At 39.3% G+C, this 284727-nt stretch overlaps 3 protein-coding genes, 74 non-coding genes and 2 pseudogenes across 78 annotated transcripts; 45 read left to right on the forward strand and 34 right to left on the reverse strand.

Moving 5' to 3' along the window:
• Nucleotides 1-8625: 8625 nt before the first annotated feature.
• Nucleotides 8626-9578, reverse strand: LOC121397984 (olfactory receptor 146-like). The gene has a single exon (XM_041576308.1). The coding sequence runs from the start codon at nt 9547-9549 to the stop codon at nt 8626-8628; it is 924 nt and encodes a 307-aa protein (XP_041432242.1). The 5' UTR covers nt 9550-9578.
• Nucleotides 9579-21616: 12038 nt separating this feature from the next.
• On the forward strand, nt 21617-21702 carry trnar-ucu. The gene is given in 2 exon segments: nt 21617-21653; nt 21667-21702. It is a non-coding gene; the product is annotated as a tRNA-Arg (tRNA).
• A 6153-nt stretch (nt 21703-27855) lies between these two features.
• Nucleotides 27856-27941, forward strand: trnar-ucu. The gene is given in 2 exon segments: nt 27856-27892; nt 27906-27941. It is a non-coding gene; the product is annotated as a tRNA-Arg (tRNA).
• A 1471-nt stretch (nt 27942-29412) lies between these two features.
• Nucleotides 29413-29498, forward strand: trnar-ucu. The gene is given in 2 exon segments: nt 29413-29449; nt 29463-29498. It is a non-coding gene; the product is annotated as a tRNA-Arg (tRNA).
• Nucleotides 29499-30594: 1096 nt separating this feature from the next.
• Nucleotides 30595-30680, forward strand: trnar-ucu. The gene is given in 2 exon segments: nt 30595-30631; nt 30645-30680. It is a non-coding gene; the product is annotated as a tRNA-Arg (tRNA).
• Nucleotides 30681-31511: 831 nt separating this feature from the next.
• trnar-ucu lies at nt 31512-31597 on the forward strand. Its single transcript is given in 2 exon segments — nt 31512-31548; nt 31562-31597. It is a non-coding gene; the product is annotated as a tRNA-Arg (tRNA).
• A 2749-nt stretch (nt 31598-34346) lies between these two features.
• Nucleotides 34347-34432, forward strand: trnar-ucu. Its single transcript is given in 2 exon segments — nt 34347-34383; nt 34397-34432. It is a non-coding gene; the product is annotated as a tRNA-Arg (tRNA).
• An 842-nt stretch (nt 34433-35274) lies between these two features.
• On the forward strand, nt 35275-35360 carry trnar-ucu. The gene is given in 2 exon segments: nt 35275-35311; nt 35325-35360. It is a non-coding gene; the product is annotated as a tRNA-Arg (tRNA).
• Nucleotides 35361-36199: 839 nt separating this feature from the next.
• trnar-ucu lies at nt 36200-36285 on the forward strand. Its single transcript is given in 2 exon segments — nt 36200-36236; nt 36250-36285. It is a non-coding gene; the product is annotated as a tRNA-Arg (tRNA).
• A 1489-nt stretch (nt 36286-37774) lies between these two features.
• trnar-ucu lies at nt 37775-37860 on the forward strand. The gene is given in 2 exon segments: nt 37775-37811; nt 37825-37860. It is a non-coding gene; the product is annotated as a tRNA-Arg (tRNA).
• A 2748-nt stretch (nt 37861-40608) lies between these two features.
• trnar-ucu lies at nt 40609-40694 on the forward strand. Its single transcript is given in 2 exon segments — nt 40609-40645; nt 40659-40694. It is a non-coding gene; the product is annotated as a tRNA-Arg (tRNA).
• An 842-nt stretch (nt 40695-41536) lies between these two features.
• Nucleotides 41537-41622, forward strand: trnar-ucu. The gene is given in 2 exon segments: nt 41537-41573; nt 41587-41622. It is a non-coding gene; the product is annotated as a tRNA-Arg (tRNA).
• A 545-nt stretch (nt 41623-42167) lies between these two features.
• Nucleotides 42168-42253, forward strand: trnar-ucu. Its single transcript is given in 2 exon segments — nt 42168-42204; nt 42218-42253. It is a non-coding gene; the product is annotated as a tRNA-Arg (tRNA).
• Nucleotides 42254-43481: 1228 nt separating this feature from the next.
• On the forward strand, nt 43482-43567 carry trnar-ucu. The gene is given in 2 exon segments: nt 43482-43518; nt 43532-43567. It is a non-coding gene; the product is annotated as a tRNA-Arg (tRNA).
• A 1176-nt stretch (nt 43568-44743) lies between these two features.
• On the forward strand, nt 44744-44829 carry trnar-ucu. The gene is given in 2 exon segments: nt 44744-44780; nt 44794-44829. It is a non-coding gene; the product is annotated as a tRNA-Arg (tRNA).
• A 1859-nt stretch (nt 44830-46688) lies between these two features.
• On the forward strand, nt 46689-46774 carry trnar-ucu. Its single transcript is given in 2 exon segments — nt 46689-46725; nt 46739-46774. It is a non-coding gene; the product is annotated as a tRNA-Arg (tRNA).
• Nucleotides 46775-48248: 1474 nt separating this feature from the next.
• On the forward strand, nt 48249-48334 carry trnar-ucu. The gene is given in 2 exon segments: nt 48249-48285; nt 48299-48334. It is a non-coding gene; the product is annotated as a tRNA-Arg (tRNA).
• A 1226-nt stretch (nt 48335-49560) lies between these two features.
• trnar-ucu lies at nt 49561-49646 on the forward strand. The gene is given in 2 exon segments: nt 49561-49597; nt 49611-49646. It is a non-coding gene; the product is annotated as a tRNA-Arg (tRNA).
• Nucleotides 49647-50191: 545 nt separating this feature from the next.
• trnar-ucu lies at nt 50192-50277 on the forward strand. Its single transcript is given in 2 exon segments — nt 50192-50228; nt 50242-50277. It is a non-coding gene; the product is annotated as a tRNA-Arg (tRNA).
• Nucleotides 50278-52137: 1860 nt separating this feature from the next.
• On the forward strand, nt 52138-52223 carry trnar-ucu. Its single transcript is given in 2 exon segments — nt 52138-52174; nt 52188-52223. It is a non-coding gene; the product is annotated as a tRNA-Arg (tRNA).
• A 1473-nt stretch (nt 52224-53696) lies between these two features.
• trnar-ucu lies at nt 53697-53782 on the forward strand. Its single transcript is given in 2 exon segments — nt 53697-53733; nt 53747-53782. It is a non-coding gene; the product is annotated as a tRNA-Arg (tRNA).
• A 1228-nt stretch (nt 53783-55010) lies between these two features.
• On the forward strand, nt 55011-55096 carry trnar-ucu. Its single transcript is given in 2 exon segments — nt 55011-55047; nt 55061-55096. It is a non-coding gene; the product is annotated as a tRNA-Arg (tRNA).
• A 1176-nt stretch (nt 55097-56272) lies between these two features.
• trnar-ucu lies at nt 56273-56358 on the forward strand. Its single transcript is given in 2 exon segments — nt 56273-56309; nt 56323-56358. It is a non-coding gene; the product is annotated as a tRNA-Arg (tRNA).
• A 3423-nt stretch (nt 56359-59781) lies between these two features.
• trnar-ucu lies at nt 59782-59867 on the forward strand. Its single transcript is given in 2 exon segments — nt 59782-59818; nt 59832-59867. It is a non-coding gene; the product is annotated as a tRNA-Arg (tRNA).
• An 842-nt stretch (nt 59868-60709) lies between these two features.
• On the forward strand, nt 60710-60795 carry trnar-ucu. Its single transcript is given in 2 exon segments — nt 60710-60746; nt 60760-60795. It is a non-coding gene; the product is annotated as a tRNA-Arg (tRNA).
• Nucleotides 60796-61625: 830 nt separating this feature from the next.
• trnar-ucu lies at nt 61626-61711 on the forward strand. The gene is given in 2 exon segments: nt 61626-61662; nt 61676-61711. It is a non-coding gene; the product is annotated as a tRNA-Arg (tRNA).
• A 1228-nt stretch (nt 61712-62939) lies between these two features.
• On the forward strand, nt 62940-63025 carry trnar-ucu. Its single transcript is given in 2 exon segments — nt 62940-62976; nt 62990-63025. It is a non-coding gene; the product is annotated as a tRNA-Arg (tRNA).
• A 1175-nt stretch (nt 63026-64200) lies between these two features.
• Nucleotides 64201-64286, forward strand: trnar-ucu. The gene is given in 2 exon segments: nt 64201-64237; nt 64251-64286. It is a non-coding gene; the product is annotated as a tRNA-Arg (tRNA).
• A 3423-nt stretch (nt 64287-67709) lies between these two features.
• On the forward strand, nt 67710-67795 carry trnar-ucu. The gene is given in 2 exon segments: nt 67710-67746; nt 67760-67795. It is a non-coding gene; the product is annotated as a tRNA-Arg (tRNA).
• Nucleotides 67796-68637: 842 nt separating this feature from the next.
• On the forward strand, nt 68638-68723 carry trnar-ucu. Its single transcript is given in 2 exon segments — nt 68638-68674; nt 68688-68723. It is a non-coding gene; the product is annotated as a tRNA-Arg (tRNA).
• Nucleotides 68724-70199: 1476 nt separating this feature from the next.
• Nucleotides 70200-70285, forward strand: trnak-uuu. The gene is given in 2 exon segments: nt 70200-70236; nt 70250-70285. It is a non-coding gene; the product is annotated as a tRNA-Lys (tRNA).
• A 545-nt stretch (nt 70286-70830) lies between these two features.
• On the forward strand, nt 70831-70916 carry trnar-ucu. The gene is given in 2 exon segments: nt 70831-70867; nt 70881-70916. It is a non-coding gene; the product is annotated as a tRNA-Arg (tRNA).
• A 4889-nt stretch (nt 70917-75805) lies between these two features.
• Nucleotides 75806-75891, forward strand: trnar-ucu. Its single transcript is given in 2 exon segments — nt 75806-75842; nt 75856-75891. It is a non-coding gene; the product is annotated as a tRNA-Arg (tRNA).
• Nucleotides 75892-77072: 1181 nt separating this feature from the next.
• trnar-ucu lies at nt 77073-77158 on the forward strand. Its single transcript is given in 2 exon segments — nt 77073-77109; nt 77123-77158. It is a non-coding gene; the product is annotated as a tRNA-Arg (tRNA).
• A 1488-nt stretch (nt 77159-78646) lies between these two features.
• trnar-ucu lies at nt 78647-78732 on the forward strand. The gene is given in 2 exon segments: nt 78647-78683; nt 78697-78732. It is a non-coding gene; the product is annotated as a tRNA-Arg (tRNA).
• Nucleotides 78733-81188: 2456 nt separating this feature from the next.
• Nucleotides 81189-81274, forward strand: trnar-ucu. The gene is given in 2 exon segments: nt 81189-81225; nt 81239-81274. It is a non-coding gene; the product is annotated as a tRNA-Arg (tRNA).
• Nucleotides 81275-83711: 2437 nt separating this feature from the next.
• Nucleotides 83712-83797, forward strand: trnar-ucu. The gene is given in 2 exon segments: nt 83712-83748; nt 83762-83797. It is a non-coding gene; the product is annotated as a tRNA-Arg (tRNA).
• A 2119-nt stretch (nt 83798-85916) lies between these two features.
• Nucleotides 85917-86002, forward strand: trnar-ucu. The gene is given in 2 exon segments: nt 85917-85953; nt 85967-86002. It is a non-coding gene; the product is annotated as a tRNA-Arg (tRNA).
• A 1473-nt stretch (nt 86003-87475) lies between these two features.
• Nucleotides 87476-87561, forward strand: trnar-ucu. The gene is given in 2 exon segments: nt 87476-87512; nt 87526-87561. It is a non-coding gene; the product is annotated as a tRNA-Arg (tRNA).
• A 2088-nt stretch (nt 87562-89649) lies between these two features.
• Nucleotides 89650-89735, forward strand: trnar-ucu. Its single transcript is given in 2 exon segments — nt 89650-89686; nt 89700-89735. It is a non-coding gene; the product is annotated as a tRNA-Arg (tRNA).
• An 842-nt stretch (nt 89736-90577) lies between these two features.
• On the forward strand, nt 90578-90663 carry trnar-ucu. Its single transcript is given in 2 exon segments — nt 90578-90614; nt 90628-90663. It is a non-coding gene; the product is annotated as a tRNA-Arg (tRNA).
• A 2213-nt stretch (nt 90664-92876) lies between these two features.
• On the forward strand, nt 92877-92962 carry trnar-ucu. The gene is given in 2 exon segments: nt 92877-92913; nt 92927-92962. It is a non-coding gene; the product is annotated as a tRNA-Arg (tRNA).
• Nucleotides 92963-93804: 842 nt separating this feature from the next.
• Nucleotides 93805-93890, forward strand: trnar-ucu. Its single transcript is given in 2 exon segments — nt 93805-93841; nt 93855-93890. It is a non-coding gene; the product is annotated as a tRNA-Arg (tRNA).
• Nucleotides 93891-109181: 15291 nt separating this feature from the next.
• Nucleotides 109182-109267, reverse strand: trnar-ucu. Its single transcript is given in 2 exon segments — nt 109182-109217; nt 109231-109267. It is a non-coding gene; the product is annotated as a tRNA-Arg (tRNA).
• Nucleotides 109268-110484: 1217 nt separating this feature from the next.
• On the reverse strand, nt 110485-110570 carry trnar-ucu. Its single transcript is given in 2 exon segments — nt 110485-110520; nt 110534-110570. It is a non-coding gene; the product is annotated as a tRNA-Arg (tRNA).
• A 569-nt stretch (nt 110571-111139) lies between these two features.
• On the reverse strand, nt 111140-111225 carry trnar-ucu. Its single transcript is given in 2 exon segments — nt 111140-111175; nt 111189-111225. It is a non-coding gene; the product is annotated as a tRNA-Arg (tRNA).
• Nucleotides 111226-111793: 568 nt separating this feature from the next.
• trnar-ucu lies at nt 111794-111879 on the reverse strand. The gene is given in 2 exon segments: nt 111794-111829; nt 111843-111879. It is a non-coding gene; the product is annotated as a tRNA-Arg (tRNA).
• Nucleotides 111880-112449: 570 nt separating this feature from the next.
• On the reverse strand, nt 112450-112535 carry trnar-ucu. The gene is given in 2 exon segments: nt 112450-112485; nt 112499-112535. It is a non-coding gene; the product is annotated as a tRNA-Arg (tRNA).
• A 563-nt stretch (nt 112536-113098) lies between these two features.
• On the reverse strand, nt 113099-113184 carry trnar-ucu. Its single transcript is given in 2 exon segments — nt 113099-113134; nt 113148-113184. It is a non-coding gene; the product is annotated as a tRNA-Arg (tRNA).
• A 570-nt stretch (nt 113185-113754) lies between these two features.
• Nucleotides 113755-113840, reverse strand: trnar-ucu. The gene is given in 2 exon segments: nt 113755-113790; nt 113804-113840. It is a non-coding gene; the product is annotated as a tRNA-Arg (tRNA).
• A 562-nt stretch (nt 113841-114402) lies between these two features.
• Nucleotides 114403-114488, reverse strand: trnar-ucu. The gene is given in 2 exon segments: nt 114403-114438; nt 114452-114488. It is a non-coding gene; the product is annotated as a tRNA-Arg (tRNA).
• A 564-nt stretch (nt 114489-115052) lies between these two features.
• trnar-ucu lies at nt 115053-115138 on the reverse strand. The gene is given in 2 exon segments: nt 115053-115088; nt 115102-115138. It is a non-coding gene; the product is annotated as a tRNA-Arg (tRNA).
• A 568-nt stretch (nt 115139-115706) lies between these two features.
• Nucleotides 115707-115792, reverse strand: trnar-ucu. The gene is given in 2 exon segments: nt 115707-115742; nt 115756-115792. It is a non-coding gene; the product is annotated as a tRNA-Arg (tRNA).
• Nucleotides 115793-116354: 562 nt separating this feature from the next.
• Nucleotides 116355-116440, reverse strand: trnar-ucu. The gene is given in 2 exon segments: nt 116355-116390; nt 116404-116440. It is a non-coding gene; the product is annotated as a tRNA-Arg (tRNA).
• A 569-nt stretch (nt 116441-117009) lies between these two features.
• trnar-ucu lies at nt 117010-117095 on the reverse strand. The gene is given in 2 exon segments: nt 117010-117045; nt 117059-117095. It is a non-coding gene; the product is annotated as a tRNA-Arg (tRNA).
• A 1218-nt stretch (nt 117096-118313) lies between these two features.
• trnar-ucu lies at nt 118314-118399 on the reverse strand. The gene is given in 2 exon segments: nt 118314-118349; nt 118363-118399. It is a non-coding gene; the product is annotated as a tRNA-Arg (tRNA).
• Nucleotides 118400-118961: 562 nt separating this feature from the next.
• Nucleotides 118962-119047, reverse strand: trnar-ucu. The gene is given in 2 exon segments: nt 118962-118997; nt 119011-119047. It is a non-coding gene; the product is annotated as a tRNA-Arg (tRNA).
• A 569-nt stretch (nt 119048-119616) lies between these two features.
• On the reverse strand, nt 119617-119702 carry trnar-ucu. Its single transcript is given in 2 exon segments — nt 119617-119652; nt 119666-119702. It is a non-coding gene; the product is annotated as a tRNA-Arg (tRNA).
• Nucleotides 119703-120271: 569 nt separating this feature from the next.
• On the reverse strand, nt 120272-120357 carry trnar-ucu. The gene is given in 2 exon segments: nt 120272-120307; nt 120321-120357. It is a non-coding gene; the product is annotated as a tRNA-Arg (tRNA).
• Nucleotides 120358-120919: 562 nt separating this feature from the next.
• On the reverse strand, nt 120920-121005 carry trnar-ucu. Its single transcript is given in 2 exon segments — nt 120920-120955; nt 120969-121005. It is a non-coding gene; the product is annotated as a tRNA-Arg (tRNA).
• Nucleotides 121006-121574: 569 nt separating this feature from the next.
• Nucleotides 121575-121660, reverse strand: trnar-ucu. The gene is given in 2 exon segments: nt 121575-121610; nt 121624-121660. It is a non-coding gene; the product is annotated as a tRNA-Arg (tRNA).
• Nucleotides 121661-122229: 569 nt separating this feature from the next.
• trnar-ucu lies at nt 122230-122315 on the reverse strand. The gene is given in 2 exon segments: nt 122230-122265; nt 122279-122315. It is a non-coding gene; the product is annotated as a tRNA-Arg (tRNA).
• A 1216-nt stretch (nt 122316-123531) lies between these two features.
• trnar-ucu lies at nt 123532-123617 on the reverse strand. Its single transcript is given in 2 exon segments — nt 123532-123567; nt 123581-123617. It is a non-coding gene; the product is annotated as a tRNA-Arg (tRNA).
• Nucleotides 123618-124180: 563 nt separating this feature from the next.
• On the reverse strand, nt 124181-124266 carry trnar-ucu. Its single transcript is given in 2 exon segments — nt 124181-124216; nt 124230-124266. It is a non-coding gene; the product is annotated as a tRNA-Arg (tRNA).
• Nucleotides 124267-124835: 569 nt separating this feature from the next.
• On the reverse strand, nt 124836-124921 carry trnar-ucu. Its single transcript is given in 2 exon segments — nt 124836-124871; nt 124885-124921. It is a non-coding gene; the product is annotated as a tRNA-Arg (tRNA).
• A 568-nt stretch (nt 124922-125489) lies between these two features.
• trnar-ucu lies at nt 125490-125575 on the reverse strand. The gene is given in 2 exon segments: nt 125490-125525; nt 125539-125575. It is a non-coding gene; the product is annotated as a tRNA-Arg (tRNA).
• A 563-nt stretch (nt 125576-126138) lies between these two features.
• trnar-ucu lies at nt 126139-126224 on the reverse strand. Its single transcript is given in 2 exon segments — nt 126139-126174; nt 126188-126224. It is a non-coding gene; the product is annotated as a tRNA-Arg (tRNA).
• Nucleotides 126225-127754: 1530 nt separating this feature from the next.
• trnar-ucu lies at nt 127755-127840 on the reverse strand. Its single transcript is given in 2 exon segments — nt 127755-127790; nt 127804-127840. It is a non-coding gene; the product is annotated as a tRNA-Arg (tRNA).
• A 3829-nt stretch (nt 127841-131669) lies between these two features.
• Nucleotides 131670-131755, reverse strand: trnar-ucu. Its single transcript is given in 2 exon segments — nt 131670-131705; nt 131719-131755. It is a non-coding gene; the product is annotated as a tRNA-Arg (tRNA).
• A 4802-nt stretch (nt 131756-136557) lies between these two features.
• trnar-ucu lies at nt 136558-136643 on the reverse strand. Its single transcript is given in 2 exon segments — nt 136558-136593; nt 136607-136643. It is a non-coding gene; the product is annotated as a tRNA-Arg (tRNA).
• A 1212-nt stretch (nt 136644-137855) lies between these two features.
• Nucleotides 137856-137941, reverse strand: trnar-ucu. Its single transcript is given in 2 exon segments — nt 137856-137891; nt 137905-137941. It is a non-coding gene; the product is annotated as a tRNA-Arg (tRNA).
• A 2236-nt stretch (nt 137942-140177) lies between these two features.
• On the reverse strand, nt 140178-140263 carry trnar-ucu. The gene is given in 2 exon segments: nt 140178-140213; nt 140227-140263. It is a non-coding gene; the product is annotated as a tRNA-Arg (tRNA).
• A 3533-nt stretch (nt 140264-143796) lies between these two features.
• trnar-ucu lies at nt 143797-143882 on the reverse strand. Its single transcript is given in 2 exon segments — nt 143797-143832; nt 143846-143882. It is a non-coding gene; the product is annotated as a tRNA-Arg (tRNA).
• A 3468-nt stretch (nt 143883-147350) lies between these two features.
• trnar-ucu lies at nt 147351-147436 on the reverse strand. The gene is given in 2 exon segments: nt 147351-147386; nt 147400-147436. It is a non-coding gene; the product is annotated as a tRNA-Arg (tRNA).
• Nucleotides 147437-148005: 569 nt separating this feature from the next.
• On the reverse strand, nt 148006-148091 carry trnai-uau. Its single transcript is given in 2 exon segments — nt 148006-148041; nt 148055-148091. It is a non-coding gene; the product is annotated as a tRNA-Ile (tRNA).
• Nucleotides 148092-192403: 44312 nt separating this feature from the next.
• Nucleotides 192404-193405, forward strand: LOC121397985 (olfactory receptor 146-like). Its single transcript, XM_041576309.1, has one exon. It carries the CDS (start codon nt 192404-192406, stop codon nt 193403-193405), a length of 1002 nt encoding a protein of 333 aa, XP_041432243.1.
• Nucleotides 193406-206632: 13227 nt separating this feature from the next.
• LOC121397986 lies at nt 206633-207634 on the forward strand (annotated as a pseudogene).
• Nucleotides 207635-218912: 11278 nt separating this feature from the next.
• LOC121397987 lies at nt 218913-219692 on the forward strand (annotated as a pseudogene).
• Nucleotides 219693-263562: 43870 nt separating this feature from the next.
• LOC121398199 lies at nt 263563-273811 on the reverse strand. 2 transcript variants are annotated; one of them, XM_041577046.1, is made up of 5 exons: nt 273646-273810; nt 271439-271555; nt 269792-269879; nt 266657-267027; nt 263563-263885 (listed from the first exon to the last, which is right to left on the reverse strand). In XM_041577046.1, the coding sequence occupies exons 1-4, from the start codon at nt 273692-273694 to the stop codon at nt 266658-266660; spliced, it is 624 nt and encodes a 207-aa protein (XP_041432980.1). In that variant the 5' UTR covers nt 273695-273810; the 3' UTR covers nt 263563-263885; nt 266657. The 2 variants fall into 2 exon arrangements, with proteins under 2 accessions (XP_041432980.1, XP_041432981.1); XM_041577047.1 differs by lacking the exon at nt 263563-263885 and having other exon boundaries at nt 266503-267027; nt 273646-273811.
• Between the last annotated feature and the right edge of the window lie 10916 nt (nt 273812-284727).

The raw sequence follows: 284727 nt of genomic DNA on the forward strand, positions 1-284727 counted from the left end.
GTTCGCGAACACCGGCAAAAAATGCGAACGTTCGTGAACAGTTCGCGAACTTCGAACACCCGCTAAAATCATTCGACCGAACGATCGAAGGATTTTAATCGTTCGATCGAAGGATTTTCATTCGAATCGAACGATCGAAGTCATTCGATCGAATGCTTTTCATTGGATCGAATGCTTACAATCGTTCGAACGAATGGAAATCGTTCGATTTTTTGCGGTCGAAGGAATTCGAATGGTCGAATGGTCGAACGATCGAGCGCGAACTCAAACTGCGAACGTTCCCAAACGTTCGCGAACATTCGGCGGACGCGAACGGTCGAAGTTCGCGCGGACTAGTTCGCGGGCGAACAGTTCGCTACATCCCTATTTATCAGTACAGCTGGACTATTTTTGTTTACTGCCTTCCCAAAGGGTATGAACTGTTATGTTGGTGTTTAAGCTGCTGTGTTAAATAAATGCACACGTGATATCAGCTGGAAACCTGTGTACTGTCTACTGTCTGTGTGAAAGGAGTTGCTGCTGCTACTACCTAAAGAGCCATTCCCCCACAATTGGTGCTTGGATGCGAGCAGCTCCTTAAAGAGACAGTCATATTAAAGGATTGTTATATCAAGCACAGTAGGGTGACTTTCACAGAACATTGCCAATATGGAGGAGATTCTAAAAGAACTTGTAAAATCCAATGCTCAGCAGCAGCAAGCCTATGCTCAGCAGCAGCAAGCCAATGCTCAGCAGCAGCAGCACACCAATGAGCATCTGCTGCAAGCTAATGCTCATCAGCAGCGGACTAATCAAATACTCACAGAGTCTGCTCAAACAGCTTTAAAGGAACAGCAGGCTATCAACAGTCAGCTCCTAAAACGGATCGACACTATGGAAAAGTTCTAAAGTGGATCAAGAGAGCCCGTCTCTGTGTATAAAAGAGTGCAAACCTCTTTACAAAAGATGACATCAGAGGATGATGTGGAGGCTTATCTCGCCATATTTGAAAGAGTGGCAGAGCGGGAAAAACTTTCACCTGACCAGTGGGCAGGGGTGCTTGCTCCCTTTTTGTCCGGAGAGTCGCAAAAGGCTTATTTTGATTTGATTCCTGAGGATGCCCATCAGTACCAAAAGTTAAAAGCGGAAATAGTGGCCCGGTTGGGAGTAACCCTGGCTATGAGGGCCCAGCGGGTACATGCCTGGACATTTGATGTGGTCAAACCTGTAAGGTCTCAGATGTATGATCTAATACATCTTGTCCAAAAGTGGCTACAACCAAAGGAATTAACTCCTGCACTAATAGTGGAAAGAGTGGTCCTGGATCGTTTTCTCCATGCTTTACCCATTCAGCTGCAACGTTTTGCAGGCCAAGCTGATGCAACTGATGCTAACCAGATGGTGGCCCTGGTGGAGCGGTTTCTTACCACAGAGGATTTTCTTCAAAGTTCAACAGCTAAAAGTGCTGGTCCTAAGAGTCAAAAGGCACCGGGTATAGGTAAAGACATACCAACCACTAAAGGGTGGAAAGAGGCCCCAAAAGGTGGAAATGATTCCATGACCAAGCCATTGAGAGGGCAAAGCCCTAAACCAGACCTGCAAGTTAGGGATAGAGGACAAGTAATTTGTTGGCGCTGTCATGAGCCAGGGCATATGGCAGCCAGTTGCCCACTTACCCTGGAACCCATGGATTGTAGCACTGCACAAACACATTTGTCCTTATTTGCTAAGCCTGTGTGTATTGCCCAACCTGGTGCAGAAGTGGAGCCACAAATGTGTACCGTCAAAGTAGACGGGCATGAAGTTTCTGGCCTTCTAGACTCTGGAAGTCTGGTAACTTTGGTTCATGTCAGCCTGGTAGACAAGCAGAAGCTACAGTCATGCCAGATGGGAGTTATTTGCATACATGGGGATGTTAAAAACTATCCCACAGCTTCCCTCTCTTTTGAAATGGCTGGTGGAATTTGCATTCATGAAGTGGGAGTGGTAACAAATTTAATGCATGATGTTATTTTGGGACGTGATTTTCCTGTGTTTTGGGACTTATGGGGTAAAGTAAAAGGGTGCGAGGAGGGAAGTGTGCCTCCAATGTCTATTTCCCCAGTATGTCCTGAATCTTTAGAGTCTAATCTTCCCATATGTCCTGAGCCTTTAGAGTGTTTTTCCCCAGGTGAGGCTGTAGGAGTGGCCCCAGATAAAAATTGCAATTTCCCTTTAGAGGTCTTGGTAGGAGAGGATGCGGAGCCTGAACTTGATCTGCCTGATCTACCCATTTCTCGGGATAATTTCGGCACTGCCCAACTAAGGGACCCCACCTTAAGTAAAGCTCGGGAACAAATAAAGTTTGTAAATGGGGTGCCCCAGGAACCAGGTGCTGATAAAATATTTCCTTATTTTGCAATGGAAAATGATTTACTGTATAGAGTAAATGAAGTACGGGGTGAGAGGATAGAGCAACTGATAGTTCCCCAAGCCCATAGACGTACAGTGCTGGATCTGGCACACGCCCAGGTGTTAGGGGACATTTGGGCTATGAGAAAACAAAAGACCGGGTGTTACAAAGGTTTTACTGGATTGGGGTACACCGAAAGGTAAAACAATATTGTAATTCCTGTCCCATTTGTCAGTTAACGGCCCCAATGCCACATTTCAAAAGTCCCCTTGTACCCTTGCCTATAATTGAGGTTCCTTTTGACAGGATTGCCATGGATCTGGTAGGCCCTCTAGTCAGATCTGCTAGGGGACACCAATATATCCTTGTTGTACTTGATTATGCCACGCGGTATCCCGAGGCAATTCCACTAAAGCATTGCCAAAGAGTTGGTTCTGATGTTTACACGTACAGGGATCCCAAAGGAGATCCTTACTGACCAGGGGACACCCTTTATGTCAAAGTTAACAAAAGAATTGTGTAAGTTACTGAAAATCACCCAACTGCGTACCTCAGTGTACCACCCCCAAACAGATGGGTTGGTAGAGAGGTTTAACAAAATGCTAAAAGTCATGTTAAAGAGGGTGGTAGCTTCGGATGGTAAGGACTGGGATGGCCTTTTACCTTACCTCATGTTTGCCATACGGGAGGTGCCCCAAGCTTCCACTGGGTTCTCTCCTTTTGAACTGGTGTATGGTAGACACCCAAGGGGTCTCCTGGATATTACTATGGAGACCTGGGAACAGGAAGCCACTCCCTTTAAGAGTGTAATCGAACATATCAGTCAAATGCAAGATAGAATCGAAAAGGTTATGCCTATTGTACGGCATTTGCAATAGGCTCAGGAGGCCCAGTCGAGGGTGTATAATCGCTTGGCTAGGGTGAGAACCTTTAATCCGGGGGATACAGTACTGGTTCTTGTTCCCACAGTAGAAAGTAAATTCTTAGCAAAATGGCAAGGTCCTTATGAGATTGTAGAAAAGGTAGGAGAAGTTAATTACAAGGTTCATCAACCTGGGAAAAGGAAACCCTACCAAGTGCATCATGTAAATTTGATTAAGCCCTGGAAGGATCGCGAGACCCTTGCGGCTGTAACCTTCCCTAGGGAAACAGCAGGTAGTTCGGTTCCAGAGGCAAAAATATCTGAGACCCTGTCGCCAAGTCAAACCCAAGAGGTAAAAGAGTTCTTACAAAGAAATAAGGATGTGTTTTCAGAGTTGCCAGGGTGAACCAAGGGGATTAACCATGACATTATGACAGAACCTGGGGTAAAAGTAAACTTGAAACCCTATAGTGTGCCTGAAGCTCACAGGCAGGCGATGAAGTTAAAAAGATGTTAGAGCTTGGGGTAATAGAAGAGTCATGCAGTGAGTGGTCTAACCCCATTGTCTTAATTCCTAAGCCAGATGGCAGTCTCCGTTTTTGTAATGATTTCAGAAAATTAAATGAAGTCTCTAAATTTGACGCATACCCCATGCCCAGAGTAGATGAGCTGATTGAGAGGTTTGGCCCAGCAAGGTATATAACCACCCTTGACCTTACAAAGGGTTACTGGCAAGTTCCCTTAACTGACAGGGCCAAAGAGAAAACTGCTTTTTCTACCCCTGAAGGGTTATTCCAGTACAAAGTACTGCCTTTTGGTTTACATGGGGCCCCAGCTACTTTTCAAAGGCTGATGGACCGTGTTCTTAAGCCCCATCAGAAATATGCCTCAGCCTGTCTTGATGACGTGGTCATCTTCAGCACAGATTGGCAAAGTCACTTACCCAGAGTCCAGGCTGTTCTGGATTCAATCAGAGCGGCTGGTTTAACAGCCAACCCAAAAAAATGTGCCCTTGGGTTAGAAGAGGCCCGTTACCTGGGATATGTAATTGGAAGGGGGGTAATTAAGCCCCAGATACACAAAATTGAGGCTATACAAAACTGGCCCCAGCCACTGTCAAAAAAACAAGTAAGAGCTTTTTTAGGAATGGTGGGCTACTACAGGAGATTTGTGCCCAATTTTGCCACTATCGCAGCCCCACTAACAGAGTTAACTAGAGGTAGAAAATCTGCCATGGTTACATGGAACCCAGAAGCAGAGACAGCATTCCAAAATCTAAAAACTGTTCTCTGTAAGTGCCCAGTTTTGATTACCCCTGATTTCAACCGTGAATTCATAGTTTAAACAGATGCCTCAGGTGTGGGACTAGGCGCTGTTTTTTCCCAGGTGATCAGGGGTGAAGAACACCCAGTGGCCTACCTTAGCAGGAAGCTAACGTCAGGGGAAAGAAATTATGCCATTGTGGAAAAGGAGTGTCTGGCCATTAAGTGGGCTCTAGAAGCCCTAAGGTACTATCTCTTAGGGCACCAGTTCAGGTTAGTGACTGATCACGCTCCTTTAACGTGGATGGCGCAAAACAAAGAGAAAAATGCCAGGGTCACCAGATGATTTCTGGCACTACAAAATTTCAAGTTTGTAGTAGAACACAGACCAGGGAGTCAACAGGGAAATGCTGATGCTCTCTCTAGGGTACACTGTCTGGTGGCCAAGTGTGCTCAACCCAACAAGTTTGAGCAGAGGGGGAGGATATGTAGCATGGTTGAGAAAATCATAGATGGAAAGTATATCCTTCCCAGAATTCTCTATGAAGCAGTGCAGAGGGATGTGAAAATGAGGCTCTGAGTAGCAGGGAGGTGATTAGCCTCACCTGGAGTAAAAATATGGGGTCTCAATTAAGGCTGCTCTCTGCCCTGGAGAGAGAGAGAAGGAGAGCTACTGGAGGGCTGTGTTAAAAGTTTGCTTAGTAACTGCATGTTACCTGTGTTTAAATAATAAGGACTTTTATTGCTGGGCACAAGTTTCCAGAAAGAGACAAGTTATCTGGTAGCAAGGACTGGCTACCAGCTACTGCCTTAAGTGTTTGGGGAGCGGCTGCTTCCAGGAGAAAAGCACAAGGAATCTCCAAAGGACTGTGAGTTAACAGTTAATTTTGTTTGCTGGACTTATATTGCCCCAGTGGGAGACTGTGGGACCTTTGGGAAAAGGACATTTTCATTTATCAGTACAGCTGGACTATTTTTGTTTACTGCCTTCCCAAAGGGTATGAACTGTTATGTTGGTGTTTAAGCTGCTGTGTTAAATAAATGCACACGTGAGATCAGCTGGAAACCTGTGTACTGTCTACTGTCTGTGTGAAAGGAGTTGCTGCTGCTACTACCTAAAGAGCCATTCCCCCACAATACGTAGAGACAATCGGCACTCACCATTCACTTAGTCAGTTGCTGGGTGCTAACCAATCAATACTTATTATTCACAGTCCATGAAAGCATTCACAGCGAACGCCATCCAGCGTGTATCAAAACATTATTTATTGGTGCATTGGTGTATCAACGCGTTGCGGCTCACCTGGAGCCGTCGTCAGGATAATGACAGGAAGTGTGGTACATCATTATATCATCCCCTCAACCAATCAAAATCAATCCCTCATTAAGAATTCACATATGTGTGAACCATTCATATACCAAAAAATGCATCTTAAAGTGACAGTGCTCATCTCAAATATATACTATGATAATAATTTCTAGGCCTCTATCCAAAATCTGTGTGTTCGGCCATCAAGTGGGAATCTATAAATACATATAATAATACATATAAAAGATGTGTAAAAAAATTTTTAAAAAAGATTTTATCTAGTGAACTTTTTTTAAAAACACACACATTGACATCCATAATATCTCATAGAAATGTATCAAAAAATGCTAATTTGCCTTTTGCTAATATGTCGGCACCTATATGTGCATATCGCAGAGGGAGGTCCTTAAGAGATCTGCTAATGGTGACAGATTTATATACTGACAAGGCTGATACATGGCTCAGATCAAATAGAACTGGTTGTTATAGATGCGTGGGTTGTAAGACATGTGGCTGTCTAATAACTGGTGAAAGCTTTGCCCATCCACAAAGCGGCAAACGCTATAAAATTCTGCATAGGTTGACTTGTACTTCGGACTTTGTCATATATTGTATAATATGCCCATGTGGCCTCTATTATGTAGGGAAATGTATAACCACATTTCGTATGCGCATGAATAACCATCGCTCTGTCATACGCACAGCCCTGGCCACTGGGAAGGCTGATACCCCCTTGGCTAGACATATTATGACATGCAAACACTCTCTGCCTTCCTTACGTGCGATACTGATTGACCATATTCCGCCACTACGGAGAGGTGGTGATAGGTCCAAACTTTTATTACAAAAGGAAGCTAAGTGGATGCGAACTCTGGACACAGTGGCCCCAAGAGGTTTAAATGAAATGTACTCTCTGGCAAGCTTTATTTAATCGGTAATTTACAGTAAATAATTGGTCTAATGGATGGTTAAACTGTAATGCCCTTTCAGCCCTGTATGATTGGCATACCTCTGATGGGGTGGTAGTAAATGCTATTAATGGGTATATATTGATTACCACAGTTTATATGGAGATTTTCTTAATCCTGCCAGTGTTTAGCTTTGAGGCTTTTTTCCCCCTATTTCCCCTCTTTTTTTACAATGTGTCTAGATATATTAACTTAGATGGTAACATTAAGAGTTGTATTTCATTACATTTTCTAAGATTTTGCTGGCAATGTTGATTGCTTAATAGATACGTTTTTGATACATTTCTATGAGACATTGTGGATGTCAATGTGTGTGTTTTTAAGAAAAGTTCACTAGGTAAAATCTTTTTTTAAATTTTTTTTACACATCTTATATATGTATTATTATATGTATTTATAGATTCCCACTTGATGGCCGAACACACAGATTTTGGATAGAGGCCTAGAAATTATTATCATAGTATATATTTGAGATGAGCACTGTCACTTTAAGATGCATTTTTGGGTATATGAATGGTTCACACATATGTGAATTCTTAATGAGGGATTGATTTTGATTGGTTGAGGGGATGATATAATGATGTACCACACTTCCTGTCATTATCCTGACGACGGCTCCAGGTGAGCCGCAACGCGTTGATACACCAATGCACCAATAAATAATGTTTTGATACACGCTGGATGGCGTTCGCTGTGAGTGCTTTCATGGACTGTGAATAACAAGTATTGATTGGTTAGCACCCAGCAACTGACTAAGTGAATGGTGAGTGCCGATTGTCTCTACGTATATATATATGATTAATTTGTGTCCTTTCCTTTATAAAGCTTTCTTTAGTCAATCACTCTGCACTCAACCCATTATCAATATATTTAAAGAAGAACTAAACCCTAAAAATGAATATGATTAAAAATGGCATATTTTATATAGTGAACTTATTGCACAAGGCTAAAGTTTCAGCTTGTCAATAGCAGCAATGATCCAGGACTTCAAACTTGTCACAGGGGGTCACCATCTTGGAAAGTGTCTGTGACACTCACATGCTCAGTGGGCTCTGATTGGCTGTTGAGAAGCTAAGCTTAGGGCTCGTCACTAATTATCCAGCAGAAAATGAGCTTCCCCTGTAATATAAGCTGATGCTACAGGTTTGCTGATTATTAGATTCTGATGATAATTGCACTGGTTTCTGTGCTGCCATGTAGTAATTATCTGTATTAATTACTAATCAGCCTTATATTGTGACATTTCTATTCTATGTGTACTGTATATTGTGAGTGGGTCCCTAAGCTCAGTAAGTGACAGCAGCACAGAGCATGTGCAGTGAATCAGCAGAAAAGAAGATGGGGAGCTACTGGGGCATCTTTGGAGACACAGATCTTTACTGCTAAAGGGCTGCGGTTGCCTTGGGCTGGTACAGAAGCACAAAACATAATGTACAACATTTCTAGCTACTTCTTTAGTTAGGTTTTAGTTCTCCTTTAATTACTCTGGTTATTAATCATGGTAAAAGCTAAAAATCCTGCAGTGATGTTGTGGGGTTTTTACACAGGATCTCTGACCACAATGACCAATAGAATAAAAGGGGAAGATATAGCCTAAGGTAGAAGACAGCAATGGCATTGAAAGGTATGAAAATGGCTCTAAGGTACTAAACCCCCGCATCCAATGCTTTTAGAAGTCTCTCCCTTGGTTGGCTTTATGGCACAGAATCTATTCTGGAGAGCAGACTATATCACAATGGGATAATACATCAGATCCCTAAGTAAAACATAAGTACTGTTAAAGCAAATATTTTCTTTTTTCTAATGCCAGAATAGCTATTTTACAACCCATTTTCTTTATTATTGTTGTGAAACTATTGTAGCCTATGTAAAGCTCTTCTTAGGCATAATTTGAGTTCCTGGTTCCTCAGACTGTAGATCACAGGATTGAGACAGGGAGTTAATATTGCAAAAAATACAGAAGCCAATTTGGCCTCAACTAAATGATCATTTGCATTTGGGCGAAAGTAGTTGAAGAAAATAGTAGTGTAAAATATAAAGACCACAGTTAGATGAGAGGAGCAGGTGGAGAATGTTTTGGATCTTGTGTGTTTAGAAGTAATTTTCAGTATAGTGTTGATTATTGAGATATATGGGTAAAAGGTGACTCCTAAAATTCCTACTCCAAACACTGTTCCAAGGAGAAATATAAGCAATACATTGATGAATGTGTCACTACAGGAGACCTCAAGCAACTGGGGAACATCACAAAAGAAACTTTGCAAAACATTTGGGAGGCAAAAGGTCAGTTTAGTTAGAAAAAGAGTGTGCAGCGAGGAATATATTGCACTGAAAAGCAACACACCTGATACAAGCTGAACACAAACATTCCGGTTTATTATCTGCATGTAGTAAAGAGGCCAACAAATGGCAATGTATCTGTCATAGGACATCACTGCCAGCACAGACATCTCTGATGCAATGAAAAATATGAAGAAGTAGATCTGAGTTATACAAGCTGCTACAGAAATGATTCTTCTTTCTCTGAGTAAATCAAATAGCATTCTTGGAACAGTGACTGAGGAGTAACTCATATCCAGACCTGCCAGAGTTCCAAGGAAGAAGTACATGGGGGTGTGGAGATGGGAATCAGTGAAGATCAGGAGAAGGATGAGAAGGTTCCCAGTCAGAGTTATGAGATAGACCTGGAGAAACACCAGGAACAGAGGAAGCTGAAGAATTGGAAGATCAAATAGTCCAGTGAGAACCAATTTATACACTGTTGTTTGGTTTTCCATCTCACTTTGATATTACCTGTTAATATTGACAATGCCATAAAAATGTAATACATTAGAACAGAAACTAAGTGAGACTTATCTGCCAGGAAATATCAAAATGAAGGTACAATCAGAGTTTGAATGAAGAATTCCCGGGATGTCTAGGAGAATAAATGTAGTATGTGTGTTCAATGTGTGACTTTTTCCATGTGGTGTGTTGGCAGGGATTTACTGTATCTGAAATTGTGTTCCTGGTGGATGAGCTTTTTGTGGTAAGTCATTGATGTGTATGTGTGTATGAACAGTATGTGAACACTGAATGCAGTTTGTATTTTTCATTAATTTTTGATTACATTCTTGTAGTAGCAGTATCATTTGTGACATCACTTATATTATATCATTAATAATAATAGACTCTAAACCAAGATTTAGGACACTAGTAGTGAAAAATTTGCATTTAACTGTAAAACAGATGCAGTATTTGCATTCAGTGCTTGCCCTGCTCACACACCTTAGTCAATAATGAAAACCATGCTCAGAACAACTGCCAGTGCTCTTCCTGCAGATTAATGGTTTATAGGCAAGTGGAGAATATCTTTTACAAAATCCATATAGAACAGTGGGAAACAAAAGCCACACAATGGAACTAGCAAAGTAGAGACCATGACTTGGCCACCAATGTGTGTGATATCAATAAGGCATTGGTGCTCACCAGGAGTACATAGAAGTACAACGAGCATGTATAGGTGCAAGTACCATTAATTAATGACGCACAGTTTTGTAGCTTGCCAATCTTGTGTTTTTGGCCGTAAAGCTACCTTTAGATTTTCCTCACAAGATGTAAGCTTGAGCGATGACTTTCTTCTTTAATGCAGTTTATTTACACACAGGGGTGACCATTTCAGGATACAAAACACAAATCATAAATATAAATCCTGCCCACTGGGCACAACCTTCACACATTTGGTGAGTTCCCTCACTAAACTGGGTCCTTTGTGGACTACCAGCAACCCCTGTCACCCCTGTAATCACGATCACTCTGCCACAAAGATGATAATGTTTCCCCCAAACCTTTTACCTTCATGTGCAGGGAAGGAGAAGATATCTTTTTAGACAGCAGCAAAGGGGTTTTTGCCATCAATGCATTAAATTCTTCTTTACGATATGAGGGCATATCATTCCAAATGAATTGGATTAAATGTATATAAAAATATAAAATGACTTTGTGTTCCTTTCCATCAAAAATATTTTTTTTCTAAACGAAAGCAATAGTAATTCCTTTATTTAGTATGTTATATTAAGGACCACATACTACATAAATGGTTTGGTTAAAAGAAAAAGCCCACAGATAATAAGTGATTCTGTAGTTTTTTTTTATTATTATTTGTCCAAAAATAGTGATATTAGCTTGTAAAGGTTCTGACTTTGCTCACAAATTGAGAAAATTAATATCTTCATCGGTAAACTACAAGTGGAGAATGTGAGACCATATGTGGAATTGTGACCACCCTTGATCATTTAATAAAACTGTGCAACAATGTTGTTTGTTGGTCACTTTATGGAAAGAATTCATTGATCTCCTTAACATCAAATAAAAATTTTCAAAAATACAAGCAAACAAGTCTTACCCGTAATGGAAAATGCTTCTGAGATCAATGAAGAAACTTCACACTTAAATACCATCCCTTCTAAGCGTTACAAACCTCCAGAGTCTAATTACATTTTAACAGTTCCCAGGGGATCACATACACACATCTAAATTATTTTTTACTCCTTTTATAGTTTCTTAAGGGGAATTTACATTCTCAGCATGAGCACATCACCACATATTTCTAGATACAAGAAACATAGGGGAGCTGATTTATTACTTCTCTTACCACAAGTGCAGGAACACTAAGGGGTACAAAACTAGACCTCTTATTGCTCATTAATTTCTCATTTCCAGCAGGGGCCATGTGAGGGATGTTGTACCTCTACTTATCCCATGTCAGATTTGAAATCTGGTGGATGGTGCACCTGTGGGTACAGGGCAACCCTGTTATTAGGGCAGGTAAAAAGTACAGGGCACCTTTGTAGACTGCTCCCACACCCCCCTATAACATATAAGTATAAATAATACACAAGTTAGGGGGAAGGTAAAGTCTGGTGAAGCATAAACCAATGTCCCTTTTGTAATGACCTCAAGCTCTGCACTTTGAGCTTTTCTCTCCACACTTAACCTTGAATCATAGTGCAAATAAGAGGGTTATGATGAAGATTAGCCTGTTGGGAACAATAGGGGTGAAGACAAAACCAATGAATAGATTTGAAATGTAAGAGTTATTATTCGGGGTTTATTTTACAGTGGGAATACTATTTCCTAACAAGTAGTGTTTTCTTATGTTTCACTACAAACATATAAGTTGTGATTTTCCAAGAGTTATATTTAATAAAAATGAAAGTTTACAAATATGTCACTTTACCAGAGTCAGGATGTTTTAACACCTTAAGTCTAATAACAGCGCTTTATTGTATAAACATGGATACTGCCTCTTACACCTGCTTACAACTGACCCTACTATTATAGAGTTTGTAGAGTGTTAAAAATAGTAGAGGAGGGTCTTGCCCAAAATAATATACAGTCTAAAAGGAAAAGGGCAGTGAGACATAATGTGGGGGACTTGTATGATATTAGGGGTCATGTTAGTTAGATAATGGCAACTAAAAAAATGGTAAAGCAATAATTGGGGGAGAAGAAGGTGTTATGATGGGTTGCAAGTAGCCATTACACTTGCATACAACATAATGGTAATATGGAAAGAAGCACAACAATGTATGGCTTACACTTTCCCGAAAATTTTGTTTGCGGGAAAAAATCGTGAAAAATCCAATTTTCATCTTTCATCTGATTTTCACGATTTTTTCAGATTTTTCACCCGAAAACCAAAAACCCAGCGCACATCAAAAAATAATTGGGACTTCTCCCATTGACTTATATGCAACCTCGACAGGTCTGAGATGCCGGATGTTCAGATTCAGACTTTTCCATCTTCTGGGTTTATTAAATTCTGAAAAGTATGCAATTTTTTTTAAAAGTCCGATTTTATAAAACAAAATCACGAATTTTTCGTGATTTTTGCATTCAGAGTTTAGTAAATAACCCCCTAAAACTATGAATTTAATGAGATGTATTGAAAAATCCAAATAAATAAGTATGAATGGACAATTACTCTGAATAATGGGCTAAAAAATATGAATACCTCACAATCCTCTAAAACTTCCCATTTTACAAAATTCAACAGGGAATTCTTGGTTTAGTTCCTAGCGGATTCATGTTTTCTCAATTTTTGTGTAATGTTTGCCAGAGAAAGAAAGTTAAGCTTATTGACTACAGGTTTAGCTATTTCAACGGAGAATTTTAAGAAAGTTGTTTAAATGGCTATGGTTTTAAATCTTGATGAATTAAGGGAAAAAAGAGGGTCCGCAGCGCACCTGGACTCTGTGGCATAATGGACTTCTAGGTAAATGAATGTACTTGAAGATTGTGGGTTTGAATCCCACCTGACTCTTTCTTATATGTTATTCGACTAAATAAAATGTTCAGCCATAATGAAATGTCTCTATCGAATGGGGATTTGATGAAGCTGCTAGTCTTCAAAGCTGTTGGATTTCAGCCTGACAGATTTGTTCCCAGGGCAATGACAGGTCGCCAGCAGGTGGGCTCCGTGGTGCAATTATAAGTCAAGATCACTAGGAAATATGACAGTAAAATGGACCCATCTTCAAAGATGTAGCGCTTAATCCCAGCAGGATATAGTTCCCCTTTGTCTTAAGCAACACATTGAAGAAGAACTAATTAAAAAACGAATTTGTGGTGCATAATTCAACAGGGAATTCTGTGTTTCTTTGTTTAGTTGTGAGCGGATTCATGTTTTCTCCATGTTTGTGTAATGTTTGCCAGAGAAAGTAAAGCTAATCGACAAAAGATTTGGCTATTTCAACTGAGAACCTTAAGAAAGGTTGTTAAATGGATATATTTATAAATCTTGGTGCAATAGGGAAAACAGGGGGCTCTTTGGATTTACAAATATAAATGGCCCTGGGATCCATGAGATGTTATGGTGCCGTCACTGCATAAAGATGGTTTATTGTTCTTATCTGTTTTGGTCACAGCATGGGGGCAAAAAATCCCATTATAGAGGAAGATTCTGGCTGGGGTTGGTCCTTCAGGGTTAAAGGGGTGGCTAATTCTATGCAACCTTTCAATTGGCCTTGATTTTTTCTTTTTTATAGTTTTTCAATTATCTGCCTTCTTCTTCTGACCCTTTCCAGCTTTGAAATGGGAGTCATTGACCCCATCTTAAAACAAATGATGTGTAAGGCTACAAATGTATTGTCCTTGCTACTTTGAATTACTCATCTTTCTATTCAGGCCTCTCATGTTTATATTCCAATTTTTTATTCAGGTTTCTAGGGTAATTTGGACCCTAACAACCAGTTTGCTGAAATCGTAAACTGGAGGGCTGCTGAATAAAAAGCAAAATAACATAAAAAAAACACAAATACTAAAAATGAAAACCAATTTCAAATTGTCTCAGAATGTCACTCTCTATATAATACTAAAAGTTAATTTAAAGGTCAACAATGTATTTAATCATGTTTATTGGACTGTAAGACCATATAATGGATTGAATTGGTGGCCCAGCTCTTTGTATTGGGGATACCTGATGATCCCAAGGTCCTTAGGATGCCAACCTCATAGAAACAAAGACACCAACCCAAATCTTTTCAGATGTGGATGTGTCTTGACCATGCCTACTGATTCCCCAGCCATGCCCCTATTTCATCTAGGCTCCATGTGGGTGTGGGGTATGAGAACCCACTGATGCTCACTGAGGACAGGGGATCTGTATAAAATAAAATAAAAAATTGATTATTAATGCTAAATGTAGAAGTACAAAGAAGGAAACATGTTTAAGAGACTGCAAATCTTTTTCTTGGTATCAAGATAAAGCATCATGCAGTGTCACTACAATCAGGCTCAGATCCACAATAAAAAAATGAAAATATCATTGAGTGTAAAGCAATATGAATGAAACATCAGCCAGGTATTGCTACTTTTAGCATCCTCAAATCATAAAAAATCACCATCCGCCTATGTTTCCACTGGGGAGATATGGTATATAAGCTGAGGAGAAGGACATCACTGGTATTAGGAGAACTCAGCAGGGAAGGTTGGGAGATAAGTCAGAGCAGAGGCAAGCAGTAGTCTTGAGAGTGTCCAGGGCTAACATCAAACAATTCCACCTCTCAAGGCTCTTACCCCCTACATAGAAAACATTGAGAGTTTAGTGTTTTAAAGTGATTCTGTCATAATTTTGATAGTTTTTTATTCTGATACTTTGATACTTTTTAATTCTAAATTACACTGTTTACATTGCAAATAATTCACTCTAAATAAAATTTTATTCCTGAAACAACAAATGTAACTTTTTTTTACTTGTAATATTAGTATAGCCAGCCATCTCAGGTCGTTGTGCCTGACCCTGTGCTTTCAGAAAGAGCCAGAATTCACAATGGAACTACTTTCAGATAAGCTATTGTTTGTCCTACTCAATATAACTGGATGAGTCACAGTGGAACTTGGATTTTTACTATTGAGCACTGTTCTCATATCTACCACTAGGCGGGCATGGCAGCATTTTAGCAATGCAGGTGTCAGTAAACTGTTTTGTTGTTTCCTTCCCATTGTACTGTTGATTGGCTGCTGGGGAAAAGGGAGGGGGTGATATAATTTCAACTTGCAATGCAGCAGTAAAGAGTGACTGAAGTTTATGAGAGCACAAGTCACATGGCTGAGGGCAACTGGAAAACTAAGAACATGTCAGATTTCAAAATTAAATATAAAAAAATCTGTTTTCTCTTTTGAAAAACAGATTTCAGTGTAGGATTCTGCTAGAGCAGCACTATTAACAGATGCATTTTGAAAAAAATATGCCAGACTCCCTTTAACATCTTTTCTCATTCTGTAGGTTCCCATATTTATCTTTCCCTGCAATGAAATAAACTACATTTTGTGTCCATGTGTTATCTGGAGAGATAATTCATCTCATAGTTCTCTGCACCTAAAGACCCATGGGTCCTAGTCGACAGGTGCTCCTCTTCTTACAGTCCTCATATCATCTAACTGTGCAGCTATGCAATTGATCTTAAACATCAGTTAAAAGTTTAACATTTGCATCATAGGCAGTGTCTGACCAGGCTCAACAGCAGTCTATGGATTTCCTGCGCATTCAGTTAACCATTGGGTTCTAGAGACAGTTGTTCAGCCAAAAGCTTGGTATTAGTAGTCTAAAACAGAGAATATTTCAGAAAGAGTTTTATAACATGAATTTATTTTATTGGCCATTTAAGGCTTAGTGTAAAGGGCACCTTATTATTGGCAAAAAAGCACATAAGACAATAAAAATCCCTGTTTTGGAATATGATTAATCCGAATTAAGCTGTTGCCATTCTCTTTTTGCATCTGCCTTTCTCTTTCTCTGTAAGGTCTGGAGTTAAATATATTCAGTTGCCATAGGGTCTTAATAAGTAGGCGATGACAGATCTTACGCTCTGAAAGCAAAATATTGAATGTGAGAGTTTAGGATTCAAGCACCTATTGTCTCCTCATTCTATAAGTTCCTATATCTATTGTTCTCTGCAATTAAATAAACTGCCACATGATATCCAGCAGTTCTTTATAGAATAACTGTAACAGATATTCTAAAATCTTCCCTTTTGCCTCTTTTGTCCTACAGATGGTATATTACAATTTACATTCCTGATTAGGTTTAAAGTAACAAGGACTCACACCTGGAATAGAGAGTTTCATCTGGGCAAATATTGGTAAAGTTCTTGGTCATTTGGGAGCCCTGGTAGTCTCCTTGACTTTAGAGTTACAGATGCATTCTATCTTTCTCCCATATCACCACAAGCTTTTTCTTTTCTTTGTAACGCAATAAAAATAATTGTAAAGAAGGGTGTATTCTGCAACTTGCTAAAAAGCCACCAAACCTCTTTTCGAAGCTATCTAATGTATCTGCCAATACAACCACTTTATGGAGAGAATTCCACAACTTCCCAGTTCTCACTAAAACCCTTTTTAATAAGAACCTCCTTTGTTCTAAGCTCATTGGCTGCCCCTGTGTCTGCTGAAAGAATCTACTGCCCATTAGACTCTGTTATGGACAAGAAGCACCTTATTTTTTATAATGATTCATGCAGATATTTACACATGCCATGCAATATTTTTTCCAATTTTTTTATGTGCCAATAATGGATGGATATTGCTTGTAGAAGCTGTTCAACTGCAAAATGAAGGTGAGCCAAAGACCTGGTGATTGAATGTTCCCAGAACCTGCCCAAAGTGTCAGAGTGGGAACTGATCTTTCCTTTCTTTGAACTACCATTTAGTGAACCTACAGGTTGTGAAAAAAGTATTGGTCGAAAACTACTTTTTTGTAAAATACCTTTTCCCCTGCCACTGGATATATTCCCATGACATCCAGCGCCAGAGGTGGAGAGGTAGGGAGTATCAGGTCTAGGTTGTGGCAAAAGTGATGTCACAAGCATGCACAGTATATTGTTACGCCACTTCCACTGATGTCATGCTGCCCCCTGCAGGCTGGAGGTGACCTTTGCACGATCCTAATTTGTCTGCCTATTACAATATGAATAAACCAAAACCTTGCTGTCTCTCCCTCCATTTTGGCTTGTGTTTGGCTCATGGTAAGGCAAATGGACTTACAGCATGAGCTTATAATACACAAATTGTATTTATTTATCAAAAAAAACTCCAAATTTATTCACTTGAAAGGGGATCAGATTAGCCCGAAGTGGATAAAAAGAAATTATACAGATCAGGAGCTAGATTTATAGGCAAAAGGTGTGAAATGCTGGGAATAGGGACACAACTAAGATTAGTAAGGTAGATAAATTTAGGAAATGGAGAATTGAGGAAATTTAATGGAAATCATTCCAAGGATCAGACTTTTCCTCACCTTCACTGCTGTGTCTCACAAGAAATCACCTCAAAATATTCCAGTGTTCAAGGCTCTCCCCTGCCTACAAGGAAAACATTGAGAGAGAAAACTGAAGCAGGGTCTCATCTTATAACCCCTCAAAGCAGTTCTGGAGCCTTGCCACTGTGCATTTGATTTAAACCATTAGTCCTCAATTGCTACAATTAGCAGTTGTAATGACATTATCAGTTTTAGACTGCTTGTACCAGACTTTCATCTCATCAGCTCTCTTTTGATGGTCACAGTATCCGCAACCCTAACTGTCTATGCACTTTCAATACACTTCCTTTTTAATCAGTTAACCCTTACTTTGCTGACTCTATGAGAGAGCTGTTGAGCCAAAAACCTGAGAAAGTATGATTTTAAAAGTTTTGGGTTTAGATCCTATTTAAAGGAGAAGGAAAGGTACTGAAGAAGTTTATGGTCAATAGATTAGCCACAATAGTACAAGCTATAACACTATATTTATTCAGTAGAATGCTTTACCATACCTGAGTTACAGCTGTAGAAACTCTCTGTGTTTGTTTAGGATAGAAACTTCCATATTCACTTGGTGTGACATCACTTCCTGCCTGCATTTCCCTGCTCAGTCATAGCTCTGGGCTCAGATTCCAGCATGGAGGGGAGGAGGGAGGGGGAGAGGAGCAAACTGAGCATGTTCAAGCCCTGCCCTGGAGGTATAAGATGAAAACAGGAAGTCTGATACAGAAGCCCATGAGTACACAATAGAAGGAAAGAAATGTGGTCTTTCATTTGACAGAGGACTCAGAGCAGAATTACTTTGAGAGGTTACTGGTGTATTTATATAGACCTTTCTGATAAAGCTTACTTAGTTTTAGCCTTCCCTTCTCCTTTAAAGCCTTGTCTAAAGGGCACCCTAGGATGAGCACATGATACAAAATAAAGACATTGGTTGGAATATGATCACTCTTAATTGAGCTTTCAACATTCTCTTTCTCTTCCTGCTTTTCTCTCTCTATCTCTGAGAGTCTTGGAGTTAAATATATTGATTAAAACTTACCGTCGCAAGAGACAGCGAAAACAAACCTCGCCCCTGCGAAAAAAGTTGAATGATAGAGTTTAGTATGTAACACCTAATATCTCCCCATTCTAAAGGTTCCTAAATTTATCTTCTCCTATTGTGCTGTGTGTCTGTGTTATCTAGAAGATTCTTTATAGAATTCCTTATACTTGCAACCCGTATCTTCTGTCTTTGCTTACTCCTTCTTCACCAATAAACAATATCTCCATAATGAAAGAAAATTTAGGTTAAAATCAATTTCCAATATTGTCTGGCTTTAGATCATTTTGTAAATGTAATTGCTATTGAAAGCAGTGTCTGTCTGTCTTGCAAACATTTTTTTTCCACTACGTGGTCTGACTCCTGAAACAGTGTTGCAAGCTAGCTGAATAAAGGGTGGTTTGGGGTGAAACCAGGCAGGGTCAGGGCAATGCACAGGGTACTACTATTGGTTATTCTGTCCCTGATGGGGTGGTGCTTTAGGTAGGAGTGAACATATGAGAGTAGATAATAGGATGAAATGGGAGGACATGGATGGCTGGAGGAGGAGTGAAAGCAGTGGGGTGGAGTAGGCCAAGAAAGAGGAAAAACTCATCAGAATATTACCGGTGGAGCAGGATGTTAGGAGTCCAGTTTCCTCAGGCTGCGCCAGAGTTTCATTTATCTCTGGACTTCATTTCAGTCTCAGCAAACAAATAAACCTCAGTGTAAAACCTTTTTGGCCCGGTACTAAGGGGCTTTTTTCCCTATATATTTAATTTTATCCAACTGACTCCTCCCAGATTCTAGAAGACTCTAGTGAGGTTTGGAGATAGTGACTTGCCAGTTTCCTTAAGATTGCACCAGAGCTTTACTTGTATCTGGAAAATAATAAAAAGAAATTTAAAGTCCCAACAGAAAATTAGTTTTCGAGTGGAGTTTCCTATTAGAAGACACTGCCCTTTCACAGCCAACAGTGAGAAGAAGCAAATTGATTAAAGGAAAGGTAAAGACCAGGAGTCCCTAACATTTTTTACCCATATATGGACTGGCAGCCTATGGGAGGCCCTGTTTGGCAGTACACCTGTTTTTTTTATGCAACCAAAACATGCCTATAAACCTGGAATTAAGCAGGAATTAAGCAAAATAAGCACCTGACAATAAATACAATATCTATACACAGCACACAGAGCTCATACAGCATAAGGAGACAGAGCCACAGTAGGAAGGAGGTCCCTGTCCCATAGAGCTTACAGTCTAGACTTACAGTTGCAGACTAGAGTCAAGCTCAACAGAGTAGTGCTTATGTGACATCATTTCACTAATTTAAAGGACGAAATAAAAACAGATACAAAGAAGGCAATGAAATGCCTTTATCAGGTGCACTGAATGAAGCTGTTAGTCTTCAAAGATGGGGGTTTTGAGATATTGGTTTTCCAGGACCGTTCCATCATGCCCCAAACTGGCCAGTCCGAGTGATAATGGAGCTAGTGGTACATAATTCAATATGGAATTCTTTTTATTTTTGCTTTAGTTCCTACTGGATTCATGTCTTCTAAATTCTTATGTAAAGTTTGCCAGAGAAAGAAAGTTAAGCTAATTGACATAAATTTTGTCTATTTCTACGGAGAATGTTAAGAAATGTTTTTAAATGGATATGGTTATCAATCATGGCAAATTAGGGAAAAAGGAGGGACCTGAGGAGCACCTGAGCACTGAGGTACACCTGAGTACTGAGGTACTCCTGAGCATTGAGGTATACCTGGACTCTGTGGCGCAATGGATAGCACATTGGACGTCTAGGTGTATGAAGATATTCAAAGGTTGTGGGTTCGAATCCCACCAGGGTCGTACTTATGTGACATCATTTCACTAATTTAAAGGATGAAATGAAAAAGAAACAAAGAAGGCAATGAAATGACTTTATCAGGTGCACCAAATGAAGCTGTTAGTATTCAAAGATGGGGTTTTTCTCCCAATGGAGTAAAGTTCCCTTCTATCTGTGGTGTTGCTACTTGATAGCTTCAGCCCAATGTTCCCACACAATGACAGTCTCATGATGTGAGAACTTGAAACAAGATATTGGTTTTCCAGGACAGTTCCATCATGCCCCAAATTGGCCAGTCCCAGTGATAATGGAGCTGGTGGTACATAATTCAACGGGGAATTCTTTTTATTTTTGCTTCAGTTCCTAGTGGATTCATGTCTTCTAATTCTTGTGTAATGTTTGCCAGAGAAAGAAATTTAAGCTAATTGACAAAAGTTTTGTCTTATTCTATGGAGAATGTTATAAAAAGTTTTTAAATGGATATGGTTATCAATCATGGCAAATTAGGGAAAAAAGAGGGCCCTGAGGAGCACCTGTGTACTGAGGTACAGCTAAACATTGAGGAATACCTGGCCTCTGTGGCGCAATGGATAGCGCATTGGACTTCTAGGTGTATGAAGACATTCAAAGGTTGTGGGTTCGAATCCCACCAGAGTCATAATTATGTGACATCATTTGAATAATTTAAAGGATGAAATGAAAATGAAACAAAAAAGGAGAGGAAATGCCTCTATCAGGTGAACTTGATGAAGCTGTTAGTCTTCAAAGATGGGGGTTTTGTCCTACTGGAGTAAAGTTCCCTTCTATCTGTGGTGTTGCTACTTGATAGCTTGATCCCAATGTTCCCACACAATGGCAGTCTCATGATGTGAGAACTTGAAACAAGATATTGGTTTTCCAGGACCGTTCCATCATGCCCCAAATTGGCCAGTCCCAGTGATAATGGAGTTAGTGGTACATAATTCAACGGGGAATTCTTTTTATTTTTGCTTCAGTTGCTAGTGGATTCATGTCTTCTAATTTCTTGTGTAATGTTTGCCAGAGAAAGAAATTTAAGCTAATTGACAAAAGTTTTGGCTAATTCTATGGAGAATGTTAAGAAATGTTTTTAAATGGATATGGTTATCAATCATGGCAAATTAGGGAAAAAAAAGAGTTCCCTGAGGAGCACCTGAGCACCTGAGTACTGAGCTACACCTGAGTATTGAGGAGTATCTGGGCTCTGTGGCGCAATGGATAGCGCATTGGACTTCTAGGTGTATGAAGACATTCAAAGGTTGTGGGTTCGAATCCCACCAGAGTCATACTTATGTGACATCATTTGACTAATTTAAAGGATGAAATGAAAATGAAACAAAAAAGTAAAGGAAATTCCTCTATCCGGTGAACTTGATGAAGTTAGTCTTCAAAAATGTGGGTTTTGTCCTACTGCAGTTAAGTTCCCTTCTATCTGTGGTGTTGCTACTTAAAAGCTTCATCCCAATGCTTCCACACAATGACAGTCTCATGATGTGAGAACTTGAAACAAGATATCTGTTTTTCCAAGACCGTTCCATCTCACCCCAAATTGGCCAGTCCAAGTGATAATGGAGCTAGTGGTACATAATTCAATTTGGAATTATTTTTGTTTTTGCTTTAGTTTCTAGTGGATTCATGTCTTCTAAATTCTTGTATAATGTTTGCCAGAGAAAGAAATTTAAGCTAATTGACAAAAGTTTTGGCTAATTCTATGGAGAATGTTATCAATCATGGCAAATTAGGGAAAAAAAGAGGGCCCTGAGGAGCACCTTCGTACTGAGCTACGCCTAAAACAAGATATTGGTTTTCCACTGGGACTGGCCCCAAATTGGCCAGTCCCAGTGATAATGGAGCTAGTGGTACATAATTCAATGGGGAATTCTTTTTATTTTTGCTTTAGTTTCTAGTGGATTCATGTCTTCTAAATTCTTGTGTAATGTTTGCCAGAGAAAGAAATTTAAGCTAATTGACAAAAGTTTTGGCTAATTCTATGGAGAATGTTAAGAAATGTTTTTAAATGGATATGGTTATCAATCATGGCAAATTAGGGGAAAAAAAGAGGGCCCTGAGGAGCACCTGAGCACCTGAGTACTGAGCTACACCTTAGTATAGAGGAGTATCTGGGCTCTGTGGCGCAATGGATAGCGCATTGGACTTCTAGGTGTATGAAGACATTCAAAGGTTGTGGGTTCGAGTCCCACCAGAGTCGTACTTATGTGACATCATTTGACTAATTTAAAGGATGAAATGAAACAAAAAAGGAAAGGAAATGCCTCTATCAGGTGAACTTGATGAAGCTGTTAGTCTTCAAAGATGGGGGTTTTGTCCTACTGGAGTAAAGTTCCCTTCTATCTGTGGTGTTGCTACTTAATAGCTTCATCCCAATGTTCTCACACAATGACAGTCTCATGATGTGAGAACTTGAAACAAGATATTGGTTTTCCAGGACCGTTTCATCATGCCCCAAATTGGCCAGTCCAATTTATAATGGAGTTAGTGGTACATAATTCAATGGGGAATTCTTTTTATTTTTGCTTCAGATCCTAGTGGATTCATGTCTTCTAATTTCTTGTGTAATGTTTGCCAGAGAAAGAAATTTAAGCTAATTGACAAAAGTTTTGGCTAATTCTATGGAGAATGTTAAGAAATGTTTTTAAATGGATATGGTTATCAATCATGGCAAATTAGGGAAAAAAAAGAGGACCCTGAGGAGCACCTGAGTACTGAGCTACTCCTGAGCATTGAGGAATATCTGGGCTCTGTGGCGCAATGGATAGCGCATTGGACTTCTAGGTGTATGAAGACATTCAAAGGTTGTGGGTTCGAGTCCCACCAGAGTCGTACTTATGTGACATCATTTGACTAATTTAAAGGATGAAATGAAACAAAAAAGGAAAGGAAATGCCTCTATCAGGTGAACTTGATGAAGCTGTTAGTCTTCAAAGATGGGGGTTTTGTCCTACTGGAGTAAAGTTCCCTTCTATCTGTGGTGTTGCTACTTAATAGCTTCATTCCAATGTTCCCACACAATGACAGTCTCATGATGTGAGAACTTGAAACAAGATATTGGTTTTCCAGGACCGTTTCATCATGCCCCAAATTGGCCAGTCCAAGTGATAATGGAGTTAGTGGTACATAATTCAATGGGGAATTCTTTTTATTTTTGCTTCAGATCCTAGTGGATTCATGTCTTCTAATTTTTTGTGTAATGTTTGCCAGAGAAAGAAATTTAAGCTAATTGACAAAAGTTTTGGCTAATTCTATGGAGAGTGTTAAGAAATGTTTTTAAATGGATATGGTTATCAATCATGGCAAATTAGGGAAAAAAAAGAGTTCCCTGAGGAGCACCTGAGCACCTGAGTACTGAGCTACACCTGAGTATTGAGGAGGATCTGGGCTCTGTGGCGCAATGGATAGCGCATTGGACTTCTAGGTGTATGAAGACATTCAAAGATTGTGGGTTCGAATCCCACCAGAGTCATACTTATGTGACATCATTTGACTAATTTAAAGGATGAAATGAAAATGAAACAAAAAAGTAAAGGAAATTCCTCTATCCGGTGAACTTGATGAAGTTAGTCTTCAAAAATGTGGGTTTTGTCCTACTGCAGTTAAGTTCCCTTCTATATGTGGTGTTGCTACTTAAAAGCTTCATCCCAATGTTTCCACACAATGACAGTCTCATGATGTGAGAACTTGAAATAAGATATTGTTTTTCCAAGACCGTTCCATCTCACCCCAAATTGGCCAGTCCAAGTGATAATGGAGCTAGTGGTACATAATTCAATTGGGAATTATTTTTGTTTTTGCTTTAGTTTCTAGTGGATTCATGTCTTCTAAATTCTTGTATAATGTTTGCCAGAGAAAGAAATTTAAGCTAATTGACAAAAGTTTTGGCTAATTCTATGGAGAATGTTATCAATCATGGCAAATTAGGGAAAAAAAGAGGGCCCTGAGGAGCACCTTCGTACTGAGCTACGCCTAAAACAAGATATTGGTTTTCCAGGACCGTTCCATCATGCCCCAAATTGGCCAGTCCCAGTGATAATGGAGCTAGTGGTACATAATTCAATGGGGAATTCTTTTAATTTTTGCTTTAGTTTCTAGTGGATTCATGTCTTCTAAATTCTTGTGTAATGTTTGCCAGAGAAAGAAATTTAAGCTAATTGACAAAAGTTTTGGCTAATTCTATGGAGAATGTTAAGAAATGTTTTTAAATGGATATGGTTATCAATCATGGCAAATTAGGGGAAAAAAAGAGGGCCCTGAGGAGCACCTGAGCACCTGAGTACTGAGCTACACCTGAGTATTGAGCAATATCAGGGCTCTGTGGCGCAATGGATAGCGCATTGGACTTCTAGGTGTATGAAGACATTCAAAGGTTGTGGGTTCGAGTCCCACCAGAGTCGTACTTATGTGACATCATTTGACTAATTTAAAGGATGAAATGAAACAAAAAAGGAAAGGAAATGCCTCTATCAGGTGAACTTGATGAAGCTGTTAGTCTTCAAAGATGGGGGTTTTGTCCTACTGGAGTTAAGTTCCCTTCTATCTGTGGTGTTGCTACTTAATAGCTTCATCCCAATGTTCTCACACAATGACAGTCTCATGATGTGAGAACTTGAAACAAGATATTGGTTTTCCAGGACCGTTTCATCATGCCCCAAATTGGCCAGTCCAAGTTATAATGGAGTTAGTGGTACATAATTCAATGGGGAATTATTTTTATTTTTGCTTTAGTTTCTAGTGGATTCATGTCTTCTAAATTCTTGTATAATGTTTGCCAGAGAAAGAAATTTAAGCTAATTGACAAAAGTTTTGGCTAATTCTATGGAGAATGTTATCAATCATGGCAAATTAGGGAAAAAAGAGGGCCCTGAGGAGCACCTTCGTACTGAGCTACACCTGAAACAAGATATTGGTTTTCCAGGACCGTTCCATCATGCCCCAAATTGGCCAGTCCCAGTGATAATGGAGCTAGTGGTACATAATTCAATGGGGAATTCTTTTTATTTTTGCTTTAGTTTCTAGTGGATTCATGTCTTCTAAATTCTTGTGTAATGTTTGCCAGAGAAAGAAATTTAAGCTAATTGACAAAAGTTTTGGCTAATTCTATGGAGAATGTTAAGAAATGTTTTTAAATGGATATGGTTATCAATCATGGCAAATTAGGGGAAAAAAAGAGGGCCCTGAGGAGCACCTGAGCACCTGAGTACTGAGCTACACCTGAGTATTAAGCAATATCAGGGCTCTGTGGCGCAATGGATAGCGCATTGGACTTCTAGGTGTATGAAGACATTCAAAGGTTGTGGGTTCGAGTCCCACCAGAGTCGTACTTATGTGACATCATTTGACTAATTTAAAGGATGAAATGAAACAAAAAAGGAAAGGAAATGCCTCTATCAGGTGAACTTGATGAAGCTGTTAGTCTTCAAAGATGGGGGTTTTGTCCTACTGGAGTTAAGTTCCCTTCTATCTGTGGTGTTGCTACTTAATAGCTTCATCCCAATGTTCTCACACAATGACAGTCTCATGATGTGAGAACTTGAAACAAGATATTGGTTTTCCAGGACCGTTTCATCATGCCCCAAATTGGCCAGTCCAAGTTATAATGGAGTTAGTGGTACATAATTCAATGGGGAATTCTTTTTATTTTTGCTTCAGATCCTAGTGGATTCATGTCTTCTAATTTCTTGTGTAATGTTTGCCAGAGAAAGAAATTTAAGCTAATTGACAAAAGTTTTGGCTAATTCTATGGAGAATGTTAAGAAATGTTTTTAAATGGATATGGTTATCAATCATGGCAAATTAGGGAAAAAAAGAGGACCCTGAGGAGCACCTGAGTACTGAGGTACTCCTGAGCATTGAGGAATATCAGGGCTCTGTGGCGCAATGGATAGCGCATTGGACTTCTAGGTGTATGAAGACATTCAAAGGTTGTGGGTTCGAGTCCCACCAGAGTCGTACTTATGTGACATCATTTGACTAATTTAAAGGATGAAATGAAAATGAAACAAAAAAGGAAAGGAAATTCCTCTATCAGGTGAACTTGATGAAGCTGTTAGTCTTCAAAGATGGGGGTTTTGTCCTACTGGAGTTAAGTTCCCTTCTATCTGTGGTGTTGCTACTTAAAAGCTTCATCCCAATGTTTCCACACAATGACAGTCTCATGATGTGAGAACTTGAAACAAGATATTGTTTTTCCAAGACCGTTCCATCTCACCCCAAATTGGCCAGTCCAAGTGATAATGGAGCTAGTGGTACATAATTCAATTGGGAATTATTTTTGTTTTTGCTTTAGTTTCTAGTGGATTCATGTCTTCTAAATTCTTGTATAATGTTTGCCAGAGAAAGAAATTTAAGCTAATTGACAAAAGTTTTGGCTAATTCTATGGAGAATGTTATCAATCATGGCAAATTAGGGAAAAAAAGAGGGCCCTGAGGAGCACCTTCGTACTGAGCTACACCTAAAACAAGATATTGGTTTTCCAGGACCGTTCCATCATGCCCCAAATTGGCCAGTCCCAGTGATAATGGAGCTAGTGGTACATAATTCAATGGGGAATTCTTTTTATTTTTGCTTTAGTTTCTAGTGGATTCATGTCTTCTAAATTCTTGTGTAATGTTTGCCAGAGAAAGAAATTTAAGCTAATTGACAAAAGTTTTGGCTAATTCTATGGAGAATGTTAAGAAATGTTTTTAAATGGATATGGTTATCAATCATGGCAAATTAGGGAAAAAAAAGAGGGCCCTGAGGAGCACCTGAGCACCTGAGTACTGAGCTACACCTGAGTATTGAGGTGTCTCTGGGCTCTGTGGCGCAATGGATAGCGCATTGGTCTTCTAGGTGTATGAAGACATTCAAAGGTTGTGGGTTCGAGTCCCACCAGAGTCGTACTTATGTGACATCATTTGACTAATTTAAAGGATGAAATGAAACAAAAAAGGAAAGGAAATGCCTCTATCAGGTGAACTTGATGAAGCTGTTAGTCTTCAAAGATGGGGGTTTTGTCCTACTGGAGTTAAGTTCCCTTCTATCTGTGGTGTTGCTTCTTAATAGCTTCATCCCAATGTTCTCACACAATGACAGTCTCATGATGTGAGAACTTGAAACAAGATATTGGTTTTCCAGGACCGTTTCATCATGCCCCAAATTGGCCAGTCCAAGTTATAATGGAGTTAGTGGTACATAATTCAATGGGGAATTCTTTTATTTTTGCTTCAGATCCTAGTGGATTCATGTCTTCTAATTTCTTGTGTAATGTTTGCCAGAGAAAGAAATTTAAGCTAATTGACAAAAGTTTTGGCTAATTCTATGGAGAATGTTAAGAAATGTTTTTAAATGGATATGGTTATCAATCATGGCAAATTAGGGAAAAAAAGAGGACCCTGAGGAGCACCTGAGTACTGAGCTACACCTGAGTATTGAGGAGTATCTGGGCTCTGTGGCGCAATGGATAGCGCATTGGACTTCTAAGTGTATGAAGACATTCAAAGGTTGTGGGTTCGAATCCCACCAGAGTCATACTTATGTGACATCATTTGACTAATTTAAAGGATGAAATGAAAATGAAACAAAAAAGTAAAGGAAATTCCTCTATCCGGTGAACTTGATGAAGTTAGTCTTCAAAATGTGGGTTTTGTCCTACTGCAGTTAAGTTCCCTTCTATCTGTGGTGTTGCTACTTAAAAGCTTCATCCCAATGTTTCCACACAATGACAGTCTCATGATGTGAGAACTTGAAACAAGATATTGTTTTTCCAAGACCGTTCCATCTCACCCCAAATTGGCCAGTCCAAGTGATAATGGAGCTAGTGGTACATAATTCAATTGGGAATTATTTTTGTTTTTGCTTTAGTTTCTAGTGGATTCATGTCTTCTAAATTCTTGTATAATGTTTGCCAGAGAAAGAAATTTAAGCTAATTGACAAAAGTTTTGGCTAATTCTATGGAGAATGTTATCAATCGTGGCAAATTAGGGAAAAAAAGAGGGCCCTGAGGAGCACCTTCGTACTGAGCTACACCTAAAACAAGATATTGGTTTTCCAGGACCGTTCCATCATGCCCCAAATTGGCCAGTCCCAGTGATAATGGAGCTAGTGGTACATAATTCAATGGGGAATTCTTTTTATTTTTGCTTTAGTTTCTAGTGGATTCATGTCTTCTAAATTCTTGTGTAATGTTTGCCAGAGAAAGAAATTTAAGCTAATTGACAAAAGTTTTGGCTAATTCTATGGAGAATGTTAAGAAATGTTTTTAAATGGATATGGTTATCAATCATGGCAAATTAGGGAAAAAAAGAGGGCCCTGCGGAGCACCTGAGCACCTGAGTACTGAGCTACACCTGAGTATTGAGGTGTCTCTGGGCTCTGTGGCGCAATGGATAGCGCATTGGTCTTCTAGGTGTATGAAGACAGTCAAAGGTTGTGGGTTCGAGTCCCACCAGAGTCGTACTTATGTGACATCATTTGACTAATTTAAAGGATGAAATGAAACAAAAAAGGAAAGGAAATGCCTCTATCAGGTGAACTTGATGAAGCTGTTAGTCTTCAAAGATGGGGGTTTTGTCCTACTGGAGTTAAGTTCCCTTCTATCTGTGGTGTTGCTTCTTAATAGCTTCATCCCAATGTTCTCACACAATGACAGTCTCATGATGTGAGAACTTGAAACAAGATATTGGTTTTCCAGGACCGTTTCATCATGCCCCAAATTGGCCAGTCCAAGTTATAATGGAGTTAGTGGTACATAATTCAATGGGGAATTCTTTTTATTTTTGCTTCAGATCCTAGTGGATTCATGTCTTCTAATTTCTTGTGTAATGTTTGCCAGAGAAAGAAATTTAAGCTAATTGACAAAAGTTTTGGCTAATTCTATGGAGAATGTTAAGAAATGTTTTTAAATGGATATGGTTATCAATCATGGCAAATTAGGGAAAAAAAGAGGACCCTGAGGAGCACCTGAGTACTGAGCTACACCTGAGTATTGAGGAGTATCTGGGCTCTGTGGCGCAATGGATAGCGCATTGGACTTCTAGGTGTATGAAGACATTCAAAGGTTGTGGGTTCGAATCCCACCAGAGTCATACTTATGTGACATCATTTGACTAATTTAAAGGATGAAATGAAAATGAAACAAAAAAGTAAAGGAAATTCCTCTATCCGGTGAACTTGATGAAGTTAGTCTTCAAAAATGTGGGTTTTGTCCTACTGCAGTTAAGTTCCCTTCTATCTGTGGTGTTGCTACTTAAAAGCTTCATCCCAATGTTTCCACACAATGACAGTCTCATGATGTGAGAACTTGAAACAAGATATTGTTTTTCCAAGACCGTTCCATCTCACCCCAAATTGGCCAGTCCAAGTGATAATGGAGCTAGTGGTACATAATTCAATTGGGAATTATTTTTATTTTTGCTTTAGTTTCTAGTGGATTCATGTCTTCTAAATTCTTGTATAATGTTTGCCAGAGAAAGAAATTTAAGCTAATTGACAAAAGTTTTGGCTAATTCTATGGAGAATGTTATCAATCATGGCAAATTAGGGAAAAAAAGAGGGCCCTGAGGAGCACCTTCGTACTGAGCTACACCTGAAACAAGATATTGGTTTTCCAGGACCGTTCCATCATGCCCCAAATTGGCCAGTCCCAGTGATAATGGAGCTAGTGGTACAGATGCAGCCACTTTGGTTTGTCTGTTTGACACAGAATAACTAAACACAGATATCCCATTTATCTCATTTAACACAGAAAACTGTGTCACAACATCCCATCTAATTAAAGCATTCACCATTGTGAACAATGGTGCTTTGGTATGCTAATGAAAAGGTTAAATGCATTAAATGAGATAAGATAACTTTAGATAACACAGTTTCTTCAATTAACTCTGAGTCATGACGCATTTAACTCACAAATCCAAGTGGCTTCATCTGTACATAATTCAATGGGGAATTCTTTTTATTTTTGCTTTAGTTTCTAGTGGATTCATGTCTTCTAAATTCTTGTGTAATGAGAAAGAAATTTAAGCTAATTGACAAAAGTTTTGGCTAATTCTATGGAGAATGTTAAGAAATGTTTTTAAATGGATATGGTTATCAATCATGGCAAATTAGGGGAAAAAAAGAGGGCCCTGAGGAGCACCTGAGCACCTGAGTACTGAGCTACACCTGAGTATTGAGCAATATCAGGGCTCTGTGGCGCAATGGATAGCGCATTGGACTTCTAGGAGTATGAAGACATTCAAAGGTTGTGGGTTCGAGTCCCACCAGAGTCGTACTTATGTGACATCATTTGACTAATTTAAAGGATGAAATGAAACAAAAAAGGAAAGGAAATGCCTCTATCAGGTGAACTTGATGAAGCTGTTAGTCTTCAAAGATGGGGGTTTTGTCCTACTGGAGTTAAGTTCCCTTCTATCTGTGGTGTTGCTACTTAATAGCTTCATCCCAATGTTCTCACACAATGACAGTCTCATGATGTGAGAACTTGAAACAAGATATTGGTTTTCCAGGACCGTTTCATCATGCCCCAAATTGGCCAGTCCAAGTTATAATGGAGTTAGTGGTACATAATTCAATGGGGAATTATTTTTATTTTTGCTTTAGTTTCTAGTGGATTCATGTCTTCTAAATTCTTGTATAATGTTTGCCAGAGAAAGAAATTTAAGCTAATTGACAAAAGTTTTGGCTAATTCTATGGAGAATGTTATCAATCATGGCAAATTAGGGAAAAAAAGAGGGCCCTGAGGAGCACCTTCGTACTGAGCTACACCTGAAACAAGATATTGGTTTTCCAGGACCGTTCCATCATGCCCCAAATTGGCCAGTCCCAGTGATAATGGAGCTAGTGGTACATAATTCAATGGGGAATTCTTTTTATTTTTGCTTTAGTTTCTAGTGGATTCATGTCTTCTAAATTCTTGTGTAATGTTTGCCAGAGAAAGAAATTTAAGCTAATTGACAAAAGTTTTGGCTAATTCTATGGAGAATGTTAAGAAATGTTTTTAAATGGATATGGTTATCAATCATGGCAAATTAGGGAAAAAAAAGAGGACCCTGAGGAGCACCTGAGTACTGAGCTACTCCTGAGCATTGAGGAATATCAGGGCTCTGTGGCGCAATGGATAGCGCATTGGACTTCTAGGTGTATGAAGACATTCAAAGGTTGTGGGTTCGAGTCCCACCAGAGTCGTACTTATGTGACATCATTTGACTAATTTAAAGGATGAAATGAAACAAAAAAGGAAAGGAAATGCCTCTATCAGGTGAACTTGATGAAGCTGTTAGTCTTCAAAGATGGGGGTTTTGTCCTACTGGAGTAAAGTTCCCTTCTATCTGTGGTGTTGCTACTTAATAGCTTCATTCCAATGTTCCCACACAATGACAGTCTCATGATGTGAGAACTTGAAACAAGATATTGGTTTTCCAGGACCGTTTCATCATGCCCCAAATTGGCCAGTCCAAGTGATAATGGAGTTAGTGGTACATAATTCAATGGGGAATTCTTTTTATTTTTGCTTCAGATCCTAGTGGATTCATGTCTTCTAATTTTTTGTGTAATGTTTGCCAGAGAAAGAAATTTAAGCTAATTGACAAAAGTTTTGGCTAATTCTATGGAGAGTGTTAAGAAATGTTTTTAAATGGATATGGTTATCAATCATGGCAAATTAGGGAAAAAAAAGAGTTCCCTGAGGAGCACCTGAGCACCTGAGTACTGAGCTACACCTGAGTATTGAGGAGGATCTGGGCTCTGTGGCGCAATGGATAGCGCATTGGACTTCTAGGTGTATGAAGACATTCAAAGATTGTGGGTTCGAATCCCACCAGAGTCATACTTATGTGACATCATTTGACTAATTTAAAGGATGAAATGAAAATGAAACAAAAAAGTAAAGGAAATTCCTCTATCCGGTGAACTTGATGAAGTTAGTCTTCAAAAATGTGGGTTTTGTCCTACTGCAGTTAAGTTCCCTTCTATATGTGGTGTTGCTACTTAAAAGCTTCATCCCAATGTTTCCACACAATGACAGTCTCATGATGTGAGAACTTGAAACAAGATATTGTTTTTCCAAGACCGTTCCATCTCACCCCAAATTGGCCAGTCCAAGTGATAATGGAGCTAGTGGTACATAATTCAATTGGGAATTATTTTTGTTTTTGCTTTAGTTTCTAGTGGATTCATGTCTTCTAAATTCTTGTATAATGTTTGCCAGAGAAAGAAATTTAAGCTAATTGACAAAAGTTTTGGCTAATTCTATGGAGAATGTTATCAATCATGGCAAATTAGGGAAAAAAAGAGGGCCCTGAGGAGCACCTTCGTACTGAGCTACGCCTAAAACAAGATATTGGTTTTCCAGGACCGTTCCATCATGCCCCAAATTGGCCAGTCCCAGTGATAATGGAGCTAGTGGTACATAATTCAATGGGGAATTCTTTTAATTTTTGCTTTAGTTTCTAGTGGATTCATGTCTTCTAAATTCTTGTGTAATGTTTGCCAGAGAAAGAAATTTAAGCTAATTGACAAAAGTTTTGGCTAATTCTATGGAGAATGTTAAGAAATGTTTTTAAATGGATATGGTTATCAATCATGGCAAATTAGGGGAAAAAAAGAGGGCCCTGAGGAGCACCTGAGCACCTGAGTACTGAGCTACACCTGAGTATTGCGTAGTATCTGGGCTCTGTGGCGCAATGCATAGCGCATTGGATTTCTAAGTGTATGAAGACATTCAAAGGTTGTGGGTTCGAGTCCCACCAGAGTCGTACTTATGTGACATCTTTGACTAATTTAAAGGATGAAATGAAACAAAAAAGGAAAGGAAATGCCTCTATCAGGTGAACTTGATTTAGCTGTTAGTCTTCAAAGATGGGGGTTTTGTCCTACTGGAGTTAAGTTCCCTTCTATCTGTGGTGTTGCTACTTAATAGCTTCATCCCAATGTTCTCACACAATGACAGTCTCATGATGTGAGAACTTGAAACAAGATATTGGTTTTCCAGGACCATTACATCATGCCCCAAATTGGCCAGTCCAAGTTATAATGGAGTTAGTGGTACATAATTCAATGGGGAATTCTTTTTATTTTTGCTTCAGATCCTAGTGGATTCATGTCTTCTAATTTCTTGTGTAATGTTTGCCAGAGAAAGAAATTTAAGCTAATTGACAAAAGTTTTGGCTAATTATATGGAGAATGTTAAGAAATGTTTTTAAATGGATATGGTTATCAATCATGGCAAATTAGGGAAAAAAAGAGGACCCTGAGGAGCACCTGAGTACTGAGGTACTCCTGAGCATTGAGGAATATCAGGGCTCTGTGGCGCAATGGATAGCGCATTGGCTTCTAGGTGTATGAAGACATTCAAAGGTTGTGGGTTCGAGTCCCACCAGAGTCGTACTTATGTGACATCATTTGACTAATTTAAAGGATGAAATGAAAATGAAACAAAAAAGGAAAGGAAATTCCTCTATCAGGTGAACTTGATGAAGCTGTTAGTCTTCAAAGATGGGGGTTTTGTCCTACTGGAGTTAAGTTCCCTTCTATCTGTGGTGTTGCTACTTAATAGCTTCATCCCAATGTTCCCACACAATGACAGTCTCATGATGTGAGAACTTGAAACAAGATATTGGTTTTCCAGGACCGTTTCATCATGCCCCAAATTGGCCAGTCCAAGTGATAATGGAGTTAGTGGTACATAATTCAATGGGGAATTCTTTTTATTTTTGCTTCAGATCCTAGTGGATTCATGTCTTCTAATTTCTTGTGTAATGTTTGCCAGAGAAAGAAATTTAAGCTAATTGACAAAAGTTTTGGCTAATTCTATGGAGAATGTTAAGAAATGTTTTTAAATGGATATGGTTATCAATCATGGCAAATTAGGGAAAAAAAAGAGTTCCCTGAGGAGCACCTGAGTACTGAGCTACACCTGAGTATTGAGGAGTATCTGGGCTCTGTGGCGCAATGGATAGCGCATTGGACTTCTAGGTGTATGAAGACATTCAAAGGTTGTGGGTTCGAATCCCACCAGAGTCATACTTATGTGACATCATTTGACTAATTTAAAGGATGAAATGAAAATGAAACAAAAAAGTAAAGGAAATTCCTCTATCCGGTGAACTTGATGAAGTTAGTCTTCAAAAATGTGGGTTTTGTCCTACTGCAGTTAAGTTCCCTTCTATCTGTGGTGTTGCTACTTAAAAGCTTCATCCCAATGTTTCCACACAATGACAGTCTCATGATGTGAGAACTTGAAACAAGATATTGTTTTTCCAAGACCGTTCCATCTCACCCCAAATTGGCCAGTCCAAGTGATAATGGAGCTATTAGTACATAATTCAATTGGGAATTATTGTTGTTTTTGCTTTAGTTTCTAGTGGATTCATGTCTTCTAAATTCTTGTATAATGTTTGCCAGAGAAAGAAATTTAATTTAATTGACAAAAGTTTTGGCTAATTCTATGGAGAATGTTATCAATCATGGCAAATTAGGGAAAAAAAGAGGGCCCTGAGGAGCACCTTCGTACTGAGCTACGCCTAAAACAAGATATTGGTTTTCCAGGACCGTTCCATCATGCCCCAAATTGGCCAGTCCCAGTGATAATGGAGTTAGTGGTACATAATTCAATGGGGAAATCTTTTTATTTTTGCTTTAGTTTCTAGTGGATTCATGCCTTCTAAATTCTTGTGTAATGTTTGCCAGAGAAAGAAATTTAAGCTAATTGACAAAAGTTTTGGCTAATTCTATGGAGAATGTTAAGAAATGTTTTTAAATGGATATGGTTATCAATCATGGCAAATTAGGGGAAAAAAAGAGGGCCCTGAGGAGCACCTGAGCACCTGAGTACTGAGCTACACCTGAGTATTGAGGAGTATCTGGGCTCTGTGGCGCAATGGATAGCGCATTGGACTTCTAGGTGTATGAAGACATTCAAAGGTTGTGGGTTCGAGTCCCACCAGAGTCGTACTTATGTGACATCATTTGACTAATTTAAAGGATGAAATGAAACAAAAAAGGAAAGGAAATGCCTCTATCAAGTGAACTTGATGAAGCTGTTAGTCTTCAAAGATGGGGGTTTTGTCCTACTGGAGTAAAGTTCCCTTCTATCTGTGGTGTTGCTACTTAATAGCTTCATCCCAATGTTCTCACACAATGACAGTCTCATGATGTGAGAACTTGAAACAAGATATTGGTTTTCCAGGACCGTTTCATCATGCCCCAAATTGGCCAGTCCAAGTTATAATGGAGTTAGTGGTACATAATTCAATGGGGAATTCTTTTTATTTTTGCTTCAGATCCTAGTGGATTCATGTCTTCTAATTTCTTGTGTAATGTTTGCCAGAGAAAGAAATTTAAGCTAATTGACAAAAGTTTTGGCTAATTCTATGGAGAATGTTATCAATCATGGCAAATTAGGGAAAAAAAGAGGGCCCTGAGGAGCACCTTCGTACTGAGCTACACCTGAAACAAGATATTGGTTTTCCAGGACCGTTCCATCATGCCCCAAATTGGCCAGTCCCAGTGATAATGGAGCTAGTGGTACATAATTCAATGGGGAATTCTTTTTATTTTTGCTTTAGTTTCTAGTGGATTCATGTCTTCTAAATTCTTGTGTAATGTTTGCCAGAGAAAGAAATTTAAGCTAATTGACAAAAGTTTTGGCTAATTCTATGGAGAATGTTAAGAAATGTTTTTAAATGGATATGGTTATCAATCATGGCAAATTAGGGGAAAAAAAGAGGGCCCTGAGGAGCACCTGAGCACCTGAGTACTGAGCTACACCTGAGTATTGAGCAATATCAGGGCTCTGTGGCGCAATGGATAGCGCATTGGACTTCTAGGTGTATGAAGACATTCAAAGGTTGTGGGTTCGAGTCCCACCAGAGTCGTACTTATGTGACATCATTTGACTAATTTAAAGGATGAAATGAAACAAAAAATGAAAGGAAATGCCTCTATCAGGTGAACTTGATGAAGCTGTTAGTCTTCAAAGATGGGGGTTTTGTCCTACTGGAGTTAAGTTCCCTTCTATCTGTGGTGTTGCTACTTAATAGCTTCATCCCAATGTTCTCACACAATGACAGTCTCATGATGTGAGAACTTGAAACAAGATATTGGTTTTCCAGGACCGTTTCATCATGCCCCAAATTGGCCAGTCCAAGTTATAATGGAGTTAGTGGTACATAATTCAATGGGGAATTCTTTTTATTTTTGCTTCAGATCCTAGTGGATTCATGTCTTCTAATTTCTTGTGTAATGTTTGCCAGAGAAAGAAATTTAAGCTAATTGACAAAAGTTTTGGCTAATTCTATGGAGAATGTTAAGAAATGTTTTTAAATGGATATGGTTATCAATCATGGCAAATTAGGGAAAAAAAGAGGACCCTGAGGAGCACCTGAGTACTGAGGTACTCCTGAGCATTGAGGAATATCAGGGCTCTGTGGCGCAATGGATAGCGCATTGGACTTCTCGGTGTATGAAGACATTCAATGGTTGTGGGTTCGAGTCCCACCAGAGTCGTACTTATATGACATCATTTGACTAATTTAAAGGATGAAATGAAACAAAAAAGGAAAGGAAATGCCTCTATCAGGTGAACTTGATGAAGCTGTTAGTCTTCAAAGATGGGGGTTTTGTCCTACTGGAGTTAAGTTCCCTTCTATCTGTGGTGTTGCTACTTAATAGCTTCATCCCAATGTTCTCACACAATGACAGTCTCATGATGTGAGAACTTGAAACAAGATATTGGTTTTCCAGGACCGTTTCATCATGCCCCAAATTGGCCAGTCCAAGTTATAATGGAGTTAGTGGTACATAATTCAATGGGGAATTCTTTTTATTTTTGCTTCAGATCCTAGTGGATTCATGTCTTCTAATTTCTTGTGTAATGTTTGCCAGAGAAAGAAATTTAAGCTAATTGACAAAAGTTTTGGCTAATTCTATGGAGAATGTTAAGAAATGTTTTTAAATGGATATGATTATCAATCATGGCAAATTAGGGAAAAAAAGAGGGCCCTGAGGAGCACCTTCGTACTGAGCTACACCTGAAACAAGATATTGGTTTTCCAGGACCGTTCCATCATGCCCCAAATTGGCCAGTCCCAGTGATAATGGAGCTAGTGGTACATAATTCAATGGGGAATTCTTTTTATTTTTGCTTTAGTTTCTAGTGGATTCATGTCTTCTAAATTCTTGTGTAATGTTTGCCAGAGAAAGAAATTTAAGCTAATTGACAAAAGTTTTGGCTAATTCTATGGAGAATGTTAAGAAATGTTTTTAAATGGATATGGTTATCAATCATGGCAAATTAGGGAAAAAAAAGAGGACCCTGAGGAGCACCTGAGTACTGAGCTACTCCTGAGCATTGAGGAATATCAGGGCTCTGTGGCGCAATGGATAGCGCATTGGACTTCTAGGTGTATGAAGACATTCAAAGGTTGTGGGTTCGAGTCCCACCAGAGTCGTACTTATGTGACATCATTTGACTAATTTAAAGGATGAAATGAAACAAAAAAGGAAAGGAAATGCCTCTATCAGGTGAACTTGATGAAGCTGTTAGTCTTCAAAGATGGGGGTTTTGTCCTACTGGAGTAAAGTTCCCTTCTATCTGTGGTGTTGCTACTTAATAGCTTCATTCCAATGTTCCCACACAATGACAGTCTCATGATGTGAGAACTTGAAACAAGATATTGGTTTTCCAGGACCGTTTCATCATGCCCCAAATTGGCCAGTCCAAGTGATAATGGAGTTAGTGGTACATAATTCAATGGGGAATTCTTTTTATTTTTGCTTCAGATCCTAGTGGATTCATGTCTTCTAATTTTTTGTGTAATGTTTGCCAGAGAAAGAAATTTAAGCTAATTGACAAAAGTTTTGGCTAATTCTATGGAGAGTGTTAAGAAATGTTTTTAAATGGATATGGTTATCAATCATGGCAAATTAGGGAAAAAAAGAGTTCCCTGAGGAGCACCTGAGCACCTGAGTACTGAGCTACACCTGAGTATTGAGGAGGATCTGGGCTCTGTGGCGCAATGGATAGCGCATTGGACTTCTAGGTGTATGAAGACATTCAAAGATTGTGGGTTCGAATCCCACCAGAGTCATACTTATGTGACATCATTTGACTAATTTAAAGGATGAAATGAAAATGAAACAAAAAAGTAAAGGAAATTCCTCTATCCGGTGAACTTGATGAAGTTAGTCTTCAAAAATGTGGGTTTTGTCCTACTGCAGTTAAGTTCCCTTCTATATGTGGTGTTGCTACTTAAAAGCTTCATCCCAATGTTTCCACACAATGACAGTCTCATGATGTGAGAACTTGAAACAAGATATTGTTTTTCCAAGACCGTTCCATCTCACCCCAAATTGGCCAGTCCAAGTGATAATGGAGCTAGTGGTACATAATTCAATTGGGAATTATTTTTGTTTTTGCTTTAGTTTCTAGTGGATTCATGTCTTCTAAATTCTTGTATAATGTTTGCCAGAGAAAGAAATTTAAGCTAATTGACAAAAGTTTTGGCTAATTCTATGGAGAATGTTATCAATCATGGCAAATTAGGGAAAAAAAGAGGGCCCTGAGGAGCACCTTCGTACTGAGCTACGCCTAAAACAAGATATTGGTTTTCCAGGACCGTTCCATCATGCCCCAAATTGGCCAGTCCCAGTGATAATGGAGCTAGTGGTACATAATTCAATGGGGAATTCTTTTAATTTTTGCTTTAGTTTCTAGTGGATTCATGTCTTCTAAATTCTTGTGTAATGTTTGCCAGAGAAAGAAATTTAAGCTAATTGACAAAAGTTTTGGCTAATTCTATGGAGAATGTTAAGAAATGTTTTTAAATGGATATGGTTATCAATCATGGCAAATTAGGGGAAAAAAAGAGGGCCCTGAGGAGCACCTGAGCACCTGAGTACTGAGCTACACCTGAGTATTGCGTAGTATCTGGGCTCTGTGGCGCAATGCATAGCGCATTGGATTTCTAAGTGTATGAAGACATTCAAAGGTTGTGGGTTCGAGTCCCACCAGAGTCGTACTTATGTGACATCTTTGACTAATTTAAAGGATGAAATGAAACAAAAAAGGAAAGGAAATGCCTCTATCAGGTGAACTTGATTTAGCTGTTAGTCTTCAAAGATGGGGGTTTTGTCCTACTGGAGTTAAGTTCCCTTCTATCTGTGGTGTTGCTACTTAATAGCTTCATCCCAATGTTCTCACACAATGACAGTCTCATGATGTGAGAACTTGAAACAAGATATTGGTTTTCCAGGACCATTACATCATGCCCCAAATTGGCCAGTCCAAGTTATAATGGAGTTAGTGGTACATAATTCAATGGGGAATTCTTTTTATTTTTGCTTCAGATCCTAGTGGATTCATGTCTTCTAATTTCTTGTGTAATGTTTGCCAGAGAAAGAAATTTAAGCTAATTGACAAAAGTTTTGGCTAATTATATGGAGAATGTTAAGAAATGTTTTTAAATGGATATGGTTATCAATCATGGCAAATTAGGGAAAAAAAGAGGACCCTGAGGAGCACCTGAGTACTGAGGTACTCCTGAGCATTGAGGAATATCAGGGCTCTGTGGCGCAATGGATAGCGCATTGGCTTCTAGGTGTATGAAGACATTCAAAGGTTGTGGGTTCGAGTCCCACCAGAGTCGTACTTATGTGACATCATTTGACTAATTTAAAGGATGAAATGAAAATGAAACAAAAAAGGAAAGGAAATTCCTCTATCAGGTGAACTTGATGAAGCTGTTAGTCTTCAAAGATGGGGGTTTTGTCCTACTGGAGTTAAGTTCCCTTCTATCTGTGGTGTTGCTACTTAATAGCTTCATCCCAATGTTCCCACACAATGACAGTCTCATGATGTGAGAACTTGAAACAAGATATTGGTTTTCCAGGACCGTTTCATCATGCCCCAAATTGGCCAGTCCAAGTGATAATGGAGTTAGTGGTACATAATTCAATGGGGAATTCTTTTTATTTTTGCTTCAGATCCTAGTGGATTCATGTCTTCTAATTTCTTGTGTAATGTTTGCCAGAGAAAGAAATTTAAGCTAATTGACAAAAGTTTTGGCTAATTCTATGGAGAATGTTAAGAAATGTTTTTAAATGGATATGGTTATCAATCATGGCAAATTAGGGAAAAAAAAGAGTTCCCTGAGGAGCACCTGAGTACTGAGCTACACCTGAGTATTGAGGAGTATCTGGGCTCTGTGGCGCAATGGATAGCGCATTGGACTTCTAGGTGTATGAAGACATTCAAAGGTTGTGGGTTCGAATCCCACCAGAGTCATACTTATGTGACATCATTTGACTAATTTAAAGGATGAAATGAAAATGAAACAAAAAAGTAAAGGAAATTCCTCTATCCGGTGAACTTGATGAAGTTAGTCTTCAAAAATGTGGGTTTTGTCCTACTGCAGTTAAGTTCCCTTCTATCTGTGGTGTTGCTACTTAAAAGCTTCATCCCAATGTTTCCACACAATGACAGTCTCATGATGTGAGAACTTGAAACAAGATATTGTTTTTCCAAGACCGTTCCATCTCACCCCAAATTGGCCAGTCCAAGTGATAATGGAGCTATTAGTACATAATTCAATTGGGAATTATTGTTGTTTTTGCTTTAGTTTCTAGTGGATTCATGTCTTCTAAATTCTTGTATAATGTTTGCCAGAGAAAGAAATTTAATTTAATTGACAAAAGTTTTGGCTAATTCTATGGAGAATGTTATCAATCATGGCAAATTAGGGAAAAAAAGAGGGCCCTGAGGAGCACCTTCGTACTGAGCTACGCCTAAAACAAGATATTGGTTTTCCAGGACCGTTCCATCATGCCCCAAATTGGCCAGTCCCAGTGATAATGGAGTTAGTGGTACATAATTCAATGGGGAAATCTTTTTATTTTTGCTTTAGTTTCTAGTGGATTCATGCCTTCTAAATTCTTGTGTAATGTTTGCCAGAGAAAGAAATTTAAGCTAATTGACAAAAGTTTTGGCTAATTCTATGGAGAATGTTAAGAAATGTTTTTAAATGGATATGGTTATCAATCATGGCAAATTAGGGGAAAAAAAGAGGGCCCTGAGGAGCACCTGAGCACCTGAGTACTGAGCTACACCTGAGTATTGAGGAGTATCTGGGCTCTGTGGCGCAATGGATAGCGCATTGGACTTCTAGGTGTATGAAGACATTCAAAGGTTGTGGGTTCGAGTCCCACCAGAGTCGTACTTATGTGACATCATTTGACTAATTTAAAGGATGAAATGAAACAAAAAAGGAAAGGAAATGCCTCTATCAAGTGAACTTGATGAAGCTGTTAGTCTTCAAAGATGGGGGTTTTGTCCTACTGGAGTAAAGTTCCCTTCTATCTGTGGTGTTGCTACTTAATAGCTTCATCCCAATGTTCTCACACAATGACAGTCTCATGATGTGAGAACTTGAAACAAGATATTGGTTTTCCAGGACCGTTTCATCATGCCCCAAATTGGCCAGTCCAAGTTATAATGGAGTTAGTGGTACATAATTCAATGGGGAATTCTTTTTATTTTTGCTTCAGATCCTAGTGGATTCATGTCTTCTAATTTCTTGTGTAATGTTTGCCAGAGAAAGAAATTTAAGCTAATTGACAAAAGTTTTGGCTAATTCTATGGAGAATGTTAAGAAATGTTTTTAAATGGATATGGTTATCAATCATGGCAAATTAGGGAAAAAAAGAGGACCCTGAGGAGCACCTGAGTACTGAGCTACTCCTGAGCCTTGAGGAATATCAGGGCTCTGTGGCGCAATGGATAGCGCATTGGACTTCTAGGTGTATGAAGACATTCAAAGGTTGTGGGTTCGAGTCCCACCAGAGTCGTACTTATGTGACATCATTTGACTAATTTAAAGGATGAAATGAAAATGAAACAAAAAAGGAAAGGAAATTCCTCTATCAGGTGAACTTGATGAAGCTGTTAGTCTTCAAAGATGGGGGTTTTGTCCTACTGGAGTAAAGTTCCCTTCTATCTGTGGTGTTGCTACTTAATAGCTTCATCCCAATGTTCCCACACAATGACAGTCTCATGATGTGAGAACTTGAAACAAGATATTGGTTTTCCAGGACCGTTTCATCATGCCCCAAATTGGCCAGCTACACCTGAGTATGGAGTAGTATCTGGGCTCTGTGGCGCAATGGATAGCGTGTTGGACTTCTAGGTGTATGAAGACTTTCAAAGGTTGTGGGTTCGAATCCCACCAGAGTCATACTTATGTGACATCATTTGACTAATTTAAAGGATGAAATGAAAATGAAACAAAAAAGTAAAGGAAATTCCTCTATCCGGTGAACTTGATGAAGTTAGTCTTCAAAAATGTGGGTTTTGTCCTACTGCAGTTAAGTTCCCTTCTATCTGTGGTGTTGCTACTTAAAAGCTTCATCCCAATGTTTCCACACAATGACAGTCTCATGATGTGAGAACTTGAAACAAGATATTGTTTTTCCAAGACCGTTCCATCTCACCCCAAATTGGCCAGTCCAAGTGATAATGGAGCTAGTGGTACATAATTCAATTGGGAATTATTTTTATTTTTGCTTTAGTTTCTAGTGGATTCATGTCTTCTAAATTCTTGTATAATGTTTGCCAGAGAAAGAAATTTAAGCTAATTGACAAAAGTTTTGGCTAATTCTATGGAGAATGTTATCAATCATGGCAAATTAGGGAAAAAAAGAGGGCCCTGAGGAGCACCTTCGTACTGAGCTACACCTGAAACAAGATATTGGTTTTCCAGGACCGTTCCATCATGCCCCAAATTGGCCAGTCCCAGTGATAATGGAGCTAGTGGTACATAATTCAATGGGGAATTCTTTTTATTTTTGCTTTAGTTTCTAGTGGATTCATGTCTTCTAAATTCTTGTGTAATGTTTGCCAGAGAAAGAAATTTAAGCTAATTGACAAAAGTTTTGGCTAATTCTATGGAGAATGTTAAGAAATGTTTTTAAATGGATATGGTTATCAATCATGGCAAATTAGGGGAAAAAAAGAGGGCCCTGAGGAGCACCTGAGCACCTGAGTACTGAGCTACACCTGAGTATTGAGCAATATCAGGGCTCTGTGGCGCAATGGATAGCGCATTGGACTTCTAGGTGTATGAAGACATTCAAAGGTTGTGGGTTCGAGTCCCACCAGAGTCGTACTTATGTGACATCATTTGACTAATTTAAAGGATGAAATGAAACAAAAAATGAAAGGAAATGCCTCTATCAGGTGAACTTGATGAAGCTGTTAGTCTTCAAAGATGGGGGTTTTGTCCTACTGGAGTTAAGTTCCCTTCTATCTGTGGTGTTGCTACTTAATAGCTTCATCCCAATGTTCTCACACAATGACAGTCTCATGATGTGAGAACTTGAAACAAGATATTGGTTTTCCAGGACCGTTTCATCATGCCCCAAATTGGCCAGTCCAAGTTATAATGGAGTTAGTGGTACATAATTCAATGGGGAATTCTTTTTATTTTTGCTTCAGATCCTAGTGGATTCATGTCTTCTAATTTCTTGTGTAATGTTTGCCAGAGAAAGAAATTTAAGCTAATTGACAAAAGTTTTGGCTAATTCTATGGAGAATGTTAAGAAATGTTTTTAAATGGATATGGTTATCAATCATGGCAAATTAGGGAAAAAAAGAGGACCCTGAGGAGCACCTGAGTACTGAGGTACTCCTGAGCATTGAGGAATATCAGGGCTCTGTGGCGCAATGGATAGCGCATTGGACTTCTCGGTGTATGAAGACATTCAATGGTTGTGGGTTCGAGTCCCACCAGAGTCGTACTTATATGACATCATTTGACTAATTTAAAGGATGAAATGAAACAAAAAAGGAAAGGAAATGCCTCTATCAGGTGAACTTGATGAAGCTGTTAGTCTTCAAAGATGGGGGTTTTGTCCTACTGGAGTTAAGTTCCCTTCTATCTGTGGTGTTGCTACTTAATAGCTTCATCCCAATGTTCTCACACAATGACAGTCTCATGATGTGAGAACTTGAAACAAGATATTGGTTTTCCAGGACCGTTTCATCATGCCCCAAATTGGCCAGTCCAAGTTATAATGGAGTTAGTGGTACATAATTCAATGGGGAATTCTTTTTATTTTTGCTTCAGATCCTAGTGGATTCATGTCTTCTAATTTCTTGTGTAATGTTTGCCAGAGAAAGAAATTTAAGCTAATTGACAAAAGTTTTGGCTAATTCTATGGAGAATGTTAAGAAATGTTTTTAAATGGATATGATTATCAATCATGGCAAATTAGGGAAAAAAAGAGGACCCTGAGGAGCACCTGAGTACAGAGGTACTCCTGAGCATTGAGGAATATCAGGGCTCTGTGGCGCAATGGATAGCGCATTGGACTTCTAGGTGTATGAAGACATTCAAAGGTTGTGGGTTCGAGTCCCACCAGAGTCGTACTTATGTGACATCATTTGACTAATTTAAAGGATGAAATGAAAATGAAACAAAAAAGGAAAGGAAATTCCTCTATCAGGTGTACTTGATGAAGCTGTTAGTCTTCAAAGATGGGGGTTTTGTCCTACTGGAGTTAAGTTCCCTTTTATCTGTGGTGTTGCTACTTAATAGCTTCATCCCAATGTTCCCACACAATGACAGTCTCATGATGTGAGAACTTGAAACAAGATATTGGTTTTCCAGGACCGTTTCATCATGCCCCAAATTGGCCAGTCCAAGTGATAATGGAGTTAGTGGTACATAATTATATGGGGAATTCTTTTTATTTTTGCTTCAGATCCTAGTGGATTCATGTCTTCTAATTTCTTGTGTAATGTTTGCCAGAGAAAGAAATTTAAGCTAATTGACAAAAGTTTTGGCTAATTCTATGGAGAATGTTAAGAAATGTTTTTAAATGGATATGGTTATCAATCATGGCAAATTAGGGAAAAAAAAGAGTTCCCTGAGGAGCACCTGAGTACTGAGCTACACCTGAGTATTGAGGAGTATCTGGGCTCAGTGGCGCAATGGATAGCGCATTGGACTTCTAGGTGTATGAAGACATTCAAAGGTTTTGGGTTCAAATCCCACCAGAGTTATACTTATGTGACATCATTTGACTAATTTAAAGGATGAAATGAAAATGAAACAAAAAAGTAAAGGAAATTCCTCTATCCGGTGAACTTGATGAAGTTAGTCTTCAAAAATGTGGGTTTTGTCCTACTGCAGTTAAGTTCCCTTCTATCTGTGGTGTTGCTACTTAAAAGCTTCATCCCAATGTTTCCACACAATGACAGTCTCATGATGTGAGAACTTGAAAGAAGATATTGTTTTTCCAAGACCGTTCCATCTCACCCCAAATTGGCCAGTCCAAGTGATAATGGAGCTAGTGGTACATAATTCAATTGGGAATTATTTTTATTTTTGCTTTCGTTTCTAGTGGATTCATGTCTTCTAAATTCTTGTATAATGTTTGCCAGAGAAAGAAATTTAAGCTAATTGACAAAAGTTTTGGCTAATTCTATGGAGAATGTTATCAATCATGGCAAATTAGGGAAAAAAAGAGGGCCCTGAGGAGCACCTTCGTACTGAGCTACACCTGAAACAAGATATTGGTTTTCCAGGACCGTTCCATCATGCCCCAAATTGGCCAGTCCCAGTGATAATGGAGCTAGTGGTACATAATTCAATGGGGAATTCTTTTTATTTTTGCTTTAGTTTCTAGTGGATTCATGTCTTCTAAATTCTTGTGTAATGTTTGCCAGAGAAAGAAATTTAAGCTAATTGACAAAAGTTTTGGCTAATTCTATGGAGAATGTTAAGAAATGTTTTTAAATGGATATGGTTATCAATCATGGCAAATTAGGGAAAAAAAGAGGGCCCTGAGGAGCACCTGAGCACCTGAGTACTGAGCTACACCTGAGTTTTGAGGAGTATCTGTTCTCTGTGGCGCAATGGATAGCGCATTGGACTTCTAGGTGTATGAAGACATTCAAAGGTTGTGGGTTCGAGTCCCACCAGAGTCGTACTTATGTGACATCATTTGACTAATTTAAAGGATGAAATGAAACAAAAAAGGAAAGGAAATGCCTCTATCAGGTGAACTTGATGAAGCTGTTAGTCTTCAAAGATGGGGGTTTTGTCCTACTGGAGTTAAGTTCCCTTCTATCTGTGGTGTTGCTACTTAATAGCTTCATCCCAATGTTCCCACACAATGACAGTCTCATGATGTGAGAACTTGAAATAAGATATTGGTTTTCCAGGACCGTTTCATCATGCCCCAAATTGGCCAGCTACACCTGAGTGTTGAGTAGTATCTGGGCTCTGTGGCGCAATGGATAGCGCGTTGGACTTCTAGGTGTATGAAGACTTTCAAAGGTTGTGGGTTCGAATCCCACCAGAGTCATACTTATGTGACATCATTTGACTAATTTAAAGGATGAAATGAAAATGAAACAAAAAAGTAAAGGAAATTCCTCTATCCGGTGAACTTGATGAAGTTAGTCTTCAAAAATGTGGGTTTTGTCCTACTGCAGTTAAGTTCCCTTCTATCTGTGGTGTTGCTACTTAAAAGCTTCATCCCAATGTTTCCACACAATGACAGTCTCATGATGTGAGAACTTGAAACAAGATATTGTTTTTCCAAGACCGTTCCATCTCACCCCAAATTGGCCAGTCCAAGTGATAATGGAGCTAGTGGTACATAATTCAATTGGGAATTATTTTTATTTTTGCTTTCGTTTCTAGTGGATTCATGTCTTCTAAATTCTTGTATAATGTTTGCCAGAGAAAGAAATTTAAGCTAATTGACAAAAGTTTTGGCTAATTCTATGGAGAATGTTATCAATCATGGCAAATTAGGGAAAAAAAGAGGGCCCTGAGGAGCACCTTCGTACTGAGCTACGCCTAAAACAAGATATTGGTTTTCCAGGACCGTTCCATCATGCCCCAAATTGGCCAGTCCCAGTGATAATGGAGTTAGTGGTACATAATTCAATGGGGAAATCTTTTTATTTTTGCTTTAGTTTCTAGTGGATTCATGCCTTCTAAATTCTTGTGTAATGTTTGCCAGAGAAAGAAATTTAAGCTAATTGACAAAAGTTTTGGCTAATTCTATGGAGAATGTTAAGAAATGTTTTTAAATGGATATGGTTATCAATCATGGCAAATTAGGGGAAAAAAAGAGGGCCCTGAGGAGCACCTGAGCACCTGAGTACTGAGCTACACCTGAGTATTGAGGAGTATCTGGGCTCTGTGGCGCAATGGATAGCGCATTGGACTTCTAGGTGTATGAAGATATTCAAAGATTGTGGGTTCGAGTCCGACCAGAGTCGTACTTATGTGACATCATTTGACTAATTTAAAGGATGAAATGAAACAAAAAAGGAAAGGAAATGCCTCTATCAAGTGAACTTGATGAAGCTGTTACTCTTCAAAGATGGGGGTTTTGTCCTACTGGAGTAAAGTTCCCTTCTATCTGTGGTGTTGCTACTTAATAGCTTCATCCCAATGTTCTCACACAATGACAGTCTCATGATGTGAGAACTTGAAACAAGATATTGGTTTTCCAGGACCGTTTCATCATGCCCCAAATTGGCCAGTCCAAGTTATAATGGAGTTAGTGGTACATAATTCAATGGGGAATTCTTTTTATTTTTGCTTCAGATCCTAGTGGATTCATGTCTTCTAATTTCTTGTGTAATGTTTGCCAGAGAAAGAAATTTAAGCTAATTGACAAAAGTTTTGGCTAATTCTATGGAGAATGTTAAGAAATGTTTTTAAATGGATATGGTTATCAATCATGGCAAATTAGGGAAAAAAAAGAGGACCCTGAGGAGCACCTGAGTACTGAGCTACTCCTGAGCCTTGAGGAATATCAGGGCTCTGTGGCGCAATGGATAGCGCATTGGACTTCTAGGTGTATGAAGACATTCAAAGGTTGTGGGTTCGAGTCCCACCAGAGTCGTACTTATGTGACATCATTTGACTAATTTAAAGGATGAAATGAAAATGAAACAAAAAGGAAAGGAAATTCCTCTATCAGGTGAACTTGATGAAGCTGTTAGTCTTCAAAGATGGGGGTTTTGTCCTACTGGAGTAAAGTTCCCTTCTATCTGTGGTGTTGCTACTTAATAGCTTCATCCCAATGTTCCCACACAATGACAGTCTCATGATGTGAGAACTTGAAACAAGATATTGGTTTTCCAGGACCGTTTCATCATGCCCCAAATTGGCCAGCTACACCTGAGTATGGAGTAGTATCTGGGCTCTGTGGCGCAATGGATAGCGTGTTGGACTTCTAGGTGTATGAAGACTTTCAAAGGTTGTGGGTTCGAATCCCACCAGAGTCATACTTATGTGACATCATTTGACTAATTTAAAGGATGAAATGAAAATGAAACAAAAAAGTAAAGGAAATTCCTCTATCCGGTGAACTTGATGAAGTTAGTCTTCAAAAATGTGGGTTTTGTCCTACTGCAGTTAAGTTCCCTTCTATCTGTGGTGTTGCTACTTAAAAGCTTCATCCCAATGTTTCCACACAATGACAGTCTCATGATGTGAGAACTTGAAACAAGATATTGTTTTTCCAAGACCGTTCCATCTCACCCCAAATTGGCCAGTCCAAGTGATAATGGAGCTAGTGGTACATAATTCAATTGGGAATTATTTTTATTTTTGCTTTAGTTTCTAGTGGATTCATGTCTTCTAAATTCTTGTATAATGTTTGCCAGAGAAAGAAATTTAAGCTAATTGACAAAAGTTTTGGCTAATTCTATGGAGAATGTTATCAATCATGGCAAATTAGGGAAAAAAGAGGGCCCTGAGGAGCACCTTCGTACTGAGCTACACCTGAAACAAGATATTGGTTTTCCAGGACCGTTCCATCATGCCCCAAATTGGCCAGTCCCAGTGATAATGGAGCTAGTGGTACATAATTCAATGGGGAATTCTTTTTATTTTTGCTTTAGTTTCTAGTGGATTCATGTCTTCTAAATTCTTGTGTAATGTTTGCCAGAGAAAGAAATTTAAGCTAATTGACAAAAGTTTTGGCTAATTCTATGGAGAATGTTAAGAAATGTTTTTAAATGGATATGGTTATCAATCATGGCAAATTAGGGGAAAAAAAGAGGGCCCTGAGGAGCACCTGAGCACCTGAGTACTGAGCTACACCTGAGTATTGAGCAATATCAGGGCTCTGTGGCGCAATGGATAGCGCATTGGACTTCTAGGTGTATGAAGACATTCAAAGGTTGTGGGTTCGAGTCCCACCAGAGTCGTACTTATGTGACATCATTTGACTAATTTAAAGGATGAAATGAAACAAAAAATGAAAGGAAATGCCTCTATCAGGTGAACTTGATGAAGCTGTTAGTCTTCAAAGATGGGGGTTTTGTCCTACTGGAGTTAAGTTCCCTTCTATCTGTGGTGTTGCTACTTAATAGCTTCATCCCAATGTTCTCACACAATGACAGTCTCATGATGTGAGAACTTGAAACAAGATATTGGTTTTCCAGGACCGTTTCATCATGCCCCAAATTGGCCAGTCCAAGTTATAATGGAGTTAGTGGTACATAATTCAATGGGGAATTCTTTTTATTTTTGCTTCAGATCCTAGTGGATTCATGTCTTCTAATTTCTTGTGTAATGTTTGCCAGAGAAAGAAATTTAAGCTAATTGACAAAAGTTTTGGCTAATTCTATGGAGAATGTTAAGAAATGTTTTTAAATGGATATGGTTATCAATCATGGCAAATTAGGGAAAAAAAGAGGACCCTGAGGAGCACCTGAGTACAGAGGTACTCCTGAGCATTGAGGTATATCAGGGCTCTGTGGCGCAATGGATAGCGCATTGGACTTCTAGGTGTATGAAGACATTCAAAGGTTGTGGGTTCGAGTCCCACCAGAGTCGTACTTATGTGACATCATTTGACTAATTTAAAGGATGAAATGAAAATGAAACAAAAAAGGAAAGGAAATTCCTCTATCAGGTGTACTTGATGAAGCTGTTAGTCTTCAAAGATGGGGGTTTTGTCCTACTGGAGTTAAGTTCCCTTTTATCTGTGGTGTTGCTACTTAATAGCTTCATCCCAATGTTCCCACACAATGACAGTCTCATGATGTGAGAACTTGAAACAAGATATTGGTTTTCCAGGACCGTTTCATCATGCCCCAAATTGGCCAGTCCAAGTGATAATGGAGTTAGTGGTACATAATTATATGGGGAATTCTTTTTATTTTTGCTTCAGATCCTAGTGGATTCATGTCTTCTAATTTCTTGTGTAATGTTTGCCAGAGAAAGAAATTTAAGCTAATTGACAAAAGTTTTGGCTAATTCTATGGAGAATGTTAAGAAATGTTTTTAAATGGATATGGTTATCAATCATGGCAAATTAGGGAAAAAAACAGAGTTCCCTGAGGAGCACCTGAGTACTGAGCTACACCTGAGTATTGAGGAGTATCTGGGCTCAGTGGCGCAATGGATAGCGCATTGGACTTCTAGGTGTATGAAGACATTCAAAGGTTTTGGGTTCAAATCCCACCAGAGTTATACTTATGTGACATCATTTGACTAATTTAAAGGATGAAATGAAAATGAAACAAAAAAGTAAAGGAAATTCCTCTATCCGGTGAACTTGATGATGTTAGTCTTCAAAAATGTGGGTTTTGTCCTACTGCAGTTAAGTTCCCTTCTATCTGTGGTGTTGCTACTTAAAAGCTTCATCCCAATGTTTCCACACAATGACAGTCTCATGATGTGAGAACTTGAAAGAAGATATTGTTTTTCCAAGACCGTTCCATCTCACCCCAAATTGGCCAGTCCAAGTGATAATGGAGCTAGTGGTACATAATTCAATTGGGAATTATTTTTATTTTTGCTTTAGTTTCTAGTGGATTCATGTCTTCTAAATTCTTGTATAATGTTTGCCAGAGAAAGAAATTTAAGCTAATTGACAAAAGTTTTGGCTAATTCTATGGAGAATGTTATCAATCATGGCAAATTAGGGAAAAAAAGAGGGCCCTGAGGAGCACCTTCGTACTGAGCTACACCTGAAACAAGATATTGGTTTTCCAGGACCGTTCCATCATGCCCCAAATTGGCCAGTCCCAGTGATAATGGAGCTAGTGGTACATAATTCAATGGGGAATTCTTTTTATTTTTGCTTTAGTTTCTAGTGGATTCATGTCTTCTAAATTCTTGTGTAATGTTTGCCAGAGAAAGAAATTTAAGCTAATTGACAAAAGTTTTGGCTAATTCTATGGAGAATGTTAAGAAATGTTTTTAAATGGATATGGTTATCAATCATGGCAAATTAGGGAAAAAAAGAGGGCCCTGAGGAGCACCTGAGCACCTGAGTACTGAGCTACACCTGAGTTTTGAGGAGTATCTGTTCTCTGTGGCGCAATGGATAGCGCATTGGACTTCTAGGTGTATGAAGACATTCAAAGGTTGTGGGTTCGAGTCCCACCAGAGTCGTACTTATGTGACATCATTTGACTAATTTAAAGGATGAAATGAAACAAAAAAGGAAAGGAAATGCCTCTATCAGGTGAACTTGATGAAGCTGTTAGTCTTCAAAGATGGGGGTTTTGTCCTACTGGAGTTAAGTTCCCTTCTATCTGTGGTGTTGCTACTTAATAGCTTCATCCCAATGTTCCCACACAATGACAGTCTCATGATGTGAGAACTTGAAATAAGATATTGGTTTTCCAGGACCGTTTCATCATGCCCCAAATTGGCCAGCTACACCTGAGTGTTGAGTAGTATCTGGGCTCTGTGGCGCAATGGATAGCGCGTTGGACTTCTAGGTGTATGAAGACTTTCAAAGGTTGTGGGTTCGAATCCCACCAGAGTCATACTTATGTGACATCATTTGACTAATTTAAAGGATGAAATGAAAATGAAACAAAAAAGTAAAGGAAATTCCTCTATCCGGTGAACTTGATGAAGTTAGTCTTCAAAAATGTGGGTTTTGTCCTACTGCAGTTAAGTTCCCTTCTATCTGTGGTGTTGCTACTTAAAAGCTTCATCCCAATGTTTCCACACAATGACAGTCTCATGATGTGAGAACTTGAAACAAGATATTGTTTTTCCAAGACCGTTCCATCTCACCCCAAATTGGCCAGTCCAAGTGATAATGGAGCTAGTGGTACATAATTCAATTGGGAATTATTTTTATTTTTGCTTTCGTTTCTAGTGGATTCATGTCTTCTAAATTCTTGTATAATGTTTGCCAGAGAAAGAAATTTAAGCTAATTGACAAAAGTTTTGGCTAATTCTATGGAGAATGTTATCAATCATGGCAAATTAGGGAAAAAAAGAGGGCCCTGAGGAGCACCTTCGTACTGAGCTACGCCTAAAACAAGATATTGGTTTTCCAGGACCGTTCCATCATGCCCCAAATTGGCCAGTCCCAGTGATAATGGAGTTAGTGGTACATAATTCAATGGGGAAATCTTTTTATTTTTGCTTTAGTTTCTAGTGGATTCATGCCTTCTAAATTCTTGTGTAATGTTTGCCAGAGAAAGAAATTTAAGCTAATTGACAAAAGTTTTGGCTAATTCTATGGAGAATGTTAAGAAATGTTTTTAAATGGATATGGTTATCAATCATGGCAAATTAGGGGAAAAAAAGAGGGCCCTGAGGAGCACCTGAGCACCTGACTACTGAGCTACACCTGAGTATTGAGGAGTATCTGGGCTCTGTGGCGCAATGGATAGCGCATTGGACTTCTAGGTGTATGAAGATATTCAAAGGTTGTGGGTTCGAGTCCGACCAGAGTCGTACTTATGTGACATCATTTGACTAATTTAAAGGATGAAATGAAACAAAAAAGGAAAGGAAATGCCTCTATCAAGTGAACTTGATGAAGCTGTTAGTCTTCAAAGATGGGGGTTTTGTCCTACTGGAGTAAAGTTCCCTTCTATCTGTGGTGTTGCTACTTAATAGCTTCATCCCAATGTTCTCACACAATGACAGTCTCATGATGTGAGAACTTGAAACAAGATATTGGTTTTCCAGGACCGTTTCATCATGCCCCAAATTGGCCAGTCCAAGTTATAATGGAGTTAGTGGTACATAATTCAATGGGGAATTCTTTTTATTTTTGCTTCAGATCCTAGTGGATTCATGTCTTCTAATTTCTTGTGTAATGTTTGCCAGAGAAAGAAATTTAAGCTAATTGACAAAAGTTTTGGCTAATTCTATGGAGAATGTTAAGAAATGTTTTTAAATGGATATGGTTATCAATCATGGCAAATTAGGGAAAAAAAGAGGACCCTGAGGAGCACCTGAGTACTGAGCTACTCCTGAGCCTTGAGGAATATCAGGGCTCTGTGGCGCAATGGATAGCGCATTGGACTTCTAGGTGTATGAAGACATTCAAAGGTTGTGGGTTCGAGTCCCACCAGAGTCGTACTTATGTGACATCATTTGACTAATTTAAAGGATGAAATGAAAATGAAACAAAAAAGGAAAGGAAATTCCTCTATCAGGTGAACTTGATGAAGCTGTTAGTCTTCAAAGATGGGGGTTTTGTCCTACTGGAGTAAAGTTCCCTTCTATCTGTGGTGTTGCTACTTAATAGCTTCATCCCAATGTTCCCACACAATGACAGTCTCATGATGTGAGAACTTGAAACAAGATATTGGTTTTCCAGGACCGTTTCATCATGCCCCAAATTGGCCAGCTACACCTGAGTATGGAGTAGTATCTGGGCTCTGTGGCGCAATGGATAGCGTGTTGGACTTCTAGGTGTATGAAGACTTTCAAAGGTTGTGGGTTCGAATCCCACCAGAGTCATACTTATGTGACATCATTTGACTAATTTAAAGGATGAAATGAAAATGAAACAAAAAAGTAAAGGAAATTCCTCTATCCGGTGAACTTGATGAAGTTAGTCTTCAAAAATGTGGGTTTTGTCCTACTGCAGTTAAGTTCCCTTCTATCTGTGGTGTTGCTACTTAAAAGCTTCATCCCAATGTTTCCACACAATGACAGTCTCATGATGTGAGAACTTGAAACAAGATATTGTTTTTCCAAGACCGTTCCATCTCACCCCAAATTGGCCAGTCCAAGTGATAATGGAGCTAGTGGTACATAATTCAATTGGGAATTATTTTTATTTTTGCTTTAGTTTCTAGTGGATTCATGTCTTCTAAATTCTTGTATAATGTTTGCCAGAGAAAGAAATTTAAGCTAATTGACAAAAGTTTTGGCTAATTCTATGGAGAATGTTATCAATCATGGCAAATTAGGGAAAAAAAGAGGGCCCTGAGGAGCACCTTCGTACTGAGCTACACCTGAAACAAGATATTGGTTTTCCAGGACCGTTCCATCATGCCCCAAATTGGCCAGTCCCAGTGATAATGGAGCTAGTGGTACATAATTCAATGGGGAATTCTTTTTATTTTTGCTTTAGTTTCTAGTGGATTCATGTCTTCTAAATTCTTGTGTAATGTTTGCCAGAGAAAGAAATTTAAGCTAATTGACAAAAGTTTTGGCTAATTCTATGGAGAATGTTAAGAAATGTTTTTAAATGGATATGGTTATCAATCATGGCAAATTAGGGGAAAAAAAGAGGGCCCTGAGGAGCACCTGAGCACCTGAGTACTGAGCTACACCTGAGTATTGAGCAATATCAGGGCTCTGTGGCGCAATGGATAGCGCATTGGACTTCTAGGTGTATGAAGACATTCAAAGGTTGTGGGTTCGAGTCCCACCAGAGTCGTACTTATGTGACATCATTTGACTAATTTAAAGGATGAAATGAAACAAAAAAGGAAAGGAAATGCCTCTATCAGGTGAACTTGATGAAGCTGTTAGTCTTCAAAGATGGGGGTTTTGTCCTACTGGAGTTAAGTTCCCTTCTATCTGTGGTGTTGCTACTTAATAGCTTCATCCCAATGTTCTCACACAATGACAGTCTCATGATGTGAGAACTTGAAACAAGATATTGGTTTTCCAGGACCGTTTCATCATGCCCCAAATTGGCCAGTCCAAGTTATAATGGAGTTAGTGGTACATAATTCAATGGGGAATTCTTTTTATTTTTGCTTCAGATCCTAGTGGATTCATGTCTTCTAATTTCTTGTGTAATGTTTGCCAGAGAAAGAAATTTAAGCTAATTGACAAAAGTTTTGGCTAATTCTATGGAGAATGTTAAGAAATGTTTTTAAATGGATATGGTTATCAATCATGGCAAATTAGGGAAAAAAAGAGGACCCTGAGGAGCACCTGAGTACTGAGGTACTCCTGAGCATTGAGGAATATCAGGGCTCTGTGGCGCAATGGATAGCGCATTGGACTTCTCGGTATATGAAGACATTCAAAGGTTGTGGGTTCGAGTCCCACCAGAGTCGTACTTATATGACATCATTTGACTAATTTAAAGGATGAAATGAAACAAAAAAGGAAAGGAAATGCCTCTATCAGGTGAACTTGATGAAGCTGTTAGTCTTCAAAGATGGGGGTTTTGTCCTACTGGAGTTAAGTTCCCTTCTATCTGTGGTGTTGCTACTTAATAGCTTCATCCCAATGTTCTCACACAATGACAGTCTCATGATGTGAGAACTTGAAACAAGATATTGGTTTTCCAGGACCGTTTCATCATGCCCCAAATTGGCCAGTCCAAGTTATAATGGAGTTAGTGGTACATAATTCAATGGGGAATTCTTTTTATTTTTGCTTCAGATCCTAGTGGATTCATGTCTTCTAATTTCTTGTGTAATGTTTGCCAGAGAAAGAAATTTAAGCTAATTGACAAAAGTTTTGGCTAATTCTATGGAGAATGTTAAGAAATGTTTTTAAATGGATATGGTTATCAATCATGGCAAATTAGGGAAAAAAAGAGGACCCTGAGGAGCACCTGAGTACAGAGGTACTCCTGAGCATTGAGGAATATCAGGGCTCTGTGGCGCAATGGATAGCGCATTGGACTTCTAGGTGTATGAAGACATTCAAAGGTTGTGGGTTCGAGTCCCACCAGAGTCGTACTTATGTGACATCATTTGACTAATTTAAAGGATGAAATGAAAATGAAACAAAAAAGGAAAGGAAATTCCTCTATCAGGTGTACTTGATGAAGCTGTTAGTCTTCAAAGATGGGGGTTTTGTCCTACTGGAGTTAAGTTCCCTTTTATCTGTGGTGTTGCTACTTAATAGCTTCATCCCAATGTTCCCACACAATGACAGTCTCATGATGTGAGAACTTGAAACAAGATATTGGTTTTCCAGGACCGTTTCATCATGCCCCAAATTGGCCAGTCCAAGTGATAATGGAGTTAGTGGTACATAATTATATGGGGAATTCTTTTTATTTTTGCTTCAGATCCTGGTGGATTCATGTCTTCTAATTTCTTGTGTAATGTTTGCCAGAGAAAGAAATTTAAGCTAATTGACAAAAGTTTTGGCTAATTCTATGGAGAATGTTAAGAAATGTTTTTAAATGGATATGGTTATCAATCATGGCAAATTAGGGAAAAAAAAGAGTTCCCTGAGGAGCACCTGAGTACTGAGCTACACCTGAGTATTGAGGAGTATCTGGGCTCAGTGGCGCAATGGATAGCGCATTGGACTTCTAGGTGTATGAAGACATTCAATGGTTTTGGGTTCAAATCCCACCAGAGTTATACTTATGTGACATCATTTGACTAATTTAAAGGATGAAATGAAAATGAAACAAAAAAGTAAAGGAAATTCCTCTATCCGGTGAACTTGATGAAGTTAGTCTTCAAAAATGTGGGTTTTGTCCTACTGCAGTTAAGTTCCCTTCTATCTGTGGTGTTGCTACTTAAAAGCTTCATCCCAATGTTTCCACACAATGACAGTCTCATGATGTGAGAACTTGAAACAAGATATTGTTTTTCCAAGACCGTTCCATCTCACCCCAAATTGGCCAGTCCAAGTGATAATGGAGCTAGTGGTACATAATTCAATTGGGAATTATTTTTATTTTTGCTTTCGTTTCTAGTGGATTCATGTCTTCTAAATTCTTGTATAATGTTTGCCAGAGAAAGAAATTTAAGCTAATTGACAAAAGTTTTGGCTAATTCTATGGAGAATGTTATCAATCATGGCAAATTAGGGAAAAAAAGAGGGCCCTGAGGAGCACCTTCGTACTGAGCTACACCTGAAACAAGATATTGGTTTTCCAGGACCGTTCCATCATGCCCCAAATTGGCCAGTCCCAGTGATAATGGAGCTAGTGGTACATAATTCAATGGGGAATTCTTTTTATTTTTGCTTTAGTTTCTAGTGGATTCATGTCTTCTAAATTCTTGTGTAATGTTTGCCAGAGAAAGAAATTTAAGCTAATTGACAAAAGTTTTGGCTAATTCTATGGAGAATGTTAAGAAATGTTTTTAAATGGATATGGTTATCAATCATGGCAAATTAGGGAAAAAAAGAGGGCCCTGAGGAGCACCTGAGCACCTGAGTACTGAGCTACACCTGAGTTTTGAGGAGTATCTGTTCTCTGTGGCGCAATGGATAGCGCATTGGACTTCTAGGTGTATGAAGACATTCAAAGGTTGTGGGTTCGAGTCCCACCAGAGTCGTACTTATGTGACATCATTTGACTAATTTAAAGGATGAAATGAAAATGAAACAAAAAAGGAAAGGAAATTCCTCTATCAGGTGTACTTGATGAAGCTGTTAGTCTTCAAAGATGGGGGTTTTGTCCTACTGGAGTTAAGTTCCCTTTTATCTGTGGTGTTGCTACTTAATAGCTTCATCCCAATGTTCCCACACAATGACAGTCTCATGATGTGAGAACTTGAAACAAGATATTGGTTTTCCAGGACCGTTTCATCATGCCCCAAATTGGCCAGTCCAAGTGATAATGGAGTTAGTGGTACATAATTATATGGGGAATTCTTTTTATTTTTGCTTCAGATCCTGGTGGATTCATGTCTTCTAATTTCTTGTGTAATGTTTGCCAGAGAAAGAAATTTAAGCTAATTGACAAAAGTTTTGGCTAATTCTATGGAGAATGTTAAGAAATGTTTTTAAATGGATATGGTTATCAATCATGGCAAATTAGGGAAAAAAAAGAGTTCCCTGAGGAGCACCTGAGTACTGAGCTACACCTGAGTAATGAGGAGTATCTGGGCTCAGTGGCGCAATGGATAGCGCATTGGACTTCTAGGTGTATGAAGACATTCAATGGTTTTGGGTTCAAATCCCACCAGAGTTATACTTATGTGACATCATTTGACTAATTTAAAGGATGAAATGAAAATGAAACAAAAAAGTAAAGGAAATTCCTCTATCCGGTGAACTTGATGAAGTTAGTCTTCAAAAATGTGGGTTTTGTCCTACTGCAGTTAAGTTCCCTTCTATCTGTGGTGTTGCTACTTAAAAGCTTCATCCCAATGTTTCCACACAATGACAGTCTCATGATGTGAGAACTTGAAAGAAGATATTGTTTTTCCAAGACCGTTCCATCTCACCCCAAATTGGCCAGTCCAAGTGATAATGGAGCTAGTGGTACATAATTCAATTGGGAATTATTTTTATTTTTGCTTTAGTTTCTAGTGGATTCATGTCTTCTAAATTCTTGTATAATGTTTGCCAGAGAAAGAAATTTAAGCTAATTGACAAAAGTTTTGGCTAATTCTATGGAGAATGTTATCAATCATGGCAAATTAGGGAAAAAAAGAGGGCCCTGAGGAGCACCTTCGTACTGAGCTACACCTGAAACAAGATATTGGTTTTCCAGGACCGTTCCATCATGCCCCAAATTGGCCAGTCCCAGTGATAATGGAGCTAGTGGTACATAATTCAATGGGGAATTCTTTTTATTTTTGCTTTAGTTTCTAGTGGATTCATGTCTTCTAAATTCTTGTGTAATGTTTGCCAGAGAAAGAAATTTAAGCTAATTGACAAAAGTTTTGGCTAATTCTATGGAGAATGTTAAGAAATGTTTTTAAATGGATATGGTTATCAATCATGGCAAATTAGGGAAAAAAGAGGGCCCTGAGGAGCACCTGAGCACCTGAGTACTGAGCTACACCTGAGTTTTGAGGAGTATCTGTTCTCTGTGGCGCAATGGATAGCGCATTGGACTTCTAGGTGTATGAAGACATTCAAAGGTTGTGGGTTCGAGTCCCACCAGAGTCGTACTTATGTGACATCATTTGACTAATTTAAAGGATGAAATGAAACAAAAAAGGAAAGGAAATGCCTCTATCAGGTGAACTTGATGAAGCTGTTAGTCTTCAAAGATGGGGGTTTTGTCCTACTGGAGTTAAGTTCCCTTCTATCTGTTATGTTGCTACTTAATAGCTTCATCCCAATGTTCCCACACAATGACAGTCTCATGATGTGAGAACTTGAAACAAGATATTGGTTTTCCAGGACCGTTTCATCATGCCCCAAATTGGCCAGCTACACCTGAGTGTTGAGTAGTATCTGGGCTCTGTGGCGCAATGGATAGCGCGTTGGACTTCTAGGTGTATGAAGACTTTCAAAGGTTGTGGGTTCGAATCCCACCAGAGTCATACTTATGTGACATCATTTGACTAATTTAAAGGATGAAATGAAAATGAAACAAAAAAGTAAAGGAAATTCCTCTATCCGGTGAACTTGATGAAGTTAGTCTTCAAAAATGTGGGTTTTGTCCTACTGCAGTTAAGTTCCCTTCTATCTGTGGTGTTGCTACTTAAAAGCTTCATCCCAATGTTTCCACACAATGACAGTCTCATGATGTGAGAACTTGAAACAAGATATTGTTTTTCCAAGACCGTTCCATCTCACCCCAAATTGGCCAGTCCAAGTGATAATGGAGCTAGTGGTACATAATTCAATTGGGAATTATTTTTATTTTTGCTTTAGTTTCTAGTGGATTCATGTCTTCTAAATTCTTGTATAATGTTTGCCAGAGAAAGAAATTTAAGCTAATTGACAAAAGTTTTGGCTAATTCTATGGAGAATGTTATCAATCATGGCAAATTAGGGAAAAAAAGAGGGCCCTGAGGAGCACCTTCGTACTGAGCTACACCTGAAACAAGATATTGGTTTTCCAGGACCGTTCCATCATGCCCCAAATTGGCCAGTCCCAGTGATAATGGAGCTAGTGGTACATAATTCAATGGGGAATTCTTTTTATTTTTGCTTTAGTTTCTAGTGGATTCATGTCTTCTAAATTCTTGTGTAATGTTTGCCAGAGAAAGAAATTTAAGCTAATTGACAAAAGTTTTGGCTAATTCTATGGAGAATGTTAAGAAATGTTTTTAAATGGATATGGTTATCAATCATGGCAAATTAGGGGAAAAAAAGAGGGCCCTGAGGAGCACCTGAGCACCTGAGTACTGAGCTACACCTGAGTATTGAGCAATATCAGGGCTCTGTGGCGCAATGGATAGCGCATTGGACTTCTAGGTGTATGAAGACATTCAAAGGTTGTGGGTTCGAGTCCCACCAGAGTCGTACTTATGTGACATCATTTGACTAATTTAAAGGATGAAATGAAACAAAAAAGGAAAGGAAATGCCTCTATCAGGTGAACTTGATGAAGCTGTTAGTCTTCAAAGATGGGGGTTTTGTCCTACTGGAGTTAAGTTCCCTTCTATCTGTGGTGTTGCTACTTAATAGCTTCATCCCAATGTTCTCACACAATGACAGTCTCATGATGTGAGAACTTGAAACAAGATATTGGTTTTCCAGGACCGTTTCATCATGCCCCAAATTGGCCAGTCCAAGTTATAATGGAGTTAGTGGTACATAATTCAATGGGGAATTATTTTTATTTTTGCTTTAGTTTCTAGTGGATTCATGTCTTCTAAATTCTTGTATAATGTTTGCCAGAGAAAGAAATTTAAGCTAATTGACAAAAGTTTTGGCTAATTCTATGGAGAATGTTATCAATCATGGCAAATTAGGGAAAAAAAGAGGGCCCTGAGGAGCACCTTCGTACTGAGCTACACCTGAAACAAGATATTGGTTTTCCAGGACCGTTCCATCATGCCCCAAATTGGCCAGTCCCAGTGATAATGGAGCTAGTGGTACATAATTCAATGGGGAATTCTTTTTATTTTTGCTTTAGTTTCTAGTGGATTCATGTCTTCTAAATTCTTGTGTAATGTTTGCCAGAGAAAGAAATTTAAGCTAATTGACAAAAGTTTTGGCTAATTCTATGGAGAATGTTAAGAAATGTTTTTAAATGGATATGGTTATCAATCATGGCAAATTAGGGAAAAAAAGAGGACCCTGAGGAGCACCTGAGTACTGAGGTACTCCTGAGCATTGAGGAATATCAGGGCTCTGTGGCGCAATGGATAGCGCATTGGACTTCTAGGTGTATGAAGACATTCAAAGGTTGTGGGTTCGAGTCCCACCAGAGTCGTACTTATGTGACATCATTTGACTAATTTAAAGGATGAAATGAAAATGAAACAAAAAAGGAAAGGAAATTCCTCTATCAGGTGAACTTGATGAAGCTGTTAGTCTTCAAAGATGGGGGTTTTGTCCTACTGGAGTAAAGTTCCCTTCTATCTGTGGTGTTGCTACTTAATAGCTTCATCCCAATGTTCCCACACAATGACAGTCTCATGATGTGAGAACTTGAAACAAGATATTGGTTTTCCAGGACCGTTTCATCATGCCCCAAATTGGCCAGCTACACCTGAGTATGGAGTAGTATCTGGGCTCTGTGGCGCAATGGATAGCGTGTTGGACTTCTAGGTGTATGAAGACTTTCAAAGGTTGTGGGTTCGAATCCCACCAGAGTCATACTTATGTGACATCATTTGACTAATTTAAAGGATGAAATGAAAATGAAACAAAAAAGTAAAGGAAATTCCTCTATCCGGTGAACTTGATGAAGTTAGTCTTCAAAAATGTGGGTTTTGTCCTACTGCAGTTAAGTTCCCTTCTATCTGTGGTGTTGCTACTTAAAAGCTTCATCCCAATGTTTCCACACAATGACAGTCTCATGATGTGAGAACTTGAAACAAGATATTGTTTTTCCAAGACCGTTCCATCTCACCCCAAATTGGCCAGTCCAAGTGATAATGGAGCTAGTGGTACATAATTCAATTGGGAATTATTTTTATTTTTGCTTTAGTTTCTAGTGGATTCATGTCTTCTAAATTCTTGTATAATGTTTGCCAGAGAAAGAAATTTAAGCTAATTGACAAAAGTTTTGGCTAATTCTATGGAGAATGTTATCAATCATGGCAAATTAGGGAAAAAAAGAGGGCCCTGAGGAGCACCTTCGTACTGAGCTACACCTGAAACAAGATATTGGTTTTCCAGGACCGTTCCATCATGCCCCAAATTGGCCAGTCCCAGTGATAATGGAGCTAGTGGTACATAATTCAATGGGGAATTCTTTTTATTTTTGCTTTAGTTTCTAGTGGATTCATGTCTTCTAAATTCTTGTGTAATGTTTGCCAGAGAAAGAAATTTAAGCTAATTGACAAAAGTTTTGGCTAATTCTATGGAGAATGTTAAGAAATGTTTTTAAATGGATATGGTTATCAATCATGGCAAATTAGGGGAAAAAAAGAGGGCCCTGAGGAGCACCTGAGCACCTGAGTACTGAGCTACACCTGAGTATTGAGCAATATCAGGGCTCTGTGGCGCAATGGATAGCGCATTGGACTTCTAGGTGTATGAAGACATTCAAAGGTTGTGGGTTCGAGTCCCACCAGAGTCGTACTTATGTGACATCATTTGACTAATTTAAAGGATGAAATGAAACAAAAAAGGAAAGGAAATGCCTCTATCAGGTGAACTTGATGAAGCTGTTAGTCTTCAAAGATGGGGGTTTTGTCCTACTGGAGTTAAGTTCCCTTCTATCTGTGGTGTTGCTACTTAATAGCTTCATCCCAATGTTCTCACACAATGACAGTCTCATGATGTGAGAACTTGAAACAAGATATTGGTTTTCCAGGACCGTTTCATCATGCCCCAAATTGGCCAGTCCAAGTTATAATGGAGTTAGTGGTACATAATTCAATGGGGAATTCTTTTTATTTTTGCTTCAGATCCTAGTGGATTCATGTCTTCTAATTTCTTGTGTAATGTTTGCCAGAGAAAGAAATTTAAGCTAATTGACAAAAGTTTTGGCTAATTCTATGGAGAATGTTAAGAAATGTTTTTAAATGGATATGGTTATCAATCATGGCAAATTAGGGAAAAAAGAGGACCCTGAGGAGCACCTGAGTACTGAGGTACTCCTGAGCATTGAGGAATATCAGGGCTCTGTGGCGCAATGGATAGCGCATTGGACTTCTCGGTATATGAAGACATTCAAAGGTTGTGGGTTCGAGTCCCACCAGAGTCGTACTTATATGACATCATTTGACTAATTTAAAGGATGAAATGAAACAAAAAAGGAAAGGAAATGCCTCTATCAGGTGAACTTGATGAAGCTGTTAGTCTTCAAAGATGGGGGTTTTGTCCTACTGGAGTTAAGTTCCCTTCTATCTGTGGTGTTGCTACTTAATAGCTTCATCCCAATGTTCTCACACAATGACAGTCTCATGATGTGAGAACTTGAAACAAGATATTGGTTTTCCAGGACCGTTTCATCATGCCCCAAATTGGCCAGTCCAAGTTATAATGGAGTTAGTGGTACATAATTCAATGGGGAATTCTTTTTATTTTTGCTTCAGATCCTAGTGGATTCATGTCTTCTAATTTCTTGTGTAATGTTTGCCAGAGAAAGAAATTTAAGCTAATTGACAAAAGTTTTGGCTAATTCTATGGAGAATGTTAAGAAATGTTTTTAAATGGATATGGTTATCAATCATGGCAAATTAGGGAAAAAAAGAGGACCCTGAGGAGCACCTGAGTACAGAGGTACTCCTGAGCATTGAGGAATATCAGGGCTCTGTGGCGCAATGGATAGCGCATTGGACTTCTAGGTGTATGAAGACATTCAAAGGTTGTGGGTTCGAGTCCCACCAGAGTCGTACTTATGTGACATCATTTGACTAATTTAAAGGATGAAATGAAAATGAAACAAAAAAGGAAAGGAAATTCCTCTATCAGGTGTACTTGATGAAGCTGTTAGTCTTCAAAGATGGGGGTTTTGTCCTACTGGAGTTAAGTTCCCTTTTATCTGTGGTGTTGCTACTTAATAGCTTCATCCCAATGTTCCCACACAATGACAGTCTCATGATGTGAGAACTTGAAACAAGATATTGGTTTTCCAGGACCGTTTCATCATGCCCCAAATTGGCCAGTCCAAGTGATAATGGAGTTAGTGGTACATAATTATATGGGGAATTCTTTTTATTTTTGCTTCAGATCCTGGTGGATTCATGTCTTCTAATTTCTTGTGTAATGTTTGCCAGAGAAAGAAATTTAAGCTAATTGACAAAAGTTTTGGCTAATTCTATGGAGAATGTTAAGAAATGTTTTTAAATGGATATGGTTATCAATCATGGCAAATTAGGGAAAAAAAAGAGTTCCCTGAGGAGCACCTGAGTACTGAGCTACACCTGAGTATTGAGGAGTATCTGGGCTCAGTGGCGCAATGGATAGCGCATTGGACTTCTAGGTGTATGAAGACATTCAATGGTTTTGGGTTCAAATCCCACCAGAGTTATACTTATGTGACATCATTTGACTAATTTAAAGGATGAAATGAAAATGAAACAAAAAAGTAAAGGAAATTCCTCTATCCGGTGAACTTGATGAAGTTAGTCTTCAAAAATGTGGGTTTTGTCCTACTGCAGTTAAGTTCCCTTCTATCTGTGGTGTTGCTACTTAAAAGCTTCATCCCAATGTTTCCACACAATGACAGTCTCATGATGTGAGAACTTGAAACAAGATATTGTTTTTCCAAGACCGTTCCATCTCACCCCAAATTGGCCAGTCCAAGTGATAATGGAGCTAGTGGTACATAATTCAATTGGGAATTATTTTTATTTTTGCTTTCGTTTCTAGTGGATTCATGTCTTCTAAATTCTTGTATAATGTTTGCCAGAGAAAGAAATTTAAGCTAATTGACAAAAGTTTTGGCTAATTCTATGGAGAATGTTATCAATCATGGCAAATTAGGGAAAAAAAGAGGGCCCTGAGGAGCACCTTCGTACTGAGCTACACCTGAAACAAGATATTGGTTTTCCAGGACCGTTCCATCATGCCCCAAATTGGCCAGTCCCAGTGATAATGGAGCTAGTGGTACATAATTCAATGGGGAATTCTTTTTATTTTTGCTTTAGTTTCTAGTGGATTCATGTCTTCTAAATTCTTGTGTAATGTTTGCCAGAGAAAGAAATTTAAGCTAATTGACAAAAGTTTTGGCTAATTCTATGGAGAATGTTAAGAAATGTTTTTAAATGGATATGGTTATCAATCATGGCAAATTAGGGAAAAAAAGAGGGCCCTGAGGAGCACCTGAGCACCTGAGTACTGAGCTACACCTGAGTTTTGAGGAGTATCTGTTCTCTGTGGCGCAATGGATAGCGCATTGGACTTCTAGGTGTATGAAGACATTCAAAGGTTGTGGGTTCGAGTCCCACCAGAGTCGTACTTATGTGACATCATTTGACTAATTTAAAGGATGAAATGAAAATGAAACAAAAAAGGAAAGGAAATTCCTCTATCAGGTGTACTTGATGAAGCTGTTAGTCTTCAAAGATGGGGGTTTTGTCCTACTGGAGTTAAGTTCCCTTTTATCTGTGGTGTTGCTACTTAATAGCTTCATCCCAATGTTCCCACACAATGACAGTCTCATGATGTGAGAACTTGAAACAAGATATTGGTTTTCCAGGACCGTTTCATCATGCCCCAAATTGGCCAGTCCAAGTGATAATGGAGTTAGTGGTACATAATTATATGGGGAATTCTTTTTATTTTTGCTTCAGATCCTGGTGGATTCATGTCTTCTAATTTCTTGTGTAATGTTTGCCAGAGAAAGAAATTTAAGCTAATTGACAAAAGTTTTGGCTAATTCTATGGAGAATGTTAAGAAATGTTTTTAAATGGATATGGTTATCAATCATGGCAAATTAGGGAAAAAAAAGAGTTCCCTGAGGAGCACCTGAGTACTGAGCTACACCTGAGTATTGAGGAGTATCTGGGCTCAGTGGCGCAATGGATAGCGCATTGGACTTCTAGGTGTATGAAGACATTCAATGGTTTTGGGTTCAAATCCCACCAGAGTTATACTTATGTGACATCATTTGACTAATTTAAAGGATGAAATGAAAATGAAACAAAAAAGTAAAGGAAATTCCTCTATCCGGTGAACTTGATGAAGTTAGTCTTCAAAAATGTGGGTTTTGTCCTACTGCAGTTAAGTTCCCTTCTATCTGTGGTGTTGCTACTTAAAAGCTTCATCCCAATGTTTCCACACAATGACAGTCTCATGATGTGAGAACTTGAAACAAGATATTGTTTTCCAAGACCGTTCCATCTCACCCCAAATTGGCCAGTCCAAGTGATAATGGAGCTAGTGGTACATAATTCAATTGGGAATTATTTTTATTTTTGCTTTAGTTTCTAGTGGATTCATGTCTTCTAAATTCTTGTATAATGTTTGCCAGAGAAAGAAATTTAAGCTAATTGACAAAAGTTTTGGCTAATTCTATGGAGAATGTTATCAATCATGGCAAATTAGGGAAAAAAAGAGGGCCCTGAGGAGCACCTTCGTACTGAGCTACACCTGAAACAAGATATTGGTTTTCCAGGACCGTTCCATCATGCCCCAAATTGGCCAGTCCCAGTGATAATGGAGCTAGTGGTACATAATTCAATGGGGAATTCTTTTTATTTTTGCTTTAGTTTCTAGTGGATTCATGTCTTCTAAATTCTTGTGTAATGTTTGCCAGAGAAAGAAATTTAAGCTAATTGACAAAAGTTTTGGCTAATTCTATGGAGAATGTTAAGAAATGTTTTTAAATGGATATGGTTATCAATCATGGCAAATTAGGGAAAAAAAGAGGGCCCTGAGGAGCACCTGAGCACCTGAGTACTGAGCTACACCTGAGTTTTGAGGAGTATCTGTTCTCTGTGGCGCAATGGATAGCGCATTGGACTTCTAGGTGTATGAAGACATTCAAAGGTTGTGGGTTCGAGTCCCACCAGAGTCGTACTTATGTGACATCATTTGACTAATTTAAAGGATGAAATGAAACAAAAAAGGAAAGGAAATGCCTCTATCAGGTGAACTTGATGAAGCTGTTAGTCTTCAAAGATGGGGGTTTTGTCCTACTGGAGTTAAGTTCCCTTCTATCTGTTATGTTGCTACTTAATAGCTTCATCCCAATGTTCCCACACAATGACAGTCTCATGATGTGAGAACTTGAAACAAGATATTGGTTTTCCAGGACCGTTTCATCATGCCCCAAATTGGCCAGCTACACCTGAGTGTTGAGTAGTATCTGGGCTCTGTGGCGCAATGGATAGCGCGTTGGACTTCTAGGTGTATGAAGACTTTCAAAGGTTGTGGGTTCGAATCCCACCAGAGTCATACTTATGTGACATCATTTGACTAATTTAAAGGATGAAATGAAAATGAAACAAAAAAGTAAAGGAAATTCCTCTATCCGGTGAACTTGATGAAGTTAGTCTTCAAAAATGTGGGTTTTGTCCTACTGCAGTTAAGTTCCCTTCTATCTGTGGTGTTGCTACTTAAAAGCTTCATCCCAATGTTTCCACACAATGACAGTCTCATGATGTGAGAACTTGAAACAAGATATTGTTTTTCCAAGACCGTTCCATCTCACCCCAAATTGGCCAGTCCAAGTGATAATGGAGCTAGTGGTACATAATTCAATTGGGAATTATTTTTATTTTTGCTTTAGTTTCTAGTGGATTCATGTCTTCTAAATTCTTGTATAATGTTTGCCAGAGAAAGAAATTTAAGCTAATTGACAAAAGTTTTGGCTAATTCTATGGAGAATGTTATCAATCATGGCAAATTAGGGAAAAAAAGAGGGCCCTGAGGAGCACCTTCGTACTGAGCTACACCTGAAACAAGATATTGGTTTTCCAGGACCGTTCCATCATGCCCCAAATTGGCCAGTCCCAGTGATAATGGAGCTAGTGGTACATAATTCAATGGGGAATTCTTTTTATTTTTGCTTTAGTTTCTAGTGGATTCATGTCTTCTAAATTCTTGTGTAATGTTTGCCAGAGAAAGAAATTTAAGCTAATTGACAAAAGTTTTGGCTAATTCTATGGAGAATGTTAAGAAATGTTTTTAAATGGATATGGTTATCAATCATGGCAAATTAGGGGAAAAAAAGAGGGCCCTGAGGAGCACCTGAGCACCTGAGTACTGAGCTACACCTGAGTATTGAGCAATATCAGGGCTCTGTGGCGCAATGGATAGCGCATTGGACTTCTAGGTGTATGAAGACATTCAAAGGTTGTGGGTTCGAGTCCCACCAGAGTCGTACTTATGTGACATCATTTGACTAATTTAAAGGATGAAATGAAACAAAAAAGGAAAGGAAATGCCTCTATCAGGTGAACTTGATGAAGCTGTTAGTCTTCAAAGATGGGGGTTTTGTCCTACTGGAGTTAAGTTCCCTTCTATCTGTGGTGTTGCTACTTAATAGCTTCATCCCAATGTTCTCACACAATGACAGTCTCATGATGTGAGAACTTGAAACAAGATATTGGTTTTCCAGGACCGTTTCATCATGCCCCAAATTGGCCAGTCCAAGTTATAATGGAGTTAGTGGTACATAATTCAATGGGGAATTATTTTTATTTTTGCTTTAGTTTCTAGTGGATTCATGTCTTCTAAATTCTTGTATAATGTTTGCCAGAGAAAGAAATTTAAGCTAATTGACAAAAGTTTTGGCTAATTCTATGGAGAATGTTATCAATCATGGCAAATTAGGGAAAAAAAGAGGGCCCTGAGGAGCACCTTCGTACTGAGCTACACCTGAAACAAGATATTGGTTTTCCAGGACCGTTCCATCATGCCCCAAATTGGCCAGTCCCAGTGATAATGGAGCTAGTGGTACATAATTCAATGGGGAATTCTTTTTATTTTTGCTTTAGTTTCTAGTGGATTCATGTCTTCTAAATTCTTGTGTAATGTTTGCCAGAGAAAGAAATTTAAGCTAATTGACAAAAGTTTTGGCTAATTCTATGGAGAATGTTAAGAAATGTTTTTAAATGGATATGGTTATCAATCATGGCAAATTAGGGAAAAAAAGAGGACCCTGAGGAGCACCTGAGTACTGAGGTACTCCTGAGCATTGAGGAATATCAGGGCTCTGTGGCGCAATGGATAGCGCATTGGACTTCTAGGTGTATGAAGACATTCAAAGGTTGTGTGTTCGAGTCCCACCAGAGTCGTACTTATGTGACATCATTTGACTAATTTAAAGGATGAAATGAAAATGAAACAAAAAAGGAAAGGAAATTCCTCTATCAGGTGAACTTGATGAAGCTGTTAGTCTTCAAAGATGGGGGTTTTGTCCTACTGGAGTTAAGTTCCCTTCTATCTGTGGTGTTGCAACTTAAAAGCTTCATCCCAATGTTTCCACACAATGACAGTCTCATGATGTGAGAACTTGAAACAAGATATTGTTTTTCCAAGACCGTTCCATCTCACCCCAAATTGGCCAGTCCAAGTGATAATGGAGCTAGTGGTACATAATTCAATTGGGAATTATTTTTGTTTTTGCTTTAGTTTCTAGTGGATTCATGTCTTCTAAATTCTTGTATAATGTTTGCCAGAGAAAGAAATTTAAGCTAATTGACAAAAGTTTTGGCTAATTCTATGGAGAATGTTAAGAAATGTTTTTAAATGGATATGGTTATCAATCATGGCAAATTAGGGAAAAAAAAGAGGGCCCTGAGGAGCACCTGAGCACCTGAGTACTGAGCTACACCTGAGTATTGAGGTGTCTCTGGGCTCTGTGGCACAATGGATAGCGCATTGGTCTTTTAGGTGTATGAAGACATTCAAAGGTTGTGGGTTCGAGTCCCACCAGAGTCGTACTTATGTGACATCATTTGACTAATTTAAAGGATGAAATGAAACAAAAAAGGAAAGGAAATGCCTCTATCAGGTGAACTTGATGAAGCTGTTAGTCTTCAAAGATGGGGGTTTTTGTCCTACTGGAGTTAAGTTCCCTTCTATCTGTGGTGTTGCTTCTTAATAGCTTCATCCCAATGTTCTCACACAATGACAGTCTCATGATGTGAGAACTTGAAACAAGATATTGGTTTTCCAGGACCGTTTCATCATGCCCCAAATTGGCCAGTCCAAGTTATAATGGAGTTAGTGGTACATAATTCAATGGGGAATTCTTTTTATTTTTGCTTCAGATCCTAGTGGATTCATGTCTTCTAATTTCTTGTGTAATGTTTGCCAGAGAAAGAAATTTAAGCTAATGACAAAAGTTTTGGCTAATTCTATGGAGAATGTTAAGAAATGTTTTTAAATGGATATGGTTATCAATCATGGCAAATTAGGGAAAAAAAGAGGACCCTGAGGAGCACCTGAGTACTGAGCTACACCTGAGTATTGAGGAGTATCTGGGCTCTGTGGCGCAATGGATAGCGCATTGGACTTCTAGGTGTATGAAGACATTCAAAGGTTGTGGGTTCGAATCCCACCAGAGTCATACTTATGTGACATCATTTGACTAATTTAAAGAATGAAAATGAAACAAAAAAGTAAAGGAAATTCCTCTATCCGGTGAACTTGATGAAGTTAGTCTTCAAAAATGTGGGTTTTGTCCTACTGCAGTTAAGTTCCCTTCTATCTGTGGTGTTGCTACTTAAAAGCTTCATCCCAATGTTTCCACACAATGACAGTCTCATGATGTGAGAACTTGAAACAAGATATTGTTTTTCCAAGACCGTTCCATCTCACCCCAAATTGGCCAGTCCAAGTGATAATGGAGCTAGTGGTACATAATTCAATTGGGAATTATTGTTGTTTTTGCTTTAGTTTCTAGTGGATTCATGTCTTCTAAATTCTTGTATAATGTTTGCCAGAGAAAGAAATTTAAGTTAATTGACAAAAGTTTTGGCTAATTCTATGGAGAATGTTATCAATCATGGCAAATTAGGGAAAAAAAGAGGGCCCTGAGGAGCACCTTCGTACTGAGCTACACCTGAAAACAAGATATTGGTTTTCCAGGACCGTTCCATCATGCCCCAAATTGGCCAGTCCCAGTGATAATGGAGCTAGTGGTACATAATTCAATGGGGAATTCTTTTTATTTTTGCTTTAGTTTCTAGTGGATTCATGTCTTCTAAATTCTTGTGTAATGTTTGCCAGAGAAAGAAATTTAAGCTAATTGACAAAAGTTTTGGCTAATTCTATGGAGAATGTTAAGAAATGTTTTTAAATGGATATGGTTATCAATCATGGCAAATTAGGGAAAAAAAGAGGGCCCTGAGGAGCACCTGAGCACCTGAGTACTGAGCTACTCCTGAGTATTGAGGAATATCTGGGCTCTTTGGGCGCAATGTATAGCGCATCGGACTTCTAGGTGTATGAAGACATTCAAAGGTGGTGGGTTCGAGTCCCACCAGAGTCGTACTTATGTGACATCATTTGACTAATTTAAAGGATGAAATGAAACAAAAAAGGAAAGGAAATGCCTCTATCAGGTGAACTTAATGAAGCTGTTAGTCTTCAAAGATGGGGGTTTTGTCCTACTGGAGTAAAGTTCCCTTCTATCTGTGGTGATGCTTCTTAATAGCTTCATCCCAATGTTCTCACACAATGACAGTCTCATTATGTGAGAACTTGAAACAAGATATTGGTTTTCCAGGACCGTTTCATCATGCCCCAAATTGGCCAGTCCAAGTTATAATGGATTTAGTGGTACATAATTCAATGGGGAATTCTTTTTATTTTTGCTTCAGATCCTAGTGGATTCATGTCTTCTAATTTCATCATCATCATCATCATCATTTATTTATATAGCGCTGTCAAGATACGCAGTGCTTTACTGCAGTTATAGCAAACAGGGAATAAATGGTGGCTAACAGACAAGGATTACAGAGTACAATAGGTTTACAAACTAAAAGGTTAGGGTACAATTGAGACATTAGGATTATATAAACACTTGTCATTTTTGATACAGCAATGATTAATTAAGGTACACCTGAGTATTGAGGAGTATCTGGGCTCTGTGGCGCAATGGATAGCGCATTGGACTTCTAGGTGTATGAAGACATTCAAAGGTTGTGGGTTCGAATCCACCAGAGTCATACTTATGTGACATCATTTGACTAATTTAAAGGATGAAATGAAATGAAACAAAAAAGTAAAGGAAATTCCTCTATCCGGTGAACTTGATGAAGTTAGTCTTCAAAAATGTGGGTTTTGTCCTACTGCAGTTAAGTTCCCTTCTATCTGTGGTGTTGCTACTTAAAAGCTTCATCCCAATGTTTCCACACAATGACAGTCTCATGATGTGAGAACTTGAAAAAGATATTGTTTTTCCAAGACCGTTCCATCTCACCCCAAATTGGCCAGTCCAAGTGATAATGGAGCTAGTGGTACATAATTCAGATTGGGGAATTATTTTTGTTTTTGCTTTAGTTTCTAGTGGATTCATGTCTTCTAAATTCTTGTATAATGTTTGCCAGAGAAAGAAATGAGAGTCTAAGATGACTCGCTAGGCAGCGTGCCTGTGTGGTGGAATGAAAGGTGGTGTTGTTTACGGTGAGTGATATCTGAGGGACAGGGGAAGATCTTGGAGGAAATATGATGAGTTCTGTTTAGAAAGGTTCAGTTTCAGGTGGCGCTGTGACATCCAGGAGGAGACAGCAGAGAGACAGTCTGTGACTTGGGAAAGGACAGAATTAGAAAGATCAGGAGTAGACAAGTAGAGTTGGGTGTCATCAGCATAAAGGTGATACTGAAGTCCAAATGACTGAATGAGTTTTCCTAGTGAAGTTGTATAGAGCGAGAACAGCAGGGGGCCAAGAACAGAGCCTTGAGGAACTCCAACAGAGAGTGGGAAAGTAGTAGAAGTAGAGTCAGAGAAGGAAACTTTAAAGGAACGGTCAGACAGATAAGATGTAAACCATGAAAGAGCAGTGTCCCGAATGCCAGATGAGTGTAGAATGTCAAGGAGGAGTGTGTGGTCAACTGTGTCAAAGGCTGCAGAGAGATCTAGAAGGATTAGAATGGAATAATGACCTTTAGACTTTGCCAATAGAAGATCATTGGTTACTTTGGTGAGGGCAGTTTCAGTCGAGTGTGATGGGCGGAAGCCAGATTGCAAGGGGTCGAGGAGGGAGTTGTGAGTGAGATGCTGGATCAGGCGTTTATAAACAAGCCTTTCTAGTAATTTGGAGGCGAATGGAAGAAGGGAGACCGGTCGATAGTTAGTGGGAGAGCTGGGATCAAGGGAAGGTTTTTTGAGGATAGGAGTGATTAGTGCTTGTTTGTATAATGATGGAAAGGTACCAGTAGAGAGTGAAAGATTGAATAGGTGGGTAAGTGCAGGAGAGAGTGTATCAGAGATTGGGTGGAGAAGGCGAGAGGGTATGGGGTCAAGGGAGCAGGTGGTGGGTTTTGAGCTGGCTAGAAGTTTGCTGACTTCATCTAGAGTTGCAGGGGTGAAGGAGTGCAAAGTAGATGTGAGTGGACTGCACGTTGGTCTGAGATTGTTGTCGGACGGTATGCTCAGCCTAATGAGATCGATTTTTTCATTAAAGAAATGAGCAAGGTCTTGGGCAGTAACATTAATAGGTGGAGGAGGTGGAGGGGGGCATAGGAGTGATTTCTTGTGTAATGTTTGCCAGAGAAAGAAATTTAAGCTAATTGACAAAAGTTTTGGCTAATTCTATGGAGAATGTTAAGAAATGTTTTTAAATGGATATGGTTATCAATCATGGCAAATTAGGGAAAAAAAAGAGGACCCTGAGGAGCACCTGAGTACTGAGGTACTCCTGAGCATTGAGGAATATCAGGGCTCTGTGGCGCAATGGATAGCGCATTGGACTTCTAGGTGTATGAAGACATTCAAAGGTTGTGGATTCGAGTCCCACCAGAGTCGTACTTATGTGACATCATTTGACTAATTTAAAGGATGAAATGAAAATGAAACAAAAAAGGAAAGGAAATTCCTCTATCAGGTGAACTTGATGAAGCTGTTAGTCTTCAAAGATGGGGGTTTTGTCCTACTGGAGTTAAGTTCCCTTCTATCTGTGGTGTTGCTACTTAATAGCTTCATCCCAATGTTCCCACACAATGACAGTCTCATGATGTGAGAACTTGAAACAAGATATTGGTTTTCCAGGACCGTTTCATCATGCCCCAAATTGGCCAGTCCAAGTGATAATGGAGTTAGTGGTACATAATTCAATGGGGAATTCTTTTTATTTTTGCTTCAGATCCTAGTGGATTCATGTCTTCTAATTTCTTGTGTAATGTTTGCCAGAGAAAGAAATTTAAGCTAATTGACAAAAGTTTTGGCTAATTCTATGGAGAATGTTAATAAATGTTTTTAAATGGATATGGTTATCAATCATGGCAAATTAGGGAAAAAAAGAGGGCCCTGAGGAGCACCTGAGCACCTGAGTACTGAGCTACACCTGAGTATTAAGGAGTATCTGTTCTCTGTGGCGCAATGGATAGCGCATTGGACTTCTAGGTCTATGAAGACATTCAAAGGTTGTGGGTTCGAGTCCCACCAGAGTCGTACTTATGTGACATCATTTGACTAATTTAAAGGATGAAATGAAAATGAAACAAAAAAGTAAAGGAAATTCCTCTATCCGGTGAACTTGATGAAGTTAGTCTTCAAAAATGTGTGTTTTGTCCTACTGCAGTTAAGTTCCCTTCTATCTGTGGTGTTGCTACTTAAAAGCTTCATCCCAATGTTTCCACACAATGACAGTCTCATGATGTGAGAACTTGAAACAAGATATTGTTTTTCCAAGACCGTTCCATCTCACCCCAAATTGGCCAGTCCAAGTGATAATGGAGCTAGTGGTACATAATTCAATTGGGAATTATTTTTATTTTTGCTTTAGTTTCTAGTGGATTCATGTCTTCTAAATTCTTGTATAATGTTTGCCAGAGAAAGAAATTTAAGCTAATTGACAAAAGTTTTGGCTAATTCTATGGAGAATGTTATCAATCATGGCAAATTAGGGAAAAAAAGAGGGCCCTGAGGAGCAACTTCGTACTGAGCTACACCTGAAACAAGATATTGGTTTTCCAGGACCATTCCATCATGCCCCAAATTGGCCAGTCCCAGTGATAATGGAGCTAGTGGTACATAATTCAATGGGGAATTCTTTTTATTTTTGCTTTAGTTTCTAGTGGATTCATGTCTTCTAAATTCTTGTGTAATGTTTGCCAGAGAAAGAAATTTAAGCTAATTGACAAAAGTTTTGGCTAATTCTATGGAGAATGTTAAGAAATGTTTTTAAATGGATATGGTTATCAATCATGGCAAATTAGGGGAAAAAAAGAGGGCCCTGAGGAGCACCTGAGCACCTGAGTACTGAGCTACACCTGAGTATTGAGCAATATCAGGGCTCTGTGGCGCAATGGATAGCGCATTGGACTTCTAGGTGTATGAAGACATTCAAAGGTTGTGGGTTCGAGTCCCACCAGAGTCGTACTTATGTGACATCATTTGACTAATTTAAAGGATGAAATGAAAATGAAACAAAAAAGGAAAGGAAATTCCTCTATCAGGTGAACTTGATGAAGCTGTTAGTCTTCAAAGATGGGGGTTTTGTCCTACTGGAGTTAAGTTCCCTTCTATCTGTGGTGTTGCTACTTAATAGCTTCATCCCAATGTTCTCACACAATGACAGTCTCATGATGTGAGAACTTGAAACAAGATATTGGTTTTCCAGGACCGTTTCATCATGCCCCAAATTGGCCAGTCCAAGTTATAATGGAGTTAGTGGTACATAATTCAATGGGGAATTCTTTTTATTTTTGCTTCAGATCCTAGTGGATTCATGTCTTCTAATTTCTTGTGTAATGTTTGCCAGAGAAAGAAATTTAAGCTAATTGACAAAAGTTTTGGCTAATTCTATGAAGAATGTTAAGAAATGTTTTTAAATGGATATGGTTATCAATCATGGCAAATTAGGGAAAAAAAGAGGACCCTGAGGAGCACCTGAGTACTGAAGTACTCCTGAGCATTGAGGAATATCAGGGCTCTGTGGCGCAATGGATAGCGCATTGGACTTCTAAGTGTATGAAGACATTCAAAGGTTGTGGGTTCGAGTCCCACCAGAGTTGTACTTATGTGACATCATTTGACTAATTTAAAGGATGAAATGAAAATGAAACAAAAAAGGAAAGGAAATTCCTCTATCAGGTGAACTTGATGAAGCTGTTAGTCTTCAAAGATGGGGGTTTTGTCCTACTGGAGTTAAGTTCCCTTCTATCTGTAGCTTTATCCCAATGTTCCCACACAATGACAGTCTCATGATGTGAGAACTTGAAACAAGATATTGGTTTTCCAGGACCGTTTCATCATGCCCCAAATTGGCCAGTCCAAGTGATAATGGAGTTAGTGGTACATAATTCAATGGGGAATTCTTTTTATTTTTGCTTCAGATCCTAGTGGATTCATGTCTTCTAATTTTTTGTGTAATGTTTGCCAGAGAAAGAAATTTAAGCTAATTGACAAAAGTTTTGGCTAATTCTATGGAGAGTGTTAAGAAATGTTTTTAAATGGATATGGTTATCAATCATGGCAAATTAGGGAAAAAAAAGAGTTCCCTGAGGAGCACCTGAGCACCTGAGTACTGAGCTACACCTGAGTATTGAGGAGTATCTGGGCTCTGTGGCGCAATGGATAGCGCATTGGACTTCTAGGTGTATGAAGACATTCAAAGGTTGTGGGTTCGAGTCCCACCAGAGTCGTACTTATGTGACATCATTTGACTAATTTAAAGGATGAAATGAAAATGAAACAAAAAAGGAAAGGAAATTCCTCTATCAGGTGAACTTGATGAAGCTGTTAGTCTTCAAAGATGGGGGTTTTGTCCTACTGGAGTTAAGTTCCCTTCTATCTGTGGTGTTGCTACTTAATAGCTTCATCCCAATGTTCCCACACAATGACAGTCTCATGATGTGAGAACTTGAAACAAGATATTGGTTTTCCAGGACCGTTTCATCATGCCCCAAATTGGCCAGTCCAAGTGATAATGGAGTTAGTGGTACATAATTCAATGGGGAATTCTTTTTATTTTTGCTTCAGATCCTAGTGGATTCATGTCTTCTAATTTCTTGTGTAATGTTTGCCAGAGAAAGAAATTTAAGCTAATTGACAAAAGTTTTGGCTAATTCTATGGAGAATGTTAATAAATGTTTTTAAATGGATATGGTTATCAATCATGGCAAATTAGGGAAAAAAAAGAGGGCCCTGAGGAGCACCTGAGCACCTGAGTACTGAGCTACACCTGAGTATTAAGGAGTATCTGTTCTCTGTGGCGCAATGGATAGCGCATTGGACTTCTAGGTCTATGAAGACATTCAAAGGTTGTGGGTTCGAGTCCCACCAGAGTCGTACTTATGTGACATCATTTGACTAATTTAAAGGATGAAATGAAAATGAAACAAAAAAGTAAAGGAAATTCCTCTATCCGGTGAACTTGATGAAGTTAGTCTTCAAAAATGTGTGTTTTGTCCTACTGCAGTTAAGTTCCCTTCTATCTGTGGTGTTGCTACTTAAAAGCTTCATCCCAATGTTTCCACACAATGACAGTCTCATGATGTGAGAACTTGAAACAAGATATTGTTTTTCCAAGACCGTTCCATCTCACCCCAAATTGGCCAGTCCAAGTGATAATGGAGCTAGTGGTACATAATTCAATTGGGAATTATTTTTATTTTTGCTTTAGTTTCTAGTGGATTCATGTCTTCTAAATTCTTGTATAATGTTTGCCAGAGAAAGAAATTTAAGCTAATTGACAAAAGTTTTGGCTAATTCTATGGAGAATGTTATCAATCATGGCAAATTAGGGAAAAAAAGAGGGCCCTGAGGAGCAACTTCGTACTGAGCTACACCTGAAACAAGATATTGGTTTTCCAGGACCATTCCATCATGCCCCAAATTGGCCAGTCCCAGTGATAATGGAGCTAGTGGTACATAATTCAATGGGGAATTCTTTTTATTTTTGCTTTAGTTTCTAGTGGATTCATGTCTTCTAAATTCTTGTGTAATGTTTGCCAGAGAAAGAAATTTAAGCTAATTGACAAAAGTTTTGGCTAATTCTATGGAGAATGTTAAGAAATGTTTTTAAATGGATATGGTTATCAATCATGGCAAATTAGGGGAAAAAAAGAGGGCCCTGAGGAGCACCTGAGCACCTGAGTACTGAGCTACACCTGAGTATTGAGCAATATCAGGGCTCTGTGGCGCAATGGATAGCGCATTGGACTTCTAGGTGTATGAAGACATTCAAAGGTTGTGGGTTCGAGTCCCACCAGAGTCGTACTTATGTGACATCATTTGACTAATTTAAAGGATGAAATGAAAATGAAACAAAAAAGGAAAGGAAATTCCTCTATCAGGTGAACTTGATGAAGCTGTTAGTCTTCAAAGATGGGGGTTTTGTCCTACTGGAGTTAAGTTCCCTTCTATCTGTGGTGTTGCTACTTAATAGCTTCATCCCAATGTTCTCACACAATGACAGTCTCATGATGTGAGAACTTGAAACAAGATATTGGTTTTCCAGGACCGTTTCATCATGCCCCAAATTGGCCAGTCCAAGTTATAATGGAGTTAGTGGTACATAATTCAATGGGGAATTCTTTTTATTTTTGCTTCAGATCCTAGTGGATTCATGTCTTCTAATTTCTTGTGTAATGTTTGCCAGAGAAAGAAATTTAAGCTAATTGACAAAAGTTTTGGCTAATTCTATGGAGAATGTTAAGAAATGTTTTTAAATGGATATGGTTATCAATCATGGCAAATTAGGGAAAAAAAGAGGACCCTGAGGAGCACCTGAGTACTGAAGTACTCCTGAGCATTGAGGAATATCAGGGCTCTGTGGCGCAATGGATAGCGCATTGGACTTCTAAGTGTATGAAGACATTCAAAGGTTGTGGGTTCGAGTCCCACCAGAGTTGTACTTATGTGACATCATTTGACTAATTTAAAGGATGAAATGAAAATGAAACAAAAAAGGAAAGGAAATTCCTCTATCAGGTGAACTTGATGAAGCTGTTAGTCTTCAAAGATGGGGGTTTTGTCCTACTGGAGTTAAGTTCCCTTCTATCTGTGGTGTTGCTACTTAATAGCTTCATCCCAATGTTCCCACACAATGACAGTCTCATGATGTGAGAACTTGAAACAAGATATTGGTTTTCCAGGACCGTTTCATCATGCCCCAAATTGGCCAGTCCAAGTTATAATGGAGTTAGTGGTACATAATTCAATGGGGAATTCTTTTTATTTTTGCTTCAGATCCTAGTGGATTCATGTCTTCTAATTTCTTGTGTAATGTTTGCCAGAGAAAGAAATTTAAGCTAATTGACAAAAGTTTTGGCTAATTCTATGGAGAATGTTAAGAAATGTTTTTAAATGGATATGGTTATCAATCATGGCAAATTAGGGAAAAAAAAGAGGACCCTGAGGAGCACCTGAGTACTGAGCTACTCCTGAGCATTGAGGAATATCAGGGCTCTGTGGCGCAATGTATAGCGCATTGGACTTCTAGGTGTATGAAGACATTCAAAGGTTGTGGGTTCGAGTCCCACCAGAGTCGTACTTATGTGACATCATTTGACTAATTTAAAGGATGAAATGAAAATGAAACAAAAAAGGAAAGGAAATTCCTCTATCAGGTGAACTTGATGAAGCTGTTAGTCTTCAAAGATGGGGGTTTTGTCCTACTGGAGTTAAGTTCCCTTCTATCTGTGGTGTTGCTACTTAATAGCTTCATCCCAATGTTCTCACACAATGACAGTCTCATGATGTGAGAACTTGAAACAAGATATTGGTTTTCCAGGACCGTTTCATCATGCCCCAAATTGGCCAGTCCAAGTTATAATGGAGTTAGTGGTACATAATTCAATGGGGAATTCTTTTTATTTTTGCTTCAGATCCTAGTGGATTCATGTCTTCTAATTTCTTGTGTAATGTTTGCCAGATAAAGAAATTTAAGCTAATTGACAAAAGTTTTGGCTAATTCTATGGAGAATGTTAAGAAATGTTTTTAAATGGATATGGTTATCAATCATGGCAAATTAGGGAAAAAAAGAGGACCCTGAGGAGCACCTGAGTACTGAAGTACTCCTGAGCATTGAGGAATATCAGGGCTCTGTGGCGCAATGGATAGCGCATTGGACTTCTAAGTGTATGAAGACATTCAAAGGTTGTGGGTTCGAGTCCCACCAGAGTTGTACTTATGTGACATCATTTGACTAATTTAAAGGATGAAATGAAAATGAAACAAAAAAGGAAAGGAAATTCCTCTATCAGGTGAACTTGATGAAGCTGTTAGTCTTCAAAGATGGGGGTTTTGTCCTACTGGAGTTAAGTTCCCTTCTATCTGTAGCTTTATCCCAATGTTCCCACACAATGACAGTCTCATGATGTGAGAACTTGAAACAAGATATTGGTTTTCCAGGACCGTTTCATCATGCCCCAAATTGGCCAGTCCAAGTGATAATGGAGTTAGTGGTACATAATTCAATGGGGAATTCTTTTTATTTTTGCTTCAGATCCTAGTGGATTCATGTCTTCTAATTTTTTGTGTAATGTTTGCCAGAGAAAGAAATTTAAGCTAATTGACAAAAGTTTTGGCTAATTCTATGGAGAGTGTTAAGAAATGTTTTTAAATGGATATGGTTATCAATCATGGCAAATTAGGGAAAAAAAAGAGTTCCCTGAGGAGCACCTGAGCACCTGAGTACTGAGCTACACCTGAGTATTGAGGAGTATCTGGGCTCTGTGGCGCAATGGATAGCGCATTGGACTTCTAGGTGTATGAAGACATTCAAAGGTTGTGGGTTCGAATCCCACCAGAGTCATACTTATGTGACATCATTTGACTAATTTAAAGGATGAAATGAAAATGAAACAAAAAAGTAAAGGAAATTCCTCTATCCGGTGAACTTGATGAAGTTAGTCTTCAAAAATGTGGGTTTTGTCCTACTGCAGTTAAGTTCCCTTCTATCTGTGGTGTTGCTACTTAAAAGCTTCATCCCAATGTTTCCACACAATGACAGTCTCATGATGTGAGAACTTGAAACAAGATATTGGTTTTCCAGGACCGTTTCATCATGCCCCAAATTGGCCAGTCCAAGTTATAATGGAGTTAGTGGTACATAATTCAATGGGGAATTCTTTTTATTTTTGCTTCAGATCCTAGTGGATTCATGTCTTCTAATTTCTTGTGTAATGTTTGCCAGAGAAAGAAATTTAAGCTAATTGACAAAAGTTTTGGCTAATTCTATGGAGAATGTTAAGAAATGTTTTTAAATGGATATGGTTATCAATCATGGCAAATTAGGGAAAAAAAAGAGGACCCTGAGGAGCACCTGAGTACTGAGCTACTCCTGAGCATTGAGGAATATCAGGGCTCTGTGGCGCAATGTATAGCGCATTGGACTTCTAGGTGTATGAAGACATTCAAAGGTTGTGGGTTCGAGTCCCACCAGAGTCGTACTTATGTGACATCATTTGACTAATTTAAAGGATGAAATGAAAATGAAACAAAAAAGGAAAGGAAATTCCTCTATCAGGTGAACTTGATGAAGCTGTTAGTCTTCAAAGATGGGGGTTTTGTCCTACTGGAGTTAAGTTCCCTTCTATCTGTGGTGTTGCTACTTAATAGCTTCATCCCAATGTTCTCACACAATGACAGTCTCATGATGTGAGAACTTGAAACAAGATATTGGTTTTCCAGGACCGTTTCATCATGCCCCAAATTGGCCAGTCCAAGTTATAATGGAGTTAGTGGTACATAATTCAATGGGGAATTCTTTTTATTTTTGCTTCAGATCCTAGTGGATTCATGTCTTCTAATTTCTTGTGTAATGTTTGCCAGAGAAAGAAATTTAAGCTAATTGACAAAAGTTTTGGCTAATTCTATGGAGAATGTTAAGAAATGTTTTTAAATGGATATGGTTATCAATCATGGCAAATTAGGGAAAAAAAGAGGACCCTGAGGAGCACCTGAGTACTGAAGTACTCCTGAGCATTGAGGAATATCAGGGCTCTGTGGCGCAATGGATAGCGCATTGGACTTCTAAGTGTATGAAGACATTCAAAGGTTGTGGGTTCGAGTCCCACCAGAGTTGTACTTATGTGACATCATTTGACTAATTTAAAGGATGAAATGAAAATGAAACAAAAAAGGAAAGGAAATTCCTCTATCAGGTGAACTTGATGAAGCTGTTAGTCTTCAAAGATGGGGGTTTTGTCCTACTGGAGTTAAGTTCCCTTCTATCTGTAGCTTTATCCCAATGTTCCCACACAATGACAGTCTCATGATGTGAGAACTTGAAACAAGATATTGGTTTTCCAGGACCGTTTCATCATGCCCCAAATTGGCCAGTCCAAGTGATAATGGAGTTAGTGGTACATAATTCAATGGGGAATTCTTTTTATTTTTGCTTCAGATCCTAGTGGATTCATGTCTTCTAATTTTTTGTGTAATGTTTGCCAGAGAAAGAAATTTAAGCTAATTGACAAAAGTTTTGGCTAATTCTATGGAGAGTGTTAAGAAATGTTTTTAAATGGATATGGTTATCAATCATGGCAAATTAGGGAAAAAAAGAGGACCCTGAGGAGCACCTGAGTACTGAAGTACTCCTGAGCATTGAGGAATATCAGGGCTCTGTGGCGCAATGGATAGCGCATTGGACTTCTAAGTGTATGAAGACATTCAAAGGTTGTGGGTTCGAGTCCCACCAGAGTTGTACTTATGTGACATCATTTGACTAATTTAAAGGATGAAATGAAAATGAAACAAAAAAGGAAAGGAAATTCCTCTATCAGGTGAACTTGATGAAGCTGTTAGTCTTCAAAGATGGGGGTTTTGTCCTACTGGAGTTAAGTTCCCTTCTATCTGTAGCTTTATCCCAATGTTCCCACACAATGACAGTCTCATGATGTGAGAACTTGAAACAAGATATTGGTTTTCCAGGACCGTTTCATCATGCCCCAAATTGGCCAGTCCAAGTGATAATGGAGTTAGTGGTACATAATTCAATGGGGAATTCTTTTTATTTTTGCTTCAGATCCTAGTGGATTCATGTCTTCTAATTTTTTGTGTAATGTTTGCCAGAGAAAGAAATTTAAGCTAATTGACAAAAGTTTTGGCTAATTCTATGGAGAGTGTTAAGAAATGTTTTTAAATGGATATGGTTATCAATCATGGCAAATTAGGGAAAAAAAAGAGTTCCCTGAGGAGCACCTGAGCACCTGAGTACTGAGCTACACCTGAGTATTGAGGAGTATCTGGGCTCTGTGGCGCAATGGATAGCGCATTGGACTTCTAGGTGTATGAAGACATTCAAAGGTTGTGGGTTCGAATCCCACCAGAGTCATACTTATGTGACATCATTTGACTAATTTAAAGGATGAAATGAAAATGAAACAAAAAAGTAAAGGAAATTCCTCTATCCGGTGAACTTGATGAAGTTAGTCTTCAAAAATGTGGGTTTTGTCCTACTGCAGTTAAGTTCCCTTCTATCTGTGGTGTTGCTACTTAAAAGCTTCATCCCAATGTTTCCACACAATGACAGTCTCATGATGTGAGAACTTGAAACAAGATATTGTTTTTCCAAGACCGTTCCATCTCACCCCAAATTGGCCAGTCCAAGTGATAATGGAGCTAGTGGTACATAATTCAATTGGGAATTATTGTTGTTTTTGCTTTAGTTTCTAGTGGATTCATGTCTTCTAAATTCTTGTATAATGTTTGCCAGAGAAAGAAATTTAATTTAATTGACAAAAGTTTTGGCTAATTCTATGGAGAATGTTATCAATCATGGCAAATTAGGGAAAAAAAGAGGGCCCTGAGGAGCAACTTCGTACTGAGCTACACCTAAAACAAGATATTGGTTTTCCAGGACCGTTCCATCATGCCCCAAATTGGCCAGTCCCAGTGATAATGGAGCTAGTGGTACATAATTCAATGGGGAATTCTTTTTATTTTTGCTTTAGTTTCTAGTGGATTCATGTCTTCTAAATTCTTGTGTAATGTTTGCCAGAGAAAGAAATTTAAGCTAATTGACAAAAGTTTTGGCTAATTCTATGGAGAATGTTAAGAAATGTTTTTAAATGGATATGGTTATCAATCATGGCAAATTAGGGGAAAAAAAGAGGGCCCCGAGGAGCACCTGAGCACCTGAGTACTGAGCTACACCTGAGTATTGAGGAGTATCTGGGCTCTGTGGTGCAATGGATAGCGCATTGGACTTCTAGGTGTATGAAGACATTCAAAGGTTGTGGGTTCGAGTCCCACCAGAGTCGTACTTAAGTGACATCATTTGACTAATTTAAAGGATGAAATGAAACAAAAAAGGAAAGGAAATGCCTCTATCAGGTGAACTTGATGAAGCTGTTAGTCTTCAAAGATGGGGGTTTTGTCCTACTGGAGTTAAGTTCCCTTCTATCTGTGGTGTTGCTACTTAATAGCTTCATCCCAATGTTCTCACACAATGACAGTCTCATGATGTGAGAACTTGAAACAAGATATTGGTTTTCCAGGACCGTTTCATCATGCCCCAAATTGGCCAGTCCAAGTTATAATGGAGTTAGTGGTACATAATTCAATGGGGAATTCTTTTTATTTTTGCTTCAGATCCTAGTGGATTCATGTCTTCTAATTTCTTGTGTAATGTTTGTCAGAGAAAGAAATTTAAGCTAATTGACAAAAGTTTTGGCTAATTCTATGGAGAATGTTAAGAAATGTTTTTAAATGGATATGGTTATCAATCATGGCAAATTAGGGAAAAAAAGAGGACCCTGAGGAGCACCTGAGTACTGAGGTACTCCTGAGCATTGAGGAATATCAGGGCTCTGTGGCGCAATGGATAGCGCATTGGACTTCTAGGTGTATGAAGACATTCAAAGGTTGTGTGTTCGAGTCCCACCAGAGTCGTACTTATGTGACATCATTTGACTAATTTAAAGGATGAAATGAAAATGAAACAAAAAAGGAAAGGAAATTCCTCTATCAGGTGAACTTGATGAAGCTGTTAGTCTTCAAAGATGGGGGTTTTGTCCTACTGGAGTTAAGTTCCCTTCTAACTGTGGTGTTGCTACTTAATAGCTTCATCCCAATGTTCCCACACAATGACAGTCTCATGATGTGAGAACTTGAAACAAGATATTGGTTTTCCAGGACCGTTTCATCATGCCCCAAATTGGCCAGTCCAAGTGATAATGGAGTTAGTGGTACATAATTCAATGGGGAATTCTTTTTATTTTTGCTTCAGATCCTAGTGGATTCATGTCTTCTAATTTCTTGTGTAATGTTTGCCAGAGAAAGAAATTTAAGCTAATTGACAAAAGTTTTGGCTAATTCTATGGAGAATGTTAAGAAATGTTTTTAAATGGATATGGTTATCAATCATGGCAAATTAGGGAAAAAAAAGAGTTCCCTGAGGAGCACCTGAGCACCTGAGTACTGAGCTACACCTGAGTATTGAGGAGTATCTGGGCTCTGTGGCGCAATGGATAGCGCATTGGACTTCTAGGTGTATGAAGACATTCAAAGGTTGTGGGTTCGAATCCCACCAGAGTCATACTTATGTGACATCATTTGACTAATTTAAAGGATGAAATGAAAATGAAACAAAAAAGTAAAGGAAATTCCTCTATCCGGTGAACTTGATGAAGTTAGTCTTCAAAAATGTGGGTTTTGTCCTACTGCAGTTAAGTTCCCTTCTATCTGTGGTGTTGCTACTTAAAAGCTTCATCCCAATGTTTCCACACAATGACAGTCTCATGATGTGAGAACTTGAAACAAGATATTGTTTTTCCAAGACCGTTCCATCTCACCCCAAATTGGCCAGTCCAAGTGATAATGGAGCTAGTGGTACATAATTCAATTGGGAATTATTTTTGTTTTTGCTTTAGTTTCTAGTGGATTCATGTCTTCTAAATTCTTGTATAATGTTTGCCAGAGAAAGAAATTTAAGCTAATTGACAAAAGTTTTGGCTAATTCTATGGAGAATGTTATCAATCATGGCAAATTAGGGAAAAAAAGAGGGCCCTGAGGAGCACCTTCGTACTGAGCTACACCTGAAACAAGATATTGGTTTTCCAGGACCGTTCCATCATGCCCCAAATTGGCCAGTCCCAGTGATAATGGAGCTAGTGGTACATAATTCAATGGGGAATTCTTTTTATTTTTGCTTTAGTTTCTAGTGGATTCATGTCTTCTAAATTCTTGTGTAATGTTTGCCAGAGAAAGAAATTTAAGCTAATTGACAAAAGTTTTGGCTAATTCTATGGAGAATGTTAAGAAATGTTTTTAAATGGATATGGTTATCAATCATGGCAAATTAGGGAAAAAAAAGAGGGCCCTGAGGAGCACCTGAGCACCTGAGTACTGAGCTACACCTGAGCATTGAGGTGTCTCTGGGCTCTGTGGCGCAATGGATAGCGCATTGGTCTTCTAGGTGTATGAAGACATTCAAAGGTTGTGGGTTCGAGTCCCACCAGAGTCGTACTTGTGTGACATCATTTGACTAATTTAAAGGATGAAATGAAACAAAAAAGGAAAGGAAATGCCTCTATCAGGTGAACTTGATGAAGCTGTTAGTCGTCAGAGATGGGGGTTTTGTCCTACTGGAGTTAAGTTCCCTTCTATCTGTGGTGTTGCTTCTTAATAGCTTCATCCCAATGTTCTCACACAATGACAGTCTCATGATGTGAGAACTTGAAACAAGATATTGGTTTTCAAGGACCGTTTCATCATGCCCCAAATTGGCCAGTCCAAGTTATAATGGAGTTAGTGGTACATAATTCAATGGGGAATTCTTTTTATTTTTGCTTCAGATCCTAGTGGATTCATGTCTTCTAATTTCTTGTGTAATGTTTGCCAGAGAAAGAAATTTAAGCTAATTGACAAAAGTTTTGGCTAATTCTATGGAGAATGTTAAGAAATGTTTTTAAATGGATATGGTTATCAATCATGGCAAATTAGGGAAAAAAAGAGGACCCTGAGGAGCACCTGAGTACTGAGCTACACCTGAGTAACGAGGAGTATCTGGGCTCTGTGGCGCAATGGATAGCGCATTGGACTTCTAGGTGTATGAAGACATTCAAAGGTTGTGGGTTCGAATCCCACCAGAGTCATACTTATGTGACATCATTTGACTAATTTAAAGGATGAAATGAAAATGAAACAAAAAAGTAAAGGAAATTCCTCTATCCGGTGAACTTGATGAAGTTAGTCTTCAAAAATGTGGGTTTTGTCCTACTGCAGTTAAGTTCCCTTCTATCTGTGGTGTTGCTACTTAAAAGCTTCATCCCAATGTTTCCACACAATGACAGTCTCATGATGTGAGAACTTGAAACAAGATATTGTTTTTCCAAGACCGTTCCATCTCACCCCAAATTGGCCAGTCCAAGTGATAATGGAGCTAGTGGTACATAATTCAATTGGGAATTATTTTTATTTTTGCTTTAGTTTCTAGTGGATTCATGTCTTCTAAATTCTTGTATAATGTTTGCCAGAGAAAGAAATTTAAGCTAATTGACAAAAGTTTTGGCTAATTCTATGGAGAATGTTATCAATCATGGCAAATTAGGGAAAAAAAGAGGGCCCTGAGGAGCACCTTCGTACTGAGCTACACCTGAAACAAGATATTGGTTTTCCAGGACCGTTCTATCATGCCCCAAATTGGCCAGTCCCAGTGATAATGGAGCTAGTGGTACATAATACAATGGGGAATTCTTTTTATTTTTGCTTTAGTTTCTAGTGGATTCATGTCTTCTAAATTCTTGTGTAATGTTTGCCAGAGAAAGAAATTTAAGCTAATTGACAAAAGTTTTGGCTAATTCTATGGAGAATGTTAAGAAATGTTTTTAAATGGATATGGTTATCAATCATGGCAAATTAGGGAAAAAAAAGAGGGCCCTGAGGAGCACCTGAGCACCTGAGTACTGAGCTACACCTGAGTATTGAGGAGTATCTGTTCTCTGTGGCGCAATGGATAGTGCATTGGACTTCTAGGTGTATGAAGACATTCAAATTTTGTGGGTTCGAGTCCCATCAGAGTCGTACTTATGTGACATCATTTGACTAATTTAAAGGATGAAATGAAACAAAAAAGGAAAGGAAATGCCTCTATCAGGTGAACTTGATGAAGCTGTTAGTCTTCAAAGATGGGGGTTTTGTCCTACTGGAGTTAAGTTCCCTTCTATCTGTAGCTTCATCCCAATGTTCCCACACAATGACAGTCTCATGATGTGAGAACTTGAAACAAGATATTGGTTTTCCAGGACCGTTTCATCATGCCCCAAATTGGCCAGTCCAAGTTATAATGGAGTTAGTGGTACATAATTCAATGGGGAATTCTTTTTATTTTTGCTTCAGATCCTAGTGGATTCATGTCTTCTAATTTCTTGTGTAATGTTTGCCAGAGAAAGAAATTTAAGCTAATTGACAAAAGTTTTGGCTAATTCTATGGAGAATGTTAAGAAATGTTTTTAAATGGATATGGTTATCAATCATGGCAAATTAGGGAAAAAAAGAGGACCCTGAGGAGCACCTGAGTACTGAGGTACTCCTGAGCATTGAGGAATATCAGGGCTCTGTGGCGCAATGGATAGCGCATTGGACTTCTTGGTGTATGAAGACATTCAAAGGTTGTGGGTTCGAGTCCCACCAGAGTCATACTTATGTGACATCCTTTGACTAATTTAAAGGATGAAATGAAACAAAAAAGGAAAGGAAATGCCTCTATCAGGTGAACTTGATGAAGCTGTTAGTCTTCAAAGATGGGGGTTTTGTCCTACTGGAGTTAAGTTCCCTTCTATCTGTGGTGTTGCTTCTTAATAGCTTCATCCCAATGTTCTCACACAATGACAGTCTCATGATGTGAGAACTTGAAACAAGATATTGGTTTTCCAGGACCGTTTCATCATGCCCCAAATTGGCCAGTCCAAGTTATAATGGAGTTAGTGGTACATAATTCAATGGGGAATTCTTTTTATTTTTGCTTCAGATCCTAGTGGATTCATGTCTTCTAATTTCTTGTGTAATGTTTGCCAGAGAAAGAAATTTAAGCTAATTGACAAAAGTTTTGGCTAATTCTATGGAGAATGTTAAGAAATGTTTTTAAATGGATATGGTTATCAATCATGGCAAATTAGGGAAAAAAAGAGGACCCTGAGGAGCACCTGAGTACTGAGCTACACCTGAGTATTGAGGAGTGTCTGGGCTCTGTGGCGCAATGGATAGCGCATTGGACTTCTAGGTGTATGAAGACATTCAAAGGTTGTGGGTTCGAATCCCACCAGAGTCATACTTATGTGACATCATTTGACTAATTTAAAGGATGAAATGAAAATGAAACAAAAAAGTAAAGGAAATTCCTCTATCCGGTGAACTTGATGAAGTTAGTCTTCAAAAATGTGGGTTTTGTCCTACTGCAGTTAAGTTCCCTTCTATCTGTGGTGTTGCTACTTAAAAGCTTCATCCCAATGTTTCCACACAATGACAGTCTCATGATGTGAGAACTTGAAACAAGATATTATTTTTCCAAGACTGTTCCATCTCACCCCAAATTGGCCAGTCCAAGTGATAATGGAGCTAGTGGTACATAATTCAATTGGGAATTATTTTTATTTTTGCTTTAGTTTCTAGTGGATTCATGTCTTCTAAATTCTTGTATAATGTTTGCCAGAGAAAGAAATTTAAGCTAATTGACAAAAGTTTTGGCTAATTCTATGGAGAATGTTATCAATCATGGCAAATTAGGGAAAAAAAGAGGGCCCTGAGGAGCACCTTCGTACTGAGCTACACCTGAAACAAGATATTGGTTTTCCAGGACCGTTCTATCATGCCCCAAATTGGCCAGTCCCAGTGATAATGGAGCTAGTGGTACATAATTCAATGGGGAATTCTTTTTATTTTTGCTTTAGTTTCTAGTGGATTCATGTCTTCTAAATTCTTGTGTAATGTTTGCCAGAGAAAGAAATTTAAGCTAATTGACAAAAGTTTTGGCTAATTCTATGGAGAATGTTAAGAAATGTTTTTAAATGGATATGGTTATCAATCATGGCAAATTAGGGAAAAAAAAGAGGGCCCTGAGGAGCACCTGAGCACCTGAGTACTGAGCTACACCTGAGTATTGAGGTGTATCTGGGCTCTGTGGCGCAATGGATAGCGCATTGGACTTCTAGGTGTATGAAGACATTCAAAGGTTGTGGGTTCGAGTCCCACCAGAGTCATACTTATGTGACATCATTTGACTAATTTAAAGGATGAAATGAAACAAAAAAGGAAAGGAAATGCCTCTATCAGGTGAACTTGATGAAGCTGTTAGTCTTCAAAGATGGGGGTTTTGTCCTACTGGAGTAAAGTTCCCTTCTATCTGTGGTGTTGCTACTTAATAGCTTCATCCCAATGTTCTCACACAATGACAGTCTCATGATGTGAGAACTTGAAACAAGATATTGGTTTTCCAGGACCGTTTCATCATGCCCCAAATTGGCCAGTCCAAGTTATAATGGAGTTAGTGGTACATAATTCAATGGGGAATTCTTTTTATTTTTGCTTCAGATCCTAGTGGATTCATGTCTTCTAATTTCTTGTGTAATGTTTGCCAGAGAAAGAAATTTAAGTTAATTGACAAAAGTTTTGGCTAATTCTATGGAGAATGTTAAGAAATGTTTTTAAATGGATATGGTTATCAATCATGGCAAATTGGGGAAAAAAAGAGGACCCTGAGGAGCACCTGAGTACTGAGGTACTCCTGAGCATTGAGGAATATCAGGGCTGTGTGGCGCAATGGATAGCGCATTGGACTTCTAGGTGTATGAAGACATTCAAAGGTTGTGGGTTCGAGTCCCACCAGAGTCGTACTTATGTGACATTTGACTAATTTAAAGGATGAAATGAAAAGGAAACAAAAAAGGAAAGGAAATTCCTCTATCAGGTGAACTTGATGAAGCTGTTAGTCTTCAAAGATGGGGGTTTTGTCCTACTGGAGTTAAGTTCCCTTCTATCTGTGGTGTTGCTACTTAATAGCTTCATCCCAATTTTCCCACACAATGACAGTCTCATGATGTGAGAACTTGAAACAAGATATTGGTTTTCCAGGACCGTTTCATCATGCCCCAAATTGGCCAGTCCAAGTGATAATGGAGTTAGTGGTACATAATTCAATGGGGAATTCTTTTTATTTTTGCTTCAGATCCTAGTGGATTCATGTCTTCTAATTTCTTGTGTAATGTTTGCCAGAGAAAGAAATTTAAGCTAATTGACAAAAGTTTTGGCTAATTCTATGGAGAATGTTAAGAAATGTTTTTAAATGGATATGGTTATCAATCATGGCAAATTAGGGAAAAAAAAAAAGAGTTCCCTGAGGAGCACCTGAGCACCTGAGTACTGAGCTACACCTGAGTATTGAGGAGTATCTGGGCTCTGTGGCGCAATGGATAGCGCTTTGGACTTCTAGGTGTATGAAGACATTGAAAGGTTTTGGGTTCGAATCCCACCAGAGTCATACTTATGTGACATCATTTGACTAATTTAAAGGATGAAATGAAAATGAAACAAAAAAGTAAAGGAAATTCCTCTATCCGGTGAACTTGATGAAGTTAGTCTTCAAAAATGTGGGTTTTGTCCTACTGCAGTTAAGTTCCCTTCTATCTGTGGTGTTGCTACTTAAAAGCTTCATCCCAATGTTTCCACACAATGACAGTCTCATGATGTGAGAACTTGAAACAAGATATTGGTTTTCCAGGACCGTTTCATCATGCCCCAAATTGGCCAGTCCAAGTTATAATGGAGTTAGTGGTACATAATTCAATGGGGAATTCTTTTTATTTTTGCTTCAGATCCTAGTGGATTCATGTCTTCTAATTTCTTGTGTAATGTTTGCCAGAGAAAGAAATTTAAGCTAATTGACAAAAGTTTTGGCTAATTCTATGGAGAATGTTAAGAAATGTTTTTAAATGGATATGGTTATCAATCATGGCAAATTAGGGAAAAAAAGAGGGCCCTGAGGAGCACCTGAGCACCTGAGTACTGAGCTACACCTGAGTATTGAGGAGTATCTGTTCTCTGTGGCGCAATGGATAGCGCATTGGACTTCTAGGTGTATGAAGACATTCAAAGGTTGTGGGTTCGAGTCCCACCAGAGTCGTACTTATATTACATCATTTGACTAATTTAAAGGATGAAATGAAACAAAAAAGGAAAGGAAATTCCTCTATCAGGTGAACTTGATGAAGCTGTTAGTCTTCAAATATGGGGGTTTTGTCCTACTGGAGTTAAGTTCCCTTCTATCTGTGGTGTTGCTACTTAATAGCTTCATCCCAATGTTCCCACACAATGACAGTCTCATGATGTAAGAACTTGAAACAAGATATTGGTTTTCCAGGACCGTTTCATCATGCCCCAAATTGGCCAGCTCCTCCTGAGTATTGAGGAGTATCTGGGCTCTGTGGCGCAATGGATAGCGCGTTGGACTTCTAGGTGTATGAAGACATTCAAAGGTTGTGGGTTCGAATCCCACCAGAGTCATACTTATGTGACATCATTTGACTAATTTAAAGGATGAAATGAAAATGAAACAAAAAAGTAAAGGAAATTCCTCTATCCGGTGAACTTGATGAAGTTAGTCTTCAAAAATGTGGGTTTTATCCTACTGCAGTTAAGTTCCCTTCTATCTGTGGTGTTGCTACTTAAAAGCTTCATCCCAATGTTTCCACACAATGACAGTCTCATGATGTGAGAACTTGAAACAAGATATTATTTTTCCAAGACTGTTCCATCTCACCCCAAATTGGCCAGTCCAAGTGATAATGGAGCTAGTGGTACATAATTCAATTGGGAATTATTTTTATTTTTGCTTTAGTTTCTAGTGGATTCATGTCTTCTAAATTCTTGTATAATGTTTGCCAGAGAAAGAAATTTAAGCTAATTGACAAAAGTTTTGGCTAATTCTATGGAGAATGTTATCAATCATGGCAAATTAGGGAAAAAAAGAGGGCCCTGAGGAGCACCTTCGTACTGAGCTACACCTGAAACAAGATATTGGTTTTCCAGGACCGTTCTATCATGCCCCAAATTGGCCAGTCCCAGTGATAATGGAGCTAGTGGTACATAATTCAATGGGGAATTCTTTTTATTTTTGCTTTAGTTTCTAGTGGATTCATGTCTTCTAAATTCTTGTGTAATGTTTGCCAGAGAAAGAAATTTAAGCTAATTGACAAAAGTTTTGGCTAATTCTATGGAGAATGTTAAGAAATGTTTTTAAATGGATATGGTTATCAATCATGGCAAATTAGAGAAAAAAAAGAGGGCCCTGAGGAGCACCTGAGCACCTGAGTACTGAGCTACACCTGAGTATTGAGGTGTATCTGGGCTCTGTGGCGCAATGGATAGCGCATTGGACTTCTAGGTGTATGAAGACATTCAAAGGTTGTGGGTTCGAGTCCCACCAGAGTCGTACTTATGTGACATCATTTGACTAATTTAAAGGATGAAATGAAACAAAAAAGGAAAGGAAATGCCTCTATCAGGTGAACTTGATGAAGCTGTTAGTCTTCAAAGATGGGGGTTTTGTCCTACTGGAGTAAAGTTCCCTTCTATCTGTGGTGTTGCTACTTAATAGCTTCATCCCAATGTTCTCACACAATGTCTCATGATGTGAGAACTTGAAACAAGATATTGGTTTTCCAGGACCGTTTCATCATGCCCCAAATTGGCCAGTCCAAGTTATAATGGAGTTAGTGGTACATAATTCAATGGGGAATTCTTTTTATTTTTGCTTTAGTTTCTAGTGGATTCATGTCTTCTAAATTCTTGTGTAATGTTTGCCAGAGAAAGAAATTTAAGCTAATTGACAAAAGTTTTGGCTAATTCTATGGAGAATGTTAATAAATGTTTTTAAATGGATATGGTTATCAATCATGGCAAATTAGGGAAAAATAAAGAGGCCCTGAGGAGCACCTGAGTACTGAGCTACACCTGAGCATCGAGGAGTACCTGCGCTCTGTGGCTCAATGGATAGCGCATTGGACTTCTAGGTGTATGAAGACATTTAAAGGTTGTGGGTTCGAGTCCCACTTATGTGACATCATTTGACTAATTTAAAGGATGAAATGAAAATGAAACAAAAAAGTAAAGGAAATTCCTCTTTCTTCTACGTCCCTCCATGTCAGTACACATGGGCATTGCCCCTCCCAGACCTGGAGGTAGGACCTATAACATAGCCAATCAAAATGAATCATGACCTATAAGACCACATGACCTCCTCCTCACCACAGTTATTTTTTGTCCTACTGGACAGGGAGGTAGGATCTCCCTCCTCACTTTTTAATTTTTTGTTGAATTTTGAGAGAAATCAAACACAGTTTTTGTTTTTCTTTTGCATTTTCTTTTTGTTTATTTATTTATTTATTTTTTACCTCTGTTTAGACACAGAGGGATGATTCCCAGGTAATGGAGAAGATTTTACCTGATGCCTCAAGACGCATAATCTGTAAATTATCTCTTATTGCGAAGAAATTCAGGTGTGGGCATATCCATGGTCCTAGCCCTGTGCTAAAATAGCCCCCCTGCTATATGCCCAGCGAGGCACAAGATTAAATCTAGTGCTTTTTGGGAAGAGACACAGTTGTGGGCTTCCCACATTATTACCTGTGAGCCTTTTGTTTTTTCTTCTGTATTTTTATTTATTTATTTATTTATTTATTTATTTTTGCTTATTTTTTACCTCTGTGTGGACACAGAGGGATGATTCCCAGGTAATGGAGAAGAATTTACCTGATGCCTCAAGACGCATAATCTGTAAATTATCGCTTATTGGGAAGAAGTGCAGGTGTGGGCATACCCATGGTCCTAGCCCTGTGCTAAAACAGCCCCCCTGCTATATGCCCAGTGAGGCACAAGATTCAATCTAGTGCTTTTTTGGGAACAGACACAGGTGTGGGCTTCCCACATTGTTACCTGTGAGCTTTTTTGGACTCCCCTTTTCTTTTGAGTTATGTGAGACTTTACAGAACTCTACAGAACTTCTGCAAAAGGGCCGTGGGTATGTATATGGGCTAGTTATAACAGCCTGAAGCTGGTGAGTATGATTCTTCATTATCTACTATGTGTAGTGCACTGGGAAGTCTGCATGCTAATTAGCTAATTATGTCCCTCAGCTGAGAGCTATTGGGGCTTTGGCTGGAGTTTCCATCCAGCTAATTAGCCACTCTGATAAGGTGCATGTGTGCCTTCGCCCCGTTTTGCTATTACTGTTTAACATTTTAAGCCTTGTATGGGTGACCCTGCATCCTCTGTGCAGACACAGAAGCTATATTGGCACCTCCAGGAAGGGCTAGAGGTTGCACTGCTCAAGCAGTATGGCACCTCCTTCCTTCTTATGAGTCTGCTCTTAACAAGCAGTGTTCCACCTGGATATTCCTGCTGACAAGCCTGAGCTATCTGGTAAGGTGCCTGTTTTCCCCTGACTTCTTGTATTATCTGAAGTCTTATGTTGTGAGCTGGCGTCCTCTGTGCAAAATACAGTATTGGCTCTTGCTACACTTTAAGTACTGGCTGGTGAATCCCTCTGCCTAAGCAGTGTGGTACCTGAATCCAGAGATTTTGATTTCTCAGTATCCATTGTGTATTTGAAACATTAATTTCACTGGGAAGTCTGCATGTTAATATGCTTAATATGTCCCTCAGCTGAAAGCTATCAGGGCTTTGGCTGGAGTTTCCATCAAGCTAACTAGTCACTATCTGGTAAGGTGCAGTTGTTCCTTTGGCCCATTTGCTATTGCTGTTTAATATTTTAAGTTTTGTATGGGTGAACCTGCATCCTCTTGGCTGACACAGTGGTTATATTGGCTCATGTGCTCAAGCAGTATGGCACCTCCTTCCTTTCTTATGAGTCTGCTCTTAACAAGCAGTGTTCCACTGGACTGGATATTCCTGCTGACAAGTCTGAGCTATCTGGTAAGCTGCCTGTGTTCCTTCTTATATTATATGAAGTTGTATGTTGTGAGCTGGAGTCCTCTGTGCAAAATGCAGTTACACAAGGTACTAAGTCTGCATGTTAATAAGCTAATAATGTCCCTCCGCTGAAACCTATCCAGGTTCTAGCTGAAGTTTCCTACCTGCGGACTTTTCATTGCTATCAGGTAATGTGCAGATACTCCTCAGTTTGCTTCTGTTGTTTCTATTGTCCTCTGTGCAGACACAGAGGTTATATTTGCCTTTTATTACACTGGGTGCTTGCAGGGTTGGCTGGAGGCTTGCACTGCTGAAGCAGTATGGTAGCCCCTTCCTTACATTGAGTCTGCTCAGTGCTGTAACCTGATGTCATTGGGCCCCACAGCAAATTCATTTTAGGGCCCCTAACATATCCAGAGGTTGTGCTTTTTTACCAATACGTATTGAAATTGCTCTTTATTTGGGCCTCATGGGTCCCTATACCTTTTGGGCCCATCTGCAGCCGCAGGGTCTGCTTCCTCTTTAGTTACGCCCCGGAGTCTGCTCCTTAGAAGCAGTCTGCCACCAAGGATCTGTCTGGATTATTCCTACTGTCTAGCGCATATTATCTGGTTAGGTGCCTGTTTTCCTCTGACTTCTTGTATAGTTGTCATCTGAGGTCTTAGGTTTGTGAGCCCGAGTTCTCTTCGCAGACACAGTAGGCAAGTGTGCTCTTATTACACCTGGTATTTCCAGGACCGGCTAGGGGTTTGTTCTGCTGTAGCAGCATTGTACCCCATTTTTTCCTATGATGTTTCCACACTTAACAGGCAGTGTTCCGAGTTATATGGTGTCTTTTTGTGTGATGTAGGCCTTCTCTTAGATATTCTATTCCCATCTGGTGGCTTTTGTTGGGAGCTCAGTTGTAGTTATACTACATCTACTGAGTTTTTGTGACTGTAGGTTTCCCTTCTTTAATTGTTGGTAGATTAAAGGGCACTTACTGTTATGTCTATTGGCACCTTAACATGCTTGAAGCCAGCTTGTAGTCTATGGCCCTTTGTGTGGCCTCGGGCATCTCGCCAGGGAGCTGGGTTTGTGTGGCCTCTAGCTTTCGTTATGGTCCTTGGCTTGGGTTAGAGCCCTTGTTTTGGTCCATGGCTTTTTACCATGGTCCTCGGCTCCTGGGTCTGCTGGCCTTTTACAAGGGCCCTTGTTCTGCTGGCCTGTTGTATGAGCCTTTGGCTCATGTGGTCTTTTACCCTTGGCACATTTGTTTGGTTGTCCTTTTACCTGGGTTATTATGGCTGCGGGCCTGTTTTCATGGCCCTTAACTTAGGTGCTTGCTTGCCTTTTACCAGGGTTCTTGGGCTGTTGGCCTTTTCTGTGGCCCCTGGCTAAGGTGGCCGCAAGTTTTTATTATAGTCCTTGTGGGCTTGTGGCTGCCAGTCTTGGCTGTGACCTATGGTGCATAGGTCACCAGCCAGGCTATGGCGGCTGATAGGCATGGTTACTATTCTTGCTGTGGCCCTTGGTGGGCATGTCTGTTTGCCTTGCGGCAATCCTTAACTGGAACAATTGGTCAGCACTCGCCCAAACCACAAATTAGTCAAACAGGTGCACGTGCGAGGTTGTCCACTCCAACCGGATTAGAAATGCAAAACGAAATCACAGCACCATCCAAATCGTATATAATCTTAAAAAGCCTTTATTGGATTTTCTGGCTTAGATCTCAAACGAACAACGTTTCAGGCCTATGTGGCCTTTTGTCAAGTTTGCGGCAATCCTTGGCAGGACAACAGCCATTGGTTTTGTCTTGTCTGCAATCCTTGCAGGTATGGTTCTGGTACACCAGCAGTAGGCATGATTGACTATTTGGTTGGATCTAGCATGGGTTGTACCATCAGCTGGTGTTTGCTCTGAGTTTCACAGCCCATAGCTAATTTTGTTGCTGATTGGTATTCAGCAGCTGATGTTGGTCATATGTTGGCTTACAGCTAACCTTTTCTTCTGCCTTACATGCATTGTTTTTGGTCTTGTATGCCACTGCTTATTATTAATAAGGCTGGCTTGTGGACCAGGGTTTTGCAAGTTCAACAACTGACGTGCTCCGTTGTTGCATGTATGGAAATTGACTTTTGTGTCAGGTGCCAGTGCAGTTGGTTACCTTGTCCCTAAGGGTGGAATTCACAATAGCTGGCTTATTTACTATTGCTTGTGTATTCGAATTCCACTCTGGTTTTTTGCAAACACTTCAGCTGATGGGCATCTTGGCCTGCTAGTGTGACAATGGCCTTGCACATCTATGTTGGAATGCATAATAGCTGGCTGGTCCACCACTGGTTGCATGTATGGTGGCTGGCTCTCTGCCAGTGGATTGTGCATCATTGCTGGTTGGTACCACTTTTTGTAGGCTATAAGCTTCTGGCATGCCTGATTTTGGATTGTGATGCCAGCTGTTGGCTGGTTCAGTAGCTTCTATGTATGGTCACAGGTTTGGTTCAGTTTTTGCATAAACTGTAGCATTGTGCAGCTTGAGCTGTAGTGGCCTCGGCTTTTGTGGGTGTTTTCTAGAACTGTAATTGGCTTGGGTCCCATTGCTTGCTTATGTAGCAGTTTGCTAGGGCAACAGCATAGCTTACTGGTAGATGGCTTTAAGTCACATTGGTTGGTTCAGCAGCTTATCCTTGTGCTGTTGTATACCCAGTTTAGATTTGGTGGTTGGTAGAGCTATTGGGCTGTACCAGCTTGGCTCTACAATGGTTACAATGATATGCTGATTTATGATAAACCAGAGTTGGTGTTCATTTAGTTAAGTCTTCATTAGGTATTATTAGCATGGAGTTAGTGGATCTTGGACTGATCTCTGGTGTAGAGGTGACTCCGGTCAGCACTGGTTTGAGCTGCTTCCATTAAGATGCAGGACCAGGCTAATATGGGCCAAGTCTTTTTAGGGCCACTTGCTATTGCTGAGGATCGTGTATTTCTCCAGCACTGGTGATAGATGCATTCAAGTTGTGTTTAGTTTCTGATTTCCTGGTGGTTTCTAGGGTGTTTTAGTTCTGAGATGGCTATTGCCATCATTCTGGTTTTGTCCTAGGCACCTTTTTTGTTTTAACAGTTGCAGGATTTTTGTTCTTCCCCAGGTGGGGTTTTGTCAGATAACCATATTGCAGGTATCCCTCTAGTCACTGAGGGAACATTTTTAAACAGAATATGTTTATTCTTAATCTGCAATGCTTGATCCTCAAGTACCGGTCTCTGTAATTTTGTGGTTGATTTTGTAGCTCTTGTTAATCGTTTACCATGTCCTAGGACATGTTGTTATTGTGCCTTTTATCTACCCTTTTCAGGAGATATACATTTATCAGCTCCCCTGTTGGATGGATGTGATGCTGGCCTTTTCTCAGGGCCTCCTTAGCATCAGTTTGGTTTTTGCATTATGTTGGTTATTCCCACCCCTTGTTTTCGGTGCATGGCTTGGTAGATCCCATGTGTACTGACATGGAGGGACGTAGAAGAAATAGAGAATTTTACTTACCTACTTGATGTAAATTCCTTTTCTTCTAGTCCCGACATGTCAGTACAGGGTTTCCCATCCCAATTATTTTTTTTTGGTTACTGTACTGCTATGGCAAAAGTATAACTGTGGTGAGGAGGAGGTCATGTGGTCTTATAGGTCATGATTCATTTTGATTGGCTATGTTATAGGTCCTACCTCCAGGTCTGGGAGGGGCAATGCCCATGTGTACTGACATGTCGGGACTAGAAGAAAAGGAATTTACGTCAAGTAGGTAAGTAAAATTCTCTATATCCGGTGAACTTGATGAAGTTAGTCTTCAAAGATGTGGGTTTTGTCCTACTGCAGTTAATTTCCCTTCTATCTGTGGTGTTGCTACTTAAAAGCTTCATCCCAATGTTCCCACACAATGACAGTCTCATGATGTGAGAACTTGAAACAAGATATTGGTTTTCCAGGACCGTTCCATCATGCCCCAAATTGGTCAGTCCAAGTGATAATGGAGCTAGTGGTACATAATTCAATGGGGAATTCTTTTTATTTTTGCTTTAGTTTCTAGTGGATTCATGTCTTCTAAATTCTTGTGTAATGTTTGCCAGAGAAAGAAATTTAAGCTAATTGACAAAAGTTTTTTCTAATTCTATGGAGAATGTTAATAAATGTTTTTAAATGGATATGGTTATCAATCATGGCAAATTAGGGAAAAAAAAGAGGGCCCTGAGGAGCACCTGAGTACTGAGCTACACCTGAGCATTGAGGGGTACCTGGGCTCTGTGGCGCAATGGATAGCGCATTGGACTTCTAGGTGTATGAAGACATTCAAAGGTTGTGGGTTGAATCCCACCAGAGTCGTACTTATCTGACATCATTTGACTAATTTAAAGGATGAAATGAAAATGAAACAAAAAAGGAAAGGAAATTCCTCTATCAGGTGAACTTGACGAAGCTGTTAGTCTTCAAAGATGGGGGTTTTGTCCTACTGGAATAAAGTTCCCTTCTATCTGTGGTGTTGCTACTTGATAGCTTCATCCCAATGTTCCCACACAATGACAGTCTCATGATGTGAGAACTTGAAACAAGATATTGTTTTTCCAGGACCGTTCTATCATGCCCCAAATTGGCCAGTCCCAGTGATAATGGAGCTAGTGGTACATAATTCAATGGGGAATTCTTTTTATTTTTGCTTCAGTTTCTAGTGGATTCATGTCTTCTAAATTCTTGTGTAATGTTTGCCAGAGAAAGAAATTTAAGCTAATTGACAAAAGTTTTGGCTAATTCTATGGAGAATGTTAAGAAATGTTTTTAAATGGATATGGTTATAAATCATGGCAAATTAGGGAAAAAAAAGAGGCCCTAAGGAGCACCTGAGTACTGAGCTACACCTGAGCATTGAGGAGTACCTGGGCTCTGTGGCTCAATGGATAGCGCGTTGGACTTCTAGGTGTATGAAGACATTCAAAGGTTGTGGGATCGTGTCCCACCAGAGTCGTACTTATGTGAAATCATTTGACTAATTTAAAGGATGAAATGAAAATGAAACAAAAAAGTAAAGGAAATTCCTCTATCCGGTGAACTTGATGAAGTTACTCTTCAAAGATGTGGGTTTTGTCCTACTGCAGTTTAGTTCCCTTCTATCTGTGGTGTTGCTACTTAATAGCTTCATCCCAATGTTCCCACACAATGACAGTCTCATGATGTGAGAACTTGAAACAAGATATTGGTTTTCCAGGACCGTTTCATCATGCCCCAAATTGGCCAGTCCCAGTGATAATGGAGCTAGTGGTACATAATTCAATGGAGCTAGTGGTACATAATTCAATGGGGAATTCTTTTTATTTTTGCTTTAGTTTCTAGTGGATTCATGTCTTCTAAATTCTTGTGTAATGTTTGCCAGAGAAAGAAATTTAAGCTAATTGACAAAAGTTTTGGCTTATTCTATGGAGAATGTTATAAAATGTTTTTAAATGGATATGGTTATCAATCATGGAAAATTAGGGAAAAAAAGAGGCCCCTGAGGAGCACATGCGTACTGAGATACACCTGAGCATTGAGTAATACCTGGGCTCTGTGGCGCAATGGATAGCGCATTGGATTTCTAGGTGTATGAAGACATTCAAAGGTTGTGGGTTCGAGTCCCACCAGAGTTGTACTTATGTGACATCATTTGACTAATTTAAAGGATGAAATGAAAATGAAACAAAAAAGGAAAGGAAATTCCTCTATCCGGTGAACTTGATTAAGTTAGTCTTCAAAGATGTGGGTTTTGTCCTACTGGAGTAAAGTTCCCTTCTATCTGTGGTGTTGCTACTTGATAGCTTCATCCCAATGTTCCCACACAATGACAGTCTCATGATGTGAGAACTTGAAATGAGATATTGGTTTTCTACTGGAGTAAAGTACCCTTCTATCTGTGGTGTTGCCACTTGATAGCTTCATCCTAATGTTGCCACTCAATGACAGTCTCACGATGTGAGAACTTGAAATGAGATATTGGTTTTCTAGGACCATTCCATCATGCCCCAGACTGGCCAGTCCCAGTGATTATGGAGCTAGTGGTACATAATTCAACAGGGAATTCTTTTTATTTTTGCTTTAGTTCCTAGTGGATTCATGTCTTCTAAATTCTTGTGTAATGTTTGCCAGAGAGAGAGAAATTTAAGCTAATTGACAAAAGTTTTGGCTATTTCTATGGAGAATGTTAAGAAAAGAGAAAATTAATTAATATTTACCGAGATTTTCTTTTCCTGGCCATACCCCCTGGCAGCATAACAATTTGGGTTTTATCCCTGCACTATACAAAATCCGGGGGTTGTGGAAGCACTCTTAAGGCTAAATTAAAGTATATTTAAGTATAATGGAAGTGCTACTTACAATGCACTTCCCTGGTCCCCTGTCTTCTACAACCCCTGAATTTCATATTTTATCCCTGCACTGGTCAGACACAGAAGGGTTAACAAGCAACCTTACAAATACCCACCACCTTACCGCCCTCACCAGTCTTTACCTGATGTTTTGGACGGACAATGAAAAGGGTGGGCATGCTGCCAGGGGGTATGGCCAGGATAAGAAAATCTTGGTAAGTATTAATTAATTTTCTCTTTTCCTGGCCATCCCCTGGCAGCATAACAATTTGGGTTAGTACCCTAGCAATTAAATGGGAGGGCAACTGAATGATGCTTGATAACAAAATTTAATTAGGTTACAGCTGCAGCCTGCAGTACTGAATGCCCAAACTGTGCCAAAGACGCACATCTAATATCTAATTTATAATGTTTAATAAATGTTTTTGGAGTAGCCCATGTTGCAGCCCTGCAAATTGACTCAGGTTGTGCTTCTGCTGCCCATGACGATGCAACGGCCCTTGTGGAATGTGCATTGATCCCGTCAGGCACTGGCTTACCCTGTTCTTTATAGGCTTTCTGTATTGTCGTCACTATCCATCTCCTCAATGTTGCAGTTTTGGCTGCCTCTCCCTTCCTAGTGCCTGCTGGGACTATAAACAGCCTATCAGTTTCCCTGATGCCCTCAGTCCTTTGGAGGTACATCCAGGCATGCACATCTAGAGATCTCCATCTCGATTCCTCTTGTGTCCCAACCTCCGGAATGAAGGCTGGTAAAACAATCGGCTCATTCATGTGCAGAGAAGAAACTGCCTTAGGCAGGAATTGTAATATTGGTCTAAGGACCACTGAATCCGCTTTAAAGATAGTATAAGGAGGCTTAAATGATAAAGCTTGCAGCTCACATGCTCTTCTGGCTGATGTCAGAGCAACTAATAGGACAGTTTTCAGGGTGGCATTCCATAATGTGGCCTGTTCAAGAGGTTCAAAAAGGCTATCCAAAAGAGCATTCAGGATGAAAGGCAAGTCCCAAACTGGAGTGAGTGGCTTAAGTGGTGGAACAATCCTGATTGCTGCTTGAAAGAATCTGGAAACTAAGGGTTCCACTATCCATCTTCTTCCCAGAATAGTAGATAATGCTGACAATTGTACTCTCAGTATACTCTGGCTCAGTTCCTTCTCTAGGCCTGACTGTAGAAACTCAAGAATGTTTGGCAATGATGGGTTCCACAAATCCACAAAATTCTCACTTGCCCATGCCTGAAACACTTCCCAGATCTAATACCGGTGAGATGTATTCGCCTTCCTTGACCTCAATAATGCTGTTAATCACAGCCTCAGAACAGCCTTGCTGTCTTAACCTTCCCCTCTCAGCTTCCAAGCCATCAGGTTCAACCTGGCAGGGTTCAGATACCACAGAGATCCCTGAGACAGAAGATCCTCCCTGTCTGGTAGGCGAAAGGGATTGTCTGCTGCCATCCTCCTCAACAGTGGATACCACGGGCAACGTGGCCAGTCTGGAAGTACCACCACTGCTTCCATCCTGGTGAAAAAGATCTTCTGTAGAACTCTGAATATCAATGGAAATGGGGGAAAGACATATGCGCATAGACCTGTCCAATCCTGGACTAGCGCATCCACCGCTGTTGCCTGGGGACAAGGGAACCTGGAGAAGAAGTTCCTCACCTTCTGGTTCAAGGCCGTAGCCATCAGGTCTACATTCGGGCATCCCCACCTGGTTATGATCCTCCTGCTGAGGAGATCTGCCTATACATTTATTACTCCCAGTATATGAAGAGCAGTGATGTGTAGTAAATGATTTTGAGCAAACTCCCTGTGCCTCCCTGTCTCTTTATATATGTGACTGCTGCCACATTGTCCAAACGGATTCTGACAGAGTGACCTTGTAGCTCTTTCCTGAAAGTCTGAAGTGCACATGCCACTGCCCTCAGCTCGAGGATATTTGATGGAAGATAGGACAGCTCCCTGGCCCAAGTCCCTTGGACTGACAGATTTGCTATGTGGGCTCCCCATCCTTGACCTGAAGCATCGGTGAACAGCTCTACATATTTCAGCTCCTGCAGAGGCATTCCTCTCCTTAGGTTGAACAGAGTTGCCCACCACTGCAGATGATGCTTCAGCTTCCAAGCAACCATATTGTCTGATTCCAGTTCAACTCTTGATGCTTCCATTGGTCCAAGAATACACACTGGACTGAGCGCATCTGCCATCTTGCCCATTTGACCAGTCCTATTGTTGATGTCAGGAAGCTCAAATATTTCATTAATTGGCTATATGTATATATTCCTCATTCCTCCCTCATCCTTGCCTTTCTGAGTAGCAACAATCCAATGCCTAGCATGCTATAGTCCTTCAGAGAAGTGGTGGGGGAATCGGAACCTTAGTGGGGATGGCTGGGAAATGTAGTAAAGATCATTTATTGTCAGCTGTAGTTAGCAATAAAAAAGCATGTAAAACCATAAATTGTGATTCATGTTGTCCATAAGTTTATATGTTTGTGTTTTGTAATGGATAGCAATTTGATTGTCAGGTCCGGATTTCTAATTTGGCCACCCCTAGGGCAGAGGGTCCTGATGCCCGACCCACCACACATCAGGTTCCACAGGGAACACTGGGGATTAGGTTGCAGGAGATGCCAGTTGGTTGCAAGTCTCTGCGCTCTCTCCAGCTTATTTATATCCCTCTAAAGGACTGGAGCCTAAAACTGCCCCCATACTCCAGATGAGGCCTCACCAGGGACCTATAAAGAGGCATAATTATGTTTTTATCCCTTGAGTTAATGACCTTTTTTATGCAAGACAGAACTTTATTTGCTTTAGTAGCCACAGAATGACACTGCCCAGAATTAGACAACTTGTTATCTACAAAGACCCCAAGATCCTTCTAATTTAAGGAAACTCCCAACACACTGCCATATAGTGTATAACTTGCATTTATATTATTTTTGCCAGAGTGCATAACCTGCATTTATCAACATTGAACCTTATTTTCCAGTTTGCTGCCCAGTTTTACAATTTGGTCAAATCACTATGCAAAGTGGCAGAATCCTGCATGGAACCTATAGTTCTGCACAATTTTGTATCATCAGCAAAAATAGAAAAGGTATTTTCAATGCCCACCTCAGGTCATTAATTAAAACGTTGAAAAGCAAAGGACCAAGTACAGAGCCCTACGGTACTCCACTAACAACACTGGTCTTATTAGAAAATGTTCCATTTCCCACCACTCTTTGTAGTCTATCTTTTAGCCAGTTCTCTATTAAGATACAAATACTATACTACAGGTCAACATTCCTTAATTTAATTAATAACCTTCTGTGTAGTACTGTATCAAATGCTTTAGCAGTAAATCACATCCCCTGCCATCCCAGAATTGAGGTCCCTGCTCACCTTCTCATAAAAATAAATAAAATTAGTCTGAGTCTAAGATCTATTAGCCATAAAACCATGCTGGCGCAAACTCATCGTATCAGGATTTGCAATGTCAAGTATCATCCTTAATAACCCTTCGAAAAGCTTTCCTGCCACTGATGTCAGACTAACCAGCCTTTAGTTTTGAGGCTGAACATGTGATCCCTTTTTTTAATAGGGGCACTTCACCAGGCTCTCTGCACCGTGCCAGACCTCAATGAATCCTGAAAAATTAAGTAAAGAGGTTTAGCAATCACAGAGCTAAGCTCACTAAGTACCCTGGGATGAATACCATGCGGTCCTGGAACTTTTTATCTTAACATGTTGTAGTCTCTTTTGAATTTCCTCATGTATGAACCATGCATCATTAGTTGTATTACTAGAATTTGGACAGTGAATAGGAAACAAATGATTTTTCTTTGCTATAGATTTGAACATTTTGTCTTTTTTGGTTGGAGATTGTGATTTTTCTTCCAAATCCAAGGTTTTCCTTAAAGCTTTGATTAAGGGCTCTACTAGATCTGTATTGAAAGCTGAATCTTCAATGGAACTGGTGGTTGATAGCTCTCCATCTGATTCTGGGCTATCCCTTCTTGGTTCAATACCTCGGCCTTCCAGACTGCTGCCTCCGATGAATGCTACACCTTCTGGAGCTTCAATAGCACTAGGTGTTGTTTGGTCTAAGCCGCTGAGATGGGGGCTGATATTTTTAAGCACGTTATCCGTCACTTGTGTAACCATATCAGCCATGGATTTGTTAAATGACTCCTTCATCCAAGACATGAACTCATTGAATTGGGCCGGATTCCCTTCCAGATTCTGTATGCATTTGGCACAGGAATTGCTGTCTGGCAAAGCTGGATTGTTGCAGGAAGCGCATTGTCTCCTATTGGATTTTCTTCTCTGACTTCCAGGGGAGCTCCTGTCAAGAGAAGAATACAATTAGCCCTGTTTAAGTTAAGCAATGTATATTCCCATGTGAAAAGACATCCAATCTTCGCCTCTCGTAATAACTCACCCCCTTGAGCCCGAATGAGAGCGTCTGGAACTCATGAGAATAATCCTAATTCTGACCCTGGAAGGAGAGGAACACATATATCCAGGGTGTCCTGCTCATTCATGTGGGCTTAACGTAATAAACAGAGGTGTACTTACAGTTGTACCCTCTGAACCGCACAAAGGCACTCAGGCAAACAGTTGTCTTACCAGTCTGGCAGCTTGAGGGGGAAATGCTTCCGTGCGTCATTTCCGCTCGTTTTCGCGCCTTGGCGTCAATATCGAGCGTGCGTCAGCGTCCATGCGGTCGCGCTCCCGCAAAAAAAACGCTGGCGTCCGTCGCCATGTTGGCTGTGGAAGCAACGGTGTCTTATTGCGCATGCGCCATTTACACGGCATTGCGTCTGACCGCACCGGGGGCACAATTTGGCCATAAGCCCGTCGGCTTCTCCAAGAGCTCACACAAGGATAAAAAACCTCGGCTCAGGAGCTTCAGCAGGAGAGAGGCAGTCTGCTGGACATCAGGGGGGAGCGACAGGAGGAAAAAAGATGGCGGCCAGGGGGCGGAAGTAAGTTTTTATTGAGGAAAACCTGTCCAATCACGAGGCAGGGGGGATTAACCCATAGTGTGCCCACTGCCATGTGGAAGGAACAGGAAAAAGGCATTCCTTCCATTCTTTGTTTCCTTTTCATTTCATCCTTTAAATTAGTCAAATGATGTCACATAATGACGACTCTGGTGGGATTCGAACCCACAACCTCTGAATGTCCTCATACACCTAGAAGTCCAATGCGCTATCCATTGCGCCACAGAGCCCAGGTATACCTCAATGCACAGGAGTACCTCAGTACTCAGGTATACCTCATTGCTCAGGTGCTCCTCCGGGCCCTCTTTTTTTTCCTAATTTGCCATGATTGATAACCATATCCATTAAAAACATTTCTTAACATTCTCCGCAGAAATAGAAAAAACTTTTGTCAATTTGCTTAAGTTTCTTTCTCTGGCAAACAATACACAAGAATTTAGAACACATGAATCCACTAGGAACTAACGCAAAACTAAAAAGAATTCCCTGTTGAATTATGTACAACTAGCTCCATTATCACTGGGACTGGCCAGTTTGGGGCATGATGGAGTGGTCTTGGAAAAACAATATCTCATTTTAAGTTCACATATTGTGATTCTGTCATTGTGTGGGAACATTGGGATGAAGCTATCAAGTGGAAACTCAACAGATAGAAGGGAACTTTACTCCAGTGGGACAAAACACCCTTCTTTGAAGACTAACAGCTTCTTCAAGTTCACCTGATAAAGGCATTCCTTCTATTCTTTGTTTCCTTTTCATCCTTTAAATTAGTCACATGATGTCACATAAGTACGACTCTGTAGGGATTCGAACCCACAACCTTTGAATGTCTTCATACACCTAGAAGTCCAATGCGCTATCCATTGCGCCACAGAGCCCAGGTATGCCTCAATGCTCAGGAGTACCTCAGTACTCAGGTGTACCTCAGTGCTCAGGTGCTCCTCCGGGCCCTCTTTTTTTTCCTAATTTGCCATGATTGATAACCATATCCATTAAAAACATTTCTTAACATTCTCCGCAGAAATAGAAAAAACTTTTGTCAATTAGCTTAAGTTTCTTTCTCTGGCAAACAATACACAAGAATTTAGAATACATGAATCCACTAGGAACTAAAGCAAAACTAAAAAGAATTCCCTGTTGAATTATGTACCACTAGCTCCATTATCACTGGGACTGGCCAGTTTGGGGCATGATGGAGTGGTCCTGGAAAAACAATATCTCGTTTTAAGTTCTCACATCATGAGACTGTCATTGTGTGGGAACATTGGGATGAAGCTATCAAGTGGAAACTCCACAGATAGAAGGGAACTTTACTCCAGTGGGACAAAACCCCCATCTTTGAAGACTAACAGCTTCATCAAGTGAACCTGATAAAGGCATTCCTTCCATTCTTTGTTTCCTTTTCATCCTTTAAATTAGTCAAATGATGTCACATAAGTACGACTCTGGTGGGATTCGAACCCACAACCTTTGAATGTACTCATACACCTAGAAGTCCAAAGCGCTATCCATTGCGCCACAGAGCCTAGGTATACCTCAATGCTCAGGAAAACCTCTGTACTGAGGTGTACCTCAGTGCTCAGGTGCTCTTTAGGGCCCTCTTTTTTCCCCTAATTTGATATGATTGATAACAATATCCATTTAAAAACATTTCTTAACATTCTCCGTAGAAATAGAAACAACTTTTGTCAATTAGCTTAACTTTCTTTCTCTGGCAAACAATACACAAGAATTTAGAAGTCATGAATCCACTGGGAACTAAAGCAAAAATAAAAAGAATTCCCTGTTGAATTATGTACCACTAGATCAATTATCACTGGGACTGACCAGTTTGGAGCATGATGGAATGGTCCTGGAAAAACAATATCTCGTTTCAAGTTCACACATCGTGAGACTGTCATTGTGTGGGAACATTGGGATGAAGCTATCAAGTGGAAACTCAACAGATAGAAGGGAAATTTACTCCAGTGGGACAAAACCCCCATCTTTGAAGACTAACAGCTTCATCAAGTGCACCTGATAAAGGCATTCCTTCCATTCTTTGTTTCCTTTTCATTTCATCCTTTAAATTAGTCAAATGATGTCGCACAAGTACGACTCTGGTGGGATTCAAACCCTCAACCTTTGAATGTCCTCATACACCTAGAAGTCCAATGCGCTATCCATTGCGCCACAGAGCCCAGGCATACCTCAATGCTCAGGAGTACCTCAGTACTCAGGTATACCTCATTGCTCAGGTGCTCCTCCGGGCCCTCTGTTTTTTTCCTAATTTGCCATGATTGATAACCATATCCATTAAAAACATTTCTTAACATTCTCCGCAGAAATAGAAAAAACTTTTGTCAATTAGCTTAAGTTTCTTTCTCTGGCAAACAATACACAAGAATTTAGAACACATGAATCCACTAGGAACTAAAGCAAAACTAAAAAGAATTCCCTGTTGAATTATGTACCACTAGCTCCCATATCACTGGGACTGGCCAGTTTGGGGCATGATGGAGTGGTCTTGGAAAAACAATATCTCATTTTAAGTTCACATATCGTGAGACTGTCATTGTGTGGGAACATTGGGATGAAGCTATCAAGTGGAAACTAAACAGATAGAAGGGAACTTTACTCCAGTGGGACAAAACCCCCATCTTTGAAGACTAACAGCTTCATCAAGTGCACCTGATAAAGGCATTCCTTCCATTCTTTGTTTCCTTTTCATCCTTTAAATTAGTCAAATGATGTCACATAAGTACGACTCTGGTGGGATTCGAACCCACAACCTTTGAATGTCCTCATACAGCTAGAAGTCCAATGCGCTATCCATTGCGCCACAGAGCCCAGGTATACCTCAATGCTCAGGAGTACCTCAGTACTCAGGTGTACCTCAGTGCTCAGGTGCTCCTCAGGGCCCTATTTTTTTCCCCTAATTTGATATGATTGATAACAATATCCATTTAAAAACATTTCTTAACATTCTCCGTAGAAATAGAAACAACTTTTGTCAATTAGCTTAACTTTCTTTCTCTGGCAAACAATACACAAGAATTTAGAACACATGAATCCACTGGGAACTAAAGCAAAACTAAAAAGAATTCCCTGTTGAATTATGTACCACTAGCTCCATTATCACTGGGACTGGCCAGTTTGGGGCATGATGGAGTGGTCCTGGAAAAACAATATCTCGTTTTAAGTTCACATATCGTGAGACTGTCAATGTGTGGGAACATTGGGATGAAGCTATCAAGTGGAAACTCAACAGATAGAAGGGAACTTTACTGCAGTGGGACAAAACCCCAATCTTTGAAGACTAACAGCTTCATCAAATGCACCTGATAAAGGCATTCCTTCCATTCTTTGTTTCCTTTTCATTTCATCCTTTAAATTAGTCAAATGATGTCACATAAGTACGACTCTGGTGGGATTCGAACCCACAACCTTTGAATGTCCTCATACACCTAGAAGTCCAATGCGCTATCCATTGCGCCACAGAGCCCAGGTATACCTCAATGCTCAGGAGTACCTCAGTACTCAGGTGTACCTCAGTGCTCAGGTGCTCCTCAGGGCCCTCTTTTTTTCCCCTAATTTGATATGATTGATAACAATATCCATTTAAAAACATTTCTTAACATTCTCCGTAAAATAGAAACAACTTTTGTCAATTAGCTTAAGTTTCTTTCTCTGGCAAACAATACACAAGAATTTAGAACACATGAATCCACTAGGAACTAAAGCAAAACTAAAAAGAATTCCCTGTTGAATTATGTACCACTAGCTCCATTATCACTGGGACTGGCCAGTTTGGGGCATGATGTAATGGTCCTGGAAAAACAATATCTCCTTTCAAGTTCACACATTGTGAGACTGTCATTGTGTGGGAACATTGGGATGAAGCTATCAAGTGGAAACTCAACAGATAGAAGGGAACTTTACTCCAGTGGGACAAAACCCCCATCTTTGAAGACTAACAGCTTCATCAAGTGCACCTGATAAAGGCATTCCTTCCATTCTTTGTTTCCTTTTCATTTCATCCTTTAAATTAGTCAAATGATGTCACATAAGTACGACTCTGGTGGGATTCGAACCCACAACCTTTGAATGTCCTCATACACCTAGAAGTCCAATGCGCTATCCATTGCGCCACAGAGCCCAGGTATACCTCAATGCTCAGGAGTACCTCAGTACTCAGGTGTACCTCAGTGCTCAGGTGCTCCTCAGGGCCCTCTTTTTTTCCCCCTAATTTGATATGATTGATAACACTATCCATTTAAAAACATTTCTTAACATTCTCCGTAGAAATAGAAACAACTTTTGTCAATTAGCTTAACTTTCTTTCTCTGGCAAACAATACACAAGAATTTAGAAGTCATGAATCCACTGGGAACTAAAGCAAAAATAAAAAGAATTCCCTGTTGAATTATGTACTACTAGATCAATTATCACTGGGACTGGCCAGTTTGGGGCATGATGGAATGGTCCTGGAAAAACAATATCTCGTTTCAAGTTCACACATCGTGAGACTGTCATTGTGTGGGAACATTGGGATGAAGCTATCAAGTGGAAACTCAACAGATAGAAGGGAACTTTACTCCAGTGGGACAAAACCCCCATCTTTGAAGACTAACAGCTTCATCAAGTGCACCTGATAAAAGCATTCCTTCCATTCTTTGTTTCCTTTTCATTTCATCCTTTAAATTAGTCAAATGATGTCGCATAAGTACGACTCTGGTGGGATTCGAACCCACAACCTTTGAATGTCCTCATACACCTAGAAGTCCAATGCGCTATCCATTGCGCCACAGAGCCCAGGTATACCTCAATGCTCAGGAGTACCTCAGTACTCAGGTATACCTCATTGCTCAGGTGCTCCTCCGGGCCCTCTTTTTTTTCCCTAATTTGCCATGATTGATAACCATATCCATTAAAAACATTTCTTAACATTCTCCGCAGAAATAGAAAAAACTTTTGTCAATTAGCTTAAGTTTCTTTCTCTGGCAAACAATACACAAGAATTTAGAACACATGAATCCACTAGGAACTAAAGCAAAACTAAAAAGAATTCCCTGTTGAATTATGTACCACTAGCTCCATTATCACTGGGACTGGCCAGTTTGGGGCATGATGGAGTGGTCTTGGAAAAACAATATCTCATTTTAAGTTCACATATCGTGAGACTGTCATTGTGTGGGAACATTGGGATGAAGCTATCAAGTGGAAACTCAACAGATAGAAGGGAACTTTACTCCAGTGGGACAAAACCCCCATCTTTGAAGACTAACAGCTTCATCAAGTGCACCTGATAAAGGCATTCCTTCCATTCTTTGTTTCCTTTTCATCCTTTAAATTAGTCAAATGATGTCACATAAGTACGACTCTGGTGGGATTCGAACCCACAACCTTTGAATGTCCTCATACACCTAGAAGTCCAATGCGCTATCCATTGCGCCACAGAGCCCAGGTATACCTCAATGCTCAGGAGTACCTCAGTACTCAGGTGTACCTCAGTGCTCAGGTGCTCCTCAGGGCCCTCTTTTTTTCCCCTAATTTGATATGATTGATAACAATATCCATTTAAAAACATTTCTTAACATTCTCCGTAGAAATAGAAACAACTTTTGTCAATTAGCTTAACTTTCTTTCTCTGGCAAACAATACACAAGAATTTAGAACACATGAATCCACTGGGAACTAAAGCAAAACTAAAAAGAATTCCCTGTTGAATTATGTACCACTAGCATCCATTATCACTGGGACTGGCCAGTTTGGGGCATGATGGAATGGTCCTGGAAAAACAATATCTCGTTTCAAGTTCACACATCGTGAGACTGTCATTGTGTGGGAACATTGGGATGAAGCTATCAAGTGGAAACTCAACAGATAGAAGGGAACTTTACTCCAGTGGGACAAAACCCCCATCTTTGAAGACTAACAGCTTCATCAAGTGCACCTGATAAAGGCATTCCTTCCATTCTTTGTTTCCTTTTCATTTCATCCTTTAAATTAGTCAAATGATGTCACATAAGTACGACTCTGGTGGGATTCGAACCCACAACCTTTGAATGTCCTCATACACCTAGAAGTCCAATGCGCTATCCATTGCGCCACAGAGCCCAGGTATACCTCAATGCTCAGGAGTACCTCAGTACTCAGGTGTACCTCAGTGCTCAGGTGCTCCTCCGGGCCCTCTTTTTTTTCCTAATTTGCCATGATTGATAACCATATCCATTAAAAACATTTCTTAACATTCTCCGCAGAAATAGAAAAAACTTTTGTCAATTAGCTTAAGTTTCTTTCTCTGGCAAACAATACACAAGAATTTAGAACACATGAATCCCCTAGGAACTAAAGCAAAACTAAAAAGAATTCCCTGTTGAATTATGTACCACTAGCTCCATTATCACTGGGACTGGCCAGTTTGGGGCATGATGGAGTGGTCTTGGAAAAACAATATCTCATTTTAAGTTCACATATCGTGAGACTGTCATTGTGTGGGAACATTGGGATGAAGCTATCAAGTGGAAACTCAACAGATAGAAGGGAACTTTACTCCAGTGGGACAAAACCCCCATCTTTGAAGACTAACAGCTTCATCAAGTGAACCTGATAAAGGCATTCCTTCCATTCTTTGTTTCCTTTTCATCCTTTAAATTAGTCAAATGATGTCACATAAGTACGACTCTGGTGGGATTCGAACCCACAACCTTTGAATGTCCTCATACACCTAGAAGTCCAATGCGCTATCCATTGCGCCACAGAGCCCAGGTATACCTCAATGCTCAGGAGTACCTCAGTACTCAGGTGTACCTCAGTGCTCAGGTGCTCCTCAGGGCCCTCTTTTTTTCCCCTAATTTGATATGATTGATAACAATATCCATTTAAAAACATTTCTTAACATTCTCCGTAGAAATAGAAACAACTTTTGTCAATTAGCTTAACTTTCTTTCTCTGGCAAACAATACACAAGAATTTAGAACACATGAATCCACTGGGAACTAAAGCAAAACTAAAAAGAATTCCCTGTTGAATTATGTACCACTAGCTCCATTATCACTGGGACTGGCCAGTTTGGGGCATGATGGAGTGGTCCTGGAAAAACAATATCTCGTTTTAAGTTCACATATCGTGAGACTGTCATTGTGTGGGAACATTGGGATGAAGCTATCAAGTGGAAACTCAACAGATAGAAGGGAACTTTACTCCAGTGGGACAAAACCCCCATCTTTGAAGACTAACAGCTTCATCAAGTGCACCTGATAAAGGCATTCCTTCCATTCTTTGTTTCCTTTTCATCCTTTAAATTAGTCAAATGATGTCACATAAGTACGACTCTGGTGGGATTCGAACCCACAACCTTTGAATGTCCTCATACACCTAGAAGTCCAATGCGCTATCCATTGCGCCACAGAGCCCAGGTATACCTCAATGCTCAGGAGTACCTCAGTACTCAGGTGTACCTCAGTGCTCAGGTGCTCCTCAGGGCCCTCTTTTTTTCCCCTAATTTGATATGATTGATAACAATATCCATTAAAAACATTTCTTAACATTCTCCGTAGAAATAGAAACAACTTTTGTCAATTAGCTTAAGTTTCTTTCTCTGGCAAACAATACACAAGAATTTAGAACACATGAATCCACTAGGAACTAAAGCAAAACTAAAAAGAATTCCCTGTTGAATTATGTACCACTAGCTCCATTATCACTGGGACTGGCCAGTTTGGGGCATGATGGAGTGGTCCTGGAAAAACAATATCTCCTTTCAAGTTCACACATTGTGAGACTGTCATTGTGTGGGAACATTGGGATGAAGCTATCAAGTGGAAACTCAACAGATAGAAGGGAACTTTACTCCAGTGGGACAAAACCCCCATCTTTGAAGACTAACAGCTTCATCAAGTGCACCTGATAAAGGCATTCCTTCCATTCTTTGTTTCCTTTTCATTTCATCCTTTAAATTAGTCAAATGATGTCACATAAGTACGACTCTGGTGGGATTCGAACCCACAACCTTTGAATGTCCTCATACACCTAGAAGTCCAATGCGCTATCCATTGCGCCACAGAGCCCAGGTATACCTCAATGCTCAGGAGTACCTCAGTACTCAGGTGTACCTCAGTGCTCAGGTGCTCCTCCGGGCCCTCTTTTTTTCCCTAATTTGCCATGATTGATAACCATATCCATTAAAAACATTTCTTAACATTCTCCGCAGAAATAGAAAAAACTTTTGTCAATTAGCTTAAGTTTCTTTCTCTGGCAAACAATACACAAGAATTTAGAACACATGAATCCACTAGGAACTAAAGCAAAACTAAAAAGAATTCCCTGTTGAATTATGTACCACTAGCTCCATTATCACTGGGACTGGCCAGTTTGGGGCATGATGGAGTGGTCCTGGAAAAACAATATCTCGTTTTAAGTTCACATATCGTGAGACTGTCATTGTGTGGGAACATTGGGATGAAGCTATCAAGTGGAAACTCAACAGATAGAAGGGAACTTTACTCCAGTGGGACAAAACCCCCATCTTTGAAGACTAACAGCTTCATCAAGTGCACCTGATAAAGGCATTCCTTCCATTCTTTGTTTCCTTTTCATCCTTTAAATTAGTCAAATGATGTCACATAAGTACGACTCTGGTGGGATTCGAACCCACAACCTTTGAATGTCCTCATACACCTAGAAGTCCAATGCGCTATCCATTGCGCCACAGAGCCCAGGTATACCTCAATGCTCAGGAGTACCTCAGTACTCAGGTGTACCTCAGTGCTCAGGTGCTCCTCAGGGCCCTCTTTTTTTCCCCTAATTTGATATGATTGATAACAATATCCATTTAAAAACATTTCTTAACATTCTCCGTAAAAATAGAAACAACTTTTGTCAATTAGCTTAAGTTTCTTTCTCTGGCAAACAATACACAAGAATTTAGAACACATGAATCCACTAGGAACTAAAGCAAAACTAAAAAGAATTCCCTGTTGAATTATGTACCACTAGCTCCATTATCACTGGGACTGGCCAGTTTGGGGCATGATGTAATGGTCCTGGAAAAACAATATCTCCTTTCAAGTTCACACATTGTGAGACTGTCATTGTGTGGGAACATTGGGATGAAGCTATCAAGTGGAAACTCAACAGATAGAAGGGAACTTTACTCCAGTGGGACAAAACCCCCATCTTTGAAGACTAACAGCTTCATCAAGTGCACCTGATAAAGGCATTCCTTCCATTCTTTGTTTCCTTTTCATTTCATCCTTTAAATTAGTCAAATGATGTCACATAAGTACGACTCTGGTGGGATTCGAACCCACAACCTTTGAATATCCTCATACACCTAGAAGTCCAATGCGCTATCCATTGCGCCACAGAGCCCAGGTATACCTCAATGCTCAGGAGTACCTCAGTACTCAGGTATACCTCATTGCTCAGGTGCTCCTCCGGGCCCTCTTTTTTTTCCCTAATTTGCCATGATTGATAACCATATCCATTAAAAACATTTCTTAACATTCTCCGCAGAAATAGAAAAAACTTTTGTCAATTAGCTTAAGTTTCTTTCTCTGGCAAACAATACACAAGAATTTAGAACACATGAATCCACTAGGAACTAAAGCAAAACTAAAAAGAATTCCCTGTTGAATTATGTACCACTAGCTCCATTATCACTGGGACTGGCCAGTTTGGGGCATGATGGAGTGGTCTTGGAAAAACAATATCTCGTTTTAAGTTCACATATCGTGAGACTGTCATTGTGTGGGAACATTGGGATGAAGCTATCAAGTGGAAACTCAACAGATAGAAGGGAACTTTACTCCAGTGGGACAAAACCCCCATCTTTGAAGACTAACAGCTTCATCAAGTGCACCTGATAAAGGCATTCCTTCCATTCTTTGTTTCCTTTTCATCCTTTAAATTAGTCAAATGATGTCACATAAGTACAACTCTGGTGGGATTCGAACCCACAACCTTTGAATGTCCTCATACACCTAGAAGTCCAATGCGCTATCCCTTGCGCCACAGAGCCCAGGTATACCTCAACGCTCAGGAGTACCTCAGTATTCATGTGTACCTCAGTGCTCAGGTGCTCCTCAGGGCCCTCTTTTTTCCCCCTAATTTGATATGATTGATAACACTATCCATTTAAAAGCATTTCTTAACATTCTCCGTAGAAATAGAAACAACTTTTGTCAATTAGCTTAACTTTCTTTCTCTGGCAAACAATACACAAGAATTTAGAAGTCATGAATCCACTGGGAACTAAAGCAAAAATAAAAAGAATTCCCTGTTGAATTATGTACCACTAGATCAATTATCACTGGGACTGGCCAGTTTGGGGCATGATGGAATGGTCCTGGAAAAACAATATCTCGTTTCAAGTTCACACATCGTGAGACTGTCATTGTGTGGGAACATTGGGATGAAGCTATCAAGTGGAAACTCAACAGATAGAAGGGAACTTTACTCCAGTGGGACAAAACCCCCATCTTTGAAGACTAACAGCTTCATCAAGTGCACCTGATAAAAGCATTCCTTCCATTCTTTGTTTCCTTTTCATTTCATCCTTTAAATTAGTCAAATGATGTCGCACAAGTACGACTCTGGTGGGATTCGAACCCACAACCTTTGAATGTCCTCATACACCTAGAAGTCCAATGCGCTATCCATTGCGCCACAGAGCCCAGGTATACCTCAATGCTCAGGAGTACCTCAGTACTCAGGTATACCTCATTGCTCAGGTGCTCCTCCGGGCCCTCTTTTTTTTCCTAATTTGCCATGATTGATAACCATATCCATTAAAAACATTTCTTAACATTCTCCGCAGAAATAGAAAAAACTTTTGTCAATTAGCTTAAGTTTCTTTCTCTGGCAAACAATACACAAGAATTTAGAACACATGAATCCACTAGGAACTAAAGCAAAACTAAAAAGAATTCCCTGTTGAATTATGTACCACTAGCTCCATTATCACTGGGACTGGCCAGTTTGGGGCATGATGGAGTGGTCTTGGAAAAACAATATCTCATTTTAAGTTCACATATCGTGAGACTGTCATTGTGTGGGAACATTGGGATGAAGCTATCAAGTGGAAACTCAACAGATAGAAGGGAACTTTACTCCAGTGGGACAAAACCCCCATCTTTGAAGACTAACAGCTTCATCAAGTGAACCTGATAAAGGCATTCCTTCCATTCTTTGTTTCCTTTTCATCCTTTAAATTAGTCAAATGATGTCACATAAGTACGACTCTGGTGGGATTCGAACCCACAACCTTTGAATGTCCTCATACACCTAGAAGTCCAATGCGCTATCCATTGCGCCACAGAGCCCAGGTATACCTCAATGCTCAGGAGTACCTCAGTACTCAGGTGTACCTCAGTGCTCAGGTGCTCCTCAGGGCCCTCTTTTTTTCCCCTAATTTGATATGATTGATAACAATATCCATTTAAAAACATTTCTTAACATTCTCCGTAGAAATAGAAACAACTTTTGTCAATTAGCTTAACTTTCTTTCTCTGGCAAACAATACACAAGAATTTAGAACACATGAATCCACTGGGAACTAAAGCAAAACTAAAAAGAATTCCCTGTTGAATTATGTACCACTAGCTCCATTATCACTGGGACTGGCCAGTTTGGGGCATGATGGAGTGGTCCTGGAAAAACAATATCTCGTTTTAAGTTCACATATCGTGAGACTGTCAATGTGTGGGAACATTGGGATGAAGCTATCAAGTGGAAACTCAACAGATAGAAGGGAACTTTACTGCAGTGGGACAAAACCCCAATCTTTGAAGACTAACAGCTTCATCAAATGCACCTGATAAAGGCATTCCTTCCATTCTTTGTTTCCTTTTCATTTCATCCTTTAAATTAGTCAAATGATGTCACATAAGTACGACTCTGGTGGGATTCGAACCCACAACCTTTGAATGTCCTCATACACCTAGAAGTCCAATGCGCTATCCATTGCGCCACAGAGCCCAGGTATACCTCAATGCTCAGGAGTACCTCAGTACTAAGGTGTACCTCAGTGCTCAGGTGCTCCTCAGGGCCCTCTTTTTTTCCCCTAATTTGATATGATTGATAACAATATCCATTTAAAAACATTTCTTAACATTCTCCGTAAAAATAGAAACAACTTTTGTCAATTAGCTTAAGTTTCTTTCTCTGGCAAGCAATACACAAGAATTTAGAACACATGAATCCACTAGGAACTAAAGCAAAACTAAAAAGAATTCCCTGTTGAATTATGTACCACTAGCTCCATTATCACTGGGACTGGCCAGTTTGGGGCATGATGTAATGGTCCTGGAAAAACAATATCTCCTTTCAAGTTCACACATTGTGAGACTGTCATTGTGTGGGAACATTGGGATGAAGCTATCAAGTGGAAACTCAACAGATAGAAGGGAACTTTACTCCAGTGGGACAAAACCCCCATCTTTGAAGACTAACAGCTTCATCAAGTGCACCTGATAAAGGCATTCCTTCCATTCTTTGTTTCCTTTTCATTTCATCCTTTAAATTAGTCAAATGATGTCACATAAGTACGACTCTGGTGGGATTCGAACCCACAACCTTTGAATGTCCTCATACACCTAGAAGTCCAATGCGCTATCCATTGCGCCACAGAGCCCAGGTATACCTCAATGCTCAGGAGTACCTCAGTACTCAGGTGTACCTCAGTGCTCAGGTGCTCCTCCGGGCCCTCTTTTTTTTCCTAATTTGCCATGATTGATAACCATATCCATTAAAAACATTTCTTAACATTCTCCGCAGAAATAGAAAAAACTTTTGTCAATTAGCTTAAGTTTCTTTCTCTGGCAAACAATACACAAGAATTTAGAACACATGAATCCCCTAGGAACTAAAGCAAAACTAAAAAGAATTCCCTGTTGAATTATGTACCACTAGCTCCATTATCACTGGGACTGGCCAGTTTGGGGCATGATGGAGTGGTCTTGGAAAAACAATATCTCATTTTAAGTTCACATATCGTGAGACTGTCATTGTGTGGGAACATTGGGATGAAGCTATCAAGTGGAAACTCAACAGATAGAAGGGAACTTTACTCCAGTGGGACAAAACCCCCATCTTTGAAGACTAACAGCTTCATCAAGTGAACCTGATAAAGGCATTCCTTCCATTCTTTGTTTCCTTTTCATCCTTTAAATTAGTCAAATGATGTCACATAAGTACGACTCTGGTGGGATTCGAACCCACAACCTTTGAATGTCCTCATACACCTAGAAGTCCAATGCGCTATCCATTGCGCCACAGAGCCCAGGTATACCTCAATGCTCAGGAGTACCTCAGTACTCAGGTGTACCTCAGTGCTCAGGTGCTCCTCAGGGCCCTCTTTTTTTCCCCTAATTTGATATGATTGATAACAATATCCATTTAAAAACATTTCTTAACATTCTCCGTAGAAATAGAAACAACTTTTGTCAATTAGCTTAACTTTCTTTCTCTGGCAAACAATACACAAGAATTTAGAACACATGCATCCACTGGGAACTAAAGCAAAACTAAAAAGAATTCCCTGTTGAATTATGTACCACTAGCTCCATTATCACTGGGACTGGCCAGTTTGGGGCATGATGGAGTGGTCCTGGAAAAACAATATCTCGTTTTAAGTTCACATATCGTGAGACTGTCAATGTGTGGGAACATTGGGATGAAGCTATCAAGTGGAAACTCAACAGATAGAAGGGAACTTTACTGCAGTGGGACAAAACCCCCAATCTTTGAAGACTAACAGCTTCATCAAATGCACCTGATAAAGGCATTCCTTCCATTCTTTGTTTCCTTTTCATTCATCCTTTAAATTAGTCAAATGATGTCACATAAGTACGACTCTGGTGGGATTCGAACCCACAACCTTTGAATGTCCTCATACACCTAGAAGTCCAATGCGCTATCCATTGCGCCACAGAGCCCAGGTATACCTCAATGCTCAGGAGTACCTCAGTACTAAGGTGTACCTCAGTGCTCAGGTGCTCCTCAGGGCCCTCTTTTTTTCCCCTAATTTGATATGATTGATAACAATATCCATTTAAAAACATTTCTTAACATTCTCCATAAAAATAGAAACAACTTTTGTCAATTAGCTTAAGTTTCTTTCTCTGGCAAGCAATACACAAGAATTTAGAACACATGAATCCACTAGGAACTAAAGCAAAACTAAAAAGAATTCCCTGTTGAATTATGTACCACTAGCTCCATTATCACTGGGACTGGCCAGTTTGGGGCATGATGTAATGGTCCTGGAAAAACAATATCTCCTTTCAAGTTCACACATTGTGAGACTGTCATTGTGTGGGAACATTGGGATGAAGCTATCAAGTGGAAACTCAACAGATAGAAGGGAACTTTACTCCAGTGGGACAAAACCCCCATCTTTGAAGACTAACAGCTTCATCAAGTGCACCTGATAAAGGCATTCCTTCCATTCTTTGTTTCCTTTTCATTTCATCCTTTAAATTAGTCAAATGATGTCACATAAGTACGACTCTGGTGGGATTCGAACCCACAACCTTTGAATATCCTCATACACCTAGAAGTCCAATGCGCTATCCATTGCGCCACAGAGCCCGGGTATACCTCAATGCTCAGGAGTACCTCAGTACTCAGGTATACCTCATTGCTCAGGTGCTCCTCCGGGCCCTCTTTTTTTTCCCTAATTTGCCATGATTGATAACCATATCCATTAAAAACATTTCTTAACATTCTCCGCAGAAATAGAAAAAACTTTTGTCAATTAGCTTAAGTTTCTTTCTCTGGCAAACAATACACAAGAATTTAGAACACATGAATCCACTAGGAACTAAAGCAAAACTAAAAAGAATTCCCTGTTGAATTATGTACCACTAGCTCCATTATCACTGGGACTGGCCAGTTTGGGGCATGATGGAGTGGTCTTGGAAAAACAATATCTCGTTTTAAGTTCACATATCGTGAGACTGTCATTGTGTGGGAACATTGGGATGAAGCTATCAAGTGGAAACTCAACAGATAGAAGGGAACTTTACTCCAGTGGGACAAAACCCCCATCTTTGAAGACTAACAGCTTCATCAAGTGCACCTGATAAAGGCATTCCTTCCATTCTTTGTTTCCTTTTCATCCTTTAAATTAGTCAAATGATGTCACATAAGTACAACTCTGGTGGGATTCGAACCCACAACCTTTGAATGTCCTCATACACCTAGAAGTCCAATGCGCTATCCCTTGCGCCACAGAGCCCAGGTATACCTCAACGCTCAGGAGTACCTCGGTATTCAGGTGTACCTCAGTGCTCAGGTGCTCCTCAGGGCCCTCTTTTTTCCCCTAATTTGATATGATTGATAACACTATCCATTTAAAAGCATTTCTTAACATTCTCCGTAGAAATAGAAACAACTTTTGTCAATTAGCTTAACTTTCTTTCTCTGGCAAACAATACACAAGAATTTAGAAGTCATGAATCCACTGGGAACTAAAGCAAAAATAAAAAGAATTCCCTGTTGAATTATGTACCACTAGATCAATTATCACTGGGACTGGCCAGTTTGGGGCATGATGGAATGGTCCTGGAAAAACAATATCTCGTTTCAAGTTCACACATCGTGAGACTGTCATTGTGTGGGAACATTGGGATGAAGCTATCAAGTGGAAACTCAACAGATAGAAGGGAACTTTACTCCAGTGGGACAAAACCCCCATCTTTGAAGACTAACAGCTTCATCAAGTGCACCTGATAAAGCATTCCTTCCATTCTTTGTTTCCTTTTCATTTCATCCTTTAAATTAGTCAAATGATGTCGCATAAGTACGACTCTGGTGGGATTCGAACCCACAACCTTTGAATGTCCTCATACACCTAGAAGTCCAATGCGCTATCCATTGCGCCACAGAGCCCAGGTATACCTCAATGCTCAGGAGTACCTCAGTACTCAGGTATACCTCATTGCTCAGGTGCTCCTCCGGGCCCTCTTTTTTTTCCCTAATTTGCCATGATTGATAACCATATCCATTAAAAACATTTCTTAACATTCTCCGCAGAAATAGAAAAAACTTTTGTCAATTAGCTTAAGTTTCTTTCTCTGGCAAACAATACACAAGAATTTAGAACACATGAATCCACTAGGAACTAAAGCAAAACTAAAAAGAATTCCCTGTTGAATTATGTACCACTAGCTCCATTATCACTGGGACTGGCCAGTTTGGGGCATGATGGAGTGGTCTTGGAAAAACAATATCTCATTTTAAGTTCACATATCGTGAGACTGTCATTGTGTGGGAACATTGGGATGAAGCTATCAAGTGGAAACTCAACAGATAGAAGGGAACTTTACTCCAGTGGGACAAAACCCCCATCTTTGAAGACTAACAGCTTCATCAAGTGAACCTGATAAAGGCATTCCTTCCATTCTTTGTTTCCTTTTCATCCTTTAAATTAGTCAAATGATGTCACATAAGTACGACTCTGGTGGGATTCGAACCCACAACCTTTGAATGTCCTCATACACCTAGAAGTCCAATGCGCTATCCATTGCGCCACAGAGCCCAGGTATACCTCAATGCTCAGGAGTACCTCAGTACTCAGGTGTACCTCAGTGCTCAGGTGCTCCTCAGGGCCCTCTTTTTTTCCCCTAATTTGATATGATTGATAACAATATCCATTTAAAAACATTTCTTAACATTCTCCGTAGAAATAGAAACAACTTTTGTCAATTAGCTTAACTTTCTTTCTCTGGCAAACAATACACAAGAATTTAGAACACATGAATCCACTGGGAACTAAAGCAAAACTAAAAAGAATTCCCTGTTGAATTATGTACCACTAGCTCCATTATCACTGGGACTGGCCAGTTTGGGGCATGATGGAGTGGTCCTGGAAAAACAATATCTCGTTTTAAGTTCACATATCGTGAGACTGTCAATGTGTGGGAACATTGGGATGAAGCTATCAAGTGGAAACTCAACAGATAGAAGGGAACTTTACTCCAGTGGGACAAAACCCCAATCTTTGAAGACTAACAGCTTCATCAAGTGCACCTGATAAAGGCATTCCTTCCATTCTTTGTTTCCTTTTCATTTCATCCTTTAAATTAGTCAAATGATGTCACATAAGTACGACTCTGGTGGGATTCGAACCCACAACCTTTGAATGTCCTCATACACCTAGAAGTCCAATGCGCTATCCATTGCGCCACAGAGCCCAGGTATACCTCAATGCTCAGGAGTACCTCAGTACTCAGGTGTACCTCAGTGCTCAGGTGCTCCTCAGGGCCCTCTTTTTTTCCCCTAATTTGATATGATTGATAACAATATCCATTTAAAAACATTTCTTAACATTCTCCGTAAAATAGAAACAACTTTTGTCAATTAGCTTAAGTTTCTTTCTCTGGCAAACAATACACAAGAATTTAGAACACATGAATCCACTAGGAACTAAAGCAAAACTAAAAAGAATTCCCTGTTGAATTATGTACCACTAGCTCCATTATCACTGGGACTGGCCAGTTTGGGGCATGATGGAATGGTCCTGGAAAAACAATATCTCGTTTCAAGTTCACACATCGTGAGACTGTCATTGTGTGGGAACATTGGGATGAAGCTATCAAGTGGAAACTCAACAGATAGAAGGGAACTTTACTCCAGTGGGACAAAACCCCCATCTTTGAAGACTAACAGCTTCATCAAGTGCACCTGATAAAGGCATTCCTTCCATTCTTTGTTTCCTTTTCATTTCATCCTTTAAATTAGTCAAATGATGTCACATAAGTACGACTCTGGTGGGATTCGAACCCACAACCTTTGAATGTCCTCATACACCTAGAAGTCCAATGCGCTATCCATTGCGCCACAGAGCCCAGGTATACCTCAATGCTCAGGAGTACCTCAGTACTCAGGTATACCTCATTGCTCAGGTGCTCCTCCGGGCCCTCTTTTTTTTCCCTAATTTGCCATGATTGATAACCATATCCATTAAAAACATTTCTTAACATTCTCCGCAGAAATAGAAAAAACTTTTGTCAATTAGCTTAAGTTTCTTTCTCTGGCAAACAATACACAAGAATTTAGAACACATGAATCCACTAGGAACTAAAGCAAAACTAAAAAGAATTCCCTGTTGAATTATGTACCACTAGCTCCATTATCACTGGGACTGGCCAGTTTGGGGCATGATGGAGTGGTCTTGGAAAAACAATATCTCATTTTAAGTTCACATATCGTGAGACTGTCATTGTGTGGGAACATTGGGATGAAGCTATCAAGTGGAAACTCAACAGATAGAAGGGAACTTTACTCCAGTGGGACAAAACCCCCATCTTTGAAGACTAACAGCTTCATCAAGTGAACCTGATAAAGGCATTCCTTCCATTCTTTGTTTCCTTTTCATCCTTTAAATTAGTCAAATGATGTCACATAAGTACGACTCTGGTGGGATTCGAACCCACAACCTTTGAATGTCCTAATACACCTAGAAGTCCAATGCGCTATCCATTGCGCCACAGAGCCCAGGTATACCTCAATGCTCAGGAGTACCTCAGTACTCAGGTGTACCTCAGTGCTCAGGTGCTCCTCAGGGCCCTCTTTTTTTCCCCTAATTTGATATGATTGATAACAATATCCATTTAAAAACATTTCTTAACATTCTCCATAGAAATAGAAACAACTTTTGTCAATTAGCTTAACTTTCGTTCTCTGGCAAACAATACACAAGAATTTAGAAGTCATGAATCCACTGGGAACTAAAGCAAAAATAAAAAGAATTCCCTGTTGAATTATGTACCACTAGATCAATTATCACTGGGACTGGCCAGTTTGGAGCATGATGTAATGGTCCTGGAAAAACAATATCTCGTTTCAAGTTCACACATTGTGAGACTGTCATTGTGTGGGAACATTGGGATGAAGCTATCAAGTGGAAACTCAACAGATAGAAGGGAAATTTACTCCAGTGGGACAAAACCCCCATCTTTGAAGACTAACAGCTTCATCAAGTGCACCTGATAAAGGCATTCCTTCCATTCTTTGTTTCCTTTTCATTCTTTAAATTAGTCAAATGATGTCGCACAAGTACGACTCTGGTGGGATGCGAACCCACAACCTTTGAATGTCCTCATACAACTAGAAGTCCAATGCGCTATCCATTGCGCCACAGAGCCCAGGTATACCTCAATGCTCAGGAGTACCTCAGTTCTCAGGTATACCTCATTGCTCAGGTGCTCCTCCGGGCCCTCTTTTTTTTTTTCCTAATTTGCCATGATTGATAACCATATCCATTAAAAACATTTCTTAACATTCTCCGTAAAAATAGAAACAACTTTTGTCAATTAGCTTAAGTTTCTTTCTCTGGCAAACAATACACAAGAATTTAGAAAACATGAATCCACTAGGAACTAAAGCAAAACTAAAAAGAATTCCCTGTTGAATTATGTACCACTAGCTCCATTATCACTGGGACTGGCCAGTTTGGGGCATGATGTAATGGTCCTGGAAAAACAATATCTCCTTTCAAGTTCACACATTGTGATACTGTCATTGTGTGGGAACATTGGGATGAAGCTATCAAGTGGAAACTCAACAGATAGTTTAAAAGCATTTCTTAACATTCTCCGTAGAAATAGAAACAACTTTTGTCAATTAGCTTAACTTTCTTTCTCTGGCAAACAATACACAAGAATTTAGAAGTCATGAATCCACTGGGAACTAAAGCAAAAATAAAAAGAATTCCCTGTTGAATTATGTACCACTAGATCAATTATCACTGGGACTGGCCAGTTTGGGGCATGATGGAATGGTCCTGGAAAAACAATATCTCGTTTCAAGTTCACACATCGTGAGACTGTCATTGTGTGGGAACATTGGGATGAAGCTATCAAGTGGAAACTCAACAGATAGAAGGGAAATTTACTCCTGTGGGACAAAACCCCCATCTTTGAAGACTAACAGCTTCATCAAGTGCACCTGATAAAGGCATTTCTTCCATTCTTTGTTTCCTTTTCATTTCATCCTTTAAATTAGTCAAATGATGTCGCACAAGTACGACTCTGGTGGGATTCGAACCCACAACCTTTGAATGTCCTCATACACCTAGAAGTCCAATGCGCTATCCATTGCGCCACAGAGCCCAGGTATACCTCAATGGTCAGGAGTACCTCAGTACTCAGGTGTACCTCATTGCTCAGGTGCTCCTCAGGGCCCCCTTTTTTTCCCCTAATTTGATATGATTGATAACAATATCCATTTAAAAACATTTCTTAACATTCTCCGTAAAAATAGAAACAACTTTTGTCAATTAGCTTAAGTTTCTTTCTCTGGCAAACAATACACAAGAATTTAGAAAACATGAATCCACTAGGAACTAAAGCAAAACTAAAAAGAATTCCCTGTTGAATTATGTACCACTAGCTCCATTATAACTGGGACTGGCCAGTTTGGGGCATGATGTAATGGTCCTGGAAAAACAATATCTCCTTTCAAGTTCACACATTGTGAGACTGTCATTGTGTGGGAACATTGGGATGAAGCTATCAAGTGGAAACTCAACAGATAGAAGGGAACTTTACTCCAGTGGGACAAAACCCCCATCTTTGAAGACTAACAGCTTCATCAAGTGCACCTGATAAAGGCATTCCTTCCGTTCTTTGTTTCCTTTTCATTTCATCCTTTAAATTAGTCAAATGATGTCACACAAGTACGACTCTGGTGGGATTCAAACCCACAACCTTTGAATGTCCTCATACACCTAGAAGTCCAATGCGCTATCCATTGCGCCACAGAGCCCGGGTAAACCTCAATGCTCAGCAGTACCTCAGTACTCAGGTATACCTCATTGCTCAGGTGCTCCTCCGGGCCCTCTTTTTTTTCCTAATTTGCCATGATTGATAACCATATCCATTAAAAACATTTCTTAACATTCTCCGCAGAAATAGAAAAAACTTTTGTCAATTAGCTTAAGTTTCTTTCTCTGGCAAACAATACACAAGAATTTAGAACACATGAATCCACTAGGAACTAAAGCAAAACTAAAAAGAATTCCCTGTTGAATTATGTACCACTAGCTCCATTATCACTGGGACTGGCCAGTTTGGGGCATGATGGAGTGGACTTGGAAAAACAATATCTTGTTTTAAGTTCACATATCGTGAGACTGTCATTGTGTGGGAACATTGGGATGAAGCTATCAAGTGGAAACTCAACAGATAGAAGGGAACTTTACTCCAGTGGGACAAAACCCCCATCTTTGAAGACTAACAGCTTCATCAAGTGCACCTGATAAAGGCATTCCTTCCATTCTTTGTTTCCTTTTCATCCTTTAAATTAGTCAAATGATGTCACATAAGTACAACTCTGGTGGGATTCGAACCCACAACCTTTGAATGTCCTCATACAACTAGAAGTCCAATGCGCTATCCATTGCGCCACAGAGCCCAGGTATACCTCATTGCTCAGGAGTACCTCAGTTCTAAGGTATACCTCATTGCTCAGGTGCTCCTCCGGGCCCTCTTCTTTTTTTTTCCTAATTTGCCATGATTGATAACCATATCCATTAAAAACATTTCTTAACATTCTCCGTAAAAATAGAAACAACTTTTGTCAATTAGCTTAAGTTTCTTTCTCTGGCAAACAATACACAAGAATTTAGAAAACATGAATCCACTAGGAACTAAAGCAAAACTAAAAAGAATTCCCTGTTGAATTATGTACCACTAGCTCCATTATCACTGGGACTGGCCAGTTTGGGGCATGATGTAATGGTCCTGGAAAAACAATATCTCCTTTCAAGTTCACACATTGTGAGACTGTCATTGTGTGGGAACATTGGGATGAAGCTATCAAGTGGAAACTCAACAGATAGAAGGGAACTTTACTCCAGTGGGACAAAACCCCCATCTTTGAAGACTAACAGCTTCATCAAGTGCACCTGATGAAGGCATTCCTTCCATTCTTTGTTTCCTTTTCATTTCATCCTTTAAATTAGTCAAATGATGTCACATAAGTACAACTCTGGTGGGATTCGAACCCACAAACTTTGAATGTCCTCATACACCTAGAAGTCCAATGCGCTATCCCTTGCGCCACAGAGCCCAGGTATACCTCAACGCTCAGGAGTACCTCAGTATTCAGGTGTACCTCAGTGCTCAGGTGCTCCTCAGGGCCCTCTTTTTTCCCCCTAATTTGATATGATTGATAACACTATCCATTTAAAAGCATTTCTTAACATTCTCCGTAGAAATAGAAACAACTTTTGTCAATTAGCTTAACTTTCTTTCTCTGGCAAACAATACACAAGAATTTAGAAGTCATGAATTCACTGGGAACTAAAGCAAAAATAAAAAGAATTCCCTGTTGAATTATGTACCACTAGATCAATTATCACTGGGACTGGCCAGTTTGGGGCATGATGGAATGGTCCTGGAAAAACAATATCTCGTTTCAAGTTCACACATCGTGAGACTGTCATTGTGTGGGAACATTGGGATGAAGCTATCAAGTGGAAACTCAACAGATAGAGGGGAAATTTACTCCAGTGGGACAAAACCCCCATCTTTGAAGACTAACAGCTTCATCAAGTGCACCTGATAAAGGCATTCCTTCCATTCTTTGTTTCCTTTTCATTTCATCCTTTAAATTAGTCAAATGATGTCGCACAAGTACGACTCTGGTGGGATTCGAACCCACAACCTTTGAATGTCCTCATACACCTAGAAGTCCAATGCGCTATCCATTGCGCCACAGAGCACAGGTATACCTCAATGCTCAGGAGTACCTCAGTACTCAGGTGTACCTCAGTGCTCAGGTGCTCCTCAGGGCCCTCTTTTTTTCACCTAATTTGATATGATTGATAACAATATCCATTTAAAAACATTTCTTAACATTCTCCGTAGAAATAGAAACAACTTTTGTCAATTAGCTTAACTTTCTTTCTCTGGCAAACAATACACAAGAATTTAGAAGTCATGAATCCACTGGGAACTAAAGCAAAAATAAAAAGAATTCCCTGTTGAATTATGTACCACTAGATCAATTATCACTGGGACTGGCCAGTTTGGGGCATGATGGAATGGTCCTGGAAAAACAATATCTCGTTTCAAGTTCACACATCGTGAGACTGTCATTGTGTGGGAACATTGGGATGAAGCTATCAAGTGGAAACTCAACAGATAGAAGGGAAATTTACTCCAGTGGGACAAAACCCCCATCTTTGAAGACTAACAGCTTCATCAAGTGCACCTGATAAAGGCATTCCTTCCATTCTTTGTTTCCTTTTCATCATTTAAATTAGTCAAATGATGTCACATAAGTACGACTCTGGTGGGATTCGAACCCACAACCTTTGAATGTCCTCATACACCTAGAAGTCCAATGCGCTATCCATTGCGCCACAGAGCACAGGTATACCTCAATGCTCAGGAGTACCTCAGTACTCAGGTGTACCTCAGTGCTCAGGTGCTCCTCAGGGCCCTCTTTTTTTCCCCTAATTTGATATGATTGATAACAATATCCATTTAAAAACATTTCTTAACATTCTCCGTAGAAATAGAAACAACTTTTGTCAATTAGCTTAACTTTCTTTCTCTGGCAAACAATACACAAGAATTTAGAAGTCATGAATCCACTGGGAACTAAAGCAAAAATAAAAAGAATTCCCTGTTGAATTATGTACCACTAGATCAATTATCACTGGGACTGGCCAGTTTGGAGCATGATGGAATGGTCCTGGAAAAACAATATCTCGTTTCAAGTTCACACATTGTGAGACTGTCATTGTGTGGGAACATTGGGATGAAGCTATCAAGTGGAAACTCAACAGATAGAAGGGAAATTTACTCCAGTGGGACAAAACCCCCATCTTTGAAGACTAACAGCTTCATCAAGTGCACCTGATAAAGGCATTCCTTCCATTCTTTGTTTCCTTTTCATTCTTTAAATTAGTCAAATGATGTCGCACAAGTACGACTCTGGTGGGATTCGAACCCACAACCTTTGAATGTCCTCATACAACTAGAAGTCCAATGCGCTATCCATTGCGCCACAGAGCCCAGGTATACCTCAATGCTCAGGAGTACCTCAGTTCTCAGGTATACCTCATTGCTCAGGTGCTCCTCCGGGCCCTCTTTTTTTTTTTCCTAATTTGCCATGATTGATAACCATATCCATTAAAAACATTTCTTAACATTCTCCGTAAAAATAGAAACAACTTTTGTCAATTAGCTTAAGTTTCTTTCTCTGGCAAACAATACACAAGAATTTAGAAAACATGAATCCACTAGGAACTAAAGCAAAACTAAAAAGAATTCCCTGTTGAATTATGTACCACTAGCTCCATTATCACTGGGACTGGCCAGTTTGGGGCATGATGTAATGGTCCTGGAAAAACAATATCTCCTTTCAAGTTCACACATTGTGATACTGTCATTGTGTGGGAACATTGGGATGAAGCTATCAAGTGGAAACTCAACAGATAGTTTAAAAGCATTTCTTAACATTCTCCGTAGAAATAGAAACAACTTTTGTCAATTAGCTTAACTTTCTTTCTCTGGCAAACAATACACAAGAATTTAGAAGTCATGAATCCACTGGGAACTAAAGCAAAAATAAAAAGAATTCCCTGTTGAATTATGTACCACTAGATCAATTATCACTGGGACTGGCCAGTTTGGGGCATGATGGAATGGTCCTGGAAAAACAATATCTCGTTTCAAGTTCACACATCGTGAGACTGTCATTGTGTGGGAACATTGGGATGAAGCTATCAAGTGGAAACTCAACAGATAGAAGGGAAATTTACTCCTGTGGGACAAAACCCCCATCTTTGAAGACTAACAGCTTCATCAAGTGCACCTGATAAAGGCATTTCTTCCATTCTTTGTTTCCTTTTCATTTCATCCTTTAAATTAGTCAAATGATGTTGCACAAGTACGACTCTGGTGGGATTCGAACCCACAACCTTTGAATGTCCTCATACACCTAGAAGTCCAATGCGCTATCCATTGCGCCACAAAGCCCAGGTATACCTCAATGGTCAGGAGTACCTCAGTACTCAGGTGTACCTCATTGCTCAGGTGCTCCTCAGGGCCCCCTTTTTTTCCCCTAATTTGATATGATTGATAACAATATCCATTTAAAAACATTTCTTAACATTCTCCGTAAAAATAGAAACAACTTTTGTCAATTAGCTTAAGTTTCTTTCTCTGGCAAACAATACACAAGAATTTAGAAAACATGAATCCACTAGGAACTAAAGCAAAACTAAAAAGAATTCCCTGTTGAATTATGTACCACTAGCTCCATTATCACTGGGACTGGCCAGTTTGGGGCATGATGTAATGGTCCTGGAAAAACAATATCTCCTTTCAAGTTCACACATTGTGAGACTGTCATTGTGTGGGAACATTGGGATGAAGCTATCAAGTGGAAACTCAACAGATAGAAGGGAACTTTACTCCAGTGGGACAAAACCCCCATCTTTGAAGACTAACAGCTTCATCAAGTGCACCTGATAAAGGCATTCCTTCCATTCTTTGTTTCCTTTTCATTTCATCCTTTAAATTAGTCAAATGATGTCACACAAGTACGACTCTGGTGGGATTCAAACCCACAACCTTTGAATGTCCTCATACACCTAGAAGTCCAATGCGCTATCCATTGCGCCACAGAGCCCGGGTAAACCTCAATGCTCAGCAGTACCTCAGTACTCAGGTATACCTCATTGCTCAGGTGCTCCTCCGGGCCCTCTTTTTTTTTCCTAATTTGCCATGATTGATAACCATATCCATTAAAAACATTTCTTAACATTCTCCGCAGAAATAGAAAAAACTTTTGTCAATTAGCTTAAGTTTCTTTCTCTGGCAAACAATACACAAGAATTTAGAACACATGAATCCACTAGGAACTAAAGCAAAACTAAAAAGAATTCCCTGTTGAATTATGTACCACTAGCTCCATTATCACTGGGACTGGCCAGTTTGGGGCATGATGGAGTGGACTTGGAAAAACAATATCTTGTTTTAAGTTCACATATCGTGAGACTGTCATTGTGTGGGAACATTGGGATGAAGCTATCAAGTGGAAACTCAACAGATAGAAGGGAACTTTACTCCAGTGGGACAAAACCCCCATCTTTGAAGACTAACAGCTTCATCAAGTGCACCTGATAAAGGCATTCCTTCCATTCTTTGTTTCCTTTTCATCCTTTAAATTAGTCAAATGATGTCACATAAGTACAACACTGGTGGGATTCGAACCCACAACCTTTGAATGTCCTCATACAACTAGAAGTCCAATGCGCTATCCATTGCGCCACAGAGCCCAGGTATACCTCATTGCTCAGGAGTACCTCAGTTCTCAGGTATACCTCATTGCTCAGGTGCTCCTCCGGGCCCTCTTCTTTTTTTTTTCCTAATTTGCCATGATTGATAACCATATCCATTAAAAACATTTCTTAACATTCTCCGTAAAAATAGAAACAACTTTTGTCAATTAGCTTAAGTTTCTTTCTCTGGCAAACAATACACAAGAATTTAGAAAACATGAATCCACTAGGAACTAAAGCAAAACTAAAAAGAATTCCCTGTTGAATTATGTACCACTAGCTCCATTATCACTGGGACTGGCCAGTTTGGGGCATGATGTAATGGTCCTGGAAAAACAATATCTCCTTTCAAGTTCACACATTGTGAGACTGTCATTGTGTGGGAACATTGGGATGAAGCTATCAAGTGGAAACTCAACAGATAGAAGGGAACTTTACTCCAGTGGGACAAAACCCCCATCTTTGAAGACTAACAGCTTCATCAAGTGCACCTGATGAAGGCATTCCTTCCATTCTTTGTTTCCTTTTCATTTCATCCTTTAAATTAGTCAAATGATGTCACATAAGTACGACTCTGGTGGGATTCGAACCCACAAACTTTGAATGTCCTCATACACCTAGAAGTCCAATGCGCTATCCCTTGCGCCACAGAGCCCAGGTATACCTCAACGCTCAGGAGTACCTCAGTATTCAGGTGTACCTCAGTGCTCAGGTGCTCCTCAGGGCCCTCTTTTTTCCCCCTAATTTGATATGATTGATAACACTATCCATTTAAAAGCATTTCTTAACATTCTCCGTAGAAATAGAAACAACTTTTGTCAATTAGCTTAACTTTCTTTCTCTGGCAAACAATACACAAGAATTTAGAAGTCATGAATCCACTGGGAACTAAAGCAAAAATAAAAAGAATTCCCTGTTGAATTATGTACCACTAGATCAATTATCACTGGGACTGGCCAGTTTGGGGCATGATGGAATGGTCCTGGAAAAACAATATCTCGTTTCAAGTTCACACATCGTGAGACTGTCATTGTGTGGGAACATTGGGATGAAGCTATCAAGTGGAAACTCAACAGATAGAGGGGAAATTTACTCCAGTGGGACAAAACCCCCATCTTTGAAGACTAACAGCTTCATCAAGTGCACCTGATAAAGGCATTCCTTCCATTCTTTGTTTCCTTTTCATTTCATCCTTTAAATTAGTCAAATGATGTCGCACAAGTACGACTCTGGTGGGATTCGAACCCACAACCTTTGAATGTCCTCATACACCTAGAAGTCCAATGCGCTATCCATTGCGCCACAGAGCACAGGTATACCTCAATGCTCAGGAGTACCTCAGTACTCAGGTGTACCTCAGTGCTCAGGTGCTCCTCAGGGCCCTCTTTTTTCCCCCTAATTTGATATGATTGATAACACTATCCATTTAAAAGCATTTCTTAACATTCTCCGTAGAAATAGAAACAACTTTTGTCAATTAGCTTAACTTTCTTTCTCTGGCAAACAATACACAAGAATTTAGAAGTCATGAATCCACTGGGAACTAAAGCAAAAATAAAAAGAATTCCCTGTTGAATTATGTACCACTAGATCAATTATCACTGGGACTGGCCAGTTTGGGGCATGATGGAATGGTCCTGGAAAAACAATATCTCGTTTCAAGTTCACACATCGTGAGACTGTCATTGTGTGGGAACATTGGGATGAAGCTATCAAGTGGAAACTCAACAGATAGAGGGGAAATTTACTCCAGTGGGACAAAACCCCCATCTTTGAAGACTAACAGCTTCATCAAGTGCACCTGATAAAGGCATTCCTTCCATTCTTTGTTTCCTTTTCATTTCATCCTTTAAATTAGTCAAATGATGTCGCACAAGTACGACTCTGGTGGGATTCGAACCCACAACCTTTGAATGTCCTCATACACCTAGAAGTCCAATGCGCTATCCATTGCGCCACAGAGCACAGGTATACCTCAATGCTCAGGAGTACCTCAGTACTCAGGTGTACCTCAGTGCTCAGGTGCTCCTCAGGGCCCTCTTTTTTTCCCCTAATTTGATATGATTGATAACAATATCCATTTAAAAACATTTCTTAACATTCTCCGTAGAAATAGAAACAACTTTTGTCAATTAGCTTAACTTTCTTTCTCTGGCAAACAATACACAAGAATTTAGAAGTCATGAATCCACTGGGAACTAAAGCAAAAATAAAAAGAATTCCCTGTTGAATTATGTACCACTAGATCAATTATCACTGGGACTGGCCAGTTTGGGGCATGATGGAATGGTCCTGGAAAAACAATATCTCGTTTCAAGTTCACACATCGTGAGACTGTCATTGTGTGGGAACATTGGGATGAAGCTATCAAGTGGAAACTCAACAGATAGAAGGGAAATTTACTCCAGTGGGACAAAACCCCCATCTTTGAAGACTAACAGCTTCATCAAGTGCACCTGATAAAGGCATTCCTTCCATTCTTTGTTTCCTTTTCATCATTTAAATTAGTCAAATGATGTCACATAAGTACGACTCTGGTGGGATTCGAACCCACAACCTTTGAATGTCCTCATACACTTAGAAGTCCAATGCGCTATCCATTGCGCCACAGAGCCCAGGTATACCTCAATGCTCAGGAGTACCTCAGTACTCAGGTGTACCTCAGTGCTCAGGTGCTCCTCAGGGCCCTCTTTTTTTCCTCTAATTTGATATGATTGATAACAATATCCATTTAAAAACATTTCTTAACATTCTCCGTAGAAATAGAAACAACTTTTGTCAATTAGCTTAACTTTCTTTCTCTGGCAAACAATACACAATAATTTAGAACACATGAATCCACTGGGAACTAAAGCAAAACTAAAAAGAATTCCCTGTTGAATTATGTACCACTAGCTCCATTATCACTGGGACTGGCCAGTTTGGGGCATGATGGAGTGGTCCTGGAAAAACAATATCTCGTTTTAAGTTCACATATCGTGAGACTGTCAATGTGTGGGAGCATTGGGATGAAGCTATCAAGTGGAAACTCAACAGATAGAAGGGAACTTTACTGCAGTGGGACAAAACCCCAATCTTTGAAGACTAACAGCTTCATCAAATGCACCTGATAAAGGCATTCCTTCCATTCTTTGTTTCCTTTTCATCCTTTAAATTAGTCAAATGATGTCACATAAGTACGACGCTGGTGGGATTCGAACCCACAACCTTTGAATGTCCTCATACACCTAGAAGTCCAATGCGCTATCCATTGCGCCACAGAGCCCAGGTATACCTCAATGCTCAGGAGTACCTCAGTACTCAGGTATACCTCATTGCTCAGGTGCTCCTCCGGGCCCTCTTTTTTTTCCTAATTTGCCATGATTGATAACCATATCCATTAAAAACATTTCTTAACATTCTCCGTAAAAATAGAAACAACTTTTGTCAATTAGCTTAAGTTTCTTTCTCTGGCAAACAATACACAAGAATTTAGAACACATGAATCCACTAGGAACTAAAGCAAAACTAAAAAGAATTCCCTGTTGAATTATGTACCACTAGCTCCATTATCACTGGGACTGGCCAGTTTGGGGCATGATGTAATGGTCCTGGAAAAACAATATCTCCTTTCAAGTTCACACATCGTGAGACTGTCATTGTGTGGGAACATTGGGATGAAGCTATCAAGTGGAAACTCAACAGATAGAAGGGAACTTTACTCCAGTGGGACAAAACCCCCATCTTTGAAGACTAACAGCTTCATCAAGTGCACCTGATAAAGGCATTCCTTCCATTCTTTGTTTCCTTTTCATCCTTTAAATTAGTCAAATGATGTCACATAAGTACGACTCTGGTGGGATTCGAACCCACAACCTTTGAATGTCCTCATACACCTAGAAGTCCAATGCGCTATCCATTGCGCCACAGAGCCCAGGTATACCTCAATGCTCAGGAGTACCTCAGTACTCAGGTGTACCTCAGTGCTCAGGTGCTCCTCAGGGCCCTCTTTTTTTCCCCTAATTTGATATGATTGATAACAATATCCATTTAAAAACATTTCTTAACATTCTCCGTAGAAATAGAAACAACTTTTGTCAATTAGCTTAACTTTCTTTCTCTGGCAAACAATATACAAGAATTTAGAACACATGAATCCACTGGGAACTAAAGCAAAACTAAAAAGAATTCCCTGTTGAATTATGTACCACTAGCTCCATTATCACTGGGACTGGCCAGTTTGGGGCATGATGGAGTGGTCCTGGAAAAACAATATCTCGTTTTAAGTTCACATATCGTGAGACTGTCAATGTGTGGGAACATTGGGATGAAGCTATCAAGTGGAAACTCAACAGATAGAAGGGAACTTTACTGCAGTGGGACAAAACCCCAATCTTTGAAGACTAACAGCTTCATCAAATGCACCTGATAAAGGCATTCCTTCCATTCTTTGTTTCCTTTTCATTTCATCCTTTAAATTAGTCAAATGATGTCACATAAGTACAACCCTGGTGGGATTCGAACCCACTACCCTTGAATGTCCTCATACACCTAGAAGTCAATGCTCTAACTATTGCGCCACAGAGCCCAGGTATTCCTCAATGCTCAGGAGTACCTCAGTACTCAGGTGTACCTCAGTGCTCAGGTGCTCCTCAGTGCCCTCTTTTTTTCCCCTAATTTGATATGATTGATAACAATATCCATTTAAAAACATTTCTTAACATTCTCCGTAGAAATAGAAACAACTTTTGTCAATTAGCTTAACTTTCTTTCTCTGGCAAATAATACACTAGAATTTATTGTATTCCTTCCATTCTTTGTTTCCTTTTCATTTCATCCTTTAAATTAGTCAAATGATGTCGCACAAGTACGACTCTGGTGGGATTCGAACCCACAAACTTTGAATGTCCTCATACACCTAGAAGTCCAATGCGCTATCCATTGCGCCACAGAGCCCAGGTATAGCTCAATGCTCAGGAGTACCTCAGTACTCAGGTATACCTCATTGCTCAGGTGCTCCTCCGGGCCCTCTTTTTTTTCCTAATTTGCCATGATTGATAACCATATCCATTAAAAACATTTCTTAACATTCTCTGCAGAAATAGAAAAAACTTTTGTCAATTAGCTTAAGTTTCTTTCTCTGGCAAACAATACACAAGAATTTAGAACACATGAATCCACTAGGAACTAAAGCAAAACTAAAAAGAATTCCCTGTTGAATTATGTACCACTAGCTCCATTATCACTGGGACTGGCCAGTTTGGGGCATGATGGAGTGGTCCTGGAAAAACAATATCTCGTTTTAAGTTCACATATCGTGAGACTGTCAATGTGTGGGAACATTGGGATGAAGCTATCAAGTGGAAACTCAACAGATAGAAGGGAACTTTACTCCAGTGGGACAAAACACCCATCTTTGAAGACTGACAGCTTCATCAAGTGCACCTGATAAAGGCATTCCTTCCATTCTTTGTTTCCTTTTCATCCTTTAAATTAGTCAAATGATGTCACATAAGTACTACTCTGGTGGGATTCGAACCCACAACCTTTGAATGTCCTCATACACCTAGAAGTCAAATGCGCTATCTATTGCGCCACAGAGCCCAGGTATACCTCAATGCTCAGGAGTACCTCAGTTCTCAGGTATACCTCATTGCTCAGGTGCTCCTCCGGGCCCTCTTTTTTTTTTTTCCTAATTTGCCATGATTGATAACCATATCCATTAAAAACATTTCTTAACATTCTCCGTAAAAATAGAAACAACTTTTGTCAATTAGCTTAAGTTTCTTTCTCTGGCAAACAATACACAAGAATTTAGAACACATGAATCCACTAGGAACTAAAGCAAAACTAAAAAGAATTCCCTATTGAATTATTTACCACTAGCTCCATTATCACTGGGACTGGCCAGTTTGGGGCATGATGGAGTGGTCCTGGAAAAACAATATCTCGTTTTAAGTTCACATATCGTGAGACTGTCATTGTGTGGGAACATTGGGATGAAGCTATCAAGTGGAAACTCAACAGATAGAAGGGAACTTTACTCAAGTGGGACAAAACACCCATCTTTGAAGACTGACAGCTTCATCAAGTGCACCTGATAAAGGCATTCCTTCCATTCTTTGTTTCCTTTTCATCCTTTAAATTAGTCAAATGATGTCACATAAGTACGACTCTGGTGGGATTCGAACCCACAACCTTTGAATGTCCTCATACACCTAGAAGTCCAATGCGCTATCCATTGCGCCACAGAGCCCAGGTATACCTCAATGCTCAGGAGTACCTCAGTACTCAGGTGTACCTCAGTGCTCAGGTGCTCCTCAGGGCCCTCTTTTTTTCCCCTAATTTGATATGATTGATAACAATATCCATTTAAAAACATTTCTTAACATTCTCCGTAGAAATAGAAACAACTTTTGTCAATTAGCTTAACTTTCTTTCTCTGGCAAACAATATACAAGAATTTAGAACACATGAATCCACTGGGAACTAAAGCAAAACTAAAAAGAATTCCCTGTTGAATTATGTACCACTAGCTCCATTATCACTGGGACTGGCCAGTTTGGGGCATGATGGAGTGGTCCTGGAAAAACAATATCTCGTTTTAAGTTCACATATCGTGAGACTGTCAATGTGTGGGAACATTGGGATGAAGCTATCAAGTGGAAACTCAACAGATAGAAGGGAACTTTACTGCAGTGGGACAAAACCCCAATCTTTGAAGACTAACAGCTTCATCAAATGCACCTGATAAAGGCATTCCTTCCATTCTTTGTTTCCTTTTCATTTCATCCTTTAAATTAGTCAAATGATGTCACATAAGTACAACTCTGGTGGGATTCGAACCCACAACCCTTGAATGTCCTCATATACCTAGAAGTCCAATGCTCTAACCATTGCGCCACAGAGCCCAGGTATTCCTCAATGCTCAGGAGTACCTCAGTACTCAGGTGTACCTCAGTGCTCAGGTGCTCCTCAGTGCCCTCTTTTTTTCCCCTAATTTGATATGATTGATAACAATATCCATTTAAAAACATTTCTTAACATTCTCCGTAGAAATAGAAACAACTTTTGTCAATTAGCTTAACTTTCTTTCTCTGGCAAACAATACACTAGAATTTATTGTATTCCTTCCATTCTTTGTTTCCTTTTCATTTCATCCTTTAAATTAGTCAAATGATGTTGCACAAGTACGACTCTGGTGGGATTCGAACCCACAACCTTTGAATGTCCTCATACACCTAGAAGTCCAATGCACTATCCATTGCGCCACAGAGCACAGGTATAGCTCAATGCTCAGGAGTACCTCAGTACTCAGGTATACCTCATTGCTCAGGTGCTCCTCCGGGCCCTCTTTTTTTTCCTAATTTGCCATGATTGATAACCATATCCATTAAAAACATTTCTTAACATTCTCCGCAGAAATAGAAAAAACTTTTGTCAATTAGCTTAAGTTTCTTTCTCTGGCAAACAATACACAAGAATTTAGAACACATGAATCCACTAGGAACTAAAGCAAAACTAAAAAGAATTCCCTGTTGAATTATGTACCACTAGCTCCATTATCACTGGGACTGGCCAGTTTGGGGCATGATGGAATGGTCCTGGAAAAACAATATCTCGTTTCAAGTTCACACATCGTGAGACTGTCATTGTGTGGGAACATTGGGATGAAGCTATCAAGTGGAAACTCAACAGATAGAAGGGAAATTTACTCCAGTGGGACAAAACCCCCATCTTTGAAGACTAACAGCTTCATCAAGTGCACCTGATAAAGGCATTCCTTCCATTCTTTGTTTCCTTTTCATCATTTAAATTAGTCAAATGATGTCACATAAGTACGACTCTGGTGGGATTCGAACCCACAACCTTTGAATGTCCTCATACACCTAGAAGTCCAATGCGCTATCCATTGCCCCACAGAGCCCAGGTATACCTCAATGCTCAGGAGTACCTCAGTACTCAGGTGTACCTCAGTGCTCAGGTGCTCCTCAGGGCCCTCTTTTTTTCCTCTAATTTGATATGATTGATAACAATATCCATTTAAAAACATTTCTTAACATTCTCCGTAGAAATAGAAACAACTTTTGTCAATTAGCTTAACTTTCTTTCTCTGGCAAACAATACACAATAATTTAGAACACATGAATCCACTGGGAACTAAAGCAAAACTAAACAGAATTCCCTGTTGAATTATGTACCACTAGCTCCATTATCACTGGGACTGGCCAGTTTGGGGCATGATGGAGTGGTCCTGGAAAAACAATATCTCGTTTTAAGTTCACATATCGTGAGACTGTCAATGTGTGGGAACATTGGGATGAAGCTATCAAGTGGAAACTCAACAGATAGAAGGGAACTTTACTGCAGTGGGACAAAACCCCAATCTTTGAAGACTAACAGCTTCATCAAATGCACCTGATAAAGGCATTCCTTCCATTCTTTGTTTCCTTTTCATTCTTTAAATTAGTCAAATGATGTCACATAAGTACGACGCTGGTGGGATTCGAACCCACAACCTTTGAATGTCCTCATACACCTAGAAGTCTAATGCGCTATCCATTGCGCCACAGAGCCCAGGTATACCTCAATGCTCAGGAGTACCTCAGTACTCAGGTATACCTCATTGCTCAGGTGCTCCTCCGGGCCCTCTTTTTTTTCCTAATTTGCCATGATTGATAACCATATCCATTAAAAACATTTCTTAACATTCTCCGTAAAAATAGAAACAACTTTTGTCAATTAGCTTAAGTTTCTTTCTCTGGCAAACAATACACAAGAATTTAGAACACATGAATCCACTAGGAACTAAAGCAAAACTAAAAAGAATTCCCTGTTGAATTATGTACCACTAGCTCCATTATCACTGGGACTGGCCAGTTTGGGACATGATGTAATGGTCCTGGAAAAACAATATCTCCTTTCAAGTTCACACATCGTGAGACTGTCATTGTGTGGGAACATTGGGATGAAGCTATCAAGTGGAAACTCAACAGATAGAAGGGAACTTTACTCCAGTGGGACAAAACCCCCATCTTTGAAGACTAACAGCTTCATCAAGTGCACCTGATAAAGGCATTCCTTCCATTCTTTGTTTCCTTTTCATCCTTTAAATTAGTCAAATGATGTCACATAAGTACGACGCTGGTGGGATTCGAACCCACAACCTTTGAATGTCCTCATACACCTAGAAATCCAATGCGCTATCCATTGCGCCACAGAGCACAGGTATATCTCAATGCTCAGGAGTACCTCAGTACTCAGGTGTACCTCAGTGCTCAGGTGCTCCTCAGGGCCCTCTTTTTTTCTCCTAATTTGATATGATTGATAACAATATCCATTTAAAAACATTTCTTAACATTCTCCGTAGAAATAGAAACAACTTTTGTCAATTAGCTTAACTTTCTTTCTCTGGCAAACAATACACAAGAATTTAGAACACATGAATCCACTGGGAACTAAAGCAAAACTAAAAAGAATTCCCTATTGAATTATTTACCACTAGCTCCATTATCACTGGGACTGGCCAGTTTGGGGCATGATGGAGTGGTCCTGGAAAAACAATATCTCGTTTTAAGTTCACATATCGTGAGACTGTCATTGTGTGGGAACATTGGGATGAAGCTATCAAGTGGAAACTCAACAGATAGAAGGGAACTTTACTCAAGTGGGACAAAACACCCATCTTTGAAGACTGACAGCTTCATCAAGTGCACCTGATAAAGGCATTCCTTCCATTCTTTGTTTCCTTTTCATCCTTTAAATTAGTCAAATGATGTCACATAAGTACGACTCTGGTGGGATTCGAACCCACAACCTTTGAATGTCCTCATACACCTAGAAGTCCAATGCGCTATCCATTGCGCCACAGAGCCCAGGTATACCTCAATGCTCAGGAGTACCTCAGTACTCAGGTGTACCTCAGTGCTCAGGTGCTCCTCAGGGCCCTCTTTTTTTCCCCTAATTTGATATGATTGATAACAATATCCATTTAAAAACATTTCTTAACATTCTCCGTAGAAATAGAAACAACTTTTGTCAATTAGCTTAACTTTCTTTCTCTGGCAAACAATATACAAGAATTTAGAACACATGAATCCACTGGGAACTAAAGCAAAACTAAAAAGAATTCCCTGTTGAATTATGTACCACTAGCTCCATTATCACTGGGACTGGCCAGTTTGGGGCATGATGGAGTGGTCCTGGAAAAACAATATCTCGTTTTAAGTTCACATATCGTGAGACTGTCAATGTGTGGGAACATTGGGATGAAGCTATCAAGTGGAAACTCAACAGATAGAAGGGAACTTTACTGCAGTGGGACAAAACCCCAATCTTAGAAGACTAACAGCTTCATCAAATGCACCTGATAAAGGCATTCCTTCCATTCTTTGTTTCCTTTTCATTTCATCCTTTAAATTAGTCAAATGATGTCACATAAGTACAACTCTGGTGGGATTCGAACCCACAACCCTTGAATGTCCTCATATACCTAGAAGTCCAATGCTCTAACCATTGCGCCACAGAGCCCAGGTATTCCTCAATGCTCAGGAGTACCTCAGTACTCAGGTGTACCTCAGTGCTCAGGTGCTCCTCAGTGCCCTCTTTTTTTCCCCAGTGGGACAAAACCCCCATCTTTGAAGACTAACAGCTTCATCAAGTGCACCTGATAAAGGAATTCCTTCCATTCTTTGTTTCCTTTTCATCCTTTAAATTAGTCAAATGATTTCACATAAGTACAACGCTGGTGGGATTCGAACCCACAACCTTTGAATGTCCTCATACACCTAGAAATCCAATGCGCTATCCATTGCGCCACAGAGCCCAGGTATACCTCAATGCTCAGGAGTACCTCAGTACTCAGGTGTACCTCAGTGCTCAGGTGCTCCTCAGGGCCCTCTTTTTTTCCCCTAATTTGCCATGATTGATAACCATATCCATTAAAAACATTTCTTAACATTCTCCGTAAAAATAGAAACAACTTTTGTCAATTAGCTTAAGTTTCTTTTTCTGGCAAACAATACACAAGAATTTAGAACACATGAATCCACTAGGAACTAAAGCAAAACTAAAAAGAATTCCCTGTTGAATTATGTACCACTAGCTCCATTATCACTTTGACTGGCCAGTTTGGGGCATGATGGAGTGGTCTTGGAAAAACAATATCTCATTTTAAGTTCACATATCGTGAGACTGTCATTGTGTGGGAACATTGGGATGAAGCTATCAAGTAGAAACTCAACAGATAGAAGGGAACTTTACTCCAGTGGGACAAAACCCCCATCTTTGAAGACTAACAGCTTCATCAAGTGCACCTGATAAAGGCATTCCTTCCATTCTTTGTTTCCTTTTCATCCTTTAAATTAGTCAAATGATGTCACATAAGTACGACTCTGGTGGGATTCGAACCCACAACCTTTGAATGTCCTCATACACCTAGAAGTCCAATGCGCTATCCATTGCTCCACAGAGCCCAGTTATACCTCAGTGCTCAGGAGTACCTCAGTACTCAGGTGTACCTCAGTGCTCAGGTGCTCCTCAGGGCCCTCTTTTTTTCCCCTAATTTGATATGCTTGATAACAATATCCATTTAAAAACATTTCTTAACATTCTCCGTAGAAAAAGAAACAACTTTTGTCAATTAGCTTAAGTTTCTTTCTCTGGCAAACAATACACAAGAATTTAGAACACATGAATCCACTAGGAACTAAAGCAAAACTAAAAAGAATTCCCTGTTGAATTATGTACCACTAGCTCAATTATCAATGGGACTGGCCAGTTTGGGGCATGATGGAGTGGTCTTGGAAAAACAATATCTCATTTTAAGTTCACATATCGTGAGACTGTCATTGTGTGGGAACATTGGGATGAAGCTATCAAGTGGAAACTCAACAGATAGAAGGGAACTTTACTCCAGTGGGACAAAATCCCCATCTTTGAAGACTAACAGCTTCATCAAGTGCACCTGATAAAGGCATTCCTTCCATTCTTTGTTTCCTTTTCATCCTTTAAATTAGTCAAATGATGTCACATAAGTACGACTCTGGTGGGATTCGAACCCACAAACTTTGAATGTCCTCATACACCTAGAAGTCCAATGCGCTATCCATTGCGCCACAGAGCCCAGGTATACCTCAATGCTCAGGAGTACCTCAGTACTCAGGTGTACCTCAGTGCTCAGGTGCTCCTCAGGGCCCTCTTTTTTTCCCCTAATTTGATATGCTTGATAACAATATCCATTTAAAAACATTTCTTAACATTCTCCGTAGAAAAAGAAACAACTTTTGTCAATTAGCTTAAGTTTCTTTCTCTGGCAAACAATACACAAGAATTTAGAACACATGAATCCACTAGGAACTAAAGCAAAACTAAAAAGAATTCCCTGTTGAATTATGTACCACTAGCTCCATTATCCCTGGGACTGGCCAGTTTGGGGCATGATGGAGTGGTCCTGGAAAAACAATATCTCATTTTAAGTTCACATATCGTGAGACTGTCAATGTGTGGGAACATTGGGATGAAGCTATCAAGTGGAAACTCAACAGATAGAAGGGAACTTTACTGCAGTGGGACAAAACCCCAATCTTTGAAGGCTAACAGCTTCATCAAATGCACCTGATAAAGGCATTCCTTCCATTCTTTATTTCCTTTTCATTTCATCCTTTAAATTAGTCAAATGATGTCACATAAGTACGACTCTGGTGGGATTCGAACTCACAACCTTTGAATGTCCTCATACACCTAGAAGTCCAATGCGCTATCCATTGCTCCACAGAGCCCAGGTATACCTCAGTGCTCAGGAGTACCTCAGTACTCAGGTGTACCTCAGTGCTCAGGTGCTCCTCAGGGCCCTCTTTTTTTCCCCTAATTTGATATGCTTGATAGCAATATCCATTTAAAAACATTTCTTAACATTCTCCGTAGAAAAAGAAACAACTTTTGTCAATTAGCTTAAGTTTCTTTCTCTGGCAAACAATACACAAGAATTTAGAACACATGAATCCACTAGGAACTAAAGCAAAACTAAAAAGAATTCCCTGTTGAATTATGTACCACTAGCTCAATTATCACTGGGACTGGCCAGTTTGGGGCATGATGGAGTGGTCTTGGAAAAACAATATCTCATTTTAAGTTCACATATCGTGAGACTGTCATTGTGTGGGAACATTGGGATGAAGCTATCAAGTGGAAACTCAACAGATAGAAGGGAACTTTACTCCAGTGGGACAAAACCCCCATCTTTGAAGACTAACAGCTTCATCAAGTGCACCTGATAAAGGCATTCCTTCCATTCTTTGTTTCCTTTTCATCCTTTAAATTAGTCAAATGATGTCACATAAGTACGACTCTGGTGGGATTCGAACCCACAACCTTTGAATGTCCTCATACACCTAGAAGTCCAATGCGCTATCCATTGCGCCACAGAGCCCAGGTATACCTCAATGCTCAGGAGTACCTCAGTACTCAGGTGTACCTCAGTGCTCAGGTGCTCCTCAGGGCCCTCTTTTTTTCCCCTAATTTGATATGATTGATAACAATATCCATTTAAAAACATTTCTTAACATTCTCCGTAGAAATAGAAACAACTTTTGTCAATTAGCTTAACTTTCTTTCTCTGGCAAACAATATACAAGAATTTAGAACACATGAATCCACTGGGAACTAAAGCAAAACTAAAAAGAATTCCCTGTTGAATTATGTACCACTAGCTCCATTATCACTGAGACTGGCCAGTTTGGGGCATGATGGAGTGGTCCTGGAAAAACAATATCTCGTTTTAAGTTCACATATCGTGAGACTGTCAATGTGTGGGAACATTGGGATGAAGCTATCAAGTGGAAACTCAACAGATAGAAGGGAACTTTACTGCAGTGGGACAAAACCCCAATCTTTGAAGACTAACAGCTTCATCAAATGCACCTGATAAAGGCATTCCTTCCATTCTTTGTTTCCTTTTCATTTCATCCTTTAAATTAGTCAAATGATGTCACATAAGTACAACTCTGGTGGGATTCGAACCCACAACCCTTGAATGTCCTCATACACCTATAAGTCCAATGCGCTATCCATTGCGCCACAGAGCCCAGGTATACCTCAATGCTCAGGAGTACCTCAGTACTCAGGTATACCTCATTGCTCAGGTGCTCCTCCGGGCCCTCTTTTTTTTCCTAATTTGCCATGATTGATAACCATATCCATTAAAAACATTTCTTAACATTCTCCGCAGAAATAGAAAAAACTTTTGTCAATTAGCTTAAGTTTCTTTCTCTGGCAAACAATACACAAGAATTTAGAACACATGAATCCACTAGGAACTAAAGCAAAACTAAAAAGAATTCCCTGTTGAATTATGTACCACTAGCTCCATTATCACTGGGACTGGCCAGTTTGGGGCATGATGGAGTGGTCTTGGAAAAACAATATCTCATTTTAAGTTCACATATCGTGAGACTGTCATTGTGTGGGAACATTGGGATGAAGCTATCAAGTGGAAACTCAACAGATAGAAGGGAACTTTACTCCAGTGGGACAAAACAACCATCTTTGAAGACTAACAGCTTCATCAAGTGCACCTGATAAAGGCATTCCTTCCATTCTTTGTTTCCTTTTCATCCTTTAAATTAGTCAAATGATGTCACATAAGTACAACTCTGGTGGGATTCGAACCCACAACCTTTGAATGTCCTCATACACCTAGAAGTCCAATGCGCTATCCATTGCATCACAGAGCCCAGGTATACCTCAATGCTCAGGAGTACCTCAGTATTCAGGTGTACCTCAGTGCTCAGGTGCTCCTCCGGGCCCTCTTTTTTTTCCTAATTTGCCATGATTGATAACCATATCCATTAAAAACATTTCTTAACATTCTCCGCAGAAATAGAAAAAACTTTTGTCAATTAGCTTAAGTTTCTTTCTCTGGCAAACAATACACAAGAATTTAGAACACATGAATCCACTAGGAACTAAAGCAAAACTAAAAAGAATTCCCTGTTGAATTATGTACCACTAGCTCCATTATCACTGGGACTGGCCAGTTTGGGGCATGATGGAGTGGTCTTGGAAAAACAATATCTCGTTTTAAGTTCACATATCGTGAGACTGTCATTGTGTGGGAACATTGGGTTGAAGCTATCAAGTGGAAACTCAACAGATAGAAGGGAACTTTACTCCAGTGGGACAAAACCCCCATCTTTGAAGGCTAACAGCTTCATCAAGTGCACCTGATAAAGGCATTCCTTCCATTCTTTGTTTCCTTTTCATCCTTTAAATTAGTCAAATGATGTCACATAAGTACGACTCTGGTAGGATTCAAACCCACAACCTTTGAATGTCCTCATACACCTAGAAGTCCAATGCGCTATCCATTGCTCCACAGAGCCCAGGTATACCTCAGTGCTCAGGAGTACCTCAGTACTCAGGTGTACCTCAGTGCTCAGGTGCTCCTCAGGGCCCTCTTTTTTTCCCCTAATTTGATATGCTTGATAACAATATCCATTTAAAAACATTTCTTAACATTCTCCGTAGAAAAAGAAACAACTTTTGTCAATTAGCTTAAGTTTCTTTCTCTGGCAAACAATACACAAGAATTTAGAACACATGAATCCACTAGGAACTAAAGCAAAACTAAAAAGAATTCCCTGTTGAATTATGTACCACTAGCTCCATTATCCCTGGGACTGGCCAGTTTGGGGCATGATGGAGTGGTCTTGGAAAAACAATATCTCGTTTTAAGTTCACATATCGTGAGACTGTCATTGTGTGGGAACATTGGGATGAAGCTATAAAGTGGAAACTCAACAGATAGAAGGGGACTTTACTCCAGTGGGACAAAACCCCCATCTTTGAAGACTAACAGCTTCATCAAGTGCACCTGATAAAGGCATTCCTTCCATTCTTTGTTTCCTTTTCATCCTTTAAATTAGTCAAATGATGTCACATAAGAACGACTCTGGTGGGATTCAAACCCACATCCTTTGAATATCCTTATACACCTAGAAGTCCAATGCGCTATCCATTGCGCCACAGAGCCAAGGTATACCTCAATGCTCAGGAGTACCTCAGTACTCAGGTGTACCTCAGTGCTCAGGTGCTCCTCAGGGCCCTCTTTTTTTCCCCTAATTTGATATGATTGATAACAATATCCATTTAAAAACATTTCTTAACATTCTCCGTAGAAATAGAAACAACTTTTGTCAATTAGCTTAACTTTCTTTCTCTGGCAAACAATACACAAGAATTTAGAAGTCATGAATCCACTGGGAACTAAAACAAAAATAAAAAGAATTCCGTGTTGAATTATGTACCACTAGATCAATTATCACTGGGACTGGCCAGCTTGGGGCATGATGGAATTGTCCTTGAAAAACAATATCTCGTTTCAAGTTCACACATCTTGAGACTGTCATTGTGTGGGAACATTGGGATGAAGCTATCAAGTGGAAACTCAACAGATAGAATGGAACTTTACTCCAGTGGGACAAAACCTCCATCTTTGAAGACTAACAGCTTCATCAAGTGCACCTGATAAAGGCATTCCTTCCATTCTTTGTTTCCTTTTCATTTCATCCTTTAAATTAGTCAAATGATGTCACATAAGTACTACTCTGGTGGGATTCAAACCCACAAACTTTGAATGTCCTCATACACCTAGAAGTCCAATGCGCTAGCCATTGCGCCACAGAGCCCAGGTATACCTCAATGCTCAGGAGTACCTCAGTACTCAGATGTACCTCAGTGCTCAGGTGCTCCTCAGGGCCCTCTTTTTTTCCCCTAATTTGATATGATTGATAACAATATCCATTTAAAAACATTTCTTAACATTCTCCGTAGAAATAGAAACAACTTTTGTCAATTAGCTTAACTTTCTTTCTCTGGCAAACAATACACAAGAATTTAGAAGTCATGAATCCACTGGGAACTAAAGCAAAAATAAAAAGAATTCCCTGTTGAATTATGTACCACTAGATCAATTATCACTGGGACTGGCCAGTTTGGGGCATGATGGAATGGTCCTTGAAAAACAATATCTCGTTTCAAGTTCACACATCGTGAGACTGTCATTGTGTGGGAACATTGGGATGAAGCTATCAAGTGGAAACTCAACAGATAGTAGGGAACTTTACTCCAGTGGGACAAAACCCCCATCTTTGAAGACTAAAAGCTTCATCAAGTTCACCTGATAAAGGCATTCCTTCCTTTCTTTGTTTCCTTTTCATCCTTTAAATTAGTCAAATGATGTCACATAAGTACAACTCTGGTGGGATTCGAACCCACAACCTTTGCATGTCCTCATACACCTAGAAGTCCAATGCGCTATCCATTGCGCCACAGAGCCCAGGTACACCTCAATGCTCAGGAGTACCTCAGTACTCAGGTATACCTCATTGCTCAGGTGCTCCTCAGGGCCCTCTTTTTTTCCCCTAATTTGCCATGATTGATAACAATATCCATTTAAAAACATTTCTTAACATTCTCCGTAAAAATAGAAACAACTTTTGTCAATTAGCTTAAGTTTCTTTCTCTGGCAAACAATACACAAGAATTTAGAACACATGAATCCACTAGGAACTAAAGCAAAACTAAAAAGAATTCCCTGTTGAATTATGTACCACTAGCTCCATTATCACTGGGACTGGCCAGTTTGGGGCATGATGGAGTGGTCCTGGAAAAACAATATCTCGTTTTAAGTTCTCACATCATGAGACTGTCATTGTGTGGGAACATTGGGATGAAGCTATCAAGTGGAAACTCCACAGTTAGAAGGGAACTTTACTCCAGTGGGACAAAACCCCCATCTTTGAAGACTAACAGCTTCATCAAGTTCACCTGATAGAGGCATTTCCTTCCCTTCTTTGTTTCCTTTTCATTTCATCCTTTAAATTAGTCAAATCGATGTCACATAAGTATGACCCTGGAGGGATTCGAATCCACAACCTTTGAATGGCTCCCTATACCACGTAATCAAACACACTATCAATTGGAACACAGAGCCGAAGTCCACCTCAGGGCCCTCTTTATTCCCTAATTTTCCCTAATTGGATTTTCCCTAGTAGTTCCCCCATAGCCATTTAATGACATTTCTTAACATTCTCCATAGAAATAACAAAACCTTTTGTCTGTTAGCTGAACTTTCTTTCTCTATCAAACATTACACAGAAATTGAGAAAACATGAATCCGCTATGAACTACAGGGAAAAACAAAGAATTCCCTGTTGATTTATGCACCACAAAATATTTTTTCATTAGCTATTCTTCAATGTGTTGCTTAAGACAAAGGGGATTAAGCGCTGGATCTTTGAAGATGAATCCATTTTGCTGTTATATTTCCTGGTGATCTTTTCTTCTAATTGCACCGCGGAGCCCACCCGCTGGTGACCTGTCATTGCCCTGGAAAGTCCTTAGATGACCAAAATCCACTGGCTTTGAAGACTAGCAGCTTCATCAAAGGCCATTGAATTGAAACATATGATCGCCTTTATTTTTTTGCAGCTTAACTTTAAATTTAGTCGAATGATGTCACGTAAGAGTGAATCTGTTAGGATTCAAACCAACAACCTTTGAATGCCTTCATTAACCTAGACGTCCAACACGATACCCATCTCACCACAGAGCCAATGGGGTCACCTTTCTCCATTGCCCCCCTCTTTTTTTTGTAATTTACCTAGCTATAGAGTCCTTGCAATCTAACCACATTTCTAACTATGGTGTTTCGAAAAAAGCTTATCTTGTGTCAATTAGCTATACCTTAATTCTCTGGCAAACTTGAATCAGCTGGAACTAGCAAATAATTTTTGTACCACTTCTATTTTAATGATTTCTTCCAGCAGGTGTTTACCACACATGATCTGTGATGTCTCCAGGACTCGTCAACAAACTAACCCTGACAGGCTTGAGTATTTGTTATTCTTTATCGACAGAACTGCAGAATATTGAAAGGGTGACACTGCAACTTTTAGGCACAGGGTGTAGTCCCATCAGTAGCCACAGGAGGGGAACACCAGCAAGCAGTTTTACAAACAGAGAGATAATCCAGTCCACAAACAGGATGCACATTATAAACCTGCAGGGTACAGAATAGGCCAGGCAAGATGGGCACAGAGACATGTGGATCGCCCAGGCTGTGCACAGTCATGGACCGTTATAACAACCACCTTCACCTATCCAAGTCACATAGGCATTTGCATGACACGGGACCAAAGCCAACCCTGCCCCTCAGTCTCACACTTCTGGCAGCTACTTCACCCACTTCCTTTTCCTGTGTGAAATCACTTCCAGGTCATATTTCCCTACCACTCCTCACTGAGATTGGCCAGTTTGGGGCATGATAGAATGGTCCTGTAGAAACAGTATCTCATTTCATGTTCTCATAGTGTGAGAGTGTCACTGCATGGGAACATTGGGATGAAGCTGCCAAAGGGCATTTTACCCATTTTACTTTGATAGAAATTTGCCAAATTCAATGGGAGTCCTTTTATTTGCTCTTACTGTCATGGTCTCTGGCAGGGAATTAACAATAGGGTAGCCCACCCAAAAAACTGTTGGGGGCTCAGAAATGTAGAGTGTCCAATGCTTTGAACAAATTGTTTAACCAGTATATGCTGAGTTTAGAAGTGTTTTATTTGAGCTCACCGCTGTATACATTGGGCCCAGGTGCACGCACCCCAGACTTTCAGCAAGGGGAGCCAAACACCAGAAAACTTCAAAAGAGGCTGGCACAAGCCTGGACCCACAAAGTAGTAAAGCTGGAGTCAGATAATAAAAGGGTTAAAAAGTTTACATTTTATTTTCCATAATTAAGAACTAGGCCTGACGCTTTTCGTGTCTACCAAAGACACTTACTCATAGGCTAAACATTAAACAATGCATACATAGTATTTAAAAGCGAAATGGCCAATGGGAAACAAGTGGGCGGTGCTACCCGATGTGTCACTCAAAGAAAACATACAAGTCCTAAAATCCAATGGAATGGACACACCTCCCAGGCCAGAACACTACATGGATTATGTTAATTACAGAAGACAATATATTAATTATAATATGTAAAGTACAAAGTAAGTTAAAAAAGGGCAAAAAGAAAAAAGGGAAAAGAGGAATGACTATTATACATAGCAGGAAACATCAAAATCAAAATGTAAACCAAGGGGCTGCCTTTCTACCTAAGTGAAAGATCCATTTAGTCTCAATTTTTAATAACTCTGAATAGATATTCCCTCCCCTTATATTTGGAACTACTCTGTCTATACCAGTGAATATCAAAAAAGGAGGATGTCCTATGATTACATTCATCAAAGCATCTTGCCAATGGTGTTCATGATTCCTTATTGTTAATAATGTCTTGTCCCTGTTCTTCATCCACCTCATTTCCTTCATGTCTCCCATTTCCTAATCACCACCCCTTTATAAACCCAGCCCTGAGTCATTGAATGTATTTTGTTTGTTCCTGGATGACCTGCGGTCCTTGTTCCTGTATTCCTGAAATCCTTGTTCCTGTGATCTTGTCAGTGCCGGATTTCAATGAGGGGCGCCCCTAGGCCGCGTGGTCCGACCAGGCGGCTGCGGGGTCCTAGCGCCCACCCCACCTCCCCTTCCCAGCGCGCCGGCGAAAAAACCGCCGGTGCAGCTGCTGTAATTGAATGGGGACGCACACGTCCCCATAATGCGGCTGGGCGGCATGCCGCCCCTATTTTTTTGCCGCCCTAGGCCCGGGCCTATGCGGCCTTGCCGCAAATCCGGGCCTGGATCTTGTTCCAGCATTCCTTGCCCTCCTGATTTCCTGGTAATGACTTTATGTTGACCTTGTTTTGGCCTGTTCCTGTTTTCTTCTGTTGCCATTAAACCTGCTATTCACTATGTCATCTCCAATTGCTTATGGTTATCCCCCTGGGCTTCCACCATACCCACTTCCAAGTGTGAGACTAACTCCAGTTACCATGGCTTCCCGCTGTTAACGTTACATAGTGGAGGTAAAAGTCTTCATTACAGAAATATAATTACATGTGATGCACTTTGTTGAGCCTCATTTGTAGCTCCATTTTGTATGTTACCAAGTTTTGGAGAAGTGTCAGTTCTTATTAGACTAGGGGATAATATGTTGCCAAGAGTTTGTGTTTTTCTTGAAACAAAGTTGTGTCCTTTATCTAAAACTGCTTTGAGAATTGGATCAGTTTCCAGAATGACCAACTTTCTATTCACAATGTTTTTGATTTTATTAAATTGAGGACTATACATTATAATACATGTTGTATTGTCCAAAAATTATTTTTGCAAGTATGTTTGTTCCTATTTTTAAATTTGTTTCTATTTCCTTGTGTATCTAAATGTGCCTCCTGAAGATTATTCTTGTCTACGTGTAAACCCTCTGCAATGTATCTATTAAATAACTTTATCTATTAGTTTTATTTGCTGCCTTTTTGAAAGCTATATCCAAATTCAGCCAATTATAACCTTTTTCCAAAAGTCTGTTTTTTAGATCTTCAGACTTATCAATGAAATCTGTTTCTTGTATACGTCTCAATCTCAAAAATTGACTATATGGAATACTGTTTATTAGATGTTGTGGATGACAAGATGTTGCATCAAGAATCGTATTTGCTGAACAATCTTTTCTATATATAGTGGTGATTACGGTTTCTTTTTTACCTCGTAAGGTTAATGAACTGTACATTAAATTCACTGGTAATTTTTAAATTGAGTTGATTACAATTTATATGGGAGACAAATAGTGATGGGCGAATTTATTCGCCAGGCGCAAATTCGCCACGAATTTGCGTGATTTCGCCACGAATTCACCGGCATCGGCAAAAAAATGGACGCCGGCGTAAAAAACGGGCGCCGTCGTCAAAAACGCGACACCGACGCCGTTTTGGAAATTTCGCTAATTTTTCGGCGAAGCGAAACGGCGCAAATTCGCCCATCACTAGAGACAAATTGAGTGAATTGTTCTGAAGTGCCCGACCAAATCAATAGAACATCATAGATATATCTCCCATAATACTGTATGTAATACTGCAATATTTTGCCCCCTCAAGTGACGGACCCAGGGCTGAGCACCTGGGTCACTAACAATAACAGGTGAGCTATAGTAACACCCGCAATCTATTTTAAACGGATTTTTAATTAGATTAAATCATTATGATTGATATCCACTACTGAATTTGGGTTTCCATTATATGTGGCATTTATTCAATTTGTATATACTAATTTATGTTTTGTAACTATTTAGCATACAATATTTGATACAGTATTTTATCCATCTGGTTAATCCTTCATTTAACTATAAAATATCTAATTGATATCCATTTATTTATTTATATCTTTCTTGTAGTATTAACTTCAAGGTCATTCATCACTTTGTGTTATTTTCACTTTATTTATGAATTTTAGTATAATCCTTTCTAGCTAATATATTCATTTGAATCTAATTTAAATAGTTTATAAATTTCCTTTAAAGGGATACTGTCATGGGAGAAATTTCTTTTTTTTTCAAAATAAATCAGTTAATAGTGCAGCTCCAGCAGAATTCTGCACTGAAATCTATTTCTCAAAAGAGCAAACAGATTTTTTTATATTCAATTTTGAAATCTGACATGGGGCTAGACATTTTATCAATTTCCCAGCTGCCCCAAGTCATGTGACTTGTGCCTGAACTTTAGGAGAGAAATGCTTTTTAGCAGGCTGCTGTTTTTCCTTCTCAATGTAACTGAATGTGTCTCAGTGAGGCATGGGTTTTTACTATTGAGTGCTCTTCTTAGATTTACCAGGCAGCAGTTATCTTGTGTTAGGGAGCTGCTATCTGGTTACCTTCCCATTGTTCTTTTGTTTGGCTGCTGGGGGGGGGGGGGGAAGGGAGGGGGGTGATATCACTCCAATTTGCAGTACAGCAGTAAAGACTGATTGAGGTTTATCAGAGCACAAGTCACATGACTTGGGGCAGCTGGGAAATTGACAAAATGTATAGCCCCATGTCAGATTTCAAAATTGAATATAAAAAAAACTGTTTGCTCCTTTAAGAAATGGATTTCAGTGCAGAATTCTGCTGGAGCAGCACTATTAACTGATTCATTTTGAAAAAATTTTTTTTCACATGACAGTATCCCTTTAAACATATTATAATTTAGCCTTAGGAGTGTACCCACAACCCCGCTTTTTTGAATCAGAAAATCCTGCATCTCAGACCTGTGGAGGTTACATATAAGTCAATGGGAGAAGTCCCAATTATTTTTTGATGTGCACTGGGTTTCATGCAATATCCCGAAGTTTTCAGAGTTTTCGGGCTAAAATCTGAGTTTTCCGGTGAAAAATCCCAAAAAAATTGTGAAAATCAGATTTTTTCCCACAAAGAAAATTTTCAGGAAAATGTAATATAAAATAAGCGTAAAAAAACAGATCAGATTTGTAGGAGAAAATATTGAGATAAATTCGAACTTCATTAAATAACCCCCAAGGTGATCAAACATCCTGACTCTGGTAAAGTGACATATATGTAAACTTTAAATTTTTATTAAATATAACTCTTGGAAAATCACAACATAAGAAAATGCAATAAAATGTTATATCCTGAACCCAATGGGATTCTTGAGAACTTATTTGTTATCTACTGTGTATCCTGTGCTTGAATGGCTGCCCCCATGGCTACACAGCAGCTTGTTTATATAAACTATAGTAGTACTTATCTGTTATCTACTGTGTATCCTGTGCTTGAATGTCTGCCCCATGGCTACACAGCAGCTTGTTTATATAAACTATAGTAGTACTTATCTGTTATCTACTGTGTATCCTGTGCTTGAATGGCTGCCCCATGGCTACACAGCAGCTTGTTTATATAAACTATAGTAGTACTTATCTGTTATCTACTGTGTATCCTGTGCTTGAATGGCTGCCCCATGGCTACACAGCAGCTTGTTTATATAAACTATAGTAGTACTTATCTGTTATCTACTGTGTATCCTGTGCTTGAATGGCTGCCCCATGGCTACACAGCAGCTTGTTTATATAACTATAGTAGTACTTATCTGTTATATACTGTTTATCCTATGCTTGAATGGCTTTGTGTCAAGAGGCTAATCAGACCCAGCTGGTCAGTCAGTAGCACCTCACTCTGCTACAGTGTTACTGTTCCTTTAAGGAGACCACTGAATTTTTTTTCCATAAAGTGACTGACAACAACATTTTCACAGTTTATTAAATGATCTCTTATATTTTCAAGGGTGGTCACACCATTCCACATATGGTCCCACACCCTTGTTGCTTACCGATGAAGATATTAATTTTCTCAATTTCTGAGCAAGGTCAGGACCTTTGCAAGCTAATAGGAATGCACCGAATCCACTATTATGGATTCGGCCAAACCCCCGAATCCTTTGTGAAAGATTAGGCCGAATACCAAACCGAATCCGAACCCTAATGTGCATATGCAAATTAGGGTTGGGAAGGGGAATTTTTTTTTAGTTCCTTGTTTTGTGACAAAAAGTCACGTGATTTCCCTTCCCACCCCTAATTTGCATATGCAAATCAGGAATCAGATACGGTTCGGCCGGGCAGAAGGATTCGGGCGAATTTTGCTGTAAAAAGCTGAATCCTGGCCGAATCCTGTCTGAATCCCGAACCGAATCCTGGATTCGGTGCATCCCTACAAGCTAATGTCACTATTTTTGGAAAAATTCAAAAAAATAACTACAGAATGACTGGTTAGCTATGGACTTTTTCTTTTAACCAAACTATAACACAAGTAAATCTAAAGGCAGCCTTGCAGCCAAAAGCACATGCTTGGCAAGCTACACAACTCTGCATCACTAATTAATGGTACTTTATACAGGCTCCTTGTATGTTTTGGTACTCGTGGTGAGCACCAATGTCTTCATAGAGTGGCAATAATGCCAAGGTTCCTGGTTATTGACTTCTGCCTGACTTCTTGACTATGATTCCTGCTGCCTGCCTTGACCCCTTTTCCTGAACTTGTTTCTATTTTGCACAACCCCTTGTTCAGTTCCACAGCAGAAAGCCCAGGGCCTCTTAAGAAATTGTTTAGTTCTGCTCCAATTCTTCTTCATCCTGACCGGCCATTTATTGAGGAGGTCGATGCTTCGGAGGTGGGAGTTGGGGCTGGCTTGTCTTAACGTGCAGAGTTTCAATGGACTCTTCATCCCTGTGCTTATTTTTCTCACAGAAGAGAGGAATTATGATGTGGATAACTGTGAACTTTTGGCTATTAAGCTTGCACTGGAGGAGTGGTGCCATCTGCTAGAGGGGGCTAAAAAGCCTATTGCCATCCTGACTGACCATAAAAATCTTGAATATATTTTTTCTGCCAGAAGACTCAATCCTCATCAGGCCCTTTGGGCTTTGTTTTTCTCCAGATTCAACTTTTTTTTTTTTCTTATCATCCTGGTTTGAAAAACACGAAGGCGGATGCTTTGTCCAGATGTCTGGTTCAGAGAGAGGAATCCAATCCGACCTGCTCCTATTATCTCCCCTGACTTAGTGGTGGTACCTACTTCCCTTTCATGGTCGGATCTATCTAATGGGGAACATCCCCTTCTGGCAAGATTTTTTCCAGACATCCCGCATCAAGAAGATATTGTTCAGTGGCCCTCTATGCCGAAAGATGTTTAGATTTTTGTCTCTGCCTGCACTGTGTGCACAACAGAATACTCCTTGTTCTTTACCATGTGGCCTTTTCCAACCCTTACCTATTCCTACTCAACCTTGGTTAGATGTGGCTATGGACTTCATTGTGGACTTGCCTAAATCTCAGGATATGACTACTATTTCAGTAGTAGGAGACAGGTTTTCCAAGATGGCCCCATTTTATTCCTCTGAAGAAACTTCTCTCTGTGGCTGGGTTGGCCCAAGTCTTCATTAAAGAGATTTTTCATTTACATGGAGTTCCTCAATCTATTGTGTCTGATTGGGGGGTGTATCCTGTTCTTGAATGGCTGCCCCATGGCTACACAGCAGCTTGTTTATATAAACTATAGTAGTACTTATCTGTTATCTACTGTGTATCCTGTGCTTGAATGACTGCCCCCATGGCTACACAGCAGCTTGTTTATATAAACTATAGTAGTACTTATCTGTTATCTACCGTGTATCCTGTGCTTGAATGGCTGCCCCCGTGGCTACACAGCAGCATGTTTATATAAACTATAGTAGTACTTATCTGTTATATACTGTGTATCCTATGCTTGAATGGCTTTGTGTCAAGATCACAGACACTCTCTGTTTGTCTCTCCCAGTCAGATCCTGAGAGACTGACCAGCCTGGGTTTTAAGGAGTACTGATTAGCCACCGGAGGGTAATCAGACCCAGCTGGTCAGGCAGTAGCACCTCACTCTGCTACAGTGTTACTGTTCCTTTAAGGAGACCACTGAATTTTTTTTCTATAAAGTGACTGACAACAACATTTTCACAGTTTATTAAATGATCTCTTATATTTTCAAGAAGATATTGTTCAGTGGCCCTCTATGCCGAAAGATGTTTAGATTTTTGTCTCTGCCTGCACTGTGTGCACAACAGAATACTCCTTGTTCTTTACCATGTGGCCTTCTCCAACCCTTACCTATTCCTACTCAACCTTGGTTAGATGTGGCTATGGACTTCATTGTGGACTTGCCTAAATCTCAGGATATGACTACTATTTCAGTAGTAGGAGACAGGTTTTCCAAGATGGCCCCATTTTATTCCTCTGAAGAAACTTCTCTCTGTGGCTGGGTTGGCCCAAGTCTTCATTAAAGAGATTTTTCATTTACATGGAGTTCTTAAATCTTTTGTGTCTGATTGGGGGTGCAGTGTGTCTAGATTTTGGCGAGTTTTTCTAAACATTTGAGTATCAAGTTCAATTTTTCCTCGGCTTATCATCCGCAAAGCAATAGTCAGACCGAGAGGACCAAACAGATCCTAGAGCAGTTCTTGCATTGCTTTATTTCTCAAAACCAAGACAACTGGGTCAAACGCCTTCCCTGGGCTGAGTTTGCTCATAATAACCTATAACACGATTCTCTGGGATGCTCTCCTTTTTTCACTGTTTTTGGCTATAATCCTTCTGCTCTTCCATCTGATGTTTTCAAGCCAGAGATTCCTGCAGCTGATGCTCTTGTTTGGGATTTTAAAACCATTTGGTCTCAATCTCATCAATCCCTCCTCAAGGCCTCTTCTTCTCAGAAACTTGCTGCCGATAAACACCATTGTGCTAATCCTCCCTATCAAATTGGAGATTTTGTTTGGCATTCCACGAAACATGTCAAGCTTTGTTTACCTGCTACTAAATTGGCACCTCGCTATGTGGGACCCTTCAAGGTTAAGGAGGTGATAAATCCTGTGTCCATTCATTTGGAACTTCCTTCTACCATGAATAGCTCCAATTCCTTTCACGTCTCTTTAATCAAGCCTTTTGTTAGGAATAATTTTTCGGTTGATCAGCATCCTCCTACTCCCATTATTCTTCATGATCACCAAGAATTTGAGGTTCAAGAGATTCCGGATTCTAGGAAAGTAGTATAGTGCTATACTGATGCTGATGCCAGTATTTTAAATGTTAAATGCCCCTTAAACACCAAAAAAGGGATGAAAAACAATTCAGAAGATTGTATGCCCCCTTGGGAACTGTTAACAAGTAATTACACTCTGGGGTTTTGGAAGGCTGAGAAGGAAAAGTGTTTATAGCTGAGGTTTCTTCACTGATCACAGAAGTATCCTTCATTTTACAGGTAAGACGTTTTACTGTATTTTTGAAAATATTTGCTAATTAAAGGGGTGGTTTACCTTTAAGCTATCTTTTAGTATGTTATAGAATGGTCAATGCTAAGAAAGTTTTCAGTTCTGCATTATTTGTTTTGTAAAGTTTTTTTTTAATTATTTGCCTTGTTTTTCTGACTCTTTCCAGCTTTGAAATGGGGGTCACTGATCCCATCTAAAAATAAATGCTCTGTAAGGCTACACATATATTGCTATTGCTACTTTTTATTACTCATCTTTCTATTCATGTCTCTCCTATTCATATTTCAGTCTCATTCAAATAAATGTATAGTTGCTTGGGGAATTTGGACCAGATTTGGTTACCAGGTTGCTTAAGATTCAAATCGAAGAGCTGCTGAATAAAAAAACTAAATAACTCAAAAAAACACAAATAATAATAAAAACATTAAACAAATTAAAATCAATTGCAAATTGTCTCAAAATATCACTCTCTATACCATACTAAAAGTTAATTTAAATGTGAACAACCCCTTTCAAATAAATTACATTTGCTCACAGTTTTGAAATTAAGAAATGCCACTAATTCTATTTATGTGGTTTATTAATAAGTCACAGCAAATCTCTTTATTCCACATCTGGCCTCCACTTATAGTTTTACTGATAAAGATATTCTATAGAGTGACCTAAATTTATGAGCAGGGTCAGGACTTTTACAAACTGATGTCACTATTTTCAGCAAAAGATAAAAAAAATGGAGAATCACTGGTTAACTCTGGACAGTTTCTTATAGTCAAAAGATTTATGTAGTAAATGGTCCTAAATATTACAATTAGGACATGTACATTTATATTGATCTTATTTAAGATTTATTTTCTTGCTAGAAAGATACATTAACCATTTTTATATTGAACAGATGAATCAATTCCTCACCATCTACTATGGAAGGAAATTATAGAGTACAAAATAGAGATGCATTTTCCTGCATAAATGGCAAAACAACCATAGATGTTGTGTTGAAAGATGTTCTCTCCTTTCCTGCACCTAAAAGATAAATGGTTCAGGGGGAAATCCAAGTAAGGAATGTAAAGGCTCAGGTATATCCGAAAGTGCAAGTGGAGCACACTTTAACAGAAACTTTGAAGTGAGCACTAATAGGTTGCCACTCAAATGTTTTGCAAAGTTTCTTCTGTGACCTGCCCCCATTGCTTGAGGTCTCCTGTTGTGACATATTCATCAATGGATTGCTTATATTTCTCATTGGACTAGTTTCTGGAATAGGAATTTTAGGAGTCATCTTTTACCCATACATCCTTATAATCTCCACTGTACTCAAAATGACACAAGAGCCAAAGCTTTCTCCACCTGCTCCTCTGATCTAACCATGGTCTTTATATTTCACACTACTATTTTCTTTGACTACTTTCGCTCAAATGAAAATGATCATTTAATTGAGGCCAATTATTGCAAAAAACACAGAAGCCACTTTGGCCTCAATTAAATGATCATTTTCATTTGAGCGAAAGTAGTCAAAGAAAATAGTAGTGTGAAATATAAAGACCATGGTTAGATCTGTGATCTACAGTCTGAGGAACCAGGAACTCAAATTATCCCTAAGAAGAGCATTAATTAAACTAGTTACTCATCCCCTTTGTGACTATCACTTAACATTCAATGAAATATGTGTTTATGGTGTAGTCTCCATGAGATGATATCACTACGTTCTAAAGAAGTTTAGAAGGCGACTGTGTAACAGAGATCAGAGCACATGAATATTGAAAATGTTGTTTAAAGGGGATTTCACCTTAAACCATATTCTACATTTGAATAGCCCATGTCAGAAAAACATTTTTATAAATCATCTTTCTTATTTTTAATCTTCCATTTTGAAGCTACAGACCTAATAAACCATGGATCAGCCCTGCTAAAGCTCCCTCTTCTGTGCTCTCAGCTCTCTGTAGGGGATTTCCTAGCCCAGGACTTGGCAAGCTGCCAAACAAGATTTAGCCCATAGGATCAGTGAAATGCCTATGAAGTAGGATAGGGGAGGCATGGCTTAGCCAGTTCAGTGTCAACTTCCTGTATGGGCAGAGTGGACTTCCGGTGTCAGAGATCCCAACCAGAGAGGCAGCAGAGAGTGTATATGGTATGTAGCTTTAAAACTATCAATTTTAAATAATAAAGATACATTACAAAACTGTTTCTTCTGACTGAGGCTATTCAAAGTTAGACTATGTTCTGAAGGTGAACCAACCCTTTAAAGGTTACATCACCACCAGTGCATTAAACTCTTTTAGATATATAAGGAATGTGCTTGAAAAAGTTTTATTTCTGGTTACTTTATTGAAAATTCCTGCAAAATCCCTGCTATTCCCGTCCATCTTTTCCACTTCCTGCTGCCTCTTTTCCCAGGCTACTCAGGGGAGCCAGCGGCACTCAGCACACTGCACTAGGCTGACCTGATAGGGAACTGAAGCCTGTCTTTGCTTGTGTAATTGTAGGGCTGTGATTGGCTGTCCACTCCTACTGTGCTTCTGGCAGGGACCATTAGGATATACCCACCCCTCATTTGAAACAGGGACCAGAGAACATCTATGGGGAGCTCAAATATACGGCTATTTTAAATGATCATATTACGTTTTTAGCACAATGTGAAACTGACACCATATATTATACATAATTGTCTACAAAATTTGTTTTTTTGTTTCATTTATCCTATATGTTTCCTTTAAGCTTCTAATAACATGTCTGTAAAATCAACATATGTATTTGGCATGAGAAGTTTCCCTGTCAATTTAGCACTGTTCCTTGAGGTACCATATGACTCTTCATTTCATTCTATTAATCTCCCCATTAATTAAAATGTAACTTTCAAAGGTCTTCACTTCTCTTCTGTTCTCTACACATCTTCATTTTTATTTCCACATGTTTCTTTGCATAAACTAATTTTCCTCAGTGCTGATGCCTTTTCAAACTATTGCCATCCATTGCTGTCCACTGCCTTTTCTCAGTTTATTCCCAATTTATTCCTTTGGTTGTGGTGGACAGAGATCCTTTCTAAAGACCATAATATCTTTTAAGAAAGCTTTAGAAGGCAAAGGGCACAAATTAACTATTGTTATAAAAATATTATGAAACCTTGATTTATCTAGTTCAAGACTTTAAGACTACATATTTTCATTTTCATAGAATAAAATGATATCCCAAAAAACAAAAAAAAGAAAAGGCAAATAAGATACTGAATAAACATGCTCAAATAGTATCTCTATTGACACTTCTGTGCTGATTTATTAAAGCCTTGATTTTTCTGGTCAAACTTTGAATTTTTAGAGATTTATTATACCCAGATACTGCTAAAAATCAAAATCTAAAACCTGTCAAGGTCATATAGAAGTCAATGGTAACTGTCCCTTTAACAATTTGAAGCTGTTTCTTGACATTGTGATTTGCACTGGTTTTGGTATGATAATCCAGAAAAGTTTAGGTTTTTGGGTAACAACTCCAAAAAGTCATACGATCCAATCGTCAAATTTGAAAAAGTTGTATGATTCGAATTGTTGCAAACTTGTCAAGACTTTTCCCACATTGACCTTTTCTACATGTTTTTTGGATAAATAAGTTAAATTCATTGATCGGCTTTAGGGCAACTTTAATAAAAAAATTGGAAAAATTCCAGTTTTAGTAAATACTCCCATTGATGATGAGCTTCTAGGAGGATTTATTCTGGATGTTTTCCAGTGTAATAGAAATATGTTATAGTGTTAATTCAGCATATACAGTAGAGTTTAAGACTACAGTGCATAAATAGACATTATGGGACTAGAAAACGTCCATGCTTACCTGATTTAGATTATGAGGTCACCATATTACAGGTAAGACATTTTACTGTATTTTTGAAAATAGTTGTATTATTTAATTAAGGGATCTCTTGAACAGTAAAAGGAGTAAAGCTAATTCCCCCTAAAAGCAGTTTAATTGAAAAACACAAAATTCACATGTTTTTGAGTAAAGAACTATTGGAGAAAGTAAAATGTTGGCCTTTATTTGTCTTTTAATTAAACAGTTGTGATTTTTAGTTCGGTGACAGTGATCTCAGTCTTAATAACAGGAATCAGAAGTGGTTCTTACTGTATTGTCCTGTTTTATAGCAGGCTGTAGGTTGTTTACTTCTAGTTTCATCAATCTTGGTTTGTTGTCAGTGTTTATTATTAATATAATATCAGTGATATCACAACTAACAATGGATTTCATGAAGACATCATCACACACCCACAGAAACATACACCCTACATTCAGTGCCCATTACTCAAACATAAAGACAAACAAACACATCCATTACTTACCACAAAAACCTCATACACTTTCTTAAGAAACATATCTCTGCCCACAGACTCTCACACTACATGGGAAAAGTCACATGTTGAACACTAGGGCTCTCTCTCAATGCAGAAAAATAGGAATACACTCAAAGTCCATTTCTACATTAAGTTTTAGCTTTTTTTGCCAGGTCAGTCTCAGTTTCTGTTCTAATGAATTACCTTGTTATGGTATTTTTAATTTTTATAGGCAATGTCAAAGCAAAATGGAAAATAAAACAACTGTGAAGATGTTGGTTCTCGCTGGTCTGTCTGATCTTCCAAGTCTTCAACTTCCTCTATTCCTGGTGTTTCTTCAGATCTACCTTATAACTCTGACTGGGAACCTTCTCATCCTTCTCCTGATCTTCACTGACTCCCATCTTCACTCCCCCATGTACTTCTTCCTTGGAACCCTGGCATGTGTGGATATGAGTTACTCCTCAGTCACTGTCCCAAGAATGCTCTTTGATTTACTTAGAGAATTCAGAATTATTTCTGTAAAAACTTGCATAACTCAGGCCTTCTTCTTCTTCTTTTTTGCTGCATCAGAGTTATCTGTGCTGGCAGTGATGTCCTATGACAGATACATTGCTATATGTCGGCCTCTTCACTACATGCAGATAATGAACTTGAAGGTGTGTATTCAGTTTGTATCAGGTGTGTTGGTTATTAGTACAATATGTTCCTTGGTTCACACTCTACTTTTAACTAAACTGACCTTTTGCCTCCCTAACGTTTTGCAAAGTTTCTTTTGTGACCTGCCCCAGTTGCTTGAGGTCTCCTGTAGTGACACATTCATCAACATACTGCTTATATTTCTCCTTGGAACAGTATGTGGAATAGGAATTTTAGGAGTTACATTTTACCCATACATCCCTATAATCACCACTGTACTGAAAATGACTTCAAAACATATGAGATCAAAAGCTTTCTCCACCTGCTCCTCTCATCTAACTGTGGTCTTTATGTTTTACACTACTCTTTTCTTCAACTACTTTCGCACAAATGCAAATGATCATTTAGATGAGGACAAAGTGGCTTCTGTATTTTTTGCAATATTAACTCCCTCTCTAAATCCTGTTATCTACAGTCTGAGGAACCAGGAACTCAAATTGCCCCTTAGAAGAGTTTTAAGAAAAACTACAATTTCAGAACAATGAAAAAGAAAATGGGTTATAGTTATTTTTAGATCAATAAAATTTTTCGTTTTAACAGTTTTATCATTTTAGTTAGGGTTTTGTTGTATTATCACTCATCCCCTTTGTGCTTTCCACTCAATATTCAAAACAACATGAGTTTCTGGTATAGTCTACACTCTAGAATCAACCCAAAACCACAGGAAAGACTTCTAAAAATAGTTGATTAGTGATCAGAGATTTTTTTTTTGCCAGCCATGGATTCGCATTTCGCTATCTGTGAATATTTTTGTGAATCTGTGCCAAAAATTTGCAGTGGAAAAATTTGGTGTGAGAAAAGAGTAGCCAAGACAAAATGTGGTCATAAGAAAAACCGCCCTATGACTTGAATGCATTTGGTCAAAAAAGTCAAAGAGGCAAAAAAGTTGCCGCAAGAAAAACCAGCAATTGACTTGAATGCATTTGGAGTGTTAAAAGTTGTTGCATGCATAAAAAATTGTTGTGTGTGTAACATGGTGCCAAGGTTGTACATTCTTACCAAACACCAGTTCAGATCCTGAGTCCCCTTTGCAAGGTGAAAGGGTACTGGGAAATTTGTCTCCTGGCAGTGCCTCCACCTAATGGGATCTGGGAATTCACCTGCAGATAGCCCCATTAGGAAAACATTCAACACACACTTAATGTGTAACAAATATAACTTTATAAAAATTTAAAGGGAAAGTAAATCTGCATTAACATCATACATAAGTGGCACACTCCCCTGGGAACCTGTTGCAGTCAATTCCAGCACTTCCTTGCCAGGCAAAGTCCACACTACTCCCTTTGGCAGACAAAAAGTCTCTGTCCCTTTTCCCCAAAATAGTACCAACATCCCCAGGTAGAGCTACCTGCCCAAATACCTCTCCCATGTTGGACAAGGTATTTGCTCCAATGTGGCAGGCACACAAATAGCCTGTATCACAACAGATGTTGTGATACAGGCTGTCACTGGCCTGCAACACCCACCAGCCAGTCCTCCATGGGAAGATGTCACTACTGTCAAAAGAAGTTTAGAAGGTGACTGTACAACAGATGCTAGAGCACAGGAATATTGAAAAAAGTTGTTTAGGCTTCTAATAATGTCTGTGAAATCGAAATATGTATTTGGCATGAGAAATTTCCCTTAAACCTATCGATTAAGCATTGCTCCTTGGAGTTACTATATGATTCTTCATTTCAGTCTATTAAACAATTAAAATATAATAAATTAAACAAATCAAATGTAATCAAAATTAAAAATTAATCAAAATTTTAAAGCTTTCAAAGCTTTTCAGTCCTCTTCTTTTCTCTACACACTTTCATTTTTATTTCCACACATTTCTTTGCATCAGCTAATTGTCCACTCAGAGCTGATGCCTTTTCATAATGACCCAAAACATGTTGTGTAGTAGCCTTGTATAAACACAAGCACAGCATTTTTTGCTACCTTGGAGTGCTCTCCTCATTTGTAATTGACTAATAGATGTCTGGATATGGGTGTACCCAGAAGAAATTTGATGCATTCCTGATAAACTAAGGCAGTGCGGAGAACGTTTTGCTTATTTCAAGTGGACAGAAATCCTATCTAAATCCCACAATATTCCTGCAGGATTTTTATCTTTTAAGAGTGTAATGAAACATGGATATATCTAGTTCAAAGCTACATATTTGTTTTTTCTTTAGGGATGCACTGAATCCACTATTTTGAATTCGGCCGAACCCCCAAATCCTTCGCGTTTGCATATGCAAATTAGGATCCGGATTCGGTTTGGCTGGCCAGAAGGATTTGCCCAAATCCGAATCCTGCTGAAAAAGGCAGAATTCTAGCCGAATCCCGAACCGAATCCTGTATTCCTAATTTTCTTACCATATGCTGATAACCCAGACAGCAAAAAAAAAGAAAACAGAATGAAAAGGCAAATAAGATATTGAATAAACATTCTCATATAGTCTGACCACTTTGGTACAAGATGTACCAAAAAAGTAGGGTTAGTTTAAAACCTACTAATAAAAAGTACTAATTGGATACAAAGTTTTGTCCCTTTCTGATAATGAGGGTCTAGGAGGACTTCTACTGTTGTAGGAAGAGATGTTAGTCAGAAATTGCCATGGCTTGCAAGATATTTTGCAAATAAACATACATTTTGGTCAAAAAGAAAGACTAATAACAGAGCCTAGTTACAGCACTCTCCAGAATGTCATAATTAAATATCTTATAATCATAAATTGCAAGCAGACCACCATCTCTATAAAGTAAAAAATTAGCAACACTTTGTACTGGAGGTCCCTCCAATATTCAACAGCCTTACATTAAATACACAGCCAATAAATTCTTGAAGAAAAAGCCCACTGTAGAGTGAAATTCAGATCTGCACACTGGAGAGAGGTGGCACCACCAGCCGCTTTTGTTGTGATTCCACTGGTCTTTCTTTTTGACAGAAATATATGTATATTTGCAGTAATTAGCCAAAGCACCATGCTAACATTTGGTTTTCCCAGGCATACAGTATGTTATAGGATCTAGCAAGATATTTTCATGTGTTAAAAGACATAGTGTTAGTGCTCATTCAGCCTATACAGTAGTGTTTAAGACTACAGTGCATAAATAGACATAATGGGGCTAGAAAAAGTCCAGATAATGGTAAATGTGTTTATAAAAAGTATGGGATCTTAGTTACAGAGATAGAAATGATTTGCATCTGGAAAACCCAGAATGATGTGTTTTGGGGGGGATAAAATACAGTAACAAAATGTGGTTTATCGGAAATTGCTGCACACAAAAAAATTATTCAGATGCCCATTTTCATGCATCAATGCATTTGGACAAACAGTCATGCATATAAAAATTGTCGCTCGTGTCAAAATTGTTGCACATCAAAATTATTTTGATACCCATCGCAAATTTTTCTCCGTTTTGTGAGTTTCGCTAAATTTTCTGTGAAGTGAAACAGGACAAGGTTTAGAGTTTACATTGTCTTGTGATTTAGTGTGATATATTTTAATGCACCGATCAGTGAAAATAAATGTAAAAACCAGTGGAATAAACTTACACCACTTATTTTTAAACTGTGATTTTGATTCAATAAAGCTCAAATCAGTCAAATGTAAGCCTACCATCTTCCAGTTCCTTCCTTAAGGAGTCAAGATTCCATTAATACTGTACAGCCCATAAATGTTAGCAGACAGCTGGCTCTCTTAAAGGCCAAGGTCCCTTTACTTCTCTATAGATTAGGCACAGTCATAAAATTAAATATGTATAATGCTTTATTAAAAACGTATGCATACAAGAATTGTGTATAATATATTACACTAAAAATGTAAATTTAGAATATATGAATATATATATATATATATATATATATATATATATATATACCAAAAAAGTCAAGACAATTTTGTGCAAATAAAAAATATTTTTACCAACAGGTAACATATAATATGAAACATTTCAAAGTTTCAAAACTTTGCATATTATCTGTTACCTGTTGGTTAAAATCTTTTTTTATTTGCATGAAGTTGTCTTGACTTTTTTGTTTGTTATATAATTTGTCCATGACGTCGACTAAGTCACGGACTAAGGGTGTGCTCCACTACAATTTGTATGGATATATATATATATATGCATACATTACCAAAAGAACCGCTCTCTAAGGTCTTTTCTTTACAAACAAAACAGTTGTGGTTTATTTCAACATTTCAGCTCCATTTCAGCTCCAATACTCGGGGCGCCTACAGGAAGTCCTGAAGTCCTGAAGCAGGGTAAAGGTGAAGCTCAAGAGTTGGTAGAATGGAATGATTAAAATAGTAGTTGTAGAGGGAAAAATATAGTATAGAACACAGCAAAAAGGTCTAGGGGGAGAAGGTTATCAAAGGAGTAGGTGAGTGGAAGTCTAAAATGACAGTTTAACAGTTTAAGAACAGGTTGGAAATAGTTTACATGCAAAGCGATGAAAGCAGATATGATCAGAAAAGCTGTAACAATGAGAGCAGAGCAAAGCAGAAAAGAAATACAAGAAAACAGTAGGAAATAGCATGAACATTGAAAAAAATGGTTAAGTGGTGGAGTGCAAGAGGGACCCATTTGTGGCAGGCATTGTTCAGCTGTGACACCAGAGTGCAGTTCCTGTAGAAGAGGTTGGTGCACCGGAGGAGGACCTTTTAGTTTTCTAGTGGTGCCCAGCTATTCCAGTCTGATACTTATATACTGTATACATGGATGTGGACCTGTGTCCTGGTTTGCTTTGTACCTTGTTTTATGTATCATACAAGGCATTAATCTTAAATGTACGCTACTTGGTTTTCCAGTGAAATAATGCATAAAATTGGGACACTATTATACTATTAAATGATATTCTTTCTATATGTGTATACTGGTATATCTGGTAAATAAGATCTTGAGCAGTTCAGCTCATCTGCTACATGCAAGCCTCAGTTTATCAATTCCTGTGTTAAAGATATCCAAACTCGCATCCCATTTTTTTTTAAGTTCCGCCAGTTCTAAAGAGGGTACTTTATACTAAAATTTTCTAGGCTTTTACAGCAAGATGTTGCCCTAATTTTTAAAAACAGCATTTAAATATTAAAGTATGTAAGAGAGTTTAGGCGTGTGTCAGGAAAAAAATAATAATACTAGGGCAGTAGAAGTAGGTGCTAGGGATCATGTATGATGAACAAAGAAGATTCATAATGTACAAAACTTGAGCCCCACTATGTTCTACATGCCTAGCAATGGAATGCTGATGCTGTGGCCTTTATTTGAATGTTAATTCTTTATTAAGAATCCATAGACTGAATAGAAAACAATTCAGAAGATTGCGTGTCCCCTGGGAACTGTAATTAGCCTCTGCAGGTTTGTAAAGCTTAGAAGAAAAGGTTTTAAAGGCTGAGGTTTCTTCACTGATCACAGACGCATTATTCTTAATACAGATAAGACATGTTACTGTATTTTTTTATACATTATGCTAATTAAGGGGATCCCTGATTTCTTTCTATTCTTTCTGTTTTCAAAAAAAGAAAAATAATTGGAAAAATGCTGGTTATCGCTTCTTTTAACCAAACAAACTTTTCTTTTAACCAAACCATAAGTGATCCTTAATATTACAAACTGTATAACTGCATTTTTAGTGCTTTTTTTTTAAATACAATATATTGTAATTCTAGAAATGCACTCAAACCTTCTTTAAATTGAACAGTCATGTTTTCAGCCTCCCCACCTCTTTTGGAAGGAAATGTCTGAGCATGCTCTTTATTGTTGATGGAGGTATGTGAAAAGGGCAAATCACAAATGCTAAGGTGACAGAAAGCAAGTTGGACATTAAAATGAGCAAAGGAAATTCACCCTAAAAGTAGCTTCATTGAAAAACACAAAGCATATCCCTGCCCACAGATCTTCACACAACCTGTAAAAAGTTGCACATTGATGACACATACTACAGTGTCTTCCTGAGTGATATTTTTTGCAGAGTTTCTCTGTGAAAATCACTCAAAAAAAAAAAATTGTTGTACTGCCTCATGTATGAAAAAAATATTGCCGCCCATAGACTTCAATGCATTTTGGTGAATTTTCATCTTTCACAAATTTATGATGAAGCAACATGGGTCAGATTGGCCCATCACTAATCACACTACAGAAAAATAGGAGTTCTTCGCTGAAAGTCTATTTGCACTTTTTTTAGCTTTTTTTGTCATGCCAGGTCTCAGTTTACAGTATTTTTAATAGTTATAGGAAATGTCAAAGCAAAATGAAAAACCACACAACTGTGAATGAGTTGGTTCTTGCTGGTCTGTCTGATCTTCAAAGTCTTCAGCTTCCTCTGTTCCTGGGGTTTCTCCTGATCTACCTTATAACTCTGACTGGGAACCTTCTCATCCTTTTCCTGATCTTCACTGATTCCCATCTTCACTCCCCTATGTTCTTCTTCCTTGGAACCCTGGCATATCTGGATATAAATTGCTCCTCAGTCACTGTCCCTAGAATGCTCTATGATTTATTAAGAGAATTAAGAATCATTTCTGTGAGAGCTTGTATAACTCAGACCTTCTTCTTCTTATTTTTTACTGTATCAGAGATATCTGTACTGGCAGTGATGTCCTATGACAGATACATTGCCATATGTCGGCCTCTTCACTATGTGCAGATAATGAACTATAAAGTTTGTGTTCAGCTTGTATTAAGTGTATGTATTATAAGTACAGTCAATTCCTTATTACACACTCTTTTTTTAACTAAACTGACCTTTTGCCTCCCAAATGTTTTGCAAAGTTTCTTTTGTGACCTGCCCCAGTTGCTTGAGGTCTCCTGTAGTGACACATTCATCAATGCATTGCTTATATTTCACCTTGGAATACTTTTTGGAGTAGGAATTTTAGGAGTCACCTTTTACCCATACATCCCAATAATCTCCACTGTATTGAAAATGACTTCAAAACACACAAGATCCAAAACTTTCTCCACCTGCTCCTCTCATTTAACTGTGATCTTTATATTTTACACTACTATTTTCTTCAACTACTTTCGCTCAAATGCAAATGATCATTTAATTGAGGACAAAGTGGCTTCTGTATTTTTTGCAATATTAACTCCCTCTCTAAATCCTGTGATTTATAGTCTGAGAAACCAGGAACTCAAATTATCCCTAAGAAGAGCTTTATAAAGACTACAATAGTTTCTGAACAATAAAGAAGAAAACTGATTTATAGTTGCTCTTGGAATAGATCAAAGAAATTTTAGCTTTTTCAGTTCTCTTATTTTAGTTAGGGTATTCTGAACTCCATTAGAGAATTTTAATAACTTTCAATGCAATGGTTTAATACTTTCATCAAATGCTCTGGATGGGACTGAGTAACTTCTCCCTGTATTGTGGCTGAATAGTCAGTGACCTGGTAATAAGTTTATGTGTGATATTCATTGAAAAGGACCAAGATAGATTGTTATTATTATTCTTCTTATTTATTTGTTTATAGATAGCATGTCATCTTACCATAAATGTGCTGTATGTTTTATGTTTTTAGAGGTAAATGTTATGGAAAACACAGGTTTGACATCACCCCTAGATGGCAATAATTGTCAGATGTCACTGGCCTGAAGTACCCACCAGTCCTGGCATCAATACATGGAAAGATGTTACTACAGGTATGGGATGTGTTATCTGAAAACCCATTATCCAGAAAGTTCAGAATTCTCAAATGGCCTTCTCCCATAGATTCCATTTTATCCAAACAATCCAAATTTTTTAAAAATGATTTTCCTTTTCTCTGTAATAATAAAACAGTAGCTTGTACTTGATCCCAACTAAGATATAATTAATCAATGTTGGAAACAAAAAATAGAATATGATTTATCGATTTATTTACTTAAGATTATTTAAATTTTACATGATTTTCTTGAAGACTTATGTTATGATCCAAATTATGAAAAGATACATTAACTGGAAAACCTCAGGTCCCAAGCATGGATAACAGGTCACATACCTGTACTAAAGAACCTCAGAAGGTGACTGTGTAATAAAAAACAGAGCACAGGATATTTGAAAATAGTTAATTAATAATTAGACATCAGCTCATATGACTGTAAAATGAGCATATGTATTTTAGTACTGTATAAAAAATGTAATTTAACAATATTGATTCAGCATTCTGTCTTGGAGTAATCTATGACTCTTTACTTCAGTCTATTAAACTCCCCCTTTTATCTTTCAAAGCCTTCTTTCTCTTCATCTTTACATTTATCTTTATTTTTATTTCCATATGTTCTTAACATCACATCAGTTTTCTCTCAGAGCCAATGATTGTTCATGTTAATCTTACCCATTGTTGTTTCCTGCCTTATGCTATTGTTTCCATTTATTCTTTTGGTCATGATGAACATGGCAGGGGAGCTCTGGCAGATTTAACAGCCTGTAATGTCCAAATAAGGCAGCTTCTCTCTACACCAATGCTCTTTCAACAGCTCTCAGCTCCCTTGCTCCTTCTACGACCCCTCACAGTCAACCAGCTTAACCTCAACCCTGGTACACTAGTGTAACTCAGTACCTTAGAAGATATAGTAGATCAGCTGAACGACGCTGGAGAAAGTCACGAACTGATCCTGACTTTTTGATGCAAAAGCCTTAGGTCCATTATTAGAAGGGGTAAAGTTTTATGTCTCATCACATGCCCCTGCCTTGTATCTGTCCTGGCACACTCCACATCCAATTTTAATTTCACTCAAATTTACTGATTTTAATTCAATAAAAGCTTTTGGAATATTAGAATTGTAATTGGCTAGCTGGAATTTTTGATGATCAGTGATTGGTGAACAACGAGAGATCGAAGGAACTTTGAATGATAAAAGCACACTGCTCCTTTAATTGCTCATTAAATTAATTGCCGCATGTCTTAACCTTCTAATATGATAACATGGTATTTAGGTATTGAGCAGCAGACAGGTTGAAGCATTTAGGGTTCCCCTTCCCATCCTCTACTTGTCACTAACTTGGTTATCATTTAGGGAGTGTCTGTGGGGCACTTATTATTTTTCTTCCTCTCCTCACTCATCCTCTATTCTCCTATTCTCTTTATATACTATAATCTATTATTCCATCTATTTTATTCTCATAAAAATAGAGAATGGCCATGAAATAAGCCAAATGTTTAGAAGCAAGAGGGCCCACTGACACCGATGCATGGTGCAGAGAGGAACATTTCCCCAGCCACATATAAGAAAGTGAATGAGCACTAATTGTGGATGGGATCCAGTGGTTGATTCTCCCTGTGTCTGTGCCTACCCGGCCTGCTTGCCAAGGGCATCCGGCTGTATCCTCTACAGCCCATCCTATTTTTAGGCTACAGGAGGGGTGGCGGCAGTTAGACAGGGCCTTCTGCACCTTCGGACTCAACGCGAGCAGCTTCCAGGTAACCTGAGGGATCGTCAGTTCTGGGAGGCTAACATGGAGCCGCCATATTCTTGGTGGAAGCGCTGGTACCTCTGGGGTTTGGGGCAGCGCTAAGCGCAGGTAAGGCAGGAGATCCTGAGGAGCGGGGACTACTTCCATGGCTTTGCAATACTCGCCCGTTCTAGTGGCGGAGCTTGCCTCATGGGGAGGAACAGGAACCGGAGGACCTATTAAGAGCAGGTCCTTCCTCCCTTTGAATTACCCAAAAACTAAATCAAGCAAAGAATCTCAATCATTGTTATAGTCAAGGGCTATAAGAAATGGAGTGTCCACCAACAAATCAATTTGTATATATGTACATGTTGCAAAGTTGGGACTTAACCTCCTATCATATGCCCTTGAATGCTGAAATACTGTAGATAATAAAGACAAGATTACTAAAAAGGCAATATTTATTCACAACCATGCCAAAAAGTTACTTGTTAAAGCCAAATTAAAAACAGAAAGGTGCTGCATGTGGGATGATGGATCCCTTTCCTTGGAATGCTTGACCCCACCACCGGATTTAAACAAATCAGATGGGAGGAAAATGCATGTTACATAGAAATTGCATAGCCAACTACTATTTTATATATGTTACACAGTGCACTAAAGGGCAGATCTGCCTAAATAATATATATAGTGTCCACATTGATCATGTGCAATAAGGTGCACAACAACATATATCGTGTTGATTCCATTTGTTTGTTGACAAAAGGACTAGCCCCCAAAATGAAAAAGGCTTTGCAATGTATTGAGTCAATAAAAGTGACGTGATGGTCCAGAGATTTGCGATATATCTGTTATCTCAATATTTATGCATATCAAAATTGTTTCCTTAATAAGGTTGGTGGTATCCTTAAATGTGATGAGGCTCAAAAGGGGCCAAGTTGAAAATTGACTGAAGACCCAGTATGGTAATTAGATAAATTAATTAGTTATCTGTATAACTTAAAATTCCCATTCTTAAATCTGTGGATAAAGATAGATTAAGACTTCCTATAACAAGAAAGCAGTAGGCCCAGAAGGCTCGGTGTACCTCTTCATTGCTGCATACATTGTCTTCATTCACGAGGAGACTTATATTGACCAAAGGTGCTGTGAGTATTGCCTATCCAATGTTGATGTATGATCCTGCATGTTCTCTTTTATGTACACTCCATCGAGGATTGTATATGTCCAATAAATCTGTTCAATGGTTAAGTTATAAGAAACACTGGCGCCCAATTATTTGCACCCTGAATACAGTTACAGTTGCACTACACCCTGCCTCCACACTGCTGCGAGGGCTTACTCCCTACGATTTTAAGGTCTCATCCGGAGCACATTTATTGGGAGAGGAGCTTATAGTAGAGTAAGGTGCACTCAATTAACTATAGTGCTACATTACTAATCCCCAAACTGTAGTACCAACATTATTGCAAATTTTAGAAGGTTTTATCAATATATCATTATATAAGCTGAACCAAACTAAAACTCAAGCTATGGGAATGAACATTCTATGATACAGCTAAGACAGGCCTACCCATTTGAATGGAAACAAAATCAGATTACATACTTGGGTATGCACCTATTGAGTCCTATGAAAAGTTTATTACAAAACAATTTCTTTCCATTATTCCATTACTCATTTCTATGCCCTTGGACTTCAAATCAAATCTTCACCTCCAATAATCCAGAAACATTTTGTAATTCACGAATCATTCCGCCCCATCTTTGGTGGATAATTAAGAACTGGCGTCTGATACGCAAATCCAAATATATTTCACCTTTTCCATCTCCACTTCTATCACTGGATACAATCTCCATGGACATACCTTCCCTCCAACTTAATACATGTGTGTATACTAGTGACTAAAATCTAAAGCAGTTCAGCTCATCTGCTAGATGCAAGCCTTGATTTTTCTTTCCTGTGTTTAAGCTATCCAGACTTGTGTCCCCTTTATTTTTAAAGTTCCATCAATTCTAATACATTTTAGTGGGTGCTTTTTCCTAAAAATTTTCCAGGTGTTTACAGCCAAATTTTGCCCTAATTTTTCAAAAGTGCATTTAAACATTGAAGCATGTAAGAGAGTTTAGGAGTGTGTTAAGAAAAAAAGTGCAATAATACTAGGGTAGTAGAGGTACATACGAGGGATCATTTACAATGAACAATGAAGATTCAGTGTACAAAAAACTGCCACAATCCACCTAGTTTTTGCACTTTTCACAGCCTATTAAATAGATTGTTGTCTCTAATATAAAAGCACTGTATTCATGAGGGGCAGGAAGAGGACGGCATTCAGGCATTTCCCCATCTACACACCTCCCTGCATGCCTTATATGTAGTGACGAGCGAATAATTCCACCTGGCGCGAATTTACGGTGAATTTTTCGCCGTTTCACAAATTTCGCAGGAAATTCTCTAATTTTTCGGCAAAGCAAAACTGGAGAAAATCACCCATCACTGCTTGTATGTCATGCAGACTCCTTTATTAGGGGGTGGCTGCTGGACCCTGTTCTTTCCTGCAACTTCAGCACTAACCAAAACCATAGTTAGGAAAATAAACAATTCAGAAGATTGCATGTCCCACTGGGAACTGTTAACATGTAATTATACTTTGGAGGTTTGGAAGGCTTAAATGGAAAGGTTTTTAAGGCTGAGGTTTCTTTGCTGATCACAGAAGCATTCTTCATATTACAGACATTTGAGTAAGGGGATCCCTGAATTCTTTCAATAAATTGAACTGACAAAACCAACAACAAAAAATAATATATAATTATATCAAGTTTATAATCTTCTAACAGATGTAATTAATTTTCTTTCTGTGGTCTATTAATGAATCATAACAAAGCACTTTCATTCCACATATGGTCCCACATTGTACTCGTGTAGTTCTACTGATGATGGTAATCAATAACAGGATTTGGAGGTGGTTCTTACTGTATTACCCTTTGTTTTACAGCAGGCTGCAGGTTGTTTACTACTAGTTTCATAATGTTGGTTTGTTGTCCATTTTAATTATTAATATCATTTGATGTCAACAATGTAACAATGTCAGTACTTCATGAGCACATCATCACACACCCAAACATACACACTACATTCAGTGTCCATTGCTCATACATAAACATCCATTGTTTACCACAAAGATCTTATACCACGGGGACACACTTTGTAACAAAACATATCTCTGCCTATAGACCTTTACACTACATGGGATAAGTCACCCATTGAACACACAAACTACAGTTATTTCCTTAGGGCTCTCACACTGCAGAGAAACAGGAATTCTTCAAAGTCCATCTGTAAATTCATTTTTATCTTTTATGACAGGTCATTTTCAGTTTCTGTTCTAATGTATTACATTGTAATGACATTTTTAATATTTATAGGCAATGTCAAAGCAAAATGAAAAATCGCACAACTGTGGATAAGTTGGTTCTCGCTGGTCTGTCTGATCTTCCAAGTCTTCAGCTTCCTCTGTTCCTGGTGTTTCTCCAGGTCTATCTTTTAACTCTGACTGGGAACCTTCTAATCATTCTCCTGATCTTCACTGATTCCCATCTTCACTCCCCCATGTACTTCTTCCTTGGAACCCTGGCATGTGTGGATATGAGTTGCTCCTCAGTCACTGTCCCAAGAATGCTCTTTGATTTACTAATTGAAATAAGAATCATTTCTGTGAGAGCTTGTATAACTCAGGCCTTCTTCTTCTTCTTTTTTGCTGTATCAGAGATGTCTGTGCTGGCAGTGATGTCCTATGATAGATACATTGCCATATGTCGGCCTCTTCACTACATGCAGATAATGAACTGGAATGTTTGTGTTCAGCTTGTATCAGGCGTACTGGTTTTTAGTGCAATATATTCGTTGGTGCACACTCTTTTTTTAAATAAACTGACATTTTGCCACCCAAATGTGTTGCAAAGTTTCTTTTGTGACCTGCCCCAGTTGCTTGAGGTCTCCTGTAGTGACACATTTATCAACATATTGCTTATATTTCTCATTGGAGCAATGTGTGGAGTAGGAATATTAGGAGTCACCTTTTACCCATACATTTCTATAATCACCACTTTATTGAAAATGACTTCAAAACACATGAGATCCAAAGCTTTTTCCACCTGCTCCTCTCATCTAACTGTGGTCTTTATATTTTACACTACTATTTTCTTCAACTACTTTCGCTTAAATGCAAATGATCATTTAATTGAGGCCAAAGTGGCTTCTGTATTTTTTGCAATTTTAACTCCCTCTCTAAATCCTGTGATCTACAGTCTGAGGAACAAAGAACTCAAATTATCCCTAAGAAGAGCGTTAGTAAGACTGCAAATGACTTCTGGTTTGGCGCCTGATAGAGGTTGCAGCAGGGTAGCGGGGCTCCGTAGTAAACCCTCAGACTCTGCTCAATAGCCTTTTGGATTTTTCTCCTTTTGAGGTCTGGGAGAGTGGTAGATGTTCTCCTTCATTATTTCTGAGAAGCGGCTTGACTTGTTATAATTTTGGAGTGGATGTGACGAGAGACTCTAGTGTGACGTCTCTGTTTTGGGAGGTGGCTCATTGGAGAGATTTGAATTTTGGCGGCAGCTGACTTGCATTGCTGAGCAGTTGCTTATTATTGTCTGTCCCTAAGAATGGAGTTGCCTGCAGTGACAAGACTGTTTGGTTATCTGGAATCTGACACATTTATGGAGGTACTCTGTGGATTTATCAGTGGCTGTTTTAAAATTTGGTTCAACTGCTGAATGTTGTATATCCTGAACAATGGAACTGTTTTTTAAAGAAGAGGAATTGATTCATCTTCTTATTAACTGTTATTTCGGATCTAGTTTCTTCTCAGTTAGATTAAGCACCATTTAGCTGAGTAAAGGAGTAAAGTTTTGCAATATTGTACAGTTCCCTGGCGATGTTGAATGGTATAGATTACACTGCCAACAAAATGAGAGGAGGCTTGTTATGAGAGGAATATAAAGTTAAAAGCTGTACAGAAAGAAGGAAAAATAAAGAGAAAATAGAGAAAAAAGTCAGAAAAAATTTGGAAAGGAGGGGAGACATTAAAAAAAAGGAAGTAAGCATAATAAGAAAAAGAAGTTAAAGAGGAAAAATAGAAAAAATAGCAAAATAGAAGAAAAAATAGAAAAATATTTTTTTTTTTAAAAAAAAGGAATAACTTCATTTTGAAAGAAATGGATTCTCATCCAAGCTCTTCTTCTTTCGCTAAGAAAAATGGTAGGACCTATGAGAAGAGAAACAAATCTAAATTCTTTAAGAAAACAGATCAAGACTTTATGTCTACTCCTTTATCCTCGTCTCCTCGTAAGAATATTCCAATCACGGAAGGTTCTAATGGAGATAACCTTCTTATCACGGAAGGTTCTAATGGAGATAAACTTCTTATAGCATCTGAGGTGGCAAGGTTACTTAATCCCCTGATAAAGTCTACAATTGAAAAATCTTTAGATAAACTTTATCTGAAGAATAACATGATTTCTGAGAAACTGGAAGGACACACAAAAAAGATGGTGGAATTGGAAGATATGGTTTTATCGGTATTTGATGACTCTGTCAAATCAGTCTCAAGATTGAGGCTTTTAAAAAATCGGCAAAAGATTTGCAGACCAAATTAGATGATTTGGAGAATAAGTCGAGGAGAAATAATGTTCGCTTTGTATGTTTTCCGGAATCTTTAAAATCTGATTCCTTACATAACTTGATTTCTAAAGTCATTCCTCGACGTCTGGGTCTTTCTGTGGAACAAGGGAATTTTAAGCTGGAAAGATTACATAGAATTGGCCCACTTCCAGATATCATCAGGTCCAAACCCAGAATAGTAATCAAGTCAAGTTTCTAGACTATTATGAGAAGAATGTGCTGCTTCAAGCGTACAAAAAGAAAAATGGTCTTGAGATGGATGGATATAAATACTAATTTTCCAGGACTACTCCCAATTTCTATCACAAAAAAGGAAGGAGTTTTCCAATGCTTGCAAATCTCTTGCTAACTTAAAAGTAAATTTTTCTCTAGCCTATCCAGCTAAATTGATAATTTTCTTACCTTCTGGTAACAAAATATTTAATGACCCGAGGGATGCAAACAAGTTTGTTTCTAATTTGGATTTACAAATTGTTGATTTCCAACATCCTAAAGTCTCTATAGATACTACCTGTTCGGTTAAGAATTTTCAAGATGTAAGAGTTCATCGTTCTCAGAAATCTTCTCTCCCTGCTCCTCAGTCTTCTCAGAGTAAAGCTTCAGCGGAATCTGCTAAGAGAGATAGATCGAGATCAACCATGGACTTCTATTTTTGGAAGAGAAGTGGTTTTCCTATATCTCCAAAGGAAAAAAAGAAAGTCACATATACTAACTGTTAGAAACTAGCTTCTAGATTTCTAGTTTTGCTAATATTTTTTGTTTTTATTATCTTCTTCTTCTGATGTTTTTTTTTTTATTTGGTTTTGGCTATTTGTTCATAGTACTATTCTGTGCTTTTCTATTATTCAAGTTTTTAACTTACTCAGAGCTCAAATAATATATTTAGTTTTCAGTATGTATGAATCTTTGTTGCTCTTGCTATTTTTTTTATATGGTGATGTCACTTAGGGGCAAATTTACTATTGGTCGAATATCGAGGGTTATTTAACCCTCGATATTCGACTGTCGAATGGAAATACTTCGACTTCGAATATCGAAGAATTTACCGCAAATAGTTCGATCGAACGAAAAATCGTTTGATCGGACGATTAAATGCTTCGAATCGTTCGATTCAAAGGATTTTAATTCATCGATCGAACGATTTTTCTTCGACCAAAAAATTGCAGCAAAGCCTATGGGGACCTTCCACGTAGGCTAACACTGACTTCCGCAGGTTTTAGGTGTTGAAGTAGGAGGTCAAATTTTTTTTAAAGAGACAGTACTTCGATTATCGAATGATCGAATGATCGAATATTCGAATGATTTTTAGTTTGAATCGTTCAAATCGAAGTCGTAGTTGAAGGTTGAAGTAGCCAATTCGATGGTCGAAGTAGCCAAAAAAATCATTCGAAATTCAAAGTTTTTTAATTCAAATCCTTCACTCAAGCTCAGTAAATGGTCCCTTTAGTGTATATAGTCCGAATATAATTTCCTGGAATGTTAATGGTCTAAATCATCCTGCAAGGAGAAATAATATTTTGAAACACTTAGGTAAGCTTAAAGCGGATATAGCCCTTATTCAGGAATCCCATCTAAATGATACAGATAACAGGAAGCTCTTTAAAGGGTGGGTAGCTGAAATGGTTTACTCAGCAGCAATTAATAAGAAAAATGGAGTTATGGTTCTATTTAGGAGGAATTTAAATGCAGATATAATACAAGTAGAAAAAGACAAAGAAGGTAGATGTATTTTTGTGGAAGCTAGGATAAGTCCTCAATTGGTTAAACTTAGGGATGAAAGTGGGAAAATTACAAACAATCTTTTGAAAGTTGTGGAGTTTTTTAAGAATTATTATCAATCTTTGATCTTCTTCGCAAGTAGTGGCGGCAGGAGAGAAATCAATGTCGTTTAATGTATTCAAGGGGACTAGACAGGGATGCCCTCTCTCCCCTCTCTCCCCTCTCTCCCCTCTCTCCCCTCTCTTATTTAACCTGTCATTAGAACCATTACTAAGATTTTTGAATGTTTTGAATAGTTTTGAGGGTTTTTATAACAATAAATCCCATATTAAAACAATGGTTTTCGCAGATGACCTATTGCTAGTAGTGAAGAATCCCAAACATTCTCTGACTAAAATCGTTGATATTTTGACTTTTTTTGGTAAAATTTCAGGATATAGAGTCAATTCGGAAAAAACTGAGTTTTTAAATATATATGGTTCTGTTTCCAATTTGGCCTTGAATTTGAAGAATCCTAAAGATTTTCTACTGTATCTAGGTTTAAAAATACCTGCGGATTTGACCAAACTATACCGCTTAAATTTCTCACCTGCCATTGAGTTCGTTGTTTCTCAATATAAGAAGTGAAAAGATGTACCTTTAATCTTAAAGGGAAATTTTCTTTCTTTAAGATGTTTATATTTCCCAAACTAGTTTACCTCTTAATTAATCTCCCATTATTACTTAGGCACTCTGATGCTAAGGCTTTAAATCCAGCTCTCTCATCTTTTCTATGGCAATTGAGCAAACCAAAGATTGCTTTGACTAAGTTAAGCACAAAACAAAAACTGCGGTACCGTGTTAGCCAGTAACAAAAATAACAAATAAAAAAACAAACAATGACAAAAAGTATTGTAGAAGTGATACCTATATTTCCCTTTAGACTGTATGCCTATGCATAGGGCCTTCCTCACCTTCTTGTACCTGTATTGATTGAGATGTATGTAACTCCATATGTTCTATGTATATAATTCATGTGATTTAGTTGTATAATCACATTTACTCTACAGTGCTACGCAATATGTTGGCGCTATATAAATACATGTTAATAATAATAAATAATAATATATTGGCTAACAATAAAAATACAATGCAAGCTTTTGGAGCACACTATGTGACCTGACTGAATCCAGACTCCTGGACTATTTACAACCCACCCTAATTCATTGTATTATCTCTACAATCTCTATCTCTAACTTCCTAATTTATTGCCCATGAATACCTTTCACTGATCTAACAGTATATATGCTGTGTCCTTTTCTAGCTTTCCTTTGTATTTTGCCTGACGAAGGGGCCTTGGTGTTCCGAAAGGGTGGGAGCTACAACATGGAGCTGGTCACTGCTCCTGTATAACTATAAAGACAGGCCTACCCATTTGAATGGAAACAAAATGAGATTACATACTTGGGTATGCACCTATTGAGTCCTATGAAAAGTTTATTACAAAACAATTTATTTCCATTATTCCATTACTCATTTCTATGCCCTTTGACTTCAAATCAAATCTTCACCTCCAATAATCCAGAAACATTTTGTAATTCACGAATCATTCCGCCCCATCTTTGGTGGATAATTAAGAACTGGCGTCTGATAGGCAAATCCAAATATATTTCACCTTTTCCATGTCCACTTCTATCACTGGATACAATCTCTATGGACATACCTTCCCTCCAACTTAAAGGAGAAGGAAAGCTACAGAGGCATTTTATTGCCAATAGATTAGCTGCAATAGTACAAGCTAGAATGCTATATTTATTCTGTAGAATATTTTACCATACCTGAGTAAAAAGCTCTAGAAACTCTCTGTTTGTTTAGAATAGGAGCTGCAGTATTAATGTGGTGTGACATCACTTCCTGCCTGAGTCTCTCCCTGCTCTGGGCTCAGATTACAGTAGAGAAGGGAGGGGTGGGGGGAGAGGAGCAAACTGAGCATGCTCTTGCCCAGGGCAATGAGGTTTAAGATGAAGGCAGGAAGTCTGATACAGAAGCCCATGTGTACACAATAGAAGGAAAGAAATGCAGTGTTTCTTTTGACAGGGGACTCAGAGCAGCATTACTTTGAGGGTTTACTGGTATATTTAGATGGACCTTTCTGATAAGGCTTACTTAGTTTTAACCTTTCCTTCTCCTTTAATACATGTGTGTATACTAGTGACTAAAATCTAAAGCAGTTCAGCTCATCTGCTAGATGCAAGCCTTGGTTTTTCTTTCCTGTATTTAAGCTATCCAGACTTGTGTCCGCTTTATTTTTAAAGTTCCACCAATTCTAATACATTTTAGTGGGTGCTTTTTCCTAAAAATTTTCCAGGTTTTTACAGCCAAATTTTGCCCTAATTTTTCAAAAGTGCATTTAAACATTGAAGCATGTTAGAGAGTTTAGGAGTGTGTTAAGAAAAAAAGTGCAATAATACTAGGGTAGTAGAGGTACATACTAGGGATCATTTACAATGAATAATGAAGATTCAGTGTACAAAAAAACTGCCACAATCCATCTAGTTTTTGCACTTTTCACAGCCTATTAAATAGATTGTTGTCTCCAATATAAAAGCACTGTATTCATGAGGGTCAGGAAGAGGACGGCATTCAGGCATTTCCCCATCTACACACCTCCCTGCATGCCTTATATGTAGTGACAAGCGAATAATTCCACCTGGCGCGAATTTATGATGAATTTTTCGCCGTTTCACAAATTCCGCAGGAAATTCTCAAATTTGTCGGCGAAGCTGTCAGGGAGCCGGGAGCTCCCTCCAGGGAGGTAGTCTGGATCAAGGAGGAAGCCCTCTTGAGGGAGCAAGGTCACGGTATCCAAAGGGTTAAGCAGAATCAAGGTCAAAGTCCAGGCAAGAGTTCAATGGCAGGCAGATCAGGATCAAATAACAAGAGTCCAGGCAGGGGGTCAAAACCAAGGCAGGAGCAGGAATCAGGATAGCAGGATAACAGAAACCCAGGTTCAAGGTAGCAGAACCTATTCTTGGGCGCCGTCACAGTGTTTTGGGCGCCCTTTTATGATGAGATCCCGGCACCAGAGATGACATCATCATACAGCGACGCTGCAGCCATGTGTTCAGCATGGGCGCCGCCATCTTGGATCTTCACTGTGACCGCCGGGAATGTAAACAGCGCCGTCGGATATTTCTGGGTCGGGTACGTCTGGCAGTCCTGACAGTACCCCCTCCCCCACGGGGGGCCTCTGGACCACCAGGACAAGGCTTTTGGGGAAACCTGGCGTGGAAATCCCTCACAAGACAAGGAGCATGAACATCAGAGTGTCCTTCCCAGGAGCATTCTTCAGGGCCAAAGCCCTTCCACTTGATGAGGTACTGAAGAGAACCCCTGGAGATTCTGGAGTCAAGGATCTTTTCCACCTCATATTCTTGTTGACCATCCACAGAGATAGTACGAGGGGGAGACTGGTCAATAGAAAAGCGGTTGGAGGTAGCGGGTTTCACCAAGGAGACATGAAACACGTTGGGGATTCGCATCTCAGGGGGAAGCTGAAGTCTGACAGCCACATGATTGATAATCTCCAAGATGGGAAATGGACCCACAAACTTCGGACCCAACTTGGGAGATGGCACCTTCAGACGAATGTTTCGGGAAGAAAGCCAAACTTTATCACCAACCTTGAAGAGAGGAGAGGGCCTACGTCTCCGATCCGCGAAGGTCTTGTGCACAAGAGCACTCTTCTCCAAATTAGACTTGGTTGCAGCCCAAATAGCGGACATATGGGCCGCATGGTCATCAGCGGCTGGGACATCAGTCAAAACAAAGTCTTGCGGAAAGGCTTGAGGATGTTGGCCATACACAGACATGAATGGAGATCTTCCAGTGGATGAATGACAGGCGTTGTTATGAGCAAATTCCGCCCACGGGAGAAGGTCAGACCAATCATCTTGGCAGAGGGAGACATGATTTCTCAGGAATTGTTCTAAGGCTTGATTCACTCGCTCTGCTGCCCCATTCGTTTGGGGATGATAGGCAGAGGAGAATTGGAGAGCAATACCCAAGACCTTGCATAAGGAACGCCAAAACTTCGCCGTGAACTGGGAACCTCTGTCAGAGACAATCTCCGCCGGGAAGCCATGCAGGCGGAAAATGAATTGAATAAACAACTGTGACAACTCCACTGCAGATGGAAGCTTCCGTAAAGGGATGAAGTGGGCCATCTTGCTAAAACGATCTATGACGACCCAGATCACGGTGTTCCCACTGGAGGGAGGAAGTTCGACTATGAAGTCCATTGCCAAATGCGTCCAAGGACGAGAGGGGACAGGCAAAGGCTGTAGTAACCCACTAGGGCGAGAATGGTTAGGCTTGGAAGTGGCACAAACGGTACAAGCAGCAACAAAGTCTTTGACATCTTTACGAATAGTCGGCCACCAGACTAGACGCCGTAAAAGTTCTAGAGTCTTAGCAGGACCAGGGTGTCCCGCTTGCTTGGAGCTATGAGTCTGTTGCAGGATAGGCAGACGAAGTTCAGGAGGTACGAATGCCATTCCGATGGGAGTATCAGGAGGAGCAGAAGATTGACCAGCCAGAATTTGATCAGCAAATTGAGGGTATAAAGAAGCGATGATCTTGACAGGAGGAATAATTGGCTCTTGTCTTTCAGGAGCACGATCCACCGGAGTGAAACTTCGAGACAGAGCATCGGCTTTCCGATTCTTGGAGCCAGGGCGATAAGTCAAGACAAAGTTAAATCGTGAGAAGAAGAGAGCCCACCTTGCTTGTCTGGGATTCAGCCTCTTGAGAGATTGAATGAACTCAAGATTCTTATGATCTGTGTAGATCGTGACTGGGATCAAGGAACCTTCAAGGAGGTGACGCCACTCTTCTAAGGCAAGCTTGACAGCCAGGAGTTCTCGATTTCCTACATCATAATTATGTTCGGCAGGAGAGAACTTCTTAGAGAAATATGCACATGGGTGCAACTTTCCATCAGAGGGATGTCTTTGGGACAAGATAGCTCCAGCTCCAACTTCAGAAGCATCCACCTCGATGAAGAAAGGTAACTCCGGATCAGGATGGCGGAGAACCAAAGCGGAAGTGAAGGCATCCTTCAGGGATTGAAAGGCTTCAATAGCAGATGGGGGCCACAAGCTGGGTTTACCCCCTTTTCAGATGAGGGCCAGGATAGGAGCAATGCGAGAAGAGAACCCCTTAATGAATTGCCGGTAGTAATTGGCAAAACCAATGAATCTCTGGATTGCCTTAGTGCTCAGCGGTAGGGGCCACTCTTGGATTGCAGACACTTTCACAGGATCCATCTCGAAACCCTCTGGGGAGATGATATAGCCCAGAAAAGGAATCTTGGACACTTCAAACACACATTTCTCCAGTTTGGCAAAGAGAGAGTTCTTCCTCAAACGAGAGAGTACTTCCTTCACCTGGGAGCGATGGCTTGCAAGGTCCTTGGAGAAAATCAGGATGTCATCTAGGTACACAACCACAAACTTTCCCAAGAGATCCCGGAAAATGTCATTCACAAATTCTTGAAAGACAGCGGGGGCATTGCAGAGACCAAAGGGCATTACGAGGTACTCATAGTGCCCATCACGAGTGTTGAATGCTGTCTTCCATTCGTCACCTTCACGGATGCGGATGAGGTTATATGCCCCACGGAGATCCAACTTAGTGAAGATTTTAGCCCCCTTCAGTTGGTCAAAAAGTTCTGCGATCAGAGGCAAGGGATACCGGTTCTTAACGGTGATTTTATTAAGACCCCGGTAGTCAATACAAGGACGTAGGCCTCCATCCTTCTTCTCCACGAAGAAGAATCCAGCCCCTGCAGGAGAAGTAGAAGGGCGAATAAACCCCCGCTGGAGATTGTCTTGGATATATTCCTTCATGGCAGCAGTCTCTGCTGGGGAGAGAGGATAAGTGCGACCTCTAGGAGGCATGGTTCCGGGCAGGAGATCAACTGGACAATCGTAGTGACGATGAGGAGGGAGAAATTCTGCAGACTTTTTACAGAAGACATCAGAGAATTCCTTGTAGAAGGAGGGAAGCGTCTTCAAATCTGACGTAGAAATATTCACCCTCTGGATGGGTTCAGCAGGAAGGCAATGCTGTTGGCAGTATGGACTCCAACGGGAAACCTGCCCCGAGGACCAATCAATGATAGGGTTATGCAGGCGTAACCAGGGAAGCCCCAAGACGACTGGAACTGAAGGACAGGAAATAATCAGGAACGATAACTTTTCTTTGTGTAAAGTCCCAACCTGCACAGGCAATTCCCCAGTCGTCATAGAGATAAACTCGGATTCAAGGGGTCGGTCATCAATGGCAGTTACTCGAAGTGGAGGAGTCAATGGAAACAAGGGAACATTCATATGCTTGGCAAAGAGAGCGTCCATGAAATTTCCGGCAGCTCCAGAGTCAATAAAAGCTGAGCCAACAATGGTCTTAGTGGACAGACGGATCTGTAAAGGCAGAAGAAACCTGTGAGAGTTCTCTTGTGACTTGGGAGTAACGCCCCCTACATGAGTCTTTCCAAGGTTACCTTGAAGAGAGGAACTCTGAGGCTTCACAGGACAGGAGTTGGCAAAGTGAGATTGACCCCCACAGTAGAGACAAAGTCCAGCCGTACGTCTCCGGAGTTTCTCCTGTTCAGAGAGACGAGCTCTTCCAACTTGCATAGGTTCCTCCGGAGGAATAACAGAAGGCTGCTGGGGGGTAGGAGGTAATAGAGGTCTTTGAAAGCGAGGAGCCAACATGGGTTGAAATTTCTTCACTCTGTCCCTATCAGCTTGATGTTCTCTCTGACGGGTGTCCACCTTGACAGACAAAGCAATGAGGTCTTCAACCTGCGTGGGTAATTCACGGGAGACCAGGTCATCTTTGAGGCGGATAGAGAGACCATTGTAGAAGGCAGCATGATAGGCATCATTGTTCCAACAAGTCTCTGCAGCGAGAGTACGGAATTCAATGGCATATTCTGCAACACTGCGATTTCCTTGGCGGATCTGGAACAGACGAGAAGCAGCGGTCGCCACCCGACCGGGAGCATCGAACACAGTCCGGAATTCTTGAAGGAAGGCTTTGGAATCATCAATTAAAGGAGACTCCTTCTCCCAGTGCGGAGATGCCCATTCGAGCGCTTTCCCTGCCAGACGAGTGATCACGAAACCAACCTTTGCTCGCTCAGAGTGGAATTCTGCAGGTTGCAGGGCGAACCGAATCTGGCACTGATTCACAAAACCACGACAGGCTTGAGGGTCGCCACTGTAGAGAGGCGGTGCAGGAATACGTGGACCAGAAGTGGAGGACTGGGTAGCCATGTCGGCAGCAACTAGCGTGGGCGTTGTCGGCGTTGGAGTAGTCGGCGTCAGCATAGATAACTTTTCCAAAATCGCCTCCAGCGTGCATCCGACATAATTTTGCCGAGCTTCGTACGCCTCCATGCAAGTATGCAGACCTCGAAAGGCCCTGCCAAAATCTGGCTGAGCTTCCTCAGTGGGATCCATGGCCCAAGAATAATGTCAGGGAGCCGGGAGCTCCCTCCAGGGAGGTAGTCTGGATCAAGGAGGAAGCCCTCTTGAGGGAGCAAGGTCGCGGTATCCAAAGGGTTAAGCAGAATCAAGGTCAAAGTCCAGGCAAGAGTTCAATGGCAGGCAGATCAGGATCAAATAACAAGAGTCCAGGCAGGGGGTCAAAACCAAGGCAGGAGCAGGAATCAGGATAGCAGGATAACAGAAACCCAGGTTCAAGGTACCTATTCTTGGGCGCCATCACAGTGTTTTGGGCGCCCTTTTATGATGAGATCCCGGCACCAGAGATGACATCATCATACAGCGACGCTGCAGCCATGTGTTCAGCATGGGCGCCGCCATCTTGGATCTTCACTGTGACCGCCGGGAATGTAAACAGCGCCGTCGGATATTTCTGGGTCGGGTACGTCTGGCAGTCCTGACAGAAGCAAAACTGGAGAAAATCACCCATCACTGCTTGTATGTCATTCAGACTCCTTTATTAGGGGGTGGCTGCAGGACCCTGTTCTTTCCTGCAACTTCAGCACTTACCAAAACCATAGTTAGGAAAATAAACAATTCAGAAGATTGCATGTCCCACTGGGAACTGTTAACATGTAATTATACTTTGGAGGTTTGGAAGGCTTAAATGGAAAGGTTTTTAAGGCTGAGGTTTCTTCGCTGATCACAGAAGCTTTCTTCATATTACAGGTAAGACATTTGAGTAAGGGGATCCCTGAATTCTTTCAATAAAATGAACTGACAAAACCAACAATAAAAAATAATATATAATTATATCAAGTTTATAATCTTCTAACAAATGTCATTAATTTTCTTTCTGTGGTCTATTAATGAATCATAACAAAGCACTTTCATTCCACATATGGTCCCACATTCTACTCGTGTAGTTCTACTAATGAGGGTTATCAATAACAGGATTTGGATGTGGTTCTTACTGTACTACCCTCTGTTTTACAGCAGGCTGCAGGTTGTTTATTATTAGTGTCATAATGTTGGTTTGTTGTCCATTTTAATTATTAATATATCATTGATGTCAAAGGTAACAATGTCAGTACTTCATGAGCACATCATCACACCCCCAAACATACACACTACATTCAGTGTCCATTGCTCACACATAAACATCCATTGTTCACCACAAAGACCTTATACCACGGGGACACACTTTGTAACAAAACATATCTCTGCCTATAGACCTTTACACTACATGGGATAAGTCACCGATTGAACACACAAACTACAGTTACTTCCTTAGGGCTCTCACACTGCAGAGAAACAGGAATTCTTCAAAGTCCATCTGTAAATTAATTTTTATCTTTTATGACAGGTCATTCTCAGTTTCTGTTCTAGTGTATTACATTGTTATGACATTTTTAATATTTATAGGCAAAGTCAAAGCAAAATGAAAAATCGCACAACTGTGGATAAATTGGTTCTCGCTGGTCTGTCTGATCTTCCAAGTCTTCAACTTCCTCTGTTCCTGGTGTTTCTCCTGATCTATCTTTTAACTCTGACTGGGAACCTTCTAATCATTCTCCTGATTTTCACTGATTCCCATCTTCACTCCCCCATGTACTTCTTCCTTGGAACCCTGGCAGGTCTAGATATGAGTTGCTCCTCAGTCACTCTCCCAAAAATGCTCTTTGATTTACTAATTGAAATAAGAATCATTTCTGTGAGAGCTTGTATAACTCAGGCCTTCTTCTTCTACTTTTTTGCTGTATCAGAGATGTCTGTGCTGGCAGTGATGTCCTATGACAGATACATTGCCATATGTCGGCCTCTTCACTACATGCAGATAATGAACTGGAATGTTTGTGTTCAGCTTGTATCAGACGTACTGGTTTTTAGTGCAATATATTCGTTGGTGCACACTCTTTTTTTAACTAAACTGACATTTTGCCACCCAAATGTGTTGCAAAGTTTCTTTTGTGACCTACCCCAGTTGCTTGAGGTCTCCTGTAGTGACACATTTATCAACATATTGCTTATATTTCTCATTGGAGCAATGTGTGTAGTAGGAATATTAGGAGTCACCTTTTACCCATACATTTCTATAATCACCACTTTATTGAAAATGACTTCAAAACACATGAGATCCAAAGCTTTCTCCACCTGCTCCTCTCATCTAACTGTGGTCTTTATATTTTACACTGCTATTTTCTTCAACTACTTTCGCTTAAATGCAAATGATCATTTAATTGAGGCCAAAGTGGCTTCTGTATTTTTTGCAATTTTAACTCCCTCTCTAAATCCTGTGATCTACAGCCTGAGAAACAAAGAACTCAAATTATCCCTAAGAAGAGCGTTAGTAAGACTGCAAATGACTTCTGGTTTGGCGCCTGATAGAGGTTGCAGCAGGGTAGCGGGGCTCCGTAGTAAACCCTCAGACTCTGCTCAATAGCCTTTTGGATTTTTCTCCTTTTGAGGTCTGGGAGAGTGGTAGATGTTCTCCTTCATTATTTCTGAGAAGCGGCTTGACTTGTTACAATTTTGGAGCGGATGTGACGAGAGACTCTAGTGTGACGTCTCTGTTTTGGGAGGTGGCTCATTGGAGAGATTTGAATTTTGGCGGCAGCTGACTTGCATTGCTGAGCAGTTGCTTATTATTGTCTGTCCCTAAGAATGGAGTTGCCTGCAGTGACAAGACTGTTTGGTTATCTGGAATCTGACACATTTATGGAGGTACTCTGTGGATTTATCAGTGGCTGTTTTAAAATTTGGTTCAACTGCTGAATGTTGTATATCCTCAACAATGGAACTGTTTTTTAAAGAAGAGGAATTGATTCATCTTCTTATTAACTGTTATTTCGGATCTAGTTTCTTCTCAGTTAGATTAAGCACCATTTAGCTGAGTAAAGGAGTAAAGTTTTGCAATATTGAACAGTTCCCTGGCGATGTTGAATGGTATAGATTACACTGCCAACAAAATGAGAGGAGGCTTGTTATGAGAGGAATATAAAGTTAAAAGCTGTACAGAAAGAAGGAAAAATAAAGAAAAAATAGAGAAAGAAGTCAGAAAAAGTAAGGAAAGGAGGGGAGACATTAAAAAAAAGGAAGTAAGGATAATAAGAAAAAGAAGTTAAAGAGGAAAAATAGAAAAAATAGCAAAATAGAAGAAAAAATAGAAAAATATTTTTTAAAAAAAGGAACAACTTAATTTTGAAAGAAATGAATTCTCATCCAAGCTCTTCTTCTTTCGCTAAGAAAAATGGTAGGACCTATGAGAAGGGAAACAAATCTAAATTCTTTAAGAAAAGATTTCTGAGAAACTGGAAGGACACTCAAAAAAGATGGTGGAATTGGAAGATATGGTTTAATCGTTATTTGATGACTCTGTCAATTCAGTTTCAAGATTGAGGCTCTTAAAAAATCGGCAAAAGATATGCAGACCAAATTAGATGATTTGGAGAATAGGTCGAGGAGAAATAATCTTTGCTTTGTATGTTTTCCTGAATCTTTAAAATCTGATTCCTTATATAACTTGATTTCTAAAGTCATTCCTCAACGTCTGGGTCTTTCTGTGGAACAAGGGAATTTTAAGCTGGAAAGATTACATAGAATTGGCCCACTTCCAGATACCATCAGGTCCAAACCCAGAATAGTAATCAAGTCAAGTTTCTAGACTATTCTGAGAAGAATGTGCTGCTTCAAGCGTACAAAAAGAAAAATGGTCTTGAGATGGATGGATATAAATTACTAATTTTCCAGGGCTACTCCCAATTTCTATCACAAAAAATGAAGGAGTTTTCCATTGCTTGCAAATCTGTTGCTAACTTAAAAGTACATTTTTCTCTAGCCTATCCAGCTAAATTGATAATTTTCTTACCTTCTGGTAACAAAATATTTAATGATTTGAGGGATGCAAAGAAGTTTGTTTCTAATTTGGATTTACAAATTGTTGATTTCCAACATCCTAAAGTCTCTATAGATACTACCTAATCGGTTCAGAATTTTCAAGATGTAAGAGTTCAACTTTCTCAGAAATCTTCTCTCCCTGCTCCTCAGTCTTCTCAGAGTAAAGCTTCAGCGGAATCTGCTAAGAGAGATAGATCGAGATCTCCACGTTCTTCCCATTCTTCAGAGAATGAAAATATGGTTCAATGATCATTTCCAAGAGGGTGTACTTGCGGATATATCAACCATGGATTTCTATTTTTGGAAGAGAAGTAGTTTTCCTATATCTCCAAAGGAAAAAAGAAAGTCACATATACTAACTGTTAGAAACTAGCTTCTTAACTAGATTTCTAGTTTTGCTAATATTTTTTGTTCTTATTATCTTCTTCTTCTGATGTTTTGTTTTTTTATTTGGTTTTGGCTATTTGTTCATAGTACTATTCTGTGCTTTTCTATTATTCAAGTTTTTAACTTACTCAGAGCTCAAATAATATATTTAGTTTTCAGTATGTATGAATCTTTGTTGCTCTTGCTATTTTTTTTATATGGTGATGTCACTTAGGGGCAAATTTACTATTGGTCGAATATCGAGGGTTGTTTAACCCTCGATATTCGACTGTCGAATGGAAATACTTCGACTTCAAATATCGAAGTCGAAGGATTTACCGCAAATAGTTCGATCGAACGAAAAATCGATTCAATCGTTTGATTCAAAGGATTTCAATTCATTGATCAAACGATTTTTCTTCGACCAAAAAATTGCAGCAAAGCCTATGGGGACCTTCCCCATACGCTAACACTGACTTCCGTAGGTTTTAGGTGGCTAAGTAGGAGGTCAAAGTTTTTTTTTAAAGAGACAGTACTTTGATTATAGAATGATCGAATATTCGAACGATTTTTAGTTTGAATCGTAGAAGGTCGAAGTAGCTAATTCGATGGTCGAAGTAGCCAAAAAAATCATTCGAAATTCAAAGTTTTTAATTCAAATCCTTCACTCAAGCTCAGTAAATGGCCCCCTTAGTGTAAATAGTCCGAATATAATTTCCTGGAATGTTAATGGTCTAAATCATCCTGCAAGGAGAAATAAGATTTTGAAACACTTAGGTAAGCTTAAAGCGGATGTAGCCCTTACGCAGGAATCCCATCTAAATGATACAGATAACAGGAAGCTCTTTAAAGGGTGGGTAGGTGAAATGGTTTACTCAGCAGCAATTAATAAGAAAAATGGAGTTATGGTTCTATTTAGGAGGAATTTAAATGCAGATATAATACAAGTAGAAAAAGACAAAGAAGGTAGATGTATTTTTGTGGAAGCTAGGATAAGTCCTCAATTGGTTAAACTTAGGGATGAAAGTGGGAAAATTACAAACAATCTTTTGAAAGTTGTGGAGTTATTTAAGAATTATTATCAATCTTTATATGCTCCTTCAGATTCGGACAGGCAATTGAGGAACACTTTCTTTGGAAATGTATCCTTTCGACAAATTTCATGCACCCAGTTAGAATCACTTAATAGATTAATTACTATTGAAGCAGTTTTAGATACGATTCAATCTTTGAAAAATGGTAAAGTGGGTGGTCCTGATGGTTTACCATCTTCCTTCTACAAATCTTTAAATCTAACAATGGCCCCCTTTTTATGCGCTATGTTTAATAATATTATGTTCTATGGTAAGGGTAGTTTATTTTTCATCAACACTGTTATCTAATTTGAGATTAATCCCTAAAGAAAATAAAGATACCACCAATCCGGCCTCTTATAGACCCATTACTCTCTTAAACCAAGATTTAAAAATTCTTTCCAAAATGTTATCTGACAGATTAGCTCTGATTATGCGTTCCTTAGTTTCTATTGAACAGAATGGCTTCATCAAAAATAGATCTGGTATCAAAAATATCAGAAAGCTTATCCAAGTTATTGCTTCTGCCAAAAAACAAAATACTCCCTGCTCTATTTTTAAGATTGATGCAGAAAAGGCTTTTGACTCATTTATTTGACTGGTTAGAGACATTTGGTATTATGGGCCCTTTCTTCAATTTCATTGAGTTTCTTTACTCCTCTCCTTCTTTGCCAACTAGTAGCGGCAGGAGAGAAATCAATGCCGTTTAATGTATTCAAGGGGACTAGACAGGGATGCCCTCTCTCCCCTCTCTTATTTAACCTGTCATTAGAACCATTACTAAGATTTTTGAATGTCTCAGATAGTTTTGAGGGTTTTTATATCAATAAATCCCATATTAAAACAATGGTTTTTGCAGATGACATATTGCTAGTAGTGAATTATCCCAATCATTCTCTGGCTAAAATCTTTGATATTTTAAATATATATGGTTCTGTTTCCAATTTGGTTTTGAGGAAGTTGAATTTGAAGAAGCCAAAAGTTTTTCTACTGTATCTAGGTTTAAAAATACCTGTGGATTTGACCAAACTATACCGCTTAAATTTCTCACCTGCCATTGAGTTCGTTGTTTCTCAATGTAAGAAGTGAAAAAATATACCTTTAATGTTAAAGGGAATTTTTTTTTCTTTAAGATGTTTATATTTCCAAAACTAGTTTACCCCTTTAAGGAGAAGGAAAGGTAATTTTTAATACCTATCTGTAACTGTTGCTCGGACGCACCCCTCCTGAACCGCTATACTTGCGCTGCCCAATTCGGTCTCCCGCACTGACACCAAGCCATTGAAGTTTTAGCCCTCTACTGACTTTGCGGCCGCAATGTTGGCCGTGTGCGTGTCACGTCCTGTGTCTCCCTCTGTGAAGTGCGCAACTATGACGTTGCCTTGTACCACCTGACCTGATCACCACTCGCATGGGGGAATCTGGTACGCATGCGCAGGGCTTGCAAAATTTCTACTGCGCATGTGCCCTATTAGAGCCAATTTTCATAGCAAGAGGGATGGCTTTTTTATTATATGCACCTTGCAAAAATTTGCAATATGATCTTGGGTTACAGCAACAAGGAAAAACATATAGAGGAACAATTCCTGTAAGTATCTCTCCACTTGGTAGCCAATGCATATAACTTTACTTGTAATTTACCTTTCCTTCTCCTTAAATTAATCTCCTATTATTACTTAGGTACTCTGATGTTAAGGCTTTAAATTCAGCTCTCTCATCTTTTCTATGGCAATTGAGCAAACCAAAGATTGCTTTGACTAAGTTAAGCACAAAACAAAAACTGTGGTACCGTGTTATGCAAGTAACAAAAATAACAAATAAAAAAACAAACAATGACAAAAAGTATTGTAGAAGTCAGGGGTGATCCTGGCCCATCCGCCGCCTGAGGCAGCAGCAGTTGCTGCTGCCCCCCCTCCCCTGGAAATTCGCTCTTAAAGTACCAGGAGCAGCATTTTTGCTGCCCCTGGTGCCTAGTGGGGCGCTGCCGCCTGAGGCGGCAGCCTCAACTTGCCTCATTGGCGAAGCACCCCTGGTAGAAGTGATACCTATATTGGCTAACAATAAAAATATATTGCAAGCTTTCGGAGCACACTATGTGACTTGACTGAATCCAGACTCCTGGACTATTTACAACCCACCCTAATTCATTGTATTATCTCTACAATTGATCTCTATCTGTAACTTCCTAATTTATTGCCCATAAATACCTTTCACTGATCTAACAGAATATATGCTGTGTCCTTTTCTAGCTTTCATTTGTATCTTGCCTGACGAAGGGTCCTTGGTGCTCTGAAAGCTTGCAATGTATTTTTATTGTTAGCCAATATAGGTATCACTTCTACAATACTTTTTGTCATTGTTTGTTTTTTTATTTGTTATTTTGACTAAGTTACAATTTCATCCATCAAAAGGTGGTTTGAATGTACCAAACTATCGGAAATTTAATCTAGCCTCATTGTTACGTTATGCTATGGAATGGATCTATGTTGGGGTCAGATATTAATCCTGAGATAGAATCTTGGCATCCTTCCTATGGTTATATTTTATTTTACACAAGAAATGGGGTGATATTCCAAGTTTTTTTTAAAGTTAATCCTATTTTTAGGGACACTATTTATGTTTGGAGATTTTTGTTTATGAATCAGGGATATGATCACCGTTTCACGCCTTTTACCCCAGTAAAAAATGTAAGTACTTTTATTTATCCATTCCCCTCCCTTTTGCTTGAATTTGGGAATAAGACTCCCACTTTGTTAGGAGAAATTTTGGACCAAGTTAAGGGGGAAATTATTTTCATGGGAAGAGTTACAAAGTAAATTTCATCTTCCGGAGAGAGTGAGAGGGTTCTATATTTTCATATTAAAGAACATTTGCATCTATATTTTGATGTGAGATCTTTGGCTTTCTCCAGGCATAATCTGGCCCAACTAATTAATAAGATTTCTTAATCTCCTTTTTGTAACAAAGTAAATTTTATATCCAATAACTTCCTTGATTTTCTATCTAAGTTGGAAAATCCTTTACAGCTTTCGGCTGGCAAATGGTCAGAGCTTTTAAATTTTACTATTCCATCGGAACTGCTTATTTAATCCCTAAAGAATTATAACAATATGTTTGGAGCTGAAAATTGGAGATTGCACCATTTTAAGTTAATTCATATAGGTTTCAGTTGCTGTTATAAAAGAGCTGAGGATTCTAAGAACATTTCTTTCTGCCCAAAATGTAACGCTGAAAACATAAACATGTTTCACTATTTTTGGTCATGTCCTTTGATATCTCAATTATGGGGGAAATTGGAATTGTTTCTCTCTCTTAGCTTGGGGTTATTTAACATCTAAACGTGTATGGTCTAATGATCTAATTCTATCTATTTTTATTTCCATTTTTATTTTTATTTTTTGTATGCTCTGAGTGTTATTTTAAGTTATGTTTGAACTTTGAAACAATTTGCTGTTTACTCTAAAAGATATAATGGATGTCAATTAGATTTTTCCACTTGTATTGTAACATAATAGTTTATGAAACTAATAAACATGTTCAAAGAGTAAGACTACAAATAGTTCTGTTTATCCCTCAACCCCTTGGTGACTATTCCCTTTATATTCAATACAATATACTGTAAGGTTCTGATATAGTCTGTACTCCATAAGTGTTAAAGGAATTGTTCAGTGTAAAAATAAAAACTGGGTAAATAGATAGGCTGTGCAAAATAAAAAAATGTTTCTAATATAGTTAGTTAGCCAAAAATTTAATGTATAAAGGCTGGAGTTATTTGATGTATAACATGTCAGTCTGAACACTACTTCCTGCTTTTCAGCTCTCTTGGTTTACACTGACTGGTTACCCTGGCTACTAGGCAGTAACCAATCAGAGACTTAAGGGGGGGCCACATGGGTCATATCTGTTGCTTTTGAATCTGAGCTGAATGCTGAGGATCAATTGCAAACTCACTGAACAGTTATGTCCCATGTGGCCCCCCTTCAAGTCGCTGACTAGCTCAGAGTTATAGAGCTGAAAAGCAGGAAGTTGTATTCTGGCTGTTTTATTAGACATTTGTTCACTCCAGCCTTTAAACATTACATTTTTGCCTAACTAACTATATTAGAAACATTTTTTATTTTGCACAGCCTATCTATTTACCCAGTTTTTATTTTCACACTGAACTGTTCCTTTAAGGCTGCAGTGTAATGGTGTTGACAAGGCAGGAGTTAAGCTGGCCATAGATGCAAAGATCTGATAGTACAAATTGAGGATTCGTATGATTTTGGGACCATGTGTGGAGAGTCCCGACATTTTTCGTCTGGTGGAGATCAGGCGTTAGGTCGATCAGACAGGTTAAAAGATTTCTGTCGGCTGCCGATATATTATCTGCGTGTATTTCCGATCATATGATTTTCAGTGGGAGACTGTCACTAACTTTTGTCAGTCATAACTTTCGTATGATTGCTGTCAGGGGCAGAACATCAGCTTATCTGTCCTGTTCTACTATATTTGATCTGAATAAGTGGAAAATTGGGAGATGGGGAAGTTCTATTGTTCAAGGATTCGAACGATCGGATCATAGCATCTATGGCCAGCTTTAAGGTACGAGACATGAGTCAACCAGTGTTTTGAAATGCATCAACAGTGGATGCAGGTTTTATCATTCTGAGGATTACTTACACCAGTGCCAGTTCAATTTGGTTCCCAAGTGAATAGAATTGAGACTTTGTTTTATCCTAGCTATTCTGAATCCCGGTAGTAAATCTGTGTGTGACCTTGGTTGTGCTACTGAGAAAGTGATCTGGGGTTTTGTGTTAATCTAGTGTCATTGTCAATCTAATAGTATGAAAACTCTGGGCAGATCATTCTTCTGCTGGGCCTGTACTCATTTCGCTGGCATGCCCCCTCTGCACCTTTTGGGGGAACTTCACTGGGGATCTGTCATATTGAACAGAGCCAGATGGATCTCGCTGAGGAAAACGAAACCATTGCAGACTTATCTCAGCTGTTTGCATCAATGGTTCAAGTCATGTCCAATCGAAAACTCAAGTGCAGCAACTAATAATTATGTGAAACAGGGGAATGTTACTTCTGCAGTTCCTGCTATATAAAGAGCACAAAATGCCACTTCCTGAAAAATTGGAAGTCTTTTAGGAATTTCATTAACCAATAGCAGTTAATTTTTCAGATACAAACCAAGCAATATTTCAGTGATTCACTGATGGGGTTAATCTTGAACCTTCTGTCAGGGGATTGGGCCTCTCCCTTGATTGAGAGCAGAGCCCTCTGCTGTCTCACTTTAATGAATTTTTGGCAGCCATGTACATTTGATGACCCTAATAGACAGGCTACAGCAGAAACAACATGACTTCATCTGTCTCAGGGGCAATGGTCTGTGGTAGAGTATGCTGCTAGTTTCAGGATGTGGGTGGTGAACACTTCATGGAACTCAGAGATTCCACTTCAGGAGGGGTATGGTAGATAGTATCAAGGACGAATTGGCTAGGGTTAATGCACCAGAAGACCTTAGGTCCTTTATTCAATTGTGCATTAAGATAGATAGATGCCTCACTGAGAGGGTTTGAGGAAAAACTGGCAGGATTTATCCCACACCTACTGTTGGTCTCACTGGTGGTGAAACCCCAACTAAGATTACTTCATAGGAATAAGGGACTATCTCCCAGGAGGAAAAACATTGACACAGAACTCAGCATCTCTGCATTTACTGCAGAGGCAAGGGCCACTTCTCGGCCGTGTATCCAAAAAAGAGACCTGGTACCTACTATAAAAAGAAGGAATCCAATAAAGGTAGAACAGGTAAATCCCAGATTTTGAATGTCTCTCCTTAGAGCATAAGGAATGCTAATTATCTTACACTGGGTATTACTTTACAGATGGGAGACAGACAGATTGAAGTTAAAGCCCTTATCAACTATGGAGCTGGAGGGAATTCTGTATTAGTAACCAAGACTGACTTCAAGCCAAAGTGTAAGCCACCTCCACTGACAAATGAAGTGGTTGATGGCTCCACCTTAAGTTCGGGTCCTATTACCCATGTATTACAAAATGTTTCTTTATTTTAAAATAAAATGTTTGTTGGAAATCTTAAGTTTGATATTTTGCCTTCAATTCCTTTTGATATATTATATATAATATATTATAATATTGAGATTCCCATGGTTGTGCAAAATGAATCCCTTCATTGACAGGGCAACAGATGTACATATATCTTCAATTCCATTGGCTGGCAAGATTCAGCCAATCAGATCAAAGATATGCAAATAAAGCAGGAGAGAGAGAGTTTGCACAGTGCAGATTCAGTCCTGAACTTCCTTATTCGCAGCATACACCTCTTACACAGAGCGTGTCAGCAAATCCATAACAGAGAACAGAACTGAGAAAGTTTTTGCAGAGATGATCCATAGCTTCTGTGTTATGTATCTCTGAAAGCAAACATTTTAGGTAATAAAGATAAATAACAAAACGTTTTTATCACATGGGCTGTTACATTAGCTCTATTGTCCAAAAGGTGAAATTAACAGGGCTTTACAAATAAAGTTATACATACATACATACATGATGCGTGAAGGGGGTTGCTGGTCACAGAGACATACAAGAAACCCACAGCCAGTAATTCCCTTCTGGAGGCTTATAGCCATCATCTGTTGTCTATTGATTTTTTGACAAAAATTTCAATAAAATCTTGGTACTGGAGGGGCAAAGTTAAATGAAACGAGAGAAAATGAGACAAGAGTAATTTCTTTAAATCCCTCTCAACTCGCTGAACAAAACTATGGATATTTAAATACATAGTGATGCTTGGGGACCAACGTGACTGGGGTTTTAAATCTATAAATCCAATAACCAAGTTTCCATTTCCCTTTTTGCAGATTGCCAATTCTGATTTTCCCATTGTAATTTGAAATTCACCAATTGATCATTAATTGTACACTCCACATCTTTAACTTTGTCAACTCCCTCTCTATACTTGGAATAATTTGTGTGATAATACTTGTGTAAACCCAATTTCTAAGCAAATAAATGCAGTTCTTTCACTGCTGTGAATTTGTCTAGCTTTGGAGATCAGGTTAAGCCTATTAGGAGAGAGTAGGATACGTGTTAAGAGAGAATTTTGCGAGGGTTTTAACTCAAAATTAGACAGATTCACCACTTGAGATGACTTACTAGACTCTACTTTCGATTGAATATTTTGCAAGGGAAGGCCCACTTCTGTCTGTCTCTCAAATTCCCTGAGGGCACTTTGCTTCTTCTTCTCCCTCCCTGTCCTGAAAAAAATCCAGTTTTTTGAAACTATCAGTCTTTTGTTTTTTTTTTATCTCTTTTTTTATCTCTCTATTCATGTGAGGGTTATTCACCCTGGTGGTCTAGTGGGCTGGCGGGGACGCCCGCCGCGCTCTCATCGGGGCCGCCCGCCACGCTGGTCTTCCTTCCCTCAGGCGCCGGTTCGTTAGGGCGCGCACGGTGCACCTCTGTGAGATTTAAAGGTGCAGGTGCACTGGCGCGAAACTCAATCTCTATAAATGGGAATGTGTGTAAATCCTTGCCCATTTTAGGATCTTTTCTCTGTGAGTTTCCTGGTGCCTCTGTGCTGAAAAGCTTCTGGTATCTGATACTTGTTGTGACTCTTGCCTGTTTTTGATGATTCTGACTTCTGTAATCCTGACTCTGCCTGGTAACCGATTCTCCTGTATCCGTATCCCTTCTGATTGATCTCCTGGTTTGACCCTTGCCTGCCTGACTCCGTTTGTACTCTGACTGCCCTGACCCGGCCTGATTTGACTATGATTTCTGCCTACGCCATGTACCACGACCTTCTGCCCAAAAGACTTTGCATTACCGTCGTGCCCCTTTGCTCTTTCAGAACCTTTCGCTTGGCACCTCTCTTAATAAAACCTGGCGGCATCTGATTAGCTGAGGGCTCCTCCCGAGGTGAAAGGCGGCTGTTAAAGGCGGAAGCAAGAGCTGAGAACAATTTGCCGTGACAATTCACCTCAAAATCACTTTCTGATGTATCTTTCTGAGAAAAATAGGATTGATATGTTTTACTTACTCTCAAATGATAACCCTACCCTCTCTCTGTGTCATGTAAGAATGTTTTCTTTTTACTACTCTCGATTTAATTTTGTAACTTTACTATAAATGATTTTAAATCCACATTGAATCCTCAGTGGACGCCTGACTTGTGGTAAAGGTTATGGTGGGAGCTCCCCCAGATTATGTATTGTTTTGTGGGGTAATGTTTAAAAGGATATTTATTGGATTGTATGTCCCAAATGCACTTTATGAATACATTTTTTTAATAATGATATCTTAGAGAGGCTCTTTTTTGGTTGTTTATGACCAAAATCAAGTTTTTCAAAGCAGTTTGATGCAGCAGAAGCACCAGCGTGCAGCCCCTGTAGAGGGGGGTTGGTGCACCAGTGGAGGGCCCTTTACTCTGGTTTTCTAGTGGTGCCCAGCTAACTCCAGTCTGACACTAACATACTGTATACATGCTTGTCAACTTTGTAACTTGTATTTTGTATTATGCATGGAATTAATCCTAAATATATGTTACTTTGTTCTCTGGTGAAATACTTACCTGGTGAAATATCTACCTTAGCACAGCTTGCATCCTATTAAATTATATTTTTGTGTATACTAGTGAATAAGATCTTGAGCAGTTCAGCTCATCTGCTACATGCAAGCCTTGATATTTCATTCATATCCCCTTTATTTTTGAAGTTGCACCAAGTATAATACATTTTAGTGGGTGCTTTTTCCTAACATTTTACAGGTTTTTACAGCAAAATGTTGCCCTTATTTTTCCAAAACTGCATTTAAACATTGAAGCATGTAGCAAAGTTTGTTAGTGTCAAGAAAAAAAGTGCAATAATACCTGGGTATTAGAAGTACATATTAGGGATCATTTACAATGAACAAGGAAGATTCAGTGTGCAAAAAACTGGCACAATCCATCTAGTTTTTGCACTTTTCACAACCTGTTAAATAGATTGTTTTCTCCAATATAAACTGTATTCATGAGGGGCAGGCAGGGGATGGCATTTAGGCATTTCCCCATCTAAATGCCTAGTTGCAAGTCTTATATATCATTCAGACATAAGGGGGGTTCTGCAGGACCCTGTATTTTCCTACACCTGTAGCACTTGTTTCAGTTCTGGTACAAGGTGCAGAGAGGTGAATGAGAACAAAGAGGGTGCTATTTCCACCTTAGTGCATCTTTACTTGTGGTGGGGCAGTATTAAATGAGACCCACAATGTTCTATATGCCTATCAAGGGAATGCTGATGTTGTGGCCATTATTTAAATGTTAATTCTCTTTTAAGAAATCATAGAAGAGTTAGAAAATAATATGAAGAAGATTGCATGTCTCCTGGGAACCATTAACATGTAATTAGGCTTTGGAGGTTTTATAGGCTTAGAAGGAAAGGTTTTTAAGGCTTAATTCTTCACTGATCACAGAAGCATTCTTCATATTACAGGTAAGACATTTTACTGTATTTTTACAAAAAAAAAATTAGGAACTGACAAACTCAACAACAAAAAATAATGTAATGCTATTAAGGGTATTATTTTCTTATAGTTGTCACTAATTTTCTTTCTGTGGTCTATTAATGAGTCACAGCAAAGCATTTTCCTTCCACATATGGTCCCACAGTCTCCTCTTGTAGTTCTGCTGATGAAGATATTCAATAGATTTGTCTTAATTTGTCAGGGATTTTGCAAATATATATTACAACAGGATTTGGAGACAGTTCATACTGTATTGTCCTTTGTTTTACAGCAGACTGCAGGTTGTTCACTACTAGTGTCATAATGTTGGTTTGTTGCCTGTTTTATTATTATTATTATTATTATTATTATTATTATTATTATTATTAATATATCAATAATGTCACAGGTAACAATGTTAATACTTCATGAACACATCATCACACACCCAAACATATACAATACCACGGGAACACACTTTGTAACAAAACATATCTCTGCCCACAGACCTTTACACTACATGGGAAAAGTCACCCATAGCTTGACAAAAGGCCGCATGGCCTGAAACGTTGCGGTGATGCCCAAAGCTGAAATAAAGGCTTTTTAAACACTAAAGTTTCACAGTCTGGTGCTGTTCTACATACAAAAAAAAAGTCACCCATTGAACACACAAACTACAGTAACTTCCTTCCGGCTCTCACACTGCAGAAAAACAGGAGTTCTTCAAAGTCCATTTGTGCCTTCATTTTTACCTTTTTTGAGATTTCATTCTCAGTTTCTGTTCTAGTGTATTACATTGTTATGACATTTTTAATATTTATAGGCAATGTCAAAGCAAAATGAAAAATCGCACAACTGTGGATAAGTTGGTTCTCGCTGGTCTGTCTGATCTTCCAAGTCTTCAGCTTCCCCTGTCCCTGCTGTTTCTCCTGATCTACCTTATAACTCTGACTGGGAACCTTCTAATTATTCTCTTGATCTTCACTGATTCCCATCTTCACTCCCCCATGTACTTCTTCCTTGGAAACCTGGCAGGTCTGGATATGAGTTGCTCCTCAGTCACTGTCCCAAGAATGCTCTTTGATTTACTAACTAAATTAAGAATCATTTCTGTGAGAGCTTGTATAACTCAGGCCTTCTTCTTCTACTTTTTTGCTGTATCTGAGACATGTGTACTGGCAGTGATGTCCTATGACAGATACATTGCCATATGTCGGCCTCTTCACTACATGCAAATAATGAACTGGAATGTTTGTGTTCAGCTTGTATCGGGCATTTTGGTTATTAGTACAATATATTCCTTGGTGCACACTCTTTTTTTAACTAAATTGACATTTTGCCTCCCAAATGTGTTGCAAAGTTTCTTTTGTGACATTCCCCAGTTGCTTGAGGTCTCCTGTAGTGACACATTCATCAATGTATTGCTTATATTTCTCCTTGGAATACTGTTTGGAGTAGGAATATTGGGAGTCACCTTTTAACCATACATCCCTATAATCTCCACTGTATTGAAAATGACTTCAAAACACATGAGGTCCAAAGCTTTCTCCACCTGCTCCTCTCATCTAACTGTGGTCTTTATATTTTACACTACTGTTTTCTTCAACTACTTTCGCTCAAATGTAAATGATCATTTAGTCGAGGACAAAGTGGCTTCTGTATTTTTTGCAATTTTAACACCCTCTCTAAATCCTGTGATCTACAGTCTGAGGAACAAGGAACTCAAATTATCTCTAAGAAGAGCGTTAGTAAGACTACAAATGATTTCCGGTGTGGCACCTGATAGAGGTGGCGGCAGGGTAGCGGAGCTCCGTAATAAATCCTCAGACTCTACTCAATAGCCTTTTGTATTTTTCTCCTTTTGAGGTCTGGGAGAGTGGTAGATGTTCTCCTTCATTATTTCTGAGAAGCGGCTCAACTTGTTACAATTTTGGAGTGGATGTGACGAGAGACTCTAGTGTGACGACTCTGTTTTGGGAGGTGGCTACTATAGTAAGACTACAATAGTTTCAGAACAATAAGGAAGAAAATGGGTTTACAGCTGCTCTTGGGAAAGATCAAAGAAATGTTTTGCTTTTGCAGTTCTTTGTGACTATTCCCTTTATATTCAATACAATATAAGGTTCTGATATAGTCTGCACTCCATTAGTGTTAGGGCTGTAGTGTAATGGTGTTGGCATGAGTCAACCAGTGTTTTGAGCCTATCAACAGTGGATACAGGTTTTATCATTCTGAGGATTACTTACACCAGTGCCAGTTCAATTTGGTTCCCAAGTGAATAGACTTGAGACTTTATTTTATCCTAGCTATTCTGAATCCAGGTAGTAAATCTATGTGTGACCTTGGTTGTGCTACTGAGAAAGTGAATTGGGGTATTGTGTTAATCTAGTGTCATTGTTAATCTAAAAGTATGAAAACCCTGGGCAGATCATGCCTCTGCTGGACCAGTGGTTAGCCGCAGCATTCATTTTGCTGGCATTCCCCTCCTGCACCTTTTGGGGAAACTTGACTGGGGAAGTAGTAGCAGTCTGACGTAAAACAGTCAGTTTTTAAGTTCTGTAGCCACTCCTAACACCACTGCTCGGTCCCTGCACTCCTCTAGAGTAAGAGGATTAAGAACTTGATTAAGAACTTGGGCCCAACACTCCCACCACATCAGTTAATAATCCATCCTTCTGCTCTGCCTTTACTTGCTCCATTACACGCAGTCAAATGTAAAGCCATGTAAATTTGATGACCCTTATAGACAGGCTACAGCAGAAACAACATAACTTCATCTGTCTCAGGGGCAATGGTCTGTGGCAGAGTATGCGGCTAGTTTCAGTATGTGGGTGGTGAACACTTCATGGAACTAGCCATGGGATGAATTGGCTAGGGTTAATGCACCAGAAGACCTTAGGTCCTTTATTCAATTGTGCATTAAAATAGATAGATGCCTCATTGAGAGGGTTCCAGAAAAAAATGGCAGGATTTTACCCACACCTACTGTTGGTCTCACCGGTGGTGAAACCCCAATTAATCTTACTTCAGAGGAAGAAGGGCCAATCTCCCAGGAACATTGTTGCAGAACTCAGCATCTCTGCATATGCTGCAGAGGCAAGGGCCACCTCTCGGCCGTGTGTCCTAAAAAGAGATCTGGTACCTACTATAAAAAGGAGGAATCCAATAGGTAAATTCTAGATTTTGAATGTCTCTCCTTAGAGCGTAAGGAATGCTAAGTACCGTACACTGTGTATTACTTTACAGATGGGAGACTCTGGAGCTGGAGGGAATTTTGCTTCATCTGTATTAGTAACGAAGACTTCAAGCCAACGTGTAAGCCATCTCCACTGATGAATGAAGTGGTTGATGGCTCCACCTTAAGTTCAGGTACTATTACCCATGTATTACAAAATGTTTCTTTATTTTCAAATAAAATGTTTGTTGGAAATCTTAAGTTTGATATTTTGCCTTCAATTTCTTTTTGATATTTTATATATAATATATTATAATATTGAGATTCCCATGGTTGTGCAAAATGAATCCCTTCATTGACTGGGCAACAGGAGAGATGACTGTCCAGTAAAATGCTAGATTCTTGTTTAGCAGAGGTTCCTGATAACGGAAACACGGGAAGGATACCGATTCATTTAACCTTTCCCCTCTATTACCAAGATTGTATTGATGTTTTTGACAAAAAATCAATAGACAACAGATGATGGCTATGAGCCTCCAGAAGGGAATTAATGGCTGTGGGTTTCTTGAATGTCTCTGTGACCAGCAACCCCCTTCACACATCATGTATGTATGTATGTATAACTTTATTTATAAAGCGCTGTTAAGGAGCTGCAGTGCTGTACAGTGCATAAAAGTACAATATATATATATATATATATATATATATATATATATATATATATATATATATAGTTAGAGATAGGTTTTCCCAACATAGATCAACCATTAAGGTAAAAAATAGATCTTTACCTGTATCAAGACATTGCATAGATATGGGACACACATCAGACGATCTAAAGTTTAGGGTTATTCAACACATTCCCCCACCCAAACGAGGGGGTGATCGTAGTTTAATTTTAAAAAGAACTGAGGTCCAGTGGATTGATAGGCTGAAAACATTAACCCCTAATGGATTAAATCGAGATTTTGACTTGCACTTATTTTTGTGAAGGTTTCCCTATGTGAGTTGTAATTGCCGACACAAATGTTATGTTATACTTTGATACATCTGCTACTAGAATTATACTATTGTAATTGATCTGATGTTGCTATATAATAATGTTCATGGTTACCAAGGGGGAGTGGATGTATCCGCTTCCATGTACGCGCGATATCCTGAGATACGCGTGTCCATGGCAACCGACTACGTCACTTCCGTCTTCATGCGATAATACGATCCAAGAAATGGATGCTTCTGTATGTTATACTCTATGGCAGAGTCGTGCTTGAGAAAGGGAACGTGATGCTCCCGAAACGTCGCGCTATGTATCGACTCTGAACAGAATTCTGAACAGATAAGTTGGCTGTAACTTATACATGTTTTTATTGCGTTTGAAATAAATGCTACGTTTTACTGAATATGAGTGCGACCCTGTTGGAATATGTATATATATATATATATATATATATATATATATATATATATATATATATATATATATATATATATATATATATATATATATATATATATATATATATACCAACGTTTCGGTCCCCGTTGGGACCTTTTTCAAGGATGATACACAGTGTTACAAAACAAAATCTTAAATACCCTTGTGCCTCACAACAAGCCAATCTGTGCTCAGGTGTCCCATAATTGGCTAATTGATTCAAAAACCTCAGGTTAAATAACGTCATTATACATGTGAACCAAAAATGTTTAAAAGGCATATCAATATCATTGTGTCATTTATCTCCAACATTGTGCTCTATAAATATATAAATATATAATGATATATAATAAAAACAAATTTTGTTGTTAAGACTTCTCTGTAGAGATGGGCGAATTTGAACCGTTTAGTTTCGACTAAAATTCGCCGACGCCCATTGGGCGTCAAAAAAATGTTGTCTTTTTATTTTGACGCACTACGCCATACAAGTCTATGGGCGTAATTTTTTCGGCGAAACAAGGCGAAAAAATTCACCCATCCCTACTTTCACCCATCCCTACTTCTCTGTGTCAGTGCCCAAGTAAATGATCACATTAAAATATAAAATTGTAAAATATCCCCACAAGGTGTCACCAGTGCGTTCTAAAAGAGTTCAAGTTACAGTGTCCATAGTATCCATTTGTTATAAATCCTAGAAAGAAACAAAAGAACAAATTTGTAACTGTTAAAAACATTGCTGTAACAGCCACATAAGTACTAAAGGAATCATTCTTGTATCCGCTAAAAGTTGTCTATTTTTAGTATTAAAACTGGCTAAAGAAAATTTCACTAGAATTATGTCAGAAAACAGCTCAGATTGACTTGTCCGTTCATGCCATTAGGGATCATACAATTAAGCTTGTAAATCCAAAATGCTTCTCTCTTCAATAGCATCTTTTCAGTATCACCACCCCTGGGATGCGCTTTAATGTGTTCAATAGGCATACAGTACATCTAAAGGAGGAGACGTCATGTCCATCCTCGGCCCAATGTTTCGCAACAGGCTGCTGAGCAATATCTTGCTTCCCCTCCCTTACTGTCCTTTCAGGATCTAATGCAGCCCTGATGCTCGATCGATGCATGCCAATCCTCTCCTTTAAAGGAGAAGGAAACCCAGTCGGTGCAAAAACCCTCCCCCCCTCCCCTGTGTTGCTTCCCCTCCCTCCTCCCCCCTGGCCTACCTGTCCCGCTGGGCAAATATCCCTAACTTGTTACTTACCCTTCTGCGCAGGTCCAGTCTTCGGAGTTCACCGACGCCATCTTCTTCCAACCGATCTTCTTCCTGCTTTGACCGGCACATGCGCAGTTGGAGCATTTCGCCTGTACGATCTACTGCGCATGCGCCAAAAGTCACAAAGTGAAATTGGAAAACTTCATGACTTTTGGCGCATGCGCAGTAGATCCGTACCGGCGAAATGCTCCTACTGCGCATTCGCCGGTCAAAGCAGGAAGAAGATTGGTTGGAAGAAGTGTGAACTCCGAAGACTGGACCTGCGCAGAAGGGTAAGTAACAAGTTAGGGGCATTTGCCCAGCGGGACAGGTAAGCCAGGGGGGAGGGGAAGCAACACAGGGGAGGGGGGGAGGGTTTTTGCGCCGACTGGGTTTCCTTCTCCTTTAACTGCCTTACCGTTTTACCACAATAGAGAAATCCACAGGGGCACTTTATAACTTTATAATGTAAACCACCATTGTGGTTTCACAATTCATCCGCTGTCTGACATTGTATTTCTTACCCGTATATGGGTGCGTGAAGTGCGTGCCCAAAATCAGTGTCCCACACATCACACATCCTTTACAACTAAATACACCCGGCTGTATTGAAATCACTGATCCACTGCTTTTTTTATTATATTTATCCCTCGGATCAGAGGGACTCGGCTAAACTTGGGCTTCTTACTTAACTTTCCTTTCAAGAAAAAAAAAATACCTGCATGCCTCCAAACACAAATATTTTGCCCAAATTCAACACTAAACTATTTGTATCTTTTGCCAAAGAGGAAAGTGTGTCCAGGAATTGTTCTATATAACGACTCATCTTTTCTGTCTCACTCCCAATCCTGGACACAATCAGGCGTCCAGGGGGAGACTATAAACTTGTATGGACCATGAGAAGTGTATAAAAAGTAGGAACCCGTGGGTTTTTGACATACTTGTATATTCGTATTCCCTTTTACTAATTATTTTCCACAGCCCTTTGTAAAATGTCTTGCAGAGAAAGATTAATTTAATTCTATATGTGGGATCATTCTCCCACAGACAATACTCATCCTTGTCTGCTGTTTGTCTTTTTACCTAAGCCACATAATCTTCCACATTTTGCAAAACAACATTGCCCCCCCTTATCCGCCATTTTTATTATTATTTGAGGATGTTGTTGGAATTCTTCCCATCTCTCACTTTTTGAAAAGTTGTCCAAGGAAATGTCTTTTAATTGTAATTTCTCTAAATCCCTCTCAACTAGCCAAACAAAACTAGGGATATTCAAATAGATAATGATGCTCGGGGACCCACGTGATTGGGGTTTTAAATCTATAAATCCAATATCCAAGATTCCATTTCCCTTTTTGCAGATTCCCCATTCTAATTTTCCCTTTGAATTTGAAATTCACCAATTGATCATTAATTGTACACTCCACATCTTTAACTTTGTCAACTCCCTCTCTATACTTGGAATAATGTGTGTGATAATACTTGTGTAAACCCAATTTTCAGGCAAATAAATGCAGTTCTTTCACTACTGTGAATTTGTCTAGCTTTGCAGTTGGAGAATAGGTTAAGCTGTTTGTTGAAATGTGCGAGGGTTTTAATTCAAAATTAGACAGATACACTGCTCCAGATGACTGACTAGACTCTACCTTAGATTTACATTTTTGCAAGGGAGGGCCCACTTCTGTCTGTCTCTCAAATTCCCAGAGGGCCTTTTGCTTCCTCTTTACCCTCCTTGTCCTGAAAAAATCCAGTTTTTTTGAAACCATCAATCTTTTGTCTTTTTTCTCTCTATTCACCTCTAAATCACTTTCTGATGTATCTGACAGAGAAAAATTGGATTGATTTGTTTTACCTGTCAAATTATAATCGAACCCTCTCTCTGTGTCTCTCTGTCATGTAAGAATGTTTTCTTTTTACTACTCTTGATTTAATTTTATAACCTAACTATAAATGATTTTAAATCCACATTGAATCCTCATTGGACGCCTGACTTGTGGTAAAGGTTATGGTGGGAGCTCCCCCAGATTATGTATTGTTTTGTGGGGTAATGTTTAAAAGGATATTTATTGGATTGTATGTCCCAAATGCACTTTATGAATAGAAATTATTTGTAATAATGATATCTTAGAGAGTGCTAGTTAACAGGCTCTTTATTGGTTGTTTATGACCAAAATCAAGTTTTTCAAAGCAGTTTGATGCAGCAGCAGAAGTACCCACCAGCGTGCAGCCCCTGTAGAGGGGATTTGGTGCACCAGTGGAGGGCCATTTACTCTGGTTTTCTGGTGGTGCCCAGCTAACTCCAGTCTGACACTAACATACTGTATACATGCTTGTCAACTTGAATCCTGGTTTGCTTTGTACCTTTTATTATGTACTATACATGGTATTAATCCTAAATATATGTTACTTTGTTCTCTGGTGAAATACTTACCTGGTGAAATATCTACCTTGGCAAAGTTAATATCTTATTAAATTATATTTTTGTGTATACTACTGAATAAGATCTTGAGCAGTTCAGCTCATCTGCTACATGCGAGCCTTGGTATTTCATTCATGTGTTTAGCGATTCAAATTCATATCCCCTTTATTTTTGAAGTTGCACCAAGTATAATACATTTTAGTGGGTGCTTTTTCCTAACATTTTCCAGGTTTTTACAGTCAAATTTTGCCCTAATTTTCCAAGAGTGCAGTTAAACATTGAAGTATGTGTAGCACTATAGTAAACTGACTGACGTGAGGGCAGTTTTAGCTACTTTCCTTTGTGGGCTGATACCACAGATGAGCTCTCTTTCTCAGGGGCAAGCCCTCACAACGCGGTGGAGGCAAGGGTGTAGTTTAACTGTAACAAGGTGCCATAGCACAATGATGGGCACCAGTAGTTCTTTAACGGTTGAACATAGAACTGTATTTATTGAACATTAGCACATAGATCATTTAGCACATTTATCCACAATGGAGTATAGAACATACACAGCAGCATAAAGGAAGCATATACTCACAGCACGTATAGGCTGAATCCCCACAGGCTAGGGAATATACAGCAGAGAGTAAGTTGACAGCATGTGATGGGTATTGCCCAGTTTTCAGGATATCTTCCAGTGGCAGACTAGGGGAACTCCTATCATCCCTATCTCAACACTTTAGTCCTTACTCCGGGTCAGTAATACCCTGGGATCTTAATCCCTCTAATCTCCTCGGCGGAGCCTTGAGCTGCTCAACTAAATAACCTCTCTATCACTCCTAGAGTGATCTATAATTAAGTATAGCTGTCTAATTACTAGGGCCATATCGCCTAGGGTCGACACTACCCATTCCCTTCCAGCCTGCTTGGTTGGGCTAAAGCAATGGACCCAGAGCACATGGTTCCTAAACCTTTTATACTCTGGCACAGTGCCATCTGGTGTACACTGTGTGAACTGCAGGGGTTACATAAGCACAAGGTCCCCATAAGGACCCACTAAGAAGTCCATATTACTAGGGATGTGCCTGTCTGTAAAGTGTAAGGGTGTCTAAGATTTTCACATCCCTAGATACTGTATGTAAAAGAGTTTAGGAGTGTGTCAAAAAAAAAGTGCAATAATACCAGGGTAGTAGAGGTATATACTAGGGATCATTTACAATGAACAAGGAAGATTCAATGAGCAAAAAACTGGCACAATCCATCACTTTTTTTTTTGCACTTTTTACAGTATGTTAAATATATTGTTGGCCCTAATATAAAAGCCCTGTATTCACGAGGGGCAGGCAGGGGTTGGCATTTAGGCATTTCCCCATCTACATGCCTCCTTGCATGTTTTATATATCATTCAGACATAAGGGGGGCTGCCTGTACTTTCCTGTACCTGCAGGACTTGTTTTAAATCTGGTACAAGGTGCAGAGAGGCGAATGAGAACAAAGAGGGTACTATTTCTCACCTTAGTGCATCTTTATTTGTGGCGGGGCAGCAATAAATGAGACCTATATGCCTAGCAATGGAATGCTGATGATGTGGCCATTATTTGAATGTTAATTCTCTTTTAAGAAACTATAGAAGGGTTAAAAAACAATTCAGAAGATTGCATGTCCCCTGGGAATTGTTAACATGTAATTAGCCTATGGAGGTTTGGAAGACTTAGAAGAAAAGGTCTTTAAAGCGGCACTTTCTTCACTGATCACAGAAGCTTTCTTCATATTACAGGTAAGACATTTTACTGTATTTTTGAATTTTTATTTTATGTTAATTAAGGGGATCCCTGAATTATTTTAATAAAGTTAACTGACAAAACCAACAACAAAAAATAATATAATGTTATTAAGGGTATTAACTTCTAATAAATGTCATTCATTTTCTTTCTGTGGTTTATTAACGAGTCACAAGAAGGTACTTTCCTTCCACATATGGTCCCACCGTCTCCTCTTGTAGTTCTACTGATGAAGATATTCAATAGATTTGTCTTAATTTAGCGGCGTCAGGGACTTTGCAAAAATATATTACAAACTGGAGAGTTGAATTTCTAATGCTTTGATGTAAAAGACAATATATTTTCTTGCTAAGAAGGAAGTCAAACCTTCTTCATATTGAATAGATGAACCTATTCCTCACCACCTCCTTTGGAAGGAGACATCTGAACATGCTTTTTGTTGTTAATTATGGTATGCAGGCAGGGCAAAGCCTAATTTTCCGTATGACAGAAGCAAGACAAGTAAAAGGAGTAAAGCAAATTCAAATTAATTAAAAAACACAAAAGGCACATGTTTCTGAGTAAACAAATAACTGGGCTATGTAAAAATGTTGGCCTTTGTTTGGGCTTTATTTGTCTTTTAATTATGAACTGTGAATTTTAGTTGGGTGACACAGTGAAAAGTGATCTCTAGTGATGGGCGAATTTGCGCCGTTTCGCTTTGCCGGAAAATTTGCGAATTTCCCGTGAAATTCACGAAACGGCGAAAAAATCGCGAAATGACGCCGGCGTCCGTTTTTTCTGGCGCCGGCAAAACATTTTTTTGATGCCGACGAATTTTTTCGAGCGAATTTTCACGGGCGTTTCGCAAATTTATTCGCTGGCAGCGAATCGCGCAAATTAGCCGCAAATTCGCCCATCACTAGTGATCTCAGTCTTTATAACAGGATATGGAGGTGGTTCTTCCTGTATTGTCCTCTATTTAACAGCAGGCTGCAGGTTGTTTACTACTAGTGTCATAATGTTGGTTTGTGTCAGTTTTAATTATTAAGATAATATCAGTAATGTCACAGTTAATAATGTTAATACTTCATCTTCACACACCCAAACGTACACACTACCTTCAGTGACCACATGCCTACACAAAAACAAATCCACTGTTCACCACAAAGACCTCACACCACACAAACACACTTTGTAACAAAGCATATCTCTATTCACAGACCTTTACACTACATGAGATAAGTCACCCATTGGAAAATTAAAACAGAAAAGGAACTCTTAACTCCCAAGATAAACAGGATCTCAAAGGTTACACACGAGGGCTGACGACCGTCAGAAAGTCAAAAAATGCTCAAAATTATAAAGAAAAAAGTACCCCGTAGGTAACAACCTAATCAGTATCCAGCATACGTTAAATCTCTTAGGATTTAAATAAATTAATTAAATAAGTAAGTTACGGTGAAAAAAGTGCCCAATCAATTAATGAATTAATTGATCAACTACTTGATTTTAGAATAATTCATAAATACTATAAAGTGCCAATTAGTGCATAATACCCATTAAGTAGTTTAATTAATTATCATTCTCAAAATAAATAACAATTCATGGTTGAAATCAACCAAAAAAAGCTAAAAGGATAAAAATGACAAAGTTCATCAAAGGAGTGCAATTAACTGAGAAAAGATACTTGAATTAAGTGAAGATTATTAGAAACACATAAGAATGTATATTAAATTAATCAAGTGCTAGTATTTATATAAAGAGTGCTGGAAATTAAATTAATTGAAAGGATCCCATTGGATTAAAAAATTACCACAATTGGGTAGAAATCATACCAATGCTACGGTCAGCAGAAAAGAAAGAGGATATAATGAAATATAAGAAGGTGGAGTTGTCCCAAAACTAACTGCCTGTTGTTTTCTAAGTCTGGGACACCACAAAGAGGAAGCCAGGACAGGGTAACCGAGACTGTGGCCTTGGTATATTAACTTGCCCTGATCGTAAAGAGACTAAGTTAACCCTAATAAGCCACAAATCACCGGCCCCTTAGAATGGAAGGAAGATTGTTTAAGATAAAAGAAAAAACCGTAGCAATAAGGATTAGATCCAACCCCAGTAAAAGCACGAAGATTCAATAATTAAAATGCAGGATTTGAGCGACTCGCCAACGCGTTTCGCTTAATAGCTTTCTCAAGGCGAAACAATCTTCCTTCCATTCTAAGGGGCCGGTGATTTGTGGCTTATTAGGGTTAACTTAGTCTCTTTAAGATCAGGGCAAGTTAATATACCAAGGCCACAGTCTTGGTTACCCTGTCCTGGCTTCCTCTTTGTGGTGTCCCAGACTTAGAAAACAACAGGCAGTTAGTTTTGGGACAACTCCACCTTCTTATATTTCATTATATCCTCTTTCTTTTCTGCTGACCGTAGCATTGGTATGATTTCTACCCAATTGTGGTAATTTTTTATCCAATGGGATCCTTTCAATTAATTTAATTTCCAGCACTCTTTATATAAATACTAGCACTTGATTAATTTAATATACCTTCTTATGTGTTTTTAATAATCTTCACTTAATTCAAGTATCTTTTCCCAGTTAATTGCACTCCTTTGATGAACTTTGTCATTTTTATCCTTTTAGCTTTTTTTGGTTGATTTCAACCATGAATTGTTATTTATTTTGAGAATGATAATTAATTAAACTACTTAATAGGTATTATGCACTAATTGGCACTTTATAGTATTTATGAATTATTCTAAAATCAAGTAGTTGATCAATTAATTCATTAATTGATTGGGCACTTTTTTCACCGTAACTTACTTATTTAATTAATTTATTTAAATCCTAAGAGATTTAACGTATGCTGGATACTGATTAGGTTGTTACCTACGGGGTACTTTTTTCTTTATAATTTTGAGCATAAGTCACCCATTGAACACACATACTACTGTTATTTCCCTATGGCTCTCACACTGCAGAGAAACAGGAATTCTTTAAAGTCCATTTGTTAGTTCATTTTTATCTTTTTTGACAAGTCAGTCTCAGTTTCAGTTCTAATGAATTACATTGTTAAGACATTTTTAATATTTATAGGCAAAATGAAAAATCGCACAACTGTGAATAAGCTGGTTCTCGCTGGTCTGTCTGATCTTCCAAGTCTTCAGCTTCCTCTGTTCCTGGTGTTTCTCCTGATCTACCTTATAACTCTGACTGGGAACCTTCTCATTCTTCTCCTGATTTTCACTGATTCCCATCTTCACTCCCCCATGTACTTCTTCCTTGGAACCCTGGCAGGTCTGGATATGAGTTACTCCTCAGTCACTGTCCCAAGAATGCTCTTTGATTTACTAATTGAATTAAGAATCATTTCTGTGAGAGCTTGTATAACTTAGGCCTTTTTCTTCTACGTTTTTGCTACATCAGAGATGTCTGTACTGGCAGTGATGTCCTATGACAGATACATTGCCATATGTCGGCCACTTCACTACATGCAGATAATGAACTGGAATGTTTGTGTTCAGTTTGTATCAGGTGTGTTGGTTTTTAGTACAATACATTCCATGGTGCACACTCTTTTTTTAGCTAAACTGACTTTTTGCCTTCCAAATCTTTTGCAAAGTTTCTTTTGTGATGTTCCCCAGTTGCTTGAGGTCTCCTGTAGTGACACATTCATCAATGTATTGCTTATATTTCTCCTTGGAACAGTGTTTGGAGTAGGAATTTTAGGAGTCACCTTATACCCATACATCCCTATAATCTCCACTGTACTGAAAATGACTTCAAAACACATGAGATCCAAAACATTCTCCACCTGCTCCTCTCATCTAACTGTGGTCTTTATATTTTACACTGCTATTTATTTTGACTACTTTCGCTAAAATGCAAATGATCATTTAGTTGAGGCCAAAGGGGCTTCTGTATTTTTTGCAATATTAACTCCTTCTCTAAACCCTGTGATCTACAGTCTGAGGAACAAGGAACTCAAATTATCCCTAAGAAGAGCTTTACTAAAACTATAATAGTTTCAGAACAATAAGGAATAAAACGGGTTTACAGCTGCTCTTTGAAAAGATCAAAAAACATTTTTGCTTTTACAGTTCTCTGTTTTAGGGTTCTGATTATCCCTCAACCCCTCTGTGACTATTCCCTCTATATTCAATACAATATAAGGTTCTGATGTAGTCTACACTCCATTAATGTTAGGGTTTGGGTTAGGGCTGCAGTGTAATGGTGTTGGCAAAGCAGGTGTTAAGGTACGAGACATGAGTGTTTTGAAATCAGCATAACAGCAGTTGATGAAGGTTTTATAGTCCTAAGGATTATGTACACCAGTGCCAGTTCAATTTGGTTCCCAAGTAAATAGACTTGAGACTCTGTGTTATCCTGGGTATTCTCAATCTCAGTAGTAAATATGTGTGAGACCTTGGTTGTGCTACTGAGCAAGTGAACAGGGGTTTCGTGTTAATATAGAGTCATTGCCAATCTAATAGTATGGGAACTCTGGGCAGATCATACCTCTGCTGGACTGAGCCACTGCATTGATTTTGCTGGCATGCCCCTCCTGAGTTCCTTAGCCACTCCTAACATCATCGGGTTAATATTGACCCTTCTGTCAGGGGAAACATTATTTTGGGCCTCTCCCTTTTGTTTCAGGAGGTGAATGGTGAACACTTCATGGAATGAAGCCACTCAGTAATTCCACTTCAGGAAGGGTCTGGTGGATAGGGTCTATGCACCAGAAGGCCTTAGCTCTTTTATTCAATTGGGCATTAAGATAGATGCCTCACTGAAAGGCTTCAAGAAAAAACTGTCAGACCAATACCCACACCTACTGTTGGTCCCACCGGTGGTGAAAACCCAAATAATGTTACTTTAGAGGAAGAAGAGCTTGTCTCCCAGGAGGAAAAACATTGTCACAGAACTCAGCATGTACTGCAAAGGCAAGGGCCTCTTCTCGACCGCGTGTCCTACAAAGAGACCTGGTACCTACTAACTAAAAAAGAGGAATCCAATGAAGGAATAAATAAACAGGTAAATCCCAGTTTTTAAATGTCTCTCCTTACAGGGTAAGGAATGCTAAGTATCTTGCACTGTGTATTACTTTACAGATGGGAGGGAATTGTGTTTCACCTGTATTAGTTACAAAGACTGACTTCAAGCCAACGTGTAAGCCATCTTCACCGACAATTGAACTGGTTGATGGCTCCACCTTAAGTTTGCGTCCTATTAACCATGTATTAAAAAATAATTCTTTATTTTCAAATAAAATGTTTGTTGGAAATCTTTTGTTTGAAATTTTGCCCTCAGTTCCTTTCGATATATTTTATATAATATATTATAATATTGGGAGAAGGACACAGATTCATGTAACCTTGCCCCTCCAGTACAAGTATGGGATCCGTTATCCGGAAACCCATTATCCAGAAAGTTCCAAATTACGGAAAGGCTGTCTCCTATAAACTCCATTTTATCCAAATAAATTTTCAACATTATTTCCATTTTCTCTGTAATAATAAAACAGTACATTGTACATGATTAAAACTAACATATAATTAATCCTTATTGGAAGCAGAACCAGCTTATTGGGTTTATTTAAGGTTCACATGATTTTCTAGTAGACTTAAGGTATGCCGATCCAAATTATGGAACGATCCATTATCCAGAAAGCCTCATGTCCCGAACATTCTGGATAATAGGTCCCATACCTGTATCAAGATTTAGCTTTTTTACAAAAAATAGGCATATTAACTTCTCCCACACCAGGTTTACAACTGCCCAGTTGATTTAATTCCTGGTTCTAAAATTCTCTATGGAAGGGTATATAATTTATCGGAATCCAAATTGAAATACTTGGATGAGAATCTTGAGACGGCATTCACACACCCTTCTTCATCACCACCAGGCACCCCTATTTTCTTTGTTTAGAAAAAGGATGGGACTTTGCACTCCTATGTAGACTACAGGGAATTAAATATGATAACTCATAAAAACAGGTACCCATTGCCACTCGTCTCCCAGCTACTCAACAAATTGAAATCTGCTCAGATTTTCATTAAACTTGAACTCAGGGATGCCTACAACTTAATTTGCATCTAAGAAGAGGACCAGTGGAAGATGACATTCCATACTTGCTTCGGGCAGTATGAATATCTAGTTATGCCTTTTGGGCTATACAGCCACATTCCAGTTCTTTGTTAACTATATTTTCATGACCTTCTAGATCAGTTTTTAATCATCTATTTAGAAAACAATTTATTCAGAAAATCTTTACCAACACAGACAACATGTTGGGGCGGTACTCAAGACACCAAAAGCATAACCTCTATGCAAAATGTGAGAAATGCAAGGCCTCTTCCATTAAAGTTTTAGGTTTGAAATCTCTCCTGAAGGATTGAGGATAGATCTGATTAAAGTCCAGGCTTTAGTCAGTTCCCAGCAATGTAAAAGAAATTCAGCGTTTCATAGGATTTGAAAATTTCTACAGATGCTTTATCGGGGGTTTTTCTTCCATTATTTCCCCCATCACACATCTTACACATAAAGGGGTTCCCTTTGAATGGACCATTGCGGCACAAGCTGCATTTGACAAAATAAAATCCTTGTTTACTTCTGCTCCCATCCTAAAACATCCTGATTTGGAAAAAACATTTATTATTTATTGAAGTTGATTCTTTAGATTATGCCATAAGGGCAGTTCTGTCCCAGCGTCATGGTCCAAAATCACTAATCTATCCTTGTGCAGAAAGTTTTGCTATTCAGATTTTCTTCATCTGGGTGGAACCATGAATGGATATGGTATAGATGGCCTGCTATGCAGTAAAGGAAGAGGTGAGGGAGACCAAACCCCCACCATCAATTGGGGCCATTAGAGCAATCCATGAAAGCCTGGGTATCATATTAGCCATAGAAAATGAATTAGCAGAGAAGTAACTCATCTGAAGAAGGAGGTTGGGATTCTGATCATTGAGTTCAACAATAAATCTAAAAATTTCAGCAAACAGATAATTTTATATACAGTCATTGGGAGCTTGGCCCATGTTCCCAGAGCTTGCTTAAATCGGGACCGGATTGGGTCTAAGCTGATTCCTATGAAGTTGGATGTGCCTAGGTATTTCAATTCCAAGACACATTTTAGCCCTTTAATTGTGTCAGCTTGATTTTGAGGGGGGGGGGGTAGTGGGTCCAGCTGCACAATTACAGATTTCTCTCAATTTATAGATAGACCTACGAAGTCACGTAAGTTAAACAATATTCATAATACATTTTCAAATGATTGGTTAGGGTCAGCTAAAAACAGTAATAGGTGTCTGCATTGAAGGCCAGCTTATCTTCTAGTGAACCCAGATGGAAACCTTGGACCTCTGCCGATTGGCCAATTTTAATAGTCAGTGGTTCTATGGCCACTGCATATAAAAGGGGCGAGAGGCGACAACCATGCCACATACCACAAGACAAGGGAAAGACTGTTGAGTTAATATTGTTCACTCTGATTTGTGCTGAGGGGGATTTATACAGCAATTGGATCCATTCGATAACATTTTGACCATGCCCAATGTTATGCATTGCAGCCCACAAATATTGCCGCTCAAATCTAAATTTTTAGCTAAACCGTGAGATAATACTTCTCTAGAGCCTTTGTTGGATTTTACAGCATTCTTTTCTGGTGCCATGAAAAATATGGTTTCTACTGTATTTGCAAAAAATATTAGTCCTTTCCAGTTCAATGCTGTGCATACTTCCAGTGTTATACCTATAATAACATTCCTTTTTTAGGCAAATAAGTATATGTGTTTGGAAATTATTCTGGGTTGTTAAACCTTTTATGAGACAATTAAGATGAATAATTGATGTTGAAGTGCTAAGATAAAGGCAAATATGTTTATAGAGTGAATGGAGGATCAGAGATACAGATGAATTTGCAACTGGAACACTAGAATGATGTCTTTAGTGGGAACCAGATACAGTAATAAAGTTTTTTCTATTAGACCGACCAGGTTGCGAATGTTCACATTAGAGAGTAAGGTGGATATGATCACTAATATGGATTCTGATAAAATTGCTGCTGCTTTATAAGGTGTTATCAGAAATATTGTGTTGTGTTCTCTCTAGGGGGCAAATTCACTAACCTGCGGAGTTGCGCTAGCGCAGGCTTCGCCACACTTCGCCACACTTCGCCAGGGCACCGCTAATTCACTAAAATCCGAAGTTGCGCTCAGGGAGGCGAACAGTAGCGAAGTTGCGATAGCGTTAATTCGTTAAATACCTAATTTGCATACGGCGCCAAGTTAAAGTAAAATGGACGTATATGTAGCAGCAAATACATTACACTACACAATCCTGGGAAAACTTCATAAAATAAAATAGAGTTGTTATATTGCCCTACACATGTGCCCACTATATAGTTTAGGTGCCATATGTTAGAAAATGTAGGGGGGAAGGAGGGTACCCCAAAAAAATTTACAATCTTTTTCAACCTATCACCCTTAAAAAAGGAAAAGACGCGAGCATTTTTTGGGACTTCGAAAAAATGTCAACTTTTTTTTGAAGCAATCCCTATCTACTCTATTGCACTTCGCCTGGTCTGAGGTGGCGAAGGCAAGTCTGGCGCAAGAGGTAACGTTCAGTAAAATGCGCAAGTTATTGAATTAGCGTAGTTACGTCCCTTCGCCATAGCGCAACTTTGCCTTGCTTAAGGGTGCGCTAGAGTAGGTCCACTTCGATAGCGAATTTACGCCAGCACCCGTTAGTAAATCGGCGAAGTAACGAAATGACGTCACGCTGGCGAATTTGCGCTAGCGTTAGGCTAGTGAATTTGCCCCTATATCTTTTCTAACACTAGCTGCAGCACACTCCTCAGCAGGGCCAGAACTAGAAGCAGGCATAAAAGACAGAAGCCTTGGTTAGAAGAGGTACATTTCAGTGCCCCACTTGTCTGCATTCTAGAACACTCACCCTATTCAAGTTATTAAGTCAACCGTTTTTACAGATCCATTATATCAGATCAAACAATTCATGACGGTGAAACATCTACAGTAGTGCCTGGCCTGGGTAGTAGATACTAGCGATCATTTATAATGTACAAGGAATACTGAAAAGGAAAAACATAGCAAAAATAAAAATGAAATGTTGTACCTTTCACTGCTCTTTAAATAATGTCACACACCAGTGTGGCAGCACTGTCCCCAAAATGTGTATCATTCTGACTCGTATGTTAGGGAGCACCTGCGCCCCCTGTACTTATCACCTGCCCTAATGATGGGGTTATCCTGCACCCAAATATGTGCCCCTTTATGGCAAGGGCAGTAACCAATGAGCCCCACTATGTTTCTGTGTGTCTAGCAATGTGCAATGCTATGCTGATGCTGAGACTGGCACTTAAATGTTAATTCTCTTTTAAGAAACCATAAAAAAAAAAGAAAACAATTCAGAAGATTGCAAGTCCCCCTGGGAAATGTAATTCGACTCTTGAGTTTTGTAAGGCTGAGAAGGAAAGGTTTTTATAGCTGAGGTTTCTTCACTGAGCGCAGAAGCATTTTCCATATTACAGGTAAGACGTTATACTGTATTTTTGAAAATATCAATTTGATGTTAATTAAGAGGTTCCCTAAATTCTTTCCATAAAGTGACTGTCAATGCAACAGATATTTGCTCGCATTTCTAACAAATTATCTCTATCATGAATATCATTAATTATATTTCTGTAGTCGAGGCAAAGCAATTTCCTTCCGCGTATAGTACCACATTCTCCCCTTGTGGTTCTACTGATGAAGATATTGTATAGATTTGTCTTAATTTGACAGCAACATCAGGGCCCTTACAATCCAATGTCCAAAAAGATATAAAAATTTAGGGAAGATGTTAATTTTGATTGGCGCAATGCAACCGAACCATGACAGCAAATGATTTGACCATTTATGTAAAGTAAGCTTAATTTGGTGCAGAAGTGGTAGAAAATTCTGCTTGAACAAAGTGGAGTGTAAGGCAGATCCCAAGATAGGTAATATAATCAGTTTTCCACCTGTAATATAATTGTATCTTCAACCATTCTATTGTTAAAGTTGACATGCAAATAGGAAGGGCCTTTGATTTACCCATATTTATTTCCAGTCTCTTATGTCTGGATGTCCCCGGATATATGCTGCCAGTGGTTCTACACTTAGTGGTCCCCAATAGCATATTACGAGAAATACGAAAAATATTTCATAGATTTATTTGGGGGAATAAAAGGCTCAGATCAGTTCTACTAGCAAGGAGGTTTGGGAGTTCCCTCTATACAAAACTATTATGATGCAGCCCATCTTAGATGGATATCTGGATGGACCAACTATGTAGTAAACCCCCTATGAGCCAGAATAGAAAATGCCTTTTTCAACCTACACGCATGGGGGAGGTCTTATGGAACCCTGGTCCCCACATACAGTATCTGCTCCTAAAACCATATTGGAATCTACCAAATCTACTCTCTCAGTTTGGCGTAGACTAAGCAATTAATCAAACCTGAGATCAAAGTAATCAATGCTAACTCCAGTTCTAAAAAATCCTCTCTTTGCACCAGGGCAGCAAAGTTCTTTCTGTCAAACCTGAGGAGCAAGGAACACATTTTATAAAACATAAATACATGCTACAATGGGAACAGGGCTTAAGTCTCTTGAACTATATGGTTTATGATTTCATTAACCACAACTCTCTCCAATTGCCCCCATTTGGGGACCTGCAGGCAATGGAAACGTGAGATACCTATAAAATTCTATGAATATTTGCAATTAAGACATTTTCTACATCCTTTCCTAACACCCCCAGGGAGAATGGCATTATCTCCCTTTGACAACCGTATGAAAAATGGTGGGCCACAAAAGGTCCTATTATCCAATATATATAAAATATTAACCCCCCCAACCCACTAAAAATTTTATAAAATATAAATACATGCTACAATGGGAACAGGACTTAGGGAGTCGAGATGGCTCAATGCAAAAAATGGTTACATGTGTCAAAAAGAAGGAAAATGTGCATAAAATAATGTTGTTGTGGTGTATGATGCCTGTAAAGCTGAACAAAATATTCCCTACTATACCCATATCCTTCTGGAGAGGCTGTGCTACCCCGGGCACATTGTATCACTTCATCTGGACCTGCCCTCTAGTGGCACCTCTTTGGGACGCAATTCATAAATAAATTAGGAAGGTTACATGCAAAGATATACCCCAGGATCCTTGGACTTTCCTAATAAGGAAACCTATTGAAGAACTCTCAGCCTCATCACAAAAACTGGTCAACCACATCCTGTTGCTCAAATTTAAATAGTTTTGAAATGGAAAACAGCAGTGATGCCATCAATGGCTGAAGTCCATAAGAGACTTATCAACAATATGCACTTTAAGAGCACTATATTGCATGTACAAAACAAGGTTGCTAAATTCCTAGCCATCTGGGCACCCTATGAACTGTTAGCAAAACCACCGGAGCTCCAATGACACTAACACCCATCCCTTTCTAGCAGACCCGGTCAAGGTTTATGGGACTATACCACCTCTAGGACTTGAATCACTAAATCTGGACCTCCATTTATAAGATGAAAACTTTTTTATTTACTCTAACATTGGCACTCCACAATCAAATGGGACCAACTGATTGGAACTTCTGTTCAGTTCAGATTGGTAGAAATGAACTTGGGTAGAAATGACACTATTTGCTATTTTTTCTTTTACTTTTTTTATTTTTAATCTTTTAATTTTATTAGAAGTCTGTACCTTGTATAATACATGTGTAAGGAGATGCTGTTTGTATACATTTAGGGGCACATTTACTAAGGGTCGAAGTGAATTCGAAATGAATTTTCGAATTCAAAAACTTTGAATTTTGAAGTAATTTTTGGGTACTTCGACCATCAAATAGGCCAAATCCAACTTCGATTTGAATTGGAAAAACTTTGAATATTCGACCATTCGAAAACCAAAGTACTGTCTCTTTAAAAAACATTGACTTCGACACTTTAAACCTGCCGAATTGCTATGTTAGCCTATGGGGACTAGAAATTTAGCCAACATTTGGCTAAGTTTTTAGAAGTCAAAGTTTTTTTTTGAAAATCGTTTAAATCTTTCGAATCGTTCCAATCAGAGGATTTAATCGATCGAACAATTTAACTTCGATCACATATGGCCATATTCGATCAAAAAAAACTTCAACTTCGAATATCGTACTACAGGTATAGGATCCCTTATTTGGAAACCCGATATCCAGAAAGCTCCGAATTACGGAATGGCTGTCTCCCATAGGCTCCATTTTATCCGAATAATCTGAATTTTTAAAAATGATTTCCTTTTTCTGTGTAACAATAAAACAGTACATTGTACTTGATCCCAACTAAGATATAATTAATCCTTATTGGAAGCAAAACCAGCCTATTCGGTTTATTTAATGATTAAATTAATTTCTAGTAGACATAAGGCATGAAGACCCAAATTACGGAAAGATCCGTTATCCGGAAAACCCCAGGTCCTGAGCATTCTGGATTACAGGTCCCATAGCTGTACTGCAATTCGATGTTTTTTCACTTCAAAATTCGACCCTTAGTAAATGTGCCCCTTAATAAGTAATGCTAATAAGCTTGATTGCTACACTAAAAAAAGTTAAAAAAAGGATCTGACCAACCTACCACTATTTTATACTCCATGAGCAGACGCTTATTTGGGGTTGTGGAATTATTCCAGGCTTGGTTTGGAAATGATAAGATCTCAGTTCACAGAAACTTTCAGAGTGAGCACGGGTGTATTTCACAGTTGGGCAAGGGGGTAGTCTAACCTTAGTTGATATCACTGTTGAAAAAAGTTAGCTGAAAGCTTTCAAAAATGGCCAAAATGGACATAATTTTTTGAACTGGTCTTTTTGTTATAAAGACCAGTTCCCAAAGTTTTAAGATGAACAATGGGTATATGTAACAGCAATTATCACAGGCCACTAAACAGTAGCTGTTGATATCACCCACATGTCCACCAAACAGAGAAGGTCTCACCCAATACTTGTTTCTTCCAGACACTCCTCAGAACTCTACCGTTTTCTACTCTCTTACAAAGCAGCAACCATCATGCATAGAACTTTTCCCATCTTGCCACTCTGCTCACTTAAGAGGGATGTAAATAAAACCGCAAGCGATATTTAAAATTGTGTTTTTCCGAAAGTTTAGCGCTGGTCGCAATGTAAAATCATTAGCTGGCAAATATTACATTGCGCATTATCGCTAAACAAAGGTTAGCTCTGGAGTTACATTAAATATTGCGTCATAAAATACACTTAGCAATTGCAAACTTTTATCATATAGATTGTGAATGCTCGCAAAAGCCATTTGGTTGTAGACTTTGCGCAGAAGTCATTGAGGTCTGTAATTGGTCAAAAAGGATGCAAACATGGTCGCTAACATTCGCAATGGTTTTTGGAATGTTTTTGGGAAACATATTACATTCCCTCCTCAGTTCACTACCAATGATGGCTGCATGTTTGGCCATCTCTTGTTTGTGTTTCAACTCTATAGATGCAACAGTGTTCAACAGAAATTTTCAAAACTGATAAATAAATCTGAATCTAATAACGGAGCATAACTGGGCCAGGTTGTGCACTTTGCTATGCGTTTTTGCATTAATAAAAGTTTCATCAGACAACATAAACTTCAAAGGGGGTTATATAATAAAAGGCACTACGTTTGCCCAGGAGCAGTAACCCATAGCAACCAATCAGCAGGTAGACTTTTTTGGTCATCTGTTTAAAAGCCAATATCTTATTGGTTGCTATGGGTTACTGCCCCTGGGAAAACTTATGGGGGGGGTTAATACCTTAACTTCGTTAGATATGATCTGCTTCAACATGAGTGGTCAATAAAAAGTTTCTTTACATATATAGAATCTTAACTATCTTAACTATTCACCTATTCCATTTTTATAGTTAACAACTCTGTCCCTGTATACGCATTTACAATTTACACACCTATTTCAATTACATGGTTATCATACTCCCATATGGAGAAGAAGAGGGTTCTCTAATGGTTGTAGTGTCTAATATCTTTAGACTCATTACAGGTATTTTCATCCTCTCCTTGTACTTCTGCGTACTTGGGGTAAGTGACAATGCTCTCTTTGCATCTCCATGTACTTGGGATGAACACCAATGTGTCCATTGTGTGAAATTAATTGCAGGGTTCCGCCAGTAGGTTGTGCACTGATGATGTTGATGCCACATACATTGGTGGACCAGAAATCCTGCCTTCCTCACTCTGCACTCATTGTTAACCCTCTACATATATTAATTTTTATTTACATATGTTTTATTTACATCACATCCTTTTTCTCCAACACCGTCAACCACGTCTTTTTATACATTTCAAATGCACTGCTGTCTTCTGCCTAATGTTATCTTCTTTCTTTCAGTCATGTTGGTCAGAGATCTATAACTCACAATTTTGTTACAATTTTATCAGGGTTATTAAGCAGAGTAGTTGAGTGACTGAGTTAAGAAAGCTTTAGAAGGCAAAGGACAAAAACTTTAACTTTTATAGTTTTTGAGAAAATGTAAATTTATGAACCAGGTCAATTTCAGTAATAGTGAGTTACTTTGTTATGGTATTGTTAATATTTATAGGTAATAACAAAACAAAATGGAAAACCAAACAACAGTGTATAAGTTGGTTCTCGCTGGTCTGTCTGATCTTCCAAGTCTTCAACTTCCACTGTTTCTGGTGTTCCTCCATGTCTATGTTATAACTTTGAGTGGGAACCTTCTCATCTTCCTCTTGATCTTCACTGATTCCCATCTTCACTCCCCCATGTACTTCTTCCTTGGAACCCTGGCATGTGTGGATATGAGTTACTCCTCAGTCACTGTCCCAAGATTGCTCTTTGATTTATTCAGAGAAAGAAAAATTATTTCTCTGCGAGTCTGTATAACTCAGATCTACTTCTTTGTCTTTTTCATTGCATCAGAGATGTCTGTACTGGCAGTGATGTCCTATGACAGATACATTGCCATATGTCACCCTCTTCACTACATGCAGATAATGAACTGGAATGTTTGTGTTCAGTTTGTATCAGGTGTGTTGCTTTTTAGTACAATATATTCATTGGTACACACTCTTTTTTTAACTAAACTGACCTTTTGCAACTCGAATCTTTTGCAAAGTTTTTTTTGTGATGTTCCTGAGTTGCTTGAGGTCTCCTGTAGCGACACATTCATCAATGTATTGCTTATTTTTCTCCTTGGAACAGTGTTTGGAGTAGGAATTTTAGGAGTCACATTTTACCCATACATCACTATAATCTCCACCGTGCTGAAAATTACTTCAAAGCACATGAGATCCAAAACATTCTCCACCTGCTCCTCTCATCTAACTGTGGTCTTTATATTTTACACTGCTATTTATTTTGACTACTTTCGCTCAAATGCAAATGATCATTTAGTTGAGAACAAAGTGGCTTCTGTATTTTTTGCAATATTAACTCCCTCTCTAAACCCTGTGATCTACAGTCTGAGGAACCAGGAACTCAAATTATCTCTAAGAAGAGCTTTACAAAGACTGCAATAGTTTCAGAACAATAAAGAAGAAAATGGGTTTATAAGCTGCACTTGGAATAATTCTGATATATTATCACTCTTTCCCCCTCCTTAGCTAATACAATTTGAGATTCTTGTGTAGTCGACACTACAGAATTGAGCCTGTGTGATAAAACCAGATATTTATAAAAACTTTTGATATCATGGTTTAATTCTTTCAGCAAAGTGCTCTGGATTTGGTAGAGGAACGTCTTCTTTTTAGTGGCTGAGTATTTCCTGGTAATTAGCTAATTTTTGATATTTATTGATAAAGACTAAGACAAACTGATATTTTTTTTTATCCATCTGTATCTACATACGTTTTGTGTATCTTGACATAAATGTGTTGTATATTTGTGTAGGAAGATGTTATGGAAAACAAAATTTTAGTTATAAAAATATCAATGCATACCCAGATGACCTTTGGCTGCATGTTTGATATCACCCCAAATAATTCCCTGACATCACTCCATGGGCTGATATCACTACTGACTAAAGGAGTTCAGTAAGTGACTGTAACAGAAACCAGAACACTAGGCTTCTACTAATATGCCTATAAAATCAGCACGTGTATCTTGAAATTAGAACTTTCTTTAATTCTATTGATTCAGTATTCTGCTTTCAGGTAATTTATACCTCTTCACTTTAGTCTATTAAACTGCCCATTGATCCAATAGAACTTTTTAATGCACTCATTACCGACCATATCTGTGTTTTTATTTCCATATGTTCCTTTGCATCACCTCCTTTTGCTCCAACAACATCTTTTCATAACTTTTAGATCCATTCCTGTCTCCAGCCTAGAGCTATCTATTTTCTTTTGGTCATGGCGGTTAGAGAACCTAACTCTAAAACTCACAGTTTTGCTCAGGTTTTTTTCTCTTACCAAGGTTATTAAGTAGAGTAATTGAGTGACTGGGTTAAGAAAGCTTTAGAATACAAAGGATAAAAATGTTAACTATAGTGAACAAAGGAGTGGCCAACTAGCAATGTGAGCAGACGCACAGAACCTTAGCTCCATTGTATACCCGCCAAATCTGGTATTAATCCTCACAATACCATCAAATATTGGAATTGGACTGACCGGAGTAACTGTAAAGCAGCCGATTGGCAAGAAAAAGCAACCCGGTGCTTAAAACTCGGATATTCAACCTCATCTTAGAGAATCTACGCGGCCCACCAAAATGGCGGAGCAACGCAGGCCTGATTGCCGAAAGAGCAGCACCCCAGGGCCTCGCTACCGCCCGACCCGGAGCCCAACACTACAGGGACTTCTAACAACATGGTGCGTAGAGGACTGGGGCAAGAACATTCTGAGCCGCCTCAGCAGACGGAACGACCTACTCTGGCAGAGGCAAAAGAAACTAATGAGCTAACGCTAGCGGAGGTGGTCTATACGCTACAAACCACCATACAAAGCTGTCACGCAGCAACAATGGCTAAAGTGGAGGGGTTGAGGGTGGATTTCGCTATCCTAAGGCAAGAACTCCTGAAAGTAAGAGAGCGGACTACTGCAGCTGAGTGTCGGATAAGCGACTTGGAGGATACTTGTAATCTGCTACCTGATCGTTTGGACCAACTCCACAGCAGGCTCGAGGCAGCAGAGGCCAAATCTGACGGCCTAGAAAATAGTTTGTGCAGAAACAATATTAGGTTTGTCGGCTTCCAAGAGCGAGCTGAAGGCCCGGACACTACGAAGTTCCTAGAAGCCTGGCTTAAGGACGCGCTTAGAACAGAGAACTTCTCCTCTGCCTTTCTTATAGAACGTGCGCACTGAATACCTGGCAGGCCGCTTCCACCTGGGGCCCCACCTAGACCCATAATAGCCCGTCTCCTAAACTATAGGGACAGGGGTGCGGCTCTGGCAACAGCAAGACGTAACAGAGAGCTAAAATATGAGAGAGCTAAAATATGAGAATGCAAATATTTCTCTCTATCCAGATTTCTCCAATGAGCTCCGTGAGCAGCGACAGCAGTTTACATTAGTGAAACGCCGTTTCAGAGAGGCAGGCCTGCAGTACGCCATGTTGTACCCGGCAAAGCTTTGTGTGTCAGCAGATAGGAAAAATCACTTTTTCAGCTCTCCAGCCAAAGCTACTCAATGGATGGACCACCGCGCATAAATTAAACTAAGTCACAACTCAGGACAGAGGAAGGTGAGAGGGCATGCCTGGGCAAAGTCACTACATCTGTTAACAAGTTTACTGGGATCACACTCCAAAGGTGAGGGATGAATATCAAAGGTCTTGCCTTATTACACACTGGTATAGGTTGACAAGGTTGGGAAATCCCTAAGTAAGAGGGCTCAAGGAGCTCAAATAAGGTTATGTTTTATTACTTAAACCTCTGGTAATCATTGTTTACAATTCATGATATTCAGTACTATTTGTTAGTACAAGTTTCTGGACTATTGTTATGGGGGCCACCCAGTTAAGGCATACCCCTCGAGGTTTCAAAATATTAAGGGTACAAAACTCCTCCAACAATGGGGGAAGTAGGGTGGGGGATACAGGGATTTTTGCTCTATTCTAACTCTGCTCAATTACTTCTTTCTTTCTCTTTTCTTTGCTAGTTTTCTACCTTGACTCTAATGGGGAGCAAGGACTCAATATTGTTGTTGAAATGCAATGTCGGAAATAACAGCTGTGTCATGGAATGTGAGAGTTTTAAATTCTACTATGAAAAGATCCCTGGTTTTTAATTTCCTACGTAAGCTCCATTCCCACATTATTTGTCTCCAGGAGACACACATCTGTAAGTCTGCCAACCCTAACTCACTTAAAAAACATGGATAGCTCATGCTTATCATGCGGTTTACTCAAATTACTCTAGAGCAGTGATCCCCCAACCAGTAGCTCGTGAGCAACATGTTGCTCTCCAACCCCTTGGATGTTTTTTCCAGTGGCCTTAAAGCAGGAGCTTATTTTCGAATGGCAGGCTTGGAGGCAAACAGAGCCTCAATTTTAGGTTGACAATCCACATAGGGGCTGCCAAATGGCCAATCACAACACTTATTCGGCACCCCAAGAAAATTTGTCATGCTAGTGTTGCTCCCCAACTCCTTTTACTTATGAATGTTGCTCTCTGGTTCAAAAGGTTGGGGATCCCTGCTCTAGAGGAACTTCTGTGTTAATTGTTAGGGCGCTTCCCTTGAAATTGCTCCACCTTCAAAATGACTCAGAAGGCTACTTCACCTTGATGCATGCCTCAATAGCTGGATTCCCACATATAATAGTAAATATCTATCTTCCACCACACTTTAATGATGATCTCCTTTACGAGTTGCTTCCTAAGATGGCGGCTTTGCCACCAGACCCTCTTTTGCTATTGGGAGATTCCAATGCAGTTATGGAGGGGGAAATAGATCGTCTATCACTTGCCACATCGGGTAGAAAGTGTCTGGTAGTTTAAAAACCTGGGCAAACACTGCAGGACTGATGGATGTTTGGAGGGTGTGCGATCCTCCGTATGTTCTCATGTTATTCACGGGGTGCTATGTCTAGGATCCATCTTGCCTTTGCCTCTATGGAAATGTCCACAAAAATTTCTAAAGCAGAATTCCTTCCTAGAGGGATTTCAGATCATGCTCAGTTGTTAGTAGCTTGGCGTCTTCACCCCGAACGTACGCAAAAAACCTGGCGCTTAAATCCTTACTGGATTACCCACTCAGAAATTCAAAAAAACATCCAACAGACAATAGTAAACTACTTTAAATCCAATGTTGATACAGCTCCTCTGATCAGTGTCTGGGATGCCATGAAGGCCGTAGTGAGGGGCAAATATATTTCCAAAATGGCACACGTACGTAAGCAGTCGAATTTAACCCTGACAAAATCAGAGGAGGCATTGAGAGAGGCTGAGGTGGGATATATCCAAAACCAAAATGAGGAGACTAAGTTAGCACATGAGATTGCAAAAAGGCAATATGCTCAGGCACAATGGAGGTGCGCCCACAAAGGGCAATTACATCATAAATTTGCATAATATGAGAAATTGGACAAAAATGGCAAATTACTCGCCCTCCTAGCTAAAGAGGACTCCAGCAGACCAGCCTTTCAGGGATTTCTAACTTATGGTATGTAAAATACGCCGGAATTTTGGTGCCTTATTTTACAGATATTTTCAATCCAACCTTGATCACAGCCCAGCTACCCGCACCCTTTAATGAGGCCACAATAGTCCTAGTCACATTTTACCCATACCTCCCTATAATCTCCACTGTACTGAAAATTTTGATAAAGGGCTCTGGGCCCGAAACATGTTGTGTGCAATAAAGAGCACTTAGCAGCAAGTTCTGCCTCTTCGTTTGCTTTCTCTCAGCTCTCTTGTTAATTGACCTAATTCCTACACCTGGAGCGGGGGTGCCTTGCTGAGATTGAGAGCATAGCTGCCAGTTCCCCAGTCACCCTGTTATATTGTCCTGTACTGAAAATTACTTCAAAACACACGAGAGCTAAAGCCTTCTCCACCTGCTCCTCTCATCTAACTGTGGTCTTTATATTTTACACTACTGTTTTCTTCAACTACTTTCACTCAAATGCAAACGATTATTTATTTGAGGCCAAGGTGGCTTCTGTAGTTTTTTGCAATATTAACTCCCTCTCTAAATCCTGTGATCTACAGTCTGAGGAACCAGGAACTCAAATCATCCTTAAGAAAAGCTTTACAAAGACTACAATAGTTTCGTTTTGTTATAACGAATATAGGCTTATAATACACAAAAGCCATGAATATCCTGTAAATTATATCCTTATAAACGGTGAGTAGTGATGTCATCAGTTATAAACGGTGAGTAGTGATGTCATTTCTGTCACATGACTCAATAAATTTGGGTATTATAATAAATAAAGTACCCCCAGTTGTAAAATATGAGGATATTAGAAGTTACCTCGGAGTTCCATGACCTGTATAAAAACACTCGGCCTTCGGCCTCGTGTTTTTATATGGTCATGAAACTCCTCGGTAACTTATAATATCCTTATATTTTACAAGAGGGGGTACTTTATTCACTATATATTGAATCAAAAGAAAATTTTTGCTTTAGCAGTTCTCTTGTTTTAATTAGGATTCTTATTATCCCTCAACCCCTCTGCTCTGGATGGATAAGGATGGATGGGATATTTGTGTATCACTAAGAAGAGCTTTTTAGAAAACGACAATAGTTTCAAAAACAATACAAATGCATTTTTGATGTAGTCTGCACTCCATTATAGGGGCAAATTCACTAAGCCGCGAAGCGCCGAACGCTAGCGTTAATTCGCTAGCGTTTGGCATTTTCGCTACTGCGCAAATTCACTAACGAACGCTGGCGTAGTTTCGCTAGTGTTACTTCGCAACCTTACGCCAGGCGAATCTTCGCTATCGACAAAACTACGCAAATTCACTAACTTGCGCAGTGTACTGAACGCTACCTTTTACGCTAGACTTCCTTCGCCACCTCAGACCTGGCGAAGCGCAATAGAGTAGATAGGGATTGTTTAAAAAAAAGTCAAAATTTTTTCTAAGTCCCAAAAAACGCTGGCGTGTTTTCTACATGATGGCTGATAGGGTAAAAAAGATCGAAAAATTTTTGGGGCTCCCCTTCCTCCCCCCTACATTTCCTGACTCATGGCAACTTACCTAGACAGTGGGCACATGTGTAGGGCAAAATAAAATTTTTATTTGCTGATTTGAAGGTTTTCTAGGCATTTGTAGTGCAGATACGTATTCCTCCATTGAAATTTGAATTTCGCGCCGTATGCAAATTAGCCTTCGCTAGCGTAACTTCGCTTTATATAGCGAATCAACGCTAGCGCAACTCCACAACCTTAAGCTACCCCTGTGCGCAACTTCGGATTTTAGTGAATTTGCGGAGCCCTGGCGAAACTACGCCTGGCGAAGTACGGCAAAGTGCGGCGAAGTGCGGCGAAGTTAGCCTGACGCAACTTCGCATCTTAGTGAATTTGCCCCACAGACTTTTACTCAATTTTGATGCAATGGTTTAATACGTTAATCAAAACACTCTTAATGGGACTGAGTGACTTCTCTCTTTATTGTGGCTGAACATTCAGCACCCGGGTATGGTAATTCATTAACCTAGACTTTGGCCATCTTAGTAGAAATGTGCTGTTTTTATGTTTTAGAAGTAAATGTTATGGGAAACACTCCATGCATACCCAAATAAATGTTGGCTGCAGGTAATACACAGGTTTGAAAGTAGCCCTACATGGCATTAATTCCCAGATGTCAAATGTAATTTAACAAAATGATTCATCATTCTGCCTTGGGGTAATCGATGACTCTTCAGTCGATTAATATCAATAATTTTCATCTTTCAAAGCCCTTCTTTCCTCTTCATCTTTCCACATATCTTTATTTTTATTTCCATTTGTTCCTTTACATCACATCCTTTTCCTCTCAGAGCCAATGACTTTTTATACTATTCTCATCCATTGATATTTTCTGCCTAATTATTTCTTTTCTCCTTTTATTCTTTTGTTCATGGAGGTCAGAGGTCCTGTCTAAACACTCACAATATCACTGCAGGATTTTTAATTCTTACCAGGATTAATAAGCAGAATGATAAAGCGATTAAGTTTTGTTTTAAACTTGATTTTATGAAACCTGTCGATTTATAGTTTAAGGCTACAATTTTTCAGCAGTATGGGGCAGATTTATCATGGATCAAATTTAGAGTTCATGGGAGTTTTTAAAAACTCCCATTAACTTGAAATTCGAGTTCCAAATGACCCATAGAAATTTATCAAAAATTTTGAATTTTGTTTTTGAATTGGATAGTCCCGCAAACTCGAATCGAATTCGAATTAAATTAGATTTATTTTTTTCTCCAAATGTCAGGAAGCTACCAAACAACTCCAAATTGAGCCCTGGAAATCCCCCATAGGCTAAAACAGCAATTCATCAGGTTTAAAGTGAATAGTCAAATTTGAACTCTTAAAGGGCCAGTACATGACACATTTAAAAAAATCGAACTAGAATTTTTTTTAAAAACTCAAATCGAATTTTGACTATTCCCTAGTCAAATTTCAATAAAAAACTAGAAATTTTGAATTTCAAAATTTGAAATTCAAATTTTCACTTCGACCCTTGATAAATCTGCCCCTATATATAATGATAAGTCAAACAAACATTATTAACTGCAAGTGTTACATAGTGACATCAATTTTTGCCCCATCAAAACCATTTATAAAACATGCCCATGCACTTGGACGTACTCATGAGTAGCACCAGTGTGCCAGCCCAGTGTCTTCTGATGCCACATGTATCGATGCTGTAATATCATAGTTACATAGTTAGATCAGGTTTAAAAAAGACCATCAAAATGAAAACACAGGAAAATATAACCCAGCATCCATACACACACCCCTCCAAACCTTCACATAAATTCTATATACCCATACCTATACTAACTATAAAGCTTAGTATCCCAATAGCCTTTGATATTATGTCTGTCCAAGAAATCATCCAAGTCCCTCTTATAGTCATTAACTGAATCAGCATCACAACATCACCCGGCAGTGCATTCCACAACCTCACTGTCCTGACTGTGAAGAACCCCCTACGTTGCTTCAAATGAAAGTTCTTTTCTTCTAGTCTAAAGGGGAGGCCTCTGGTACGGTGATTCTCTTTATGGGTAAAAAGGTCCTGTAATAACAACTTACCCTGGTGGTCTAGTGGGGGGACGGCAGGGACGCCCGCCGCGCCAGTCTCCACCGCAGGCACTGGTTTCCTAGGGCGCACGCCTCTTCCTGGTATAAAGGTGCAGGCACGCTGGCGTGATGACGTCAACGCGCATTGGCGCAAATAATTCAAATGTACTTAAAGGGACATTTTTCATTTTCACATTGCCCGTTATAGGACTTGTTTCCTGGTGCTGTTAGCTGTTGCTATTTTGTTCTGAACCTGATTCAGATTTTTCTGATTCTGATTCCTGTTATGACCCCTGCCTGGGTTGTGACGATTCTACATTCTGTATCCTGACCCCTTGCCTGATTACTGACTCTGATTCTGCTTAACCCTCTGATTGACTTCCTGGATTTAACCCTTGCCTGCCTGACTACGATTGTACTCTTCCTGCCTGGACCCGGCCTGTCCTGACTACGATTCTGTCTTACACCTTGTACCACGACCTTCTGCCCAAAAGACTTTGCTTTACAATTGTGCCCCTTTGTTTGTCCAGATCCCTTCGCCTTGCACCTCTCGTTATAAGACCTGGTGGCATCTGAGTAGCTGTTGGCTCCAGGCAGAAGTACGAGCCGAGACCAGGGTGATGTCTTCTACTGTACTTGTAAAGTGTAATCATGTCCCCTCGCAAGCGCCTTTTTTTCAGAGAAAACAACCCCAACCTTGACAGTCTACCCTCCTTATTTAAGTCTTCCATTGCTCTAACCAGTGTAGTTGGGGGAAAATACTGCATTCTGGGTAAAATGTCATCCATTTGCAACCTCTTCATGTTTTACACACTGTACTTTTTATGTGTTTATAAATTATTATGTAATGCTAATGAACAGTGAAACCTTCATTTTACATCCCCTGATTTCAAGTTTACCTTAATTTTACAATATTTTTTTATGGTCCTACTAATATATATTTGCTAATGAATTTCCCTGATTTCATACTTTCCTGGATTTTACATAATTTTTTTTCTGGTCCCCTGAAAAATGAAAATGGGGGTTTTACTGTATTTGCAAAAAATATTAGTCCTTTCCAGTTCAATCGTGTGCACACAGCCACAATGTTATTCCTATAATTAAATTCCTGTTATAAGTAGGGATGCACCAAATCCACTATTAAAGATTCGGCTGAATACCGAACCCTAATTTGCATATGCAAATTAGGGGTGGGAAGGAGAAACCATTTTTTACTTCCTTGTTTTCTGACAAAAAGTCACGCGATTTCCCTCCCCGCCCCTAGTTCGCTGCATCCCTAGTTATAAGTAAATAAAGATAGGGGTTTTGAAACTATTCTGGGTGGTTGAACCTTTTCTGAGACATATAAAGATGAATAATTGATAATGAGGACTGATTCAGTTACATTAAGTAGGAGAAACAACAGCCTGCCAGAAAGTGGTTCCATCCTAAAGTGCAGGCACAAGTCACATGACTGGGGGCAGCTGGGAAACTCACAATATGTCTAGCCCCATGTCAGATTTCAAAATTGAATATAAAAAAATATATCTGTTTGCTCTTTTGAGAACTGAATTTCAGTGCAGAAGTCTGCTGGAGCAGCACTATTAACTGATACTGTTTTTCCATGACAGTGTCCCTTTAAGAAAACCGAATGGAAAGCATTCAATGTGATTATATTTGATTTTGATGTGAAGAAAATTGGTTTAAGTTTTAATGTAATCTGCATTTAATGTTTCCAAACAAAGGCTGTTTTATCTGTTCTTTTGTGTGACTTATTTACAAACTTTGATTTTGATGCAATAAATAAAAACTTATAGGGTTTTAGTGAAACTATAATAAAAATGTGAAACTGGATTTGGTGCGCTGTATTCCCGAATGGCAGCCTAAAAATGAAATAGAAGAGGCCTAGATAGTGTATTAACCTTTATGTACACAGATATTTGTGCGCTCGGACTTACTCACATGGAGTTAGCGATAGTTAGGCAGTTTAGATCCGTGATCACTCCCAAGTGGGGTGTATTCTGTCCTCTCTGCTGCGTGCCTGGCGAGGAAAAGCTTACAATAGTGTAGAGCGGCTTGCGTTTAGGTGCAAGATAGAAAATTTCTTCGCTTACCGGACGAAGAATAATCAAGGCGCGTTCGGTCCTCTGGGGGTAGCGGTCCGATGCAGCAGTCTTCGTGGATGGATTCGCCGGTCTGGTTTGTCGTTCTTACCAAATTCAGCTGGGAGATGAAGTTCGGCAGTAGGCAATGGATCAACCGCTTGTCACTTCCGGAGGGTAGCTCTCAGCCTGTTATCCACGCTTCCGAGTGAGGGGTTTGTCTCCGCTTATTCACATCCTGCGGTACATACTGAAACGCTGACCTGACCGACTTTTAAGTTGCAAATGAAGAATGTTTAAAGGCAGCAGTCCTTCATTTGCAACTTAAAAGTCGGTCAGGTCAGCGTTTCAGTATGTACCGCAGGATGTGAATAAGCGGAGACAAACCCCTGCAGCTGGAGTTGGAAACAGTAAAGGGGATGTAAAGGCAAAAATAAAATCCAATAAAAATCTCTACATAGTCGCCGACTGCTCTACAGGGAAACAAACAAAGCTGCTTGAGTTCTGCATGGCTGGGAAGTAAGGCGGGGCTCCCCCTGCTGTTCATAAGTATGATTGTTTCCCTGCAGAGCAGTTAGGGACCGTCTGACAATTCCTATCCACAGTAGTAAATGAAGGGAGAATTTCACTGTATACAGTCAGGTCTTATAAAAATGGTACACATTTTTTAATTAAAGTATATTGGAGGTAGGTTTCTTTTTCATTAAAGCAAGTAAAAATTGGATTTTATTTTTCTGCCTTTACATGCACCCAGATTTGTGCCCTTTTGCTGCAAGAGCAGTAATAAATGAGCATTGCTATGTTTCTGTGTGAGCAATGTGTGATGATATGCTGATGCTAATGCCAGCACTTTAATGTTAATTTACCTTTAAGAAACCATAGAATACATAGAAAACAATTCAGAATACAGCATGTCCCCCTAGGAACTGTTATGTAATTAGACTCTAGAGTTTTGGAAGGCTGAGAAGGAAAGGTATTTATGGCTGTTTCTTCACTGATCACAGAAGCATTATTCATATTACAGGTAAGGCATTATATGAATTTTTTACAAATTTTTTATTTGGTGTTAATAAAAAAGATCCCTGAATTATTTAAATAAAGTGACTTGTAAAAAGATCTTTCTGGAATATATTCCAGAAAAATCTTTTTACATTCTGAATTGAGAAAGCCATTCAGAGGACTGGTGAAACGTCTTCAAGAAAAAAACACAGCAAGTCCAGTTGTTTGGACTTATTGCTACAGATTATAATGGGTACAAGTAAGCAGCAATTATCACAGGTGTTATAAATACGCAATGTATATTGCCATCACCCATATGTCCATCAAACAGTTAGGGAGCAAGACAAGCATGAAACAAGTTCCTGGGGATGACATATAAAGGCTATGATTGGCTCCAATATGGATTGGAAGCATACATGAGACTTTGTTTGGCAGTACACCTGGTTTTATTGCAACCAAAAGTTGCCTCCAGGCCTGGAATTCATAAATAATCACCTGCTTTGAGGTCACTGAAAGTAAAATCTAAGTGATTGGTGAGTAACATGTTGCTCACAAGCCACCATTGGGGGTCATTGGTCAAGACAAACTTTCTTTAGAACAACTTCTGGAGCTTATAAAGATTCTTCTCATTATTATAAAGTATTAAAACCATATGTTATATATTCCATTTTCATAATTCCCAGCTCTTTCCCTAGATAAGTATTACAATTTATACACCTATTATGGTTATCCTTCTTCCATATAGAGAAGAAGGGGGTTCTCTAATGCATTGTTATGATTTTCTATTTTTTGTTATTCATTCAAGGTACCCACTCTTTGTACTTCTGAGTACTTGGGGTAAGTGACAATGCACTCTTTGCATTTCCACGTACTTGACGTGAGCATCAATGTGTTCATGGTGTGGCAGTTTTCCAGGGTTCCAACAGCAGGTTGTGCAAAACAAACTAGTGCCATTGATGCCACACACATTGGTGGGTCAGAAATCTCCACTCTGAAACAGCTAGTCCAAACTTGTAGCTCTTGCTTCCAACTAGACATATGGATTTTGAAAAAGATGTTCTCCCCATACATATAAATTGTCCATCTGCAGGAAACTCACTGGTAGATGTTCAGAGCATGTTCTTCAATATGGATATAGCTGTGTGAATAGGTCAAAGACTAAATGCAATGCGAGAGAAAGGAAGTGTAATTGGGCAATAAAACAAAGCATACCTTAAATCAGTTTTATCAAAGGACTTCATTTTGGAGTAAACATATAATTTGAAATTTGAAAAACTCGATTGAAAAATGTCATCATCTATAAGCTTGCGAGTTCATGTAGAAGTCAGTGGGAGTTCAATTCAAGCTTTTTGAGTCAATTCAAGCTTTTTGAGTTTTTGAATTTGTGGTTTTTTTGATTTTATAAACTCAAAAATTTGAGGTATTCAAGGTTTTTTTTCACAGTTATAGTCAATCGAGTTTTTTCTATTCTGTTTTTTTTAATAAATAAGCAAATATTTGAGTTTTTTTTTAGATTGTGAGTTTTCCAAAGTAGACTAAACCTCTAAAACCTCACAAATTAGATTTTTGATAAATAAGGCCATTAGGGGGTTATTTACTAGAACTAGATTTAATCTTATTTTTTTATTAAAACAAAGTTGACAAACTCTCATAAACAGGTTGAACTCATTTATCAATAATTCTTCTCGACTTATCGTTGTGAAAGCTCGACAAAAATCCCAATATATGTTGTCAAGAAACAACTTCAGGGACATCTGCCATTGACTTTGACATGACCGTGACAGGTTTGAGATGGAGTATTTTTGGATTTGGATTTTTAGCAGCTTTGGGGTATAAAAATGCTAGGTTTTACCCTCTATAAATTTGAGTGTTCCCCATTAAAAAAATCAACCAAATAAATTGAAGGTTTTAAATGGGAAGTGTCATAAATCTTGGTTTGGAGTTTGCAATTATTATTTATATATTAATGATGTCACAACTGAAAAATGTTAATACTACAAGATCGCAATGATACCCACACAAACATACACATTACATTCAGTGATCACGTATACACTCACACCACTCACCAATTAACACAAAACCATCATACTACAGGAACACACATTCTAACAAAGCATAATCCTGCCCACAGAGGTTCACACTACATGGAAATGTCTCACATTGAACACACAAACTACAGTTACTTCCCTATAGAAAGGATTCTTCACTTGTATATTCATTTGTATCTTTTTTATTTTTACAGGTCATGCTCACTCTCTGTGTTAATGTTACATTGTTATGGTTTTTTAATTGTTCAATATCAAAACAAAATGGAAAACCAAACCATAGTGCATGTGTTGTTTCTTACTGGTCTGTCTGATCTTCCAATTCTTCAGCTTCCTCTGTTCCTGGTGTTTCTCCAGGTCTATCTTATAACTCTTACTGGGAACCTTCTTATCTTTCTCCTGATCTTCACTGATTCCCATCTTCACTCCCCCATGTACTTCTTCCTTGGAATCCTGGCAGGTCTGGATATGAGTTACTCCTCAGTCACTGTCCCAAGAATGCTCTTTGATTTACTCAGAGAAAGAAAAATTATTTCTGTACAAGTTTGTATAACTCAGATCTACTTCTTTGTCTTTTTCATTGCATCAGAGATGTCTGTACTGGCAGTGATGTCCTATGACAGATACATTGCCATATGTCGGCCTCTTCACTACATGCAGATAATGAACTGGAATGTTTGTGTTCAGCTTGTATCAGGTGTGATGGTGTTTAGTACAATATATTCATTGGTGCACACTCTTTTTATAACTAAACTAACATTTTGCCTCCCAAATGTTTTGCAAAGTTTCTTTTGTGACATTCCCCAGTTGCTTGAGGTCTCCTGTAGTGACACATTCATCAATGTATTGCTTATATTTCTCCTTGGAGCAGGGTGTGGCGTAGGAATTTTAGGAGTCACCTTTTTCCCATACATCCCTATAATCTCCACTGTATTGAAAATGACTTCAAAACACATGAGATCCAAAGCTTTCTCCACCTGCTCCTCTCATCTAACTGTGGTCTTTATATTTTACACTACTATTTTCTTTGACTACTTTCGCTCAAATGCAAATGATCATTTAGTTGAGGACAAAGTGGCTTCTGTATTTTTTGCAATATTAACTCCCTCTCTAAACCCTGTGATCTACAGTCTGAGGAACCAGGAACTCAAATTATCCCTAAGAAGAGCTTTACGAAGACTATAATAGCTCCTAAAAAATAAGAACGATATTGGGTTTATAGCTATTCTTATTAGTATTAGCACTCATCCCCATTCCATAGTTAATATAATTTGAGATTTCTTGTGAAGTTGACACTCCAGGATTGAGCCTGTGCCATAAAGCCAACCACAGGAGACACTTCTAAAAACTTTTGATGTCTTGATTTAAATGTCTGGATTTGGTGTACCTTTTCTCTTCTTAGTGGCAGAATATATCCTGGTAATTAGTTAATTTGTGATATTCATTGAAAAGGACAAGTTGAGACAAGTGTTGAGTTGAAGCAAGTTGACAATTTTTTTTATCTATTTGTATGTACACATGTTTTGTGCATCTTAAAATAAATGGATGGTTTTTAGCTCTTACCAGGATTACTAAGCAAAGTGATTGAGTGACTGAGTTAAGAAAGCTTTAGAAGGAAAAGGACAAAAATTAACTATAGTTTTTTTTATATCATTTTATTTAACCTGGATGTATCTTAGTCAATGCTTAAATGTTACAAATTTCCATCCAGGCTCTGTAAAAAATACTAAGTAAACATGACCTCAAAAACATAGTCTGACCACTCAAGATGTGCAATTAAATTGCAACGCTTAATTTTTCATCCCAAGTGCAAATTGGACAAAAATGACCCCTATTCACACCATTTATAAAACATACTTTTGCTTGTGCTCTTGCAAGTGCTTGTGGGGAGCCCTCTGTCTTCTAAGAATAGTGCATGCAGCGACACTGTCATTCTGGAAAGAAGATGATGCATTGTGTGTAAAAACTTGAGAATTTGTGGCTTCTTCATGATGATTGATGGTGCAGCACCACCAGATTAGAATCCAACATTGTGGTCTAATATGTACAGTATGCTTGGATACCTGTATCCACTGCCTTGTTGTAAATAATGTGGTTGTGGTGTCAGTAACCAGTCCCTATTACTATTTGAATTGCCAATATTCATTGTATGTATAATGTACTTGGTGAGCAATTACTCCTAAAATACAGTTAGGTGGGGGAACTGTTTCCTTATCCTGCTTTAAGCTATGCCCCTTTGTGTTCACAATAGTGACCAGTAGATGGCACTGTGGTAAAGTATAAAACCCTTTGTGGACATGCGTTCAGGAGTCCATTTTGTATTCGTCCTGGTCTGAGCAGGCAGACAGGACCCCAGTGGAACCTAAGACTGAATAGGGTTAGTCAGTATAGGTTATCCCTTTAATAGGTCACTCTAGGAGTGACAGTTAGTTTATTTAGTTGTGCTGCTGAGGCTCCTCCGAGGATTGTGAGTGGGATTAAGATCCCGGGTACTAATTGCCCAGAGTAGGGACTAGGTGTACAGACCTAGGGTAGAGTTTCCCCTCAGGTTCCACTTAGGGAAAAGGCTGAAAGCTGAGTGTACCTCCTCAAGTCTGCATACATTGTCTCCTATCTTTGAGGGACAGAGACTGCCCAACGGTGCTGTGAATAAATGCCTATTAACTGTTGATCCTGTTTGCTCTTATGAGTGTACACTCCATTTAGGATTGTATTTGCTAAATAAATGTGTTTCTTGGTTAAGTTATAAGAAGCACTGGTGCCCAATTATTTGCACCCTGAATACCGTTACAGTTGCACTACACCCTGCCTCCACCCAGTTGCGAGGGCTTACTCCCTAAGATTTTAAGGTCTCATACGGAGCACAATATTGGGAGTGGAGCTCATAGTCAGAGAAAGGTGCACTCGTTTCACTATAGCACTACATGTATAATTTCATTAAAGAAAGTAAAAATTGGATTTTATTTTTTTGCCTTTACATGCCCTTCAATGACAGGGCTGTTCTGCACCCAGATTTGTGCCCTTTTGCTGCAAGAGCAGAAATAAATGAGCATTGCTATGTTTCTGTGTGAGCAATGTGTGATGCTCTGCTGATGCTATTGCCAGCACTTTAATGTTAATTTACCTTTAAGAAACCATAGAAAGCATAGAAAACAATTCAGAATATAGCATGTCCCCCTAGGAACTGTTATGTAATTAGACTCTAGAGTTTTGGAAGGCTGAGAAGGAAAGGTATTTATGGCTGTTTCTTCACTGATCACAGAAGCATTATTCATATTACAGGTAAGGCATTATATGAATTTTTTACAACATTTTAATTTGGTGTTAATAAAAAAAGTGACTTGCAAAAAGATCTTTCTGGAATATATTCCAGAAAAATCTTTTTACAAGTCATTCTGAATTCAGAAAGCCATTCAGAGAACTGGTGAAACGTCTTCAAGAAAAACACAGCAAGTCCAGTTGATTGGACTTATTACTACAGATTATAATGGGTACAAGTAAGCAGCAATTATCACAGGTGTTATAAATAAGCAATGTATATTGCCATCACCCATATGTCCATCAAACAGTTAGGGAGCAAGACAAGCATGAAACAAGTTCCTGGGGATGCCATATAAAGGGCTATGATCTGGTAGCTCCAATATGGATTGGAAGCATACATGAGACTCTGTTTTTTATGCAACCTGGTTTTTATGCAACCAAAAGTTGCCTCCAGGCCTGGAATTCATAATTAATCACCTGCTTTGAGGTCACTGAAAGTAAAATCTAAGTGATTTGTGAGCAACATGTTGCTCACAAGCCACCGTTGGGGGTCATTGGTCAAGACAAACTTTCTTTAGAACAACTTCTGGAGCTTATAAAGATTCTTTTCATTATTATAAAGTATTAAAAACATATGTTATATATTTCATTTTAATAATTCCCAACTCTTTCCCTAGATAAGTATTACAAGTTATACACCTATTTCAACTTTATGGTTATCCTTCTTCCATATAGAGAAGAAGGGGGTTCTCTAATGCATTGTAATGATTTTCTATTTTTTGTTATTCATTCAAGGTACCACCTCTTTGTACTTCTGAGTACTTGGGGTAAGTGACAATGCACTCTTTGCATTTCCACGTACTTGACGTGAGCATCAATGTGTTCATGGTGTGGCAGTAATTCCAGGGTTCCAACAGCAGGTTGTGCAAAACAAACTAGTGCCATTGATGCCACACACATTGGTGGGTCAGAAATCTCCACTCTGAAACAGCTAGTCCAAACTTGTAGCTCTTGCTTCCAACTAGACATATGGATTTTGAAAAAGATGTTCTCCCCATACATATAAATTGTCCATCTGCAGGAAACTCACTGGTAGATGTTCAGAGCATGTTCTTCAATATGGATATAGCTGTGTGAATAGGTCAAAGACTAAATGCAATGCGAGAGAAAGGAAGTGTAATTGGGCAATAAAACAAAGCATACCTTAAATCAGTTTTATCAAAGGACTTCATTTTGGAGTAAACATATAATTTGAAATTTGAAAAACTCGAGTGAAAAATGTCATCATCTATAAGCTTGCGAGTTCATATAGAAGTCAGTGGGAGTTCAATTCAAGCTTTTTGAGTCAATTCAAGCTTTTTGAGTTTTTGAATTTGTGTTTTTTTTGATTTTATAAACTCACAAATTTGAGGTATTCGAGTTTTTTTTTCACAGTTATATTCAATCGAGTTTTTTCTATTCTGTTTTTTTTAATAAATAAGCAAATATTTGAGTTTTTTTTTTAGATTGTGAGTTTTCCAAAGTAGACTAAACCTCTAAAACCTCACAAATTAGATTTCTGATAAATAAGGCCATTAGGGGGTTATTTACTAGAACTAGATTTAATCTTATTTTTTTATTAAAACAAAGTTGACCAAACTCTCATAAACAGGTTGAACTCATTTATCAATAATTCTTCTCGAAAAAGGCGGAGCAAAAAAAAAAGCGTCAAGTATCAATACGAATCTGAATGCTCTGAAAACATGACTTATCGTTGTGAAAGCTCGACAAAAATCCCAATATATGTTGTCAAGAAACAACTTCAGGGACATCTGCCATTGACTTTGACATGACCTTGACAGGTTTGAGATGGAGTATTTTTGGATTTGGATTTTTAGCAGCTTTGGAGTATAAAAATGCTAGGTTTTACCCTCTATAAATTTGAGTGTTCCCCATTAAAAAATATCAACCAAATAAATTGAAGGTTTAATAAATGGGAAGTGTCCTAAATCTTGGTTTGGAGTTTGCAATTATTATTTATATATTAATGATGTCACAACTGAAAAATGTTAATACTACAAGATTGCAATCATACCCACACAAACATACACATTACATTCATTGATCACGTATACACTCACACCACTCACCAATTAACACAAAACCATCATACTACAGGAACACACATTCTAACAAAGCATAATCCTGCCCACAGAGGTTCACACTACATGGAAATGTCTCACATTGAACACACAAACTACAGTTACTTCCCTATAGAAAGGATTCTTCACTTGTATATTCATTTGTATCTTTTTTATTTTTACAGGTCATGCTCACTCTCTGTGTTAATGTTACATTGTTATGGTATTTTAAATGTTCAATATCAAAACAAAATGGAAAACCAAACAATAGTTCATGTGTTGTTTCTCACTGGTCTGTCTGATCTTCCAATTCTTCAGCTTCCTTTGTTCCTGGTGTTTCTCCAGGTCTATCTTATAACTCTGACTGGGAACCTTCTTATCTTTCTCCTGATCTTCTCTGATTCCCATCTCCACACCCCCATGTACTTCTTCCTTGGAACCCTGGCAGGTCTGGATATGAGTTACTCCTCAGTCACTGTCCCAAGAATGCTCTTTGATTTACTCAGAGAAAGAAAAAATATTTCTGTACAAGTCTGTATAACTCAGATCTACTTCTTTGTCTTTTTCATTGCATCAGAGATGTCTGTACTGGCAGTGATGTCCTATGACAGATACATTGCCATATGTCGGCCTCTTCACTACATGCAGATAATGAACTGGAATGTTTGTGTTCAGCTTGTATCAGGTGTGTTGGTGTTTAGTACAACATATTCCTTGGTGCACACTCTTTTTTTAACTAAACTAACATTTTGCCTCCCAAATGTTTTGCAAAGTTTCTTTTGTGACATTCCCCAGTTGCTTGAGGTCTCCTGTAGTGACACATTCATCAATGTATTGTTTATATTTCTCCTTGGAGCAGGATGTGGCGTAGGAATTTTAGGAGTCACCTTTTTCCCATACATCCCTATAATCTCCACTGTACTGAAAATGACTTCAAAACACATGAGATCCAAAGCCTTCTCTACCTGCTCCTCTCATCTAACTGTGGTCTTTATATTTTACACTGCTATTTTCTTTGACTACTTTGACTACTTTCGCTCAAGTGTAAATGATCATTTAGTGGAGGACAAAGTGGCTTCTGTATTTTTTGCAATATTAACTCCCTCTCTAAACCCTGTGATCTACAGTCTGAGGAACCAGGAACTCAAATTATCCCTAAGAAGAGCTTTACGAAGACTATAATATCTTCTAAAAAATAAGAACGATATTGGGTTTATAGCTATTCTTATTAGTATTAGCACTCATCCCCATTCCATAGTTAATATAATTTGAGATTTCTTGTGAAGTTGACACTCCAGGATTGAGCCTGTGCCATAAAGCCAACCACAGGAGACACTTCTAAAAACTTTTGATGTCTTGGTTTAAATGTCTGGATTTGGTGTACCTTTTCTCTTCTTAGTGGCAGAATATATCCTGGTAATTAGTTAATTTGTGATATTCATTGAAAAGGACTAGTTGAGACAAGTGTTGAGTTGAAGCAAGTTGACAATTTTTTTTTTATCTATTTGTATGTACATATGTTTTGTGCATCTTAAAATAAATGGATGGTTTTTAGCTCTTACCAGATTACTAAGCAAAGTGATTGAGTGACTGAGTTAAGAAGAAAGCTTAGAAGATGAAAAGGACAAATAAATTAGACTATAAGTTTTTTTTATTAAATAAAATTTTATTAACCTTTTGGATGTTATTCTTTAGATCCAGAATGGCTTTAAATGTTTTACAAATTTCCATCCAGGCTCTGTAAAAAATATACAAGTAAACATGACCTCAAAAACATAGTCTGACCACTCAAGATGTGCAATTAAATTGCATGCCTAATTTTTCATCCCAAGTGCAAATTGGACAAAAATGACCCCTATTCACACCATTTATAAAACATACTTTTGCTTGTGCTCTTGCAAGTGCTTGTGGGGAGCCCACTGTCTTCTAATGAATAGTGCATGCAGGCACTGTCAATTGGAAATAAAATGATGCATTGTGTGTAAACTGAAATTTTTGGTTCTCATGATGACTATGTGCAGCCAACCAGATTAGAATCCAACATTGTTCGCTAATATGTACAGTATGCTTGGATACCTGTATCCGCTGCCTTGTTGTAAATAATGTGGTTGTGGTGTCAGTAACCAGTTCCTATTACTGTTTGAATTGCCAATATTCATTGTATGTATAATGTACTTGGTGAGCAATTACTCACTGGGTCCTAAAATACAGTTAGGAGGGGGAACTGTTTCCTTATCCTGCTTTAAGCTATGCCCCTTTGTGTTCACAATAGTGACCAGTAGATGGCACTGTGGTAAAGTATAAAACCCTTTGTGGAAATGCGTTCAGGAGTCCATTTTGTATTCGTCCTGGTCTGAGCAGGCAGACAGGACCCCAGTGGAACCTAAGACTGAATAGGGTTAGTCAGTATAGGTTATCCCTTTAATAGGTCACTCTAGGAGTGACAGTTAGTTTATTTAGTTGAGCTGCTGAGGCTCCTCTGAGGATTGTGAGTGGGATTAAGATCCCGGGTACTAATTGCCCAGAGTAGGGACTAGGTGTACAGACCTAGGGTAGAGTTTCCCCTCAGGTTCCACTTAGGGAAAAGGCTGAAAGCTGGCTGTACCTCCTCAAGTCTGCATACATTGTCTCCTATCTTTGAGGGGACAGATACTGCCCAACGGTGCTGTGAATAAATGCCTATTAACTGTTGATCCTGTTTGCTCTTATGAGTGTACACTCCATTTAGGATTGTATTTGCTAAATAAATGTGTTCATTGGTTAAGTTATAAGAAGCACTGGTGCCCAATTATTTGCACCCTGAATACCGTTACAGTTGCACTACACCCTGCCTCCACCCGGTTGCGAGGGCTTACTCCCTAAGATTTTAAGGTCTCATCGGGAGCACAATATTGGGAGTGGAGCTCATAGTCAGAGAAAGGTGCACTCGTTTCACTATAGCGCTACATGTATAATTCATTAATTCATTTCATTAAAGAAAGTAAAAATTGGATTTTATTTTTTTGCCTTTACATGCCATTTCAATGACAGGGCTGTTCTACACCCAGATTTGTTCCCTTTTGCTGCAAGAGCAGTAATAAATGAGCATTGCTATGTTTCTGTGTGAGCAATGTGTGATGCTCTGCTGATGCTATTGCCAGCACTTTAATGTTAATTTACCTTTAAGAAACCATAGAAAGCATAGAAAACAATTCAGAATATAGCATGTCCCCCTTAGGAACTGTTATGTAATTAGACTCTAGAGTTTTGGAAGGCTGAGAAGGAAAGGTATTTATGGCTGTTTCTTCACTGATCACAGAAGCATTATTCATATTACAGGTAAGGCATTATATGAATTTTTTACAACATTTTAATTTGGTGTTAATAAAAAAATGACTTGTAAAAAGATCTTTCTGGAATATATTCCCGAAAAATCTTTTTACAAGTCATTCTGAATTCAGAAAGCCATTCAGAGAACTGGTGAAACGTCTTCAAGAAAAACACAGCAAGTCCAGTTGATTGGACTTATTACTACAGATTATAATGGGTACAAGTAAGCAGCAATTATCACAGGTGTTATAAATAAGCAATGTATATTGCCATCACTCATATGTCCATCAAACAGTTAGGGAGCAAGACAAGCATGAAACAAGTTCCTGGGGATGCCATATAAGGGCTATGATCTGGTAGCTCCAATATGGATTAGAAGCATACATGAGACTCTGTTTGGCAGTACACCTGGTTTTTATGCAACCAAAAGTTGCCTCCAGGCCTGGAATTCATAAATAATCACCTGCTTTGAGGTCACTGAAAGTAAAATCTAAGTGATTTGTTAGCAACATGTTGCTCACAAGCCACCGTTGGGGGTCATTAGTCAAGACAAACTTTCTTTAGAACAACTTCTGGAGCTTAGAAAGATCCTTCTCATTATTATAAATTATTAAAAACATATGTTATATATTCATTTTTCATAATTCCCAGCTCTTTCCCTAGATAAGTATTACAAGTTATACACCTATTTCAACTTTATGGTTATCCTTCTTCCATATAGAGAAGAAGGGGGTTCTCTAATGCATTGTTATGATTTTCTATTTTTTGTTATTCATTCAAGGTACCCACTCTTTGTACTTCTGAGTACTTGGGGTAAGTGACAATGCACTCTTTGCATTTCCACGTACTTGACGTGAGCATCAATGTGTTCATGGTGTGGCAGTAATTCCAGGGTTCCAACAGCAGGTTGTGCAAAACAAACTAGTGTCGTTGATGCCACACACATTGGTGGGTCAGAAATCTCCACTCTGAAACAGCTAGTCCAAACTTGTAGCTCTTGCTTCCAACTAGACATATGGATTTTGAAAAAGATGTTCTCCCCATACATATAAATTGTCCATCTGCAGGAAACTCACTGGTAGATGTTCAGAGCATGTTCTTTAATATGGATTTAGCTGTGTGAATAGGTCAAAGACAAAATGCAATGTGAGAGAAAGTGTAATTGGGCAATAAAACAAAGCATACCTTAAATCAGTTTCATCATAGGACTCCATTTTGGAGTAAACATATAATTTGAAATTTGAAAAACTCGATTGAAAAATGTCATCATCTATAAGCTTGTGAGTTCATATAGAAGTCAGTGGGAGTTGTCAGGCAAAATTCAAGCTTTTCGAGTTTTTGAATTTGTAAACTCACAAATTTGAGGTTTTTTTGAGCTTATAAACTCACAAATTTGAGGTATTCAAGGTTTTTTTTCACAATTATATTCAATCGAGTTTTTTTCTATTCTGTTTTTTTAATAAATAAGCAAATATTTGAGGTTTTTTTAGATTGTGAGTTTTCCAAAGTAGACTAAACCTCTAAAACCTTACAAATTTGATTTTTGTTTATTTACTAAATCTAGATTTAATCTTATTTTTTTATTAAAAAAAAGTTGACCAAACTCTCATCCAGAAGTTGAACTCGTTTATCAATAATTCTTCTCGAAAAAGGCGGAGCAAAAAAAAGCGTCAAGTATCAATGCGAATCTGAATGCTCTGAAAACATGACTTTATCGAACAAAAATCCCAATATATGTTGTCAAGAAACAACTTCAGGGACATCTGCCATTGACTTTGACATGACCTTGACAGGTTTGAGATGGAGTATTTTTGGATTTGGATTTTTAGCAGCTTTGGGGTACAATAAATCTCTAAAAATTCTAGGTTTTACCCTCTATAAATGAGTGTTCCCCATTAAAAACTCAACCAAATAAATTGAAGGTTTAATAAATGGGAAGTGTCCTAAATCTTGGTTTGGAGTTTGCAATTATTATTTATATATTAATGATGTCACAACTGAATCTTTTTTATTTTTACAGGTCATGCTCACTCTCTGTGTTAATGTTACATTGTTGTGGTATTTTAAATGTTCAGTATCAAAAAAAAATGGAAAACCAAACACTAGTGCATGTGTTGTTTCTCACTGGTCTGTCTGATCTTCCAATTCTTCAGCTTCCTCTGTTCCTGGTGTTTCTCCAGGTCTATCTTATAACTCTGACTGGGAACCTTCTTATCTTTCTCCTGATCTTCACTGATTCCCATCTCCACACCCCCATGTACTTCTTCCTTGGAACCCTGGCAGGTCTGGATATGAGTTACTCCTCAGTCACTGTCCCAAGAATGCTCTTTGATTTACTCAGAGAAAGAAAAATTATTTCTGTACAAGTTTGTATAACTCAGATCTACTTCTTTGTCTTTTTCATTGCATCAGAGATGTCTGTATTGGCAGTGATGTCCTATGACAGATACATTGCCATATGTCGCCCTCTTCACTACATGCAGATAATGAACTGGAATGTTTGTGTTCAGCTTGTATCAGGCATGTTGGTGTTTAGTACAACATATTCCTTGGTGCACACTCTTTTTTTAACTAAACTAACATTTTGCCTCCCAAATGTTTTGCAAAGTTTCTTTTGTGACATTCCCCAGTTGCTTGAGGTCTCCTGTAGTGACACATTCATCAATGTATTGCTTATATTTCTCCTTGGAACAGGGTGTAGCGTAGGAATTTTAGGAGTCACATTTTTCCCATACATCCCTATAATCTCCACTGTATTGAAAATGACTTCAAAACACATGAGATCCAAAGCCTTCTCTACCTGTGCCTCTCATCTAACTGTGGTCTTTATATTTTACACTACTATTTTCTTTGACTACTTTCGTTCAAATGCAAATGATCATTTAGTGGAGGACAAAGTGGCTTCTGTATTTTTTGCAATATTAACTCCCTCTCTAAACCCTGTGATCTACAGTCTGAGGAACCAGGAACTCAAATTATCCCTAAGAAGAGCTTTACGAAGACTATAATAGCTTCTAAAAAATACGAACGATATTGGGTTTATAGCTATTCTTATTAGTATTAGCACTCATCTCCACTCCATATTTAATACAATTTGAGTTTTCTTGTGAAGTTGACACTCCAGAATGAAGCCTGTGCCATAAAGCCAACCACAGGAGACACTTCTAAAAACTTTTGATGTCTTGGTTTAAATGTCTGGATTTGGTGTACCTTTTCTCTTCTTAGTGGCAGAATATATCCTGGTAATTAGTTAATTTGTGATATTCATTGAAAAGGACTAGTTGAGACAAGTGTTGAGTTGAAGCAAGTTGACAATTTTTTTTATCTATTTGTATGTACATATGTTTTGTGCATCTTAAAATAAAGGGATGGTTTTTAGCTCTTACCAGGATTACTAAGCAAAGTGATTGAGTGACTGAGTTAAGAAAGCTTTAGAAGGAAAAGGACAACAATTAACTATAGTTTTTTTATATCATTTTATTAAACCTGGATGTATCTTAGTCAATGCTTAAATGTTACAAATTTCCATCCAGGCTCTGTAAAAAATACTAAGTAAACATGACCTCAAAAACATAGTCTGACCACTCAAGATGTGCAATTAAATTGCAACGCCTAATTTTTCATCCCAAGTGCAAATTGGACAAAAATGACCCCTATTCACACCATTTATAAAATATACTTTTGCTTGTGCTCTTGCAAGTGATGTGCAGGATCCACTAGTCTTAACATCTACTATAAAAGTGATATTATAGAGATCACATTGACATCTCTCTGCCTGTCAGTGAGCTTTACAGGTATGGGACCTGTTATCCAGAATGCTCGGGACCTGAGGCTTTCCTGATAATGGGTCTTTCTATAATTTGGATCTTCATACATAAAGTCTACAAGAAAATCAAGTAAACATTAAATAAACTCAATAGGCTGGTTTTGCTTCCAATAAGGATTAATTATATCTTAGTTGGGATCAAGTACAAGCTTCTGTTTTATTGTTACAGAGAAAAAGGAAATAGTTTTAAAAGTTTGGATTATTTTGATAAAATGGAGTTTATGGGAGATGGCCTTTCCTTAATTCTGAGCTTTCTGGATGACGGGTTTCCGGATAATGTATCTTATACCTGTACTAAAACATCAGCAGCCGGTCTCAGCACAATTGATATGTTATGACCTTATGTAGCACTCATTGAGTCTCCTCTCCACACTTAGGGGCAGATTTATCTAGGGTCAAATCTTGAATTTAAAAAACTTCAAATTTAAAAAAGACCAACCAAAATGCATTAAAAAATATCGACCTTCTTTTTGGCCAAATAAGTCGGTTTTCGATCGAATAGGTCCATTTTCGATCAAATTTGAATTGTATAAATCAAAGTAATAGCACATTCGAATTGTACGAATCAACGTTTTTCCCAAAAAAAACCTGTCCACCGATTGACTTCAAATAGGTTCTAGGAGGTCCCCATAGGCTAAAACAGCAATTCGGCATGTTTTAGATTGCGAATGGTCGAAGTCGAATTTTTAAAGAGATGAAATTTCAAATCGAATTTGGACTATCCCCAAGTCGAAGTACACAAAAATTATCTCAAAATTCAAATTTTCACTTCGACCTTTGATAAATCTGCCCCTTAATATGCCACCACCCTTTATTTTCTGTATAAGAATACTATTTGGGCTACAAAATGCTCCAAGCAAAGACTATGACAACCACAACGGCAGTAGGGTTGCCACCTTTTCCCCCAAGGGAGACTGGGCAGGGGACGGGGTCGTGACATAGAGGGGCGGTGCTATGATGTCGAGGGGCAGATCTATGATGCGGCGATAGGCCGATCGGTGTGTCAATCATGATGAATCCTGTCCTGTTTTCCTTATTTGGAAAACCGGGCAGGAAGTTTTGACCCAGGCAGCCCTTCAAAATACCTGGCTGTCCGGGTCAAAACCAGACAGGTGGCAACCCTAAACGGTAGAGGGCTTCCAGTGTGGGCATCCATGCTTGGCCAGAGACATGTTCATAATAAGAGACTCACTCATTTTGTCCATGAGTCTAATAAGAATAGGCTCCTGCTGGTTTATCAGTTAAAGGGCAGATCTGTGTGAAAATAAATCACATATAACAGTCCACGTGTAAAACATTGTTTAATAATAATAAAGCAATTTCATGTAAAATATATTTTTGTAATAGTATAAAGTATATGTAATAGTATAGGCCACTGGATAATCCCATATAGAAGCACTGAACAGGTCAGTATGAGAGGGTTCCTAGCTTTAGGGCAATGTCACATGGGTCGAGTGTTGTTTCATCACTTAAATTTGCCGTCCATTCTAAATGATAATCACCTGCAGGAGTCAATATACTTTCTACATACATTTTCACTCAAAATGGCAGTTTCCTAGTAATTTCCACTGTCTGTTATGAAGACAAACAACTGTATGCGCCTCCTGTAATAAACTTTCACCAGATTTTTTTTAATCCCTCTTTCGTTAAAGGATCTCTCTTGTCTCTCAAATTGGGATAAAATAGAGATGCGCCTCTCAGCTATAGAAGCGAACGCCGTTCTCTACCTCCAGACAAAACATCACACCGCCGCTCCACCTCCAAAATAAAGGCCAAAGAGAAAAGAATGAAAGTTACACAACATCTAAAACATTTTTTTATTACATTCAATAATCCACTTATTATTTACTTATGGTCGAATATCGAGGGTTAATTTACCCTCCATATTCGACTGCCGAATGTAAATCCTTCGACTTCGAATATCAAAGTCAAAGGATTTACCGCAAATAATTTGAGCGAACGATCGAACGAAAAATCGATGGATTTTAATCCATCGATCAAACGATTTTTCTTCTACCTAAAAATTGATAGAAAGCCTATGGGGACCTTCCCCATAGGCTAACATGGCACCTCGGTAGTTTTTAGGTGGCGAAGTAGGGGGTCGAAGTTTTTTTTAAAGAGACAGTACTTCGACTATCGAATGGTCGAATTGTCGAACGTTTTTTAGTTCGAATCGTTCGATTCGAAGTCGTAATCGAAGGTCGAAGTAGCCAATTCGATGGTCGAAGTAGCCAAATAAAAGTTTTTTTTTATTCTATTCCTTCACTCAAACTAAGTAAATGGGCCCCTTGCTCTTAAGACAGAAGCTCCTTGGCCTAAAGTGTTTTGTGAAATTTAACTTCATCGGAGGCTAAATTACATCTCGCTAAAATGTTCCAATTCTACCTCTCCTCATTACCTTGCCGCATTTCATTGGTTAACAAATTAGGGGAGTTCATCAGACGAATAAATTAATTGATACATTTCTGAAATTCATAAATAATACATTTAAAATACATTGAAGAATAACTTAATGAATACAATTTCTGAATCCATACATTTTACATTTCAAAACATCAAGTTCCAATTAATCTATCAAATTTAAAAATAAAACTATAAGGGGCAGATTTATCAAGGGTCGAATTTCGAAGTTGAAAATACTTTGAAATTCGACCATCGAAATGAAATACTTCGAATTCGGTCGTTTTTTCAGCAAATTTGGCAATCCATCGATCAAATTAAAACGATTAGAAGGATTTCAGCGATCGATCGAAGGATTTTAATTCGATGTGTAAAAACTTGGAAAAAGTTTGTAGAAGGTCCCCATAGGCTAACATAGCAATTCGGCAGGTTTAATTTGGCGAAGTATTGAAGTCAACGTTTTTTCAAAGAGACAGTACTGCGATTATTGAATATTCGAATATTCAAATTATTTTACTTTGAATCGAATTCAAAGTAAATTCGAAGTTGTAGTATCCTATTCGATGTTACTTTGAATTTCGAATTTTTTTACTTCGAAAGTTCCCTCGAATTAACTTCGACCCTTGATAAATCTGCCCCTAAGTGTTAAATGAAACAGTTAATGTTCAAATGTTTTTAGGGATATTATCCACCATGTTTCTTCCTGGGATATTATTTGAACGTTATTCCCACCTCTCCAATTACTTATATTGTGTGAGATTCTTATGACTCTCAAACCACTCAGATCATTATTATGATACTTGGAAAAATGCTCACAAACACTATGGGGGTTATTTACTAAACTTCGAATGCAAAAATCACAAAAAAATCTTGATTTTTTTTTTTATAAAATCTGACTTTTAAAAAAAATCACAAATTTTTCGGAATTTATTAAATCCTGAGGATGGAAAAATCCAAATCTGAAAATCCGGCATCTCAGACCTGTCAAGCTTACATACTGTATAAGTCCCAATGATTTTTTTGATGTGTGCTGGGTTTCGTGCAATACCCACAAAGTTTTCTGGGTGAAAAATCTGTGAAAATCGGATAAAATATCTAAAAAAATCGTGAAAATCTGATTTTCTTCCCGCAAAGTATATTTTCGGGAAAATGTAATAATCAACAAGCTGAAAAAAACCGAGCAGAGTTTGTAGCAGAAAATATTGAGATAAATTCGGACTTTGATAAATAACCCCCTGAGTGTACTTAAACCCTTTTTTATGTTCCTTATATGTTCCCCTATATGTACTCTCAATCTTCTAGTGGTCCTACCAACATATTGCTTATTGCAGGGGCATTCAAGTAAATAAACTGCATTGGAAGTATCACATGTTAATAATTGATTTATTTGTGTTAGTTTGATTTGATCTAAATTCATGTGTTCTTCTCTGTTTATTTCTCTGTTTATTTCTCAATTTTTTGCAAGTAGAACATTGCATGCATCTATAGAATCCTTTATTATTTCCTAGCCAAATCTGTTTGTTTTCTTTCTTTAGGAAACTAGGGGCCAAAGATTGTTTAAGGGTACTGGGTCGGGTGAAAATGAGGGATGGGGGTGTTCTCCTATTATTCCCTGTAAATCTGTATCCATTTGCAGGACATGCCAGTGTTTCTTTAGAATGTTAGTAAGTTTGTATCCACCTTTACCAGATTTTGTAATAAATGGTATAAATCTTTCTTTATATTCTTTGTTGCCAATAAATCTGTCCTATTTGTTTCATCAACCCGTTTTTTTGGCATCCTGTATAATTTCCAGACTGTAGCCCTTCTCAATAAATTCATTGGTGCAGTTTTTTTGATCAGTCTCAGTCTCTTGGGTCTGAGCAATTTCTTTTTAATCTTCCAAATGGACCCCTGGGAATGTTATTTAGCCACTTCTTATGATGCTCACTATCATAGGGTATATACTCATTGCAGTCAGTTTCTTTTTTGTATAGATCTGTTCTTAAACCATCCACTGTGGTATAGATATTCAGATCCATGACACCCCAGGTAATATATATATATATATATATATATATATATATATATATATATATATATATATATATATATATATATATATATATATATATATTATATATATATATATATACACACACACACACACTGGGGCCCATTTACTAAGTGTCGAAATGAATTCGAAGTGAATTTTCAAATTCAAAAAATTCAAATTTCAAAGTAATTTTTGGGTACTTCGACCATCGAATTTTTTTTTGAAAATCATTCAACCCCACCCTTTTACCATTTCAAGTATTTACTACTTATATGTTTTTTACACGTTTCTATCAGCAAAGAACATTATTGTCTTTTGGCCCAGCTAATTAGATTGATATCCAATCAGAGTGCATCTGATTATGAGAGCAGGCGAGTATAGGGAGGTTAAGCCACCCCAAGCCATAATGAAAATGTGCCCTTGAATAAATAGACAAAATAGATCTGGAAAATTTTTTAAAAAAGTGGCCCAATCTTCTTTGATCTTGCACATGAAGGAACCCATAGGGTTAACACTCCTCTGGCTTTAAAGGAGAACTAAACTTCCCTTTCGGCAAAGGTCCCACTGCCCCCCCCCCCGCCTCCCCCTGTACAGTCTTACCCCTGAATTCTGTCCCCTCTAGAAATAGCGACAGCACATGCAGAATCAGCACATCGGAGCTCAAGGACGCCATCTTCACTTTTCTTCGTAATTCTTCCATGTCAGCAGGTCTTCAAAAAGCAAAGACTGTGGCACTATCTAAGTAACAAACTGATTCTACTGGCAATCCAAAAATTAGATCCCACAAGAAAGAGACTGACAGGGACTTTAATAAAGTAACAAGAATACAGACAAAAAGAAAACCACAAAATAAGGGTAAAACTCCCCAAAAAATTAATTTTATTCAATTCTGGAAATGCCACTAAGTTCTGAAACCTGTGTGGGAGCTAATCACCCACAATACACCTATGCCACCCGACATGTTTCACCAATCACTCGGCTCCTTCAGGGTCGTACTCTGCCTGTGTGTGACATACTCTGCCTGTGTGTGAAATACTCTGCCTGTGTGTGACATACTCTGCCTGTGTGTGAAATACTCTGCCTGTGTGTGACATACTCTGCCTGTGTGTGACATACTCTGCCTGTGTGTGAAATACTCTGCCTGTGTGTGACATACTCTGCCTGTGTTTGACATACTCTGCCTGTGTGTGAAATACTCTGCCTGTGTGTGACATACTCTGCCTGTGTGTGACATACTCTGCCTGTGTGTGAAATACTCTGCCTGTGTGTGAAATACTCTGCCTGTGTGTGACATACTCTGCCTGTGTGTGACATACTCTGCCTGTGTGTGACATACTCTGCCTGTGTGTGACATACTCTGCCTGTGTGTGACATACTCTGCCTGTGTGTGCCCTTCCCTGTGGAACATAAGCCTGGTATTTGTTCTGGGGGTTTGTTAGCATTTGAAAATAAATTATTGTCAGGGGCCCCTAAGGTGTTTAATCATGTGATGGGGGTGCTGTGTTATCCACTGGGGAGGAGGAGGCATAAGGATTTAAGGGTATGTCTTAATGACAACTTTTTTCACATATGAGTGATAAGTGATATCCCTGCAGTGAGCACCAACCATTTGGTTTTTGGGTGTGCTACCACAATTAATTTGGATATGAGCTTGTGGTAACATGGGTGTGGTTTAAAGTGGGGGTGGTTTAAAAACAGGGAGTGGTCAACAATGGCTTCCATTATTGGCCCTCCAATAGAGCATATCCTATATCCTATATTTGATATTAAAAAAAAAAAAAAAAAAATATATATATATATATATATATATATATATATATATATATATATATATATATATATATATAAGATTGAATGAGGGCTCGCACATATGAAAGAAATCGAAGTGTTTATTGAACAAAATATGACTAATGTTTCGGCTAGCACTCTAGCCTTTCTCAAAGCTTACATTTATTTTTGGCTATATGCACCCTGGCACCATTCACCACTATACGAGTTGTGCCGGCTCCCAGCAGTCTATATATATATATTTTCCCATTTTTCCACTAGAAAATCATGTAAACATTAAATAAACAAAATAGGCTGATTTTGCTTCCAATAAGGATTAATTATATCTTAGTTGGGATCAAGTTCAAGGTACTGTTTTATTATTTCAGAGAAAAAGGAAAATACATTTTAAAAGTTTGGATTATTTGGATAAAATGCAGTCTATGGGAGACGGCCCTTCCGTAATTTTCTTTCTGAATAATGGGTTTCCATTATATATATATATATATATATCTATATGATTTTATGGTGTCGTTTTTATTTCTAAATGACACTGTTTACACTGCAAATAATTCACTCTACAATATAAAATTTCATTCCTGAACCAGCAAGTGTATTTTTTAAAAGAACAAGAAAGTCTGGAGAGTCTTTGCAAGTGTGTAGTTTTATTATCGCACTACATGTTTCGGACCCATCTGGCCCTTCCTCTGGTGCATGTTACAAACAGTGTCAGAAAAAACAGCTTTTAAGCCCCCCATTACCCATAAACCCCACGTGCATCTACAGCTCCATCTTGTGGCCAGTAGACAGCTATACAACAGTATATTTCCAACATATGAATACTATGTTTCCATCTATTCATTTGTAACACCAATAGCAATTCCAGTAGTTTAACGAGTTACAATTATGTTTCAAAAGCTTTTAAATAACAATAAGTTATCCTCACCATAGTAATTTAGTTATAATGTCCATTGTGTCCGTGCCCTCTTGTTCGAGACAACTGCAAAAAATACATATATTCAGTTAGAAGTTTACAAATTTAAAGCAAAGCCATTTTTCTCTGCAGCATTTTCAACAATTTCACAAGAAACATTTTCACAGAAAACATTTAAGACTCCAAGCTTCATTAATCCCGAAATCTTCAATACAATTTAATCTTTCCATCCATCTAGCCTCACATTGTAGCAGTGTTTTCTTTCTATCCCCTCCTCTTAGGGGGCGATCAATTTGTTCAAGGACCATCCACCTAAGGCTTTCTGCATTATGTTTAGCTTCAAAAAAATGTTTTGTGCTCACCTATCCGTATTTTTAGATTTCGGGAGGTTTGTCCCACGTAAACCATACCACAGGGGCATTTTAGTGCATATATAACCCAATCAGTATTACAGGCAGAATATTGTTTTATGGGAATTTTGTTACCATTATGTGGATGGGTGATATAGTCCCCTTTTATTATGGAGTTGCAGCAACTACAATTAAGGCAAGGGAAAGTGCCGTTTTTTGGGTGCTCAGGAACCTTGTATTCCGTTTTTTTACACAAATGTCAGCTTTAACCAGATGGTTAGAGATGTTTCTCCCTCTTTTATAAGAAAAAAGTGGTTGTCACGAAACAATCTCCCAAACTTATGGTCTTTACTCAAAAGCGACCAATGTTTTTTTACAATGCCCTCAATTTGTTTGCTCAGCGCCCCATACTCTGTCACAAATGGGATCCTTTTGTCCCTATTAGGTATTTTCTTTTCTTGTAACAGTGTTGACCTAGATAGTGCTAGCACTTCATCTCTTGTTGTACACAATCTTTCATGATCATAACCTCTTTCGGTGAATTTTTTGATCAGTTTATTGGAGGCTTCCACATATTTTTGGTCATCAGAGGCTATTCGCCTGATACGCAAAAACTGTCCTTTTGGTATGCCTTTTATTGTGTTGGGGGCATGAAAGCCTTCTGGCCTAAGTATATTGTTCCTCTCCAATGGTTTATTATACAATTCTGTCATGATTTTCCCTTGTACGTTGCTCACGTTTACATCCAGATAGTGTATGTTGTCCTTGCTATACTCCGCTGTGAATTTGACTGTAGGATGTTGTTCATTAAGGTATTTCAGGAACTCAAGTCAGTGTGTTTCACTGGAATTCCAAATTATGAAAACATCGTCCACAAATCTATAATAGCACACAATGTGGTCATTATATTTCGTGTTCTCCAAAATCAACCGTTTTTCCAGTATGCACATAAAAATGTTTGCATAACTTGGAGCTGGGTTACTTCCCATGGCTGTGCCTTGGGTCTGCAAGTAATAGGTCTCGTCAAACCTAAAATAGTTTTTTCTCAATACTAAGGACATTAGTTCCAAAAGGAATAAACCTGATGGTGGGAAAGCTTCTCTGCCAGTAGCATTTGTTCAGCACAATACATTCCCTCTTCATAGGGGATTGAGGTATACAGGGATTGTACATCTATGCTGCAAAGTATCCATTCAGGATTGATCATACCCAATGTCTCTAGGCGATTCAAAAAATCAGTAGTGTCTTTTAAGCACTGTGGTATTTTTTCCACTATGCTCTGGAGAAAAGTGTCTACATATTGCGACAGTGATCGAAGCACTGATCCCATTCCTGATACTATTGGGCGTCCTGGTGGTTTCTCAAGCTTTTTGTGTACCTTGGGAAGTATGTAGAAAACGGGGATACGTGGATGTGTGGTGATCAAAAAGTTTTTTGTTTGCCCATTAATCAAACCAGATTCAAGGGCCCCTAGCACTGTATCATCAACACACTTTCTAATTTCCCATGTGGGGTCATGATTAATTTGAATGTAATGACCAGGGGTATTAAGTAGTCTCAATGCTTCTTCAATATAATCCGTCTTATTCATTACTTCTATATTTCCCCCTTTATCTGCTTTTTTGATAATTATTTGTGTGTTCGATTCAAGTTTTCTAAGTGCGTCTCTTTCAGCTTTATTTATGTTGTACTTAATGCCAAACATTTTCTTACTCTTTTTTTCCCCACAGGTTTCCCACCTCATGTAAAACTACATTCTCAAATATCTCAAGATTTTGTGAGGTTATGTCAGGTAAGAAATTACTTTTGTGTTTCACTCTTATGGGCCATTTCCCTAGGGGGATCACAATCTTTATGCATAAAACACATTTTTAGCTTTAAAGGAGAAGGAAAGGTTAAAACTAAGTAAGCCTTATCAGAAAGGTCCATCTAAATATACCAGTAAACCCCCAAAGTAATGCTGCTCTGAGTCCCCTGTCAAAAGAAACACAGCATTTCTTTCCTTCTATTGTGTACTCATGGGCTTCTGTATCAGACTTCCTGCCTTCAGCTTAAACCTCATTGCCCTGGGCAAGAGCATGCTCAGTTTGCTCCTCTTCCCCCACCCCTCCCTTCTCTACTGTAATCTGAGCCCAGAGCAGAGAGAGACTCAGGCAGGAAGTGATGTCACACCATGTTAATACTGCAGCTCCTATCCTAAACAAACAGAGAGTTTCTAGAGCTTTTTACTCAGGTATGGTAAAATATTCTACAGAATAAATATAGCATTCTAGCTTGCACTATTGCAGCTAATCTATTGGCAATAAAATGCCTCCGTAGCTTTCCTTCTCCTTTAAGCGTCTTACAAATTTGTAGAAGTCAATTTTCCAACCAAACGTCAGTATTGTCAGTATTGTGTGTGGGTATAAACCCTAGTCCCTTGTTCAAAATAGAAAGTTCAGTGGCAGTTAAGGTATAATCCGTAAGGTTAATAACCAGGTTCGTTACCTCATTCAGTAGGACTGGTAGAACTGCCTCTGTACCGGTCTGCGTTGGGTAAGTATCCGCCTGCGACCAATTCCGCGTGAGCTCCTCTTGTTCCTCGCCAGTCCGGTTCTCTCCGGTTCTGCTTCCTCTGTTCGCCTAAAAAAGGCTTCGGCGATCCTCTGTAACCGTGAGTGCCACGTTCAGACTCAGAGCTGAACCGCTCGTCTGAGTCGCTGTCAGTGCTCCGAGGGGGAGGCGGGGTTCGCCGTGTGTAGAGCGGCAGGGGAGCGCCGGCTTCTGGACGGTGTCTCGGCAGGCCAAAGTTGTTAGAACGCGTTTGCTGCCTTGGAGAGCCGCCTTGCCAGCTATACACGATTCCAGATGTGTAATCCCTGTGTAATTAATGAGTATACAGATAAAGGGGAAGTAGTAAAGGACTGTGTGACAATGTGAGACAAAGCATAGAATAGATATTCTTCAATTCCATTATATCTACATGCATCTTCCAAGGTACCCTGTTACATTCCCTTAAAGGGATTCTGTCACTATTTTTATGGTGTTGTTTTTATTTCTAAATTATACTGTTTACACCGCGAATAATTGACTCTACAATATAAAATTTCATTCCTGAACCAGCAAGTGTATTTTTTAGTTGTAATATTGGTGTGTAGGTGCATCTCAGGTCATTTTGCCTGGTCATGTGCTTTCAGAAAGAGCCTGCACTTTAGGATGGAACTGCTTTCTGGCAGGCTGCTGTTTCTCCTACTCAATGTAACTGAATGTGTCTCAGTGGGACCTGGATTATTCCATTGAGTGTTGTTCTTAGATCTACCAGGCAGTTGTTATCTTGTGTTATGGAGCTGTTATCTGATTACCTTCCCATTGTTCTTTTGTTTGGCTACTGAGGGAGGGAGGAAGGGGGTGATATCACTAGAGCAGTAAAGAGTGACTGAAGTTTATCAGAGCACATGTGACATGACTGGGGGCAGCTGGGAAACAGCCCCATGTCCGATTTCAAAATTAAATTAAAAAAATGGTGAATTCTGCTGGAGCAGCACTATTAACTGATGTGAAAAATGTCAGTATCCCTTTAAGCCCTACGTTGTTGCCAGAAAGAGTGGATAGCAGTAGGGTATAATTTCCCATTAAATCAGAGCAAAATGATTTTATAATATAAACGTGACCAATTGTCTGCAATCAGTGCAATGTGACAAACTGACAAAGAGATGTAACCCCCGGCGCACACTTTTCTGCGCAAACAGTTCTGGTTTTGGCAGGCCCTGCCCTGTTCCCCCTCTCTGGCTGTTGTAGAGAAACCAGGGAGCAACGTTCCAACGTGGCTATTCTGCCCAATGGGGTTCCAGGATCCAGCCAAGAGGCGGGGGAAAACTGCATAAGAAATATGACATTAGGTCAGTAATGCTGTGTTCCAGCCCAATGCATGAGGGTGGGGGGCGGCAGGGGTTAAGGGGGCCCAGTTGTCAATTTCCGTACCAGGGCCCTAAGGGGTCTAGTTATGCCACTGATGCTTGGGACTCTGCCAAAAGAGAAGAAAATACATTGGAGTCATATCACAATAGTTGTGCACACCTACAACAGTACTAAGAATGATGCTACTGGATACTCCCCATATTATCTAATGTTTGGGAGGGAAGCCAGGTTACCTATTGACACCACATTTGGTGTCACTGCTCACCACACGCCAGTTGAATCCCACAGTAGTTATGTAGATCGATTGAAGAGAGACTTGCAGAGGGCATATGAAAGAGTCCAGGAGGCAGATGACAAAAAGAATATGCAAAATAAGGTTCAGTGTGATCAAAAGGTAAAGATTCATGACCTGCAACCAGGGGATTGTGTCCTTTTGATAAATCTGGTGAATCCAGGCAAACACAAACTGGCTGCTAGATGGGGGGGTCCCAACCATATTTAATATGTTCTCAACTACCCAGGGCTCTGTTGAATGCTGGCATAGGAACCATCTCATGCCTTCAGCCAAAACTGTGAGAAGTCCTGGCCAAAGGTCTGACAAAAGTCAAAAGAAACCTAAGCCTCAATGGTCCTGACTGTGATGTTGAAGACTGGGATCTATATTTCCTCTTTACAGAGGACCTGTATGAATTACATGTATGAATTTTTAAAAATTTTTGGTCAAAACTCACAAACTTGAATTGTGAATTATCCAAACTCGATTAGAGTTTTAATTTGAATTTCAGGATTTATCATACTCTGGCCCTTTAAGAACTCAAATTCGACTATTCGCCGCCTTAAACCTGCCAAATTGCTGTATAAGTCAATAGGGATTATTTTGGTGATGTTTGCAGCCTTCCTGACATTCAAGTTATTTTCGGAGAAAAAAACTTGAATCACGTTTTTTTTAAATTCAATTAGCGTTTTCCTAATTCAAATTTTATTCGAGTTTTCGAGGTCAATTCAATTTGTCCGAGCTGAGAAAATTTGATTTTATTAATACATTTCGAATTGGTCCAATTTCGAGTTTATGGGAGTTTTACTAAAAATTTGACCCTTGATAAATGTGCCTCCCCATGTATATCTTAACTACTTGCAATGACACGGAGGTGCCCGACTTTAGCGACCCTTAACTTGGAAGGCCTTAGTGAATAAACAGTTAGATCTGTATATGTTCAGCTACATGCCAAGAAACTCTATAAAATTGTGATTTCATGTGCGGGAGGGCTGTATCACTATTTCTCCATGTAATTGTTCTGCCCTTGTTATGTGCCAGAAGGTGCAACCATTATAAAGAAGGAAGACTGTAGTAAATATAAATATAAATGAAGCCCATAAAAGGCCTAATGGAAGTGGAGACAAGAATCAGCTGGGGTGTGAGAGGAGGCAATAATGTTTCAGTGAGTCGCCAAGATAATTTCTGCCAATAGCCTACCAATCCAGTATCTCCTCATGGGAACATAACTCACCTTATATACACACACCTCCAAATGTATTGTAGCAGCTGCTTTATTAAATAGCATATCTGCCAAATTTAGTTTTAAACACACAGTTCAATCTTTTCTTTAAGATCCATCTATCCCAAACATACTCCATACTCTACTCCCCAGTCATCATCTCCTCTTCATTTCCCTTTTGCCTCCTCATTTCCCAAGCATTGCATTATAGCTCCCAGAAATGTTGCACCTGGTCTCCTTGCAGCAGGTCACTGTGCCTTCAAAGTTCTTCTGATGTTCCTTACAATGAGCTTCATAGCCACACTTTTTCAAAAAAGCTATAGATAAAAAATGTAAGACATTTATTAGATGTATTGAGTCCTAGTAAAGTAGTAACATTTATGCTCAAGGGCATAAAGGTGGCCACAGACATAACAATTACTATTTTTCCTGCAACCAAAGATTATTCATTTAGAACATCAGCTCCCATATGTAATTACAGGCACTAAGTTTGCCCATGAGCAGTAACCCATAGCAACCAATGAGATGTTTGCTTTTAAACTTGTGACCGTAAATTCTACCTGCTCCTCGGCAAACTTTGTGCTTTTTATTGCATAACCCCATCAGAGCTGAATCATCAGATATACAGGTAGAAATAATAGAATTCAACTTGTATCCGACGATTCAGCAGTAAACACTGGCCGATGTTTGGGAGCCTTCAAAGCCGGCAAAGCCAGGCAGAGTATGACACACAGGAAGCATAGGACAGGCAGAGTATGACACACAGGGAGCATAGGACAGGCAGAGTATGACACACAGGGAGCATAGGACAGGCAGAGTATGACACACAGGGAGCATAGGACAGGCAGAGTATGACACACAGGGAGCATAGGACAGGCAGAGTATGACAAACAGGGAGCATAGGACAGGCAGAGTATGACACACACAGGGAGCATAGGGCAGGCAGAGTATGACAAACAGGGAGCATAGGACAGGCAGAGTATGACAAACAGGGAGCATAGGACAGGCAGAGTATGACACACACAGGGAGCATAGGACAGGCAGAGTATGACAAACAGGGAGCATAGGACAGGCAGAGTATGACACACAGGGAGCATAGGACAGGCAGAGTATGGCACACACAGGGAGCATAGGGCAGGCAGAGTATGACACACAGGGAGCATAGGACAGGCAGAGTATGACACACAGGGAGCATAGGACAGGCAGAGTATGACACACAGGGAGCATAGGACAGGCAGAGTATGGCACACACAGGGAGCATAGGACAGGCAGAGTATGACAAACAGGGAGCATAGGACAGGCAGAGTATGACACACAGGGAGCATAGGACAGGCAGAGTATGGCACACACAGGGAGCATAGGACAGGCAGAGTATGACACACAGGGAGCATAGGACAGGCAGAGTATGACAAACAGGGAGCATAGGACAGGCAGAGTATGACACACAGGGAGCATAGACAGGCAGAGTATGACAGTATGAAAAGTAGCTTAGAACTGAGACTTCTATGACGTACTAAAAGTTAACTTTGATGTGTACCACTCCTTTAATGCTAATAGCTAATACAGTATATATAATCTTTATGTGGTTCTTATATAGGAGGTGCCATTGAAATATACTGTAGTAGTTTATTGCTAACTCTTTTCTGTAATCTGTAATTTATCTACCCCATTGTGATATCACAGACGTATGGGCTAAGGAGAAGATCTACAGTGTTTTTCTATTGCAGTCTACCATCTGCTCCAACCCTCAAGGCAACATTTACATGTTATCAAAACCTGCCCAAACCCTCCTTACTTAACTTCTTTACAACTTAGTATTTACAGCATACGTAATGTTAACGCAGTCCCCTAGGAAATAAGCGATGGGAACATTCACCTCTAGGATTTTCAGGTGTACGTTCATAGATGACCTCACAGGTGTCCTGCTTAGCGTCACATGTTGTTAGAGCTTGACCATCACATTCATTTGGAGGACACGCGTAACACTGTAGTTCTGTGTGCAACAAATGTAAAAGGACAAGTGCACAGTCAGAATGTTCTCTAGGGAGTACTAATAGGTTTGACAACCCAGGGCCACACACAACAGAGAGTCCCATAGCAGGTAAAAGTAGATCAAGCAATATGGCAACATAAACTTTAAATATTTGTCCACCAGCTGAAGTAACTAAGGCAAAACCCAAGTTCAGAGTCCTTAAAGGGATGGCTCGCCTTCAAACAACTAGTTGTTTTCAGATAGATCACCAGAAATGATGACTTTTTCCAGTTGACTTTACATTTTCTATGTGTGACTGTTTTTCTAATATTGAAGTGTAAATTGTCATTTTTCAGCTTTTGAAGCAGCTCTGGGAGGGGGGTCGCCGACCCTGTAAACTGTTCTAAATTGATACATTTAGTTGATATATTCCTTATTAAATTTCATTACAGGCAGCTGTTAGAATTGATACAATAGTTACTAATACTCTAGAGATGCTGCTGAGAAATCTAACAACTAATTGTATCAACTCAATGTTGCAAAATTGTAACAATTTAGAGTCTGCGCCTGAATTACTGAGCTGCCAGACTCAAACACCAGAGACACAAACATTCAACTTTAAACTTAGATTTTGGAAAAACAGTAAAAAAATTAAAAAAGGAAAGTAATTGAATAAAGTCTTTATTTCTGGGGAACAATCTAAAAACAACTGAATTGAAAAAAGTGTTTGAAAGGTGAACAACCCCTTTAATTCAGTTTTGGGCAGAGCAGTCATGTTTTCATTATATATTTCTTCAGTTAGACATAGAGCTGGCACTCACACCTGCTTTTAATTTGTGTATTTTAGCAGAGATCTTCTGCGGAAAGACTTTCACATGGTTGTGGCACCTCGAAACCCTTCCCTTTATTTATGGTCTGATGTCTTTAATAATAAGGGCTGGTCTTGGAGATCTCTCTCTCCAATAAAATGAACCATGGGAAAGGCTCAGTCTATGATACCAATGCTGTGGTCAGGAGAAGCTATTCCTAATGAAGCAGGGAAGTCCCGGCCAAGAGAACTATGACCAGAGCTAAAAAGTTAGGACAGCCATATTGGCCTTGACGTTGTATTTGGACCTGGTCACTTAATTCTAAACTTGTAACTAAGAACCTCTGTTTTGTATATTGTATACACCTAACCAAATCAATTGTTCTACATTTATGATTTACTATACTTTAGTTAGCCTTGTCATGTCCCACCCAATCAGTGCACGTGTAGCCTTAGTGTTAACTAAATTCTACAACTTAGATGTGTATTAAAGACATACACTCATCAAAATAATGTATAGAAAAGCTCGATGTAATGGTGATATGACCAGTGCAGTAGGGGGTGAACTGTATGGCAGGGGGTATGGTAGGTTGTATGCCTTACAATTGGTTCAGTCTGATGGAAGGAATGTATGGGGACAGGATAATGGTGTAAAACATTGAGGGATTTTATCCTTCCAGAAATGGTGCAAGGTGGGCAAAGCAGTTGAGAGAAGTAGGTGGTTGGGATATGAAGAGCAAGATGGGCTAACAGAGATACCCAACCATTTGAACCCGTTAGCAACATTCAGAAGTAAAAGGAGTTGAGGACTAACACAAGCATGAAAAATGTTCTTGGGGTGCCAAATAAGGGCTGTGATTGGCCATTTGGTAGCTCCTATGTGGATTGTAAACCTACATTGAGGCTCTGTTTGGCAGTGCACCTGTTTTTTATACAACCAAAACTTGCCTCCACGCCTGGAATTCAAAAATAAGCTCCTGCTTTGAGGCCACTGGGAGCAATATCCAAGGGGTTGGAGAGCAACATGTTGCTCACGAGCTACTGGTTGGGGATCACTGGGCTAAACAGTGGATTGAGGACTAAGTACAGCATTTTTTAGATGTTTAAACTAACCAGCTGCTCCATCTTTTATCCCTGAAAGGAAAATGATAGATGTGATTGTTTCTACTTATATCTACCCACTCACTACCTTTATCATATCTATTTTGAAAAAAAAAGGAAAAATAATAGAGGATTTCAGCCTCCCGCATTATTGAAGTCCTTCAATAATGTCTTTGCCCACTTCGGTGTGTGAGTCACTTACCTAGAAATAGGAAGGCAGCGAACACGGTGCTCAGTACAATGGCTTTCATCTTCTTCTTTTATCTCTCAGGATTCCTGGGATGAAACTTCTCACTCTTACCTTTACTTTATACCTGGCTGCCCCCAACCCACTTGAAATACTTGCCCTTCCACTCCAAGCTCAAAGTAATCATGAAAAGAAATCTTCCCAAACCAGCATTTAGCCTACAGCTGTCTGTTTATTGTTATGAATATAAATCCATTCCCAGAAAGTTGTAAATCAAATTTAAAGTTTGTGTGAAAGAAAATATTTTGTTTAGACCCAAGGGCTCCTATGGTTTCCCATAATAATATTTTTAATCCTTGTTGACTCTGTCTAATTTACCTTGATCACCTGGCATCTGTGTTTTCTCTGTTGGATGCTCTGTTACTGTACTCTGTGCTTAGCCATCACATGATAGAGTTCTGTCATACACATCTTACAATATGGACTGTAATAGACTAACAGATTCAGCAACCCTCTGTAATGGATCGGTGCACAGAAGGGGTCATTTCCTATGTGCAAGACAGGGTGCAGAAAACAGGCATAATCAGCTCAATGTTTCCACTTTGCAGCATCATATCTCCCACATGACTTTAGGCACCGAGATACAGCATCCAAAATATGAGTGGCAGGGGTCTACAGAACAAATTGATGCCCACTGTACATAGGTTTTCCCAAGGCCTTTAGAGACAATAAGATATAATGTGCATTATCATTCTATCTCTATGCTTACTCTAGAGAACCATATATTTTTGGAAATGTCACATTCTGACTAATCCAATATGGGTAAATAATTCGTCCAAACTGCGAAGATTTGCGAAAATGAGCAGTTTTATGACATTTCTGAAGTTTGTTGCATGACAGGGGTCTTTTGAACAGTTTAATTTTCAATATGCAGAGATTTAGCTAAGTATGTTTCATATATAGACATATAGACCCTAAAATGAAAATTGTGCCTATGAATTTGGAAATTTACATTTTGTAAATAAAGCCCACTGCCTGCATATTATGGGACACATTTACTATTGGTCAAATATCGAGGGTTAATTAACCCTCGATATTCGACCCTCGAAGTTAAATCCTTCGACCTCGAATATCGAAGTCAAAAGATTTAGCGCAATTCGTTCGATCGAACGATTAAATCCTTCGAATCGAACGATTCGAAGTATTTTAATCCAATGATCGAACGATTTTCCTTCGATTACAAATTGGCTAGAAAGCCTATGGGGACCTTCCCCATAGGCTAACATTGATGCTCGGTAGGTTTTAGGTGGCGAAGTAGGTGGTCGAAGTTTTTTTTAAAGAGACAGTACTTCGACTATCAAATGGTCGAATAGTCGAACGATTTTGAGTTTGAATCGTTCGATTCGAAGTCGTAGTCGAAGGTCGAAGTAGCCAATTCGATGGTCGAAGTAGCCAAAAAAATACTTCGAAATTCGAAGTATTTTTTATTCTAATCCTTCACTCAACTAAGTAAATGTGCCCCTATGTGTTGTAAGTCCCCCTAACTGTATCAAAAGTACACATTCAAACAAATCCAAAATGGTTAAAAATACCTTTATATTCTTTTCTTCTGTATGACTTTAAAGTTTTTGCTCACCTTTACTTACTACCTAATCCCTAGAAGTTTGAAGACAACTAGGTGCTGGGTCTGTTTTACACTTGAGAAAGGGAATTGTTTCCTTTCCAAGTTATTTTGCAAATAAAACCCGGAACATTTATATTACAGTATGGGGCAGATTCACTAAGGGTCGAATTTCGAAGTAAAAAATACTTCGAAATTCGACCCTCGAATTGAAATCCTTCGACTTCGAATATCGAAGTCGGAGGATTTAGCGCTAAACGTTCGTTCGATCGAACAAAGGATTTTTCGTTCGATCGAACGATTAAATCCTTCGAATCGAACGATTCGAAGGATTTTAATCCAACGATCGAAGGAAAATCCTTCGATCAAAAAAAGTTTAACAAGCCTATGGGGACCTTCCCCATAGGCTAACATTGACTTCGGTAGGGGGTCGAAGTTTTTTTTAAAGGGAAAGTACTTTGAATATCGAATGGTCGAATAGTCGAACGATTTTTCGTTCGAAACGTTCGAATCGAAGTCGAAGGTCGTAGTCGAAGGTCGAAGTAGCCCATTCGATGGTCGAAGTACCCAAAAAATACTTCGAAATTCGAAGTATTTTTCATTCGAATCCTTCACTCGAGCTTAGTGAATGGGCCCCTATGTGTTGTAAGTAGGGATGTAGCGAACGTCGGAAAAAAAGTTCGCGAACATATTCGCGAACTTGCGCAAAAACGCGAGCGGTTCGCGAACGGTTCGCGAACCCCATAGACTTCAATGGGAAGGCGAACTTTAACATCTAGAAAAGACATTTCTGGCCAGAAAAATGATTTTAAAGTTGTTTAAAGGGTGCAACGACCTGGACAGTGGCATGCCAGAGGGGGATCAAGGGCAAAAATGTATCTGAAAAATCTGCCTGTGTGTGCTTGGAAGAGATAGTGTAGGGGAGAGCTGTTAGTGATTTCAGGGACAGATGATAGTAAGTTTGCTGGCTAGTAATCTGCTTGATACTGCTCTGTATTGGAGGGACAGAAGTCTGCAGGGATTTGAGGGACATTTTAGCTTAGGTAGCTTTGCTGGCTAGTAATCTGCTGTTCTCTTTAAACAACTGCCATACGTTGACCTTGTAGGCATTGTTTGCCCAGTTTTTTGGACGCAGCCACTGAAGCACAGTTGCCAGAAAAAATATGCCATATAAATGCTGAAAATAGTCATTTTTCGCCATACGTTGACCTTGTAGACATTGTTGCCCAGTTTTTTTGGACGCAGCCACTGAAGCACAGTTGCCAGAAAAATTATGCCATATAAATGCTGAAAATATAAATTTTTTTGGTTGCAGCCACTGAAGCACAGAGGCCAGAAAAATTATGCCATATAAATGCAGAAAATATGCATTTTTTTGGTCGCAGCCACTGAAGCACAGTTGACAGAAAAATTATGCCATATAAATGCTGAAAATATAAACTTTTTTGGTTGCAGCCACTGAAGCACAGAGGCCAGAAAAATTATGCCATATAAATGCAGAAAACATGCATTTTTTTTGGTCGCAGCCACTGAAGCACAGTTGACAGAAAAATTATGCCATATAAATGCTGAAAATATAAATTTTTTGGTTGCAGCCACTGAAGCACAGAGGCCAGAAAAATTATGCCATATAAATGCAGAAAATATGCATTTTTTTGGTCGCAGCCACTGAAGCACAGTTGCCAGAAAAAATATGCCATATAAATGCTGAAAATAGTCATTTTTTGCCATATACGTTGAGTCAACGTATGGCAAAAAATGACTATTTTCAGCATTTATATGGCATATTTTTTCTGGCCTCTGTGCTTCAGTGGCTGCGGCCAAAAAAACTGGGCAAACAATGCCTACAAGGTCAACGTCGTTGACCTTGTAGGCATTGTTTGCCCAGTTTTTTTGGCCGCAGCCACTGAAGCACAGAGGCCAGAAAAAATATGCCATATAAATGCTGAAAATAGTCATTTTTTTGGTCGCAGCCACTGAAGCACAGTTGCCAGAAAAATTATGCCATATAAATGCTGAAAATATAAATTTTTTTGGTTGCAGCCACTGAAGCACAGAGGCCAGAAAAATTATGCCATATAAATGCAGAAAATATGCATTTTTTTGGTTGCAGCCACTGAAGCACAGAGGCCAGAAAAATTATGCCATATAAATGCAGAAAATATGCATTTTTTTGGATGCAGCCACTGAAGCACAGTTGCCAGAAAAAATATGCCATATAAATGCTGAAAATAGTCATTTTTTGCCATACGTTGACCTTGTAGACATTGTTTGCCCAGTTTTTTTGGTTGCAGCCACTGAAGCACAGAGGCCAGAAAAAATTAAACCAGTAGGGTTTGCACCCTAGTTTGTAACGGTGGCGGAGGGAGGAGGAGGACGCTAAAGGACAGCTGTGTGTGGAGTCATGAGGCTTGAAGAGAAGGACAGCTGCCATAGAAGTCAGAACAAGTCTTCCGGCGTGCAGTAACCCTCCGAGATCCACCCCTCATTCATTTTAATAAAGGTCAGGTAATCGACACTTTGTGACCTAGGCGAGTTCTCTTCTCAGTTACAATCCCTCCTGCTGCACTGAAGGTCCTTTCTGAGAGCACACTTGAGGCTGGGCAAGACAAGAGGTTCATGGCAAATTGTGACAGCTCTGGCCACAGATCAAGCCTGCGCACCCAGTAGTCCAGGGGTTCATCGCTCCTCAGAGTGTCGATATCTGCAGTTAATGCCAGGTAGTCCGCTACCTGCCGGTCGAGGCGTTCTTTGAGGGTGGATCCAGAAGGGTTGTGGCGCTGCCTTGGACAGAAAAACATTTGCATGTCTGACGTTACAGACTGGCCAAAGGGCTTTGTCCTTGCAGGTGTGCTCGTGGCAGGATTACTGGCACCTCTGCCCCTGGAATGTTGATGAGTTCCTGAAGTGACATCACCCTTAAAAGCATTGTACAACATGTTTTGCAGGCTGGTTTGTAAATGCCGCATCTTTTCGGACTTGTGGTATGTTGGTAACATTTCTGACACTTTATGCTTGTACCGAGGGTCTAGTAGCGTTGCGACCCAGTACAGGTCCTTCTCCTTAAGCCTCTTGATACGGGGGTCCTTCAACAGGCATGACAGCATGAAAGACCCCATTCTCACAAGGTTGGATGCAGAGCTATCCATCTCCGCTTCCTCATTATCAAGGACTGCATCATCCACGGTCTCCTCCCCCCAGCCACGTACAAGACCAGGGGTCCCCAAAAGGTCACCACTAGCCCCCTGGGAAGCCTGCTCCTGTTGGTCCTCCTCCTCCTCCTCCACAAAGCCACCTTCCTCCTCTGACTCCACTTCTGGCACCTCTCCCTGCGTTTGCAGCAGGTGCCTGGGTTCGTTCTGGTGATTCCGACCAGAAATCGTGCGCTTCCAGCTCCTCGTCACGCTGGTCTACAGCCTCATCTGTCACTCGTCGCACGGCACGCTCCAGGAAGAAAGCGAAGGGTATTAGGTCGCTGATGGTGCCTTCGGTGCGACTGACCATATTTGTCACCTCTTCAAAAGGTCGCATGAGCCTGCAGGCATCGCGCATAAGCACCCAGTAACGGGGGAAAAAAATCCCCAGCTGTGCAGATCCAGTCCTACCACCCAGTTCAAAAAGGTACTCGTTGACGGCCCTTTGTTGTTGCAGCAGACGTTCCAACATAAGGAGCGTTGAATTCCAGCGAGTCTGGCTGTCAGAAATCAAACGCCTGACTGGCATGTTGTAGCGCTGCTGAATGTCAGCAAGGCGTGCCATGGCTGTGTAGGAACGTCTGAAATGGGCCGACACCTTTCTGGACTGGGTGAGAACGTCCTGGAATCCTGGGTACTTGGAGACAAAACGTTGGACTATTAAATTTAACACATGTGCCATGCAGGGCACATGTGTTAAATTGCCTAGTCTCAACGCTGCCAACAGATTGCTTCCATTGTCACACACCACTTTTCCGATCTGCAGTTGGTGTGGGGTCAGCCACCGATCGGCCTGTGACTGCAGAGATGACAGGAGTACAGATCCGGTATGGTTTTTGCTTTCCAGGCACGTCATCCCCAAGACAGCGTGACAACGGCGTACCTGGCACGTCGAATAGCCTAGGGGGAGCTGGGGGTGCACAGGTGTGGAGGAGGAGAAGGAGGACCCAGCAGCAGAGTAAGAAGAAGAAGAAGACGAGGTAGAGAGCGATGGAGGAGTAGAGGTGGTGGCAGAACCGCGTGCAATCCGTGGCGGTGACACCAACTCCACTGTTGTTGTTGAGCTACCCATTCCCTGCTTCCCAGCCATTACCAAGTTCACCCAGTGGGCAGTGTAGGTGACATACCTGCCCTGACCATGCTTGGAGGACCATGCGTCAGTAGTCATATGGACCTTTGGCCCAACACTAAGTGACAGAGATGCGGTAACTTGGCTCTGCACATGTTGGTACAGGTGTGGTATTCCCTTTTTAGAAAAAAAATTGCGGCTGGGGTACCTTCCACTGCGGTGTCCCAATTGCTACAAATTTGCGGAAGGCCTCAGAGTCCACCAGCTGGTATGGTAAAAGCTGGCGGGCTAAGAGTGCAGACAAGCCAGCTGTCAGACGCCGGGCAAGGGGGGTGACAGTCAGACATTGGCTTCTTACGCTCAAACCATGGCCTTCACAGAAACTTGGCTGGTGGCAGATGACTGGGAATGGGAACAGGTGGTCAAGGTGGAAGGCGGAGTGGAGGGTGGTTCAGACGGGTCAAGGAGAGCAGAGGTAGAGCAGTAAGATGCTGGACCAGAAGGAGTGTGGCTTTTAGTTTGCCTGTTGCCTTTGAGGTGTTGCTCCCAAAGTGCTTTGTGCTTGCCGCTCATGTGCCTTCGCATAGAAGTTGTACCTATGTGGCTGTTGGGCCTTACCAAGGCTCAGTTTCTGACTGCACTCATTGCAAATTACAATGCTTTTGTCAGAGGCACACACATTAAAAAAATCCCACACTGCTGACTTTTTGGAAGTGTGCGATCTGGCGGTAACAGTAGAAGTTGGCGGAGTTGGCGGTATTGGCGGCAATGGCGGGTGCGTTGGCCGGCTGAACACAGGTGCCGATACATGTTGTTGCCCTGCTGATCCCTGCGGGCTGTCCTCCCTGCTTCTTCTAAGTCTTATTCTCCTACTGCCTCTCTGACTCTCCGTCTCTCCATCTGAACTACCCTCCTCTTGCTCTCTTCTACTAGGCACCCACAAAACATCAATCTCCTCATCATCATTCTCCTCAGATGCATCAATTTCTTCTGACACATCACAGAAGGAAGCAGCAGCGGGGACCTCCTCCTCATCACTCATTATGTCCATCTCTATCGTGTTCTCTGCCAGAATTAAATCTGGTGTAAGGTCCTCATCTCCTTCATCTTCTTCTGGCAATAATGGTTGCGCATTACTCAGTTCAAGAAACTCATTGGAAAATAACTCCTCTGACCCCAGTGAAGAAGGGGCACCGGTGGTGGAGGAAGTGTTACGTGGGGTGGCCATAGCAGTGGAGGATGAGGAGGATGTTGTGGTAAAGTTAGAAACGGTAGAGGATGGGGTGTGCTGTGTAAGCCAGTCAACTACCTCTTCAGCATTTTGGGAGTTCAGGGTCATTGGCTTTTTAAAACTGGGCAATTTGCTAGGGCCACAGGATTGCATAGCAGCACGGCCCCTAGCACGGCCTCTGCGTGGCGGCCTGCCTTTGCCTGGCATTATTTTTAAAAAAACAACAACAACAACAAAAACTCAGTTGGTTTTTCTGGAAACGATAATACACACAGCTAGATGGCGGGTTGAAGAAAACACTGTGCAAATAATGCCTACAAAGTCAACGTATACACTACTACAGCGGTGGATACGGATTACGTAAAATATATGAATGCTGCTTGAAAAAAAGTAACTCAAGTGGTTTTTCTAGAGACGATAATATTATCAATATTTAGACAAAATGTGAACAAGGTCACACAGCTCGATGGCGGGTTGAAGAAAAACAGTGTGCAAATAATGCCTACAAGGTCAACGTATACACTACTACAGCGGTGGATACGGATTACGTAAAATATATGAATGCTGCTTGAAAAAAAGTAACTCAAGTGGTTTTTCTAGAGACGATAATATTATCAATATTTAGACAAAATGTGAACAAGCTCACACAGCTCGATGGCGGGTTGAAGAAAACAGTGTGCAAATAATGCCTACAAGGTCAACGTATACACTACTACAGCGGTGGATACGGATTACGTAAAATATATGAATGCTGCTTGAAAAAAGTGACTCCGGTGTTTTTTCTGGAGACGGTAATATTATGGATATTTAGACAGAATGGAACAAGGTCACACAGCTCGATGGCGGGTTGAAGAAAACAGTGTGCAAATAATGCCTACAAGGCCAACGTATACACTACTACAGCGGTGGATACGGATTACGTAAAATATATGAATGCTGCTTGAAAAAAGTGACTCCGGTGTTTTTTCTGGAGACGGTAATATTATGGATATTTAGACAGAATGGGAACAAGGTCACACAGCTCGATGGCGGGTTGAAGAAAACAGTGTGCAAATAATGCCTACAAGGTCAACGTATACACTACTACAGCGGTGGATACGGATTACGTAAAATATATGAATGCTGCTTGAAAAAAAGTAACTCAAGTGGTTTTTCTAGAGACGATAATATTATCAATATTTAGACAAAATGTGAACAAGCTCACACAGCTCGATGGCGGGTTGAAGAAAACAGTGTGCAAATAATGCCTACAAGGCCAACGTATACACTACTACAGCGGTGGATACGGATTACGTAAAATATATGAATGCTGCTTGAAAAAAGTGACTCCGGTGTTTTTTCTGGAGACGGTAATATTATGGATATTTAGACAGAATGGGAACAAGGTCACACAGCTCGATGGCGGGTTGAAGAAAACAGTGTGCAAATAATGCCTACAAGGTCAACGTATACACTACTACAGCGGTGGATACGGATTACGTAAAATATATGAATGCTGCTTGAAAAAAAGTAACTCAAGTGGTTTTTCTAGAGACGATAATATTATCAATATTTAGACAAAATGTGAACAAGCTCACACAGCTCGATGGCGGGTTGAAGAAAACACTGTGCAAATAATGCCTACAAGGCCAACGTATACACTACTACAGCGGTGGATACGGATTACGTAAAATATATGAATGCTGCTTGAAAAAAGTGACTCCGGTGTTTTTTCTGGAGACGGTAATATTATGGATATTTAGACAGAATGGGAACAAGGTCACACAGCTCGATGGCGGGTTGAAGAAAACAGTGTGCAAATAATGCCTACAAGGCCAACGTATACACTACTACAGCGGTGGATACGGATTACGTAAAATATATTATGGCTGCTTGAAAAAAGTGACTCCGGTGTTTTTTTCTGGAGACGGTAATATTATGGATATTTAGACAGAATGGGAACAAGGTCACACAGCTCGATGGCGGGTTGAAGAAAACAGTGTGCAAATAATGCCTACAAGGCCAACGTATACACTACTACAGCGGTGGATACGGATTACGTAAAATATATGAATGCTGCTTGAAAAAAGTGACTCCGGTGTTTTTTCTGGAGACGGTAATATTATGGATATTTAGACAGAATGTGAACAAGGTCACACAGCTAGATGGCGGGTTGAAGAAAACACTGTGCAAATAATGCCTACATGGTCAACGTATACACTACTACAGCGGTGGATACGGATTACGTAAAATATATTATGGCTGCTTGAAAAAAGTCACTCCGGTGTTTTTTCTGGAGACGGTAATATTATGGATATTTAGACAGAATGTGAACAAGGTCACACAGCTAGATGGCGGGTTGAAGAAAACACTGTGCAAATAATGCCTACAAGGTCAACGTATACACTACTACAGCGGTGGATACGGATTACGTAAAATATATTATGGCTGCTTGAAAAAAGTCACTCCGGTGTTTTTTCTGGAGACGGTAATATTATGGATATTTAGACAGAATGTGAACAAGGTCACACAGCTAGGTGGCGGGTTGAAGAAAACACTGTGCAAATAATGCCTACAAGGTCAACGTATACACTACTACAGCGGTGGATACGGATTACGTAAAATATATTATGGCTGCTTGAAAAAAGTCACTCCGGTGTTTTTTCTGGAGACGGTAATATTATGGATATTTAGACAGAATGTGAACAAGGTCACACAGCTAGATGGCGGGTTGAAGAAAACACTGTGCAAATAATGCCTACAGGGCAAATAATGCCTAAAAGGTCAACTTATACACTACTACAGCGGTAGTAAAATAAAAAAAAGTAAAATAAAAAAAAAATGAATATTAAAAAAAAAAAATTAAAGTTGGTGCTGCTGAACTACTAGGAGCAGCAGATTAGCACACCAGTCCCACTCCCCAACACTGCTAGACTAATAGCACTGGGCTCTTATAGTAGTAGTAGTAGTAGTAGTAGTAAAACAACAAAAAAATAAATAAAAGCAGTCCTTACAAGGACTACTGTTATTGCAGCAGTCAGCAGATGAGATCAGAAGCAGGACAGCTGCCCACTGCAGCTACATACAGAGCACTGCAGTAGAAGGTAGATTACTAGCCAGCAAAGCTACCTAAGCTTAAATGTCCCTCAAACCCCTGCAGACTTCTGTCCCTCCAATAACAGAGCAGTATCAAAACGATTACTAGCCAGCAAACTTTCAACTGTCCCTGAAATCACTAACAGGCAGCAGCTCTCTCCCTACACTATCTCTTCAGCACACACAGGCAGAGTGAAAAAACGCTGCAGGGCTTCGGTTTTTATAGGGAAGGGGAGTGGTCCAGGGGAGAGCTTCCTGATTGGCTGCCATGTACCTGCTGGTCTGGGGTGAGAGGGCAAAAAAAAGCGCCAACAATGGCGAACCCAAAATGGCGAACGTCGCGCGACGTTCGCGAACTTCCGGCGAGCGCGAACACCCGATGTTCGCGCGAACAAGTTCGCCGGCGAACAGTTCGCGACATCTCTAGTTGTAAGCAGGGTCGGACTGGCCCTGTGGGAGACCCGGAAAAAACCTGGTGGGCCCCCTGACCTCGTGGGCCCATGCCGAGCCAGACCCCCTCTCCGGATCTCCTGGGCCTGGAAAAAAAAATATTTGCAAAGCCGCACAGTGCTGAGCTGCTCCGTGCACTGAAGTGCGCCATGTGGCTCTATGCGCGCATGTGTGCCTTCGTGTACGCATGTGCGCCATCGAGTATGGAGGCCAGGGCGCAGAGAGGGGGGCCTTGGACAGCGGTCCTGGTGGGCCCTGGGCCCCCCAGTCCAACCGTGGTTGTAAGTCCCCCTAACTGTATCAAAACCCAAGAATAAATTTATTTTTTGAAAAGTACACATTCTAACAAATCCAAAATGGTTAAATTTACCTTTATATTCTACTCTTCTATAGGACCTTAAAGGTATTGTTCACCTTTACTTTAGGCAGTCCCTATAAGGTTGAAGCCAACTAGGTC

This window comes from Xenopus laevis, chromosome 9_10L, assembly GCF_017654675.1.
Source record: "Xenopus laevis strain J_2021 chromosome 9_10L, Xenopus_laevis_v10.1, whole genome shotgun sequence".
In the NCBI taxonomy this organism is placed as follows: domain Eukaryota; kingdom Metazoa; phylum Chordata; class Amphibia; order Anura; family Pipidae; genus Xenopus; species Xenopus laevis.

Coding starts and splice junctions, on each gene's coding strand:
- LOC121398199 (XM_041577046.1), bottom strand. CDS start 273,694: ATGAAAGCCATTGTACTGAGCACCGTGTTCGCTGCCTTCCTATTTCTA. Junction 269,880..271,438: donor TACACCTGAAAATCCTAGAG/GTGAATGTTCCC, acceptor TTTTATCTATAG/CTTTTTTGAAAAAGTGTGGC. Junction 267,028..269,791: donor ACCTGCTGCAAGGAGACCAG/GTGCAACATTTC, acceptor TTAATTACACAG/GGATTACACATCTGGAATCG.
- LOC121397985 (XM_041576309.1), top strand. CDS start 192,404: ATGAAAAATCGCACAACTGTGGATAAATTGGTTCTCGCTGGTCTGTCT.
- LOC121397984 (XM_041576308.1), bottom strand. CDS start 9,549: ATGGAAAACCAAACAACAGTGTATAAATTGGTTCTCACTGGACTATTT.